Source organism: Erinaceus europaeus, chromosome 8 (assembly GCF_950295315.1).
Source record: "Erinaceus europaeus chromosome 8, mEriEur2.1, whole genome shotgun sequence".
NCBI classification, from domain to species: domain Eukaryota; kingdom Metazoa; phylum Chordata; class Mammalia; order Eulipotyphla; family Erinaceidae; genus Erinaceus; species Erinaceus europaeus.
Genome location: NC_080169.1, coordinates 127,058,310 through 127,346,667, shown reverse-complemented (window position 1 = coordinate 127,346,667; position 288,358 = coordinate 127,058,310).

Here is a 288,358-nt window from a genome sequence, read left to right as displayed (position 1 = left end):
GACCTGGGCTCTCATGGAATAAGGACAAGGATATGGTGCAGGAAATTGAGGAGGGCTGCATTTAGGCTGAGTGTCAGCCTCAGGGCCCTGGAGAATGGGAGTCAAGCACAGAGGGCCTGGACAGCTGCACCTGGAGATGGACATATGCCTGTTACCTGCAGCAGGATCGCTGTGTCCTCAGTTCCCCAATGTACTACGCCATATGCAGGAAACTGAATAATCCAAAGGGCAAAGAAATGAAAAATTCAACACCAGGAAGTCCGAGTTCATGATGCATGCACTGACTTCCATAAGGGTCTAGTGAAGAAGGCATGTAGAGACAGTCAGAGAGACAGGATAACAGAGACAGAAAAGGACTGAAATTCTGGCACTGTGTTGATCAGTGCCAGAGAAATGAAGACAAATCCTCCATGCCTATGCATACTTATTACAAGTGGCATTATTATTTTATGTTTATGAGGAAAGGTTACACTTAAAACATCTAGGTCTTAGCCCACTCAGGGAAGCAACACTTGGCCTGCAGCCCACTCTCCAAAACTCCCCTCGCCTCTCCAATTTGGAACTAGTCTTAGTGATGCTCCAGCCAAGATGCAGGCTGGCGTATTGCATCTCCCTGGTCCAGCCTCAGACTGTCCTGTGTGCAAGGAACAGCACTATGTCTATTTCTTCTTTGATTTACAGTTTTGGGATAGTAATCGGTGAACAAAAAGAGGAAGAGGGAAGTAGATGATTTCCCAGCAGTAGTTTGTGCTGAGAAAGATTTGTAGAGTGATAAGAGGTATATGTATGGCTCTGTGAGATGTCTCTCATGACTGCGGGTCAGCAGAGCCAGGTGTATCCTCATTACTATCCTAATCCTGAGCTGTGCAGGTCTCTATCTAAAAAAAATTTTCAGATCTCTACATGTTACATATATATATATATATATATATATATAGAGAGAGAGAGAGAGAGAGAGAGAGAGAGAGACTGATGTAGTCATTTTCTACAATGGATTCGATATGACATTTGGACAATTGATTGCTAAAACCTGGAGATAAACTGTGCATCAGGGAAAGAATTGTCTAAAGTAGTAAAATCTCAAAATCATTAGCTATATGCAGCTCCAACTGGACGAGCGAAAAAGGCTTGAGAAGGAACTCATCAAGGAGATTCTCGACATGGACAGGCACCACAAGATTCCTAGTCTGGCAACAGACACAGGACAGCTGGTAGTTCCCAGTGGAAGCCTCAGGGCAAACATCTCTCCCCCTTCAGTGTTTTTAAATCTGAAAAGAAGCAAAGTGACCAAGGGCCAAAGAGAGCTACGATGGTGTCAAAATTGAGCTGTAAATCAGAATGTACCATTTTTTTTGCCAAAAAACCACTTTATTATAAACTCTGAGTGATACTGGCATGGAAATGAGGAGACAGAATATGGCTTGTTTCAGAAACTTACAAACTGAGGCTCCAGTAGCCTAGGTGAAATCGCCAACACAACAAGCCAGAGCTCAGCAGTGCTCTGGTAACTCTCTCTGTATATCTGGGCCTGTGATTAAAATAATTATATTAGTAAATTATTAATGAGAGAAGACAGAGTGTGTGAGAGCATGTGAGAGTTAGAGACACAGAAGTCGAGAAGAGAAATAGATGAGTTGGAAAGAGACCAGAATTCAAAAACCTCCTACACTGTGTTCATTGATGACAGGTTCAAACCTGGCTTGTAGAAATTGTAAGGCAGCAGCTCTCATGCCCACAGACCCTAGACTGCCCTAGCCTTCACCATATGCTGTACTACCAGACCTGACAGTAATGTGTGTGTGTGTGTGTGTGTGTGTGTTTGTGTTTGTGTGTCTGTCTGTGTGTGTCTCTGTGGGGTCAGAACTCACCTATAGTAGTCTCAGAGCATGGGTGGAAAGGTAGCCAGCCTCACCTGCCACTTATGTACAGAGAACCTAGATGCTCAGGGCAAGCCATGTAGCCTATTCTGGCTAAGCAAGAATGCATATGCAAAGCGTCTCTCATGTGTCACTCTCCTGAGTTCCCCATTCAGTCCCATGCCTCACTATCATCCTAACACTGCCAATGGGGGATGCTGGGGCATCCCTCACTATTCATGGGCATGAGCCTTTCCAGTCACGTTTGGCTGCCTACTCAGCCTCCAGGCTCTTAGTCCAGTGCTCAGGGCAGCAGATTACAAGCCCATAATGAACCCAGAAAGAGCTGTGTTTCAACATAGATGGGAACTGTGTCGACTAAACAATGGTGAATGAACCCGGCATCTTACACCTACCCTTGGGGTCCGGCTAAGGCAATTGCTTCTTTGGCCTCTCAATCCCTGATCATGGTGTCCTGGTGTCCACACATAACACTCAGAGAGATTCCCAGAAGTAGGCAAGCATGAGTGTCCCATACAAAGTCGCTCTGCTTGCAGGAAGCACAAACTCCCTGGGCCCTTGCTATGGAGAGACAAAAGGAAGATGGATGCCTCCATTGGCTGAATTAGGAGCTTCCAGTGGAGATCACAGCCTAGCCCCTCACCTCTAGGCCTGGCTGCTGCTAATAAAGGCAATTGGAAACACCTGTTACCACTTGAGCTCTGAGGACAAACTCAGAAATCCCTCAAGGAGCTAGCAGGCTGGCAGACCTCCTGACCCCTGGATAGCTGTGCTCCTAGTTGGGCGGGCCTTCTGCCCAGAGGTGAGAATATTCCCTAGATACAAGAAAAAACTTCAGGTTTCAAAAGGATTTGAAACCCAATGAGGCACTTCGAAAAGAGATTTCACAGCAATCAAAACATCCTCTGACTGAACCCTGGAATCTTCCATTTTCCATGAACATTGGTGTGGCCATTGGTACGACAGATCCTTTATATTTGGGCGAATAGAGGGAAAGCACAAAGTGTGTGCCAGGGGGATAGAGTTTCACTTCTCTTGACCTGACCTCTCATGGAATAAGGGCAAGGATGCAGTTCAGGAGGTGAGGAGGGCTGCATTTAGGCTGAGTGTCAGCCTTAGGGCCCTGTAGAATGGGTGGCAAGCACAGAGGGCCTGGACAGTTGCAGCCGGAGATGGTCATATGCCTGTTACCTGCAGCAGGATCGCTGTCTCCGCAGTTCCCCTCTGTTTTACACCATATGCACTAGACTCAATAATCCAAAGGGCAAAGAAAGGAAAATTTCAACAGCAGGAAGACGGAGTTCACGATGCATGCACTGACTTCCAGTAAGGGCCCAGTGAAGAAGGCACGTAGAGACAGTCAGAGAGACAGAATGACAGAAACAGAAAAGGACTTAAATTCTGGCCCTGTGTTGATCAGTGCCAGAGCTCTGAAGACAAACCCTCCATGCCCATGCATACTTCTTACAAGTGGCATTGCTATTTTATGTTTGTGAGGAAAGTAACACTTAGAACATCTAGATCTTAGCCACTCTGAGAAGCAACACTTGGCCTGCAGCCCACTCTCCAAAACTGCCCTTGCCTCTCCAAATTAGTAGTCTTAGTGATGCTCCAGCCAAGATGCAGGCTGACCTATTGCATCTCCTTTGTCCAGCCTCAGCCTGTTCTGTGTGCAGAAAGCTGCACTATGTTTATTAGTACTTTGATTTACAGTTTTGGGATAGGATTCAGTGGACAAAAAGAGCAAGAGGGAATAGATTATTTGGCAGATGTAGTTTGTGCTGAGAGAGATTTTTAGAGTGATAAGAGGTATACAAATGGCTCTGCGAGATGTATCTCATGACTGTGGCTCAGAAGGGCTAGGGGTTTCCACATTACTACCCTAATCCAGAGCTCTGCATGTCTCTAGCTAAAATATATTTTCAGACCTCTACATGTTACATATATATAGAGAGAGTGAGATACTGATGTAGTCATTTTCTACAATGGATTCGATATGACATTCAAACAATTGATTGCTAAAACCTGGAGGGAAACTGTGCATCAGGAAAAGAATTGTCCAAAGAAGTAAAATCTCCAAATCATTAGCTATATGCAGCTCCAAAGGGACTGAGGAAAAAAGGCTCGAGTAGGAACTCATCCAGGAGACACTCCACATGGACAAGCTCACAAGTTTCCTACTCTGGCAACACACACAGGGCAGCTGCTAGTTCCCAGTGCAAGCCACAGGGAAAAACCTCTCCCTCTTCAGTGTCTTCACATCTGAACAGAAGAAAAGTGGCCAATTGCCAAGGAGAGCTATAATGGTGTCATATTGAGCTGTAAATCAGAATGTGCCAACTGTTTTGCACAAAATCACCTGTGCCACATGATTCTGTTGTTCTCTCTCTCTCCCTCCCTCACACACACACAAACACACACTCTCACAGTCACACACACGCACACATCCACAGAGGCGCAGGCACAAACGGAGTTATACACATGCACACTGGACAGCTTCTGCAAGGCAGGGCACTGGGCTGAACCCTGCATCGCACTTACTGGAAGCATGCCCAGCCTTTTAAGGCCATCTCTGAGCTCTCATAGGCGGGCTTCCATCAGAAGGCCCCCACACAGGGCGCCAGCCATGCTCTGATAGGCCAGAGTCCTAGGCCACGCCCAGAACCCCTGCCAGCAATCTCATTGGCCAGTGTGCTTGGACACGCCCAGGAGGGTCAGGGCCCCTAATCAGTGATAGGCCAGCAGCTTTGAGTACCATGAGAGAAGACAGAGTGTCTGAGAGCATGTGAGAGTTAGGGACAGAGAAGGCAAGAAGAGAAATAGAAGAGTTGGAAAGAGACCAGAATTCAAAAACCTCCTACACTGTGTTCATTGATGACAGGTTCAAACCAGGCTTGTCAGATTGTAAGGCAGCAGCTCTCATGCCCACAGACCCCAAAAGCCCCAGCTTTCACCTTATGCTGTACTACCAGATCTGACAGTAATGTGTGTGTGTGTGTGTGTGTGTGTGTGTGTGTCGGTCTCTCTCTCTGTGTGTGTCTGTGTGTGTTCAGAGCTCACCTGTAGTAGTCTCAAGCATGGGTGTCAAGGTAGCCAACACCAACTGCAACTTATATACAGAGAAACTAGCTGGTCATGGCAAGCAAGATAGCCCAGATTCTGGCTAAGCAAGAATGCCAGAGAATTATGTGGAAGCCCAGGACCCCATTTTGAGCCCCTGGTCACCACTTTCCCAGCTAGGGAAAAGCTCGGCTAGTGGAAAATCTGAGCTGCAGCTGTCTCTCTGTCTCTCTTCCTGCTTGGGCCCTGCTCTCTCAATTTACGACTGTTTCCTTCTCCTCAATAAGAAAGTTACAAGTGATGTACAGAAATACAGGGAAAGTGGGAAAAATCACCCCCCTTGCCCACTATTACATGTAACTGTTGACTGTAAACCATTCATCCCCCAAGAAACAACAGAATAAATATTTGCGAGGTTAGAAACATTGTAGGTTAAATAGTGAGCATTCTCTAGAGCCATGCAATACTAATCCATTGTGCATTGGGTGTCACTGTCAAAAACAGTGCAGTAGTAGTTGTAGTAGTTTGTAGTTTCTGCAAAAGGAAGTGTATTGTGTGTCAGAAGTTCCCTTCAATTATAAATCTATCAGGCAGAAGAAATGACCCCTTATGTGATATTGGACTAAATAAATAAATAAATATGCAAATAAATGGGGATGATCTAGTAGGATTTAAAAAAAAAATAAAAACAAAGACCACAGGAAGACCTGATTACAGGAGAAATATAGAAAACGTCTCCTGAGAAACAGAGGGCTGCTTCAAAACTTCCCTGACACTTCAGGGTCCAGGCATATTAAGAATTCCCAAGAATGTAAAGAAATGCATACTTATTGAAGCTTACACTAGAAAATGGAGGCAAGTTCTGTGCTATGATAATTACAATAAGGATACTGATCCTGAAAGGATCCTGGAAGGATTCTAATTTAAAATTGTAGTAAATCCTGCTCCAAATATGTGGCCAATTATTTATGAATAAGGAGGCTGTTATAAATGTGGTAATTCTGCGTTAAGATCAAATAAAAAGGTCAACAATTTTAAAAATAACTGATATATATATATGTATATATATATATGTACATATATGTATGTGTATCTTTATTATCAACTATGAGGGATACTGGCATGGCTATGAGGAGACAGAGTATGGCTTGTGCCAGAGAGACTTACAAAGCTGAGGCTCCAGAAACCTAGGTGAAATCGCCAACAAAACAAGACAGAGCTCAGCAGTGCCCTGGTGACTCCCTTTGTATATCTGGGCCTGTCAGTAAAATAATATATAAGTAAAATATTAATGAGTGCAGACAGAGTGAGTGAGAGCCTGTGAGAGTCAGAGACAGAGAAGGCAAGAAGAGAAATAGAAGAGTTGGAAAGAGACCAGTGTTGGGTAGTTGCCACCTCCCCCTGGCTTCTGCTTAACCATATGCCTATATAGGGATTTTACTGATCCAAAGCTTTGGTCTATTTACATAAATCACTTTTACATAAAGCACTCCAGGGCATTGGTGGTTCTATGATAGGATTCTCTCCTGCTCCACCCCCTCCTTGTCACACACTGATCCCTTCTTCATCACACTCTGATTTTCACCAGTCACTTTCTCTCCACCCTCTCTATATCACATCCTGTTTCCACCCTACTTGGAGAGTATAAAAACAGCTGCTCTTCTGATTAAAGACACTTGGAAATTGCTTTCCGGCTCCAAGAGTTCCAGAGTGTATCTCCTGCGGAAGTTGGTGCAGCACGAGTTCCTGATCCCTCTCCCACACAGCAGCCTATATCAGCTCCAGTTGAGTTCTCTCCAACCCAGAGAGCACTAGCTCGGGAAGAAGTACCCTCAGGCTATCCCAGCAGACCAGAAGTCCAAAACCTCTCACACTGTTTTCATACATGACAGGTTCAATCCTGGGTTGTAGAGATTGTAAGGCAGCAGTCTCATGTCCACAGACCCCAGACAACCCCAGCCTTCACCATATGTGTGTAGTATTTACCACAAGAAATGCATTGTGAGTGTAAACTTCCCTTCAATTATAAGAGAAAAATCTATCAAGCAGAAGAAATGACCCCTCATGCTGGTTGCATGTCTGTGCTGCTCAAGCCCAGGTATCTGTGGGGGGCCGTAGCAGAGGCTTTAAGGGGGCTAGCGGCCAGAAGGAGACTGTTTGAGAGGCAGGCTGCAGGCAGGGGATCCCGTGAGTGTGTGCAGGGCTGTGTGTGTGGGTGTGGTGGCAGGGGGTTAGGGCAGGTCCTCCTGCTGGATGGTGAGATGGCAGCTGGGCTGGCCCTGGGCACCCAGGGCTGAAGGGCAGAATCAGGATAGCAGTAAAGTATCACAGGGAGGCACACAGTAGATGTTAGTTGGGGAGCTGGGGGACAGAAGGCAAGGGGAAAGGGGGCATCCTTGAGGACAGGTCTGGACTAGAGAGTGGGGGGAACTGGAGGCATGGAAAGTCCCAGGAACCAGGGACTGACAGGAACAGATTCCTTCACCCACCCACTGGATAGAAGCTGCAACAGCCAGAGCAGCAGCCCTGGCTTGCCTAGGCCAAGGGCCTTGAGTGAGTCCTTCTGAGGATGAGGAAGAGGAGTAGGAGGTGGAGGAAGAGGAGTAGGAGGAGGAGGAGGAAGAAGAGGAGGAGGAGTAGGAGGAGGGGCAGGAGGGTAGCATTCAGTAGGCAATGGGATTAATAGAGGCCCCCATTACAGAGGCATGTGTTTAGGCAGGCACCCACCAACCCTCACGGGCAGCTCAGGGCACCCAGGAACCTGGTGTGGGTATCTCAGGGCAGGCACTGTCAGTCAGTCAGCAAGACTGTGTGTCAGTGCACATGGTGGGACAGGGGCCTGGCGGAACTTGGTCCCCAGCCCTGGGCTGTCAGATGCCAGCCCCTTGCCCAGACACACACCAATCTGCCCATAGCCCCTTGGCCCGGCCGACCAGCACCTGCTTTGGCCTGGGGCTCTAGCTCTGGTGGCTGGCCACCACCCCTCAGGTCAAGTTCAGCGTGGGGGTCATGGCTGCTGGTCAACTGGATGGGCGGGGTCCCCGTGGCCTAGCAACCACAGGAGTCCTCTGTGATGTCATAGCCCCTGGCATTCTGTGCTGGCCACACTGACACTTGGCAGCCCAACTGCCCTGCCACTCGGTCAGCCAGCTGGGCCAACGCCTGGGCCCTTGAACAGAGGGACAGAAGGATGGGAAGACAGTGCTGACCGAAGAGGGATCTCAGGGCTGGCAGCCAAGAGAAGACAGGTGGAGGTGTGCCCAGGATCCAGGGAGCCCAGTCCAGAGCTGCCTGCATGCCTGCCTGCATTCCTGGATGTCTGTATGCTGCCTTTGTCCAGGTAGGTTTCTCAGGTCCCCTCCCCTCCTGTCCTCTCCTGTCCTCTCCTGTCTTCACCATCCACTCCCCTCTCCTCTCCTCTGCACTTTGCTTCTCTCCTTTTTCTGTCCTCTCTTCCAGGTGCCCTGCTCAACAGCTCCAGCACTTGTGATGGTTCTCCAGTGACAGCTGTTCGCAACCCCTTCCACCCCCTCCCTGCCCCTGATGTGACCCAGCTCACAGGGTCTCCGGCTCTCCCACCCACACCCACACCCCCCAACACATTCCCTGGTTCAGCCCCTATGCCCTATTCAGCCGAACTGGCCCCTTTGCAACCTACCTATGCATCCTGGTTTGTCTTCACCATTCAAGGAGATATCTCCTTTTGTACTTAGCTTGGTTGACTGGTGGATGGATGGATCGATGGATGGATGGATAGCTGGATGGATAGCTGGATGGATGGATAGGTCAATGGATTGGTTTTGTAGAGGCAGAGTACCATCTAGGGGTACTTGAGACCGCTGCTCTCAGAGCCCTAGTCTATGTCAAATGGAAAACATGAATTCATCATTAACAAAAATGAATAAGCACCTAAATAAATAAATAAATAAATAAATATAAAAACCTGGTTAAAAAATACATGCCGTCTTTGCCTTTCTGCATATGGTATGCTGTGAGGATCTTAACAAGGAAAGCATTGTCCTGAGTAGCCCCTTTGAAGTAGTAGAATATTTCATTTTCCTTTTTCTTTTTTGACTTTCTATTTTCTTTTTTTTTATTTTAATTTTTTATTTAAGAAATGATTAGTGAACAAAAGCATAAGGTAGGAGGGGTACAACTCCACAAAATTCCCAACACCCAATCCCCATAACCCACCCCCTCCCATGGTAGCTTTCCCATTCTCTATCCCTCTGGGATCATGGACCCAGGGTCTTTGAGGGTTGCAGAAGGTAGAAGGTCTGGCTTCTGTAATTGCTTCCCCGCTGAACATGGGCGTTGACTGCTCGATACATACCCCCAGTCTGCCTCTCTCTTTCCCTATTAGGGTGTGACTCTGGGGAAGCTGAGCTCCAGGACACATAGGTGGGGTCTTCAATCCAGGGAAGCCTAGCCAGCATCCTGGTGGCATCTGGAACCTGGTGATTGAAAAGAGAGTTAACATATGAGGCCAAACAGTTTGTTGAGCAATCATGGATCCCAAGCTTGGAATAGTGGAGAGGAAGTGTTAGGGAGGTACTCACTGCAAACTCTAGTGTATTTCTGCTTTCAGGTATATATTTTGCAGTAGTTTATGGATACGTGTGCACATAAGCTCTCTCTCACAGAAACTGGTGTATATCTAGGTTATGGGACTTTGTTGGAAAGTGAACTACCTGAGATGAAATTAGAGTGTACTATTAAAGGAAAGGTCTCACCTGAGTAATGAAGCTGAAGGGTTGTCATTCCACACGTGAAGTCTCTGGATACATTCTGAGGTGAAGCATGTTGAGGTAGCAATCATTGCTTTGGTTAGGTTGTGATCGGCAGATGCAATGTTATTTGGTTTGGATTGGGAGATGCATACGGGAAAGTGGGCCCTATCCAAGGGTTCCAGGACTGGGGGAAGTAGGGGCTCTATAGTGAATATGTGAGGTTCCTGCTGTCTTAGGGTTCAAAAGGACAATCAATAGTTAATATTATCATCACATTATTTGTTAATTGGGTTAACTTTGAAAAGTCCCTTTGTTATGGTTTGCTGGACAGTACCCAGTATCTTGTATATAGCTATGCTATTGGAAGCTTCTAATCTACTTGGTCTAGGCTTTTGAGAGAGTCCGCATATCAAATACATAGCCTATATATTAAAAAGTTTCAGTTTGTCTTTTGAGAAATTTTGAGACATACAATTGATTTCCCCCTCTCATATTAATTAGCTACTGATTTATATGTCTACATTTTTCTAGGAGTGTACATAAACACCATTCCCACCACCAAAGGACTGTGACCCACCCCTCCCGCCCACTCCCACCCCCCACTGGCCCAGGAAGCTACATGCCTACCCCTCACCACTGGGTTTTTACTTTGGTGCCCTACTTACAATTTGATCAGGTCCTGCTTTTAGTTTCCCTTTCAGATCTTCTTAGTCAGCTTCTGTTGATGAGTGGGATCATCCCATACTCATCTTTATCTTTCTGACTTAGTTCACTTAACATAATTCCTTCTAGCTCTGTCCAAGATGGGTCAGAGAAGGTGGGTTCATTGTTCTTGATAGCTGCATAGTATTCCATTGTGTATATATACCACAGCTTTCTCAGCCACTCATCTGGTGTTGGGCACCTGGGTTGCTTCCAGGTTTTAGTTATTATGAATTGTGCTGCTATGAACATAGGAGTACACACCTCTTTTTGGTTGGGTGTTATGGAGTCCTTGGGGTATAACCCCAGGAGAGGAATTATTGGGTCATATGGAAGGTCCATGTCTAGCCTTCTGAGAGTTTTCCAGACTGCTCTCCACAGAGGCTGTACCAATTTACATTCCCACCAGCAATGTAAAAGGGTTCCTCTTTCCCCACATCCTCTCCAGCATTTGTTGCTGCTGTCCTTTTTGATGTATGCCATTCTTACAGGAGTGAGGTGGTATCTTAGTGTTGTCTTGATTTGCATTTCTCTGATAATCAGTGACCTAGAGCAGTTTTTCATATGTTTGTTAGCCTTTTGGATCTCCTCTGTGGTGAATGTTTTGTTCATTTCCTCTGCCCATTTTTGGATGGGGTCATTTGCTTTTTTGCGGCTAAGTTTGCTGAGCTCTTTATATATTTTGGTGATTAGTTTCTTGTCTGATGTCTGGCATGTGAAGATCTTCTCCCATTCTGTGAGGGGTCTCTCTGTTTGTTTAATAGTTTCTTTGGATGTGCAGAAGCTTTTCAATTTGATATAGTCCCATTGGTTTGTTTCTGCTTTGGTCTTCTTTGCAATTGGGTTTGATTCATCAAAGATGTCCTTGAGGTGTATGTGGGAAAGTGTTTTACCAATGTTTTCCTCTAAGTATTTGATTGTTTCTGGTCTGACATCTAGGTCTTTGATCCATTTGGAGTTGATTTTTGTTTCTGGTGAGATAAAGTGGTTCAATTTCATTCTTCTGTATGTTTCAACCCAGTTTTCCCAGCACCATTTATTAAAGAGAGCCTCCTTTTTCCATTTAATCCTTTGGGCCCCCTTATCAAAGATTAGATGCCCATAGGTGATGGGATTGACTTTCTATTTTCTTGATTATTTACTGGAATAAATAGACAGGAATTGAGAGGAAGGGAGGGATAGAGAGTTTGAGACTCAGAGAGAGACACCTCTTTCACTTCTGCACACTTTAAAGATTTCTCCCGGCAGGTGGGGACCAGCGTCTTGAAGCCCAGTCCTCCTGCATTGTAACATGAGTGCTTAACTGGGTGTGGCACCAACAAGAAAGGAGAAATCTACAGGGCCGTGGTGGGGGTAAATAGCATAATGGTTATTGAAAGAGACTCTCATGCCTGAGGTTTCAAAAGTCTCAGGTTCAAACACTCAACACCATATCCCCCCCAACCACCATCTGGTGACAGAGAGAGATTGAGAGAGAGAGAGAGAGAGAAATCTACACACAGAGACCAACCAGAGCACTACTCAGCTCTGGTTTGTGGCCTATTGTGGAATGAATCTGGCTGGCAATTTGAGGCCTTAGGGGAAAAAGTGAAGGTATTTTGTATAACCAAAGGTTATACAACTTATTTTGTATAAACCGAACCCCACCCCTGCCTCCCCTTTCCTTCTCCCCCCCCATCAGGGTCTTGTTTTTTCCATAAAACAACAAGAGCTGAGACAGCATTGACAAGAATAACATTAACAACAGCAACAACGGTAACAACAAGGGCAGAAAATGGGAAAAACAACCCTCAGGAGCAGTGGATTTGTAGTGCAAGCAGGCACTGAGCGCCAGCCATAATACAAACAAACAGGCAAAAAAAGAAGAAAAAAAGAATAAAGAGAAAAGTAAAGAAAACAAGAGCTGAGCAGTGCTCTGGTAAAGATTAAAACATAACATTAGTGGGAGTCCGACAATAGCACAGCAGGTTAAGCGCGCTTGATGCAAAGCTCAAGGACGGGAGGAATGACCCTGGTTCGAGCCCGCGGATCCCCACCTACAGGGGAGTCGCTTCACAGGCGGTGAACACCCTCCTAGAATGGCAACAACAGCAACAGCAACAGCAACATCATTGCAGGGGGAGTGTTCTAGGAAAGGAAAAGTAGACCTAAGCATCCTTCCTCTCCCCCCCGCCCCCCACCCAGGTTTATGTCTGTGGTTCCATGCCTACAGTACGAATCCACTACTCCTAGAGGATGGATGCCTCCATTGGCTGAATTAGGAGATTCCAGTGGAGATCACAGACCCGTACCTCAACTGAGGGCCTGGCTGCTGCTAATAAAGGCAATTGGAAACACCTGTTACCACTTGGGGCCTGAGGACATACTCAGGAATCCCTCCAGGACCTAGCAGGATGGCAGACATCCTGAACCCAGGATAGTTGTGCTCCTAGTTGGGAGGGCCTTCTGGACAGAAGTGAGAATATTCCCTAGATACAAGAAAGAACTTCAGGTTTCAAAAGGATTTGAAACCCCAGGAGGCACCTGGAAAAGACATTTCACAGCCATCAAAACACCCTCTTTCTGAACCCTGGAAGCTTCCGTTTTGCGTGGAAAATCTGAACACTGGTGTGGCCATCAGTACCACAGATCCTTTACATTAGGCCCAATAGAGGGAAAGCACAATGTGTGTGCCAGGGTGGTAGAGTTACACTTCTTTGACCTGGGCTCTCATGGAATAAGGACAAGGATGTGGTGCAAGAAATTGAGGAGTGCTGCATTTAGGCTGAGTGTCAGCCACAGGGCCCTGGAGAATGGGAGTCAAGCACAGAGGGCCTGAACTGCTGCAGGTGGAGTTGGACATATGCCTGTTAGCTGCAGCAGGAATGCTGTCTCCTAAGTTCTCCTCTGTACTACACCATATGCACGAAACGAACTAAACCAAAGGGCAAAGAAAGGAAAATTTCATCACCAGGAAGACCAAGTTCACGATGCATGCACTGACTTCCACGAAGGGTCCATGGAAGAAGGCACGTAGAGACAGTCAGAGAGACAGAATGACAGTGACTGAAAAGGACAAATTCTGGCCCTGTGTTGATCAGTGCCAGAGCCCTGAAGACAAACCGTCCATGCCCATGCATACTTATAACAAGTGGCATTGTTATTTTATGTTTGTGAGGAAAGGTTACACTTAGAACATCTAGGTCTTCGCCCACTCTAAGAAGCAACACTTGGCCTGCAGCCCACTCTCCAAAACTGCCCTCGCCTCTCCAATTTGGAAGTAGTCTTAGTGATGCTCCAGCCAAGATGCAGGCTGGCATATTGCATCTCCCTGGTCCAACCTCAGACTGTCCTGTGTGCAGGGAACTGCACTATGTCTATTTCTTCTTTGATTTACAGTTTTGGGAATGGACTCTGTGGACAAAAAGAGTACAAGGGATATAGATGATTTGCCAGCGGTAGTTTGTGCTGAGAAAGTTTTGTAGAGTGATAAGAGGTATATGAATGGCTCTGTGAGACGTCTCTCATGACTGTGGCTCAGAGGGCCAGGTTTATCCTCATTACTACCCTAATCCAGAGCTGTGCAGGTATCTAGATAAAAAATATTTTCAGATCTCTACATGTTACATATATATATATATATATATATATATATATAGAGAGAGAGAGAGAGAGAGAGAGAGAGAGAGAGAGAGACTGATGTAGTCATTTTCTACAATGGATTCGATATGACATTCAGACAATTGATTGCTAAAACCTGGAGAGAAACTGTGCATCAAGAAAAGAATTGTCCAAAGGAGTAAAATCTCAAAATCATTAGCTATATGCAGCTCCAACAGGACAGTGCGAAAAAGGCTTGAGAAGGAACTCATCCAGGAGACTCCACAAGAAAGGCCCCACAAGTTTCCTAGTCTGGCAACAGACACAGTGCATCTGGTAGTTCCCAGTGCAAGCCTCAGGGCAAAAACCTATTCCTCTTCAGTGTTTTTACGTCTGAAAAGAAGCAAAGTGACCAAGGGCCAAAGAGAGCTACATTGGTGTCAATATGGAGTTGTAATTCAGAATGTACCAGGTGTTTTAAAAAAAATCACTTTATTATAAACTGTGAGTGATACTGGCATGGAAATGAGGAGACAGAATATGGCTTGTGTCAGAAAGACTTACAAACTGAGGCTCCAGTAGCCTAGGTGAAATCGCCAAAACAACAAGCCAGAGCTCAGCAGTGCTCTGGTAACTCTCTTTGTATATATTTGCCTGTCAGTAAAATAAGTATATAAGTAAAATATGAATGATTGAAGACAGAGTGTGTGAGAGCATGTGAGAGTTAGAGACAGAGAAGGCGAGAAGAGAAATAGATGAGTTGGAAAGAGACCAGAATTCAAAAACCTCCTACACTGTGTTCATTGATGACAGGTTCAAACCTGGCTTTAGAGATTGTAAGGCAGCAACTCTCATTCCCACAGACCCCAGGCAGCCTGAGCCTTCACCATATGCTGTACTACCAGACCTGACAGTAATGTGTGTTTGTGTGTGTGTGTGTGTGTGTGTGTGTGTCTGTCAGTGTGTGTCTGTGTGTGCTCATAACTCACCTATAGTAGTCTCAGAGCATGGGTGGCAAGGTAGCCAGCCTCACCTGCAACTTGTCTACAGAGAACCTAGCTGGTTAGGGAAAGCCAGCTAGCCCAGATTCTGGCTCAACAAGAATGCATATGCAAAGAGACTCTCATGGCTCGCTCTCCTGAGTTCCAGATTCAATCTCATGCCTCACTATCATCCAAACACTGCCAACAGGGGATGCTGGGGCACCCCCTCAGAATTCAGGGGCAGGACCCTGCCCAGTCACGTTTGGCTGCATACTCAGCCTCCAGCCTCCCAGTCCACTTCTCAGGGCAGCAGATTACAAGCCCAGTAAGAACCCAGAAAGTGTTCCAACATAGATGGGGACTGTGTTTGACCAAACAATAGTGGATGAACCCGGCCCCTTACACCTTCCCTTTGGTTCTGGTTAAGGCAATTGCTCCTGTGGCCTCACAATCCCTGATCACGGTGTCCTGGTGTCCACACATCACACTCAGAGAGATTCCCAGAAGTAGGCATCCATGAGTGTCCCATACAAAGTCGCTCTGCTTGCAGGAAGCACAAACTCCCCGGGCCCTTGCTATGGAGAGACAAAAGGAAGATGGATGCCTCCATTGGCTGAATTAGGAGTTTCCAGTGGAGATCACATCCCCGCCCCTCACCTGAGGGCCTGGATGCTCTAATAAAGGCAATTGGAAACACTTGTTACAACTTGGGACCTGAGGACATAATTCTCAGGAATCACTCCAGGAGCTAGCAGGCTGGCAGATGTCCTGACCCCAGGATAGCCGTGCTCCTTTTGGGCGGGCCTTTGGCCAGAAGTGAGAATATTCCATAGATACAAGAAAGAACTTCAGGTTTCAAAAGAATTTGAAACCCCATGAGGCACTTGGAAAAGGTTTTTCACAGCCATCAAACACCCTCTTTCAGAACCCTGGAAGTTTCCGTTTTGCTTCGAAAATCTGGACTCTGATGTGGCCATCAGTACCACAGATCCTTTAAATTCGGCCCAATAGAGGGAAAGCACAATGTGTGTGCCAGTGGGATAGTTTCACTTCTCTTGACCTGGGATCTCATGGAATAAGGACAAGTATGCGGTGCAGGAAATTGAGGAGGGCTGCATTTAGGCTGAGTGTCAGCCTCAGGGCCCTGGAGAATGGGAGTCAAGTACAGAGGGCCTGGACAGCTACAGCTGGAGGTGGACATATGCCTGTTATATGCAGCAGGATCGCTGTCTCGTCAGTTCCCCAATGTACTACGCCATATGCAGGATACTAAATAATTCAAAGGGCAAAGAAAGGAAAATTTCAACACCAGGAAGTCCGAGATCACGATGTGCCCCGACCAGCAGGGCGGTGAACATGGGTTAGGAACCCAATGAGACCTGAAATAAAGGAACATGAGACATGAAGAATGAAAGCAAGTCAAGTTTCTGATCAAGCTGTAAGATTTTATTGTGAATACAGGCATTATAATTCTTTGGGGAAGGAGAGGGCATGCTGGAGGAGCGGGGAGGGGTAGCAAACTTCAAAGAGGAATGTTCCTTGCAACAAATGGCAGGAACCAAACTGTGTGTTGACTCACTTGTGTTGACTCACTTGATTACTGATAAATGGTTTACCTAAGGGGAAATGGCCTGCCCAGGGGTCAATTAACACTTGTCTTGAGGGGTTCCATTGTTTCAAAGCTTATCATCTATCAAACAGAGAAATGGCTCCTGGCATATCCTCCCTTTGTTATAATTTTAAATGTAGGCAGGCAATGGGGGTGAGGAGCAGAGACCCTAACAGCAGGTTTGGTGGGAGTAACCAGAGGAGGGATGTATTGACCTGATTCCTCCTGCGGAGTGGGTGGAAAACCAACATTTCCGCATCTTATAAGGGTTTTTGTTGTCTTTTTGGGGAGGGGAGGCAGAGCCACAGTTTCTAGGGAAACAATTTTTGTTGCTGACACCAACCTCCATGCAAATCAGGTTTGCTTCACGGGGGACTTAGAGGCGGACGATAGGGTCCTCTCACTGCAGTGCTTTGCCTTGCACCCCTTACTGGTGTCCTTGCCCTGCCAAGGTTGGATGTATCAATGCATAATTCTGAGTTTTATGCCATCCGAAAAGGGGGTCTGTCATCCTCAGGTTCAGCCAGGCCTCTGTCAGCCAAATCAAGTCTGTGATAATGTATTTGCAAAGGTTTTGATGCCAAGGAGTCAATCTGCCGTTATATAAAATCAGTAATCTTATTAAAAATAAAGGGTCTTAAGGTAATCATTAACAAAATACTAATAAGGGTCTCATAAGGGGCTCTGTAGTGACTCAAGACTATTTGTGGTGGAGTCTATAACCTGTTGTGATCTGTCAAAAAATTCATGGGATGAATATATAGAGTGTCCTAGCATGCCACCAGCAAGTCTAAGGGAAGCAGTCAGTGGATGTGATGTCCAGGGGAAGAAACACAGCACGTCTGGTCTTCTGGTCAGCGCCAACTGATGAAATTTTTCTTCTTCATAGAGGGTCAGCTGTGGAACAAGCAAAACTAGGAGGCAAGGACCAGGTAGAGAAGAATTGACATGAAAATATAGGATGGTTTTGTACCAAAACACAGAGGAGGTACATACACATTAGAAGTCAAGGTGAGGTTCCTTGAACATCGAGGAATATTTTGAGAAAAGTGAGCAGTCAATAAACATGCAAAGATGAAGTCAGCAGTGGTAGGTCAGCATAAAGAGAAGACTTGGATAATCTGGTGAGGTTAGCTGGACTATATACTGTGTGGCATACTTTGTGGTAAGGACTTACCAACAGGAACTCTGTGGATTTTGCAAGAGCAATGTCATCCACCGTAGTAAAAGGAAAACAAACATGAACATCCAGTGTTGAAAAAAGAGGAAAGAGAAATATGTCTCTAACTGTAAAAGTGGGTGGCTTTGTCAATGAGATATAATAAATGGACAATTGGAATTTTTGTAAATATTAAAAAGGTTTAGTATGTTACTTCATTGACACTTTAGCCAACTGAATACTGGGGGGTGCATTCCCCCCTTTTTTAATTAATTAAGCTTAAGGGTTTTAGTTTTTCTTGTTTGAGCTGTAGCCCACATAAATTTAGAAAAAATATCAACTGAGAGAAAAAAAAGTTTTTGTTTACTAAACATGGGCAGGTGAATTACATCAATCTGTCAGAGAGCATTGGCTTTTATCAATGGAGATGAATCTTAAAAGTCTGAATAGCAAGATCTTAATTAAATAATGCAGGAGCCAGTAAAGTGCTCTCACTATGGAAGGTCAAGCATAAAAATTTTAAGAGGCTTGTAAAAAAATGAGAAAAATGTTAGGATATGAGTGACTTTAGGAGTCATCACACACCCATAAATAAAAAATTAAAAATGTTTAGTTTTAAATCTTAAAATATGAGCAGTCAGTTCTTCATGTGCAGATGTACCTATAATTATTTACTTAGGGAGAGAACTTGTACCAAGTTAATTGATGATCTAATGGTTAGAATTGACTTGTTTTTTTTCTATGATTTTAGAAGGCTCTTTATTAGAATATACCAATATGTTATAGAAAGTCTATACCTAATGTGTTGACATGATGAAATGTTTACCTGTTTTTTGGCGTTATTTTAAACTGATTAGACAGTTTAAGCACACTATTATACCTTTAGTTTATTAAGATCTTTACTCATCACAAGGCTATCATGAGTAAGCATAGATCTAAATAGATTTTACTCTTTAGAACTCTAATATGGCAACTTAAAAGGCTAAAATATAACCTCATAGTTTAAATGTTCAAAATTTTAATTTTGTTAAATCAGGATTTGCCAAAACAAATCTTCTAACAGACCAAAAACACAATGTATTACCTTAATTTATCAAGAATAAACCTCTGGCAGTGTCTTAAAACAAACCAGATAATTTTTAAAAGCAGAAAGATATAAAGAGGAAAACCAGCACAAGAGCCTCTGGCATGTAAATGATTAACATAACTATGTGTTATCTTTTACTAACCCAAGCCAGTCTTAATAACAATTTTAAGTAAAATGTTATACTTTGTTTGCTAGGACCTGTGTTTATCACAAATCTATCACACCCTTAGGGCAGCTATGAACAAGGGTGGGTACACAACTTAATTGATCTTTCACTTTGATTTGGATAGGTAACTTAAAAAGCTAAGATAAACCTTATAGCTGAAATGTTAAAATAAATTTTTACTGTTAACATTTTTTTAGATGACCATTTTACACTAAATAATTTTGTTGAATCACATCTGTTGAGTAAAAATTTTTTTATCAGACCAGGAATAGCACGTTTAACCCTTTTTTTCCTGGCAAGGCCACTGCTCTACACTGACTGGGTTATTAGAAAGTCAGTTCAAGCATGGAATTAAATTAACAAACAGTGGCAGTTGATATTGGGGTGCTGGTAATATCTACAATTTTCACAAGAGTGAGAGAGACTACAGAGGCATTTTACCATGCCTAGATATCTCAGAAAATCTTTTAAACTAATGAATTGATGCTGATATTAGCTATCAGAAGGACAAAACTCTCCTATATTTTACTCTGGTAAAGGTGTGCCAACTCTATGAGTCTGGATATTTAAAACCACATTTAGCTTAACTAAATCTTATTTAAAACTTAAAACAACCTTTAGTTACTTAGGGGTTAACACACATTAATGAAAACAAGGTTAGCACAGACCTAAAACATACATTTTTGGTGAAGAGAAAAATTTTCCCTTTGAAAAACCGCTTTGGTTTTTGGATTCCTAACTCACAGCCTATCTATGCAGGAGGGGCGTTAGTGGCTAGGGAATGATTGACTGCACTCTTTGCCAATCTGTGGAGCAGGGGCTCTGTGCCGTGATTGGCTGTGAGGGTGGTACAGGCAGGCTTAGTTTACCGCTGCATCGCCACGCAGAGAAAAATATTTGAAAATTTTTTTCTGGGCTAAGGTACATTTTACAGTTTTAAAGAAAGTGGTCTAATCAGTATTATTGGCCAAGTCAAGGACCGCAGCACAAAAAGGAGGGGCGGTGGTGTAGGGAGGCAGTCTGGACAAGGAAGAGCATAAGGGTTAGGGTTAGCCAGTTTGAGTCTGGCTCCAAGTAACAGGGAAAGCCAAAACCGGGTTTGATTTGGATGGTTTAGTCTTAATTTTAGGGATTGGGTTTAGGTTTTTTGGTGAGGCTAAAAATGTAAGCTCTTCTGTAACTGCAGCTATTTCTTTCATTAATTGAAGCTGCTCTCTCCAGTCAGCAAGGACCTTGCAGAGGGTGGAAATTCCTGTAAGGGCTCCTGAGCGTGCCCACCTGACAGAAGGATTGTCAAGGAGAGGGTCAGGCTGGAGTGCAGGGGCATGGATATAGGGAGGGGAATTAAAGGGAGGAGGACACCAATCAGGATTGTAGTATCTGGCAGCCTCTTTTTCTAGCAAAGCCTCATTCTCCATGGGAAGTGTTTCAGAAGAGGTGGGTTTTTGTAAAACTGGATAGAGGCGGGGGAAAGAATGCTGGGTTTCATTCTCATTTGAATTAGCAATAGGAGGGTCAATGGAGGGAACTTTAGTGAGTGAGGTGGAACCTGTAGGGTGGGTAACAGGGATTTTACTTTCAATGGGTGCTGGGAGGCTTTTATTTTGACTGGGTACTGGGGGATCAAGATCAATAATCACAGAAGGGCATGGGGATGGGGACTTTGTCCTGGACAGCAGACTAGAAAGTTGCCGGAGGACCTTTTCACCCTCTGTAATAAGGTTTTTAATATCAGGGTGGTTATTATAGATTTTTAAGATATCATTAATTAAATTCCAGTATCAAAAGGCAGAAACAGGTACACGTTCAGGACCAAAAGACTGATAGTGATCCTTAAGACAGTCACCAATTCTCCTCCAACGCTTCTCATCTATAGTGCCTTCCTGGGGAAACCAGGGGCAAATATTTCCAATATAATCTAAAAACTTCTTTAATTCTTTCATTTTAACACTATTTCTTCGTGTCCGGAGTGACTCCTTGAGTCCTTTAATGAATAAATAGTTTGCTGAATTCATGTCCCATGGTATTGCTTACCTCAGCCTCTGTGACACTCTTCTCCAGATGCGACTCATGGTCGGGCATCTCCGTGGCGATCTATGCGAGTCTTTGCGTTACCCCCTCGGGCCGCAGTGACTCAGTGAATTCGGGTAGGCCTACCCTCTTGATCAGCGGAGTTTCTAGGTCCAGAAGGCTTATTCACCCCAAGTTCTGGGTACCAGAATGCCCCGACCAGCAGGGCGGTGAACAGGGGCTAGGAACCCAATGAGACCTGAAATTAAGGAACATGAGACACGAAGAATGACAGCAAGTTAAGTTTCTGATCAAGCTGTAAAATTTTATTTTGAATACAGGCATTATAAGCCTTTGGGGAAGGAGAGGGGATGCTGGAGGAGGGAAAGGGGGAGCAGACTTCAAAGCAGAATGTTCCTTGCAACAAATGGCAGGAACCAAACTGTGTGTTGACTCACTTGTGTTGACTCACTTGATTACTGATAAATGGTTTACCTAAGGGGAAATGGCCTGAACAGGGGGGAATTAACATTTGTCTTGAGGGGTTCTGTTGTCTCAAAGCTTATCATCTATGAAGCAGAGAAATGGCTCCTGGCAAAAATTACTGGAAGTTATTAGGCAATATAGCAAGGTATCATGTTACAAAATCAATGTACAAAAATCAGCGGCATTTCTTTATGCAAACACTAAATCTGAAGAAGAAGACATCCAGAAATCACTCCCATTTACTGTTTCAGCAAAATCAATCAAATACCTAGGAATAAAGTTGACCAAAGAAGTGAAAGACTTGTGTACTGAAAACTATGAGTCGCTACTCAAGAAAATAGAAACTGATACCAAGAAATGGAAAGATATCCCATGCTCATGGATTGGAAGAATAAATATCATCAAAATGAATATTCTCCCCAGAGCCATATACAAATTTAATGCAATACCCATCAAAGTTCCACCAAGCATCTTTAAGAGAATAGAACAGACACTACAATCATTTATCTGGAACCTGAAAACACCTAGAATTACCAAAACCATATTAAGGAAAAGAAACAGAAATGGAGGCATCACACTCCCAGACCTTAAACAATATTATAAAGCCATCATAATCAAAACAGCATTCCTATACCTCTTATCAGTCTACAAATCTCTCTCCGCACAAACTACCGCTGCCAAATGATATATTTCCCTCTTGCTCTTTTTTGCCACCGAGTCCTGTCCCAAAACTGTAAATCAAAGAAGAAATAAACATAGTGCAGTTCCCTCCACACAGGAAAGGCTGAGGCTGGACCAGGGATATGTAATACGCCAGCCTGCATCTTGGCTGGAGCATCACTAAGACTACTTCCAAATTGGAGAGGCGAGGGAAGTTTTGCAGACTGGGCTGCAGGCAAGGTGTTGCTTCTCAGAGTGGGCTAAGACCTAGATGTTCTAAGTGTAACCTTTCCTCAAAAACATAAAATAACAATGCCACTTGTAAGAAGTATGCATGGGCATGGAGGGTTTGTCTTCAGTGCTCTGGCTCTGATCAACACAGGGCCAGAATTTCAGTCCTTTTCTGTCACTGTCATTCTGTCTCTCTGACTGTCTCTATGTGCATTCTTCACTGGGCCCTTATTGGAAGTCAGAGCATGCATCGGGATCTCGGACTTCCTGGTGTTGAAATTTTCCTTTCTTTGCCCTTTGGATTATTCCGTCTCCTGCATATGTCCTAGTACATTGGGGAACTGAGGAGACAGCGATCCTGCCGCAGGTAACAGGAATATGTCCATCTCCAGCTGCAGCTGTCCTGGCCCTCTGTGCTTGAATCCCATTCTCCAGGGCCCTGAGGCTGACACTCAGCCTAAATGCAGCCCTCCTCAATTTTCTGCACTGCATCCTTGTCCTTATTCCATGAGAGCCCAGGTCAAGAGAAGTGAAACTCTATCCCCCTGGCACACACATTGTTCTTTCCCTCTATTGGGCCAAATGTAAAGGATCTGTGGTACTGATGGCCACACCAGTGTCCAAATTTTCCACGACTACTATAGGTGAGTTCTGAGAAAACACAGACACACACAGACAGACAGACAGACAGACACACACACACACACACACACACACACACACACACACATTACTGTCAGTTCTGGTAGTTCAGCATATGGTGAAGGCTGGGGCATCTGGGGTCTATGGACATGAGAGCTGCTGCTTTACAATCTCTACAATCCAGGTTTGAACCTGTCATCAATGAACACAATGTAGGAGGTTTTTGAATTCTGGTCTCTTTCCAACTCATCTATTCCTCTTCTTGCCTTCTCTGTCTCTAACTCTCACATGCTCTCACACACTCTGTCTTCTCTCATTAATATTTTACTTATATACTTATTTTTCTGACAGGCCCAGATATACAAAGAGTTACCAGAGCACTGCTGACCTCTGGCTTTTTGTGTTGGCGATTTCACTGAGGCTACTGGAGCCTCAGTTTGTAAGTCTTTCTGACACAAGCCATATTCTGTCTCCTCATTTCCATGCAAGTATCACTCAGAGTTTATATTAAAGATATATGTATACATTTATAAATATATATACATATATATTTATATATCTTTCATTTTTAGAATTGTTGACATATGTATTTGACCTTAATTCAGAAATACCACATTTATAACAGCCTAGTTTTTCAGAAATATTTGGCCATATAGTTGGAGCAGCATTCAATATAAATATTATAATAGAACCTTCCAGTAGCATTTCTAATAGTGTTTCTATCAGCATCCTTATTGTAATTATCATAGCCCAGAACTTCCCTTCTTTTTCTAGTGTAAGCCTCAATACATATCTGTTTGTTTTCTTTTTCTGGAAATCTTAATTTCCCTGGATCCTGAAGTGTTAGGGAATTTTTGAAGCAGCCCTCTGTTTCTCAACAGATGGTTTCTATGTTTCTGCTGTAATCAGGTCTTCTTGTGGTTTTTGTTTTCATTTTTTTAATTTTTTGAAGTCCTCCTAGATCATCCCCATTTATTTGCATATTTATTTATTTGGTCAGGTATCACATGAGGGGTCATTTCTTCTGCTTGATAAATTTTCTCTTATAATTGAAGGGAAGATTTGACGCACAATACATTTCCTGGGGAAAATATTACACACATATGGTGAAGGCTGGGGTTGTCTGGGGTCTGTGGACATTAGAGGTGCTGCCTTACAATCTCTACAACCCAGGTTTGAACCTGTCATGAATGAACACAGTCTAGGGGGGGTTTGTCTTCTTGGCTCTTTCCAACTCATCTGTTTCTCTTCTCGCCATCTCTGTCTCTGACACTCACAGGCTCTCTCTCACTCTGTCTGCACTCAGTAGTATTTTACTTATATCCTTATTTTATTGACAGGCCCAGATATACAAAGAGAGTTTCCAGGGCACCGCTGAGCTCTGGCTTGTTTTGTTGGTGATTTCACCTAGGCTACTGGAGCCTCAGCTTTGTAAGTCTCTCTGACAAAAGCCATATTCTGTCTCCTCATATCCATGGCAGTATGTCTCAAACTTTATAATAAAGATATAAATCCATATACATATATATACATATATAAATATACATATATATATATATATCCGTCATTTTTGGAATTGTCAACCTATGTAATTGATCTTAATCAGAATTAACACATTTATAACATCTTCCTTTTTCATTAATAATTGGCCACATAGTTGAAGCAGGATTCAATACAATTATAAATAATAGAACCTTCAGTAGCATTTCTAATAGAATTTCTATCAGCATCCTTATTATACTTATTATAGTACAGAACTTGCCTCCTTTCTCTAGTGTAAGCTTTTGTACATATGAGTTTCTTTTCAATCTCCTGAAGTCTTTATTTCCCTGGACTCTGAAGTGTCTCGGAATTTTTGAAGCAGCCCTCTGTTTCTCAGCAGATGGTTTCTATGTTTCTGCTCTAATCAGGTCTTCTTGTGCTTTTTGTATTTATTTTTCATTTTTTTCAAATCCTCCTAGATCATCCAAATTTATTTGCATATTTATTTATTTATTTAGTCCTATATTACATGAGGGGTCATTTATTTTGTTTGATAGATTTTTCTCTTATAATTGAAGGGAAGTTTACACTCACAATACATTTCCTGTGGTAAATACTACACACATATGGTGAAGGCTGGGGTTGTCTGGGGTCTATGGACATGAGACTGCTTCCTTACAATCTTTACAACCCAGGTTTGAACCTGTCATGTATGAACACAGTGTGGGAGGTATTGGACTTCTGGTCTCTTTCCAACTCTTCTATTTCTCTTCTTGCCTTCTCTGTCTCTGACTCTTACAGGCTCTCACTCTTGTCTGCACTCATTAATATTTTACTTATATATTATTTTACTGACAGGCCCAGATATACAAAGAGAGTCACCAGGGCACTGATGAGCTCTGGCTTGTTGTGTTGGCGATTTCACCTAGGTTTCTGGAGTCTCAGCTTTGTAAGTCTCTCTGGCACAAGCCATACTCTGTCTCCTCATAGCCATGCCAGTATACCTCATAGTTTATAATAAAGAAACACATACATATATGTACATAAATACATATATATATATATATCAGTCATTTTTGAATTGTTGACCTTTTTATTTGATCTTAATGCAGAATTACCACATTTATAACAGTCTAATTATTTATAAATAGTTGGTCAGATAGTTGGATCAGGTTTCAATAGAATTATAAATTATAAACCTTCCAGGAGCATTTCCAATAGCCTTTCTATCAGAATCCTTATTGTAATTATCATAGCACAGAACTTGCCTCCAATTTCTAGTGTAAGTTTCAATATGTATGTGTTTCTTTTCATTCACGGGAATTCTTAATTTGCCTGGACCCTGAATTGTCAGGGAATTTTTGAAGCAGCCCTCTGTTTCTCAGCAGACGTTTTCTATATTTCTGCTGTAATCAGGTCTTCCTGTGGTTTTTGTTTTTATTTTTTATTTTTTTCAAATCCTCCTAGATCATCCCCATATATTTGAATATTTATTTATATATTTAGTCTGATATCACATGAGGGGTCATTTCTTCTGCCTGATAGATTTTCTCTTATAATTGAAGGGAACTTTGGACACACAATACATTTCCTTTTGCAGATACTACACACTACTACAACTACTACTGCACTGTTTTTGACAGTGACATCCAATGCACAATGGATTAGTATTGCATTGCTCTAATAAATGTTCCCTATTTAACCTACAGTGTTTTTAACCTCACAAATATTTATTCTGTTCTTTCTTGGGGGATGAATGGTTTACAGTCAACAGTTACATGTAATAGTGGCTACGGGGTGATTTTTCCCACTTTCCCTGTATTTCTGTACATCATTTGTAACTTTCTTATTGAGGAGAAGGAAACAGTCATAAATTGAGAGAGCAGGGCCCAAGCAGGAAGAGAGACAGAGAGACAGCTGCAGCTCTGATTTGCCACTAGCCCAGCTTTTCCCTAGCTGGGTAAATGGTGACCAGGGGCTCAAAATTGGGTCTTGGGCTTCCACATAGTTCTCTGGCATTCTTGCTTAGCCAGAATCTGGGATAGCTGGCTTGCCCTGACCAGCTAGGTTCTCTGTATATAAGTTTCAGGTGAGGCTGGCTACCTTGACACCCATGCTCTGAGACTACTACAGGTGATCTCTGAGCACACACAGACAGACAGACACACACACACACACACACACACACAGGCACACACACACATTAGTGTCAGGTCTGGTAGTACAGCATATCGTGAATGCTGGGGCTGTCTGGGGTCTGTGGGCATGAGAACTGCTGCCTTACAATCTTCACAACCCAGGTTTGAACCTGTCATGAATGAACACAGTCTAGGGGTTTTTTTACTTCTGGTCTATTTCCAACTCTTCTATTTCTCTTCTAGCGTTCTCTGTCTCTGACTCTCACAGGCTCTCACTCACTCTGTCTGCACTCAGTAATATTTTACTTATATCCTTATTTTATTGATAGACCCAGATATACTAAAAGAGTTGCCAGAGCACTGCTGAGCTCTGGCTTGTTTTGTTGGTGTTTTCACCAACAAATGAATGATTTCCTAGATACCTACCAACTTCCAAAACTAAGTAAAAAGGAAGTGGATAAAATGAACAGGCCCATCACAGCTAATGAAATTGAAACAGTTATCAAAAATCTTCCCAAAAATAAAAGTCCTGGACCAGATGGTTTTACAAATGAATTCTACAAAACTTTCAAAGAAGAACTAATACCTCTACTTTTAAAAGTCTTCCAGAAGATTGAAGACACTGGAATACTCCCTGCCAGCTTCTATGAAGCCAACATCACCCTGATACCAAAAGCAGACAGGGACACAACCAAAAAAGAAAACTACAGACCAATATCTCTGAAGAACATAGATGCAAAAATATTGAACAAAATTCTAGCCAACCGGATACAGCAGTATATCAAAAAAAAATGTTCATCATGACCAAGTGGGGTTTATCCCAGGCATGCAAGGTTGGTTTAATATACGTAAATCAATCAATGTGATCCACCACATCAACAAAAGCAAGACCAAAAACCGCATGGTCATATCAATAGATGCAGAGAAAGCCTTTGACAAAATACAACATCCCTTTATGATCAAAACACTACAAAAATAGGAATAGATGGAAAATTCCTGAAGATAGTGGAGTCTATATATAGCAAACCTACAGCCAACATCATACTCAATGGTGAAAAACTGGAAGCATTTCCCCTCAGATCAGGTACTAGTCAGGGCTAGAATTGAGACAGTGGAATAGAACTGAGAGCCCAGAAATGAGGCCCCACATGTAAGGACATGTAATCTTTGACAAAGGGGCCCAGACTATTATATGGGGGAAGCAGAGTCTCTTCAACAAATGGTGTTGGAAACAATGGGTTGAAACATGCAGAAGAATGAAACTGAATCACTATATTTCACCAAATACAAAAGTAAATTCCAAGTGGATCAAGGACTTGGATGTTAGACCAGAAACTATCAGATACTTAGAGGAAAATATTGGAAGAACTTTTTTCCGCATAAATTTTAAAGACATTTTCAATGAAACGAATACAATTACAAGGAAGACTAAGGCAAGTATAAACCTATGGGACTACATCAAATTAAAAAGCTTCTTCACAACAAAAGAAACCACTACCCAAATCAAGAGACCCCTCACATAATGGGAGAAGATCTTTACATGCCATACATCAGATAAGAGTTTAATAACCAACATATATAAAGAGCTTGCCAGACTCAACAACAAGACAACAAATAACCCCATCCAAAAATGGGGGGAGGACTTGGACAGAATATTCACCACAGAAGAGATCCAAAAGGCCGAGAAACACATGAAAAAATGCTCCAAGTCTCTGATTGTCAGAGAAATGCAAATCAAGACAACAATGAGATATCACTTCACTCCTGTGAGAATGTCACACATCAGAAAAGGTAACAGCAGCAAATGCTGGAGAGGGTGTGGGGTCAAAGGAACCCGCCTACACTGCTGGTGGGAATGTCAATTGGTCCAACCTCTGCAGAGAACAGTATGGAGAACTCTCAGACTGTTTCCTCATTACTGTTTCCTTCTCCTCAATAAGAAAGTTACAAATGATGTACAGAAATACAGGGAAAGTGGGAAAATCACCCCCGTAGCCACTATTACATATAACTGTTGACTGTAAACCATTCATCCCCCCAAGAAAGAACATAATAAATATTTGTGAGGTTAAAAACACTGTAGGTTAAATAGGGAACACTCTTTAGAGCCATGCAATACTAATCCATTGTGCATTGAATGTCATTGTCAAAAACAGTGCAGTAGTAGTTGTAGTAGTGTGTAGTATCTGCAAAAGGAAATGTATTGTGTGTCCAAAATTCCCTTCAATTATAAGAGAAAATCTATCAGGCAGAAGAAATGACCCCTCATGTGATATCACACTAAATATATAAATAAATATGCAAATATATGGGGATGATCTAGGAGGATTTGAAAAAATAAAAACAGAAACCACAGGAAGACCTGATTACAGCAGAAATATAGAAAACGTGTGCTGAGAAACAGAGGGCTGCTTCAAAAATTCCCTGACACTTCAGGGTCCAGGCAAATTAAGAATTCCCAAGAATGAAAAGAAATGCATACCTATTGAAGCTTACACTAGAAAATGGAGGCAAGATCTGTGCTATGATAATTACAATAAGGATACTGATAGAAAGGCTATTGGAAATGCTTCTGGAAGGTTTATAATTTATAATTATACTGAATCCTGCTCCAACTATGTGACCAATTATTTATGAATAAGGAGGCTGTTATAAATGTGGTAATTCTGCATTAAGATCAAATAAAAGGTCAACAATTCTAAAAATGACTGATATATATATTATATATTTACATATATGTATGTGTTTCTTTATTATAAACTATGAGGTATACTGGCATGGCTATGAGGAGACTGAGTATGGCTTGTGCCAGAGAGACATACAAAGCTGAGGCTCCAGAAACCTAGCTGAAATCGCCAACAAAACAAGCCAGAGCTCAGCAGCGCCCGGGTGACTCTCTGTGTATATCTGGGTCTGTCATTAAAATAATATATAAGTAAAATATTGAGTGCAGATAGAGTGAGTGAGAGCCTGTGAGAGTCAGAGACAGAGAAGGCAAGAAGAGAAATAGAATAGTTGGAAATAGACCAGAAGTCAAAACCCCCCTAGACGGTGTTCATTCATGACAGGTTCAAACCTGGGTTGTAGAGATTGTAAGGCAGCAGTCTCATGTCCACAGACCCCAGACAACCCCAGCCTTCAACATATGTGTGTAGTATTTATGACAGGAAATGTATTGTGAGTGTAAGCTTCCCTTCAATTATAAGAGAAAATTCTATCATGCGGAAGAAATGACCCCTCATGGAATATAGAACTAAATAAATAAATAAATATGCAAATAAATGGGGATGATCTAGGAGGATTTGAAAAAAAATAAAAAATAAAAACAAAAAGCACAAGAAGACCTGATTACAGCAGAAACATAGAAACCATCTGCTGAGAAACAGAGGGCTGCTTCAAAAATTCTGAGACACTTCAGAGTCAAGGGAAATTAATATTTCAGGAGAATGAAAAGAAACTCATATGTATTGAAGCTTACACTAGAGAAAGGAGGCAAGTTCTGTACTATGATAATTACAATAAGGATGCTGATAGAAATGCTATTAGAAATGCTACTGGAAGGTTCTATTATTTATAATTATATTGAATCTTGCTCCAGCTATGTGGCTAATTATTAATGAAAAAGGAAGCTGTTATAAATGTGTTAATTCGGATTAAGATCAATTACATAGGTTGACAATTCCAAAAATGACAGATATGTATATATGTATATTTATATATGTATATTTATATATGTATATGGATACATATATTTTTTATAAAGTCTGAGAGATACTGCCACGGGTATGAGGAGACAGAATATGGCTTGTGTCAGAAAGACTTACAAACTGAGGCTCCAGTAGCCTAGGTGAAATCGCCAACACAACAAGCCACAGCTCAGCAGTGCTCTGATAACTCTCTTTGTATATCTGGGCCTGTCAGTAAAATAAGTATATAAGTAAAATATTAATGAGTGAAGACAGAGTGTGTGAGAGCATGTGAGAGTTAGGGACAGAGAAGGCGAGAAGAGAAATAGAGGAGTTGGAAAGAGACCAGAATTCAAAAACCTCCTACACTGTGTTCATTCATGACAGGTTAAAACTTGGGTTGTAGAGATTGTAAGGCAGCAGCTCTCATGCCCACACACCCCAGACCTCCCCAGCCTTCAGCATATGCTGTACTACCAGACCTGACAGTAATGTGTGTGTGTGTGGGTGTGTGTGTGTGTGTGTGTGTGTGTGCTTGTGTGTGTCTGTCTGTCTGTGTGTGTCTGTGTGTGCTCAGAGCTCACCTGTAGTTGTCTCAGAGCATGGGTGTCAAGGTAGCCAGCCTCACCTGCAACTTATGTACAGAGAACCTAGCCGTCAGGGCAAGCCAGCTAGCCCAGATTCTGGCTAAGCAAGAATTCCAGAGAACTCTGTGGAAGCCCAGGACCCCGTTTTGAACCCTGGTCACCACTTACCCAGCTAGGGAAAAGCTGGGCTAGTGGCAAATCAGAGCTGCAGCTGTCTCTCCGTCTCTCTTCCTGCTTGGGCCCTGCTCTCTCAATTTATGACTGTTTCCTTCTCCTCAATAAGAAAGTTACAAATGATGTAAAGAAATACAGCGAAAGTGGGAAAAATTACCCCCGTAGCAACTATTACATGTAACTGTTGACTGTAAACCATTCACCCCGCAAGAAATAACAGAATAAATATTTGTGACGTTAAAAACATTGTAGGTTACATAGGGAACATTCTTTAGAGCCATGCAATACTAAACCATTGTGCATTGGATGTCACTGTCAAAAACAGTGCAGTAGTAGTTGTAGTAGTGTGTAGTATCTGCAAAAGGAAATGTATTGTGTGTCCAAAATTCCCTTCAATTATAAGAGAAAATCTATCAGGCAGAAGAAATGACCCCTCATGTGATATCACACTAAATATATAAATAAATATGCAAATATATGGGGATGATCTAGGAGGATTTGAAAAAAATAAAAAATGAAAACAAAAACCACAGGAAGACCTGATTACAGCAGAAATATAGAAAACGTCTGCTGAGAAACAGAGGGCTGCTTCAAAAATTCCCTGACACTTCAGGATCCTGGCAAATTAAGAATTCCTGAGAATGAAAAGAAACGCATACGTATTGAAGCTTACACTAGAAATTGGAGGCAAGTTCTGTGCTCTGATAATTAAAATAAGGATACTGATAGAAAGGCTCTCTTCAATAAATGGTGCTGGGAAAACTGGGTTGAAATATGGAGAAGAATGGAATTGAACCCCTTTATCTCACCAGAAACAAAAATCAACTCCAAATGGATCAAAGACCTAGATGTCAGACCAGAAACAATCCAATACTTAGAGGAAAACATTGGTAAAACACTTTCCCACATACACCTCAAAGACATCTTTGATGAATCAAACCCAATTGCAAGGAAGACTAACGCAGAAAAAAAACCAATGGGACTACATCAAATTGAAAAGCTTCTGCACATCCAAAGAAAGTACTAAACAAACAGAGAGACCCCTCACAGAATGTGAGAATATCTTCACATGCCAGACATCTGACAAGAAACTAATAACCAAAATATATAAAGAGCTCAGCAAACTTAGCCGCAAAAAAGCAAATGACCCCATCCAAAAATGGGCAGAGGAAATGAACAAAACATTCACCTCAGAGGAGATCCAAAAGGCTAACAAACATATGAAAAACTGCTCTAGGTCACTAATTGTCAGAGAAATGCAAATTAAGACAACACTAAGATACCACCTCACTCCTGTAAGAATGGCATACATCAAAAAGGACAGCAGCAACAAATGCTGGAGAGGATGTGGGGACAGAGGAACCCTTTTACATTGCTGGTGGGAATGTAAATTGGTACAGCCTCTGTGGAGAGCAGTCTGGAAAACTCTCAGAAGGCTAGACATGGACCTTCCATATGATCCAGCAATTCCTCTCCTGGGGTTATACCCCAAGGACTCCATAACACCCAACCAAAAAGAGGTGTGTACTCCTATGTTCATAGCAGCACAATTCATAATAGCTAAAACCTGGAAGCAACCCAGGTGCCCAAGAACAGATGAGTGGCTGAGAAAACTGTGGTATATATACACAATGGAATACTATGCAGCTATAAAAAACAATGAACCCACCTTCTCTGACCCATCTTGGACAGAGCTAGAAGGAATTATGTTAAGTGAACTAAGTCAGAAAGATAAAGATGAGTATGGGATGATCCCACTCATCAACAGAAGCTGACTAAGAATATCTGAAAGGGAAACTAAAAGCAGGACCTGATCAAATTGTAAGTAGGGCACCAAAGTAAAAACCCAGTGGTGAGGGGTAGACATGCAGCTTCCTGGGCCAGTGGGGGGTGGGAGTGGGCGGGAGGTATGGGTCACAGTCCTTTGGTGGTGGGAATGGTGTTTATGTACACTCCTAGCAAAATGTAGACATATAAATCAGTAGTTAATTAATATGACGGGGGAAATCAATTGTATGTCTCAAAGTTTCTCAAAAGACAAACTGAATCTTTTTAATATATAGGCTATGTATTTGATATGCGGACTCTCTCAAAAGCCTAGACCAAGTAGATGAGAAGCATCCAATAGCACAGCTATATACAAGATACTGGATACTGTACAGCAAACCCTAACAAAGGGACTTTTCAAAGTTAACCCAATTAACAAATAATGTGATGATAATATTAACTATTGATTGTCCTTTTGAACCCTAAGACAGCAGGAACCTCACATCTCCACTATAGAGCCCCTAATTCCCCCAGTCCTGGAACCCTTGGATAGGGCCCACTTTACCGTATTCATCTCCCAATCAAAATCAAATAATATTGCATCCGCCGATCACAACCTAACCAACGCAATGATTGACACCTCAACATGCTTCACCTCAGACTGTATCCAGAGAATTCACGTGTGGAATGACAACCCTTCAGCTTCATTACTCGGGTGAGAGCTTTCCTTTTATAGTACACTCTAATTTCATCTCAGGTAGTTCACTTTCTAAAAAAGTCCCATAACCTAGATATACACCAGTTTCTGTGAGAGAGAGCTTATGTGAACACGTATCCATAAACTACTGCAAAATATATACCTGAAAGCAGAAGTACACTAGAGTTTGCAGTGAGTACCTCCATAACACTTCCTCTCCACTATTCCAAGCTTGGGATCAATGATTGCTCAACAAACTGTTTGGCTTCGTATGTTAACTCTCTTTTCAATCACCAGGTTCCAGAAGCGACCAGGATGCTGGCCAGGCTTCCCTGGATTGAAGACCCCACCAATGTGTCCTGGAGCTCTGCTTCCCCAGAGACACACCTTACTAGGGAAAGAGAAAGGCAGACTGGGAGTATGGACTGACCAGTCAATGCCCATGTTCAGTGGGGAAGCAATTACAGAAGCCAGAACTTCTACCTTCTGCAACCCTCAATGACCCTGGGTCCATGCTCCCAGAGGGCTAGAGAATGGGAAAGCTACCATGGGGGGGATTATGGGGATTGGGTGGTGGGAATTGTGTGGAGTTGTACCCCTCCTACCTTATGTTTTTGTTCATTAATCCTTTCTTAATTAAAAAACTAAAAGAAAGAAATGCTACTGAAAGGTTCTATTATTTATATTTGTATTTAATGCTGCTCCAACTATATGGCCAATTATTTCTTAAAAACTAGGCTGTTATAAATGTGGTAATTCTGAATTAAGGTCAAATACATAGGTCGACAATTCTAAAAATGACAGATATATAAATATATATGTATATATATATGTATATCTTTATTATAAACTCTGAGTGATACTGGCATGTAAATAAGGAGACAGAATATGGCTTGTGTCAGAAAGACTTACAAACTGAAACTCCATTAGCCTAGGGGAAATCACCAACACAACAATCCAGAGCTCAGCAGTGCTCTGGTAACTCTCTTTGTATTTGTGGGCCTGTCAGTAAAATAAGTATATGAGTAAAATATTAATGAGTGAAGACAGAGTGTGTGAGACCATGTGAGAGTTAGGGACAGAGAAGGCAAGAAGAGAAATAGATGAGTTGGAAAGAGACCAGAATTCAAAAACCTCCTACACTGTGTTCATTGATAACAGGTTCTAATCTGGCTTGTAGAGATTGTAAGGCAGCAGCTCTCATTCCCACAGACCCCAGACAGCCCCAGCCTTCACCATTTGCTGTACTACCAGACCTGAGAGTAATGTGTGTGTGTGTGTCTGTCTGTCTGTGTGTGTCTGTGCGTGCTCAGAGCTCACCTGTATTAGTCTCAGAGCATGGGTGTCAAGGTAGCCAGCCTCACAAGCAACTTATGTAAAGAGAACCTAGCTGGCCAGGGAAAGCCAGATAGCCCAGATTCTGGCTAAGCAAGAATGCATATGCAAAGGGACTCTCATGTCTTGCTCTCCTGAGTTCCAGATTCAATCCCATGACCCACTATCATCCAAACACTGCCAAGGGGAGAAGCTGGGGCACCCATCATAATTCAGGCGCATGAACCTGTCCAGTCACATTTCGCTGCCTACTCAGCCTCCAGGTTCTCAGTCCAGTGCTCAGAGAAGAAGACTACAAGCCCAGAAAGTACCCAGAGCTGTGTTTCAACATAGATGGGAACTGTGTTCGACCAAACATTAGTGAATGAACCCGGCCCCTTACAACTACCCTTTGGGTCCAGATAAGGCAATTGCTCCTGTTGCCTCACATCCCTGATGATGGTGTCCTGGTGTCCACACATCACACTCAGAGAGATTCCCAGAAGTAGGCATCCATGATTGTCCCATACAAAGTTGCTCTGCTTGCAGGAAGCACAAACTCCCGGGCCCTTGCTATGCAGAGACAAAAGGAAGATGGATGCCTCCATTGGCTGAATTAGGAGCTTCCAGTGGAGATCACAGCCCCGCCCCTCACCTGAGGGCCTGGCTGCTTCTAATACAGGCAATTGGAAACACCTGTTACCACTTGGGCCCTGAGAACATACTCAGGAATCCCTCCAGGAGCTAGCAGGCTGGCAGACCTCCTGACCCAAGCATAGATGTGCTCCTAGTTGGGTGGCCCTTCTGGTTCAAGATGAGAATATTCCCTAGATACAAGAAAGAACTTCAGGTTTCAAAAGGATTTGAAACCCCATGAGGCCCTTGGAAAAGACATTTCACAGCCATCAAAACACCCTCTTTCTGAACACTGGAAGCTTCCATTTTGCGTGGAAAATCTGGACACTGGTGTGGACATCAGTACCACAGATCCTTTACATTTGGCCCAATAGAGGGAAAGCAAAATGTGTGTGCCAGGGGGATAGAGTTTCACTTCTCTTGATCTGGGCTCTCATGGAATAAGGACAAGGATGTGGTGCAGGAAATTGAGGAGGGCTGCATTTAGGCTGAGTGTCAGCCTCAGGGCCCTGGAGAATGGGAGTCAAGCACAGAGGGCCTGGACAGCTGCAGCTGGAGATGGACATATGACTTTTACCTGCATCAGGATCGCTGTCTCCTCAGTTCCCCTCTATACTAAGCCATATGCAGGAGACTGAATAATCCAAAGGGCAAAGAAAGGAAAATTTCAACACCAGAAAGTCTGAGTTCAGGATGCATGCATTGACTTCTTCCAGTAAGGGTCCAGTGAAGAAGTCACATAGAGACAGTCAGAGAGACAGGATGACAGAGACAGAAAAGGACTGAAATTCTGGCCCTGTGTTGATCAGTGCCAGAGCACTAAAGACAAACCCTCCATGCCCATGCATACTTCTTACAAGTGGCATTGCTATTTTATGTTTGTGAGGAAAGGTAACACTTAGGACATCTAGGATTTAGGCACTCTGAGAAGCAACACTTGACTGGCAGCCCACTCTCCAAAACTTCCGTCGCCTCTCCAATTTGGAAGTAGTCTTAGTGATGCTCCAGCCAAGATGCAGGCTGGCGTATTGCATCTCCCTGGTCCACCCTTACCTGTCCTGTCTGCAGGGAACTACACAATTTCTATTACTTCTTTGATTTACAGATTTGGGATAGGACTTGGTGGACAAAAAGAGCAAGAGGGAAGTAGATGTTTTGGCAGCTGTAGTTTGTGCTGAGAGAGATTTGTAGAGTGATAAGAGGTATAGGAATGGCTCTGTGTGATGTCTCTCATGACTGTGGGTCAAAAGGGCCAGGTGTATCCGCATTACTACCCTAATCCAGATTTGTGCAGGTCTCTAGATAAAAAATATTTTGAGACCTCTACATGTTACATATATATATAGAGAGAGTGTAAGACACTGATGTAGTCATTTTCTACAATGGATTCTATAGGACACTCAAAGAATTGATTGCTAAAACCTGGAGAGAAACTGTGCATCAGGAAGAGATTTTGCAAAGGAGTAAAATCTCCAAATCATTAGCTATATGCAGCTCCAACGGGACAGAGCGAAAAAGGCTTGAGAAGGAACTCATCAAGGAGACTCTCCAGATAGACAGGCACCACAAGTTTCCGAGTCTGGAAACACACACAGGGCAGCTGCTAGTTCCCAGTTCAAGCCTCAGGGCAAAAACCTCTCTCTCTTCAGTGTTTTTACATCTGAAAAGAAGAAAAGTGACCAAGGGCCAAAGAGAGCTACAATGGTGTCAATATTGATCTGTATATCAGAATGTACCAAGTGTTTTGCAAAAAATCACTTTATTATAAACTCTGAGTGATACTGGCATGTAAATGAGGAGACAGAATATGGCTTGTGTCAGAAAGACTTACAAACTGAGGCTCCAGTAGCATAGGTGAAATCGCCAACCCAGAGCCAGAGCTCAGCAGTGCTCTGGTATCTCTCTTTGTATATCTGGGCCTGTCAGTAAAATAAGTATGTAAGTAAAATATTAATGAGTGAAGACAGAGTGTGTGAGAGCATGTGAGAGTTAGAGACAAAGAATGCTATAAGAGGAATAGATTAGTTGGAAAGAGACCAGAATTCAAAAACCTCCTACACTGTGTTCATTGATGAAAAGTTCAAACCTGGTTTGTAGAGATTGTAAGGCAGCAGCTCTCATGCCCAGAGACCCCAGACAGCCCCAGCCTTTACCATATGCTGTACTACCAGACCTGACAGTAATGTGTGTGTGTTTGTCTGTCTGTCTGTCTGTGTGTGTCTGTGTGTGCTCAGAGCTCCTATAGTAGTCTCAGAGAAAGGGTGACAAGGTAGCCATCCTCACCTGCAACTTATTTACAGAAAAACTACCTGGTCAGGGCCAGCCAGCTAGCCCATATTCTGGCTAAGCAAGAATGCATATGCAAAGGGACTCGCATTTCCCGCTCTCCTGAGTTCCAGATTCAGTCTCATGCCTCGCTATCATCCAAACACTGCCAACGGAGGAAGCTGCGCACCCCTCAGAATTCAGGGGCAGGACGCTGTACAATCACATTTGGCTACCTACTCAGCCTCCAGGCTCTCAGTCCACTGCTCAGGGCAGCAGGTTACAAGCCCAGAAAGAACCCAGAAAGAGCTGTGTTTCATCATAGATGGGAACTGTGTTTGACCAAGCAATAGTGGATGAACCCAGGCCCTTACACCTACCCTTTGGGTCCGACTAAGGCAATTGCTCCTGTGGTCTCACAATCCCTGATCATGGTGTCCTGGTGTCCACACATCATAATCAGAGAGATTCCCAGAAGTAGGCATCCATGAGTGTCCCATACAAAGTCGCTCTGCTTGCAGGAAGCACAAACTCCCCGGGCCCTTGCTATGGAGAGACAAAAGGAAGATGGATGCCTCCATTGGCTGAATTAGGAGTTTCCAGTGGAGATCACATCCCCGCCCCTCACATGAGGGCCTGGATGCTGCTAATACAGGCAATTGGAAACACCTGTTATCACTTGGGACCTGAGGACATAATATTCAGGAATCCCTCCAGGAGCTAGCAGGCTGGCAGACCTCCTGACGCCAGGATATCTGTGCTCCTAGTTGGGAGGGCCTTCTGGCCAGAGGTGAGAATATTCCCTAGATACAAGAAAGAACTTCAGATTTCTAAAGGATATGAAACCCCATGAGGCACTTGGAAAAGACATTTCACAGCCATCAAAACACCCTCTTTCTGAACCCTGGAAGCTTCCGTTTTGCATGGAAAATCTGGACACTGGTGTGGCCATCAGTACCACAGATCCCTTACATTCGGCCCATTAGAGGGAAAAAACAATGTGTGTGCCAGGAGGATAGAGTTTCACTACTCTTGACCTAGGCTATCATGGAATAAGGACAAGGATGTGGTGCAGGAAATTGAGGAAGGCTGCATTTAGGCTGAGTGTCAGCCTCAGGGCCCTGGAGAATGGGAGTCAAGCACAGAGGGCCTGGACAGCTGCAGTTGGGGATGGACATATGACTATTACCTGCATCAGGATCGCTGTCTCCTCAGTTCCCCTCTGTACTAAGCCATATGCACGAGACCATATAATCCAAAGGGCAAAGAAAGAAAATTTTCAACATCAGGAAGACCGAGTTCATGATGCATGCACTGACTTCCAATAAGGTCCCAGTGAAGAAGGCATGTAGAGACAGTCAGAAAGATGAATGACAGTGACTGAAAAGGACAGAAATTTTGGCCCTCCATGCCCATGCATACTTCTTAAAAGTGGCATTGCTATTTTATGTTTGTGAGGAAAGATTACACTTAGAACATCTAGGTGTTAGCCCACTCTGAGAAGCAACACTTGGCCTGCAGCCTACTCTCCAAAACTGCCCTTGCCTCTCCAATTTGGAAGTAGACATAGTGATGCTCCAGCCAAGATGAAGGCTGGCGTAATGCATCTCCCTGGTCCAGCCTCAGACTGTCCTGTGTGCAGGGAAGTGCACTGTCTATTTTTTCTTTGAATTACAATTTTGGGATAGGACTCGGTGGACAAATAGTGCAAGAGGGAAGTAGATGATTTGGCAGTGGTAGTTTGTGCTAAGAGAGATTTGTAGAGTGATAAGAGGTATACAAATGGCTCTGTGAGATGTCTCTCATGAGAGAGAGAGAGAGAGAGTGAGACAGAGATAAAGAGAGAGAGACACTGATGTAGTCATTTTCGACAATGGATTCAATATGACATTCAGACAATTGATTGCTAAAACCTGGAGAGAAACTGTGCATCAATAAAAGAATTGTCCCAAGGAGTAAAATCTCCAAATGATTTGGAAAGAGACCAGAATTCAAAAACCTCCTACACTGTGTTCATTGATGAAAGGTTCAAACCTGGCTTGTTGAGATTGTAAGGCAGCAGCTCTCATGCCCACAGACCCCAGACATCCCCAGCCTTCACCATATGCTGTACTACAAGACCTGACAATAATGTGTATGTGTGTGTGTGTGTGTGTGTGTGTGTGTGTGTGTGTCTGTCTGTATGTGTGTGTCTGTGTGTGCTCAGAGCTCACCTGTAATAGTCTCAGAGCATGGGTGTCAAGGTAGCCAGCCTCATCTGCAACTTATGTATAGAGAACCTAGCTGGTCAGGGAAAGCGAGTAGCCCAGATTCTGGCTAAGCAAGAATGCCAGAGAACTATGTGGAAGCCCAGGACCCCATTTTGAGCCCCTAGTAACCACTTACCCAGCTAGAGAAAATCTGGGCTAGTGGCAAATCAGAGCTGCAGCTGTCTCTCTGTCTCTCTTCCTGCTTGGGCCCTGCTCTCTCAATTCATGACTGTTTCCTTCTCCTCAATAGGAAAGTTACAAATGATGTAAAGAAATACAGGTAACGTGGGAAAAATTACCCCCTTAGGCACTATTACATGTAACTGTTGACTGTAAATCATTCATCCGCCAAGAAAGAACAGAATAAATATTTGTGAGGTTAAACCACTGTAAGTTAAATAGGGAACACTCTTTAGAGCCATGCAATACTAATCCATTGTGCATTGGATGTCACTGTCAAAAACAGTGTAGTAGTAGCTGCAGAAGTGTTTAGTATCTGCAAAAAAAAATGTATTGTGCGTCAGAAGTTCCCTTCAATTATAAGAGAAAAATCTATCAGGCAGAAGAAATGACCCCTCATGTGATATCGGAGAAAATATATAAATAAATATGCAAATATATGGAGATGATCTAGGAGTATTTGAAAAAAATAAAAAATAAAAACAAAAACCACAGGAAGACCTGATTACAGCAGAAATTTAGAAAACGTCTGCTGAGAAACAGAGGGCTGCTTCAAATATTCCTTGATAGTTCAGGGTCCAGGCAAATTAAGAATCCCTGTGAAAGAAAAGAAACACATACATATTGAAGCTTACACTAGAAAATGGTGGCAAGTTCTGTGCTATGATAATTACAATAAGGATACTGATAGAAAGGATATTGGAAATGCTCCTGGAAGGTTTATAATTTATAATTGTAGTGAATCCTGCTCCAACTATATGACCAATTATTTATGAATAAGGAGGCTGTTATAATGTGGTAATTCTGCATTAAGACCAAATAAAAGGTCAACAATTCTAAAAATGACTGATATATATATATATACATATATGTATGTGTTTCTTTATTATAAACTATGAGATATACTGGCATGGCTATGAGGAGACAGAGTATGGCTTGTGCCAGAGAGACTTACAAAGCTGAGGCTCCAGAAACATAGGTGACATCGCCAACAAAACAAGCCAGAGCTCAGCAGTACCCTAGTGACTCTCTTTGTATATCTGGGCCTGTCAGTAAAATAATAAATAGGTAAAATATTAATTAGTGCAGACAGAGTGAGTGAGAGCCTGTGAGAGTCAGAGACAGAGAAGGCGAGAAGAGAAATATAAGAGTTGGAAATAGACCAGAAGTCAAAAAACCCCTAGACTGTGTTCATTCATGACAGGTTCAAACCTGGGTTGTAGAGATTGTAAGGCAACAGCTCTCATGCCCACAGAACCCAGACAACCCCAGCCTTCACCATATGTGTGTAGTATTTGCCCAAGGAAATGTATTGTGTGTCAAAAGTTCCCTTCAATTATAAGAGAAAATCTATCAAGCAGAAGAAATGACCCCTCATGTGATACCCGAATAAATAAATAAATATGCAAATCAATGGGGATGATCTAGGAGGACTTGAGAAAATAAAAAAGGAAACCAAAACCACAAGAAGACCTGATTACTGCAGAAACATAGAAACCATCTGCTGGGAAACAGCCCCAGCCTTCACCATATGCTCTACTACCAGACCTGACAGTAATATGTGTGTGTGTGTGTGTGTGTGTGTGTGTGTCGGTCTGTCTGTCTGTGTGTGTCTGCGTGTGCTCAGAACTCACCTATTGTAGTCTCAGAGCATGGGTGGCAAGGCACCAGCCTCACCTGCAACTTATGTACAGAGAACCTAGCTGGTTAGGGAAAGCCAGCTAGCCCAGATTCTGGCTAAGAAAGAATGCATATGCAAAGGGACTCTCATGTCTTGCTCTCCTAAGTTCCCGATTCAATCTCATGCCTCACTCTCATCCAAATACTGCCAATGGGGGAAGCTGGGGCACCCCTCAGAATTCAGGGGCAGGACTGTGTCCAGTCACGTTTGGCTGCATACTCAGCCTCCAAGTTCCCAGTCTACTTCTCAGTGGACAGCAGATTACAAGCCCAGAAAGAACTGTGTCTCAACATGTATGGGAACTGTTTTCGACCAAATAATTGTGGATGAACCCGGCCCTTACACCTCCCCCTTTGGGTCCTGCTAAGGCAATTGCTTCTGTGGCCTCAGAATCCCTGATCACGGTGTCCTGGTGTCCGCACATGACACTCAGAGAGATTCCCAGAAGTAGGCATCCATGTGTGTCCCATACAAAGTCGCTCTGCTTGCAGGAAGCACAAACTCCCCGGGCCCTTGCTATGGAGAGACAAAAGTTAGATGGATTCCTCCATTGGCTGAATTAGGAGTTTCCAGTGGAGATCACAGCCCCGCCCCTCACCAGAGGGCCTGTCTGCTGCTAATACAAGCAATTGGAAACACCTGTTACCAGTTGGGACCTGAGTACATACTCAGGAATCCCTCCAGGAGATAGCAGGCTGGCAGACCTCCTGACCCCAGGATAGCTGTGCTCCTAGTTGGGAGAGCATTCTGGCCAGAGGTGAGAATATTCCCTAGATACAAGAAAGAACTTCAGGTTTCAAAAGGATTTGAAACCCCATGAGGCACTTGGAAAAGACATTTCACAGCCATCAAAAAACCCTTTATCTGAACCCTGGAAGCTTCCGTTTTGCATGGAAAATCTGGACACTGGTGTGGCCATCAGTACCCCACATCCTTTACATTCGGCCCAATAGAGGGAAAGCACAATATGTGTGCCAGGGGGATAGACTTTCACTTCTCTTGACCTGCGCTCTCATGGAATAAGGACAAGGATGCGGTGCAGGAAATTGAGGAGGGCTGCATTTAGGCAGAGTGTCACCCTCAGGGCCCTGGAGAATGGGAGTCAAGCAGAGAGGTCCTAGACAGCTAGAGCTGGAGATGGACATATGCCTTTTACCTGCAGCAGGATCACTGTCTCCTCAGTTGCCCAATGTACTACACCATATGCAGGAGACTGAATAATCCAAAGGGCAAAGAAAGAAAAATTTCAACACCAGGAAGTCCGAGATCACGATGCATGCTATGACTTCCAATAAGGGCCCAGTGAAGAAGGCACATAGAGACAGTCAGAGAGACAGAATGACAGTGACAGAAAAGGACTGAAATTCTGGCCCTGTGTTGATCAGAGCCAGAGCACTGAAGACAAACCTTCCATGCCCATGCATACTTATTACAAGTGGCATTGTTATTTTATATTTGTGAGGAAAGGTTACACTTAGAACATCTAGGTCTTAGCCCACTCTGAGAAGCAACAGTTGGCCTGTAGGCCAATCTCCAAAACTGCCCTCGCCTCTCCATTTGGAAATAGTCTTAGTGATGGTCCAGCCAAGATGCAGGCTGGTGTATTGCATCTCCCTGGTCCAGCCTCAGACTGTGCTGTGTGCAGGGAACTGAACTGTATCTATTTCTTCTTTGATTTACAGTTTTGTTATAGGACTCGGTGGACAAAAAGAGCAAGAGGGAAGTAGATGATTTGGCAGTGGTAGTTTGTGCTGAGAGAGATTTGTAGAGTGATAAGAGGTATACGAATGGCTCTGTGAGATGTCTCCCATGACTGTGGCTCAGAAGGGCCAAATGTATCCGCATTCTTACCCTAATCCAGAGCTGAGCAGGTCTCTAGCTAACAAATATTTTCAGACCTCTACATGTTACATACATATATATATATATATATATATATATATATATATATATATATATATAGACAGAGAGAGAGAGAGAGAGAGACGCTGATGTAGTCATTTTCTAGAATGGATTTGATATGACATTCAGACAATTGATTGCTAAAACCTGGAGAGAAACTGTGCATCAAGAAAAGAATTGTCCAAAGGAGTAAAATCTCCAAATCATTAGCTATATGCAGCTCCAACGGGACAGAGCGAAAAAGGCTTGAGAAGGAACTCATCAAGGAGACTCTCCACATGGACAGGCACCACAAGTTTCCTAGTCTGGCAACAGACACAGGGCAGCTGGTAGTTCCCAGTGCAAGCCTCAGGGTAAAAACCTCTCCCTCTTCAGTGTTTTTACATCTGAAAAGAAGCAAAGTGACCAAGGTCCAAAGAGAGCTACAATGGTGTCAATATTGAGCTGTAAATCAGAATGTACCATGTGTTTCACAAAAAAATCACTTTATTATAAACTGTAAGTGATACTGGCATGGAAATGAGGAGACAGAATATGGCTTGTATCAGAAAGACTTACAAACTGAGGCTCCAGTAGCCTCGGTGAAATCGCCAACACAAAAAGCCAGAGGTCAGCAGTGCTCTGGTAACTCTCTTTGTATATCTGGGCCTGTCAGTAAAATAAGTATATAAGTAAAATATTAATGAGTGAAGACAGAGTGTGTGAGAGCATGTGAGAGTTAGAGACAGAGAAGGCGAGAAGAGAAATAGATGAGTTGGAAAGAGACCAGAATTCAAAAACCTCCTACACTGTGTTCATTGATGACAGGTTCAAACCTGGCTTGTAGAGATTGTAAGGCAGCAGCTCTCATACCCCAGACAGCCCCAGCCTTCACCATATGCTGTACTACCAGAACTGACACTAATGTGTGTGTGTGTATGTGTGTGTGTGTGTCTGTCTGTCTGTCTGTCAGTGTGTTTCTGTGTATGCTCAGAACTCACCTATAGTAGTCTCAGAGCATCGGTGGCAAGGCAGCCAGCCTCACCTGCAACTTATGTACAGAGAACCTAGCTGGTTAGGGAAAGCCAGCTAGCCCAGATTCTGGCTAAGAAAGAATGCATATGCAAAGGGACTCTCATGTCTTGCTCTCCTGAGTTCCCTATTCAGTCTCATGCCTCACTATCATCCAAACACTGCCAATGGGGGAAGCTGGGGAAACACTCAGAATTCAGGGGCAGGACCCTGTCCAGTCACATTTGTCTGCATACTCAGCCTCCAGGCTCCCAGTCCAGTTCTCAGGGCAGCAGATTACAAGCCCAGAAAGAACCTAGAAAGAGTTCCAACATAGATGGGAACTGTGTTTGACAAAATAATAGTGGATGAACCCAGCCCCTTACGCCTCCCCTTTGGGTCCAGCTAAGGGAATTGCTCCTGTGGCCTCACAATCCCTGATCATGGTGTCCTGGTGTCCACACATCACACTCAGAGAGATTCCCAGAAGTAAGCATCTATGAGTGTCCCATACAAAGTCGCTCTGCTTGCAGGAAGCACAAACTCCCTGGGCCCTTGCTATGGAGAGACAAAAGTTAGATGGATTCCTCCATTGGCTGAATTAGGAGTTTCCAGTGGAGATCACAGCCCCGCCCCTCACCAGAGGGCTTGTCTGCTGCTAATACAAGCAATTGGAAACACCTGTTACCAGTTGGGACCTGAGGACATACTCAGTAGATAGCAGGCTGGCAGACCTCCTGACCCCAGGATAGCTGTGCTCCTAGTTGGGAGGGCATTCTGGCCAGAGGTGAGAATATTCCCTAGATACAAGAAAGAACTTTAGGTTTCAAAAGGATTTGAAACCCCATGAGGCACTTGGAAAAGACATTTCACAGCCATCAAAAAACCCTTTATCTGAACCCTGGAAGCTTCCGTTTTGCATGGAAAATCTGGACACTGGTGTGGCCATCAGTACCCCACATCCTTTACATTCGGCCCAATAGAGGGAAAGCACAATATGTGTGCCAGGGGGATAGACTTTCACTTCTCTTGACCTGCGCTCTCATGGAATAAGGACAAGGATGCGGTGCAGAAAATTGAGGAGGGCTGCATTTAGGCAGAGTGTCACCCTCAGGGCCCTGGAGAATGGGAGTCAAGCAGAGAGGTCCTAGACAGCTAGAGCTGGAGATGGACATATGCCTGTTACCTGCAGCAGGATGACTGTCTCCTCAGTTGCCCAATGTACTACGCCATATGCAGGAGACTGAATAATCCAAAGGGCAAAGAGAGAAAAATTTCAACACCAGGAAGTCCGAGTTCATGATGCAGGCACTGACTTCCATAATGGCCCAGTGAAGAAGGCACATAGAGACAGTCAGAGAGACAGGATGACAGAGACAGAAAAGGACTGAAATTCTGGCCCTGTGTTGATGAGTGCCAGAGCACTGAAGACAAAACCTCCATTCCCATGAATACTTCTAACAAGTGGCATTGTTATTTAATTTTTGTGAGGAAAGGTAACACTTAGAACATCTAGGTCTTAGCCACTCTGAGAAGCAACACTTGGCCGGCAGCCCAATCTCCAAAACTACCCCAGCCTCTCCAAATTGGAAGTAGTCTTAGTGATGCTCCATCCAAGATGCAGGCTGGCGTCTTTCATCTCCCTGGTCCAGCTTCCGCCTATCCTGTGTGCAGGGAACTGCACTATGTCTATTTCTTCTTGATTTACAGTTTTGGGATAGGACTCGGTGGACAAAATGATCAAGAGGGAAGTAGATGGTTTGGCAGCAGTAGTTTGTGCTGAGAGAGATTTGTAGAGTGATAAACGATATAGCTCTGTGAGATGTCTCTAATGACTGTGGCTCAGAAGGGCCAAGTGTATCCACTTTACTACACTAATCCAGAGCTGTGCAGGTCTCTAGCTAAAAAATATTTTCAGACATATACAAGTTACATATATATATAGAGAGAGATAGAGAGAGAGACACTGATGTAGTCATTTCCTACAATGGATTAGATATGACATTCAGACAATTGATTGCTAAAACCTGGAGAGAAACTGTGTGTCAGGAAAAGAATTGTCCAAAGGAGTAAAATCTCCAATACATTAGCTATATGCAGCTCAGTGGGACTGATTGAAAAAGGCTCGAGAAGGAACTCATCCAGGAGACTCTCCACATGGACAGGAACCACAAGTTTCCTAGTCTGGCAACACACACAGGGCAGCTGCTGGTTCCCAGTGCAAGCCTCAGGGCAAAAACCTCTCCCTCTTCAGTGTCTCAGAATTCAAAAACCTCCTACACTGTGTTCATTGATGACAGGATCAAACCTGGGTTGTAGAGATTGTAAGGCAGCAGCTCTCATGCCCACAGACCCAGACAGCCCCAGCCTTCACCATATGCTGTACTACCAGACCTGACAGTAATGTGTGTGTGTGTGTGTTTGTCTGTCTGTCTGTCTGTCTGTCTTTCTGACTTTGTGTGTCTGTGTGTGCTCAGAACTCACCTGTAGTAGTCTCAGAGCATGGGTGGCAAGGTAGCCAGCCTCACCTGCAACTTATGTACTGAGAACATAGCTGGTCAGGGCAAGCCAGCTAGCCCGGATTCTGGCTAAGCAAAAATGCATATGCAAAGGGACTCTCATGTCTAAATCTCCTGAGTTCACTATTCAATCCCATGCCTCACTATCTATCATCCAAATACTGCCAACAGGGGAAGCTGGGGCACCCCTCAGAACTCAGGGGCATGAGACTGTCCAGTCACATTTGGCTGCCTACTCAACCTCCAGGCTCTCAGTCCACTTCTCAGGGCAGCAGATTACAAGCACAGTAAGTACCCAGAAAGAGCTGTGTTTCAACACAGATGGGAACTGTGTTCGACCAAACAATAGTGGATGAACCCGGTCCCTTAAACATACCCTTTGGGTCCGGCTAAGGCAATTGCTCCTGTGGCCTCACATCCCTGATCATGGTGTCCTGGTGTCCACACATCACACCCAGAGATATTCCCACAAGTAGGCATGCATGAGTGTCCTATACAATGTCTCTCTGCTTGCAGGAAGCACAAACTCCCCGGGCCCTTGCTATGGACAGACAAAAGAAAGATGGATGCCTCCATTGGCTGAATTCAGAGATTCCAGTGGAGATCACAGCCCTGCCCCTCACCTGAGGGCCTGGCTGCAGCTAATACAGGCAATTGGAAACACCTGTTACCACTTGGGGCCTGAGGACATACTCAGGAATCCCTCCAGGAGCTAGCAGGCTGGCAGACCTCCTGACCCCGGGATAGGTGTGCTCCGAGTTGGGTGGCACTTCTGGCCAGAGGTGAGAATATTCCCTAGATACAAGAAAGAACTTCAGGTTTCAAAAAGATTTGAAAACCCCATGAGGCACTTGGAAAAGACATTTCACAACCATCAAAACACCCTCTTTCAGAACCCTGGAAGCTTCCGTTTTGCATGGAAAATCTGGAAACTGGTGTGGCCATCAGTACCACACATCCTTTATATTCGGCTTAATAGAGGGAAAGCACAATATGTGTACCAGGGGGATAGAGTTTCACTTCTCTTCACCTGAGCTCTCATGGAATAAGGACAAGGACGCTGTGCAGGAAGGTGAGGAGGGCTGCATTTAGGCTGAGTGTCAGCCTCAGGGCCCTGGAGTATTGGAGTCAAGCACAGAGGGCCTGGACAGCTGCAGCTGCAGATGGACATATGCCTTGAACCTGAAGTAGGACGCTGTTTCCTCAGTTCCCCTCTGTACTGCAACATGTGCAGGAGACTAAATAATCCAATGGGCAAAGAAAGGAAAATTTCAACACCAGGATGACTGAGTTCACGATGCATGCACTGACTTCTAGTAAGGGCCCAGGGAAGGAGGCACATAGAGACAGTCAGAGAGACAGAATGACAGAGACAGAAAAGGACTGAAATTCTGGTCCTGTGTTGATCAGTGCCAGAGCACTGAAGACAAACACCCCATGCCTATGCATACTTCTTACAAGTGGCATTGCTATTTTGTTTTTGAGGAAAGGTAACACTTAGAACATCTAGGTCTTAGCCACTCTGAGAAGCAACACTTGGCCGGCAGCCCACTCTCCAAAACTGCCCCTTCCTCTCGAATATGGAAGTAGTCTTAGTGATGCTCCAGCCAAGATGCAGGCTGGCTTATTGCATCTCCTTGGTCCAGCATCATCCTGTCTTGTGTACAGGGAACTGCACTATGTCTATTTCTTCTTTGATTTACAGTTTTGGGATAGGACTCCGTGGACAAAACGAGCAAGAGGAAAGTAGATGATTTGGTGGCTGTAGTTTGTGCTGAGAGAGATTTGTAGAGTGATAAATGACATGGCTCTGTGAGATGTCTCTCATTACTGTGGCTCAGAATGGCCAGGTGTATCCACTTTACTACCCTAATACAGAGCTGTGCAGGTCTCTAGCTAAAAAATATTTTAAGACTTCTACAAGTTACATATATATATATATATATATATATAGAGAGAGAGAGAGAGAGAGAGAGAGAGAGAGAGGCACTAATATAGTCATTGTAGCCATTTTCTACAATGGATTCGATATGACATTCTGACAATTGATTGCTAAAACCTGGAGAGAAACTGTGTGTCAGGAAAAGAATTGTCCAAAGGAGTAAAAACTCCAAATCATTAGCTATATGCAGCTCCAATGGGACAGATCGAAAAAGGCTCGAGGAGGAATTCATCCAGGAGACTCTCCACATGGACAGGCACCACTAGTTTCCTAGTCTGGCCACACACACAGGGCAGCTGCTAGTTCCCAGTGCAAGCCTCAGGGCAGAAACCTCTCCCTCTTCAGTGTCTCAGAATTCAAAAACCTCCTACACTGTATTCATTGATGACAGGATCAAACCTGGCTTGTAGAGATTGTAAGGCAGCAGCTCTCATGCCCACAGACCCCAGACAGCCCCAGCCTTCACCATATGCTGTACTAAAAGTCCTGACAGTAATGTGTGTGTGTCTGTCTTTCTGTCTGACTGTTTGTGTTGTGTGTGCTTAGAGCTCACTGTAGTAGTCTCAGAGCATGGGTGTCAAGGTAGCCAACCTCAACTACTACTGATGTACAGAGAACCAACTGGTCAGGACAAGCCAGCTAGCCCAGATTCTGGCTAAGCAAGAATGCATATGCAAAGGGACTCTCATGTCTAAATCTCCTGAGTTCCCTATTCAATCCCATGTCTCACTATCTATCATCCAAACACTGCCACCGGGGGAAGCTGGGGAACTCCTCAGAATTCAGGGTCATGAGCCTGTCCAGTCACGTTTGGCTGCCTCCTCAGCCTCCAGGCTCTCAGTCCACTTCTCAGGGCAGCAGATTACAAGCACAGAAAGAACCCAGAAATAGCTGTGTTTCAACATATATGGGAACTGTGTTAGACCAAACATTAGTGGATGAACCCGGACCCTTATACCTACCCTTTGGGTCCTGCTAAGGCAATTGCTCCTGTGGCCTCACATCACTGATCATGGTGTCCTGGTGTCCACACATCACACTCATAGAGATTCCCAGAAGTAGGCATGCATGAGTGTCCCATACAATGTAGCTCTGATTGCTGGAAGCACAAAATCCCTGGGTACTTGCTATGGACAGACAAAAGAAAGATGGATGCCTCCATTGGCTGAATTCGGAGCTTCCAGTGGAGATCACAGCCCCAAACCTCACCTGAGGACCCGGCTGCTGCTAATACAGGCAATTGGAAACACCTGTTACCACTTGGGGCCTGAGGAAATACTCAGGAATCCCTCCAGGAGCTAGCAGGCTGGCAGACCTCCTGACCCCGGGATAGGTGTGCTCCGAGTTGGGTGGCCCTTCTGGCCAGAGGTGAGAATATTCCCTAGATACAAGAAAGAACTTCAGGTTTCAAAAGGATTTGAAAACCCCATGAGGCACTTGGAAAAGACATTTCACAGCCATCAAAACACCCACTTAAAAAACCCTGGAAGCTTCCGTTTTGCGTGGAAAATCTGGACACTGGTGTGGCCATCACTACCACACATCCTTTATATTCGGCCCAATAGAGGGAAAGCACAATGTGTGTGCCAGCAGGATAGAGTTTCAATTCTCTTAACCTGGGCTCTCATGGAATAAGGACTAGGATGCTGTGCAGGAAGGTGAAGAGGGCTGCCTTTAGGCTGAGTGTCAGCCTCAGGGCCCTGGAGAATGGGAGTCAAGCACAGAGGGCCTGGATAGCTGCAGCTGGTGATGGACACATGCCTGTTACCTGCAGTAGGATTGCTGCCTCCACAGTTACCCACTGTACTACGCCATATGCACGAGATTAAATAATCCAAAGGGCAAAGAAAGGAAAATTTCAACACCAGGAAGACCGAGTTAATGATGCATGCACTGACTTCCAGTAAGGTCCCAGTGAAGAACGCATATAGAGACAGTCAGAGAGACAGAATGACAGTGACAGAAAAGTATAGAAATTCTGGACCTGTGTTGATCAGTGCCAGAGCACTGAAGACAAATCCTCCATGCCCATGCATACTTCTTACAAGTGGCATTGTTATTTTATGTTTGTGAGGAAAGGTTACACTTAGAACATCTAGGTCTTACCCCACTCTGAGAAGCAACATTTGGCCTGCAGGCAACTCTCCAAAACTGCCCTCACCTCTCCAAATTGGAAGTAGCCTTAGTGAGGCTTCAGCCAAGAAGCAGGCTGGCGTATTGCATCTCTCTGGTCCAGCCTCAGCCTGTCCTGTGTGCAGGGAACTGCACTATGTTTATTTCTTCTTTGACTTACAGTTTTGGGATAGGACTCGGTGGAGAAAAAGAGCAAGAGGGAAGTAGATCATTTGGCAGCGGTCGTTTGTGCTGGAAGAGATTTGTAGACTGATAATACATATAGGAATGGCTCTGTGAGATGTCTCTCATGACTGTGGCTCAGAAGGGCCAGGTGTATCCGAATACTCACAGTAATCCAGAGCTGGTTCAGGTCTCTAGCTAAAAATATTTTCAGACCTCTACATATATATATATATATATATATATATATATATATATATATATATATAGAGAGAGAGAGAGAGAGAGAGAGAGAGAGAGGGACTGATGTATTTATTTTCTATAATAGATTCGATATGACATTCAAACAATTGATTGCTAAAACCTGGAGAGAAACTGTGCATCAGGAAAAGAATTGTCCAAAGGAGTAAAATTTCCAAATCATTAGCTATATGCAGTTCCAAGTGTACCAAGCGAAATAGGCTCGAGAAAGAACTCATCCAGGAGACTCTCCACATGGACAGGCACCACAAGTTTCCTAGTCTGGCACACACACAGGGCAGCTGCTAGTACTCAGTGCAAGCCTCAGTGCAAAAACCTCTCCCTCTTCAGTGTCTTTACATCTGAAAATAAGAAAAGTGACAAAGGGCCAAGGAGAGCTACATTGGTGTCAATACTGAGCTGTAAATCAGAATGTGCCAAGTGTTTTGCACAAAATCACCTGTGCCACAGTGATTCTGTTGTTCTCTGTCTCTCCCTCCCTCACACACACACACAAACACACACTCTCACAGTCACACACACGCACACATCCACAGATGCACAGGCACAAAGGGAGTTATACACATGCACACTGGACAGCTTCTGCAAGGCAGGCCCTGGGCTGAACCCTGCTTCGCACTTCCTGGAAGCACGCCCAGCCTTTAAAGGCCAGCTCTGAGCTCCCATAGTTGGGCTTCCTTCAAAAGGCCCGCCCACAGGGCGCCAGTCATGCTTTCATAGGCCAGAGGCCTAGGCCACATCCAGAATCCCTGCCAGCAATCTCATTGACCAGTGTGCTTGGACACGCCCAGGAGGGTCTGCGCTCCTAGTGATTGATTGGACAGCGGCCTTGAGCACCACCACCACTGCCTTGGAGTATGTTCATTGGGCAGCCTCTGGAAGGCCCGCCCAGAGCCACATCAGCTCGAGTCTGATTGGCTTTTTGTCCCAGGGACACGCCCCCAGCCAGCCAGAGAATGTGAGAGTTAGAGAAGGTGAGAAGAGAAGTAGATGAATTGGAAAGAGACCAGAATTCTAAAACCTCCTACACTGTGTTCATTGATGACAGGTTCAAACCTGGTTTGTACAGATTGTAAGGCAGCAGCTGTCATGCCTACAGACACCAGACAGCTCCAGTCTTCACCATATACTGTACTACCAGACCTGACAATAATGTGTGTGTGTGTGTGTGTTTGTGTCTGTCTGTGTGTGTCTGTGTGTGCTCAGAACTCACCTGTAGTAGTATCAGAGCATGGGTGTCAAGGTAGCCAGCCTCACCTGCAACTTATGTACAGAAAACCTCGCTGGTCAGGGCAAGCCAGCTAGCCCATTTTCTGGCTAAGCAAGAATGCCAGAAAACTATGTGGAAGCCCAAGAACCCATTTTGAGCCCCTGGTCTCCACTTACCCAATTAGGGAATAGCTGGGCTAGTGGCAAATCAGAGCTGCAGCTGTCTCTCTATCTCTTTTCCTGCTTGGGCCCTGCTCTCTCAATTTATGACTGTTTCCTCCTCCTTAATAGGAAAGTTACAAATGACATACAGAAATACAGGGAAAGTGTGAAAAATTACCCCCATAGCCACTATTACATGTAACTGTTGACTGTAAATCATTCATCCCCCAAGAAAGAACAGAATAAATATTTGTTAGGTTAAAAACATTGTAGGTTAAATAGGGAACATTCTTTGAGCCATGCAATACTAATCCATTGTGCATTGGATGTCACTGTCAAAAACAGTGCAGTAGTAGTTGTAGTAGTGTGTAGTATTTGCAAAAGGAAATGTATTGTGTGTCCAAAGTTCCCTTCAATTATAAAATAAAATCTATCAGGCAGAAGAAATGACCCCTTATGTGATATTGGACTAAATATATATGTGATATCGGACTAAATAAATTATATTTGTGGTGGTCTGTTTTCCTGCTGCACTGCGGATAAGAGAGCTGACGTCCAGAGCAAATGGGTACACAAATCTTTATTATAGGATGGGGGGGTTTTGGTTCAGACCACATGGAGCCAGCCGACAATGGCCGTGACCACTATCTGACCACGGGGGGGGAGAGCAGGAGCCAGACCTCAGAGAGGGAGAGCTGAGAGCCCAGAGAGAGATGGGGGGTGAGGGGGCTTTTTATTGGGCGACAATCAGGGGTGACGTTTAGGGCCAGGATTGGTTGAAAGGGGGCACTCTACGAGTTTGCGGGGCGTAGAAAAACCTGGGGGCGGAGACTGCATCAGAATAACTCCTCAGCAACATCTCCTCCTATCCCTTTATATCTAAATGGACACAGTAAAGAAAAATGGAATGGAGCAGGCTTAAATGTTTTAGAGGAACGCCATGCTCAGGTGGGAAGATGTAGGACTTTCTGTGGAGGAGGGAAGGCTTAAATGGCTGCAAACCTTGTGAGATTTATGCGTCCTCCTGTGCTCAACCCCTCTTTAGAGAGAGAGACTTACCTGGAGAGACTCATCTCATAGGTTTAAGTGCACCCTGCTCAACCATCTCTTCACAATATCTCTACATCTTTTCTATCTTTCTATCTAGTCATTGCATAAGATGTACAAAGTCTGTAAAAGACTATCATCGGGCAGAAACCTTTTGGGCATAAGCCTAAATGATATAACAAAATAGGAAGGGACAAGTAGGGGAGTAGTAAAAGGCAGTGTGATGTGAAGGGAAGGATTGGTGTGTAAAGGAACATTCCCTGCTTGGGTGGGGATAGGGGCAAGGGCACATAATGAGGGGGAGGCGGGAGGCATGACCCACCAAACAGAGGGGGTATTTGGCATTGTATAGTCCTCAAGGCAATAGTCAGTAAAGTCTATGAATTACTCAGGATCAGTCTATGAAAAACCAGCAGCGTGAAGGGAAATAAGCTGCTTCAAAATTGTGTAAAATGTATATAGGGTATGTCAGAATGTCCGACACAAGTCTCAGTCCGAAGTAGATGGCTAGGGAAAGAATTGGCAGGGGATGCACCACTGCATGAGGGAGGTCAGCCGCTGGAATGTTGCTTTTCTGTAGATACCCAGCTGGAACTGCCAACACGTGACAAGCAGGTCAGGAGCAGGAACGGTAACCAGGCATGAAGAAAGTTCTGTCCTTGGAGTCTGTGTATCAGGTTCTTCAGATAACGTTGACTGACATCTAGGGTTTCGGGGGGTGTACAACGGTAGTTGTGCCATCTAGTGGGTGACGTCAGGATGTGCAGGGGTTCGGATGGTTTTTTCGGGATTCCTGAGAAAGAAACACAAACAATCTGCTTCTCGTGGTTAATTTGAACTTGTAACAAGTTATAGGTTTGTTATTGTTTATACCTTGATGTTTATAATTGATTTAGAATCTCTTTATGATTTTATTTAAAGGTCATCTAATGTGACTTCCTGTTGCAGCCTCTACCGCAGGATCTTGAGACCAATTTTAGCTAAAATATGTATTTTAAACAGACTCAAATTGCTTAAAGTGTTAACACATATTCGTGACAATGATTTTAACGTTTACAGTGCCAGATTGATGCCAGATCTGTTGTGGATTAATTTCCAAAAGACAGTTTACAGGGCACCTTCGGGGCCCTTCAAAGGTGTCCTGTATATAAAATTTATATAGTTTAGTTTTGGGAATGAATAGTCACATTGAACATTTAGACTTTTACCTAAATAGTAAGTTACTTAACAAATTAATTTTTACCTTGTCTGGTAAAAGTGTAGCTGTAGGGTTACACTTTGGACCGTTAATATAGTGTTACCAAACATGAGACATACCCATGAACATTTAGTTATAACAAACTGGAGGAAAAAGAACTTTTGTTATAAAAACACATTATTTAAAAACAAATTTAAATCTGTCATTAGTCACACAGTTTTAGACTAAACACTTACATATATACCAAAACTATATATAAAATTCAAAAGAGGGAGAAAGAAAAAAAAATTTTTGGAATGTTTCTGGACGTCTCCAGAAACTTTGGCTGCGTCCAGCATTTTTATATAAAGCCAATTACCTTTTAGAGTACTCCAAGCAGATGGGTCATGCAAAAAAAAAAGTGGGTTTTTTTGTCATTAAACACACTCACTCACAAAAACAACTGGCCAGTAATAACATAAGACATACAGGGAAAGGGTAGGAGAGAGGTCTCTGTGAGCCAGATTTTCTAGGTTCTGCCATGTCGTATTACGGGTCCTGGGATGTATCCTGCATCTGGTCCTCTTGTAGTATTTCTTGTTCTTCAGAAATAACAGTGCCATCCTGCGGGTATAGTCGGACATGGCGGGCAGGAACCCAGACAGGTTTAGAGAAATTTTGAGGAAAAATGCATGCAAAACCCCTTCCCATGGTCAATAATGGGTCAGGCCCTTTCCAAATTTTATCGAGTGGGTCTCTCCATTTGACCTTAATAGATGGGAGGGTAGATGGTGTTTGCCAGTGAAGAATAATAGGGGCTAAGGCCGAGTTATTGTAAATATAAAACAGATTTAACGTAGTTAAGACTTTTGCTAGCTGGATATTGGGGGGATATGTTCATCCTTTATCTTTCTTTAGTTGAGCCTTCAGAGTTTGATGGGCCCTCTCGACAATGCCTTGTCCCTGTGGATTGTAGGGAATGCCCGTGGTATGAGTAATATTCCAGAGGGAACAAAAATATTTAAATTGTTTGCTTGTAAACATAGGTGCATTGCCTGTTTTCAAAAATAATTGGACCCCCATAACGGCAAAACAAGAGAGCATATGGCTTACAAGCTTTTTAGCACTTTCTCCTGTCTGAGGTGTAGCCCACATAAATTTAGAAAAGGTATGAATTGAGACAAACACATATTTTTGTTTGCCAAAGTTTGGTATGTGGGTGACATCAATTTGCCAAATAGCATTAGCTTTTAAACCTCGGGGGTTAACCCCAAGGGTCTGGATAGCAGGTGTCTTTATGAGACTTGCACAAGAAGAGCATGTAGCGAGGATATGTTTTAACTGTGGTACAGGAACATCAGGGAATGGAGCTCAAAGGCCTTTAAGATTAACATGGGTTAGAGAATGAAAATTAGCAGGATCAGAGACAGAGACTGGGAAAGTTCCCATGGAGGCAAGGCAATCAACTGCAGCATTCCCTTCGGACAGGGAACCAGGAAGAGGGCTGTGGGAACAAAGGTGTTGAATATACAGTGGTTGGGTTGAGAACAGAGCATAGAGGCGATTTGAATCAAGAGAGGGGAAAGTGGGTTGTCATCAATTTTCACATAAGAACGAGCAAGCCATGGAAGTAAGTTAACATTATACACACTGTCAGAAAAAAGGTTGAAGGATTCTGGTACAGCTTTTAGTGCAAGAAAAACAGCATAAAGTTCTTTGTACTGAGGGGAATTCTCAGGAAGCTCAGTAAAGAGAGGTTTAGGAGATTGTTTGTCTGGGTAATATATAAGGGCAGCAGCTCCCCTTTTTCCGCCATCAGTAAAGATTGTAGGAGCAGAGGGAATGGGATCTTGAGAGAAAAGTTTAGGTGCTAGTAGAGGCAGAAGAGGTAAAGAAGCTATCAATTTATTAGAAGGAAAATGGTTATCTATTTCTCCTGGAAACCCCATGAAGCTTATGGCAAAGCGGGAATGATGGCATATAAGCCACTCTGATTTTGTGAGAGAAAAGGGCAGAATGATTAAATCCGGTTCTTTCCCTAAGACCTGCACAAACCTATTTCTCCCTTTGCGAACCATGAATGCTAATGCGTCTATCTCAGTGAGGAGTCTTGGAGCTCCTCCTACTGGTGTGTGAAGCCATTCGAGAACCCCATGGTCTTGCCACAGTGCCCCTACTATTGTGGGGGTGGAGTTGAAGATTAGAAGGTTTACTGGAGAGGAGGGGAGAATCGAACAAGGTGCATGTCCTGGAGGGCCTGGTTAACCCTTTCCAGTGCCAAGGAGCCCTCAGGAGTTAACTTATGTTTTGAAGAGGGCTGTTTGCTTACTTTCAACAGGTCAAACAGTGGTTGGAGACAGCTTGTGGGCAGATAGAGATACTGCCTAAGCCAATTTAAATTTCCTAGAAAACTTTGTAAAGAAGCAAGAGCAAGGTTAGAAGGGAAGGTAACATTAGGTTTTAAGGGACGAATTTGCGTTAGAGAAATCTCTGAACCTAGGAAGTATATTGGAGGGATTAGCTGTATCTTCGCAGGGGCTACATTAAGGCCGCTTTTCTTTAATGCAGGAGTGAGAAAATCACGTAAGGCATAGAGATCTGTATCTGAGTTTCCCCATATTAAAATATCATCTGTATAATGAAAAATATTAAGGCCCTTATGAATATATGGGACAAGGGCAGATTTAACAACCTCCTGACAAATTGTAGGACTATTGGCCATACCCCGGGGCAGCACCACCCATTCAAATCTATCAACAGGGCTGGCATTACTAATAGACGGAACAGAGAAGGCAAAACATTTACAATCTCGCGGATGCAAGGGGATAGAGAAAAAACAATCTTGTATATCAATAGCTATGACTGGAATTCCCGTGGGAATTGCAGAAGCAAGAGGCAAACCCCTTTGGGGGGAGCCCCAGACCAGCATGGTTTTATTTACTGCATGGAGATCTTGAAGGAGGCGCCATTTTTCTGAGTGCTTTTTAATCACAAAGACAGGAGTATTCAATGGGCTTCCAGAATGACGAATGTGTCCCAAGGACAACTGCTCTCGGACGAGCTCTTTTAAAATTTTTAGCTTATCCCTAGGTAAAGGCCACTGTTCCACCCAGACAGGCTCATTAGAAAGCCAGCTTAAGCGGGGTGTTTGGCTACGAACAGTGGCATTTAGTATTGGGCGTGCTGAATAGACCTGGTATCGCGGGAATGAGTTTTACGCTCTGCAGAGGCGTCTGTGGATATCCTAACATTAAGACATTCCAGAAGATCCCTGCCCAGTAAGTTGGTGCTAATGTTAGCTACCAAATGCTGGAAGTGTCCAGTAGAACCTTCTGGGTCTTCCCACATAAGGGAGTCTCGTGTGCAAAATGCTCTTGTCATCCCTCCTATTCCATATAAACTGGATCAAGGGATGAGTTCCCAATCTTGGGGAACCTCTTCTTGCCTTAAAATCGTCTTTGCTGCCCCCATGTCAATCAAAAATTTAAAAGGAATATTGCCAATCTTTACTCTCATAGAAGGGTGACCTTGTTCTAAAACAGGAGTGGTCCACAAAATCTCAGGCCCCGAATTTGTAACATTCAGGGGCGAACCATCTTTATGAAATTGGGACCAACAATCTCTCTTCCAATGAAACCCCTTACGACATTTTGGACAAACAGTACGTGGTATCTGGCTCCCTGAGTGAAAGGGGGATGCTCTGGCTGGAGGCGTGGTTTCCCTGACTGGAGGCGTGGTAGCAACTTATCAGGACATTGGTTACACCAATGTCCTTGGCGACCGCCCTGAAAGCAGGCCCCGTTTTGCTTACGTGGGGCAACTGCATAGACCTGCTTCATAGCGGGTGCCCCATAATTGCCTGATGTAAGTTCCTGTGTCGCTAGAATACAATTATCTGGGTGTAGGTGTTTAAGATTAAGGCATACCTGACGGAACTGCGGTGTCATGCCTTCCCAGACAATAGAGCGCAGGAGTAGTGTGCGGACGTCAGGATTATAAACCTTTGTCTCTAAGCTTTTCTTCACCCTTGAGATGAAGCTTGCCAATGATTCATCAGAGCCTTGATGAAAAGAGTTAATGGGAGCTGACGGATCTACATCTGGTGTGGAAACCCTTTCCCATGCTTGTGTTGCACAGATTCGTACCTGTTCAAAATAACCGGTTGGAAACCTGGCTTCTGCCTGCTGAGCTCCAGATTCATAAGCTCCTGCTCCAAACAAAGCATCAGAATTCCATTCTACCTGTTTGTTACTATTTTCCTGCGATTGCCTAGAGCAATCATCGCGGAAGCATGCCTGCCACTGAAGATAGAGTGGGTCTGGGAGTGCAGCACGAGCCAGATATTTCCAGTCTTGTGGTGTATTTAAATGTTGGTAAAAACTCCTCAAGACGGACTAGGTCCATGGAGATTGCATTCCGTCCTCCCTGACTGCTTTTCTGAGTGTTGCCAAGTTTTTAGAGGAATATGGCTGCCATGGCTGAGGATTTTGTTTAGAAGGGGCCAAGTTTACCTGGAATGTGTGGATTTGATCCGATGGTGCGGGAGAGGGTGCTACAGAAGTGGAAAGTGCCGTAGAAACTGCTGTAGTGGCTGCAGGGGAGAATAAACGCATATCTATGGGTACAGAGCTCCCAGGGTGGACTGCACATTGTTTCAAATCCTTAAATGCTGAAAAAATATCCTTTAGCTCTCGTATCTCAGCCACTAGGTCCCTTAATAGTGACGTATCAAGAGGGGGCGGGGTCAGGGACGAGGAAGCCTCAGGCAGAACTGAAACAAGGGTGGCATGGGCTAGGGGCAGGGTCAGGAACATGGAAGCTACAGGCAGAGCTGAAACCGGGGAGGCAGGGGGGTTCAGGGTCGCAGAAACCTCAGGTGGAGCTGAAACCGCGGCAGCAGGGGCCGGGGGCAGGGTGAGGAAAACGGAAGCTGCAGGCGGAGCTGAAACCGGGGAGACAGGGGCCAGGGGGGGTTCAGGGAGGCAGAAACCTCAGGGGAAACTGAAACCGGGGAGACAGGGGCTGGGGGCGGGTTCAGGGATGCAGAAACCTCAGTCAGAGCTGAAACCTGGGCCGGGGGCGGGTTCAGGGACGCAGAAACCTCAGGCAGAGCTGAAACCTGGGCGGGAAACCTTTTTTCACTGAGAAACAGGCAGCAGACAGGTTACCCAGGCAGGGGAAAAAATAAATAAAAAGCTCTTTTTTTTTCTTTTTAACCATAGTGAATGACCATCTTCTGGGAAGTACAGGTTTTGAACCTGAAAACTCTGTCTGTCTGTGTCCTAGTCCACAGAAAGAGCCACTAGCCCAGCCAGATCTCACGCTCCGATGTGGTGTTTTTGCCAGTCAAAGGTCTGCACAGCGCACTAGGGATTGGGCGGCTTGAGACCCAAATGTTACATTGTAGATGGACTGTTTGCAGTTCTTGCTCCCCAGGACATTGGACTGTCTCAACTCCCTCCCATACAGCATGAAAAAAAGACTCTTGACAACCTTGAAGCAAATGGAGTGGTGGCGAGGGGAGCTGGTAGCATGTCTGCGCTGCTCAATCCCAGGTGTCTGTGGGGTCCGTGGCAGAGGCTGTAAGGGGGATAGGGGGCAGAAGGAGACTGTTTGAGAGGCAAGCTGCAGGCAGGGGAGCCCGTGAGTGTGTGCAGGGCTCTGTGTGGGTTTGGTGGCAGGGGGTTAGGGCAGGTCCTTCTACTGGACGGTGAGATGGCAGCTGGGCTGGCCCTGGGCCCCCAGGGCTGAAGGGCAGAAGCAGGGTGGCAGTAAAGTAGCGCAGGGAGGCACACAGTAGATGTTAGTTGGGGAGCTGGGGGACAGAGGGCAAGGGGAAAGGGGGCATCCTTGAGGAGGGGTCTGGACTAGAGAGTGGGGGGAGCTGGAGGCATGGAAGGTCCCAGGAACCAGGGACTGACAGGAACAGATTCCTGCACCCACCCACTGTATAGAAGCTGCAGCAGCCAGAGCAGCAGCCCTGGCTTGCCTAGGCCAAGGGCCCTGAGTGAGTCCCTCTGAGGATGCGGAAGAGGAGGAGGAGGTGGAGGGGTTGGAGTAGGAGGAGGAGCAAGAGGAGGAGGCAGAAGAGGAGGAGGAGGAGCAGGAGAGCAGCTGTCAGTAGGCAACGGGATTAATAGAGGCCTCCATTACGGAGGCATGTGTCCAGGCAGGCACCCACCAACCCTCAGGGGCAGCTCAGGGCACCCAGGGACCTGGTGTGGGTATCTCTGGGGCGGGGACTGTCAGTCAGTCAGCAAGACGGTGTGTCAGTGCACATGGTGGGACAGGGGCCTGGCGGACCTTGGTCCCCCGCCCTGGACTGTCAGATGCCAGCCCCATGCCCAGACACACACCAATCTGCCCATAGCCCCTTGGCCCGGCCGACCAGCACCTGCTTTGGCCTGGGGCTCTGGCTCTGGTGGCTGGCCACCACCCCTCAGGTCAAGTTCAGGGTGGGGGTCATGGCTGCTGGTCAACTGGATGGGCAGGGTCCCCGTGGCCTAGCAACCACAGGAGCCCTCTGTGATGTCCTAGCCCCTGGCATTCTGTGCTGGCCACACTGGCACTGGGCAGCCCAACTGCTCTGCCACTAGGTCAGCCAGCAGGGCCCAGACGCCTAGGCCCTGGCACAGAGGGACGTAAGGATGGGAAGACAGTGCTGACCGACGAGGGACCTCAGGGACCTCTGGCAGCCAAGAGAAGACAGGTGGAGGTTTGCCCGGGATCCAGGGAGCCCAGGCCAGAGCTGCCTGCATGCCTGCCTGCCTTCCTGGATGTCTGTATGCTGCCTTTGTCCAGGTAGGTTTGTCACGTCCCCTCCACTCCTGTCCTCTCCTGTCCTCTCCTGTCCTCACCATCCACTCCCCTCTCCTCTCCTCTGCACTTTGCTTCTCTCCTTTCTCTGTCCTCTCTTCTGGGTGCCCTGCTCAACAGCTCCAGCACTTGTGATGGTTCTCCAGTGACAGCTGTTCGCAACCCCTTCCACCCCCTCCCTGCCCTTGACGTGACCCAGCTCACAGGGTCTCCTGCTTACCCCACCCACACCCACACCCACCAACACATTCCCTGGTTCAGCCTCTCTGCCCTATTCAGCCAAACTGGCCCCTTTGCAACCTACCTATGCATCATTGTTTGTCTTCATCATTCTAGGAGCAATCTCCTTTTGTACTTAGCTTGGTTGACTGGTGGATGGATGGATGGATGGATGGATAGCTGGATGGATAGCTGGATGGATAGCTGGATGGATAGTTGGATGGGTGGATGGATGGATGGACAGGTCAATGGATTGGTTTTGTAGAGGCAGAGTACCATCTAGGGGTACTTCAGACTGCTGGTGTCAGAGTCATAGTCTATGTCAAATGTAAAACATGAATTCATCAATAACAAAAATGAATAAGCACATAAATAAATAAATAAATAAATATAAAAACCTGGTTAAAAAATACATGGCGTCTTTGCCTTTCTACATTTGGTATGCTGTGAGGATCTTAACAAGGAAAGCATTGTCCTGAGTAGCCCCTTTGAAGTAGTGGAATATTTCCTTTTCCTTTTTCTTTTTTGACTTTCTATTTTCTTGATTATTTATTGGAATAAATATACAGGAATTTAGAGGCAAGTGAGGGATAGAGAGTTTGAGACACAGAGAGAGACACCTGCAGCACTTCTGCACCACTTGTAAAGATTTCCCCTGGCATGTGGGTACCAGGTTCTTGAAGCCCAGTCATCCAGCTTTGTAACATGAGTGCTTAACTGGGTGTGGCACCACCAAGAAAGGAGAAATCTACAGGGCCGAGGTGGGGGTAAATAGCATAATTTTTATAGAAAGAGACTCTCATGCCTGAGGTTTCAAAAGTCTCAGGTTCAATCACTCGACACCATATCCCCCCCAACCACCATCCGGTGACAGAGAGAGATTGAGAGAGAGAGAGAGAGAGAGAGAGAGAGAAATCTACACACAGAGACTAACCAGAGCACTACTCAGCTCTGGTTTGTGGCCTTGTAGAATGAATCTGGCTGGCAATTTGAGGCCTCAGGGGAAAAAGTGAAGGTCTTTTGTATAACCAAATGTTATACAACTTCTTTTGTATAAACCAAACCGCCACCCCGGCCCCCCCTTTCCTTCTCCCCCCATCAGGGTCTTGTTTTTTCCATAAAACAACAAGAGCTGAGACAACATTGACAAGAATAACATTAACAACAACAACGGTAACAACAAGGGCAAAAAATGGGAAAAACAACCTCCAGGAGCAGTGGATATGTAGTGCAAGCAGGCACTGAGCGCCAGCCATAATACAAACAAATAGGCAAAAAAAGAAGAAAAAAAAAGAAAAAGAGAAAAGTAAAGAAAACAAGAGCTGAGCAGTGCTCTGGTAAAAATTAAAACATAACATTAGTGGGAGTCCGGCAATAGCGTAGCACGTTAAGCGTGCTTGATGCAAAGCTCAAGGACGGGAGGAAGGATGCCGGTTCGAGCCCCCGGATCCCCACCTGCAGGGGAGTCGCTTCACAGGCAGTGAACACCCTCCTAGAATGGCAACAACAGCAACAGCAACAGCAACAGCAGTGCAGGGGGAGTGTTCTAGGAAAGGAAAAGTAGACCTAAGCGTCCTTTCTCTCCCCCCCCCCAGCCCCCCACCCAGGTTTATGCCTGTGGTTCCGTGCCTACAGTATGAATCCACTGCTCCTAGAGGCCATCCCCGCCCCCCCCACTTTGTATGGCCCTGATTGTTCTTCATTACCATTGTTATTAATGCTGTCATTGTTGTCGGATAGGACAGAGAGAAATCCGGAGAGGAGGGGAAGACAGAGATGGGGAGAGAAAGATAGACATGTTGGGGTAGGGGTTGGGAGGGGGCTAGACTGTAGCGCTGTGATTTGGGAGCTCATGGTACAAAGTGCAAGGACCAGGGTGGGCATTCCAGGTCGAGAGCCTCTCGCATGGCGGTGGGGGTGGGGGGAGGCTCGAATAAGCGGTGAAGCGGGTCTGCAGGTCTGCTCCCTGCCATGTGTACTTAACCCTCTGCACTACCACCCGGGCCTCCCCAGTCCCTCCATTATTTCCAGAGAGAGAGAGAGACAGAGACAGAGAGACAGAGAGAGACAGAGACAGAGTACAGGGTGTGAGAAAGACATGAAAACAACACACCACTGCCTTTGGAGTTCCATCTCTTTTCTTTTTTTTAATATTTATTTTATTTATTCCCTTTTGTTGCCCTTGTTTTTTTATTGTTGTAGTTATTATTGTTGTTGTCGTTGTTGGATAGGACAGAGGGAAATGGAGAGAGGATGGGGAAGACAGAGAGGAGGAGAGAAAGATAGACACCTGCAGACCTGCTTCACCACCTGTGAAGCCTGTGAAGTGACTCCCCTGCAGGTGGGGAGCCGGGATTCTAACCGGGATCCTTATGCAGGTCCTTGTGCTTTGCGCCACCTGCGCTTAACCCACTCTTCTACAGCCCGACTCCCAGTTCCATCTCTTTTCATCCTCAGTGGTTCTCACTGTGGTTTCTTAGATTTCTTCCTATGAAATGAAAAGTTACATTGTGGCGGTCCAGAAGGTTGCGAGGTGGATAAACAAAGTATTGGACTTTCAACGATGAGGAGGTCCTGAGTTTGACCCCTGGCAGCACATGTACCAGAGTGATGTCTGGCTCTTTCTCTGTCTCCCATCGTATCTTTCTGCTTCAGAAATAAGTACAATCTTAAATAAAATAAAATTAAATGAAAATAAAGTGACAAACCTTTGTGTCCTGAACCCTATCACCATGTAAATGGATCGTTTTAGTGATGCCTCCATCAGAGGGCATGTGTCACGTGGTGAGGGGACTGAAGGCAAGAAGGGAGAGAGTGAGAAAATAAATAATTTAAAAAGGGATGGTAGTGGTGGTGATAGAGGAGGAGGAGGAGTAAGGGGGGGGGAACAGTCAATGAATTAAAGTGAGGCAGTCAATTAATTAATTACTCAAAAATCAATTTTTTTCCGGGCTCGGGGTAGGTGTATTTAGGAAACTATATACCCAACTCAAAGGGGAGAGGGGTGAATTCTTAGAAAAGAAAGGAGAGGCCTAATCCCTCCACCTTTTCTGTGTGTGTATGCCTGTGTGTGTGGGGGGATGTCAATGTGTAAATAGCCTTTATACACACATGCACACACACGTGCACACACGCACCAACATCTGTGGAGTTCCACCTATTTTCATCTTTCTTGCTGTCTCGTACACTCTTGGATGTTCTCATTTTAAATATAAAATGATATTTTAGTCTGAACCTTTTCTGATCATATGCAAAGAAATGGCATTTTTCCGGGTTACTCTCATCCATCTCTCTCTCTCTCCCTCCCTCCCTCCCTGCCCTCCCAAAGTATTTTATTAGAGATGCGACTTAGAACAAAAAAGTGTGTGTGTGTGTGTGTGTGTGTGTGTGTGTGTGTGAGAGAGAGAGAGAGAGAGAGAGAGAGAGAGAGGAGAGAGTTGTGTATATGCCTGTCTTTTGGAAGGTCACCCTCTTCCACACTTTTCACCATTAACAAAGGAATAGGTTTATCACAGAGACTCTCATGCCTGAGTCTCCCAAGTACCAGGTTCGATTATCCACCCCCCCAACATAAAGGAGAGTTGAGCAGTGCTGGGGTGGGGGGCAAGAAGGAGGATAAACAAGGGCAACAAAAGGGGGAAAAATGGACCCCGGGAGCTGTGGATTCATGGTGCAGGCACGGAGCCCAGCAATAACTCTGGAGGGATAAGAAGGAGAAGAAGAAGGAGAAGGAGAAGGAGAAGGAGGAGAAAGATAGATATAATATATATATATATATATATATATATATATTTCAATCATAGGAACGGAGGCACTGAAATAGGCAGATGGGAACACTGGTCTTTTCTGGTTTGACAGTGGTATGCTTTGCCTTGGGACAGCTGGGGTCTCTAGCCAGAAAAGGCATGGTGGTATGCAGCAGGCTCACAGGAGACCTCTCTCTCTCTCTCTTTCTATGTTTCCTTCCTTCCTCCCTCCCTTCCTTCCTTCATGGGGGGTGTTGTTAATGGTTTACAGTCGACAGAAAAATACAACAGTTTGTACATGCACAACATGTCTTATCTTTCCACATAACTCTTCAACCCCCTCTAGGTTCTCCTCTCCCATCATGTCCCAAATGCTGAACACTCCCCCCACCGACCCCGACCCCAACCCCAGAGTCTGTTACTTCCATGCCATAGATGACAGACTGACATCTTTGCCTCATTAGTATTTCAATGCTGGAAGCAAAGAGCTTGTTCATGGCTCCGCCTCCTCAGCCTCCGCTGCATCTGTAGCCTCTGGTTCCCCCTCCCCCGTGGAAGAAATTTCTTTTATTCATTTATTTTATTTTTCATGGGGAAATGACCACTGACCACAAGTTGGGGAGATGGAGAGCAGGAGGTGTGTCCTTTCTAGAAACAGATAGTGTTTTTGTAAGGAGAATGAATGAATGGATGAATGAATGAACTGGATGTAACCAGTGTGGACCATACTTTCAAAGGGCAAAGAAAGGAAAATTTCAACACCAGGAAGTCCAACTTCACGATGCATGCACTGACTTCCATAAGGGCCCAGTGAAGAAGACACATAGAGACAGTCAGAGAGACAGGATCACAGAGACAGAAAAGGTCTGAAATTCTGGCCCCGGGTTGATCAGTGCCAGAGCACTGAAGACAAACCCTCCATGTACATGCATACTTCTTACAAGTGGCATTGTTATTTTATGTTTATGAGGAAAGGTTACACTTAGAACATCTAGGTCTTAGCCCACTCTGAGAAGCAACACTTGGCCTGCAGCCCACTCTCCAAAACTGCTCTCGCCTCTCCAATTTGGAAGTAGTCTTAGTGATGCTCCAGCCAAGATGCAGGCTGGTTTATTGCATCTCCCTGCTCCAGGCTCAGACTGTCCTGTGTGCAGGGATCTGCACTATGTCTACTTCTTCTTCGATTTACAGTTTTGGGATAGGACTAGGTGGACAAAAAGAGCAAGAGGGAAGTAGATGATTTGGCAGTGGTAGTTTGTGCTGAGAGAGATTTGTAGAGTGATAAGAGGTATACAAATGGCTCTGTGAGATGTCTCTCATGACTGTGGCTCAGAAGGGCCAGGTGTATCCTCATTACTACCCTAATCCAGAGCTGTTCAGGTCTCTAGCTAAAAAATATTTTCAAATCAATTCATGTTACATATATATATATATATATACATATATATATATATATATATATGGAGAGAAAGACTGATGTAGTCATTTTCTACAATGGATTCGATATGACATTCAGACAATTGATTGCTAAAACCTGGAGAGAATCTGTGAAGCAGGAAAATAATTGTCCAAAGCAGTAAAATCTCAAAATCATTACCTATATGCAGCTCCAATGGGACAGAGCAAAAAACGCTTGAGAAGGAACTCATCAAGGAGACTCTCCACATGGACAGGCACCACAAGTTTCCTATTCTGCCAACAGACACAGGGCAGCTGATAGTTCACAGTGTAAGCCTCAGGGCAAAAACCTCTCCCTCTTCAGTGTTTTTACATCTGAAATGAAGCAAAATGACCAAGGGCAAAAGAGAGCTACAATGGTGTCAATATTGATCTGTAAATCAGAATGTACCAAGTGTTCTGCAAAAAATCACTTTATTATAAACTGTGAGTGATACTGGCATGGAAATGAGGAGACAGAATATGTCTTGTGTCAGAAAGACTTACAAACTGAGGCTCCAGTAGCCTAGGTGAAATCTCCAACACAACAAGCCAGAGATCAGCAGTGCTCTGGTAACTCTCTTTGTATATCTGGGCCTGTCAGTAAAATAATTATATAAGTAAAATATTAATGAGTGAATACAGGCAGTGTGAGAGCATGTGAGAGTTAGAGACAGAGAAGGCAAGAAGAGAAATAGATGAGTTGGAAAGAGACCAGAATTCAAAAACTCCTACACTGTGTTCATTGATGACAGGTTCAAACCTGGCTTGTAGAGAATGTAAGGCAGCAGCTCTCATGCCCACAGACCCCAGACAGCCTCAGCCTTCACCATATGCTGTACTACCAGACCTGACAGTAATGTGTATGTGTGTGTGTGTGTGTGTGTGTGTGTGTGTGTGTGTGTGTCTGTCTGTGTGTGTCTGTGTGTGCTCAGAACTCACATATAGTAGTCTCAGAGCATGGGTGGCAAGGTAGCCAGCCTCACCTGCAACTTATGTACAGAGAACCTAGCTGTTTAGGGAAAGCCAGCTAGCCCAGATTCTGGCTAAGCAAGAATGCATATGCAAAGGGACTCTCATGTCTTGCTCTCCTGAGTTCCCGATTCAATCTCATGCCTCCCTATCATCCAAACACTGCCAATGTGGAAGCTGCGGCACCCCTCAGAATTCAGGGGCAGGACCCTGTCCAGTCACGTTTGGCTGCATCCTGAGCCTCCAGGCTTCCAGTCCACTTGTTGGTGGATAGCAGATTACAAGCCCTGCAAGAACCCAGAAAGAGCTGTGTCTCAACATAGATGGGAACTGTGTTTGACCAAACAATAGTGGATGAACCCGACCCTTTACACCTACCCTTTGGGTCCTGCTAAGGCAATTGCTCCAGAAGTGGGCATCCATGAATGTCCCATACAAAGTCGCTCTGCTTGCAGGAAGCACAAACTCCCTGGGCCCTTGCTATGGAGAGACAAAAGGAAGATGGATGCCTCCATTGGCTGAATTAGGAGATTCCATTGGATATCACAGCCCCGCCCCTCACCTGAGAGCCTGGCTGCTGCTAATAAAGGTAGTTGGAAACATCTGTTACCACTTGGGACATGAGGACATAATACTCAGGAATCCCTCCAGGAACTAGCAGGTTGGCAGACCTCCTGAGCCCAGGATAGCTGTGCTCCTAGTTGGGAGAGCCTTCTGGCCAGATGTGAGAATATTCCCGAGATACAGGAAAGAACTTCAGGTTTCAAAAGGATTTCAAACCCCATGAGGCCCTTGGAAAAGACTTTTCACTGCTATCCAAACACCCTCTTTCAGAACCTAGGAAGCTTCCATTTTGCGTGGAAAATCTGGAAACTGGTGTGGCCATAAGTACCAAAGATCCTTTACATTCGGCCCAATAGAGGGAAAGCACAATGTGTGTGCCAGGTGGATAGAGTTTCACTTTTCTTGACCTGGGCTCTCAAGGAATAAGGACAAGGATGCAGTGCAGGAAATTTTGGAGGGCTGCATTTAGGCTGAGTGTCAGCCTCAGGGCCCTGGAGAATGGGAGTCAAGCACAGAGGGCCTGGACAGCTGCAGCTGGAGATGGACATATGCCTTTCACCAGCAGCAGGATCACTGTCTCCTCAGTTCCCCAATGTACTACACCGTATGCAGGAGACTAAATAATCCAAAGGGCAAAGAAAGGAAAATTTCAACAACAGGAAGTCCGAGTTCACGATGCATGCACTGACTTCCATAAGGGCCCAGTGAAGAATGCATGTAGAGACAGTCAAAGAGACACAGGATGACAGAGACAGAAAAGGACTGATATTCTGGCCCTGTGTTGATCAGTGCCAGAGCACTGAAGACAAACCCTCCATGTACATGCATACTTCTTACAAGTGGCATTGTTATTTTATGTTTGTGAGGAAAGTTTACGCTTAGAACATCTAGGTTTAGCGCACTCTGAGAAGCAACATTTGGCCTGCAGCCCACTCTCCAAAACTGCCCTCGCCTCTCCAATTTGGAAGTAGTCTTAGTGTTGCTCCTGCCAAGATGCAGGCTGGTATATTGCATCTCCCTGGTCCAGCCTCAGACTGTCCTGTGTGCAGGGAACTCCACTATGTCTATTTCTTCTTTGATTTAAAGTTTTGGGATAGGACTCGGTGGACAAAATAGCAAGAGGGAAGTAGATGATTTGGTAGCAGTAGTTTGTGCTGAGAGAGATTTGTAGAGTGATAAGAGGTATACAAATGGCTCTGTGAGATGTTTCTCATGACAGTGGCTCAGAAGGGCCAGGTGTATCCGCATACTACCCTAATCCAGAGCTGTGCAGGTCTCTTGCTAAAAAATATTTTCAGATCTCTACATGTTACATATATATATATATATATATATATATATATATATAGAGAGAGAGAGAGAGAGAGAGACAGATGTAGTCATTTTCTAAAATGGATTTGATGACATTCAGACAATTGATTGCTAAAACCTGGAGAGAAACTGTGCATCATGAAAGAATTGTCCAAAGAAGTAAAATCTCAAAATCATTAACTATATGCAGCTCCAATGGGACAGAGCGAAAAAGACTTGAGAAGGAACTCATCAAGGAGACTCTCCACATGGACAGGCACCACAAGTTTCCTAGTCCAGCAACAGACACAGTGCATCCGGTAGATCCCAGTGCAAGCCTCAGGGCAAAAACCTCTCCCTATTCAGTGTTTTTTTATTTGAAAAGAAGAAAAGTGACCAAGCGCCAAAGAGAGCTACAATGGTGTCAATATTGAGCTGTAAATCAGAATGTACCAAGTGTTTTGCAAAAAATCACCTTATTATAAACTCTGAGTAACACTGGCATGGAAATGAGGAGACAGAATAGGGCCTTTGTCAGAATGACTTACAAACTGAGGCTCCAGTAGCCTTGGCGGAATCGCCAACACAACAAGCCAGAGCTCAGCAGTGCTCTGGTAACTCTCTTTGTATATCTGGGCTTGTCAGTAAAATAAGTATATAAGTAAAATATTAATGAGTGAAGACAGAGTGTGTGAGAGCATGTGAGAGTTAGAGACAGAGAAGGCGAGAAGAGAAATAGATGAGTTGGAAAGAGACCAGAATTCAAAAACCTCCTACACTGTGTTCATTGATGACAGGTTCAAACCTGGCTTGTAGAGAATGTAAGGCAGCAGCTCTCATGCCACAGACCCCAGACAGCACCAGCCTTCACCATATGCTGTACTACATGACCTGACAGTAATAAATGTGTGTTTGTGTCTGTCTGTCTGTCTCTGTGTGTCTGTGTGTGCTCAGAACTCAGTTATAGTAGTCTCAGAGCATGGGTGGCAAGGTTGCCAGCCTCACCTGCAACTTATGTACAGAGAACCTAGCTGGTTAGGGAAAGCCAGATAGCCCAGATTCTGACTAAGCAAGAATGCATATGCAAAGGGACTCTCATGTCTTGCTCTCCTGAGTTCCCGATTCAATCTCATGCCTCACTATCATTCAAACACTGCCAACGGGGGAAGCTGGGGCACCCCTAAGTATTCTGGGGAAGGACCTTGTCCAGTCACGTTTGGTTGCATACTCAGCCTCCATGATCCTAGTCCACTTCTCAGAGCAGCCGATTACAAGCCCAGAAAGAACCCAGAAAGAGTTCCTACATAGATGGGAACTCAGTTTGACCAAACAATAGTGGTTGAACCCGACCCGTTACACCTCCCCTTTGGGTCCAGCTAAGGCAATTGCACCTGTGGCCTCACAATCCCTGATCATGGTGTCCTGGTGTCCACACATCACACTCAGAGAGATTCCCAGAAGTAGGCATCAATGAGTGTCCCATACAAAGTTGCTCTGCTTGCAGGTAGCACAAACTCCCTGGGCCCTTGCTATGAGGAGACAAAAGGAACATGGATGCCTCCATTGGCTGAATTAGGAGTTTCCAGTGGAGATGACAGCCCCGCCCCTCACGTGAGGGCCTGGCTGCTGCTAATAAAGGCAATTGGAAACACCTGTTACCACTTTGGACTAGAGGACATAATATTCAGGAGTCCCTCCAGAAGCTAGCTGGCTGGCAGACCTCCTGACACCGGGATAGCTGTCCTCCTAGTTGGGAGGGCCTTCTGGCTAGAGGTGAGAATATTCCCTAGATACAAGAAAGAACTTCAGGTTTCAAAAGGATTTGAAGCCCCATGAGGCACTTGGAAAATACTTTTCGCAGCCATCAAAACACCCTCTTTCAGAACCCTGGAATCTTCCGTTTCGCGTGGAAAATCTGGACACTGGTGTGGCCATCAGTGCCACAGATCCTTTACATTCGGCCCAATAGAGGGAAAGCACAATGTGTGTGCCAGGGGGATAGAATTTCACTTCTCTTGACCTGGGCTCTCATGGAATAAGGACAAGGATGCGGTGCAGGAAATTGAGGAATGCTGCATTTAGGCTGAGTGTCAGCCTCAGGGCCCTGGAGAATGGGAGTCAAGCACAGAGGGCCTGGACAGCTGAAGCTGGAGATGGACATATGCCTGTTACCTGCAGCAGGATCGCTGTCTCCTCAGTTCCCAAATGTACTACGCCATATGCAGGAGACTAAATAATCCAAAGAGCAAAGAAAGGAAAGTTTCAACACCAGGAATTTCGAGATCACGATTCATGCACTGACTTCCAATAAGGGCCCAGTGAAGAAGGCACGTAGAGACAGTCAGAGAGAGAGAATGACAGCAACAGAAAAGGACTGAAATTCTGGCCCTGTGTTGATCAGTTTCAGAACCCTGGAAGCTTCCGTTTTGCATTCAAAATCTGGACACTGGTGTGGCCAACAGTACCACAGATCCTTTACATTGGCTTAATAGAGGGAAAGCACAATGTGTGTGCCAGGGTGATAGAGTTTCACTTCTCTTCACCTGGGCTCTCATGGAATAAGGACAAGGATGTCGTGCAGGAAATTGAGGAGGGCTGCATTTAGGCTGACTGTCAGCCACAGGGCCCTGGGTAATGGGAGTAAAGCAAAGAGGGCCTGGACAGCTGCAGCTGGAGATGGTCATATGCCTGTTACCTGCAGCAGGAAAGCTGTCTCCTCAGTTCCCCTCTGTACTACGCCATATGCACAAGACTAAGTAATCCAAAGGGCAAAGAAAGGATAATTGCAACATCAGGAAGACGGAGTTCACTATGCATGCACTGACTTCCACGAAGGGTCCAGGGAAGAAGGCTCACAGAGACAGTCAGAGAGACAGAATGACAGTGACGGAAAAGGACAGAAATTCTGGCCCTGTGTTGATCAGTGCCAGAGCACCGAAGACAAACCCTCCATGCCCATGCATACTTCTTACAAGTGGCATTGTTATTTTATGTTTGTGAGGAAAGGTTACACTTAGAACATCTAGGTCTTAGCCCACTCTGAGAAGCAACACTAGGCCTGCAGCCCACTTTCCAAAACTGCCCTTGCCTCTACAAATTGGAAGTAGTTTTTGTGATGTTCCAGCCAAGATGCAGGCTGGAGTATTTCATCTCCCTGGTCAAGCCTCAGCCTGTCCTGTGTGCAGGGAACTGCACAATGTCTATTTCTTGTTTGATTTACAGTTTTGGGATAGGACTCTGTGGACAAATAGAGCAAGAGGGAAGTAGATGATTTAGCAGCTGTAGTTTGTGCTGAGAGAAATTTGTAGAGTGACAAGAGGTAAACGAATGTTCTGTGAGATGTCTCTCATGACTGTGGCTCTGAAGGGCCAGGTGTATCCGCATTACCACCCGAATCCAGAGCTGTGCAGGTCTCGAGCTAAAATATAGTTTCAGACCTCTACATCTTTTATATATATATATATATATATATATATATATATATATATATAGAGAGAGAGAGAGAGAGAGAGAGAGAGAGAGAGAGAGAGAGTGAGAGAGAGAGAAAGAGAGAGAGAGAGAAAGAGAGAGCAAGACACTGATGTAGTCATTTTCTACAATGGATGCGATATGACATTCAGACAATTGATTGCTAAAACCTGGAGAGAAACCATGCATCAGGAAAAGAATTGTCCAAAGGAGTAAAATCTCCAAATCATTAGCTATATGCAGCTCCAACGGGACCTAGCAAAAAAGGATCGAGAAGGAACTCATCCAGGAGACTCTCCACATGGACAGGCACCACAAGTTTCCTAGTCTGGCAACACACACAGGGCAGCTGCTAGTTCCCAGAGCAAGCCTCAGGCCAAAAACCTCTCCCTCTTCAGTGTCTTTACATCTGAAAAGAAAAAAGTGTCCAAGGGCCAAGGCGAGCTACAATGGTGTCAATATTGAGCTGTAAATCAGAATGTGCCAAGTGTTTTGCACAAAATCACCTGTGCCACAGTGATTCTGTTGTCCTCTCTCTCCCTACCACACACATACACACACACAAACAAACACAAACACACACTCTCACAGCCACGCACGCACACATCCACAGAGGCACAGGCACAAATGGAGTTATACACTTGCACACTGGACAGCTTCTGCAAGGCAGGGCTGGGCTGAACCCTGCTTCGCACTTCCTGGAAGCACGCCCAGCCTTTTAAGGCCAGCTCTGAGCTCCCATTGGCGGGCTTCCTTCAGAAGGCTGCTCTCTGAGTCCCGCCCTCACAAATTCTCCTCTGTTCTCATTGGTCAGCGCTTGGTTCACGCCCCTGAGGGTGATGTTCTTCTCTAATTGGCCAGCTGTCTCTATGAATACACACTGGGCCCTGCCCTCAGGCTCAGAGGGCACGGTCTCTTAGACCCGCACACGGGGACTGTCTGCCATCCTCTGAAGGCCCTGTTTCTGCCAACACGGCCCACACAGCTCCAGTCTGGTCCCGTCCTTAGTACACTGCCTGCTTGAGCTAGGCTGGCCATGCTCTTGGGGCACACCCAGAAACACTGTCTCCACTCTCTTAGCCCAGTGCCTCAGGGCACTTGCCCCATGGAGCCTTAGTCCCGCACTGGTGCTTCCCTCTTGTGGACACCCAGCAGAATGCAGCTGAGCACAGGGATTCACAAGCTCCCAGTAGAGATATCCCAGAAAAAGAGAGAAACCCCTTCCACTTGCAAAGCCAAACAGGGGATCCCCCCACCCCACAGAAAAGAACAGATGTCTAGTGCACTCTACGTCAATTTCAACCTTGCTGTCCATGGGCCACAAATCCCAGAGTTCTCCTCATTCCACAGAATCACTACACTCAACTATGGGCTTTGCTGCCACCTTGTGGACACACAGTAGAATGCAGCTGAGCTTCCACCTGCCACTCCTCTTTGAGTCTACACAGAAAATTACAGAGAATGGGAATAGCAAAGGAAAGAACCCATCTGAGGACCACCTGGTAGAATGCACAACATTGTCCAGAATATCCAATGTGCCATTCATATTTGAAAAACCACTTGTGCAGTGGAAACTTTTTTGTCATAGCACAACCCAGTTCCTAAGAATCTGTGTCAGGAATTAAGAAACAACAGTGGTAATCAAACTGAAACACAGTTATGTACACTTACACACACACACACACACACACACACACACCCTCCCACAGAGACGCACACACTTTTCCCTGAAATAACGTGGATTGGCGTTGCTGTTTTGCACTCAAGTAAAAGGTCAAAGTTTCAGGGGTGGAGGGGAGAAGTGTTAAGTTTCTGGCATAGGAAGGTGAGAAGTGCCTACAGCAGATCGACAGTTACATGGACAACGAAGGAAGCATGGGTTGGAGGCAGAGCTGATGGAGATGCCAGGGAACTATGTGGAAGCCTAGGACCCCGTTTTGAGCCCCTGCTCACCACTTACCCAGCTAGGGAAAAGCTGGGCTAGTGTCAAATCAGAACTGCAGCTGTTTCTCTGTCTCTCTTCCTGCTTGGGACCTGCTCTCTCAATTTATGACTGTTTCCTTATCCTCAGTAAAAAAGTTACAAATGATGTACAGAAATACAGGGAAAATGGGAAAATTACCCCCTTGCCCACTATTACATGTAACTGTTGACGGTAAACCATTCATCCCCCAAGAAAGAACAGAATAAATATTTGTGAGGTTAAAAACATTGTAGGTTAAATAGTGAACATTCTTTAGAGCCATGCAATACTAATCCATTGTGCATTGGATGTCACTGTCAAAAACAGTGCAGTAGTAGTTTTAGTAGTGTGTAGTATCTGCAAAAGGAAATCTATTGTGTGTCAAAAGTTCCTTTCAATTATAAGAGAAAATCTATTAGGCAGAAGAAATGAGCAGTCATGCGATATGGGAATAAATAAATAAATAAATATGCAAATGAATGGGGATGATCTAGGAGGATTTGAAAAAAATAAAAACAAAAACCACAGGAAGACCTGATTACAGCAGAAATATAGAAAATGTCTGCTGATAAACAGAGGGCTGCTTTAAAACTTCCCTGACACTTCAGGGTCCAGGCAAATTAAGAATTCTCGAGAATGAAAAGAAAGGCATATGTATTGAAGCTTACACTAGAAAATGGAGGCAAGTTCTGTGCTATGATAATTACAATGAGGATACTGATAGAAAGGCTATTGGAAATGTTCCTGGAAGGCTTATAATTTATAATTGTAGTGACTCCTGCTCCAACTTGTGACCAATTATTTATGATTAAGGAGGCTGTTATAAATGTGGTAATTCTGCATTAAGATCAGATAAAAAGGTCAACAATTCTAAAAATGACTAATATATATATATATGTATATATATGAACATATATGTAAGTGTATCTTTATTATAGACTCTGAGGGATACTGGCATGGCTATGAGGAGACAGAGTATGACTTGTGCCAGAGAGACTTACAAAGCTGAGGCTCCAGAAACCTAGATGAAATCGCCAACAAAACAGCCAGAGATCAGCAGTGTCCTGGTGATTCCCTTTGTATATCTGGGCCTGTCAGTAAAATAATGTATAAGTAAAATATTAATGAGTGCCGACAGAGTGAGTGAGAGCCTGTGAGAGTCAGAGACAGAGAAGGCAAGAAGAGAAATAGAAGAGTGGGAAAGAGACCAGAAGTCAAGAACCTCCCACACTGTGTTCATACATGAGAGGTGCAAACCTGGGTTGTAGAGATTGTAAGGCAGAAGTCTCAAGTCCACAGAACCCAGACCACCCCAGCCTTCACCATATGTCTGTAGTATTTACCACACTAAATGTATTGTGATTGTAAACTTCCATTCAATTATAAGAGAAAAATCTATCGAGCAGAAGAAATGACCCCTCATGTAATATAGGAGTAAATAAAAACATAAATATGCAAATAAATGGGGATGATCTAGGAGGATTTGAGAAAAATGAAAAATAAAAACAAAAAGCACAAGAAGACCTGATTACAGCAGAAAATGAAAACCATCTGCTGAGAAACAGAGGCCTGCTTAAAAAATTCCGAGACACTTCAGAGTCCAGGGAAATTAAGATTTCAGGAGAATGAAAAGAAACTCATATGTACTGAAGCTTGCACTAGAGAAAGGAGACAATTTCTGTACTATGATAATTACAATAAGGATGCTGATAGAAATGCTATTAGAAATGCTACTGGAAGGTTCTATTAATTATAATTGTATTGAATCCTGCTCCAACTAGGTGGCCAATTATTAATGAAAAAGGAAGCTGTTATAAATGTGTTAATTCTGCTAAAGATCAATTACATAGGTCGATAATTCTAAAAATAACATATATATATATATATATATGTATATGTTTATTAAAAAGTCTGAGAGATACTGCCATGGATATGAAGAGAGAGAATATTGCTTGTGTCAGAGAGACTTACAAAGCTGAGGCTCCAGTAGCCTAGGTGAAATCACCAGCAGAACAAGCCAGAGCTCAGCAGTGCTCTGGCAACTCTCTTTGTATATCTGGGCCTGTCAACAAAATAAGGATATAAGTAAAATATTACTGAGTGCAGACAGAATGAGTGAGAGCCTGTGAGAGTCAGAGACAGAGAAGGAGAGAAAAGAAATAAATGAGTTGGAAAGTGACCAGAAGTCAAAAACCTCCTACACTGTGTTCATTGATAACAGGTTCAAACCTGGCTTGTACAGATTGTAAGGCAGCAGCTCTCATGCTCACAGACCCCATACAGCCCCATCCTTCACCATATGCTGTACTATCAGACCTGACAGTAATGTGTGTGTGAGTGTGTGTCTGTCTGTCTGTCTGTGTGTGTCTGTGTGTGCTCAGAGCTCTCCTATAGTAGTCTCAGACCATGGGTGTCAAGGTAGCCAGCCTCACCTGCAACTTATGTACAGAGAACCTAGCTGGACAGGGCAAGCCAGCTAGCCCAATTTCTGGCTAATCAAGAATGCATATGCAAAGGGACTCTCATGTCTCCCTCTCCTGAGTACCCCATTCAATCCCTTGTCTCACTATCATCCAAACACTGACAACTGGGTAAGCTGGGACACACCTCAGAATTCAGGGGCATGAGCCTGTCCAGTCACGTTTGGCTGGCTACTCAGCATCCTGAATCTCAGGCCACTGCTCAGGACAGCAGATAACAAGCCCTGAAAGAACCCAGAGAGAGCTGTCTTTCAACATAGATGGGAACTGTGTTTGACCAAATAATAGTGAATGAACCCGGCCCCTTACACCTACCCTTTGGGTCTGGCTAAGACAATTGCTCCTGTGGCCTCACAATCTGTGATCATAGTGTCCTGGTGTCCACACATCACACTCAGAGAGATTCCCAGAAGTAGGCATGCATGAGTGTCCCACACAAAGCCGCTCTGCTTGCAGGAAGCACAAACTCCCTGGGCCCTTGCTATGGAGAGACAAAAGGAAGATGGATGCCTCCATTGGCTGATTTAGGAGCTTCCAGTGGAGATCACAGCCCAGCCCCTCACCTGAGGGCCTGACTGCTGCTAATAAAGGCAATTGGAAACCCCTGTTACCACATGGGTCCTGAGGACATACTCAGGAATCCCTCCAGGAGCTAGCAGGCTGGCAGACCTCCTGACCCCGGGATAGCTGTGCTACTAGTTGGGAGGGCCTTCAGGCAAGAGGTGAGAATATTCCCTAGATACAAGGAAGAACTTCAGGTTTCAAAAGGATTTGAAACCACAGGAGGCACAGCCACCAAAACACCCTCTTTCTGAACCCTGGAAGCTTCCGTTTTGCATTCAAAATCTGGACACTGGTGTGGCCATCAGTACCACAGATCCTTTTTATTCTGCCCAATAGAGGGAATGCACAATGTGTGTGCCAGGGTGGTAGAGTTTCACTTCTCTTCACCTGCGCTCTCATGGAATAAGGACAAGGATGCGGTGCAGGAAATTGAGGAGGGCTGCATTTAGGCTGAGTGTCAGCCCCAGGGCGCTGGAGAATGGGAGTCAAGCACAGAGGGCCTGGACAGCTGCAGCTGGAGATGGACATATGCCTGTTACCTGCAGCAGGAACGCTGTCTCCTGAGTTCCCCTCTGTACTATGCCACATGCACGAGACTAAATAATCCAAAGGGCAAAGAAAGGAAAATTTAAACACTGGGAAGACCGAGTTCACGATTCATGCACTGACTTCCAGGAAGGGTCCAGGGAAGAAGGCACACAGAGACAGACTGAGAGACAGAATGACTGTGACAGAAATGGACTGAAATTCTGGCCCTGTGTTGATCAGTGCCAGAGCACTGAAGACAAACCCTCCATGCCCATGCATACTTCTTACAAGTGGCATTGTTATTTTATGTTTGTGAGGAAAGGGTACACTTAGAACATCGAGGTCTTAGCCCACTCTGAGAAACAACACTTGGTCTGCAGCCCACTCTCCAAAACTGTCCTTGCCTCTCCAAATTGGAAGTAGTTTTAGTGATGCTCCAACCAAATGCAGGCTGGTGTATTTCATCTCCCTGGTCAGCCTCAGCCTGTCCTGTGTACAGGGAACTGCACAATGTCTATTTCTTCTTTGATTTACAGTTTTGGGATAGGACTCGGTGGACCAAAAGAGCAAGAGGGAAGTAGATGATTTGGCAACTGTAGTTTGTGCTGAGAGAGATTTGTAGAGTGACAAGAGGTAAACGAATGGCTCTGTGAGATGTCTCTCATGACTGTGGCTCAGAAGGGCCACGGGTATCCGCATTACTACCCAAATCCAGAGCTGTGCAGTCTCTAGCTAAACTATATTTTCAGACCTCTACATGTTATATATATATATATATATATATATATATATATATATATATATATATATATATATATACATAGAGAGAGACAGAGAGAGAGAGTTAAAGAGCAAGACACTGATGTAGTCATTTTCTACATTGGATGCGATACGACATTCAGACAATTGATTGTGAAAACCTGGAGAGAAACTGTGCATCAGGAAAAGAACACTCAATTAAAAGGTCAAAGTTTCATGGGTGGAGGGGAGAAATGTTAAGTTTCTGGAATATGAAGGTGAGAAGTGTCTAGAACAGATCGATAGTTACATGGACAAGGAAAGGAGCATGGGTTGGAGACACAGCTGGTGGAGATGCCAGGGAACTATGTGGAAGCCCAGGACCTCATTTTGAACCCCTGCTCACCACTTACCCAGCTAGGGAAAAGCTGGGCTAGTGTCAAATCAGAAGTGCAGCTGTTTCTCTGTCTCTGTTCCTGCTTGGGCCCTGCTCTCTCAATTTATGACTGTTTCCTTCTACTCAGTAAGAAAGTTACAAATGATGTACAGAAATACAGGGAAAGTGGGAAAATTACCCCAGTGCCCACTATTACATGTAACTGTTGATGGTAAACCATTCATCCCCAAAGAAAGAACAGAATAAATATTTGTGAGGTTAAAAACATTGTAGGTTAAATTGTGAACATACTTTAGAGCCATGCAATACTAATCCATTGTGCATTGGATGTCACTGTCAAAAACAGTGCAGTAGTAGTTTTAGTAGTGTGTAGTATCTGCAAAAGGAAATCTATTGTGTGTCAAAAGTTCCCTTCAATTATAAGAGAAAATCTATCAGGCAGAAGAAATGACCAGTCATGTGATATGGGACTAAATAAATAAATAAATATGCAAATGAATGGGGATGATCTAGGAGGATTTGAAAAAAATAAAAACAAAAACCACAGGAAGACCTGATTACAGCAGAAATATAGAAAACGTCTGCTGATAAACAGAGGGCTGCTTCAAAACTTCCCTGACACTGCATGGTCCAGGCAAATTAAGAATTCCCGAGAATGAAAAGAAAGGCATACGTATTGAAGCTTACACTAGAAAATGGAGGCAAGTTCTGTGCTATGATAATTACAATGAGGATACTGATAGAAAGGCTAATGGAAATGCTCCTGGAAGGCTTATAATTTATAATTGTGGTGAATCCTGCTCCAACTATGTGACCAATTATTTATGAATAAGTAGGCTGTTATAAATGTGGTAATTCTTCATTAAGATCAAATAAAAAGTTCAAAAATTCTAAAAATGACTGATATATATGTATATATATGTACATTTACGTATGTGAATCTTTATTGTAAACTCTGAGGGATACTGGCATGGCTATGAGGACACAGAGCATGGCTTGTGCCAGAGAGACTTACAAAGCTGAGGCCCTGGGTTGTCAAGATTGTAAGGCAGCAGTCTCACGTCCACAGACCCCAAACCACACAGCCTTCACCATATGTGTGTAGTATTTATGACACGAAATGTATTGTGAGTGTAAACTTCCCTTCAATTATAAGAAAAAATCTATCAAGCAGAAGAAATGACCCCTCATGTAATATAGGACTAAATAAATAAATAAATATGCAAATAAATGGGGATGATGTAGGAGGATTTGAAAAAAATGAAAAATAAAAACAAAAAGCACAAGAAGATCTGATTACAGCAGAAAATGGAAACCATCTGCTGAGAAACAGAGGGCTGCTTCAAAAATTCCGAGACACTTCAGAGTCCAGGGAAATTAAGATTTCAGGAGAATGAAAAGAAACTCATATGTACTGAAGCTTACACTAGAGAAAGGAGGCAAGTTCTGTACTATGATAGTTACAATAAGGATGCTGAAGGAAATGCTATTAGAAATGCTACTTTAAGGTTCTATTATTTATAATTGTATTGAATCCTGCTTCAATAGGTGGCCAATTATTAATGAAAAAGGAAGCTGTTATAAATGTGTTAATTCTGCTAAAGATCAACATAGGTCGACAATTCTAAAAATGACAGATATATATATATGTATATATATGCGTATATATATATGTATATGTTTATTATAAAGTCTGAGAGATACTGCCATGGAAATGAGGAGACAGAATATGGCTTGTGTCAGAGAGACTTACAAAGCTGTGGCTCCAGTAACCAATGTGATATCACCAACAAAACAAGCCAGAGCTCAGCAGTGCTCTGGTAACTCTCTTTGTATATCTGGGCCTGTCAGTAAAATAAGTATTAAGTAAAATATCAATGAGTGAAGACAGTGTGTGATAGCATGTGAGTTAGAGACAGAGAAGGCAAGAAGAGAAATACATGAGTTGGAAAGAGACCAGAATTCAAAAACCTCCTACACTGTGTTCTTTGATGACAGGTTCAAAGCTGGCTTGTAGAGATTCTAAGGCAGCAGCTCTCATGCCCACAGACCCCAGACAGTCCCAGCCTTCACCTGATGCTGTACTACCAGACCTGACATTAATGTGTGTGTGTGTGTGTGTGTGTGTGTCTGTCTGTCTGTCTGTCTGTCTGTCTCTGTCTGTGTGTGCTCAGAGCTCACCTATAGTAGTCTCAGAGGATGGGTGGGAAGGTAGCCAGCCTCACCTGCAACTTATGAACAGAGAACTTATCTGTGTCGTTTTCGACGGGTTAGGTTGTTTTCGCCGGGCTGGCTTCACGGGTGTTGGTATGCATGAGACCCCTTCTGTTTCATTTGGTTTAAATCCCCCCTGCTTAACACAATTCTATTTACATAACCACTTCATTCTATTTATATAACCGCTGTTAACAAGTACCTCCCTCCAGGGCATTGGTTCAATCCCCACTGTTTCATGATATGTTTTTGCTCCACCCCCCCTCCTTGTCACACCCTGATCCTCTCCTTGTCACACTCTGATTGTCACCAGTCACTTTTCTCTCCACCCTCTCTATGTCACACCCTGTTTCCACCCTACTTGGCAAGTATATATAAAGACAGCATTGTGAGTTTTAGAGTACTTTACCTTGAGTTTAGCTTAGCTCAGCTTAGATTGTGCTGAGTCCTGCATGAATAAAGAGATACTGCCTACAGCTCAACTATGAGTCCCTGGTCGTCTGTTACCCGCCCGTGAAGCCAGCCCGGAGAAAACAACCTAACCCGTCGAAAACGACATATGGCGCAACAATGTGGTATCAGACCTGTGCAACTCCCAGATAAGTGAAGACTTTGCCTACCCATGCACTATGGTCTTCTCTTCTACTTACGAAGAGGTTTGCCAAAGCCTCTACTGTTTCATTATGAGACAGTTTCTCTGTCTCTGGAACATTTTACTCTGGGCCACACTTCGGTTCCCTCACCGGGAACTTTGGTTTCTTATGACCGGGATCATAGAGCTTGGGAGATGCACGGAGATTTCTCCTTGGACTTTCTGGATTCCCTCTCTCATGTTTCCCGAGGAAAAGGACTACATTTCGCTCCAGGCCATAATTTTGTTCTTTATGACCGTGATCGTAGACCTTGGGATATGCATGGGGATTTCCCCTGGGACTTTCTGGACTTCTTCTCGAATGTTTCCCATGGAGAAGGACTACTCTAGTTTGAGGAGCATTCTCCAGTACCCTGGCAGTTCCCAAGTGTGGAGACACGTGGTTAGTTCTACTCTCCTGATTGGATTCTTTCTTCGATGGGAAGACACTTTGAAAAATGGGTGCCTGAAGCAATCCAGCAGGAACAGTCCGAAACACCCTAAATGGAATTTCGAGGACCTTTTTGGACTAGGTCGCCCTCCAGGGATTCTTAATCCTACATGGTGAGATCTTGATAATCTGGTTCAAGTTGCGTTTCATAAGAGAATGATTTGAATGACTGAATTTTTGTTTGACATTGACTTAAAAAAATGCTGGACGCAGCCATGATTTCTAGAGACATCCAGAAACAATCCAAAAAATTATTTTTTCCCTCCTTTGATTTCTCTTTTACGTCTTGACATGAATCTGAAACGTTTAATCCTGAAAACTGTATGAGTTATGGGTGGGGCAGATAGTGCAACGATTATGTTAATTATTCTCATGCCTAAGGCTTTTAACCGTGGTTCTTCTGTTTACCTTTCCACATTTTATTGAGTTTAAAGTGTTTTAACAACCTTGAAATGATACTAGAAAGGACTTCCAATTATAATGGAGTTATCAATGATAGTAAACTTCTAATCTGCTACAAGTTTTGTTTGACAAGTAAGTGAATTTAAGCTGTCAAGTCTTCACATGAAAAAGCATCTACTCAAATGGAATTCCCGGAAATCCATTTGGACCCCTGTTCTCTGACATCGCCCCCGGAAACCAATAATGTGACCTGGCACGACCTGAAGAAACAGATTCACAGACTCGAAAGCTCACTCTCTACAGAAAAGCAGAATTCTGGTGGCCAACATTCCCCATCGAGACAGACGTGCAGCGTTTCATCCTCCGGCATTTTCTTCTGTGGTCAGCTACTTTGGACTGACACCTCCATCGGACTTACTGGTACACACTGCTGTGTTTCTCAAAGACTAACTTCAGCCAGTTGCCTTGAAACTTTATAGACCATGTCCCCTCGCCTGCAGGCTCTGTCCCAGAGGCAGAAAGCTCCCCCTCCTTATTAGGTTATGCCCACAAAGGCATGAAGCGCCCCAAGAGGCAAGAGATGCCCACAGAGGCAGGAATCGCCCTTTGAGGCAAGAGATGCCCCCAGAGGCATGAAGCACTCCCAGAGGCAAGAAATGCCCTTTCGTCTGCTAGGCCTTGCCCTTTGAGGCAAGAAAAGCTCCACTTGGCATCACACTGGTTATTGCTGCTCGCCTATTTTGTTTTCCATGTCATATGCCAGTTCTTTTGAAAATGCCTGTACAATATACATTTCTGTTCACCCCGCAATGGCCTTTAGTTAAAAAGAAAGGGGGAATTGTTGGTATGCATGAGACCCCTTCTGTTTCATTTGGTTTAAATCCCCCCTGCTTAACACTATTCTATTTACATAACACTTCATTCTATTTACATAACCACTGTTAGCAAGTACCACCTTCCCTCCAGGGCATTTGTGGTTCAGTGATAGGATTCTCACCTGCTCCACCCCCTTCCTTGTCACACTCTGATTTTCGCCAGTCACTTTTCTCTCTACCCACTCTATGTCACATCCTGTTTCCACCCTACTTGGGAAGTATATATAAAGACAGCATTGTGAGTTTTAGAGTACTGTACTTTACCTTGAGTTTAGCTTAGCTCGGCTTAGATTTTGCTGCGTCCTGCATGAATAAAGAGATACTGCCTACAGCTCAACTATGAGTCAGTTTAAGCCAGCTAGCCCAGATTCTGGCTAAGCAAGAATGCACATGCAAAGGGACTCTCATGTCTCCCTCTCCTCAGTTCCCGATTCAATCTCATGCCTCACTTTCATCCAAACACTGCCAACGGTGTAAGCTGGTGCTCCCATCAGAATTCAGGGGCAGGAGCCTGTCCAGTAACATTTGGCTGCCTAATCAGCCTCCATACTTTCAGTCCACTGCTCAGGGCAGCAGATTACAAGCCCAGAATGAACCCCGAAAGAGCTGTGTTTCAACAAAGATGGGAACTGTGTTTGACCAAACAATAGTGGATGAACCCGGCCCCTCACACCTACCCTTTGGGTCCGGCTAAGGCAATTGCTCCTGTGGCCTCACAATCCCTGATCATGGTGTCCTGGTGTCCACACATCACACTCAGAGAGATTCCCAGAAGTAGGCATGCATTAGTGTCCCATACAAAATCGCTCTGCTTGCAGGAAGCACAAACTCCCTGGGCCCTTGCTATGGAGAGACATAATTAATATGGATGCCTACATTGGCTGAATTAGTTGCTTCCAGTGGAGAACACAGCCCCGGCCCTCACCTGAGGGCCTGGATCCTGCTAATAAAGGCAATTGGAAACACCTGTTACCACTTGGGGACTAAGGACATACTCTGGAATCCCTCCAGGAGCTAGCAGGCTGGCAGACTTCCTGACCCTGGGATAGCTGTACACCTAGTTGGGAGGGACTTCGGGCCGGAGGTGAGAATCTTCCCTAGATACAAGATAGAACTTCAGGTTTAAAAAGGATTTGAAACCCCAGGAGGCACTGGGAAAAGACATTTCACAGCCATGAAAAAACCCTCTTTCTATCCCTGGAAGCTTCCGTTTTGCATGGAAAATCTGGACACTGGTGTGGCCATCAGTACCACAGATACTTTACATTCTGCCCAATAGAGGGAAAGCACAATGTGTGTGCCAGGGTGTTAGAATTTCACTTCTCTTGAACTGGGCTCTCATGGAATAAGGACAAGGATGCAGTGCAGGAAATTGAGGAGGGCTGCATTTAGGCTGAGTGTCATCCACAAGGCCTTGGAGAATGGGAGTCAAGCACAGAGGGCCTGGACAGCTGCAGCTGGAGATGGACATATGCCTGTTACCTGCAGCAGGAACGCTGTCTCCTAAGTTCCCCTCTGTACTACGCCATATGCACGAGACAAAGTAATCCATAGGGCAAAGAAAGGAAAATTTCAACACCAGGAAGACGGAGTTCACGATGCATGCACTGACTTCCACGAAGGGTCCAGTTAAGAAGGCACGTAGAGACAGTCAGAGAGACATAATGACAGTGAATGAAAAGGACAGAAATTCTGGCCCTGTGTTGATCAGTTCCAGAGCACTGAAGAGAAACCCTCCATGCCCATGCATACTTCTTACAAGTGGAATTGCTATTTTATGTTTGTGAGGAAAGGTTATACTTAGAAAATCTAGGTCTTAGCCACTCTGAGAAGCAACACTTGGCTGGCAGCCCACTCAACAAAACTGCCCCCGCCTCTACAAATTGGAAGTAGTTTTAGTGATGCACCAGCCAAATCCAGGCTGGCATATTTCATCTCCCCGGTCCAGCCTCATCCTTTCCTGTGTGCAGGGAACTGCACTATGTCTATTTCTTCCTTGATTTAAAGTTTTTGGATAGTAATCGGTGGACAATAAGAGCAAGAGGGAAGTAGATGATTTGGCTGCTGTAGTTTGTGCTGAGAGAGATTTGTAGAGTGACAAGAGGTAAACAATGGCTCTGTGAGATGTCTCTCATGACTGTGGCTCAGAAGTGCAAGGTGTATCCGCATTACTACCCTAAAACAGAGCTGTGCAGGTCTCTAGCTAAAATATATTTTCAGATCTCTACATGTTACATATATATATATATATATATATATATATATATATATATATAGAGAGAGAGAGAGAGAGAGAGAGAGAGAGAGAGAAAGCGAGACACTGATGTAGTCATTTTCTACAATGGATGTGATATGACATTCAGACAATTGATTGCTAAAACCTGGAGAGAAACTGTACATGAGGAAAAAAATTGTCCAAGGGAGTAAAATCTCCAAATCATTAGCTATTTGCAGCTCCAACGGAACCTGGCGAAAAAGGCTCGAGAAGGAACTCATCAAGGAGACTCTCCACATGGACAGGCACCACAAGTTTCCTAGTCTGGCAACACACACAGTGCATCTGGTAGTTCCCAGTGCAAGCCTTAGGGCAAAAACCTTTCCCTCTTCAGTGTCTTTACATCTGAAAAGAATAAAAGTGACCAAGGGCCAAGGAGAGCTACAATGGTGTCAATATTGAGCTGTAAATCAGAATGTGCCAAGTGTTTTGCACAAAATCACCTGTACCATAGTGATTCTGTTGTTCGCTCTCTCTCTCCCTCCCTCACACACACACAAACACACACAAACACACACTCTCACAGTTACACACAAGCACACATCCACAGTGGCACAGGCACAAATGGAGTTATACACATGCACACTGGACAGCTTCTGCAAGGCAGGGCCCTGGGTGAATCCTGCTTCGCACTTCCTGCAAGCACGCCCAGCCTTTTAAGGCTTGCTCTGAGCTCCCATTGTCGGGCTTACTTCAGAAGGCCCACAGACAGGGTACCAGCCATGCTCTGATATGCCAGAGGTCTCGGCCACGCCCAGAACCCCTGCCAGCAATATCATTGGCCAGTGTGCTAGGACTTGCCCAGGAGTGTCAAGGCCCCTAGTCAGTGATTGGCCAGCAACCTTGAGCACCCACCACACGGCCGTGCAGCACGCTCATTGGGCAGCCTCTGGAATGCCCGCCCACCAGCCACTTCTGATGGAAAGATGAGAATTCAAAAACCTCCTACACAGTGTTCATAGATGACAGGTTCAAAGCTGGCTTGTAGAGATTGTAAGGCAGCATCTCTCATGCCCACAGACCCCAGACAGCCCCAGCCTTCACCATATGCTGTACTACCAGACCTGACAGTAATGTGTGTGTGTGTGTCTGTCTGTCTATCTGTGTCTGTGTGTGCTCAGAGCTCACCTAGTAGTCTCAGAGCATGGGTGGCAAGGTAGCCAGCCTCACCTGCAACTTATGTACAGAGAACCTATCTGATCAGGGCAAGCCAGCTAGCCAAGTTCTGGCTAAGCAAGAATGCCAGAGAACTATGTGGAAGCCCAAGACCCCATTTTTAGCCCTTGGTCACCACTTACACAATTAGGGAAAAGCTGGTCTAGTGGCAAATCAGAGGTTCAGCTGTCTCTCTGTCTCTCTTCCTGCTTCGGCCCTGCTCTCTCAATTTATGACTGTTTCCTTCTCCTCAATAGGAAAGTCACTAATGATGTACAGAAATACAGGGAAAGTGGTAAAAATTACCCCTGTAGCCACTATTACATGTAACTGCTGACTGTAAACCATTCATCCCCCATGAAAGAACATAATAAATATTTGTGAGGTAAAAACTTTGTACGTTAAATAGGAAACATCATTTAGAGCCTTGCAATACTAATCCATTGTGCATTGGATGTCACTGTCAAAAACAGTGCAGTAGTAGTTGTAGTAGTGTGTAGCATCTGCAAAAGGAAATGTATTGTGTGTCCAAAGTTCCCTTCAATTATAATAGAAAATCTATCAGGCAGAAGAAATGACCCCTCATGTGATATTGGAATAAATATATAAATGAATATGCAAATATATGGGGATGATCTATTAGGATTTGAAAACATAAAAAATAATAAAAACTACAGGAAGACCATAGGTCATAGGTCGACAATTCTAAAAATGACAGATATATATGTATATTTATATATGTATATTGATATATATCTTTATTATAAAGTCTGAGAGATACTGCCATGGATATGAGGAGACAGAATATGGCTTGTGTCAGAGAGACTTACAAAGCTGAGTCTCCAGTAGCCTAGGTAAAATCACCAACAAAACAAGCCAGAGCTCAGCAGTGCTATGGCAACTCTCTTTGTATATCTGGGTCAGACAATAAAATAAGGATATAATTAAAATATTACTGAGTGCAGACAGAGTGAGTGAGAGCCTGTGAGAGTCAGAGACAGAGAAGGCGACAAAAGAAATAGAGGAGTTGGAAATTGACCAGAAGCCAAAAACCCCCTAGACTGTGTTCATTCATGACAGGTTCAAACCTGGGTTGTAGAGATTGTAAGGCAGCAGCTCTAATACCCACAGACCCCAGACAGCCTCAGCCTTCACCATATGTGTGTAGTATTTACACCAGGAAATGTATTGTGCGTCAAAATTCGCTTCAATTATAAGAGAAAATATATCAAGCAGAAGAAATGACCCTCATGTGATACCTGACTAAATAAATAAATATGCAAATAAATGGAGATGATTTAGGAGGACTTGAAAAAATAAAAAAAGAATGAAAACAAAAACCACAAGAAGACCTGATTACAGCAGAAACATAGAAACCATCTGCTGAGAAACAGAGGGCTGCTTCAAAAATTCCATAACACTTCAGTGTCCAAGGAAATTAAGATTTCCGGAAAAAGAAAACAAACACATACGTATTGAAGGTTAAACTAGAAAAAGGAGGGAATTTCTGGGCTATGATAATTACAATAAGGATGCTGATAGAAACAGGATTAGAAATGCTACTGGAAGGTTCTATTATTTATAATTGTATTGAATCCTGCTCCAACTATATGGCCAATTATTTCTGAAAAACTAGGCTGTTATAAATGTGGTAATTCTAAATTAAGGTCAAATACATAGGTCAACAATTCAAAAAATGACAGATATATAAATATATCTGTATATATATATATATATATATATATATATATATATATATGTATCTCGTTATTATAAACTCTGTTTGATACTGGCATGGAAATGAGGAGACAGCATAGGGATTGTGTCAGAAAGACTTACAAACTGATGCTCCAGTAGCCTAGATGAAATCGCCAACACAACAAACCAGAGCTCAGCAGTGCTCTGGTAACTCTCTTTGTATATCTGGGACTGTCAGTAAAATATGTATATAAGTAAAATATAAATGAGTGAATACAGAGTGTATGAGAGCATGTGAGAGTTAGAGAAGGTGAGAAGATAAATACATGATTTGGAAAGAGACCAAATTCAAAAACCTCCTACACTGTGTTCATTGATGACAGGTTCAAAGCTTGCTTTTAGATTGTAAGGCAGCAGCTCTCATGCCCACAGACCCCAGACAGCCCCAGCCTTCACCATATGCTGTACTACCAAACCTGACAGTAATGTGTGTGTGTGTGTGTGTGTGTGTCTGTCTGTCTATCTGTGTGTGTCTGTGTGTGCTCTGGGCTCACCTATAGTAGTCTCAGAGCATGGGTGTCAAGTTAGCCAGCCTCACCTGCAACTTATGCACAGAGAACCTAGCTGGTCACAGCAAGCCAGCTATCCCAGACTCTGGCTAAGCAAGAATGCATAAGCAAAGGGGCCCTCATGTCTCGCTCTCCTGAGTTCCCCGTTCAATCCCATGCTTCACGATTAATCAAACACTGCCAACGTGGGAAGCTGGGGCAACCCTCAGAATTCAGGGGCATGAGCCTGTCCAGTCATGTTTGGCTGCCTACTCAGCCTCCAGGCTCTCAGTCCACTGCTCATGTCAGCAGATTACAAGCACAGAAAGTACCCAGAAATAGCTGTGTTTCAACATAGATGTGAACTGTGTTCGACCAAACAATAGTGAATGAACCCGGTCCCTTACACCTACCCTTTGGGTCCGGCTAAGGCAATTGCTCCTGTGGCCTCACAATCCCTGATCATGGTGTACTGGTTTCCACTCATCACACTCAGAGAGATTCCCAGAAGTAGGCATGCATGAGTGTCCCATACAAAGTCCCTCTGCTTACAGGAAGCACAAACTCCCCGGGCCCTTGCTATGGAGAGACAAAAGAATGATGGATGCCTCCATTGGCTGAATTAGGGTTTCCAGTGGAGATAACAGTCCCGCTCCTCATCTGAGGGCCTGGATGCTGCTAATAAAGGCAATTGGAAACAGTTGTTACCACTTGGGCCCTGAGGACATACTCAGGAATCCCTCCAGGAGCTAGCAGGCTGGCAGACCTCCTGACCCCGGGATAGGTGTGCTCCTAGTTGGGAAGCCCTTCTGGCCAGAGGCGAGAATATTCCCTAGATACAAGAAAGAACTTCAGGTTTCAAAAGGTTTTGAAACCCCATGAGGCACTTGGAAAAGACATTGCACAGCCATCAAAACAACCTCTTTCTGAACCCTAAAAGCTTCTGTTTTGCGTGGAAAATATGGACACTGCTGTGGCCATCAGTACCACAGATCCTTTACATTCGACCCAATAGAGGGAAAGCACAATGTGTGTGCCAGGGGGATAGAGTTTCACTTCTCTTGACCTGGGCTCTCATGGAATAAGGACAAGTGTGGTGCAGGCAATTGAGGAGGGCTATATTTAGGCTGAGTGTCAGCCTCAGGCCCCTGGAGAATGGAAGTCAAGCACAGAGGGCCTGGACAGCTGCAGCTGGAGATGGACATATGCCTGTTACCTGCAGCAGGATCGCTTTCTTCTCAGTTCCTCTCTGTACTATGCCATATCCATGAGACTAAATAATCCAAAATGGCAAAGAATGGAAAATTTCAACTCCAGTAAGACTGAGTCTACAATGTATGCACTGACTTCCAGTAAGGGCCCAGTGAGGAAGGCACGTAGAGACAGTCAGAGAGACAGAATGACAGAGACAGAAATGGACTGAAATTCTGGCCCGCTTTTGATCAGTGCCAGAGCACTGAAGACAAACCCTCCATGCCCATGCACACTTCTTACAAGTGACATTGTTATTTTATGTTTGTGAGGAAAGGTTACACTTAGAACATCGAGGTCTTAGCCCACTCTGAGAAACAACACGGCTGCAACCCACTCTCCAAAACTGCCCTCGCCTCTCCAAATTGGAAGTAATCTTAGTGATGCTCCAGCCAAGATGCAGGCTGGAGTATCTCATCTCCCTGTTCCAGCCTCAGCCTGTCCTGTGTGCAGGGAACTGCACTATGTCTATTTCTTCTTTGATTTACAGTTTTGGGATAGGACTCCGTGGACGAAAAGAGCAAGTGGGAAGTAGATGATTTGGCAGCTGTAATTTGTGCTGAGATAGATTTCTAGAGTGATAAGAGGTATATGAATGGCTCTGTGAGATGTCTCTCATGACTCTGGCTCAGAAGGGCCAGGTGTATGCACTTTTCTACACTAATCCAGAGCTTTGCAGGTCTCTAGCGAAAAAATATTTTCAGACCTCTACATGTTATATATATATATATATATATATATATATATAGAGAGAGAGAGAGAGAGAGAGAGAGAGAGAGAGAGGGAGAGAGAGAGAGAGAGAGACTGATGTAGTCATTTTCTACAATGGATTCGATATGACATTCAGACAATTGATTGCTAAAACCTGGAGAGAAACTGTGCATTATGAAAAGAATTGTCCAAAGGAGTAAAATCTCCAAATCATTAGCTATATGCAGCTCCATCGGTACCGATCGAAAAATGCTCCAGAAGGAACTCATACAGGAGTCTCTCTACATGGACAGGAACCACAAGTTTCCTAGTCTGGCAACACACACAGGGCAGCTGCTAATTCCCAGTGCAAGCCTCAGGGCAAAAACCTCTCCCTCTTCAGTGTCTCAGAATTCAAAAACCTCCTACAATGTGTTCATTGATGACAGGATCAAACCTGGCTTGTAGAGATTGTAAGGCAGCAGCTCTCATGCCCACAGACCCGAGACAGCCCCAGTCTTCATCATATGCTGTACTACCAGACCTGACAGTAATGTGTGTGTGTCTGTCTGTCTGTCTGACTGTGTGTGCTCAGAGCTCACCTGTAGTAGTCTCAGAGAATGGGTGTCAAGGTAGCCAGCCTCACCTGCAACTTATGTACAGAGAACTTAGCTGGTCAAGGCAAGCCAGCTAGCCCAGATTCTGGCTAAGCAAGAATGCATATGCAAAGGGTCTCTCATGTCTAGCTCTCCTGAGTTCCCTATTCAATCCCATGCCTCACTATCTATCATCCAAACACTGCCAACGGGGGAAGCTGGGGCACCCCTCAGAATTCAGGGGCAGGACCCTGTCCAGTCATGTTTGGCTGCATAGTCAGCCTCCAGGCTCTCATCCACTGCTCAGGGCAGCAGTTTACAAGCACAGAAAGTACCCAGAAAGAGCTGTGTTTCAACATAGATGGGAACTGTGTTCGACCCAGCAATAGTGAATGAACCTGGTCCCTTACACCTACCCATTGGGTCCGGCTAAGGCAATTGTTCCTGTGGCCTCACAATACCTGATCATGGTGTACTGGTGTCCACTCATCACACTCAGAGAGATTCCCAGAAGTAGGCATGCATGAGTGTCCCATACAAAGTCGCTCTGCTTGCAGGAATCACAAACTCCCCGGGCCCTTGCTATGGACAGACAAAAGAATGATGGATGCCTCCATTGGCTGAATTCAGAGTTTCCAGTGGAGATCAGAGCCCCGCACCTCACCTGAGGGCCTGGCTGCTGCTAATAAAGGCAATTGGAAACACCTGTTACCACATGGGCCCTAAGGACATACTAAGGAATCCCTCCATGAGCTAGCATGCTGGCAGACCTCCTGACCTGGGATAGCTGTGCTCTGAGTTGGGCAGCCCTTCTGGCCAGAGGTGAGAATATTCCCTTATACAAGAAAGAACTTCAGGTTTCAAAAGGATTTGAAACCCCATGAGGCACTTGGAAAACACATTTCACAGCCATCATAACACCCTCTTTCTGAACCCTGGAAGCTTCTGTTTTGCGTGGAAAGTCTGGACACTGGTGTGTCCATCAGTACCACAGATACTTTACATTTGGCTTAATAGAGGGAAAGCACAATGTGTTTGCCAGGGGGATAGAGTTTCACTTCTCTTCACCTGGGCTCTCATGAAATAAGGACAAGGACACTGTGCAGGAAGGTGAGGAGGGCTTCATTTAGGCTGAGTGTCAGCCTCAAGGCCCTGGAGAATGGAAGTCAAGCATAGAGGGCCTGGACAGCTGCAGCTCAAAATGGACATATGCCTTAAACCTGCAGTAGCAACACTGTTTCCGCAGTTCCCCTCTGTACTACACCATGTGCAGGAGACTAAATAATGCAAAGGGCAAAGAAACGAAAATTTCAACACCAGGATGACTGAGTTCATGATGCATGCACTGACTTCCAGTAAGAGCCCAGGGAAGAAGGCACATAAAGACAGTCAGAGAGACAGAATGACAGAGACAAAAAAGGACTGAAATTCTGGCCCTGTGTTAATCAGTGCCAGAGCACTGAAGACAAACCAGCCATGCCCATGCATACTTCTTACAAGTGGCATTGCTATTTTATGTTTTTGAGGAAAGGTAACACTTAGAACATCTAGGTCTTAGCCACTCTGAGAAGCAACACTTGGCTGAAGCCCACTCTCAAAAACTGTCCCTGCGTCTCCAAATTGGAAGTAGTCTTAGTGATGCTCTAGCCAAGATGCAGGCTGGCGTATTGCATCTTCCTGGTCCAGCATCAGCCTGACTTGTGTGCAGGGAACTGCACTATGTCTATTTCTTCTTTGATTTCCAGTTTTGGGATAGGACTCCGTGGACAAAATGAGCAAGAGGGAAGTAGATGATCTGGCAGAGGTAGTTTGTGCTGAGAGAGATTTGTAGAGTGATAAACGATATGGATCTGTGAGATGTCTCTCATGACTGTGGCTCAGAAGGCCCAAGTGTATCCACTTTACTACCCTAATCCAGAGCTGTGCAGGTCTCTAGCTAAAAATATTTTCAGAACTATACATGTTACATGTATATATATATATATATATATATATATATATATATATAGAGAGAGAGAGAGAGAGAGAGAGAGAGAGGGAGAGAGAGACTGATGTAGTCATTTTCTACAATGGATTCAATATGACATTCAGACAGTTGAATGCTAAAACATGGAGAGAAACTGTGCATCAGGAAAAGATTTGTCCAAAGGATTAGAATCTCAAAATCATTAGCTATAAGCAGCTCCAATGGGACATAGCGAAAACGGCTCGAGAAGGAACTCATCAAGGAGACTCTCCACATGTACAGCCACCACAAGTTTCCTAGTCTGGCAACAGACACAGTGCATCTGGTAGTTCCCAGTGCAAGCCTCGGGGCAAAAACCTCTCCCTCTTCAGTTTCTCAGAATTCAAATACCTCCTACACTGTGTTCATTGATGACAGGTTCAAAGCTGGCTTGTAGAGATTGTAAGGCAGCAGCTCTCATGCCCACAGACCCCAGACAGCCCTAGCTTTCACCATATGCTGTACTACCAGACCTGACAGTAATGTGTGTGTGTGTGTGTGTGTGTGTGTGTGTGTGTGTGTGTGTGTCTGTCTGTCTGTCTATGTGTTTGTGACTGTGTGTGCTCAGAACTCACGTATTTTAGTCTCAGAGCAAGGATGGCAAGGGAGCCAGCCTCACCTTCAACTTATGTACAGAGAACCTAGCTGGTTAGGGCAAGCCAGCTAGCCCAGATTATGGCTAAGGAAGAATGCATATGCAAAGGGACTCTCATGTCTCGCTCTCCTCAGTTCCCAATTCAATCTCATGCCTCACTATCATCCAAACACTGCCAACGGGGGAAGCTGGGGCACCCCTCAGAATTCATGGGCAGGACCCTGTCCAGTCATGTTTGGCTGCATACTCAGCCCCCAGGCTCTCAGTCCACTTCTCAGTGGACAGCATATTACAAGGCCAGAAAGAACCCAGAAAGAGCTGTGTCTCAACATAGATGGGAACTGTGTTTGACCAAACAATAGTGGATGAACCGGCCCCTTACATCTCCCCTTTGGGTCCTGCTAAGGTAATTGCTCCTGTGGCCTCACAATCTCTGATCATGGTGTCCTCGTGTCCACACATCACACTCAGAGAGATTCCCCGAAGTAAGCATCCATGAGTGTCCCATACATAGTCGCTATGCTTGCAGGAAGCAGAAACTCCCCAGTCCCTTGCTATGGAGAGACAAAAGGAAGATGGATGCCTCCAGTGGCTGAATTAGGAGTCTCCTAAATGAATAAGCACCTAAATAAATAAATACATATAAAAACTGGGTTAAAAAATACATGGTGTCTTTGCCTTTCTGCATATGGTATGCTGTGAGGATCTTAACAAGGAAAGCATTGTCCTGAGTAGCCCCATTGAAGTAGTGGAATATTTCCTTTTTCTCTTTTTACTTTCAATTTTCTTGATTATTTATTGGAATAAATAGACAGGACTTGAGAGGGAAGGGAGGGATAGAGAGTTTGTGACATAGAGAGAGTCACCTGCAGCACTTCTGCACCACTTGTAAAGATTTCCCCCGGCAGGTGGGGACCAGGGTCTTGAAGCCCAGTCCCCCTGCATTGTAACATGAGTGCTTAACTGGGTGTGGCACCACCTGGTACCCTTGATGGGACACTTTTTTTAGCAATGAAAAGAAATTCTCGTGGCAAGGTAATCAATAAATGAAGAAGTAAATAAAAGTGCATTTACATTAACTCAGTGGAAACGCACAGGGACATATACGTCTCTGTTACCTGTATTACTTCTTCATGTATGGATTGATTGCCTCAAGGGGTTATTGGCACAGCTGAGTGCCTGCACCACAAATAATCCACAGCTCCTGCACTCCATTTGTTCCCCTTTCGCTGCCCTTTTTGCTTGGTCACTGTGGTGGTTATGGTTGTTGTTGTTGTTGTTGTTGTTGTTACTGACCTTGCATCTGACAGACACAAAAGGAGAGAGCAGAGGAAATACAGAGTGGGAGATAAAGATAGAGCTCCTAAAGACCTGCTTCACCCCCTGTAAAGCGACTCCCCTGCAGGTGGCGGTCTGGGGGCCAGACCCCAAATCCCTCCACTTGTCCCCTCTATTCGTGAGTGCCACAAGCCCTTAACCATCTGACATACCACCAAACCTCCCTGCATTTACTTTTTAAGGCAATATGACCTGCCTCGTTTTGAATCCTCATTATGCTGAGGATCAGTCCTGGAGACAGTGTCATTACACGACACACAGAGATCCCTGGTATCAGAGAAAACCTGGAACAGAAGCTGGGTCTCTAGTGCCAGGGCAGGAGCAACTCCCCATATACCCTCCATGGAGTCCACCTGCCTACATTTTGGTCTTTTTCCCTCCAATAAAGGTTTTTCCCTTTTTTTCACTGAGAAACAGGCAGGAGACAGGTTACCCAGGCAGGGGGAAATAAATAAAAAGCTTTTTTTTGTTTTAACCATAGCGAATGACCATATTCTGGGAAGTACAGATTTTGAACCTGAAAATTCTGTCTGTCAATCTCCTAGTCCACAGAAAGAGCCACTAGCCCAGCAAGATCTCACGCTCAGATGGGGTGTTTTTGCCAGTGAAAGGTCTGCACAGCGCAGTAGGGATTGGGCGGCCTAAGACCCAAATATAACATTGTAGATGGATTGTTTGCAGTTCTTGCTCCCCAGGACATTGGACTGTCTCTACTCCCTAACCTTCAGCATGGTAAAAAGACTCTTGACAACCTTGGAGCAAATGGAGTGGGGGCAAGGGGAGCTGTTTGCATGTCTGCGCTGCTCATGCCCAGGTGTCTGTGTGGGGCCGTGGCAGAGGCTGTAAGGGGGCTAGGGGGCAAAAGGAGTCTGTTTGAGAGGCAGGCTGCAGACAGGGGAGCTCGTGATTGTGTGCAGAGCTGTGTTTGGGTGTGGTGGCAGGGGGTTAGGGCAGGTCCCCCTGCTGGATGGTGATATGGCAGCTGGGCTGGCCCTGGGCAACCAGGGCTGAAGGGCAGACACAGGGTGGCAATAAAGTAGGGCAGGGAGGCACACAGTAGATGTTAGTTGGGGAGCTGGGGACGGAGGGCAATGGGAAAGGGGGCATACTTGAGGAGGTATCTGGTCTAGAGAGTGGGGGGAGCTGTTGTCATGGAAGGTCCCAGGAACCAGGGACTGACAGGAACAGATTCCTGCACCCACCCACTGGATAGAAGCTGCAGCAGCCAGAGCAGCAGCCCTGGCTTGCCTAGGCCAAAGGCCCTGAGAGAGTCCCTCACAGGATGAGGAAGAGAAAAAGGAGGAGGTGGAGGAGTCGGAGTAGGAGGAGGAGGAGGAGGAGCAGGAGGAATAGGAGGAAGAAGAAGAGGAGGAGGAGAAAGAGGAGGAGGAGGGGCAGGAAGGCAGCTGTCAGTAGGCAACGGGATTAATAGAGGCCTCCATTACAGAGGCATGTGTCCAGGCAGGCACCCACCAATCCTCAGAAACAGCTCAGGGCATCCAGGGACCTGGGGTGGGTATCTCTGGAGCGGGGACTGTCAGTCTGTCAGCAAGACTGTGTGTCAGTGCACATGGTGGGACAGGGGCCTGGCGGAACTTGGTCCCCAGCCCTGGGCTGTCAGATGCCAGCCCCATGCCCAGACACACACCAATCTGCCCATAGCCCCTTGGCCCGGCTGACCGACCGGCACCTGCTTTGGCCTGGGGCTCTGGCTCTGGTGCCTGGCCACCACCCCTCAAGGTCAAGTTCAGGGTGGGGGTCTTGGCTGCTGGTCAACTGGATGGGCGAGGTCCCCATGGCCTAGAAACCACAGGAACCCTCTGTGATGTCCTAGCCCCTGGCAATCTGTGCTGGCCACACTGGCACTGGACAGCCCAACTGCACTGCCACCAGGTCTGTCAACAGCGCCCTGATGCCTGGGCCCTGGCACAGAGGGACGGAAGGATGGGAAGACAGTGTTGACCAACGAGGGACCTTAGGGCTGGCAGCCAAGAGAAGACAGGTGGAGGTGTGCCCGGGTTCCAGGGAGCCCAGGCCAGAACTGCCTGCATGCCTGCCTGCCTTCCTGGATGTCTGTATGCTGCCTTTGTGCAGGTAGGTTTCTCAGGTCCCCTTCACTCCTGTCCACTCCTGTCCTCTCCTGTCCTCACCATCCTCTCCCCTCTCCTCTCCTCTGCACTTTGCTTCTCTCCTTTGTCTGTCTTCTCTTCTGGATGCGCTGCTCACCAACTCCAGCACTTGTGATGGTTCTCCAGTGACAGCTGTTCGCAACCGCTTCCACCCCCTCCCTGTCCCTGAGGTGACCCAGCTCACAGGGTCTCCGACTCACCCCACACACACCCACACCCACACCCACACACCCCAACACATTCCCTGGTTCAACCCCTCTGCCCTATTCAGCCAAACTGGCCCCTTTGCAACCTACCTGTGCATCGTTGATTGTCTTCACCATTCAAGGAGAGATCTCCTTTTGTACTTAGCTTGGTTGACTGGTGGATGGATGGATGGATGGATGGATGGATGGATGGATGGATGGATAGATGGATGGATGGGTGGATGGATGAATGGATGGATGGATAGATGGATGGATGGGTGGATGGATGGATGGATGAATGGATGGATGGATAGATGGATGGATGGGTGGATGGATGTATGGACAGGTCAATGGATTGGTTTTGTAGAGGCAGAGTACCATCTAGGGGTACTGCAGACCGCTGGTGTCAGATCCTTAGTCAATGTCAAATGTAAAACATTAATTCATCAATAACAAAATGAATAAGCACCTAAATAAAAATAAATAAATATAAAAACTGGGTTAAAAAATACATGGCGTCTTTGCCTTTATGCATATGGAATGCTGTGAGGATCTTAACAAGGAAATCAATGTCCTGAGTAGCCCATTTGAAGTAGTGGAATATTTCCTTTTCCTTTTTATTTTTTTACTTTCTATTTTCTTGATTATTCACTGGAATAAATAGACAGGAATTGAGAGGGAAGGGAGGGAGAGCAGTTTGAGACATAGAGAGAGACACCTGCAGCACTTCTGCAACACTTGTAAAGATTTCCCCTGGCAGGTGGGGACCAGGGTGTTGAAGCCCCGTCTTCCTGCATTGTAACATGAGTGCTTAACTGGGTGTGGCACCACCTGGTACCCTTGATGGGACACTTATTTTTAGCAATGAAAAGAAATTCTCGTGGCAAGGTAATGAATAAATGAAGAAGTAAATAAAAGTGCATTTACATTAACTCAGTGGAAACACACAGGGACATATATGTCTCTGTTACATGTATTACTTCTCCATTTATGGATTGATTGCCTCATGGGGTTATTGCCACAGCTGAGTGCCTGCGCCACGAATAATCCACAGCTCCTGCACTCCATTTGTTCCCCTTTCGCTGCCCTTGTTGCTTGGTCTCTGTGGTGGTTATTGTTGTTGTTGTTGTTGTTGTTGTTGTAACTGACCGTGCATCTGACAGACCAAAAAAGAGAGAGCAGAGGAAATACAGAGTGGGAGAGAAAGATACAGCTCCTAAAGACCTGCTTCACCCCCTGTAAAGCGACTCCCCTGCAGGTGTCGTTCTGAGGGCCAGACCCCGGATCCTTCCACCTGCCCCCTCATTTCGTGAGCACCACAAGCCCTTAACCCTCTGACATACCGCCAAACCTCCATAGATTTACTTTTGAAGGCAATATGACCTGCCTCGTTTTGAATCCTCATTATCCTGAGGGTCAGTCCTGGAGACAGTGTCATGACACAACACTCGGATATCTCTGGTATTAGAGAGCACTTGGAACAGCAGGTGGGGCTCTAGTGCCAGGGCAGGAGCAACTCCCCATCCACACTCCACGGAGTCCACTTGCCTGCATTTTGGTCCTTTTCCCTCTAAAAAAGATTTTTCCCTTTTTTCACTGAGAAACTGGCAGCAGACAGGTTACCCAGGCAGGGGGAAAAAATAAATATCCTTTTTTTTTTTTTTTTTTTTTACCGAAGTGAATGACCGTCTTCTGGGAAGTACAGGTTTTGAACCTGAAAACTCTGTCTGTCTGTCTCCTAGTCCACAGAAAAGGCACTAGCCCAGGCAGATCTCACACTCAAATGGGGTGTTTTTGCCAGTCAAAGGTCTGCACAGCGCACTAGGGATTGGCGGACTGAGACTCAAATGTTACATTGTAGATGGACTGTTTGCAGTTCTTGCTCTCCAGGACATTGGACTGTCTCAACTCCCTCCCCTACAGCATGAAAAAAAAGACTCATGACAACCTTGGAGCAAATGGAGTGGGGGCGAGGGGAGCTGTTTGCATGTCTGCGCTGCTCATGCCCAGGTGTCTGTGGCGGGCCGTGGCAGAGACTGTAAGGGGGCTAGGGGGCAGAAGGAGACTGTTTGAGAGGCAGGCTGCAGGCAGGGGAGCCCATGAGTGTGTTCAGGGCTGTGTTAGTGGGTGTGGTGGCAGGGGGTTAGGGCGGGTCCCCTGCTGGATGGTGAGGTGGCAGCTGGGCTGGCCTTGGGCCCCTAGGGCTAAAGGGCAGAATCAGGGTGGCAGTAAAGTAGCACAGGGAGGCACACAGTAGATGTTAGTTGGGGATCTGGGGGACAGAGGGCAAGGGGAAAGGGTGCATCCTTGAGGAGGGCTCTGGACTAGAGAGTGGGGGCAGCTGGAGGCATGGAAGGTCCCAGGAATCAGGGACTGACAGGAACAGATTCCTGCACCCACCCACTGGATAGAAGCTGCAACAGCCAGAGCACCAGTCCTGGCTTGCCTAGGCCAAGGGTCCTGAGTGAGTCCCTCTGAGGATGTGGAAGAGGAGGAGGAGGTGGAAGAGGAGGATGAGGAGGATGAGGAGGAGGAGGAGGAGGAGGAGGAGGGCCATGAGGGCAGCTGTCAGTACGCAACGGGATTAATAGAGGCCTCCATTACGGAGGCATGTGTCCAGGCAGGCACCCACCAACCCTCAGGGGCAGCTCAGGGCACCCATGGTCCTGGTGTAGGTATTTCTGGGGCAGGGACTGTCTGTCAGTCAGCAAGACTGTGTGTGTCAGTCCACATGGTGGGACAGGGGCCTGGCGGAAATTGGTCCTCAGCCCTGGGCTGTCAGATGCCAGCCCCATGCCCAGACACACACCAATCTGCCCATAGCCCCTTGGCCCGGCAGACCGACCAGCACCTGCTTTGACCTGGGGCTCTGGCTCTGGTGGCTGGCCACCACCACTCAGGTCAAGTTCAGGGTGGTGGTCATGGCTGCTGGTCAACTGGATGGGCGGGGTCCCCGTGGCCTAGCAACCACAGGAGCCCTCTGTGATGTCCTAACCCCTGGCAATCTGTGCTGGTCACACTGGCACTGAGCTGCCCAACTGCCCTGCCACTAGGTCAGCCAACAGCGCCCAGACGCCTGGGCCCTGGCACAGAGGGACGGAAGGATGGGAAGACACTGCTGACCGACGAGGGACCGTGGGTTGGCAGCCAAGAGAAGACAGGTGGAGGTGCGACCGGGATCCAGGGAGCCCAGGCCAGAGCTACCTGCATGCCTGCCTGCCTTCCTGGATGTCTGTATGCTGCCTTTGTCCAGGTAGGTTTCTCAGGTGCCCTACACTCCTGTCCTCTCCTGTCCACACCATCCTCTCCCCTTTCCGCTCCTCTGCACTTTGCTTCTCTCCTTTGTCTGTCCTCTCTTCCGGGTGCGCTGCTCAACAGCTCCAGCTCTTGTGATGGATCTCCAGTGACAGCTGTTCGCAACCCCTTCCACCCCCTGCCTGCCCCTGATGTGACCCAGCTCACAGGGTCTCTGGCTCACACCACCCACCCCCACACCCACACGCCCCAACACAATCCCTGGTTCAGCCCCTCTACCCTATTCAGGCAAACTGGCCCCTTTGCAACCTACCTGTGCATTGTTGATTGTCTTCACCATTCAAGGAGAGATCTCCTTTTGTACTTAGCTTGGTTGACAGGTGGATGGATGGATGGATGGATGGATTGATGGATGAATGGATGGATGGATAGATGGATGGGTGGATGGATGGATGGACAGTTCAATGGAACGGTATTGTAGAGGCAGAGTACCATCTAGGGGTACTGGAGACCGCTGGTGTCAGATCCTTAGTCAATGTCAAATGTAAAACATTAATTCATCAATAACAAAAATGAATAAGAACGTAAATAAATAAATGAATAAATAAATAAATATAAAAACTGGGTTAAAAAATACATGACGCCTTTGCCTTTCTGCATATGGAATGCTGTGAGGATCTTAACAAGGAAAGCATTGTCCTGAGTAGACCATTTGAAGTAGTGGAATATTTCCTTTTCCTTTTTCTTTCTTTACTTTCTATTTTCTTGATTATTCACTGGAATAAATAGACAGGAATTGAGAGGGAAGAAGGGAGAGGAGTTTGAGACACTGAGAGAGACACCTGCAGCACTTCTGCACCACTTGTAACGATTTCCCCTGGCAGGTGGGGTCCAGGGTGTTGAAGCCCAGTCCTCCTGCATTGTAACATGAGTGCTTAACGGGGTGTGGCACCACCTGCTACCCTTGATGGGACACTTTTTTTTAGCAATGAAAAGAAATTCTCGTGGCAAGGTAATAAATAAATGAAGAAGTAAATAAAAGTGCATTTACATTAACTCAGTGGAAACACACAGGGACATATACGTCTCTGTTATCTGTATTACTTCTCCATTTATGGAATGATTGCCTCAAGGGGTTATTGCCACAGCTCAGTGCTTGCGCCACGAATAATCCACACCTCCTGCACTCCATTTGTTCCCCTTTCGCTGCCCTTGTTGCTTGGTCACTCTGGTGGTTATTGTTGTTGTTGTTGTTGTTACTGACCGTGCATCTGACAGACCCAAAAGGAGAGAGCAGAGGAAATACAGAGTGGGAGAGAAAGATAGAGCTCCTAATGACCTGCTTCACCCCCTGTAAAGCGACTCCCCTGCACGTGGTTGTCTGAGGGCCAGACCCCGGATCCTTCCACCTGCCCCCTCTTTGCGTGAGCACCACAAGCCCTTAACCCTCTGACATACTGCCAAACCTCCCTGGATTTACTTTTGAAGGCAATATGACCTGCCTCGTTTTGAATCCTCAGTATCCTGAGGGTCAGTCCTGGAGACAGTGTCATGACACGACACACGGAGATCTCTGGTATCACAGAGCACCTCGAACAGCAGCTGGGTCTCTAGTGACAGGGCAGGAGTAACTCCCCATCCACCCTCCACGGAGTCCACCTGCCTGCATTTTGGTCCTTTTCCCTCCAAAAAAGACCTTTCCCTTTTTTCACTGAGAAACAAGCAGCAGACAGGTTACCCAGGCAGGGGGAAAAAATAAATAAAAAGCCTTTTTTTTTTTAACCTTAGCCAATGACCATATTCTTGGAAGTACAGGTTTTGAACCTGAAAACTCTGTCTGTCTGTTTCCTAGTCCACAGAAAGAGCCACTAGCCCAGCCAGATCTCACGCTCAGATGGGGTGTTTTTGCCAGTCAAAAGTCTGCACAGCGCATTAGGGATTGGGCGGCCTGAGAACCAAATGGTACATTGTAGATGGACTGTTTGCAGTTCTTGCTCCCCAGGACATTGGACTTTCTCAATTACCTATCATACAGCATGAAAAAAAGATTCTTGACCAACCTTAGAGCAAATGGAGTGGGGGCGAGTGGAGCTCGTTGCATGTCTGCGCTGCTCATGCCCAGGTATCTGTGAGGGGCCATGGCAGAGGCTGTAAGGGGTCTAGGGGGCAGAAGGAGACTGTTTGAGGGGCAGGCTGCAGGCAGGAGAGCCCGTGAATGTGTGCAGAGCTGTGTGTTTGGGTGTGGTGGCAGTGGGTTAGGCCAGAACCCCCTGCTGGATGGTGAGATGGCAGCTGGGCTGGGTCTGGTACCCCAGGGCTGAAGCGCAGAAGCAGGGTGGCAATAAAGTAGTGCAGGGAGGCACACAGTAGATGTTAGTTGGGGAGCTGGGAAACAGAGGGCAAGGGGAAATGGGACATCCTTGAGGAGGGGTCTGGAGTAGAGAGTGGGGGGAGCTGGAAGCATGGAAGGTCCCAGGAACCAGGGACTGACAGGAACAGATTCCTGCACCCACCCACTTGATAGAAGCTGCAGCAGCCAGAGCACCAGCCCTGGCTTACCTAGGCCAAGGGGCCTGAGTGAGTCCCTCTGAGGATCAGGAAGAGAAGGAGGAGGAGGTGGAGTAGGAGGAGAAGAAGGAGGAGGAGGAAGAGGAGGAGGAAGAAGAGGAGGAGGAGGAGGAGAAGGAAGAGGGGCAGGAGGGCAGCTATCAGTAGGCAATGGGGTTAATAGAGGCCTCCATTACGGAGGCATGTGTCCAGCCAGGCACCCACCAATCCTCAGGGGCAGCTCAGGGCACCCAGGGACCTGGTGTGGGTATCTCGGGGGCGGGGACTGTCAGTCAGTCAGCAAGACTGTGTCAGTGCAAATGGTGGGACAAGGGCCTGGCGGACCTTGGTCCCCAGCCCTGGGCTGTCAGATGCCAGCCCCATGCCCAGACACACACCAATCTGCCCATAGCACCTTGGCCCGGCCGACCTGCACCTGCTTTGGCCTGGGGCTCTGGCTCTGGTGGCTGGCCACCACCCCTCAAGGTCAAGTTCAGTGTAGGGGTCATGGCTGCTGGTCAACTGGATGGGCGGGGTCCCCGTGGCCTAGCAACCACAGGAGCCCTCTGTGATGTCCTAGCCCCTGACATTCTGTGCTGGCCACACTGGCACTGGGCAGCCCAACTGCCCTGCCACTAGGTCAGCCAGCAGCGCCCAGATGCCTGGGCCCTGGCACAGAGGGGCGGAAGGATGGGAAGACAGTGCTGACCGACAAGGGACCTCAGGGCTGGCAGCCAAGAGAAGACAAGTGGAGGTGTGCCCGGGATCCAGGGAGCCAAGGCCATAGCTGCCTGCATGCCTGTCTGCCTTCCTGGATGTCTGTATGCTGCCTTTGTCCAGGTAGGTTTCTCAGGTCCCCTTCACTCCTGTCCTCTCCTGTCCTCTCCTGCCCTCACCATCCTCTCCCCTCTCCTCTCCTCTGCAATTTGCTTCTCTCCATTGTCTGTCTTCTCTTCCAGGTGCCCAGCTCAACAGCTCTAGCACTTGTGATGGTTCTCCAGTGACAGCTGTTCGCAACCATTTCCACCCCCTCCCTGCCCCTGAGGCGACCCAACTCACAGGTCTCCGGCTCACCCCACCCACACCCACACCCCCCAACACATTCCCTGGTTCAGCCCCTCTGCCCTATTCAGCCGAACTCGCCCCTTTGCAACCTACCTATGCATCCTGGTTTGTCTTCACCATTCAAGGAGAGATCTCCTTTTCTACTTAGCTTGGTTGACTGGTAGATGGATGGATGGATGGATGGATGGATGGATGGATGGATGCATGGATGGATGGTTGTATAGATTGATGGGTGGATGGATGGATGCATGGACAGGTCAATGGATTGGTTTTGTAGAGGCAGAGTACCATCTAGGGGTACTTGAGACAGCTGGTGTCAGAGCCCGAGTCTATGTCAAATGTAAAACATTAATTCATAAATAACAAAAATGAATAACCACCTAAATAAATAAATAAATATAAAAACTGGGTTAAAATATACATGGCGTCTTTGCCTTTCTGCATATGGTATGCTGTGAGGATCTTAACAAGGAAAGCATTGTCCTGAGTAGCCCCATTGAAGTAGTGGAATATTAACTTTTCCTTTTTCTTTTTTTACTTTCAATTTTCTTGATTATTTATTGGAATAAATAGACAGGAATTGAGAGGGAAGGGAGGGATAGAGAGTTTGAGACACAGAGAGAGTCACCTGCAGCACTTCTGCACCACTTGTAAAGATTTCCCCCGGCAGGTGGGGACCAGGGTCTTGAAGCCCAGTCCCCCTGCTTTGTAACATGAGTGCTTAACTGGGTGTGGCACTACCTGGTACCCTTGATGGAACACTTTTTTTTTAGCAATGAAAAGAAATTCTCGTAGCAAGGTAATAAATAAATGAAGTAATAAACAAAAGTGCATTTACATGAACTCTGGAAACACACAGGGACATATACACCTCTGTTACCTGTATTACTTATTCATTGATTGATTGATTGCCTCAAGGGGTTATTGCCTCAGCTCAGTGCCTGCCCCACGAATAATCCACAGCCCCTGCACTCCTTTTGTTCCCCTTTCGCTGCCCTTGTTGCTTGGTCACTGTGGTGGTTATTGTTGTCGTTTTTGTTGTTGTTTTGAACTTGCATCATACAGAGAGAAAAGGAGAGAGCAGGGGAAATACAGAGTGGCAGAGAAAGAGAGCCCCTAAAGTCCTGCTTCACCCCCTGTAAAGCGACTCCCCTGCAGGTGGGGGTCTGGGCGCCAGAACCTGACCCTTCCACCTGTGCCCTCTTTTCGTGAGCGCCACAAGGCCTTAACCCTCTGACATACCGCCAAACCTCCCTGGATTTACTTTTGAAGGCAATATGACTTGCCTCGTTTTGAATCTCATTATCCTGAGGGTCAGTCCTGGAGACAGTGGCATGACACGACACACGGAGATCTCTGGTACCAGAGAGCACCTGGAACAGCAGCTGGGTCTCTAGTGCCAGGGCAGGAGCAACTCCCCATCCAGCCTCCACGGAGTCCACCTGCCTGCATTTTGGTCCTTTTCCCTCCAAAAAAGATCTTTCCCTTTTTTCACTGAGAAACAAGCAGCAGAAAGGTTACCCAGGCAGGGCGAAAAAATAAATAAAAAGGCTTTTTTTTTTTTTTTTACCGTAGCGAATGACCATCTTCTGGGAAGTACAGGTTTTGAACCTGCAAACTGTGTCTGTCTGTGTCCTAGTGTACAGAAAGAGCCACTAGCCCAGCCAGATCTCACGCTCAGATGGGGTGTTTTTGCCAGTCAAAGGTCTGCACAGCACACTAGGGATTGGGCGGCCTGAGACCCAAATATTACATTGTAGATGGACTGTTTGCAGTTATTGCTCCCCAGGACATTGGACTGCATCAACTCCCTCCCCTACAGCATGGAAAAAAGTCTCTTGACAACCTTGGAGCAAATGGAGTGGGGGCGAGGGGACCTGTTTGCATGTCTGCGCTGCTCATGCCCAGGTGTATGTGGGGGGCCGTGTCAGCGGCTGTAAGGGGGCTAGCGGGCAGGTGACTGTTTGAGAGGCAGGCTGCAGGCAGGGGAGCCCGTGAGTGTGTGCAGGGCTGAGTGTGTGGGTGTGGAGGCAGGGGGTTAGGGCAGGTCCCCCTACTGGATGGTGAGATGGCAGCTGGGCTGGCCCTGGGCCCTCAGGACTGAAGGGCAGAAGCAGGGTGGCAGTAAAGTAGAACAGGGAGGCACACAGTAGATGTTAGTTGGGGAGCTGGGAAACAGAGGGCAAGGGGAAATGGGGCATCTTTGAGGAGGGTTCTGGACTAGAGAGTGGGGGGAGCTGGAAGCATGGAAGGTCCCAGGAATCAGGGACTGAGAGGAACAGATTCCTGCACCCACCCACTGGATAGAAGCTGCAGCAGCCATAGCAGCAGCCCCAGCCTGCCTAGGCCAAGGGCCCAGAGTGAGTCCCTCTGAGGATGAGAAAGAGGAGGAGGAGGTGGAGGAGGATGAGGAGGAGAAGGAGGAGGAGGAGGAGGAGGAAGAGGAGATGGAGGAAGAGGAGGAGGAGGAGGAGGAGGGGCAGTATGGCAGCTGTCAGTAGGCCACGGGATTAATAGAGGCCTCCATTACGGAGGCAGGTGTCCAGGCAGGCACCCAGCAACCCTCAGGGGCAGCTCAGGGCACCCAGGGACCTGGTGTGGGTATCTCTGGGGCGGGGACTGTCAGTCCGTCAGCAAGACTGTGTGTCAGTGTACATGGTGGGACAGGGGCCTGGCGGACCTTGGTCCCCAGCCCTGGGCTGTCAGATGCCAGCCCCATGCCCAAAAACACAACAATCTGCCCATAGCCCCTTGGCCCGGCTGACCAGAACCTGCTTTGCCCTGGGGCTCTGGCTCTGGTGGCTGGCCACTCCCCCTCAGGTCAAGTTTAGCGTGGGGGTCATGGCTGCTGGTCAACTGGATGGGCAGGGTCCCCGTGGCCTAGCAACCACAGGAGCCCTCTATGATGTGCTAGCCCATGGAAATCTGTGCTGACCACACTGGCACTGGGCAGCCCAACTGTCCTGCCACTACGTCAGGCAACAGCGCCCAGACGCCTGGGCCCTGGCACAGAGGGACGGAAGGATGGGAAGACAGTGCTGACCGACGAGGGACCTCAGGGCTGGCAGCCAAGAGAAGACAGGTGGAGGTGCGCCCGGGATCCAGGGAGCCCAGGCCAGAGCTGCCTGCATGCCTGCCTGCCTTCCTGGATGTCTGTATGCTGCCTTTGTCCACGTAGGTTTCTCAGGTCCCCTCCAATCCTGTCCTCTCCTGTCCTCACCATCCTCTCCCCTCTCCTCTCCTCCGCACTTTGCTTCTCTCCTTTGTCTGTCCTCTCATCCAGGTGCCCTGCTCACCAGCTCCAGCACTTGTGATGGTTCTCCAGTGACAGCTGTTCGCAACCCATTCCACCCCCTGCCTGCCCCTAATGTGACCCAGCTCACAGGGTCTCCGGCTCACCCCACCCAAACCCACACGCCCCAACACATTCCCTGGTTTAGCCCCTCTGCCCTATTCAGCCAAACTGGCCCCTTTGCAAACTACCTGTGTATCGTTGATTGTCTTCACCATTCAAGGAGAGATCTCCTTTTGTACTTAGCTTGGTTGACTGGTGGATGGATGAATGGATGGATGGATGGATGTATGGATGGATGGATGGATGGATGGGTGGATGGATGGATGGATAGATGGATGGGTGGATGGGTGGATGGATGGAAGGACAGGTCAATGGATCGGTTTTGTAGAGGCAGAGTACCATCTAGGGGTACTGGAGACCGCTGGTGTCAGATCCTTAGTCAATGTCAAATGTAAAACATTAATTCATCAATAACAAAAATGAGTAAGCACCTAAATAAATAAATAAATACATATAAAAACTTGGTTAAAAAATGCATGGCGTCTTTGCCTTTCAGCATATGGAATGCTGTGAGGATCTTAACAAGGAAATCATTGTCCTGAGTAGCCCATTTGAAGTCGTGGTATATTTCCTTTTCCTTTTTCTTTTTTTACTTTCTATTTTCTTGATTATTCACTGGAATAAATAGACAGGAATTGAGAGGGAAGGGTGGGAGAGAGAGTTTGAGACACAGAGAGAGACACCTGCAGCACTTCTGCACCACTTGTAAAGATTTCCCCTGGCAGGTGGGGACCAGGGTGTTGAAGCCCAGTCTTCCTGCATTGTAACATGAGTGCTTAACTGGGTGTGGCACCACCTGCTACCCTTGATGGGACACTTTTTTTTTAGCAATGAAAAGAAATTCTCGTGGCAAGGTAATAAATAAATGAAGAAGTAAATAAAAGTGCATTTACATTAACTCAGTGGAAACACACAGGGACATATACGTCTCTGTTACCTGTATTACTTCTTCATGTATGGATTGATTGCCTCAGGGGTTATTGCCACAGCTGAGTGCCTGCGCCACGAATAATCCACAGCTCCTGCAATCCATTTGTTCCCCTTTCGCTGCCCTTGTTGCTTGGTCACTGTGGTGGTTATGGTTGTTGTTGTTGTTGTTGTTGTTGTTACTGACCTTGCATCTGACAGACACAAAAGGAGAGAGCAGAGGAAATACAGGGTGGGAGAGAAAGATAGAGCTCCTAAAGACCTGCTTCACCCCCTGTATAGCGACTCCCCCGCAGGTGGCGGTCTGGGGGCCAGACCCCAGATCCTTCCACCTGTTCCCTCTTTTTGTAAGCACCACAAGTCCTTAACCCTCTGACATACCGCCAAACCTCCCTGGATTTTCTTTTGAAGGCAATATGACCAGCCTCGTTTTGAATCCTCATTATCCTGAGGGTCAGTCCTGGAGACAGTGTCATGACAAGACACACAGAGATCTCTGGCATCAGAGAGCTCCTGGAACAGCAGCTGGGGCTCTAGTGCCAGGGCAGGAGCAACTCCCCATGCACCCTCCACGGAGTCCACCTGCCTGCATTTTGGTCCTTTTCCCTCCAAAAAAGATTTTTCCCTTTTTTCACTTTGAAACAGGCAGCAGACAGGTTACCCAGGCAGGGGGAAAAAAATAAAAAGCCTTTTTTTTTTTTACGGAAGTGAATGACCATCATCTGGGAAGTATAGGTTTTGAACCTGCAAACTGTGTCTGTCTGTGTCCTAGTGTACAGAAAGAGCCACTAGCCCAGCCAGATCTCACGCTCAGATGGGGTGTTTTTGCCAGTCAAAGGTCTGCACAGCACACTAGGGATTGGGGGGCCTGAGACCCAAATGTTACATTGTAGATGGACTGTTTGCAGTTCTTGCTCCCCAGGACATTGGACTGCCTCAAATCCCTCCCCTACAGCATAAAAAAGACTCTTGACAACCTTGGAGCAAATGGAGTGGGGGCAAGGGGAGCTGTTTGCATGTCTGCACTGCTCATGCCCAGGTGTCTGTGGGGAGCCGGGGCAGAGGCTGTAAGGGGGATAGAGGGCAGAAGGAGACTGTTTGAGAGGCAGGCTGCAGGCAGGGGAGACCGTGAGTGTGTGCAGGGCTGTGTGTGTGGGTGTGGTGGCAGGGGGTTAGGGGAGGTCCCCCTGCTGGATGGTGAGATGGCAGCTGGGCTGGCCCTGGGCCCTCAGGGCTGAAGGGTAGATGCAGGATGGCAGTAAAGTAGCACAGGGAGGCACACAGTAGATGTTAGTTGGGGAGCTGGGGGACAGAGGGCAAGGGGAAATGGGGCATTCTTGAGGAGGGTTATGGACTAGAGAGGAGGAAGCTGGAGGCATGGAAGGTCCCAGGAATCAGGGACTGACAGGAACAGATTCCTGCACCCACCCACTGGATAGAAGCTGCAGCAGCCAGAGCAGCAGCCCCTTCCTGCCTAGGCCAAGGGCCCTGAGTGAGTCCCTCTGAGGATGAGGAAGAGGAGGAGGAGGTGGAGGAGGAGGAGAAGGAGGAGGAGGAGGAGAAGGAAGAAGAGGAGGAAGAAGAGGAGGAGGAGGAGGAGGGGCAGGAGGGCAGCTGTCAGTAGGCAACGGGATTAATAGAGGCCTCCATTACGGAGGCATGTGTCCAGGCAGGCACCCAGCAACCCTCAGGGGCAGCTCAAGGCACCCAGGGAGCTGTTGTGGGTATCTCTGGGGCGGGGACTGTCAGTCAGTCAGCAAGACTGTGTGTCAGTGTACATGCTGGGACAGGGGCCTGGCGGACCTTGGTACCCAGCACTGGGCTGTCAGATGCCAGCCCCATGCCCAGACAAACACCAATCTGCCCATAGCCCCTTGGCCCGGCCGACCAGAACCTGCTTTGCCCTGGGGCTCTGGCTCTGGTGGCTGGCCACCACCCCTCAGGTCAAGTTCAGCGTGGGGGTCATGGCTGCTGGTCAACTGGATGGGCAGTGTCCCCGTGGCCTAGCAACCACAGGAGCACTCTGTGATGTCCTAGCCCCTGGCAATCTGTGCTGGCCACACTGGCACTGGGCAGCCCAACTCTCCTGCCACTAGGTCAGGCAACAGCGCCCAGACGCCCGGGCCCTGTCACAGAGGGACGGAAGGATGGGAAGACAGTGCTGACCGACGAGGGACCACAGGGCTGGCAGCCAAGAGAAGACAGGTGGCGGTGTGCCCGGGATCCAGGGAGCCCAGGCCAGAGCTGCCTGCATGCCTGCCTGCCTTCCTGGATGTCTGTATGCTGCCTTTGTCCATGTAGGTTTCTCAGGCCCCCTCCACTCCTGTCCTCTCCTGTCCTCACCATCCTCTCCCCTCTCCTCTCCTCCGCACTTTGCTTCTCTCCTTTGTCTGTCCTCTCATCCAGGTGCCCTGCTCACCAGCTCCAGCACTTGTGATGGTTCTCCAGTGACAGCTGTTCGCAACCCATTCCACCCCCTGCCTTCCCCTAATGTGACCCAGCTCACAGGGTCTCCGGTTCACCCCACCCAAACCCACACGCCCCAACACATTCCCTGGTTCAGCCCCTCTGCCCTATTCAGCCAAACTGGCCCCTTTGCAACCTACCTGTGCATTGTTGATTGTTTTAACCATTCAAGGAGAGATCTCCTTTTGTACTTAGCTTGGTTGACTGGTGGATGGATGAATGGATGGATGGATGGATGGATGGATGTGTGGATGGGTGGATGGGTGGATGGATGGAAGGACAGGTCAATGGATCGGTTTTGTAGAGGCAGAGTACCATCTAGGGGTACTGGAGACCGCTGGTGTCAGATCCTTAGTCAATGTCAAATGTAAAACATTAATTCATCAATAACAAAAATGAGTAAGCACCTAAATAAATAAATAAATATAAAAACTGGGTTAAAAAATACATGGCGTCTTTGCCTTTCTGCATATGGAATGCTGTGAGGATCTTAACAAGGAAAGCATTGTCCTGTGTAGCCCATTTGAAGTCGTGGAATATTTCCTTTTCCTTTTTCTTTTTTTACTTTCTATTTTCTTGATTATTCACTGGAATAAATAGACAGCAATTGAGAGGGAAGGGAGGTAGAGAGAGTTTGAAACACAGAGAGTGTCACCTGCAGCACTTCCGCAACACTTGTAAAGATTTCCCCTGGCAGGTGGGAACCAGGGTGTTAAAGCCCAGTCCTCCTGCATTGTAACATGAGTGCTTAACTGGGTGTGGCACCACCTGCTACCCTTGATGGGACACTTTTTTTTTTAGCAATGAAAAGAAATTCTGGTGGCAAGGTAATAAATAAATGAAGAAGTAAATAAAAGTGCATTTACATTAACTCAATGGAAACACACAGGGACATATACGTCTCTGTTACCTGTATTACTTCTTCATGTATGGATTGATTGCCTCAAGGGGTTATTGCCACAGCTGAGTGCCTGCGCCACGAATAATCCACAGCTCCTGCACTCCATTTGTTCCCCTTTCGCTGTCCTTGTTGCTTGGTCACTGTGGTGGTTATTGTTGTTGTTGTTTTTGTTGTTACTGACCTTGCATCTGACAGACACAAAAGGAGAGAGCAGAGGAAATACAGGGTGGGAGAGAAAGATAGAGCTCCTAAAGACCTGCTTCACCCCCTGTAAAGCGACTCCCCTGCAGGCGGCGGTCTGGGGGCCAGACCCCAAATGCTTCCACCTGTCCCCTCTATTCGTAAGCGCCACAAGCCCTTAACCCACTGACATACAGCCATACCTCCCTGGATTTACTTTTGAAGGCAGTATCACCTGCCTCGTTTTGAATCCTCATTATCCTGAGGGTCAGTCCTGGAGACAGTGTCATGACGGACACACGGAGATCTCTGGTATCACAGAGCACCTCGAACAGCAGATGGGGTTCTAGTGCCAGGGCAGGAGCAACTCCCCATCCACCCTCCACGGAGTCCACCTGCCTGCATTTTGGTACTTTTCCCTCCAGAAAAGATTTTTCCCTTTTTTCACCTTGAAACAGGCAGCAGACAGGTTACCCAGGCATGGGAAAAAAAAATAAAAACCTTTTTTTTTTTTTACCGAACTGAATGACCATCTTCTAGGAAGTATAGGTTTTGAACCTGAAAACTCTGTCTGTCTGTCTCTTAGTCCACAGAAAGAGCCACCAGCCCAACCAGATCTCATGCTCAGATGGGGTGTTTTTGCCAGTCAAAGGTCTGCACAGTGCACTAGGGATTGGGCGGCCTGAGACCCAAATGTTACATTGTAGATGGATTGTTTGCAGTTCTTGCTCCCCAGGACATTGCACTTTCTCAACTCCCTCCCCTACAGCATGAAAAAAAGACTCTTGACAACCTTGGAGCAACTGGAGTGGGGGCGAGGGGTGCTGTTTGCATGTCTGCGCTGCTCATGCCCAGGTGTCTGTGGGGGTCCGTGGCAGAGGCTGTAAGGGGGCTAGGGGGCAGAAGGAGACTGTTTGAGAGGCAGGCTGCAGGCAGGGTAGCCCAGGAGTGTGTGCAGGGCTGTGTGTGTGGGTGTGGTGGCAGGGGGTTAGGGCAGGTCCCCCTGCTGGATGGTGAGATGGCAGCTGGGCTGGCCCTGGGCCCTCAGGACTGAAGGGCAGAAGCAGAGTGGCAGTAAAGTAGCGCATGTAGGCACACAGTTGATGTTAGTTGGGGAGCTGGGCGGCAGAGGGAAAGGGGAAAGGGGGTATCCTTGAGGAGGGCTCTGGACTAGAGAGTGGGGGCAGCTGGAGGCATGGAAGGTCCCAGGAAACAGGGACTGACAGGAACAGGTTCCTGCACCCACCCACTGGATAGAAGCTGCAGCAGCCAGAGCAGCAGCCCTGGCTTGCCTAGTCTAGGGCCCTGAGTGAGTCCCTCTGAGGATGAGGAAAAGGAGGAGTAGGTGGAGGAGGAGGAGGAGTAGGAGGAGGAGGAGGAGGAAGAGGAGGAGGAAGAAGAAGAGGAGCAGGAGGTGGAGGGGCAGGAGGGCAACTGTCAGTAGGCAACGGGATTAATAGAGGCCTCCATTACGGAGGCATGTGTCCAGGCAGGCACCCAGCAACCCTCAGGGGCAACTCAGGGCACCCAGGGACTTGGTGTGGGTATCTCTGGGGCGGGGACTGTCAGTCAGTCAGCAAGACTGTGTGTCAGTGCACATGGTGGGACAGGGGCCTGGTGGACCTTGGTCCCCCGCCCTGGAATGTCAGATGCCAGCCCCATGCCCAGATACACACCAATCTGCCCATAGCCCCTTGGCCCGGCCGACCAGCACCTGCTTTGGCCTGGGGCTCTGGTTCGGTGGCTGGCCACCACCCCTCAGGTCAAGTTCAGCGTGGGGTTCATGGCTGCTGGTCAACTGGATGGGCGGGGTCCCCGTGGCCTAGCAACCACAGGAGCCCTCTGTGATGTCCTAGCCCCTGGCAATCTGTGCTGGCCACACTGGCACTGGGCAGCCCAACTGCCCTGCCACTAGGTCAGGCAACAGCGCCGACATGCCTGGGCCCTGGCACAGAGGGACGGAAGGATGGGAAGACAGTGCTGACCGACGAGGGACCTCAGGGCTGGCAGCCAAGAGAAGACAGGTGGAGGTGCACCCGTGATCCAGGGAGCCCAGGCCAGAGCTGCCTGCATGACTGCCTGCCTTCCTGGATGTCTGTATGCTGCCTTTGTCCACGTAGGTTTCTCAGGTCCCCTCCACTCCTGTCCTCTCCTGTCCTCACCATCCTCTCCCCTCTCCTCTCCTCCGCACTTTGCCTCTCTCCTTTGTCTGTCCTCTCTTCCAGGTGCCCTGCTCACCAGCTCCAGCACTTGTGATGGTTCTCCAGTGACAGCTGTTCGCAACCCCTTCCACCCCCTGCCTGCCTCTAATGTGACCCAGCTCACAGGGTCTCCGGCTCACCCCACCCAAACCCACACGCCCCAACACATTCCCTGGTTCAGCCCCTCTGCCCTATTCAGCCAAACTGGCCCCTTTGCAACCTACCTATGCATCGTTGTTTCTCCTCACCATTCAAGGAGAGATCTCCTTTTGTACTTAGCTTGGTTGAATGGTGGATGGATGGATGGATGGATGGACGGATGAATGGATGGATAGATGAATGGTTGGATGGATGGATGGATGGACAGGTCAATGGATTGGTTTTGTAGAGTCAGAGTACCATATAGGGGTAGTGGAGACCGCTGGAGTCAGATCGTTAGTCAATGTCAAATGTAAAACATTAATTCATCAATAACAAAAATGAATAAGCAGCTAAATAAATAAATAAATAAATACACTGGGTTAAAAATACATGGCGTCTTTGCCTTTCTGCATATGGAATGCTGTGAGGATCTTAACAAGGAAAGCATTGTCCTGAGTAGCCCCTTTGAAGTCGTGGAATATTTCCTTTTCCTTTTTCTTTATATACTTTCTATTTTCTTGATTATTCACTGGAATAAATATACAGCAATTGAGAGGGAAGTGAGGTAGAGAGAGTTTGAGACACAGAGAGAGACACCTGCAGCACTTCCGCACCACTTGTAAAGATTTCCCCTGGCAGGTGGGAACCAGGGTGTTGAAGCCCAGTCCTCCTGCATTGTAACATGAGTGCTTAACTGGGTGTGGCACCACCTGCTACCCTTTATGGGACACTTTTTTTTTAGCAATGAAAAAAAATTCTCGTGGCAAGGTAATAAATAAATGAAGAAGTAAATAAAAGTGCATTTACATTAACTCAGTGGAAACACACAGGGACATATACGTCACTGTTACCTGTATTACTTCTTCATGTATGGATTGATTGCCTCAAGGGGTTATTGCCACAGCTGAGTGCCTGCGCCACGAATAATCCACAGCTCCTGCAATCCATTTGTTCCCCTTTCGCTGTCCTTGTTGCTTGGTCACTGTGGTGGTTATTGTTGTTGTTGTTGTTGCTGTTACTGACCTTGCATCTGACAGACACAAAAGGAGAGAGCAGAGGAAATACAGGGTGGGAGAGAAAGATAGAGCTCCTAAAGACCTGCTTCACCCCCTGTATAGCGACTCCCCTGCAGGTGGCGGTCTGGGGGCCAGACCCCAAATCCTTCCACCTGTCCCCTCTATTCGTGAGCGCCACAAGCCCTTAACCCTCTGACATACCGCCATACCTCCCTGGATTTACTTTTGAAGGCAGTATTACGAGTGTTTGTCTTCAGTGCTCTGGCACTGATCAACACAGGGCCAGAATTTCAGTCCTTTTCTGTCTCTGTCATTCTGTCTCTCTGATTGTCTCTACGTGCCTTCTTCACTTCGCCCTTACTGGAAGTCAGTGCATGCATCCTGAACACAGTCTTCCTGCTGTTGAAATTTTCCTTTCTTTGCCCTTTGGATTATTTAGTCTAGTGCATATGGTGTAAAACAGAGGGGAACTGCGGAGACAGTGTTCCTGCTGTAGGTTCCAGGCATATGTCCATCTCCAGCTGCAGCTGTCCAGGCCCTCTGTGATTGACTCCCATTCTCCAGGGCCCTGAGGCTGACACACAGCCTAAATGCAGCCCTCCTCACCTTCCTGCACCGCATCCTTGCACTTATTCTATGAGAGCTCAGGTCAACAGAAGTGAAACTCTATCCCCCTGGCACACACTCTGTGCTTTCCCTCTATAGGGCCGAATGTAAAGGATCTGTGGTACTGATGGACTCACCAGTGTCCAGATTTTCCATGCAAAACGGAAGCTTCCAGGGTTCTGAAAGAGGGTGTTTTGATGGCTGTGAAATCTCTTATCCAAGTGCCACCTGGGGTTTCAAATCCTTTTGAAACCTAAAGTTCGTTCTTGTATCTAGGGAATATTCTCACCTCTGGCCTGAAGGCCCTCCCAACTTGGAGCACACCTATCCCGGGGTCAGGAGGTCTGCCAACCTGCTAGCTCCTGGAGGGATTCCTGAGTATGTCCTCAGTCCCCTAGTGGTAACAGGTGTTTCCAATTGCCTTTATCAGCAGCAGCCAGGCCCTCAGGTGAGGGGCGGTTCTGTGATCTCCACTGGAAGCTCCTAATATAGCTAATGGAGGCGTCCATCTTCCTTTTGACTCTACATAGCAAGGGCCCCGTGAGTTTGTGCTTCCTGCAAGCAGAGCGACTTTGTATGTGACACTCATGCATGCCTACTTCTGGGAATCTCTCTGAGTGTGATGTGTGGACACCAGGAAACCATGATCAGGGATTGTGAGGCCACAGGAGCAATTGCCTTAGCCGGACCCGAAAAGTAGGTGTGATGGTCCGGGTTCATCTATGTTGAGACACAGATCTTTCTGTGTTCATTCTGGGCTTGTAATCTGCTGCCCTGAGAAGTGGACTGGGAGACTGGAGGCTGAGTATGCAGCCAAACGTGACTGGACAGGCTCCTGCCCCTGAATTCTGAGGGGTACCCCAGCTTCCCCCGTTGGCAGTGTTTGGATGATAGTGAGGCATGAGATTGAATCGGGAACTCAGGAGAGGGAGACATGAGAGTCCCTTTGCATATGCATTCTTGATTAGCCAGAATCTGGGCTAGCTGGCTTTCCCTAACCAGATAGGTTCTCTGTACCACTCTCTGGACGTATGCCGTAGCTGCAGTTTACTAGGGGAGTGAGTGTTGCCGGCCGGGCGACACCGCCGCGGCGCTGCCCGGGACCGGGGCCCGGTGCAGAGAGCTGCACGTCCTGGGAAGCGGGGCGCGGCCAGAAAGGCGGCCGCCCCCTCGCCCGTCACGCACCGCACGTTCGTGGGGAACCTGGTGCTAAACCATTCGTAGACGACCTGCTTCTGGGTCTGGGTTTCTTACGTAGCAGAGCAGCTCCCTCGCTGCGATCTATTGAAAGTCAGCCCTCGACACAAGGGTTTGTCTCCCTCTTGCTCTCTTCCACCCTCTGGGGGGGGAGGTGGAGGGGCGGGGTCGGTCCATCCATCCATCCCGTCGGGCCCCTGCCCTGCCCTGCCTTCTCCCATCCATCTTTGCCTGGGCGTCCGGGCTCAGGAGGGGGGGGACGCGAGTGAGGCGGCGCGTTAGCGTGAACGCCAGGCCCGCCGCCGGGCCCTAGCGGGCGCTCTTGCCCGCCCGCCCACCCGCTGCCCGGGAGGCGGGAGGGGGGTGGCAAAGCGCCTCCAGGCGTTGGCGCGGTGCTCGCGGCCGTCCTCCCAGACCGGCCATGGTGTCGACCAGCAGCCCGCTCACGACTCCGGATGGCGGCAGAGTCCGCCGTCGCAGCGCGGCCACCGGATGGATCATCGGGCCGCGGTTGTGGAGCTGGTGGGTCGACCATCAGTCCCTTGGGACTTGGTTGCTGGCGGAGTGGCTCGCGGGTCGACAGGGTGTCTGGATGAAGTCCGCCTTGGCACCCCCGGATCCCGAATCTCAGACTGCCTTCATTGTGGAGCCGGCGGGTCGACCAGCACTCCCTTGGGACTTAACCGCTGGATGAAGTCCGCCTTAGGATCCCAGGATCCCGCCACCCCGCCACCCCGCCACCCGTTTCCTGGACTGCCGCCTTGTGGAGCAGGCGGGTCGACCAGCACTCCCCTGGGACTTAGTCTCTGGCAGAAGAATTTGCGAGTTGGAACAGAAGTCTGAATGATGTTGCACTATGGCTCCTTGAATCACCGCAGGCTTCCTGGCCATGGTTGTGGAGCCTCAGGAATGAGGGTCTCTTAGCATAACCATTATCCTCTCTACCCCTGCTCAACAACACTTTGTAGCTTTCTGGCCAGAAATTTGCATTGTAAATGAGTGGGTGTGTTGGGGTGGAGTGGAGTGGAGTGAAGTGGAGGGTGAGGGTGGTGGTGAGCAGAGTGTTGGGGATTCCTCAGAGAAAGGGTACCTGGTAGGTAGCCACTGCCCCCAATTTCCTTTCCCTCACCCCCCCTGCCATTTTTTATTCACTGGATTTATATATCTATATATTTTTATATATGAGCAGAAAAGAAATGTCTGTATATAATATGTATCATGTCTGTCCAAGACCACACACACATTCCTTTAGAAAATAAAACTGGGGGAGGGGAACAACACACATTGATTGCTTGCTTGCTTGCTTGCTTGATGAATGTATGAATGAATAAAGCTGGGGGTTGTGTGTCACAAAGCCTTATTTCTGCTGTTGTTCATCTCAAGAGCTACTGAGGAACAGGATTCCCTGTCTTGCACGTACAGGTGTTGTTAAAATTTCGGACTCCAGCTCGCTAGAGCCCGATGCCAACATGCTGGAGGCCAAGGCCAACATGCTGGAGCCCGAGGCCAACATGCAAGAGCCTGAGGCCAGCCCACAGGAGCCGGCTCTCCACCGCGTGGTGCAGGGCACTGGACGCCTGATCCCTCCACACTGCTTGGCCACTGCGAGCAGGGCAGCAGACATGGCAGGGCCATGGGGCAGGGCCGCGGCGGCCTATCATGGCTGCCACCCCTGGGCACCTAGGCTCACGCCTTCTACAAAGATGGCCTGCCTGCCCTCTTTCTATGAATTCTGGAACCATCCCGGGCCTCCCGGATCCCCGGGCTCCCTGCCGAAACTGGGCACACGAGATCTCCAGCCGCCGGTCCGGTCTGAAGGCAGACAAGCTGGAGTACACAGAGATTTGTGCAGAGATCACAACCTGCAATTCCTAAAAGTGAAGCTGTGCGGGAAGCCACCTCCGAATGGTGACCCCCCCCAACCACTAAGACAGTACAGATTTATATTCGTGTGTAAAATGACATGTCTTCGTAACAAAGGTTTCTCTCCTTGTGTATTAATGACCATGTTTATGTGTATGTCTAAAGTTTGGTAAACAGTAGCTTTAAGGCTAAATTCTTACTAGTCAAAGTTAAATAAAAAAGGTTTTCAATGTAATTCTCATAAAGATAAAAATTAACTTACATCTAAAGTCTGAGGTAAAAATTAGTTAACAATCAATATATTTTAACTAAGTTGGTCTAAACAAAAGGTTAAATAGACTTGTTGATATGTAAAACACTACCTTCTCTATTAGAAATGGTAGATCGCACAATGGCTATGCTAATTATTCCCATGCCTGAGATTTCCTCTCCGGCCCACACCTAGGGTGTGTCTCCATCTTGAATGGGTGTAACAAAAGGTTAAAAGACATTGTTGATATGTAAAAGTCTCAAATTCCTTCTCTATTAGAAATGTTAGATCGTACAGTAGATATGCTAATAACAAGTTTTGTTTCATAGTAAATAAGTTGCAGCCAGCTGCCTTTGGGACCCTAGGCCGTTCCCCGCCCCCATGCAAATGCCCATCGAGTCAAGTAGCCCCCCAGAGGCAGATAGGGCCCCCTCAGGCCTTCCCTTGGCAACATGCTGGTTTTTGTTATATATGTTTCTGTTCACCCCACACCCTTGATACTATAGTCATTTAGTTAAAAAGAAAAGGGGGAATTGTCGTATGCTTTACATTGGCTTGTTCTAGCCCTCCCCCTCCAAGAGAATTGGATGAGTCCTGTTAATTTCGCGGGCCTGCTTGGCCCCGCCCCAAGGGACCATGGGAGAGGGTTCCGGAGTCCAAGAGTTCCTGAGTTCCTGGGTTAGACTGAGTTCCTGAGTTCGAAAGTGCCAGAGTTTCAGAGGGCTCTCAAGTACGAGAGTTCCAGAGTGACAGAGTTCCTGAGTTCCTGAGTTCGAGAGTTTCAGAGTTACAGAGTAAGAGAGAGTGCCAGAGAGACAGAGTTCCTGGGTTCCTGAGTTCCAGAGTAATAGACGGTTCCTGAGTTCGAGAGTAAGGGAGAGTGCTTGCGCCACCGCAAAGAGACAGCAGAGTTCAGTTTGGTGATTAGTTTGTCTTAGTTTGTGAATCGTTGTTCCTGAATAAAGAAATACAGCTGCCCTGCCCAGCCGTTGTCTCCGCGTCTCTGTTACCCGCCCTTGAAGCAAGCCAGCCTGACCAGAGCCGAAAAATTTTAACAACATACAGGTTTTGTGAAGGCACCAGGGACTGACTGAAGTTGTAACCTCAGAGGAGTCCAATACATGAAAGTCTTTTGCATAATCTTGGTATCACCGGGGTCCCTTTCTCTAGTGTCTGATTCTATTTTAGTATATTCATTGTCTATTGCATGCCTGAGAGAGCTTAACAGATTGTGTGTGTGTGTGTGTGTGTGTGTGTTGGGGGGGTGGGGCGTCAGGGGAGAAGAGAAGGCTGTGCATCTCTCTCTCTCTCTCAAGATAAACAAATTATCTATTAAAAATATTTTATTTATTTACTTATTTATTCCCTTTTGTTGTCTTTGGTTTATTTTCGTCACCTTTGTTGGATAGGACAGAGAGGAGGGGAAGACAGAGAGAAAGATAGACATCTGCAGACAGACCTGCTTCACAGCTGCTTGCTTGTGAAGCAACTAACTCCCCTGCAGGTGGGGAGCCTGGTGCTTGAACCGGGATCCTCACACTGGTGGTCCTTGCCCTTTGTGCCACGTGCACGCTTGACCTGCTGTGCTCACGCCCCACTGACTCCCTTATTTATTTATTTATTTATTTATTTATGAGAATGACAGGAGGAGACAGAAAGAACCAGACATCACCCCGGTACATATGTTATCGGGGGGTTGAACTCCGGGGCCTTGTGCTTGAGAGTTCAGTGCTCTATCCATCAAGCCACCTCCCGGATCACTAAATTATCTTTACGTCTTGGATAGAGATAGCCAGAAATTGAGAGGGAAGGGGTGGGGGGAGTGGGGGAGAGAAAGAGAGACACCTGCAGCCCTGCTTCACTACTTGTGAAAGAAGAGGAAAGAATACAGAAAGCAGGGTGTGTCCTTCTCCTCCTCCTCCTCCTCCTCCTCCTCCTTCTCCTTCTCCTCCTTCTCCTCCTTCTCCCAACAGCACTGCTCAGCTGTGGCTTATGGTGGTGTGGGGGGCTGGAACCTGGGACCTTGGAGTCTCAGTGCTTGAGTCTGTTTGCATAAACATTATGCTCTTTCACTCACCCTTCCTTTGCTTGCTTGCTTGCTTGCTTTCTCTTTTATTTTTTCCTTCTCCTCCCTCTACAAACACCCACCCCCCACTAAATTTCATGCTTGACTACTTTGGCCTCAGGAAAACAGTTCGAGCTACCTCAACTTGAAAACAACAACAAAACAAACAAACAAACAAAAAACAAAAAAAGAAAGAAAAGAAAAGAAAAAAGAAAGCACATTTCATTCCCCCCTCCCCCCTCTCTCTGCAGCTTGGAAACAACAACAACAACAACAACAGTTGAGTGTTGAGGGAAGACCATCCCGCCCCAAAGCTGGGACTATCTGCATCTGAATGAAGCCTTTGAAAGGATGGTCCGCACTGGCAAGATCCAGTTCATTCATTCATCCATTCATTCATTCTCCTTACAAAAACACTATCTGTTTCTAGAAAGGACACACCTCCTGCTCTCCATCTCCCCAACTTGTGGTCAGTGGTCATTTCCCCATGAAAAATAAAATAAATGAATAAAAGAAATTTCTTCCGTGGGGGAGGGGGAACCCGAGGCTACAGACTCAGGTGGAGGCGGAGGAAGAGGAGCCATGAACAAGCTCTTTGCTTCCAGCATTGAAATACTAATGAGAGAAAGATGTCAGTCTGTCATCTATGGCACGGAAGTAACAGACTCTGGGGTGGGGGTCGGGGTCGGGGGGTGGGAGTGTTCAGCTCTTGGGAAATGATGAGAGAGGAGAACCTAGAGGGGGTTGAAGAGTTATGTGGAAAGATGAGACATGTTGTGCATGTACAAACTTGTATTTTTCTGTCGACTGTAAACCATTAACAACACCCCCCATGAAGGAAGGAAGGAAGTAAGGAAGGAAGGGAGAGAGGAAGGAAGGAAACATAGAAAGAGAGAGAGAGAGAGAGAGAGAGAGAGAGAGAGAAAGGTCTCCTGTGAGCCTGCTGCATACCACCATGCCTTTTCTGGCTAGAGGCCCCAGATGTCCCAAGGCAAAGCACACCACTGTCAAACCAGAAAAGACCAGTGTTCCCATCTGCCTATTTCAGTGCCTCCGTTCCTATGATTGAAATGAATATATATATATATATATATATATTATATCTATTTATCTTTCTCCTCCTTCTCCTTCTCCTTCTCCTCCTTCTCCTTCTTATCCCTTCAGGGTTATTGCTGGGCTCCATGCCTGCACCATGAATCCTCCACTCCCGGGGTCCATTTTTCCCCCTTTTGTTGCCCTTGTTTATCCTCCTTCTTGCCCCCCACTGCCCCGGCCAGCAGGACGGTGAGCAGGGGCTAGCAACCCAATGAGACCTGAAATGATAGGGACAAGAGACGCGAAGAACGAGAGCAAGTCAAGTTTCTGATCAAGCTCTAAAATTTTATTGTGTGCACAGACATTATAAGGCTTTGGGGAAGGAGGGGGGAAGTGCTGGAGGAGAAGGAGGGGGAGCAATCTTCAAAGAGGAATGTTCCTTGCAACAAATGGCAGGAACCAAACTGTGTGTTGACTCACTTGTTTTGACTCACTTGATTACTGATAAATGGTTTACCTAATGGGAAATGGCCTGCCCAGGGGGGAATTAACATTTGTCTTGAGGGGTTCCGTTGTCTCAAAGCTTATCATCTATAAAGCAGAGGAATGGCTCCTGGCATATCCTCCCTTTGTTATAATTTTAAAATTGAGGCAGGCAATGTGGGTGAGGAGCAGAGACCCTAACATCAGGTTTGGTGGGCTTAACCAGAGGAGGGAAGTATTGACCTGAATCCTCCCACGGGGTGAGTGCAAAACCAACCTTCCCGCATCTTATAAGGCTCTTGGTGTCTTTTTGGGGAGGGGAGGCAGAGCCACAGTTTCTAGGGAAACAATTTTTGTTGCTGACACCAACCTCCATGCAAATCAGGTTTGCTTCACGGGGGACTCAGAGGCGGACTATAGGGTCCTCCCCCTGCAGTGCTTTGCCTTGCACACCTTACTGGTGTCCTTGCCCTGCCACGGTTGGATGTATCCATGCATAATTCTGAGTTTTATGCCATCCGAAAAGGGGGTCTGTCATTCTCAGGTTCAGCCAGGCCTCTGTCAGCCAAATCAAATCTGTGATAATGTATTTGCAAATGTTTTAATGCCAAGGAGTCAATCTGCCGTTTTATAAAATCAGTAATCTTATTAAAAATAAAGGGTCCTAAGGTAACCATTAACAAAAGACTAATAAGGGTCTCATAAGGGGCTCTGTAGTGACTCAAGACTATTTGTGGTGGAGTCTATAACCTTTTGTAATTTGTCAGAAAATTTATGGGAGGAATATATAGAGTGTCCTAGCATGCCACCAGCAAGTCTAAGGGAAGCAGTCAGTGGATGTGATGTCCAGGGGAAGAAACGCAGCACGTCTGGTCTTCTGATCAGTGCCAACTGATGAAATTTTCTTCTTCTGGTCAGCTGTGGAACAAGCAAGACTAGGAGGCAAGGACCAGGTAGAGAAGAATTGACATGAACATATAGGATGGTGTTTACCAAAACACAGAGGAGGTGCATACACATTAGAAGTCAAGGTGAGGTTCCTTGAACATTGAGGAATATTTTGAGAAAAGTGAGCAGTCAATAAGCATGCAAAGATGAAGTCAGCTGTGGTAGGTCAGCAGAAAGAGAAGAGTTGGATAAGCTGGTGAGGTTAGCTGGAGTATATACTGCCATGGTGTCCTTTGTGGTAAGGACTTGCCAACAGGGACTCTGGATTTTGCAAGAGCAATGTCATCCATCATAATAAAAGGAAAACAAACATGGACATCCAGTGTTGATAAAAGAGAAAAAAGAATATGTCTCTATGACTGGAAAAGTGGGTGGCTTTGTCAATGAGATATAATAAATGGACAATTTGAATTTTTGTAAATATTAAAAAGATTTAGTATGTTACTTCATTGACACTTTAGCCAACTGAATACTGGGGGGTGCATTTCCATTTTTTTTTATTAATTAAGCTTAAGGGTTTTAGTTTTTTTTGTTTGAGCTGTAGCCCATATAAATTTAGAAAAAATATCAACTGAGAAAAAAAGTTTTTTTTTTTTGTTTACTAAACATGGGCAGGTGAATTACATCAATCTGTCAGAGAGCATTGGCTTTTATCAATGGAGATTAATCTTAAAAGTCTGAATAGCAAGATCTTAATTAAACAATGTAGGAGCCAGTAAAGTGTTCTCACTATAGCAGGTCAAGCGTTAAATTTTTTTTTAAGAGGCTTGTAAAAAAATGATAAAATATTTTAGGATATGAGTGACTTTAGGAGTCATCACACACCCATAAATAAAAAATTAAAAATGTTTAGTTTTAAATATTACCATATGAGCAGTCAGTTCTTCATGTGCAGATGTACCTATAATTATTAACTTAGGGAGAGAACTTGTACCAAGTTAATTGATGATCTAATGGTTAGAATTGACTTGAGGTTTTTTCTATGATTTTAGAAGGCTCTTTATTAGAATATATCAATATGTTATAGAAAGTCAATACCTAATGTGTTGACATGATAAAATATTTACCATTTTTTAGCATTATTTTAAACTGACTAGACAGTTTAAGTACACTATTATACCTTTAGTTTACTAAGATCTTTACTCATCACAAGGCTATCATGAGTAAGCATAGATATAAAACTCTTAATAGATTTTGTTTCTTAGAACTCTAATATGGCAACTTAAAAGGCTAAAATAAAACCTCATAGTTTAAATATTCAAAATATTAATTTTGTTAAATCAGGATTTGCCAAAACAAATCTTTTATCAGACCAAAAACACAATGTATTACCTTAATTTATCAAGAATAAACCTCTGGCAGTGTCTTAAAACAAACCAGATAATTTTTAAAAGCAGAAAGATATAAAGAGGAAAACCAGTGCAAGAGCCTCTGGCATGTAAATAATTAACATAACTATTGTGTTATCTTTTACTAACCCAAGCCAATTTTGCCTGTTTAGTTGAGAAAGTATTTTAAAAGCTTTTTTTTTTTTTTGAAATCACTTAAAAAATTTTAAGTAAAATGTTAAACTTTGTTTGTTAAGGACCTTTGTTTATCACAAAGCTATCACACCCTTAGGGCAGCTATGAACAAGGGTGGGTACACAACTTAATTGATCTTTCACTTTGATTTAGATAGGTAACTTAAAAAGCTAAGATAAACCTCATAGCTGAAATGTTAAAATAAATTTTTACTGTTAACATTTCTTTTAGATGACCATTTTACACTAAATTATTTTGTTGAATCACATCTGTTAAAAAAAATTTTTTTTATCAGGCCAGGAATAGCACGTTTAACCCTTTTTTTCCTGGCAAGGCCACTGCTCTACACTGACTGGGTTATTAGAAAGTCAGTTCAAGCATGGAATTAAATTAACAAACAGTGGCAGTTGATATTGAGGTGCTGGCAATATCTACAATTTTCACAAGAGTGAGAGAGACTGCAGAGGCATTTTACCATGCCTATATATCTCAGAAAATCTTTTTAACTAATGAATTGATGCTGATATTAGCTATCAGAAGGACGAAACTGTCCTATATTTTACTCTGGTAAAGGTGTGCCAACTCTATGAGTCGGGATCTTTAAAACCACATTTAGCTTAACTAAATCTTATTTAAAACTTAAAACAAACTTTAGCTACTTAGGGGTTAACACACATTAATGTAAACAAGGTTAGCACAGACTTAAAACATACATTTTTGGTGAACAGAAAAATTTTCCCTTTGAAAAACCGCTTTGGTTTTTGGATTCCTAACTCACAGCCTATCTACCTAGGAGGGGCGTTTGTGGCTAAGGTACATTTTACAGTTTTAAAGAAACAAATAATTAAATTTCTATCAAAAGTGTGTACTGGTTTTCTGATTAATAGCTTTTAAGTTAAAGAGAACATCTTGTTTGATTGATTTTATTCTTTCTCTAAGGAATAGCTTGTTAGCCAGATAAGATCTCACTCAGAACTGGTTTTAAGCTTTCTGAGAGTAGAGGGAAAAAAGCTGGATCTTTTTTGGCTGACTAGTTTTAAGATAATGCCAAATCAAGAGCCTACAGTTCTTTAACTAATTGTAAATGTTCTCATTTTTTTTTCTACTAATTTTCTAAGGGAAGCTGTTTTTCGTGCTAGTTGAGTTTTAGCCTTGGTGGTTTAATCAGTATTATTGGCCAAGTCAAGGACCAGAGCACAAAACGGAGGGACGGTGGTGTAGGGAGGCAGTCTGGACAAGGAAGAGCCTAGGGGTTAGGGTTAACCAGTTTGAGCCTGGCTCCGAGTAACAGGGAAAGCCAAAACCGGTTTTGATTTGGATGGTTTAGTCTTAGTTTTAGTTTTAAGGATTGGGTTTTTAGGTGAGGCTAAAAATGTAAGTTCTTCTGTAACTGCAGCTATTTCTTTCATTAATTGAAGCTGCTCTCTCCGGTCAGCAAGGACCTTGCGGAGAGTGGAAATTCCTGTAAGGGCTCATGAGTGTGCCCTCCTGACGGAGGGGTTATCAAGGAGAGGGTCAGGCTGGAGAGTGGGAGCATGGATATAGGGAGGGGGATTAAAGGGAGGAGGACACCAATCGGGATTGTAGTATTTGGCAGCCTCTTTTTCTAGCAAAGCCTCATCCTCCACGGGGAGTGCTTCAGGAGAGGGGGGGTTTTATGGGAGGTTTTGTAAAACTGGGTAGAGGCGGGGGAAAGAATGCTGGGTTTCACTCTCATGTGAATTAGCAATAGGAGAGTCAATGGAGGGAACTTTAGTAAGTGCAGTGGGACCTGTAGGGAGGGGAATAGGGCTTTTACTTTCATCAGGTGCTGGGAGGCTTTTATTTTGACTGGGTACCGGGGGATCAAGATCAATAACCACAGAAGGGCATGGAGATGGGGTCTTTGTCCTGGACGGCGGACGAGAAAGTTGCCGGAGGACCTTTTCACCCTCTGTAATAAGGTTTTTAATATCAGGGTGATTATTATAGATTTTTAAGATATCATTAATTAAATTCCAGTAACAAAAGGCAGAAACAGGTACACGTTCAGGACCAAAAGACTGATAGTGATCGTTAAGACAGTCAACAATTCTCCAACGTTTCTCATATATAGTGCCTTCCTGGGGGAACCAGGGGCAAATATTTTTAATATAATCTAAAAACTTCTTTAATTCTTTTTTTAACCATATTTCTTCGTGTCTTGAGTGACTCCTTGAGTCCTTTAATGAATAAATAGTTTGCTGAATTCAGGTCCCATGGTTTTCCTTACCTCAGCCGCTGTGACACTCTCCCCCAGATGCGACTCACGGGCGGGTATTTCCGTGGCGATCTCTGCGAGTCTTTGCGTTACCCCCCTCGGGCCGCGGTGACTCTGTGATTTCGGGTAGGCCTACCCTCTCGATCAGCGGAGTTTCTAGGTCCAGAGGCTTCTTTGCCCCACGCTCGGGCGCCAGAATGCCCCGGCCAGCAGGGCGGTGAGCAGGGGCTAGCAACCCAATGAGACCTGAAATGATAGGGACAAGAAACGCGAAGAACGAGAGCAAGTCAAGTTTCTGATCAAGCTCTAAAATTTTATTGTGTGCACAGACATTATAAGGCTTTGGGGAAGGAGGGGGGAAGTGCTGGAGGAGGAGGAGGGGGAGAAATCTTCAAAGAGGAATGTTCCTTGCAACAAATGGCAGGAACCAAACTGTGTGTTGACTCACTTGTTTTGACTCACTTGATTACTGATAAATGGTTTACCTAATGGGAAATGGCCTGCCCAGGGGGGAATTAACATTTGTCTTGATGGGTTCCGTTGTCTCAAAGCTTATCATCTATAAAGCAGAGAAATGGCTCCTGGCACCCCACCCCAGCACTGTTCAACTCTCCTTTATGTTGGGGGGTTGGAGAATCGAACCTGGTACTTGGGAGACTCAGGCATGAGAGTCTCTGTGATAAACCTATTCCTTTGTTAATGGTGAAAACTGTGGAAGACAGGCATATACACAACTCTCTCTCTCTCTCTCTCTCTATCTCTCTCACACACACACTTTTTTGTTCTAAGTCCCATCTCTAATAAAATACTTTGGTGGGGCAGGGACGGAGGGAGGGAGAGAGAGAAAGATGGATGAGAGTAACCCAGAAAAATGCCATTTCTTTGCATGTGATCAGAAAAGGTTCAGACTAAAACATCATTTTACATTTAAAAATGAGAACATCTAAGAGTGTACGAGACAGCAACAAAGATGAAAATAGGTGGAACTCCACAGATGTTGGTGCGTGTGTGTGTGTGTGCATGTGTGTATAAAGGCCATTTACACATCCCCCCCACACACAGGCATACACACACAGAAAAGGTGGAGGGATTAGGCCTCTCCTTTCTTTTCTAAGAATTCACCCCTCTCCCCTTTGGGAGGGGTATATAGTTTCCTAAATACACCTACCCAGAGCCTGGAAAAAATTGATTTTTGAGTAATTAATTAATTGACTGCCTCACTTTAATTCATTGCCTGGGCCCCCCTTCCTCCTCCTCCTCTACCACCACCACTACCATCCCTTTTTAAATTATTTATTTTCTCACTCTCTCCCTTCTTGCTTGAGTCCCCTCACCACGTGACACATGCCCTCTGATGGAGGCATCACTAAAACTATCCATTTACATGGTGATAGGGTTCAGGACACAAAGGTTTGTCACTTTATTTTCATTTAATTTTATTTTATTTAAGATTGTACTTATTTCTGAAGCAGAAAGATACTACGGGAGACAGAGAAAGAGCCAGACATCACTCTGGTACTGTGCTGCCAGGGGTCGAACTCAGGACCTCCTTGTCCTTGAAGGTCCAATACTTTATTTATCCACTGCGCAACCTTCTGGACCACCACAATGTAACTTTTCATTTCATAGGAAGAAATCTAAGAAACCACAGTGAGAACCACTGAGGATGAAAAGAGATGGAATTGGGAGTCGGGCTGTAGCAAGTGGGTTAAGCCCAGGTGGCGCAAAGCACAAGGACCAGCAGAAGGATCCCGGTTCGAACATCGGCTGCCCACCTGCAGGGGAGTCGCTTCACAGGCTGCAAAGCAGGTCTGCAGGTGTCTATCTTTCTCTCCTCCTCTCTGTCTTCCCCTCCTCTCTCCATTTCTCTCTGTCCTATCCAACAACGACAACAACAATAATAACTACAACAATAAAACAACAAGGGCAACAAAAGGGAATAAATAAATAAAATAAATATAAAAAAAAGATATGGAACTCCAAAGGCAGTGGTGTGTTGTTTTCATGTCTTTCTCACACCCTGTACTCTGTCTCTGTCTCTCTCTCTGTCTCTCTGTCTCTGTCTCTGTCTCTCTCTCCGGAAAGAATGGAGGGACTGGGGAGGCCTGGGTGGTAGTGCAGAGGGTTAAGTACACATGGCAGGGAGCAGACCTGCAGACCCGCTTCACAGCTTCTTCGAGCCGCCCCCCACCCCCACCGCCATGCGAGAGGCTCTAGACATGGGATGCCCACCCTGGTCCTTGCACTTTGTACCATGTGCTCCCAAAACACAGCGCTACAGTCAAGCCCCCTCCCAACCCCCTCCCCAAGGTGTCTATCTTTCTCTCCCCTCTCTGTCTTCCCCTCCTCTCCGGATTTCTCTCTGTCCTATCCGACAACAACGACAGCAATAATAACAACGGTAATGATGAACAACCAGGGCCATACAAAGCGGGGGGGGCGGGGATGGCCTCTAGGAGCAGTGGATTCTTACTGTAGGCAAAGAACCACAGACATAAACCTGGGTGGGGGAGGGGGGAGAGGAAGGACGCTTAGGTCTACTATTCCTTTCCTAGAACACTCCCCCTGCACTGCTGTTGCTGTTGCTGTAGCTGTTGCTGTTGTTGCCATTCTAGGAGGGTGTTCACCGCCTGTGAAGCGACTCCCCTGCAGGTGGGGATCCGGGGGCTCGAAGCGGGATCCTTCCTCTGGTCCTTGAGCTTTGCATCAAGCGCGCTTAACCTGCTGCGCTATTGCTGGACTCCCACTAATGTTATGTTTTAATTTTTACCAGAGCACTGTTCAGCTCTTGTTTTCTTTACTTTTCTCTTTCTTCTTTTTTTTCTTCTTTTTTTGCCTGTTTGTTTGTATTATGGTTGGTGCTCAGTGCCTGCTTGCACTACAAATCCACTGCTCCTGGAGGTTGTTTTTCCCATTTTTTTGCCCTTGTTGTTACCGTTGTTGTTGTTGTTAATGTTATTCTTGTCAATGCTGTCTCAGCTCTTGTTGTTTTATGGAAAAAACAAGACCTTGATGGGGGGAGGAAGGAAGGGGGGCCGGGGGGGGTTTGGTTTATACAAAAGAAGTTGTATAACCTTTGGTTATACAAAAGACCTTCACTTTTTCCCCTGAGGCCTCAAAGTGCCAGCCAGATTCATTCCACAACAGGCCACAAACCAGAGCTGAGTAGTGCTCTGGTTGGTCTCTGTGTGTAGATTTCTCTCTCTCTCTCTCTCTCAATCTCTCTCTGTCACCAGATGGTGTTTGGGGGGGCATGGTGTCGAGTGATTGAACCTGAGATTTTGAAACCTCAGGCATGAGAGTCTCTTTCTATAACCATTATGCTATTTACCCCCATGCTGGGCCTGTAGATTTCTCCTGTTTCGGTGGTGCCACACCCAGTTAAGCACTCATGTTACAATGCAGGATGACAGGGCTTCAAGACACTGGTCCCCACCTACCGGGGGAAATCTTTACAAGTGGTGCAGAAGTGATACAGGTGTCTCTCTCTGTGTCTCAAACTCTTTATCCCTCCCTTCCCTCTCAATTCCTGTCTATTTATTCAAGTAAATAATCAAGAAAATAGAAAGTCAAAAAAGAAAAAGGAAAAGGAAATATTCCACTACTTCAAAGGGGCTACTCAGGACAATGCTTTCCTTGGTAAGATCCTCACAGCATACCATATGCAGAAAGGCAAAGACGCCATGTATTTTTTAACCCTGTTTTTATATTTATTTATTTATTTATTTAGGTGGTTATTCATTTTTATTATTGATGAATTCATGTTTTCAATTTGACATAGACTAGGGCTCTGACACCAATGGTCTCAAGTACCCCTAGATGGTACTCTGCCTCTACAAAACCAATCCATTGAACTGTCCACCCATCAATCCACCCATCCAGCTATCCATCCAGCTATCCATCCATCCATCCATCTGTCCATCCATCCATCCATCCATCCATTCACCAGTCAACCAAGCTAAGTACAAAAGGAGATCTCTCCTTGAATGGTGAGGAGAAACAACGATGCATAAATAGGTTGGAAAGGGGCCAGTTTGGCTTAACAGGGCAGAGGGGCTGAACCAGGGAATGTGTTGGGGGGTGTGGGTGTGGATGGGGAAGCCGGAGACCCTGTGAGCTGGGTCACGTCAAGGGAAGGGAGGGGGTGGAAGGGGTTGCGAACAGCTGTCACTGGAGAACCATCACAAGTGCTGGAGCTGTTGAGCAGGACACCCGGAAGAGAGGACAAAGGAGAGAAGCAAAGTGCAGAGGAGAGGAAAGGGTAGTGGATGGTGAGGACAGGAGAGGACAAGAGTGGAGGGGACCTGAGAAACCTACCTGGACAAAGGCAGCATAAAGACATCCAGGAAGGCAGGCAGGCATGCAGGCAGCTCTGGCCTGGGCTCCCTGGATCCCAGGCACACCTCCACCTATCTTCTCTTGGCTGCCAGAGGTCCCTGAGGTCCCTCGTCGGTCAGCACTGTCTTCCCATCCTTCCGTCCCTCTGTGCCAGTGCCCAGGTGTCAGGGCGCTGCTGGCTGACCTAGTGGCAGGGCAGTTGGGCTGCCCAGTGTCAGTGTGGCCAGCACAGAATGCCAGGGGCTAGGACATCACAGAGGGCTCCTGTGGTTGCTAGGCTACGGGGACCCCGCCCATCCAGTTGACCAGCAGCCATGACCCCCACCCTGAACTTGACTTGAAGGGTGGTGGCCAGCCACCAGAGCCAGAGCCCCAGGCCAAAGCAGGTGCAGGTCGGCCGGGCCAAGGGGCTATGGGCAGATTGGTGTGTGTCTGGGCAAGGGGCTGGCATCTGACAGCCCAGGGCTGGGGACCAAGTTCCGCCAGGCCCCTGTTCCACCATGTGCACTGACACACAGTCTTGCTGACTGACTGACAGTTCCCGCCCCAGAGATACCCACACCAGGTCCCTGGGTGCCCTGAGCTGCCCCTAAGGGTTGGTGGGTGCCTGCCTGGACACCTGCCTCAGTAATGGAGGCGTCTATTAATCCAGTTGCCTACTGACAACTGCACTCCTGCTCCTCCTCATACTCCTACTCCTCTTCTTCCTCCTCCTCCTCCTCCTCCTCCTCCACCTCCTCCTCCTCTTCCTCATCCTCAGAGGGACTCACTCAGGGCCATTGGCCTATGCAAGCCAGGGTTGCTGCTATGGCTGCTGCAGCTTCTATCCAGTGGGTGGGTGCAGGAATCTGTTCCTGTCATTCTCTGGTTCCTGGGACCTTCCATGACTCCAGCTCCCCCCACTCTCTAGTCCAGACCCCTCCTCAAGGATGCCCCCTTTCCCCTTGCCCTCTGTCCCCCAGCTCCCCAACTAACATCTACTGTGTGCCTCCCTGCGCTACTTTACTGCCACCCTATTTCTGCCCTTCAGCCTGGGGGCCCAGGGCCAGCCCAGCTGCCATCTCACCATCCAGCAGGGGGACCTGCCCTAACCCCCTGCCACCACACCCACACACACAGCCCTGCACACACTCACGGGCTCCCCTGTCAGCAGCCTGCATCTCAAACATTCTCCTTCTGCCCCCTAGCCCCCTTAAAGCCTCTGCCACGGCCCCCCACAGGCACCTGGGCTTGAGCAGCACAGACATGCAACCAGCTCCCCTCGCCCCCAGTCCATTTACTCCAAGGTTGTCAAGAGTCTTTTTTCATGCTTTAGGGGAGGGAGTTGAGACAGTCCAATGTCCTGGGGAGCAAGGACTGCAAACAGTCCATCTACAATGTAACATTTGGGTCTCAGGCCGCCCAAACCCTAGTGTGCTGTGCAGACCTTTGACAGGCAAAAACATCCCATCTGAGCATGAGATCTGGCTGGGCTAGTGTCACTTTCTGTGGACTAGGAGATAGACAGACAGAGTTTTCAGGTTCAAAACCTGTACCTCCCAGAAGATGGTCATTCGGTATGGTTAAAAAAAAAAAAAAAGCTTTTTATTTATTTTTTTCCCCTGCCTGGGTAACCTGTCTGCTGCCTGCTTCTCAGTGAACAAAGGGAAAAATCTTTTTTGGAGGGAAAAGGACCAAAATGCAGGCAGGTGGACTCCATGGAGGGTGTATGGGGAGTTGCTCCTGCCCTGGCACTAGAGCCCCAGCTGCTGTTTCTGGTGCTCTCTGATACCAGAGATCTCCGTGTGTCGTGTCATGACACTGTCTCCAGGACTGATCCTCAGGATAATGAGGATTCAAAACGAGGCAGGTCATATTGCCTTCAAAAGTAAATGCAGGGAGGTTTTGCGGTATGTCAGAGGGTTAAGGGCTTGTGGCGCTCACGAAAAGAGGGGACAGGTGGAAGTGTCTGGGGTCTGGCGCCCGGACCCCCACCTGCAGGGCAGTCGCTTTACATGGGGTGAAGCAGGTCTTTAGTGGCTCTATCTTTCTCAACACTCTGTATTTCCCCTGCTCTCTCCTTTTCTCTCTGTCCGATGCAAGTGTCAGTAAGAACAACAACAGCAACAATAACCACCACAGTGACCAAGCAACAAGGGCAACGATAGGGGAACAAATGGAGTGCAGGAGCTGTGGATTATTCGTGGCGCAGGCACTGAGCTGTGTCAATAACCCCTTGAGGCAATCAATCAATCAATGAATAAGTAATACAGGTAACAGAGATGTATATGTCCCTGTGTGTTTCCACTGAGTTAATGTCAATGCACTTTTATTTACTTCTTCATTTCTTTATTTATTACCTTGCCATGAGAATTTCTTTTCCTTGCTAAAAACAGTGTCCCATCAAGGGTAGCAGGTGGTGCCACACCGAGTTAAGCACTCATGTTACAATGCCGGAGGACTGGCCTTCAAGACCCTGGTCCCCACCTGCCTAGGGAAATCTTTACAAGTGGTGCAGAAGTGCTGCAGGTGTCTCTCTCTGTGTCTCAAACTCTCTATCCCTTCCTTCCCTCTCAATTCCTGTCTTTTTATTCCAATAAATAATCAAGAAAATGGAATGTCAAGAAAGAAAAAGGAAAGTGAAATATTCCACTACTTCAAAGGGGCTACTCAGGACAATGCTTTCCTTGTTAACATCCTCACAGCATACCATATGCAGAAAGGCAAAGACGCCATGTATTTTTTAACCCAGTTTTTATATTTATTTATTTATTTAGGTGGTTATTCATTTTTGTTATTGAAAAATTCCTGTTTTCCATTGGACATAGACTAGGGCTCTGACACCAATCGTCTCAAGTACCCCTAGATGGTACTCTGCCTCTACAAAACCATCCATTGACCTGTCCATCCATCCATCCACCCATCCAGCTATCCCTCCAGCTATCCATCCACCCACAATCCATCCATCCATCCATCCATCCACCAGTCAACCAATCTAAGTACAAAAGGAGATCTCTCCTTGAATGGTGAAGAGAAACAACGATGCATATGTAGGTTGCAAAGGGGCCTGTTTGGCTGAATAGGGTAGAGGGGCTGAACCAGGGAATGTGTTGGGGGGTGTGGGTGTGGTGGGGTGAGCCGGAGACCTTGTGAGCTGGGTCACATCAGGGGCAGGCAGGGGGTGGAAGGGGTTGCGAACAGCTGTCACTGGAGAACCATCACAAGTGCTGGAGCTGTTGAGCTGGACACCCGGAAGAGAGGACAGACAAAGGAGAGAAGCAACGTGCAGAGGAGAGGAGAGGGGAGTGGATGGTGAGGACAGGAGAGGACAAGAGTGGAGGGGACCTGAGAAACCTACCTGGACAAAGGCAGCATAAAGACATCCAGGAAGGTAGGCAGGCATGCAGGCAGCTCTGGCCTGGGCTCTCTGGATCCCGGGCACACCTCCACCTGTCTTCTCTTGGCTGCCAGAGGTCCCTGAGGTCCCTCGTCGGTCAGCACTGTCTTCCCATCCTTCCGTCCCTCTGTGCCAGGGCCCAGGTGTCTAGGCGCTGCTGGCTGACCTAGTGGCATGGCAGTTGGGCTGCCCAGTGCCAGTGTGGCCAGCACAGAATGCCAGGGGCTAGGACATCACAGAGGGCTCCTGTGGTTGCTAGGCCACGGGGACCCCGCCCAACCAGTTGACCAGCAGCCATGACCCCCACCCTGAACTTGACTTGAAGGGTGGTGGCCACCCACCAGAGCCAGAGCCCCAGGCCAAAGCAGGTGCAGTTCGGCCGGGCCAAGGGGCTATGGGCAGATTGGTGTGTGATTGGGCAAGGGGCTGGCATCTGACATCCCAGGGCTGGGGACCAAGGTCCGCCAAGCCCCTGTCCCTCCATGTGCACTGAACACAGTCTTGCTGAGTGACTGGCAATCCCTGCCTTAGAGATACCCACACCAGTCACTGGGAGCCCTTAGCTGCCCCTGAGGGTTGGTGGGTGCCTGCCTGGACACATGCCTCCGTAATGGAGGCCTCTATTAATCCCATTGCCTACTGACAAGTGCCCTCCTGCCTCTCCTCCTCCTCCTCCTCTTCATACTCCTTCTCTTCCTCCTCCTCCTTCTACTCCTCCTCCTGCACCTCCTCCTCCTCTTCCTCATCCTCAGAGGGACTCACTCAGGGCCCTTGGCCCTTGTTTATTTCTTCATTTATTTATTTATTACCTTGCCATGAGAATTTCTTTTCCTTGCTAAATACAGTGTCCCATCAAGTGTACCAGATGGTGCACACTCAGTTAAGCACTTATGTTACAATGCAGGAGTACTGGGCTTCAAGACCCTCGTCCGCACCTGCCGGGGGAAATCTTTACAAGTGGTGAAGTGCTGCAGCTGTCTCTCTCTGTGTATCAATCGCTCTCTCCCTCCCTTCCATCTCAATTCCTGTCTGTTTATTCCAATAAATAATCAAGAAAATGGAAAGTCAAAAAAGAAACAGGAAAATGAAATATTTCACAACTTCAAAGTGGCTACCCAGGACAATGCTTTTCTTGTTAAGATCCTCACAGCATATCATATGCAGAAAGGCAAGGACGCCATGTATTTTTTAACACAGTTTTTATATTTATTTATTTATTTAGGTGGTTATTCATTTTTGTTATTGATGAATTCATGTTTTCCATTTGACATAGACTAGGTCTCTGACACCAGTGGTATCAAGTACCTCTAGATGGTACTCTGCCTCTACAAAACCAATCCATTGACCTGTCCATCCATCCATCCACCCATCCAGCTATCCATACAGCTATCCATCCATCCATCCATCCACCAGTCAAACAAGCTAAGTATAAAAGGAGATCTCTGCTTGAATGCTGAGGACAAACCACGTGCATAAGTAGGTTGCAAAGGGGCCAGTTCGTCTGAATAGGGCAGAGGGGCTGAACCACGGTATGTGTTGGGGGGTGTGGGTGTGGGTGGGGTGAGCCTGAGACCCTGGGTGGTGAGTCATGTCAGGGGCAGGGAGGGGGTGGAAGGGGTTGCGAACAGCTGTCACTGGAAAACCATCACAAGTGCTGGAGCTGTTGATCAGGGAACCCCTAAGAGAAGACAGACAAAGGAGAGAAGCAAAGTGCAGAGGAGAGGAGAGGGGAGTGGATGGTGAGGACAGGATAGGACACGAGAGGACAGGAGAGGACAGGAGTGGAGGGGACCTGAGAAACCTACCTGGACAAAGGCAGCATACAGACATCCAGAAAGGCAGGCAGGCATGCAGGCAACTCTGGCCTGGGCTCCCTGGATCCCGGGCACACCTCCACCTGTCTTCTCTTGGCTGCCAGGCCTGAGGTCCCTCGTCTGTCAGCATTGTCTTCCCATCCTTCTGTCCCTCTGTGCCAGGGCTCAGGCGTCTGAGCATTGCTGGCTGACCTAGTGGCAGGGCAGTTGGGCTGCCCAGTGCCAGTGTGGCCAGCACAGAATGCCATGGGATAGGACATCACAGAAAGCTCCGGTGGTTGCTAGGCCACGGGGACCCGGCCCATCCAGTTGACCAGCAGCCATGACCCACACCCTGAATTTGATCTGAGGGGTAGTGGCCAGCCACCAGAGCCAGAGCCCCAGGCCAAAGCAGGTGGAGGTCGGCAGGGCCAAGGGGCTATGGGCAGATTGGTGTGTATCTGGGCAAGGGGCTGGCATCTGACATCCCAGGGCTGGGGACCAAGGTCCGCCAGGCCCCTGTCCCACCATGTGCACTGACACACAGTCTTGCTAACTGGCTGACAGTCCCTGTCCCAGAGATACCCACACCAGGTCCCTGGTTTCCCTGAGCTGCCCCTGAGGGTTGGTGGGGGCCTGAATGGAGGCCTCTACTAATCCCGGTGCCTTCTGACAGCTGTCCTCCTGACCCACCTCCTCCTCCTCCTCTTCTTCCTCCTCCTCTTCCTCCTCTTCCTCCTCCTCCTCCTCCTCCACCTCCTCCTACTCTTCCTCATCCACAGAGGGAGTCACTCAGGCCCTTGCCCTAGGCAAGCCAGGGCTGGTGCTCTGGCTGCTGCAGCTTCTATCCAGTGGGTGGGTGCAGGAATCTGTTCCTGTCAGTCCCTGATTCCTGGGACCTTCCATGCCTCCAGCTCCCCCCACTCTCTAGTCCAGACCCCTCCTCTAGGATGCCCCCTTTCCCCTTGCCCTCTGTCCCCCAGCTCCCCAACTAACATCTACTGTGTGCCTCCCTGCGCTACTTTACTGCATCCTGCTTCTGCCCTTCATCCCTGGGGGCCCAGGGCCAGCCCAGCTCCCATCTCACCATCCAGCAGGGGGACCTGCCCTAACCCCCTGCCACCACACCCACACACACAGCCCTGCACACACTCACGGGCTACCCTGTCTGCAGCCTGCCGCTCAAACATTCTCCTTCTGCCCGCTAGCCCCCTTAAAGCCTCTGCCACGGTGCCCCACATACACCTGGGCATGAGCAGCGCAGACATGCAACAAGCTCCACTCACCCCCACTCCATTTGCTCTAAGGTTGGTCAAGAATCTGTTTTTCATGCTGTAGGTGAGGGAGTTGAGAAAGTCCAATGTCCTGGGGAGCAAGAACTGCAAACAGTCCATCTACAATGTGACATTTGCGTCTCAGGCCGCCCAATCCCTAGTGCGCTGTGCAGACTTTTGACTGGCAAAAACACCCCATCTGAGCATGAGATCTGGCTGGACTAGTGGATCTTTCTGTGGACTAGGAGACAGACAGAGTTCTCAGGTTCAAAACCTGTACTTCCCAGAAGATGGTCATTTGCTACGGTTAAAAAAAAAAAAAAGGCTTTTTATTTATTTATTTTTCCCCCTGCCTGGGTAACCTGTCTGCTGCTTGTTTCTCAGTGAAAAAAACTGAAATATCTTTTTTGGAGGGAAAAGGACCAAAATGCAGGCAGGTGGACTCCGTGGAGGGTGGATGGTGAGTTGCTCCTGCCCTGGCACTAGAGCCCCAGCTGCTGTTCCAGGTGCTCTCTGATACAAGAGATCTCCGTGTGTCGTGTCATGACACTGTCTCCAGGACTGACCCTCAGGATAATGAGATTCAAAATTAGGCAGGTCATATTGCCTTCAAAAGTAAATCCAGGGGGGTTTGGCGGTATGTCAGAGGGTTAAGGCCTTGTGGCACTCACGTAAAGAGGGGACAGGTGGAAGGGTCTGGGGTCTGGCGCCCAGAACCCCACCTGCATGGGAGTCGCTTTACAGGGGGTGAAGCAGGTCTTTAGGAGCTCTATGTTTCTCCCCCACTCTGTATTTCCCCTGCTATCTCGTTTTCTCTCTGTCTGATGCAAGTGTCAGTAAGAACATCAACAACCGCAACAATGACCACCACAGTGACCAAGCAACAAGGGCAGCGAAAGGGGAACAAATGGAGTGCAGGAGCTGTGGGTTATTCGTGGCGCAGGCACTGAGCTGAGGCAATAACCCCTTGAGGCAATCAATCAATCAATGAGTAAGTAATACAGGTAACAGAGATGTATATGTCAATGTGAGTTTCCACAGAGTTAATGTAAATGCATTTTTATTTATTTCTTCATTTATTTATTTCCTTGCCACAAGAATTTATTTTCATTGCTAAAAAAAAAAAAAGTGTCCCTTCAAGGGTACCAGGTGGTGCCAAACCCAGTTAAGCACTCATGTTACAATTCAGGGGGATATCTTTACAAGTGGTGCAGAAGTGCTGCAGGTGTTTATCTCTGTGTCTCAAACTCTCTCTCCCTCCCTTCCCTCTCAATTCCTGTCTATTTCTTCCAGGGAATAATCAAGAAAATAGTAGGAAAAAAAGAAAAAGTAAAAGGAAATATTCCACGACTTCAAATTGGCTACTCAGGAAAATGCTTTCCTTGTTAAGATCCTCACAGCATTCCATATGCAGAAAGGCAAAGACGACATGTATTTTTAACCTAGATTATTTATTTATTTATTTATTTATTTATTTATTTAGGTGCTTACTCATTTTTCTTATTGATGAATTAATGTTTTACATTTGACATTGACTAAGGATCTGACACCATCGGTCTCCAGTACCCCTAGATGGTACTCTGCCTCTACAAAACCGGTCCATTGACCTGTCCATCCATCCATCCACCCATCCATCCATCCATCCATCCACCCACCAGTCAACCAATCTAAGTACAAAAGGAGATCTCTCCTTGAATGGTGAAGAGAGCTGCTGTTCCAGATGCTCTCTGATACCAGAGATCTCTGTGTGTCATGTCTTGACACTGTCTCCAGGACTGACCCTCAGGATAATGAGGATTCAAATCGAGGCAGGTCATATTGCCTTCAAAAGTAAATACAGGGAGGTTTGGCGGTATGTCAGAGGGTTAGTTGCTTGTGGTACTCACCAAAAGAGGGGACAGGTGGAAGGATCCGGGGTCTGGCCCTCAGACCACCACCTGCAGGGGAGTCGCTTTACAGGGGGTGAAGCAGGTCTTTAGTAGCTCTATCTTTCTCTCCCACTCTACTTCCTCTGCTCTCTCCTTTTGGGTCTGTCAGATGCATGGTCCTTAACAACAACAACAACAACAACAATAACCACCACAGTGACCAAGCAACAAGGGCAGCGAAAGGGGAACAAATGGAGTGCAGGAGCTGTGGATTATTCGTGGCGCAGGCACTGAGCTGTGGTGTTGTTAAAATTTCGGACGGCTCTGGCCGGGCTGGCTGGCTTCACGGTGGGTAACAGAGACGCGGAGACCACGGCTGGGCAGGGAAGCTGTATTTCTTTATTCAGGAACAACGATTTACAAACTAAGACAAACTAATCACCAAACAGAACTCGGCTGTCTCTTTGAGGCAGCGCAAGCACTCTCTCTTACTCTCGAACTCAGGAACTCTCCAACTCTGCAACTCTGGAACTCTTGTACTCAGGAACCCTCTCCCGGGGTCCCCTTTGGGGCGTTGCCAAGCGGGCCCGCGAAATTAACTGGACTGATCCAATTCTCTTGGCGGGGGAGGGCTAGAACCAACCAATGTAAAGCATACGACAATTCCCCCTTTTCTTTTTAACTAAATGAGTATAGTATTAAGGGTGTGGGGTGAACAGAAACATATATAACAGAAACCAGCATGTTGCCAAGGGAAGGCCTGAGGGGGCCATATCTGAAAAAAAAAACATTTCTTGCCTCTGGGGGGCTACTTACCTCGATGGGCAATTGCATGGGGGCGGGGAACGGCCTAGAGTCCCACAGGCAGCTGGCTGCAACTTACTTACTATGAAACAAAACTTGTTATTAGCATATCTACTGCAAGATCCAAGGTTTCTAATAGAGAAGGAATTTGAGACTTTTACATATCAACAACGTCTTTTAACCTTTTGTTACACCCATTCAAGATGGAGACACACCCTAGGTGTGGGCCAGAGAGGAAACCTCAGGCATGAGAATAATTAGCATAGCCATTGTGCGATCTACCATTTCTAATAGAGAAGGTAGTGTTTTACATATCAACAAGTCTATTTAACCTTTTGTTTAGACCAACTTAGTTAAAATATATTGATTGTTAACTAATTTTTACCTCATACTTTAAATGTAAGTTAATTTTATCTTTATGAGAATTACATTGAAAACCTTTTTCATTTAACTTTGACTAGTAAGAATTTAGCCTTAAAGCTACTGTTTACCAAACTTTAAACATACACATAAACATGGTCATTAATACACAAGGAGAGAAACCTTTGTTACGAAGACATGTCATTTTAAACACAAATTTAAATCTATACTGTCTTAGTTGTTGGGGGGGGGTTCACCATCCGGAGGTGGCTTCCCGCGCAGCTCCATTCCCGAGCAGCTCCACTTCTAGGAATTGCAGGTTGCGATCTCTGCACAAATCTCTGCGTACTCCAGCTTGTCTGCCTTCAGACCGGACCGGCGGCTGGAGATCTCGTGTGCCCAGTTTCGGCAGGGAGCCCGGGGGTTCGGGAGGCCCGGGATGGTTCCAGAATTTATAGAAAGAGGGCTGGCAGGCCATCTTTGTTGAAGGCGTGAGCCTTGGTGCCCAGGGGTGGCGGCCATGATGGGCCACCGCGGCCCTGCCCCATGGCCCTGCCTTGTCTGTTGCCCTGTTCGCAGTGGCCGAGCAGCGTGGAGGGATCACACGTCCAGTGCCCTGTGCCACGCGGTGGAGAGCCGGCTCCTGTGCGCTGGCCTCGGGCTCCTGCGTGTTGGCCTCGGGCTCTAGCGTGGAGGCATCGGGCTCTTGCGTGTTGGCATAGGGCTCCTGGGGCTTTTGTGTGCTGGTGTAGGCCTCCTGCGGGCTGCGGGGCTGCGGGGCTGCGGGCGCGGTGCGCGGGGTTGTCTGGGCTCAGCCGGCTGGCTGGCTGTTTAACCAGGTGGAAACGGCAGCTCCGTGCCTCGCCTCCCGCCCGCTGGCTCTTCCCGCTGGCTGTTCTGAGTTCGCACGAGCGAGTGGAAACCACAGACTGGTCCAGAGATGAATGTTCCAGAAACAGCAAAACAGTCTCGTGAAGAAAAAGCAGAGGCCTTTGGAGATCTCTTCACAAGCAGAAGAGAAGGCCATAGTGCATAGGTAACCAAATTGTCTTTACTTATCTGAGAGATGCGCATGTCAGGTCCACGTGGGCGCCATTTGTTGTTAAAATTTCGGAGGCTCTTGCCGGGCCGGCTAGCTTCACGGCGGGTAACAGAGACGCGGAGACCACGGCTGGGCAGGGAAGCTGTATTTCTTTATTCAGGAACAACGATTCACAAACTAAGACAAACTAATCACCAAACAGAACTCGGCTGTCTCTTTGCGGCGGCGCAAGCACTCTCTCTTACTCTCGAATTCAGGAACTCTCCAACTCTGCAACTCTGGAACTCTTGTACTCAGGAACCCTCTCCCGGGGTCCCGTTTGGGGCGGGGCCAAGCGGGCCCACGAAATTAACTGGACTGATCCAATTCTCTTGGCGGGGGAGGGCTAGAACCAACCAATGTAAAGCATACGACACTGTGGCAATAACCCCTTGAGGCAATCAATCCATAAATGAAGAAGTAATACAAGTAACAGAGACGTATAAGTCCCTGTGTGTTTCCACTGAGTTAATGTAAATGCACTTTTATTTACTTCTTCATTTATTTATTACCTTGACACGAGAATATCTTTTCATTGCTAAAAAAAAGTGTCCCATCAAGGGTACCAGGTGGTGCCACACCCAGTTAAGCACTCATGTTACAATGCAGGAGGACTGGGCTTCAACACCCTGGTCCCCACCTGCCACGGGAAATATTTACAAGTGGTGCAGAAGTGCTGCAGGTGACTCTCTCTGTGTCTCAAACTCTCTCTCCCTCCCTTCCCTCTCAATTCCTGTCTATTTATTACAGTGAATAATCAAGAAAATAGAAAGTAAAAAAAGAAAAAGGAAAAGGAAATATTCCACTACTTCAAATGGGCTACTCAGGACAATGCTTTCCTTGTTAAGATCCTCACAGCATACCATATGCAGAAAGGCAAAGACGCCATGTATTTTTAACCCAGTTTTTATATTTATTTATTTATTTATTTATTAATTTATGTGCTTATTCATTTTTGTTATTGATGAATTAATGTTTTTTTTTTAATTTTTTATTTAAGAAAGGATTAGTGAACAAAAGCATAAGGTAGGAGGGGTACAACTCCACACAATTCCCACCACCCAATCCCCATAACCCACCCCCTCCCATGATAGCCTTCCCATTCTCTAGCCCTCTGGGAGCATGGACCCAGGGTCGTTGAGGGTTGCAGAAGGTAGAAGGTCTGGCTTCTGTAATTGCTTCCCCACTGAACATGGGCGTTGACTGGTCGGTCCATACTCCCAGTCTGCCTCTCTCTTTCCCTAGTAAGGTGTGTCTCTGGGGAAGCTGAGCTCCAGGACACATTGGTGGGGTCTTCAATCCAGGGAAGCCTAGCCAGCATCCTGGTGGCATCTGGAACCTGGTGATTGAAAAGAGAGTTAACATATGAAGCCAAACAATTTGTTGAGCAATCATGGATCCCAAGCTTGGAATAGTGGAGAGGAAGTGTTAGGGAGGTACTCACTGCAAACTCTAGTGTACTTCTGCTTTCAGGTATATATTTTGCAGTAGTTTATGTATATGTGTGCACATAAGCTCTCTCTCACAGAAACTGGTGTATGTCTAGGTTATGGGACTTTGTTAGAAAGTGAACTACCTGAGATGAAATTAGAGTATACTATTAAAGGAAAGGTCTCACCCGAGTAATGTAGCTGAAGGGTTGTCATTCCACACGTGAAGTCTCTGGATACAGTCTGAGGTGAAGCATGTTGAGATGGCAATCGTTGCTTTGGTACGATTGTGATCGGTGGATGCAATATTATTTGGTTTGGATTGGGAGATGCATACTGGAAAGTGGGCCCTATCCAAGGGTGCCAGGACTGGGGGAAGTAGGGGCTCTATAGTGAAGATGTGAGGTTCCTGCTGTCTTAGGGTTCAAAAAGACAATCAATAGTTAATATTATTATCACATTATTTGTTAATTGGGTTAACTTTGAAAAGTCCCTTTGTTATGGTTTGCTGTACAGTACCCAGTATCTTGTATATAGCTGTGCTATGGGAAGCTTCTAAACTACTTGGTCTAGGCTTTTGAGAGAGTCCACATATCAAATACGTAGCCTATATATTAAAAAGATTCAGTTTGTATTTTGAGAAACTTTTAAATAGACAGGAATTCTACAATGAAACATTTGGGTCTCAGGCCGCCCAATTCCTAATGTGCTGTGCAGACTTTTGACTGGCAAAAACACCCCATCTGAGCATGAGATCTGGCTGGGCTAGTGGCTCTTTCTGTGGACTAGGACACAGACAGACAGAGTTTTCAGGTTCAAAACCTGTACTTCCCAGAAGATGGTCATTCACTTCTGTAAAAAAAAAAAAAAAAAAAAAAGGCTTTTTATTTATTTATTATTCCCCCTGCCAGGGTAACCTGTCTGCTGCTTGTTTCTCAATGAAAAAAGGGAAAGATCTTTTTTGGAAGGAAAAGGACCAAAATGCAGGCAGGTGGACTCCGTGGACGGTGGATGGGGAGTTGCTCCTGCCCTGGCAATAGAGCCCCAGCTGCTGTTCCAGGTGCTCTCTGATACCAGAGATCTCCGTGTGTCATGTCATGACACTGTCTCCAGGACTGACCCTCAGGATAATGAGATTCAAAAAGAGGCAGGTCATTTTACCTTCAAAAGTAAATCCACGGAGGTTTGGCGGTATGTCAGAGGGTTAAGGCCTTGTGGCGTTCACGAAAAGAGGGGACAGGTGGAAGGGTCTGGGGTCTGGCGCCCAGAACGCCACCTGCAGGGGAGTCGCTTTACAGGGGGTGAAGCAGGTATTTAGGAGCTCTATCTTTCTCTCCCACTCTGTATTTCCTCTGCTCTCTCCTTTTGTGTCTGTCAGATGCACGGTCAGGAACAACAACAACAACAACAATAACCACCACAGTCACCAAGCAACAAGGGCAGCGAAAGGGGAACAAATGGAGTGCAGGAGCTGTGGATTATTCGTGGTGCAGGCACTGAGCTGTGGCAATAACCCCTTGAGGCAATCAATCCATAAATGAATAAGTAATACAGGTAACAGAGACGTATATGTCCCTGTGTGTTTACACTGAGTTAATGTAAATGCACTTTTATTTACTTCTTCATTTATTTATTACCTTGCCACGAGAATTTCTTTTCATTGCTAAAAAAAGTGTCCCATCAAGGGTACCAGGTGGTGCCACACCCAGTTAAGCACTCATGTTACAATGCAGGAGGACTGAGCTGCAACACCCTGGTCCCCACCTGCCAGGGGAAATCTTTACAAGTGGTGCAGAAGTGCTGCAGGTGTCTCTCTCTGTGTCTCAAACTCTCTCTGCCTACCTTCCCTCTCAATTCCTGTCTATTTATTCCAGTGAATAATCAAGATAATAGAAAGTAAAAAAAGAAAAAAGAAAAGGAAATAATCCACTACTTCAAATGGGCTACTCAGGACAATGCTTTCCTTGTTAAGATCCTCACAGCATTCCATATGCAGAAAGGCAAAGACGCCATGAATTTTTTAACCCAGTTTTTATATTTATTTATTTATTTAGGTGCTTATTCATATTTGTTATTGATGAATTAATGTATTACATTTGACATTGACTAAGGATCTGACACCAGCGGTCTCCAGTACACCTAGATGGTACTCTGCCTCTACAAAACCAATCCATTGACCAGTCCATCCATCCATCCACCCACCCATCCATCTATCCTTCCATCCATTCATCCATCCATCCATCCATAAATGCATCCATCCATCCATCCATCCACCAGACAACCAAGCTAAGTTCGAAAGGAGATCTCTCCTTGAATGGTGAAGACAATCAACGATGCACAGGTAGCTTGCAAAGGGGCCAGTTTGGCTGAATAGGGCAGAGGGGCTGGACCAGGGAATGTGTTGGGGCGTGTGGGTGTGGGTGGGGTGAGCCGGAGACCCTGTGAGCTGGGTCACATCAGGGGCAGGCAGGGGGTGGAAGGGGGTGCAAACAGATGTCACTGGAGAATCATCACAAGTGCTGGAGCTGGTGAGCAGGGCACCTGAAAGAGATGACAGACAAAGGAGAGAAGCAAAGTGCAGAGGAGATGAGAGGGGAGAGGATGGTGAGGACAGGAGAGGACAGGAGAGGACAGGAGTGGAGGGGACCTGAGAAACCTCCCTGGACAAAGGCAGCATACAGACATCCAGGAAGGCAGGCAGGCATGCAGGCAGCTCTGGCCTGGGCTCCCTGGATCCCAGGCGCACCTCCACCTGTCTTCTCTTGGCTGCCAGCTCTGAGGTCCCTCGTCAGTCAGCACTGTCTTCCCATCGTTCCATCCCTCTGTGCCAGGGCCCAGGCATCTGGGCGCTGTTGCCTGACCTAGTGGCAGGGAAGTTGGGCTGCCCAGTGCCAGTGTGGCCAGCAAAGATTGCCAGGGGCTAGGACATCACAGAGGGCTCCTGTGGTTGCTAGGTCTCGGGGACCCCGCCCATCCAGTTGACCAGCAGCCATGACCCCCACCCTGAACTTGACCTGAGGGGTGGTGGCCAGCCACCAGAGCCAGAGCCCCAGGCCAAAGCAGGTGCTGGTCGGCCGGGCCAAGGGGCTATGGGCAGATTGGTGTGTGTCTGGGCATGAGGCTGGCATCTGAGAGACCAGGGCTGGGGACCAAGGTCCGCCAGGCCCCTGTCCCTCCATGTGCACTGACACACAGTCTTGCTGACTGACTGACAGTCCCTGCCCCAGAGATACCCACACCAGGTCCCTGGGTGCCCTGAGCTGCCCCTGAGGGTTGGTGGGTGCCTGCCTGGACACTTGCCTCCTTAGTGGAGGCCTCTATTAATCCTGTTGCCTACTGAAAGCTTCCCTCCTGACCCTCCTCCTCCTCCTCCTCTTCTTCCTCCTCTTCTTCCTCCTACTCCTCCTCCTCCTCCTCCACCTCATCCTCCTCCACCTCATCCTCCTCTTCCTAATCCTCAGAGGTACTCACTCAGGGCCTTTGGCTTAGGAAAGCCAGGGCTGCTGCTCTGGCTGCTGCAGCTTCTATCCAGTGGGTGGTTACAGGAATCTGTTCCTGTCAGTCTCTGATTCCTGGGACCTTCCATGCCTCCAGCTGCAGCCACTCTCTAGTCCAGAGCCCTCCTCAAGGATGCCCCCTTTCTCCTTGCCCTCTGTCCCCCGCTCCCCAACTAACATCTACTGTGTGCCTACCTGCGCTACTTTACTGCCTCCCTGCTTCTGTCCTTAAGCCCTGGGGGCCCAGGGCCAGCCCAGCTGCCTTCTCACCATCCAGCAGGGGGACCTTTCCTAACCCTCTGCCACCACACCCACACACACAGCCCTGCACACACTCAAGGGCTCCTCAGCCTGCAGCCTGCCTCTCAGTCTCCTTCTGCCCCCTAGTCCCCTTACAGCCTCTTCAACGGCCCCCCACAGACACCTGGGCATGAGCAGTGCAGACATGCAAACAGCTCCTCTCGCCCCCAGTCCATTTGCTCCAAGGTGGTCAAGAGTCTTTTTTTCATGCTGTAGCATGTAACATGTAACATTTGGGTCATGTAACATTTGTAACATTTGGGTCTCAGGCCGCCCAATACCTAGTGCGCTGTGCAGACTTTTGACTGGCAAAAACACCCCATCTGAGCATGATATCTGGCTGGGCTAGTGGCTCTTCTGTGGACTAGGAGACAGACAGACAGAGTTTTCAGGTTCAAAACCTGTACTTACCAGAAGATGGTCATTCACTTCTGTAAAAAAAAAAAAAAAGGCTTTTTATTTCTTTTTTCCCCTGCCTGGGTAACCTGTCTGCTGCCTGTTTCTCAGTGAAAAAAGGGAAAAATCTTTTTTGGAGGAAAAAGGACCAAAATGCAGGCAGGTGGACTCCGTGGAGGGTGGATGGGGAGTTGCTCCTGCCCTGTCACTAGAGCTCCAGCTGCTGTTCCAGGTGCTCTCTGATACCAGAGATCTCTGTGTGTCGTGTCATGACACTGTCTCCAGGACTGACCCTCAGGATAATGAGGATTCAAAACGAGGCAGGTCATATTGCCTTCAAAAGTAAATCCAGGGAGGTTTGGCGGTATGTCAGAGGGTTAAGGGCTTGTGGCGCTCACGAAAAGTGGGGACAGGTGGAAGGATCTGGGGTCTGGCCCCCAGACCGTCACCTGCAGGGGAGTCGCTTTACAGGGGGTGAAGCAGGTCTTTAGGAGCTCTATCTTTCTCTCCCACTCTGTATTTCCTCTGCTCTCTCCTTTTGTGTCTGTTAGATACACGGTCAGGAACAACAACAACAACAACAATAACCACCACAGTGACCAAGCAATAAGGGCAGCGAAAGGGGAACAAATGGAGTGCAGGAGCTGTGGATTATTTGTGGCGCAGGCACTGAGCTGTGGCAATAAACCCTTGAGGCAATCAATCCATAAATAAAGAAGTAATACAGGTAACAGAGACGTATATGTCCATGTGTGTTTCCACTGAGTTAATGTAAATGCACTTTTATTTACTTCTTCATTTATTTATTACCTTGCCACGAGAATTCCTTTTCATTGCTAAAAAAAAGTGTCCCATCAAGGGTAGCAGGTGGTGCCACACCCAGTTAAGCACTCATGTTACAATGCAGGAGGACTGGGCTTCAACACCCTGGTCCCCACCTGCCAGGGGAAATCTTTACAAGTGGTGCAGAAGTGCTGCAGGTGTCTCTCTCTGTGTCTCAAACTCTCTCTCCCTCCCTTCCCTCTCAATCCCTGTCTATTTATTCCAGTGAATAATCAAGAAAATAGAAAGTAAAAAAAGAAAAAGTAAATATTCCACTACTTCAAATGGGCTACTCAGGATAATGCTTTCCTTGTTAAGATCCTCACAGCATTCCATTTCGTGTCTCGTTCTCTCTCTCTCTGTCTCTCTCTCTAGATATACATATAATTATATATATATATATATATATATATATATATATATGTAACATGTAGAGATCTGAAAATATTTTTATCTAGAGTCCTGCACACCTCTGGATTAGGGTAGTAATGCGGACACACCTGGCCCTTCTGAGCCACAGTCTTGAGACACATCTCACAGAGCCATTCGTATACCTCTTATCACTCTACAAATCTCTCTCAACACAAACTACTGCTGCCAAATCATCTACTTCCCTCTTGCTCTTTTTGTCCACCGAGTCCTATCACAAAACTGTAAATCAAAGAAGAAATAGACATAGTTCAGTACCCTGAACACAGGACAGTCTGAGCCTGGACCAGGGAGTTGTAATTCGCCAGCCTCCATCGTGGCTGGAGCATCATTAAGAATAATTCAAAATTGGAGAGACAAGGGCAGTTTTGGAGAGTGGGCTGCAGGCCAAGTGTTGCTTCTCAGACTGGGCTAAGACCTAGATGTACTAAGTATAACCTTTCCCCACAAACATAAAATAACAATGCCCCTTGTAACTAGCATGCATGGGCATGGAGGGTTTGTCTTCAGTGCTCTGGTTCAGATCAACAGAGGGCCAAAATTTCAGTCCTTTTCTGTCTCTGTCATCCTGTCTCTCTGACTGTCTCTATGTGCCTTCTTCACTGGGCCCTTATGGAAGTCAGTGCATGCATCATTAACTCGGACTTCCTGGTGTTGAAATTTTCCTTTCTTTGGCCTTTGGATTATTAAGTTTCCTGCATATGGCATAGTACATTGGGGAACTGAGGAGACAGCATTACTGCTGCAGGTAACAGGCATATGTCCATCTCCAGATGCAGCTGTCCAGGCCCTCTGTGCTTGACTCCCATTCTTCAGGGCCCTGAGGCGGAAATTCAGCCTAAATGTAGCCCTCCTCAATTTCCTGCACCACATCCTTGTCCTTATTCCATGAGAGCCCAGGTCAAAAGAAGTGAAACTCTATCCCCCTGGCACACACATTGTGCTTTCCCTCTATTGGGCCGAATGTAAAGTGTCTGTGGTACTGATGTCCACACTAGTGTACAGATTTTCCACGCAAAACGGAAGCTTCCAGGGTTCTGAAGAGGGTGTTTTGATGGCTGTTAAATGTCTTTTCCAAGTGCCTCATGGGGTTTCAAATCCTTTTGAAACCTGAAGTTCTTTCTTGTATCTAGGGAATATTCTCACCTCTGGCCAGAATGCCCTCCCAACTAGGAGCACAGCTATCCTGGGGTCAGGAGGTCTGCCAGCCTGCTAGCTCCTGGAGGGTTTCCTGAGTATTATGTCCTCAGGTCCCAAGTGGTACCAGGTGTTTCCAATAGCTTTTGTTAGCAGCAGCCAGGCCCTAAGGTGAGGGGCGGGGCTGTGATCTCCACTGGAAACTCCTAATTCAGCCAATGGAGGCATCCATCTTCCTTTTGTCTCTCCATAACAAGGGCCTGGGGAGTTTCTGCTTCCTGCAAGCATAGCGACTATGTATGGGACACTCATGGATGCCTACTTCGGGGAATATCTCTGAGTGTGATGTGTGGACACCAGGACACCATGATCAGAGATTGTGAGGCCACAGGAGCAATTGCCTTAGCAGGACTCAAAGGGGAGATGTAAGGGGCCGGTTCATCCACTATTGTTCGGTCAAACACAGTTCCCATCTATGTTGAGACACAGCTCTTTCTGGGTTCTTTCTGGCCTTGTAATATGCTTTCCACTGAGAAGTGGACTGAGAGCCTGGAGGCTGAGTATGCAGCCACACGTGACTGGACAGGGTCCTGCCCATGAATTCTGAGGGGTTCCCCAGCTTCCCCCATTGGCAGTGTTCGGATGATAGTGAGGCATGAGATTGAATTGGGAGCTCAGGAGAGCGAGACATGAGAGTCCCTTTGCATATGCATTCTTGCTTAGCCAGAATCTGGGCTAGCTGGCTTGCCCTAACCAGCTAGGTTCTCTGTACATAAGTTGAAGTTGAGGCTGGCTCCCTTGCCTTCCTTGCTCTGAGACTACTATAGGTGAGTTCTGAGCACACACAGTCACAAACACACAGACAGACAAACAGACACACACACACACACAAATTACTGTCAGGTCTGGTAATACAGCATATGGTGAAAGCTGGGGCTGTCTGGGGTCTGTGGGCATGAGAGCTGCTGCCTTACAATCTCTACAAGCCTGCTTTGAGCCTGTCATCAATGAACACAGTGTAGGAGGTTTTTGATTCTCGTCTCTTTCCAATTAATCTATTTCTCTTCTCGCCTTCTCTGTCTCTAATTCTCACATGCTCTCACACACTCTTTCTTCACTCATTAATATTTTACTTTTATACTTATTTTACTGACAGGCCCAGATATACAAAGAGAGTTACCAGAGCACTGCTGAGCTCTGGCTTGTTGTGTTGACGATTTCACCTAGACTACTAGATCCTCAGTTTGTAATTCTTTCTGACACAAGCCATATTCTGTCTCCTCATTTCCATGCCAGTATCACTCAGAGTTTATAATAAAGTGATTTTTTTCAAAACACTTGGTACATTCTGATTTACAGCTCAATATTGACACCATTTTAACTGTCTTTGGCCCTTGGTCACTTCTATTTCTCAGATGTAAAAACACTGTAGAGGGAGAGGTTTTTGCCCTCAGGCTTGCACTGGGAACTACCAGATGCACTGTGTCTGTTGCCAGACTAGGAAACATGTGGTGCCTGTACATGTGGAGAGTCTCCTTGTTGAGTTCTTTCTCAAGTCTTTTTCGCTATGTCGCATTGGAGCTGCTTATAGCTAAGGATTTTGAGATTATAATCGTTTGGACAATTCTTTTCCTGATGCACAGTTTCTCTCCAGGTTTTAGCATTCAACTGTCTGAATGTCATATTGAATCCATTGTAGAAAATGACTACATCAGTGTCTCTCTCTCTCTCTCTCTTTATATATATATATATATATATATATATATATATATATATATATATATGTACACACACACACACACACACACACACACACATATATATATATATATATATATATATATGTAACATGTAGAGTTCTGAAAATATTTTTAGCTAGAGACCTGCACAGCTCTGGATTAGGGTAGTAAAGTGGATACACCTGGCCCTTCTGAGCCACAGTCATGAAAGACATCTCACAGAGCCATATCGTTTATCACTCTACAAATCTCTCTCAGCACAAACTACAGCTGCCAAATCATCTACTTCCCTCTTGATCATTTTTTCCACCGAGTCCTATCCCAAAACTGTAAATCAAAGAAGAAATAGACATAGTGCAGTTCCCTGCACACAAGTCAGGCTGAGGCTGGACCAGGAAGATGCAATACGCCAGCCTGCATCTTGGCTAGAGCATCACTAAGACTACTTCCAATTTGGAGACGCGGGGACAGTTTTTGAGAGTGGGCTTCAGCCAAGTGTTGCTTCTCAGAGTGGCTAAGACCTAGATGTTCTAAGTGTTACCTTTCCTCAAAAACATAAAATAGCAATGCCACTTGTAAGAAGTATGCATGGGCATGGCTGGTTTGTCTTCAGTGCTCTGGCACTGATTAACACAGGGCCAGAATTTCAGTCCTTTTTTGTCTCTGTCATTCTGTCTCTCTGACTGTGTCTATGTGCCTTCTTCCCTGGGCTCTTACTGGAAGTCAGTGCATCCATCGTGAACTCAGTCATCCTGGTGTTGAAATTTTCGTTTCTTTGCCCTTTGCATTATTTAGTCTCCTGCACATGGTGTAGTACAGAGGGGAACTGCAGAGACATTGTTGCTGCTGCAGGTTCCAGGCATATGTCCATTTGGAGCTGCAGCTGTCCAGGCCCTCTGTGCTTGACTTCAATTCTCCAAGGTCTTGAGGCTGACACTCAGCCTAAATGAAGCCCTCCTCACCTTCCTGCACAGCGTCCTTGTCCTTATTTCATGAGAGCCCAGGTGAAGAGAAGTGAAACTCTATCCCCCTGGCAAACACATCATGCTTTCCCTCTATTAAGCCAAATGTAAAGTATCTGTGGTACGGATGGACACACCAGTGTCCAGACTTTCCACGCAAAACAGAAGCTTCCAGGGTTCAGAAAGAGGGTGTTTTGATGGCTGTGAAATATGTTTTCCAAGTGCCTCATGGGGTTTCAAATCCTTTTGCAACCTGAAGTTCTTTCTTGTATCTAGGGAATATTCTCACCTCTGGCCAGAAGGGCTGCCCAACTCAGAGCACAGCTATCCCAGTGTCAGGAGGTCTGCCAGCCTGCTAGCTCATGGAGGGATTCCTTAGTATGTCCTTAGGGCCCATGTGGTAACAGGTGTTTCCAATAGCTTTTATTAGCAGCAGCCAGGCCCTAAGGTGAGGGGCGGGGCTGTGATCTCCACTGGAAACTCTGAATTCAGCCAATGGAGGCATCCATCATTCTTTTGTAGGTCCATAGCAAGGGCCTGGGGAGTTTGTGCTTCCTGTAAGCAGAGCGACTTTGTATGGGACACTCATGCATGCCTACTTCTGGGAATATCTCTGAGTGTGATGAGTGGACACCAGTAAACCATGATCAGGGATTGTGAGGCCACAGGAGCAATTGCCTTAGCCGGACCCAAAGGGTAGGTGTAAGGGACCGGTTCATTCACTATTGTTTGGTTAAACACAGTTCCCATCTATGTTGAAACACATCTATTTCTGGGTACTTTCTGTGCTTGTAATCTGCTGCCATGAGCAGTGGACTGAAAGCCTGGAGGCTGAGTATGCAGACAAACATGACTGTACAGGGTCCTGCCCCTGAATTCTGAGGGTTGCCCCAGCTTCCCCCGTTGGCAGTGTTTGGATGATAATGCTCCAGAAGGAACTCATACAGGAGACTCTCTACATCGACAGGAACCACAAGTTTGGATGATAGATCGTGAGGCATGGGATTGAATAGGGAACTCAGGAGATTTATACATGAGAGTCCCTTTGCATATGCATTCTTGCTTAGCCAGAATCTGGGCTAGCTGGCTTGCCTTGACCAGCTAGGTTCTCTGTACATAAGTTGCAGGTGAGGCTGGCTACCTTTCCACCCATTCTCTGAGACTACTACAGGTGAGCTCTGAGCACACACAGACATACACAGTCAGACAGACAGACAGACACACACACATTACTGTCAGGTCTGGTAGTACAGCATATGATGAAGACTGGGGCTGTCTGTGGTCTGTGGGCATGAGAGCTGCTGCCTTACAATCTCTACAACCCAGGTATGATCCTGTCATCAATGAACACAGTGTAGGAGGTTTTTGAATTCTGAGACACTGAAGAGGGAGAGGTTTTTGCCCTGAGGCTTGCACTGGGAATTAGTAGCTGCACTGTGTGTGTTGCCAGACTAGGAAACTTGTGGTTCCTGTCGATGTAGAGAGTCTCATTTATGAGTTCCTTCTGGAGCATTTTTCGATCTGTACCGATGGAGCTGCATATGGCTAATGATTTGGAGATTTTACTCCTTTGGACAATTCTTTTCCTAATGCACAGTTTCTCTCCAGGTTTTAGCAATCAATTGTCTGAATGTCATATCGAATCCATTGTAGAAAATGACTACATCAGTCTCTCTCTCTCTCTCTCTCTCTCTCTCCCTCTCTCTCTCTCTCTCTCTCCCTCTCTCTCTCTCTCTCTCTCCATATATATATATATATATATATATATATATATAAAACATGTAGAAGTCTGAAAATATTTTTTAGGTAGAGACCTGCACAGCTCTGGATTAGGGTAGAAAAGTGGATACACCTGGCCCTTCTGAGCCACAGTCATGAGAGACATCTCACAGAGCCATTCGTATACCTCTTATCACTCTAGAAATATATGTCAGCACAAATTACAGCTGCCAAATCATCTACTTCCCTCTTGCTCTTTTCGTCCACGGAGTCCTATCCCAAAACTGTAAATCAAAGAAGAAATAGACATAGTGCAGTTCCCTGCACACAGGACAGGCTGAGGCTGGAACAGGGAGATGCAATATGCCAGCCTGCATCTTGGCTGGAGCATCACTAAGATTACTTCCAATTTGGAGAGGCGAGGGCAGTTTTGGAGAGTGGGTGGCAGCCGTGTTGTTTCTCAGAGTGGGCTAAGACCTAGATGTTCTAAGTGTAACCTTTCCTCACAAGCATAAAATAACAATGTCACTTGTAAGAAATGTGCATGGGCATGGAGGGTTTGTCTTCAGTGCTCTGGCACTGATCAAAAGCGGGCCAGAATTTCAGTCCTTTTCTGTCTCTGTCATTCTGTCTCTCTGACTGTCTCTACGTGCCTTCCTCACTGGGCCCTTACTGGAAGTCAGTGCATGCATTGAAGACTCAGTCTTCCTGGAGTTGAAATTTTCCATTCTTTGCCATTTTGGATTATTTAGTCTCATGGATTTGGCATAGTACAGAGAGGAACTGAGAAGAAAGCGATCCTGCTGCAGATCCTGCTGCAGATCCTGAATTCTGAGGGTTGCCCCAGCTTCCCCCGTTGGCAGTGTTTGGATGATAGATCGTGAGGCATGGGATTGAATAGGGAACTCAGGAGATTTATACATGAGAGTCCCTTTGCATATGCATTCTTGCTTAGCCAGAATCTGGGCTAGCTGGCTTGCCCTGACGAGCTAGGTTCTCTGTACATAAGTCCGCATAGATGCCTACTTCTGCGAATCTCTCTGAGTGTGATTGTGGACACCAGGACACCATGATCAGGGATAGTGAGGCCACTGGACCAATTGCCTTAGCAGGACCCAAAGGGGAGGTGTAAGGGGCCAGGTTCATCCACTATTGTTTGGTCAAAAACAGCTCCCATCTATGTTGAGACACAGCTATTTCTGGGTTCTTTCTGGGCTTGTAATCTGCTGTCCACTGAGAAGTGGACTGGGAGCCTAGAGGCTGAGTATGCAGCCAAACGTGACTGGACAGGGTCCTGCCCCTGAATTCTGAGGGGTGCCCCAGCTTCCCCCGTTGGCAGTTTGGATGATAGTGAGGCATGACATTGAATCAGGAACTCAGGAGATGGAGACATGAGAGTCCCTTTGCATATGCATTCTTGCTTAGCCAGAATCTGGGCTTGCTGGCTTTCCCTAACCAGCTAGGATCTCTGTACATAAGTTGCTGGTGAGGCTGGCTACCTTGCCACCCATGCTCAGAGACTACTATAGGTGAGTTCTGAGCACACACAGACAAACACAGACAGACAGACAGACAGACACACACACACACACACACATTACTGTCAGGTCTGGTAGTACAGCATATGGTGAAGGCTGTGGCTGTCTGGGGTCTGTGGGCATGAGAGATGCTGCCTAACAATCTCTACAAGCCAGCATTGAACCTGTCATCAATGAACACAGTGTAGGAGGTTTTTGAATTCTGGTCTCTTTCCAACTCATCTATTTCTCTTCTCGCCTTCTCTGTCTCTAACTGTCACATGCTCTCACACACTCTGTCTTCACTCGTTAATATTTTACTTATATACTTATTTTACTGACAGGCCCAGATACACAAAGAGAGTTACCAGAGCACTACTGATCTCTGGCTTGTTATGTTGGCAATTTCACCTAGGCTACTGGAGCCTCAGTTTGTAAGTCTTTCTGATACAAGCCATATTCTGTCTCCTCATTTACATGCCAGTATCACTCAGAGTTTACAATGACGTGTTTTTTTGCAAAACACTTGGTACATTCTGATTTACAGCTCAATATTGACACTATCATAGCTCTCTTTGGCCCTAGGTCACTTTTCTTCATTTCAGATGTAGAATCACTGTACAGGGAGAGGTTTTTTTCCCTGAGGCTTGCACTGGGAACTACCAGATGCACTGTGTCAGTTGTCAGACTAGGAAACCTGTGGTGCCTGTCCATGTGGAGAGTCTCCTTGATGAGTTCCTTCTCAAGCCTTTTTCGCTCTGTTCCTTTGGAGCTGCATATAGCTAATGATTTTGAGATTTTACTCCTTTGGACAATTATTTTCCTGATGCACAGTTTCTCTCCAAGTTTTAGCAATCAATTGTCTGAATGTCATATCGAATCCATTGTAGAAAATGAGTACATCAATGTCTCGCTCTCTCTGTCTCTCTCTCTCTCTCTCTCTCTCTCTCTATATATATATATATATATATGTAAGATGTAGAGATCTGAAAAAATTTTTTAGTTAGAGACCTGAACAACTCAGGATTAGGGTAGTAATGCAGATACACCTGGCCCTTCTGAGCCACAGTCATGAGAGACACCTCACAGAGCCATTTGTATACCTCTTATCACTCTATAAATCTCTCTCAGCACAAACTACCGCTGCCAAATCATCTACTTCCATCTTGCTCTTTTTGTCCACTGAGACCTATCCCAAAACTGTAAATCAAAGAAGAAATAGACCTAGTGCAGTTCTTTTCATTCTCAGGAATTCTTAATTTGCCTGGACCCTGAAGTGTCAGGGAATTTTCGAAGCAGCCATCTGTTTCTCAGTAGACGTTTTCTATATTTCTGCTGTAATCAGGTCTTCCTGTGGTTTTTGTTTTTATTTTTTTCAAATCCTCCTAGATCATCCCCATTCATTTGCATATTCATTTATTTATTTAGTCCCATATCCCATGAGGGGTCATTTATTCTGCCTGATAGATTTTCTCTTATAATTGCAGGGAACTTTGGACACACAATACATTTCCTTTTGTAGATACTACACACTACTACAACTATTACTGCACTGTTTTTGACAGTGACATCCAATGCACAATGGATTAGTATTGCATGGGTCTAAAGAATGTTCACTATTTAACCTACAATGTTTTTAACTTCACAAATATTTATTCTGTTCTTTTTTGTGGGATGAATGGTTTACAGTCAACAGTTACATGTAATAGTGGGCACGGGGGTAATTTTTCCCACTTTCCCTGTATTTCTGCACATCATTTGTAACTTTCTTATTGAGGAGAAGGAAACAGTCATAAATTGAGAGAGCAGGGCCCAAGCAGGAAGAGAGACAGAGAGACAGCTGCAGTTCAGATTTGACACTAGCCCAGCTTTTCCCTCGCTGGGTAAGTGGTGAGTAGGGGCTCAAAACGGGGTCGTGGGCTTCCACATAGTTCCCTGTCAGCTCCACCAGCTGTGCCTCCAACCCATGCTTCCTTCATTGTCCATGTAACTATCGATCTGCTCTAGGCACTTCTCACCTTCATTTGCCAGTAACTTAACACTTCTCCCCTCCACCCATGAAACTTTGACCTTTTACTTGAGTGCAAAACAGCAACCCTAATCCGCGTTATTTCAGTGAAAAGTGTGTGGGTCTCTGTGGGAGGGTGTGTGTGTGTGTGTGTGTGTGTGTATGTGTACATAAGTGTGTTTCAGTTATGATTACCGCTGTTATTTCTTTATACCTGATGCAGGGTCTTAGGAACTGGGTTGTGCTATGACAAAGGAAGTTTCCACTGCACAAGTGGTTTTTCAAATATGAATGGCACATTGGATATTCTGGACACTGTTGTGCATTCTCCCAGATGGTCCTCAGATGGGTTCTTTCCTTTACTATTCCCATGCTGTGTGTAATTTTCTGTGTAGACTCAAAGAGGAGTGGCATGGGGGAGCTTAGCTGCATTCTTCTGTGTTTCCACAAGGTGGCAGCAAAGCCCATAGTTGAGTGTAGTGATTCTGTGGAATGAGGAGAACTCTGAGATTTGTGGCCCATGGACATGTGTGTGTGTGTCTGTGTGTGTGTGTGTGTATAAGTGTTTTTCAGTTATGATTACTGCTGTTTTTTTTCTTTATTCCTGATGCAGGGTCTTAGGAACTGGGTTGTGGTATGACAAAGGAATTTTCCACTGCACAAGTGGTTTTTCAAATATGAATGGCACATTGGATATTCTGGACACTGTTCTGCGGTGTTTTCGACAGAAACCTAGGGTAGGGGGCGAGAGAATGGAGGGGACAAGAGACACGAAGAACGAGAGCAAGACAGGTTTCCGATCAAGCTCTGAAAATTTTATTTTACAGCCGCATTTTAAGCACACACCATGAGGAAGTTCTGCTAAGGTAGTGGGGGGAGGGAGGTGGGTGAGCAACTTTCCAAACAGTTAGATGGTAATCGCAGTTACAATGATCAGAATGTCCGTTCACTGGTTATATGAGAGACTTAGCTAAGGTTTTGGCTCCTGGCATGTCCTCCCTTTTTACAATTTAAGTGAGGTGGCAATTGAGGGTAAAAGCTAGGAATCTTATCAAGAGATAAGCAGGTATTAACCAGAGGGGTGAAGTATTGACCTGATTTCTCCCGTGGGGTAAATATAGAACTGATCTTCCCGCATCTCATATGGCTCTTGGTGTCTTTTTTGGGAGAGAAGGAAGAGCCACTATTTCTAAGGTGAGAAAAACTCATGGCGAAGAGTTCTGATGACTGACACCAACCTCCATACAAATCAGGTTTGCTTCACGGGGGACTCAGAGGCGGACTATAGGGTCCTCCCCCTGCAGTGCTTAGCCCTGCACCCCTTACCGGTGCCCATGCCATGCCAAGGCTAGCGTGCATAAATCTGAGTTTTATGCAGCTCCTAAAAGAGGTGTGTCACCCTCAGGTTCAGCCAGGCCTCTGTCAGCCAAATCAAGTCTGTGGTAATATATTTGTAAGGGTTTCGATGCCAAGGAGTCAATTTGTTGTTTTATAAGGCCAATAATCTTATTATAAATAAATGGTCTCAAGGTAATCATTAACAAAAGACTAATCAGGGGTCCCATAAGGGGTATCAAAGTGTCCTAGCGTGCCACCAGCAAGTCTAAGGGAAGCAGTCAGTGGATGTGATGTCCAGGGAAAGAAACAGCACATCAGGTCCTCCAGTGGGTCAGCACCAGCTGATGAAATTCTTCTTCTTCATAGAGTCAGCTGTGGAACAAGCAAAACTAGGAGGCAAGGACCAGGTAGAGAAGAATTGACATGAAAGTATAGGGTGGTGTTGTACCAAAACACAGAGGAGGTGCATACACATTAGAAGTCAAGGTGAGGTTCCCTGAACATGAGGAATATTGGGAGAAATGTGAGCAGTAAATAAACATGTAAGGATGAAGTCAGCAGTGGTAGGTCAGCAGAAAGAGAAGACTTGGATAGGCTGGTCAGGTTAGCTGGACTATATACTGCCATGGAGTCCTTTGTGGTAAGGACTTGCCAACAGGGACTGTGAATTTTGCAAGATCAATAATGTCATCCACCATAATAAAAGGAAAACAAAACATGGACATCCAGTGTTGAAAAACAGAAGAAAAAGAATATGTCTCTATGGCTGGGAGAGTGGGTGGCTTTGTCAATGAGATATAATAAATGGACAATTCAAATTTTTGTAAATATTAAAAAGGCTTAGTATAATTACTTCATTGACTCTTTAGCCAACTGAATATTGGGGGTGCATTCCCCTTCTTTTTTATTTATTTTATGAGCTTTTAATGTTCTAAAGGAAACAAAAATACATGGATTGGATGTCTATTGAAGCAAAACAGAGCATATGACTCCTAAGGTTTTTGAGCTTTTTCTTGTTTGAGCTGTAGCCCACATAAATTTAGAAAAAGTACCAACTGAGAAAAAAAAAGTTTTTGTTTGCTAAACATGGGCAGGTGAATTACATCAATCTGCCAGAGAGCATTGGCTTTTATCAATGGGGATTAATCTTAAAAGTCTGAATAGCAGGATCTTAATTAAACAATGCAGGAGCCAGTAAAGTGCTCTCACTATGGCAGGTCAAGCGTTAAAATTTTAAGAGGCTTGTAAAAAAATGAGAAAAATTTTAGGATATGAGTGACTTTAGGAGTCATCATGCACCCATAAATAAAAAATTTTAAATGTTTAGTTTTCAATCTTACCATATGAGCAGTCAGTTCTTCATGTGCAGATGTACCTATAATTATTTACTTAGGGAGAGAACTTGTACCAAGTTAATTGATGATCTAATGGTTAGAATTAGCTTCAGTTCTTTCATATGATTTTAGAAGGCTCTTTATTAAACTATACCAATATGTTATAGAAAGTCAATACCTAATGTGCTGACATGATAAAATGTTTACCATTTTAGCATTATTTTAAACTGATTAGACAGTTTAAGCACATTATTATAACTTTAGTTTACTAAGATCTTTACTCATCACAAAGCTATCATGAGTAAGCATAGATATAAAACTCTTAATAGATTTTGCTCTTTAGAACTCTAATATGGCAACTTAATAGGCTAAAATAAGACCTCATAGCTTAATTGTTCAAAGTACTAATTTTGTTAAATCAGGATTTGCCAAAATAAATCTATCAGACCAGAAGCACCATGTATTACCTTAATTTATCAAGAATAAACCTCTGACAGTGTCTTAAAACAAGCCAGATAAATTTATTTTTTTACTCCCTAAAAGAACTAATTAAAGTTTGACATGTAGAATCTGTACTCTCAAAAGCCAATTATTTGATAATAATTTGTGTAGCTTTTTTTTAAATAGGGGAGTTATCTCAGTAACAACTTTATTAGAAGGAGTAAGTCACTGTAAAAGCAAAAGTAACTAACTCATGAGTAAGATTTAAAAATCTCTTAACAAGTTTTAAAATAAAAGTTTTAACTGGAACATTTTTGTCTATATCAGACATAAAACTCTCTTAACTTTTTACCTAGTCTCTCATGTTTTAATATCTAGAGTTCTTTTTCAGGGAAACCAGGGGCATACTTCTTGAATAAAATGTAAAAAGGTTAGCTAAAACATCTATACAGCTCTACATTAGGCCGCCCCATATTTATTTGATAAGTTTTATTTGGAAAAAAAATTTTTTACATACCTTATTTAAATTAAATCTCATTTATCAGAGCAAAAGCCTCTGGAGTTAGATAATTAACATAACCATTGTGTTATCTTTTACTAACCCAAGCCAGTTTTGCCTGTTTAGTTGAGAAAGTATTTTAAAAACAATTTTAAGTAAAATGTTAAACTTTGTTAGGATCTTTGCTTATCACAAAGCTATCACACCCTTAGCGCAGCTATGAATAAGGGTGGGTGCACAACTTAATTGATCTTTCACTTTGATTTGGATAGGTAACTTAAAAAGCTAAGATAAACCTCATAGCTGAAAATGTTCAAAATAAATTTTTACTGTTAACATTTCTTTTAGATGACCATTTTACTCTAAATAATTTTCTTGAATCACATCTACCAAATGATAAAATTTTATCAGGCCAGGAATACCACATTTAACCCATTTTTCCTGGCAAGGCCACTGCTCTACACTGACTGGGTTATTAGAAAGCCATTTCAAGCATGGAATTAACAAATTAACAAACAGTGGCAGTTGGTATTGGGGTGCTGGTAAGATTTACAATTCTCACAAGAGAGAGAGAGACTGCAGGGGCATTTTACCATGCCTAGAGATCTCAGAAAATCTTTTAACTAATGAATTGATGCTGATATTAGCTATCAGAAGGACGAAACTGTCCTATATTTTACTCTGGTAAAGGTGTGCCAACTCTATGAGTCGGGATCTTTAAAACCACATTTAGCTTAACTGAATCTTATTTAAAACTTAAAACAACCTTTAGTTACTTAGGAGTTAACACACACTAATGGAAACAAGATTAACACACAGACTTACAACAGACATTCTTGGTGAAAAGAAATATTTCCCTTTGAAAAACCGCTTTGGATTTTGGATTCTTAACTCCATCCTCTACACCCCCCCACCAGGAGGGGCCTTTGTGGCTTAGGGGAATGATTGACTGAATTTGCCAATCTGTGGAGCAGTAGCTCTTTGCCATGATTGGCTGCACGGACAGAACAGGTGGGCTTAGTTTACCGCGCAGAGAAAAATCTTTGAAATTATTTTTTCTGGGCTAAGGTACATTTTTAGAGTTCTAAAGAAACAAATCATTAAATTTCTATCAAAAGTGTGTACTGGTTCTCTGATTAATATTTTTTAAGTTAGAGAGAATGTCTTGTTTGATTGATTTTATTCTTTCTTTAGAGAATAGCTTGCTAGCCAGATAAGATCTCACTCAGAACTGGCTTTCTGAGAGCTCTGGTGGTAGACAGAGGGAAAAACCTGGATTTTTTTTTGCTGGCTAGTTTTAAGATAATGCCAAATCAAGAGCCCACAGTTCTTTAACTAATTGTAAATGGTCTCATTTTTCTTCTACTCATTTTCTAGGGGAAGCTGTTTTTTGTGCTAGTTGAGTTTTAGCCTTGGTGGTGTCGGCCAAGTCGAGGACCGGAGCACAAAATGGAGGGGTGGTGGCATAGGGAGGCAGTCTGGACAAAGAAGAGCAAAGGGGTGGCCAGTCAGGACTATGATATTTGGCCATCTCTTCATCAAGGGATAAGGCCTCTTCAGGAGAAAGACTATCATCAGGCCCATCTTTGGTGGGGGTTCTTAAGGTTGTCAAAGGGGTAAATCTTAACAGGAGGAGACTTAGCAGGAGCCTCAGGGATGGGGTCTCCTGAATCAGGCATGGGAATAGAGACAGACTTACAAACAGAAGGTTATCTCTTAAACAGTTTCCTACTCTGGCCCATCTTATATCATCAATAGTCCCTTCTAAGGGGAACCACGGATAAACATCACTCACAAAATAAAAAAAAAAAACTTCTTGAGATCTTTTTAGTTAACCCTTACTCCTCGTGTCTTGAGGGACTCTTTGAGGCCCTTAAGCAACAAATCATGTTTACTCAATGCTTGTCCCATAATTGCATCACTCTTTCTTACCTCAAAACAGATCAATCTCACAGACGGGCGAATCTGCGGCGATCACCATGCAGATCTTCACTCACTCTGGGCTAGAGAGGCGATCCAATATGAACCTTCACTCACTCCTTCTCTGAAGTGGCGGTACATATGCCATCGGGGAGCGACGTTCTCTCGGACCCCAGACCCAAAAAGGTCCCACGTCGGGCGCCAGGGGCCCCGGCCTGCGGGGTTATCTACGGAAACCTAGGGTAGGGGGCAAGAGAATGGAGGGGACAAGAGACACGAAGAACGAGAGCAAGACAGGTTTCCGATCAAGCTCTGAAAATTTTATTTTACAGCCGCATTTTAAGCACACACCATGAGGAAGTTCTGCTAAGGTAGTGGGGGGAGGGAGGTGGGTGAGCAACTTTCCAAACAGTTAGATGGTAATCGCAGTTACAATGATCAGAATATCCGTTCACTGGTTATGTGAGAGACTTAGCTAAGGTTTTGGCTCCTGGCACCATGCTCCCTTCATTGTCCATGTAACTATGAATCTACTCTAGGCACTTCTCACCTTCATATGCCAGAAACTTAACACTTCTCCCCTCCACCCATGAAACTTTGACCATTTACCTGAGTGCAAAACAGCAACCCCAATCCACGTTATTTCAGGGGAAAGTGTGTGGGTCTCTGTGGGAGGGTGTGTGTGTGTGTATCTGTGTGTGTGTGTGTACATAAGTGTGTTTCAGTTATGATTACTGCAGTTTTTTTCTTTATTCCTGACGCAGGGTCTTAGGAACTGGGTTGTGCTATGACAAAGGAAGTTTCCACTGCACAGGTGGTTTTTCAAATATGAATGACACATTGGATATTCTGGACACTATTGTGCATTCTCCCAGGTGGTCCTCAGATGGGTTCTTTCCTTTACTATTTCCATGCTGTGTGTAATTTTCTGTGTAGACTCAAAGTGGAGTGGCATGGGGGAGCTCAGCTGCATTCTTCTGTGTTTCCACAAGGTGGCAGCAAATCCCATAGTTGAGTGTAGTGATTCTGTGGAATGAGGAGAACTCTGGGACTTGTGGCTCAAGGACAGCAAGGTTGAAATTGATGTAGAGTGCACTAGACATCTGTTCTTTCCTGTGGGGTGGGGGGATCCCCTGTTTAGCTTTGCAAGTGGAAGGGGTTTCTCTCTTTGTCTGGGATGACTCTACTGTGAGCTTGTGAATCCCTGTGCTCAGCTGCATTCTGCTGGGTGTCCACAGGAGGTCAGAACAAGTGCGGGACTAAGGCTCCATGGGGTAAGTGCCTTGAGGCACTGGGCTACGATAGTGGAGACAGTGTTTCTGGGTGTGCCCCAAGAGCATGGCCAACCTAGCACAAGCAGGCATTGTCCTAAGGACGGGTACAGACAGGAGCTGTGTGGGTTGTGTTGGCAGAAACACGGCATTCAGAGGACTGCAGACAGTACCAGGGGGTGGGACTAAGAGCCGGTGCCCACTGAGCCTGAGGGGAGGGCCCAATGTGTATTCATAGAGACAGCTGGCCAATTAGAGAAGAGGAACATCACCCTCAGGGGTGTGAACCAAGAGCTGGCAAATGAGAACAGAAAAGTAGTGAGGGCGGGACTCTGAGAGCAGCCTTCTGAATGTAACCCACCAATAGGAGTTCAGAGCTGGCCTTAAAAGGCTGGGAGTGCTTCCAGGAAGTGCGAAGCAGGGTTCAGCCCAAGGCCCTGCCTTGAAGAAGCTGTCCAGTGCGCATGTGTATAACTCTGTATGAGCCTGTGCCTCTGTGGATGTGTGTGTGTGTGTGTGACTGTGAGAGTGTGTCTTTGTGTGTGTTTGTGTGTGTGTGTATGTGTGGGAGGGAGAGAGAGAAGAACAGAATCACTGTGGCACAGGCGATTTTGTGCAAAACACTTGGCACATTCTGATTTACAGCTCAATATTGACACCATTGTAGCTCTCCTTGGCCCTTGGTCATTTTTTTCTTTTCAGATGTAAAGACACTGAAGAGGGAGAGGTTTTTGCCCTGAGGCTTGCACAAGGAACTAGCAGCTGCCCTGTGTGTGTTGCCAGACTAGGAAACTTGTGGTGCCTGTCCTTGTAGAGAGTGTCCTGGATGAGTTCCTTCTCGAGCCTTTTTCGCTCTGTCCCGTTGGAGCTGCATATAGCTAATGATTTGGAGATTTTACTCCATTGGACAATTCTTTTCCTGATGCACATTCTCTCTCTATTTTTTAGAATTCAATTGTCTGAATGTCATATCGAATCCATTGTAGAAAATGACTATATTAGTGTCTTGCTCCCTCTCTCTCTCTCTCTCTCTCTCTCTCTATTATGTATATATATATATATAACTTGTAGAGGTCTGAAAATATATTTTAGCTAGAGACCTGCACAGCTCTGGATTAGGGTATTAATGCGGATACACCTGGCACTTCTGAGCCACAGTCATGAGAGACATCTCACAGAGCCATTCGTTTACTTCTTGTCAGTCTACAAATCTCTCTCAGCACAAACTACAGCTGCCAAATCATCTAATTCCCTGTTGCTTTTTGTCCACCGAGTCCTATCCCAAAACTGTAAATCAAAGAAGAAAAAAACATAGTGCAGTTCCCTGCACACAGGACAGGCTGAGGGGAGACCAGGAAGATAAATACACCAGCCTGCATCTTGGCTGGAGCATCACTAAAACTACTTACAATTTGGAGAGACAAGGGCAGTTTTGGAGAGTGGGCTGCAGGCCAAGTGTTGCTTCTCAGAGTGGGCTAAGACCTAGATGGTCTTAGTGTAACCTGTCGTCACAAACATAAAATAACAATGCCACTTGTAAGAAGTATGCATGGGCATGGAGGGTTTGTCTTTAGTGCTCTAGCATTGATCAACACAGGGCCAGATTTTCTGTCCATTTCCGTCACTGTCATTCTGTCTCTCTGACTGTTTCTGTGTGCCTTCTTCCCTGGACCCTTCGTGGAAGTCAGTGAATGCATCATGAACTCGGTCTTCCTGGTGTTGAAATTTTGCTTTCTTTGCCCTTTGGATTACTTAGTCTCCTGCATATTGCGTAGTACAGAGGGGAACTGAGGAGACAGCGTTCCTGCTGCAGGTAACAGGCATATGTCCATATGCAGCTGCAGCTCTCCAGGCCCTCTGTGCTTGACTCTCATTCTCCAGGGCCCTGAGGCTGACACTCAGCCTAAATGCAGCCCTCCTCAATTTCCTGCACCACAATCTTGTCCTTATTCCATGAGAGCCCAGGTCAGGTACTGATGGCCACACCAGTGTCCAGATTTTCCACGCTAAACGGAAGCTTCCAGGGTTCAGAAAGAGGGTGTTTTGATGGCTGTGAAATGTCTTTTCCAAGTGCCTCCTGGGGTTTCAAATCCTTTTGAAACCTGAAGTTCGTTCTTGTATCTAGGGAATGTTCTCACTTCTGGCCTGAAGGCCCTCCCAACTAGGAGCACAGCTATCCTGGGGTCAGGAGGTCTGCCAGCCTGCTAGCTCCTGGAGGGATTGCTGAGTATTTCCTCAGGGTCCAAGTGGTAACAGGTGTTTCCAATTGCCTTTATTAGCAGCAGCCGGGCCCTCACGTGAGAGGGGCGGGGCCACGATCTCCACTGGAAGCTCCTAATTCAGCCAATGGAGGAATCAATCTTCCTTTTGTTTCTCCATAGCAGGGGCCCAGGGAGTTTGTGCTTCCTGCAAGCATAGCGACTTTGTATAGGACACTCATGCATGCCTACTTCTGGGAATCTCTCTGAGTGTGATTTATGGACCCCAGGACACCATGATCAGGGATTGTGAGGCCACAGGAGCAATTGCTTTAGCCGGACCAAAAGGGTAGGTGTAATGGGCCAGGTTCATCCACTATTGTTTGGTCAAACACAGTTCCCATCTATGTTGAAACACAGCTCTTTCTGGGCTTGGAAACTGCTGCTATGAGCAGTGGACTGAGAGTCTGGAGGCTGAGTAGGCAGCCAAACGTGACTGGACAGGCTCATTCCCCTGAATTCTGAGGGATACCCCAGCTTACCCCGTTGGCAGTTTTTGGATGATAGTGAGGCATTGGATTGAATTGGGAACTCAGTAGAGGGAGACATGAGATTCCCTTTGCATATGCATTCTTTCTTAGCCAGAATCTGGTCTAGCTGGCTTTCGGTAACCAGATAGGTTCTCTGTATATAAGTTGCAGGTGAGTCTGGCTACCTTGACACCCATGTTCTGAGACTACTATAGGTGAGCTCTGAGCGCACTCATACACAGACATACAGACAGACAGACACACAAACATTACTTTCAGGTCTGTAAGTACAGCATATGGTGAAGGCTGTGGCTGTCTGGTGTCTGTGGGCATGAGACCTGCTGCCTTACAATCTCTACAAGCCAGGTTTGAACCTGCCATCAATGAACACAGTGTAGGAGGTTTTTGACTTCTGGTCTCTTTCCAACTCATCTATTTCTCTTCTCGCCTTCTCTGTCTCTTACTCTCACATTCTCTCACACACTCTGTCGTCAATGATTGATATATTACTTATATACTTATTTTACTGACTGGCCCAGATATACAAAGAGAGTTACCAGAGCACTGCTGAGCTCTGGCTTCTTTTGTTGGTGATATCACCTAGGCTACTGGAGCTACAGCTTTGTAAGTCTCTCTGACACAAGCCTTATTCTGTCTCCTCATTCCACTGGCAGTATATCTCAGACTTTATAATAAACATATACATCCATATATATAATTTATAGAATTGTCGACCTATGTAATTGTTCTTTATCAGAATTAACACATTTATAACAGTTTCCTTTTTCATTAATAATTGTCCACCTAGTTGGAGCAGGTTTCAATACAATTATAAATAATAGAACCTTCCAGTAGCATTTCTAATAGCATTTCTATCAGCATCCTTATTTTAATTATCATAGTACAGAACTTGCCTCCTTTCTCTAGTGTCAGATTCAGTACATATGAGTTTATTTTCATTCTACTGAAATCTTAATTTCCCTGGACTCTGAAGTGTCTCATAATTTTTGAAGCAGCCCTCTGTTTCTCAGCAGATGGTTTCCATTTTATGCTGTAATCAGGTCTTCTTGTGCTTTTTGTTTTTATTTTTCATTTTTTTCAAATCCTCCTAGATCATACACATTTATTTGCATATTTATTTATTTAGTCCTATATTACATGAGGGGTCATTTCTTCTACTTGATAGATTTTTCGTTTATAATTGAAGGGAAGTTTACACTCATAATACATTTCGTGTGGTAAATACTACACACATATGGTGAAGGCTGGCGTGGTCTGGGGTCTGTGGACGTGAGTCTCCTGCCTTACAATCTCTACAACCCAGGTTTGAACCTGTCATGTATGAACACAGTGTGGGAGGTTTTTGACTACTGGTCTCTTTCCCACTCTTCTTTTTCTGTTCTTGCCTTCTCTGTCTCTGACTCTCACAGACTCTCACTCACTCTGTCTGCACTCATTAATATTTTACTTATATACTTATTTTACTGACAGGCCCTGATATACAAAGAGAGTCACCAGGGCACTGCTGAGGTCTGGCTTGTTTTGTTGGTGATTTCACCTAGGTTTCTGTAGCATCAGCTTTGTAAGTCTCTCTGGCACAAGCCATACTCTGTCTCCTCATAGCCATGCCAGTAACCCTCAGAGTCTATAATAAAGAAACACTTACATATATGTACATATATATATACATATATATATGTATATATCAGTCATTTTTAGAATTGTTGGCCTTTTTATTTGATCTTAATGAATAATTACCAAATTTATGCGAGCCTCCTTATTCATAAATAATTGGTCACATAGTTGGAGCAGGATTCACTACAATTATAAATTATAAACCTTTAAGGAGCAGTGTAACCTTTCCTCACAAACATAAAATAACTATTCCACTTGTAAAGGTATGCATGGGCATGGAGTGTTTGTCTTCCGTGCTCTGGCACTGATCAACACAGGGCCAGAATTTCTGTCCTTTTCAGTCACTGTCATTCTGTCTCTCTGACTGTCTCTATGTGCTTTCTTTCCTGGGCCCTTAGTGGAAGCAGTGCATGTATAATGAACTCGGTCTTCCTGGTGTTGAAATTTTTGTTTCTTTGCCCTTTGGATTATTTCGTCTTGTGCATATGGTGTAGTACAGAGGGGAAGTGAGGAGACAGCGATCCTGCTGCAGATAACAGGCATATGTCCAACTCCAGCTGCAGCTGTCCAGGCCCTCTGTGCTTGACTCCCATTCTCCAGGGCCCTGAGGCTGACACTCAGCCTAAATGCAGCCCTCCTCAATTTCCTGCACTGCAACCTTGTCCTCATTCAATGAGAGCCCAGGTCAATAGAAGTGAAAATCTACCAGCCTGGCACACACATTGTACTTTCCCTCTATTGGGCCGAATGTAAAGGATCTGTGGTACTGATGGCCACACCAGGGTCCAGATTTTCCACGAAAAACGGAAGCTTCCAGCGTTCAGAAGGAGGGTGTTTTGATGGTTGTGTAATGTCCTTTCCAACTGCCTCCTGGGGTTTCAAATCCTTTTGAAACCTTAAATTCTTTCTTGTATCTAGGGAATATTCTCACCTCTGGCCCGAAGGCCCTCCCAATTAGGAGCACAGCTATCCTGGGTTCAGGAGGTCTGCCAGCCTGCTAGCTCCTGGAGGGATTCCTGAGTATGTCCTCAGGCCCCAAGTGGTAACAGGTGTTTCCAATTGCCTTTATTAGCAGCAGCCAGGCGCTAAGGTGAGGAGCGGGGCTGTGATCTCCACTGGAAGCTCCTAATTCAGCCATTGGAGGCATACATCTTCCTTTTATTCCTCTATAGCAAGGGCCCAGGGAGTTTGTGCTTCCTGCAAGAAGAGCGACTTTGTATGGGACACTCATGGATGCCTACTTCTGGGAATCTCTCTGAGTGTGATGTGTGGACACCAGGACACCATTATCAGGGATGTGAGGCCGCAGGAGCAATTGCCTTAGCCAGACCCAAGGGGTAGGTGTAAGGGTCCGGGTTATCCACTATTGTTTGGTCGAACACAGTTCCCATCAATGTTGAAACACAGCTTTTTCTGGGTACGTTCTGTGCTTGTAATCTGCTGCCCTGAGCAGTGGACTGAGAGTCTGGAGGCTGAGTAGGCAGCCAAACGTGACTGGACAGGTTCATGCCCCTGAATTCTGAGGGGTGCCCCAGCTTCCCCCTGATGATAGATAGAGAGGCATGGGATTGAAAAGGGAACTCAGGAGATTTAGACATGAGAGTCCCTTTGCATATGCATTCTTGCTTAGCCAGATTCTGGGCTAGCTGGCTTGCCCTGACCAGCTAGGTTCTCTGTACATAAGTTGCAGGTGAGGCTGGCTACCTTGACACCCATGCTCTGAGACTACTACAGGTGAGTTCTGAGCACACAGAGACACACATTCAGACAGACAGATACAAACACACACACACACACACACACACATTACTGTCAGGTCTGGTAGTACAGCATATGGTGAAGGCTTGGGCTGTCTGGGGTCTGGGGGCATGAGAAGCCATGTTTGAACCTGTCATCAATGAACACAGTGTAGGAGGTATTTGAATTCTGAGACACTGAAGAGGGAGAGGTTTTTGCCCTGAGGCTTGCACTGGGAACTACCAGCTGCCCTGTGTGTGTTTCCAGACTAAGAAACTTGTGGTGCCTGTCCATGTGGAGAGTCTCCTGGATGTGTTCCTTCTCGAGCCTTTTTCGATTGGTCCCAATGGAGCTGCATATAGCTGATGATTTGGATATTTTACTCCTTTGGACAATTCTTTTCCTGATGCACAGTTTCTCTCCAGGTTTCAGCAATCAATTGTCTGAATGCCATATCGAATCCATTGTGGAAAATGACTATATCAGTCTCTCTCTCTCTCTCTCTCTCTATATATATATATATATATATATATTATATATATATATATATATATATATATATATATATAGCCACACCAGTGTCCAGATTTTCCATGCAAAACGGAAGCTTCCAGGGATCTGAAAGAGGGTGTTTTATGGCTGTGAAAAGTCTTTTCCAAGTGCCTCATGGGGTTTCAAATCCTTTTGAAACCTGAGGTTCTTTCATTTATCTAGGGAACATTCTCACCTCTGGACAGAAGGCCCTCCCAACTAGGAGCACAGCTATCCTGGGTCAGGAGGTCTGCCAGCCTGCTAGCTCCTGGAGGGATTTCTGAGTATGTCCTCAGGTACCAAGTGGTAACAGGTCTTTCCAATTACCTTTATTAGCAGCAGCCAGGCCCTCAGGTGAGGGGCGGGGCTGTGATCTCCACTGGAAACTCCTAATTCAGCCAATGGAGGCATCCATCTTCCTTTTGTCTCTCCATAGCAAGGGCCCGGGGAGTTTGTGCTTGCTGCAAGCAGAGCGACTTTGTATGGGACACTCATGGATGCCTACTTCTGGGAATCTCTCTGTGTGTGATGTGTGGACACCAGGACACCATGATCAGGGATTGTGAGGCCACAGGAGCAATTGCCTTAGCCGGACCCAAAGGGGAGGTGTAAGGGGCCGGTTTCATCCACTATTGTTTGGTCAAACACAGTTCCCATCTATGTTGGAACTCTTTCTGGGTTCTTTCTGGACTTGTAATCTGCTGCCCTGAGAAGTGGACTGTGAGCCTGGAGGCTGAGTATTCAGCCAAACCTGAGTGGACTGGGTCCTGCCCCTGAATTCTGAGGGGTGCCCCAGCTTCCCCCGTTGGCAGTGTTTGGATGACAGTGAGGCATAAGATTGAATCGGGAACTCAGGAGAGCGAGACATGAGATTCCCTTTGCATATACATTCTTGCTTAGCCAGAATCTGGGCTAGATGGCTTTCCCTAACCAGCTAGGTTCTCTGTACATAAGTTGCAGGTGAGGCTGGCTACCTTGCCACCCATGCTCTGAGACTACTATAGGTGAGTTCTGAGCACACATAGACACACTCACATTACTTTCAGGTCTGGTAGTACAGCATATGGTGAAGGCTCGGGCTGTCTGGGGTCTGTGGATATAAGAGGTGCGGCCTAACCATCTCAACAGACCAGGTTTGAACCTGTCATCAATGAACACAGTGTAGGAGGTTTTTGAATTCTGGTCTCTTTCCAACTCATCTATTTCTCTTCTAGCCTTCTCTGTCTCTAACTCTCACATGCTCTCACACACTCTATCTTTACTCATTAATATTTTACTTATATACTTATTTTACTGACAGGCCCAGATATACAAAGAGAGTTACCAGTGTACTGCTGAGCTCTGGCTTGTTGTGTTGGCGATTTCCCCTAGGCTACTGGAGCCTCAGTTTGTAAGTCTCTCTGACACAAGCCATATTCTGTCTCTTCATTTCCATGCCAGTATCACTCAGAGTTTATAATAAAGTGATTTTTTGCAAAAACACTTGGTATATTCTGATTTACAGCTCAATATTGACACCATTGTAGCTCTCTTTGGCCCTCTCTTTGCTTCTTTACAGATGTAAAAACACTGAAGAGGGATAGGGTTTTTCCCTGAGGCTTGCACTGGGAACCTGCAGCTGCCCTGTGTCTGTTTCCAGACTAGGAAACTTGTGTTGCCTATCCATGTGGAGAGTCTCCTTGATGAGTTCCTTCTCAAGCCTTTTTCGCTCTGTCCCCTTGGAGCTTCATATAGCTAATGATTTTGAGATTTTACTCCTTTGGACAATTCTTTTCCTGAATGCACAGTTTCTCCCAGGTTTTAGCAATCAATTGTCTGAATGTCATATCGAATCCAGTGTATAAAATGACTACATCAGTCTCTCTCTCTCTCTCTCTCTCTCTCTCTCTATATATATATATATATATATATATATATAACATGTAGAGGTCTGAAAATATTCTTTAGCTAGATACCTGCACAGCTCTGGATTAGGGTAAGAATGCGGATACACTTGGCCCTTCTGAGCCACAGACATGAGAGACATATCACAAAGCCAGTCTTATAGCTCTTGTCACTCTACAAATCTCAGCACAAACTACTTCTGCCAAGTCATCTACTTCCCTCTTGCTCTTTTTGTCCACAGAATCCTATCCCAAAACTGTAAATCAAAGAAGAAATAGACATACTGAAGTTCCCTGCACACAGCACAGTCTGAGGCTGGACCAGGATGATGCAAAACACCAGCCTGCATCTTGGCTGGAGCATCACTAAGACTACTTCCAAATGGAGAGGCGAGGGCAGTTTTGAGAGTGGGCTGCAGGCCAAGTGTTGCTTCTCAGAGTGGGCTAAGTCCTAGATGTTCTAAGTGTAACCTTTCCTCACAAACAAAAAATAACAATGCCACTTGTAAGAAGTATGCATGGTCATGGAGGGTTTGTCTTCAGTGCTCTGGCACTGATAAACACAGGGGCAGAATTTCAGTCCTTTTATGTCACTGTCACTCTGTCTCTCTGACTGTCTCTAGGTACCTTCCTCACTGGGCCCTTATTGGATGTCAGTGCATGCATAGTGATCTCGGACTTCCTTGTGTTGAAATATTCCTTTTTTTGCCCTTTGGATTATTTAGTCTCCTGCATATGGCATAGTACATTGGGGAACTGAGGAGACAGCGAATCTGCTGCAGGTAACAGGCATATGTCCATCTTCAGTTGCTGCTGTCCAGGCCCTCTGTGCTTGACTCCCATTCTCCAGGGCCCTGAGGCTGACACTCAACCTAAATGCAGCCCTCCTCAATTTCCTGCACCGCATCCTTGTCCTCATTCCATGAGAGCCCAGGTCAAGAGAAGTGAAACTCTACCCCCCAGCACACACATTGTGCTTTCCCTCTATTGGGCTGAATGTAAAGGAACTGTGGTACTGATGGCCACACCAGTGTCCAGATTTTCCAAGCAAAACGGAAGCTTCCAGCGTTCAGAAAGAGGGTGTTTTGATGGCTGTGAAAAGTCTTTTCCAAGTGCCTCATGGGGTTTCAAATCCTTTTGAAACCTGAAATTCTTTCTTGTATCTAGGGAATATTCTCACCTCTGGCCAGAAGGGCCCCCCAACTAGGAGCACAGCTATCCCGGGGTCAGGAGGTCTGCCAGCCTGCTAGCTCCTGGAGGGATTCCTGAGTATGTTCTCAGGGACCAAGTGGAACCAGGTGTTTCCAATTGCCTTTATTAGCAGCAGCCAGACCCTCAGGTGAGGTGTGGGGCTGTGATATCCACTGGAAGCTCCGAATTCAGCCAATGTAGGCGTCCATCTTTCTTTTGTCTGTCCATAGCAAGGGCCAGGGGAGTTTATGTTTCCTGCAAGCAGAGCGACTTTGTATGGGACACTCATGGATGCCTACTTATGGGAATCTCTCTGAGTGTGATGTGTGGACACAAGGACACCATGATCAGGGATGTGAGGCCACAGGAGCAATTGACTTAGCCGGACCCAAAGGGTAGGTGAAAAGGGACTGGGTTCATCCACTATTGTTTGGTCGAAAACAGTACCCATCTATGTTGAAACACAGCTGTTTCTGGGTACTTTATGTGGTTGTAATCTGCTGCCCTGAGCAGTGGACTTAAGCCTGGAGGCTGAGTAGGCAGCCAAACGTGACTGGTCAGGCTAATGCCCCTGAATTCTGAGGGGTTCCCCTGGTGCCCCGTTGGTAGTGTTTGGATGATAGATAGTGAGACATGGGATTGAATGGGGAACTCAGGAGATTTAGACATGAGAGTCCCTTTGAATATGCATTCTTGCTTAGCCAGAATCTGGGCTAGCTGGCTTGCCCTGACCAGCTACTGTCTCTATACATAAGTTGCAGGTGAGGCTGGCTACCTTGCCACCCATGATCTGAGACTACTACAGGTGAGCTCTGAGCTCACACAGACACAAACAATCAGAAAGACAGACAGACAGATACACACACATTACTCTCAGGTCTGGTAGTACAGCATTTGTTGAAGGCTGGGGCTGTATGGGGTCTGTGGGCATGAGAGCTGCTGCCTTACAATCTCTAAAAGCCAGGTTTGAACCTGTCATCAATGAACACAGTGTAGGAGGTTTTTGAATTCTGAGACACTGAAGAGGGAGAGGTTTTTGCCCTGAGGCTTGCACTGGGAACTAGCAGCTGCCCTGTGTGTGTTTCCGGACTAGGAAACTTGTGGTGCCTGTCCATGTGGAGAGTCTCCTGGATGAGTTCCTTCTCGAGCCTTTTTCAATCAGTTCCGCTCTTGCTGCATATAGCTAATGCTTTGGAGATTTTACTCCTTTGGACAATTCTTTTCCTGATGCACAGTATCACACCAGAATATGACTACATCAGTGTCATTCTCTATCTCTCTCTCTCTATATATATATATATATATGTCTGAAAATATTTTTTAGCTAGTGACCTGCACAGCTCTGGATTAGGGTAGTAAAGTGGATACACCTGGCCCTTCTGAGCCACAGTAATGAGAGACATCTCACAGAGCCATATCGTTTATCACTCTACAAATCTCTCTCACCACAAACTACTGCTGCCAAATCATCTATTTCCCTCTTGCTCATTTTGTCCACCGAGTCCTATCCCAAAACTGTCTTTGTCCTTATTCCATGAGATCCAAGGTCAAGAGAAGTGAAACTCTACCACCCTGGCAAACACATTGTGTGTTCCTCTATTGGGCAGAATGTAAAGGATCTGTGGTACAGATGGCCACACCAGTGTCCAGATTTTGAATGCAAATCAGAAGCTTCCAGGGGTAAGAAAGAGGGTGTTTTGGTGGCTGTGAAATGTCTTTTCCAAGTGCCTCATGGGGTTTCAAATCCTTTTGAAACCTGAAGTTCTTTCTTGTATCTAGGGAATATTCTCACCTCTTGCCTGAAGGACCTCCCAACTAGGAGCACAGCTATCCTGGGGTCAGGAGGTCTGCCAGCCTGCTAGCTCCTGGAGGGATTCCTGAGTATGTCTTCAGGACCCAAGTGGTAACAGGTATTTCAAATTGCCTTTATTAGCAGCAGCCAGGCTCTCAGGTGAGGGGCAGGGCTGTGATATCCACTGGAAGCTCCTAAATTAGCCAATGGAGGCATCCATCTTCCTTTTGTCTCTCCATAGCAAGGGCCCAGGGAGTTTGTGCTTCCTGCAAGCAGAGCGACTTTGTATGTGACACTAATGCATGCCTACTTCTGGGAATCTCTCTGAGTGTGATATGTGGACACCAGGACACCATGATCAGAGATTGTGAGGCCACAGGAGGAATTGTGTTAGCCGGACCCAAAGGGTAGGTGTAAGGGGCCGGGTTCATCCACTATTGTTTGGTCAAACACAGTTCCCATCTATGTTGAAACACAGCTCTTTCTTGGTTCATTCTGGGCTTGTAATCTGCTGCCCTGAGCAGTGGACTGAGAGTCTGGAGGCTGAGTAGGCAGCCAAACGTGACTGGACAGGGTACTGCCCCTGAATTTTGAGGGGTGCCCCAGCTTACCCCTTTGGCAGTGTTTGGATGATATTGAGGCATGAGATTGAATCTGGAACTCAGGAGAGGGAGACATGAGAGTCCCTTTGCATGTGCATTCTTGCTTAGCCAGAATCTGGGCTAGCTGGCTTGCCCTGACCAGCTAGGTTCTCTGTACATAAGTTGCAGGTGAGGCTAGCTACCTTCCCACCCATGCTCTGAGACTACAATAGGTGAGGTCTGAGAATACACAGACACATACAGACAGAGAGACAGACACACACACATTACTGTACTGTCAGGTCTGGTAGTACAGCATATGGTGAAGGCTGGGGCTGTCTGGGATCTGTGGGCATGAGAGCGGCTGCCTTACAATCTCTACAAGTCAGCTTTGAACCTGTCATCAATGAACACAGTGTAGGTTTTTGAATTCTCTTCTGTTTCCAGCAGAAATGGCTGGTGGGCGGGCCTTCCAGAGACTGCCCAATGAGCATGATGAAGGGCCTTGTGGGCAGTGCTTAAGGTTGCTGGCCAATAACTGACTAGGGGCCTTAACACTCCTGGGCGTGTCAGGTCTTCCTGTGGTTTTGTTTTTATTTTTTTCATATCCTCCTAGATCATCCCCATTTATTTGCATATTTATTTATTTATTTAGTCCAATATCACATGAGGGGTCATTTCTTCTGCCTGTTAGATTTTCTCTTATAATTGAAGGGAACTTTTGACACACAATACATTTCCTTTTGCAGATACTACACACTACTACAACTACTACTGCACTGTTTTTGACAGTGACATCCAATGCACAATGGATTAGTATTGCATGGCTCTAAAGAATGTTCACTATTTAACATACAATGTTTTTAACTTCACAAATATTTATTCTGTTCTTTCTTGGGGGATGAATGCTTTACAGTCAACTGTTACATGTAATAGTGGGCACGGCGGTAATTTTTCCCACTTTCCCTGTATTTCTGTACATCATTTGTAACTTTCTAATTGAGGAGGTGGAAACAGTCATAAATTGAGAGAGCAGCGCCCAAGCAGGAAGAGAGACAGAGAGACAGCTGCAGTTCAGATTTGACACTAGCCCAGCTTTTCCCTAGCTGGGTAAGTGGTGACCAGGGGCTCAAAACGGGGTCCTGGGTTTCCACATAGTTCCCTGGCATCTCGACCAACTGTGCCTCCAACCCAAGCTCCCTTCGTTGTTCATGTAACTATCGATCTGCTCTAGGCACTTCTCACCTTCATATGCCAGAAACTTATCACTTCTCCCTTCCACCCATGAAACTTTGACCTTTTACTTGAGTGCAAATCTGCAACCACAGTCCACGTTATTTCAGGGAAAATTGTGTGCGTCTCTGTGGGAGTATATGTGTGTGTGTATGTGTACATAAGTGTGTTTCCGTTATGATTACCACTGTTGTTTCTTTATTCCTGATGCAGGGTCTTAGGAACTGGGTTTTGCTATGACAAAGGAAGTTTCCACTGCCCAAGTGGTTTTTCAAATATGAATGGCACATTGGATATTCTGGACACTGTTGTGCATTCTCCCAAGTGGTCCTCAGATGTGTTCTTTCCTTTGCTATTCGCATGCTGTGTGTAATTTTCTGTGTAGACTCAAAGAGGAGTGGCATGTGGGAGCTCAGCTGCATTCTGCTGTGTTTCCACAAGGTGGCAGCAAAGCCCACAGTTGAGTGTAGTGATTCTGTGGAATGGGGAGAACTCTGGGATTTGTGGCCCATAGACAGCAAGGTTAAAATTGACGTAGAGTGCCCTAGACATCTGTTTTTTCCTGTGGGGTGGGGGGATCCCCTTTTTGGCTTTTCAAGTGGAAGGGGTTTCTCTCTGTCTGGGATGACTCTACTGGGAACTTGTGAATCCCTGTGCTCAGCTGCATTCTGCTGGGTGTCCACAAGAGGGCAGTAACAGTGAGGGACTAAGGCTCCATGGGGCAAGTGCCCTGAGGCAGTGGGCTATGATAGTGGAGACAGTGTTTCTGGATGTGCCCCAAGAGCATGGCCTGCCTAGCGCAAGCAGGCATTGTCCTAAGGATGGGACCATACAGGAGCTGTGTGGGTCGTGTTGGCAGAAACAGGGCCTTCAGAGGAAGACAGACAGTCGCAGGGGGGAGTCTAAGAGCCAGTGCCCACTGAGCCTGTGGGGAAGGCCCAGTGTGTATTCATAGAGACAGCTGGCTAATTAGAGAAGAGGAACATCACCCTCAGGGGCGTGAACCAAGAGCTGTCCAATGAGAACAGAGGAGGAGTTGCGAGGGCGGGACTCAGAGAGCAGCCTTCTGAAGGAAGCCCACCAATGGGAGCTCAGAGCTGGCCTTATAAGGCTGGGCGTGCTTCCAGGAAGTGCGAAGCAGGGTTCAGCCCAGGACCCTGCCTTGCAGAAGCTGCCCAGTGTGCATGTGTATAACTCCGTTTGTTCCTGTGCCTCTGTGGATGTGTGCGTGTGTGTAACTGTGAGAGTGTGTGTTTTTGTGTGTTTGTGTGTGAGAGAGGGAGGGAGAGAGAGAACAACAGAATCACTGTGGTACAGGTGATTTTGTGCAAAACACTTGGCACATTCTGATTTACAGCTCAATATTGACACCATTGTAGCTCTCCTTGGCCCTTGGTCACTTTTCGTATTTTCAGATATAAAGACACTGAAATCGGAGACGTTTCTGCCATGAGGCTTGCTCTGGGAACTAGCAGCTGCCCTGTGTGTGTTGCCAGACTAGGAAACTTGTTGTGCCTGTCCATTTGGAGAGTCTCCTGGATGAGTTACTTCTTGAGCCTTTTTCGCTAGGTCCCGTTGGAGCTGCATATAGCTAGTAATTTGGAGATTTTACTCCTTTGGACAATTCTTATCCTGATGCAAAGTTTCTCTCGAGGTTTTAGCAATCAATTGTCTGAATGTCATATCGCTTCCAATGTAGAAAATGACTACATCATTGTCTTGCGCTCTCTCTCTCTCTCTCTCTCTATATATATATATATATATATATATATATAACATGTAGAGGTCTGAAAATATTTTTTAGCTAGAGACCTGCACAGCTCTGGATTCAGGTAGTAATGCGGATACACCTGGCCCTTCTGAGCCACAGTCATGAGAGACATCTCACAGAGCCATTCGTTATCCTCTTGTCACTCTACAAATCTCTCAGCACAAACTACAGCTGCCAAATAATCTACTTCACTCTTGCTCTTTTTGTCCACCGAGTCCTGTCCTAAAACTGTAAATCAAAGAAGAAATATACATAGTTCAGTTCCCTGCACACAGGACAGGCTGAGGCTGGACCGGGAGGAAGAAATACTCCAGCCTGCATTGGCTGGAGCATCACTAAAACTACTTCCAATTTGGAGAGCCAAGGGAAGTTTTGGAGAGTGGGCTGAAGGCCAAGGGTTGCTTCTCAGAGTGGGATAAGACCTAGATGTTCTAAGTGTAAACTTTCCTCACAAACATAAAATAAAAATGTCACTTGTAAGAAGTATGCATGGGAATGGAGGGGTTGTCTTCAGTGCTCAAGCACTGATCAACACAGGGCCAAATACATGTCCTTTTCAGTCACTGTCATACTGTCTCTCTGACTGTCTCTACGTGCCTTCTTCCCTGGACCCTTCGTGGAAGTCAGTGCATGCATTGTGAACTCTGTCTTCCTGGTGTTGAAATTTTCCTTTCTTTGCCCTTTGGTTTAGTTAGTCTCGTGCATATGGCGTAGTACAGAGGAGAACTTAGGAGACAGCGTTCCTGCTGCAGCTAACAGGCATATGTCCATCTCCAGCTGCAGCTGTCCAGGCCCTCTGAGCTTGACTACTATTCTCCATGGCCCTATGGCTGACAGTCAGCCTAAATGCAGCCCTCTTCAATTTCCTGCACCACATCCTTGTCCTTATTCCATGAGAGCCCCGGTCAAGAGAAGTGAAAGTCTACCACCGTGGCATACACATTGTGCTTTCCCTCTATTGGGCCCTATGTAAAGGATCTGTGGTACTTATGGCGACACCAGTGTCCAGATTTTCCATACAAAACGGACCCTTCCAGGGTTCAGAAAGATGGTGCTTTGATGGCTGTGAAATGTCTTTTCGAAGTGCCTCCTGGGGTTTCAAATCCTTTTGAAACCAGAAGTTTGTTTCTGTATCTAGGGAATATTATCACCTCTGACCCGTAGGACCTCCCAACTATGAGCACAGCTATCCAGGGGTCAGGAGGTCTGCCAGCCTGATAGCTCCTGGAGGGATTCCTGAGTATGTCCTCCGGCCCCAAGTGGTAACAGGTGATTCCAATTGCCTTTATTAGCAGCAGCCAGGCCCTCGGGTGAGGGGCGGGGCTGTGATCTCCACTGGAAGCTCTTAATTCAGACAATGGAGGCATCCATCTTCCTTTTGTCTCTCTGTAGCAAGGGCCTGGGGAGTTTGTGCTTCCTGCAAGCAGAGCGACTTTGTATGGGACACTATGCATGCCTACTTATGGTAATCTCTCTGAGTGTGATGTGTGGACACCAGGACACCGTGATCAGGGATTGTGAGGCCACAGGAGCAATTGTCTTAGCCAGACCCAAAGGGTAGGTGTAAGGGGAAGGGTTCATCCACTATTGTTTGGTCAAACACAGTTCCCATCCATGTTGAAACAAAGCTCTTTCTGGGTTCATTCTGGCTTGTAATCAGCTGCCCTGAGCAGTGGACTGAGAGTCTGGAGGCTGAGTAGACAGCCAAACGTGACTGGACAGGCTCCTTCTCTTGAATTCTGAGGGGTTCCCCAGCTTACCCTATTGGGAGTGTTTGGATGACAGTGAGGTATGAGATTGAATCGGGAACTCAGGAGAGGGAGACATGAGAGTCCCTTTGCATGTGCATTGTTGCTAGGCCAGAATTAGGGCTAGCTGGCTTTCCCTGACCAGCTAGGTTCTCTGTACATGAGTTGCAGGTGAGGCTGGGTACCTTCCCACCCATGCTCTTAGACTACTATAGGTGAGCTCTGAGCACACACAGACACAGACAGACAGACTGACACACACACACACATTACTTTCAGGTCTAGTAGTACAGCATATGGTGAAGGCTGGGGCTGTCTGCGGTCTGTGGGCATGAGAGCTGCTCTATTAAAATATCTACAAGCCAGGTTTGAACCTGTCATCAATGAACACAGTGTAGGAGGTTTTTGAATTCTCATATCTTTCCAGCAGAAGTGGTTGGTGGGTGGGCCTTCTAGAGGCTGCCCAATGAGCGTGCTGCAGGGCCTTTTGTGCTGTGCTCAAGGTTGCTGGCCAATCACTGACTAGGGGCCTTGACACTACTGGGCGTGTGCTAGCACACTGGCCAATGATATTGCTGGCAGGAGTTCTGGGCATGGCCTAGGCCTCTGGCATATCAGAGCATGGCTGGTGAACTGTCTGAGGGCCTGCTGAAGTAAGCCCGACAATGGGAGCTCAGAGGTGGCCTTATAAGGCTGGGCGTGCTTCCAGGAAGTGCGAAGCAGGGTTCACCCAGGGCCCTGCCTTGCAGAAGCTGTCCAGTGTGCATGTGTATAACTCCTTTTGTTCCTGTGCCTCTGTGGATGTGTGCGTGTGTGTAACTGTGAGAGTGTGTGTCTGTGTGTGTTTGTGTGTGTGTGTGAGGGAGGGAGAGACAGAGAGAACAACAGAATCACTGTGGCACAGGTGATTTTGTGCAAAACACTTGGCACATTCTGATTTACAGCTCAATATTGACACCATTGTAGCTCTCCTTGGCCCTTGGTCACTTTTCTTATTTTCAGATGTAAAGACACTGAAGAGGGAGATGTTTTTGCCCTGAGGCTTGCACTGTGAACTAGCAGCTGCCCTGTGTGTGTTGCCAGACTTGGAAACTTGTGGTGCCTGTCCATGTGGAGAGTCTCCTTGATGAGTTCCTTCTCAAGCCTTTTTTGCTAGGTCCTGTTGGAACTGCATATAGCTAATGATTTCGAGATTTTACTCCTTTGGACAATTCTTTTCCTGATGCACAGTTTCTCTCCAAGTTTTAGCAATCAATTGTCTGAATGTCATACCGAATCCATTGTAGAAAATGACTACATCAGTGTCTCGCTCTCTCTCTCTGTCTCTCTCTCTGTCTCTCTCTCTCTCTCTCTCTATATATATATATATATATATATACCATGTAGAGATCTGAAAATATTTTTTAGCTAGAGACCTGCACAGCTCTGGATTAGGGTAGTAATGCGGATAGACCTGGCCCTTCTGAGCCACAGTCATGAGAGACATCTCACAGAGCCATTTGTATACCTCTTATAACTCTACAAATCTCTCTCAGCACAAACTACTGCTGCCAAATCATCTACTTCCCACTTGCTCTTTTTGTCCACCGAGTCATATCCCAAAACTATCCCTGCACACAGGACAGTCTGAGGCTGGACCAGCGAGATACAATACACCAGCCTTCATCTTGGCTGGAGCATCACTAAGACTACTTCCAAATTGGAGAGGCGAGGGCAGTTATGGACAGTGGGCTGCAGGCCAAGTGTTGCTTCTCAGAGTGGGCTAAGACCTAGATGTTCTAAGTGTAACCTTTCCTCACAAACATAAAATAACAATGCCACTTGTTAGAAGTATGCATGGGCATGTATGTTTTTTTTCAGTACTCTGGCACTGATCAACACAGGGCCAGAATTTCAGTCCTATTCTGTCTCTGTCATACTGTCTCTCACTGTCTCTACATGCCACACCAGAGTCCATATTTTCAACGCAAAACGGAAGCTTCCAGAGTTCTGAAAGAGGGTGTTTTGATGACTGTGAAAAGTCTTTTCCAAGTGCCTCATGGGGATTCAAATCCTTTTGAAACCTGAAGCTCTTTATTGTAACTAGGGAATATTCTCACCTATGGCCAGAATGCCCTCCCAACTAGGAGCACAGCTATCCCAGTTTCAGGAGGGCTGCCAGCCTGCTAGCTCCTGGAGAGATTCCTGAGTATTATGTCCTCAGGTACCAAGTGGTAACAGGTCTTTCCAATTGGCTTTATTAGCAGCAGCCAGGCCCTCAGGTGAGGGGCAGGGTTGTGATCTCCACTGGAAACTCCTAATTCAGCCAATGGAGGCATCCATCTTACTTTTGTCTCTCCATAGCAAGGGCCCGGGGAGTTTGTGCTTCCTGCAAGCAGAGCGACTTTGTATGGGAAACTGATGGATGCCTACTTCTGGGAATCTCTCTGAGTGTGATGTGTGGACACCAGGACACCATGATCAGGGATTGTGAGGACACAGGAGAAATTGCCTTAGCAGGACTCCATGGGTAGATGTAAGGGGCCGGATTCATCCACTATTGTTTGCTCAAACACAGTTCCCATCTATGTTGAGACACAACTCTTTCTTGATTGTTTTTGGGCTTGTAATCTGCTGTCCACTGAGAAGTGGACTGGGAGCCTGGAGGCTGAGTATGCAGCCAAAGGTGACTAGACAGGGTCCTACCCCTGAATTCTGACGGGTGCCCCAGCTTCCCCCTTTGGCAGTGTTTGGATGATAGTGAGGCATGAGAATGAATCGGGAACTCAGGAGATCGAGAAATGAGAGTCCCTTTGCATATGCAGTCTTGCTTACCAGAATCTGACGTAGCTGGGTTGCCCTCACCAGCTCGGTTCTCTGTATATAAGTTGCAGGTGAGGCTGGCTACCTTGCCACCCATGCTCTGAGACTACTATAGATGAGGTCTGAGCACACACAGACACACACAGACAGACAGACAGACACACACACACACACACACACATTACTGTCAGGTCTGGTAGTACAGCATATGATGAAGGCTGGGGAAGTCTGGGGTCTGTGGGCATGAGAGCTTCTGCCTTACAATCTCTACACGCCAGATTTGAACCTGTCATCAATGAACACAGAGTAGGACGTTTTTGAATTCTGGTCTCTTTCCAACTCATCTATTTCTCTTCTCGCCTTCTCTGTCTCTAACTATCACATGCTCTCACACACTTTGTCTTCATCATTAATATTTTACTTATATACTTATTTTACTAACAGGCCCAGATATACAAAGAGAGTTACCAGAGCACTGCTGAGCTCTGGCTTGTTGTGTTGGCAATTTCACCTGGGCTACTGGAGCCTCAGTTTGTAAGTCTTTCTGACACAAGCCATATTCTGTCTCCTCATTTCCATGCCAGTATCACTCAGAGTTTATAATAAAGTGATTTTTTTGCAAAACACTTGGTACATTCTGATTTACAGCTCAATATTGACACCATTGTAGCTCTCTTTGGCCCTTGGTCACTTTTCTTCCCTTCAGATGTAAAAACACGGAAGAGGGAGAGATTTTTGCCCTGAGGCTTGCACTGGGATCTACCAGAAGCACTGTGTCGGTTGCCAGACTAAGAAACTTTGGTGCCTGTCCATGTGGAGAGTCTCCTTGATGAGTTCCTTTTCGAGCCTTTTTTGCTCTGTCCCGTTGGAGCTGCATATAGCTAATGATTTTGAGATTTTACTCGTCAGAACAATTCTTTTCCTGATGCACAGTTTCTCTCCAGGTTTTAGGAATCATTTGTCTGAACGTTATATTGAATACATTGTAGAAAATGACTACATCCATCTCTCTCTCTCTCTCTCTCTCTCTCTCTCTCTATATATATATATATATATATATATATAACATGTAGAGATCTGAAAATATTTTTTAGCTAGAGACCTGAACAGCTGTGGATTAGGGTAGTAATGCTGATACACCTGGTCCTGCTTAGCCACAGTCATGAGAGACATCTCACAGAGCCATCTGTATACCTCTTATCACTCTACAAATCACTCTCAGCACAAAGTACGGCTACCAAATCATCTACTTCCCTCTTGCTATTTTTGTCCACCAAGTCCTATCCCAAAACTGTAGATCAAAGAAGAAATAGACATAGTGCAGTTCCCTGCACACAGGACATTCTGATGCTGGACCAGGGAGATGCAATACGCCATCCTGCATTTTGGCTGGAGCATCACTAAGACTACTTCCAATTTGGAGAGGCGAGGGCAGTTTTGGAGAGTGGGCTGCAGGCCAAGTGTTGCTTCTCAGAGTGGGCTAAACCTAGATGTTCTAAGTGTAACCTTTGCTCACAAACATAAAATAACAATGCCACTTGTAAGAAGTATGAATGGGCATGGAGGGTTTGTCTTCAGTGCTCTGGCACTTATCAACACAGGTCCAGAATTTTTGTACTTTTCTGTCACTGTCATTCTGTCTCTATGACTGTCTCTTCTTTCCTTCTTCACTGGCCCTTACTGTAAGTCAGTGCTTGCATCGTTAACTCGGTCTTCTGGTGTTGAAATTTTCCTTTCTTTGCCCTTTGGATTATTTAAATTCGTGCATATGGAGTAGTACAGTGGGTAACTGAGGAGGCAGCGATCCTACTGCATTAATAGGCATGTGTCCATCTCCAGCAGCAGCTGTACAGGCCTTCTGTGCTTGACTCACATTCTCCACTGCCCTGAGGCTGACACTCAGCCTAAATACAGCCCTGCTCAATTTCCTGCACCACATCCTTGTCCTTATTCCATGAGAGCTCAGGTCAAGAGAAGTGAAACTCTACCACCCTGGCACACACATTGTGCTTTCCCTCTATTGGGCCGAATGTAAAGGATCTGTGGTACTGATGGCCACACCAGTGTCCAGATTTTCCACGCAAAACGGAAGCTTCCAGAGTTCTGAAAGAGGGTGTTTTGATGGCTGTGAAAAGTCTTTTCCAAGAGCTTCATGGGGTTTCAAATCCTTTTGAAACCTGAAGTTCTTTCTTGTATCTAGGGAATATTCTCACCTCTGGCCAGAATGTCCTCCCAACTAGGAGCACAGCTATCCCAGGGTCAGGAGGTCTGCCAGCCTGCTAGCTCCTGGAGGGATTCCTGAGTATGTCCTCAGGGCCCAAATGGTAACAGCAGTTTCCAATTGCCTTTATTAGCAGCGGTGCTTGATCTCCACAAGAAGCTCCTAATTCAGCCAATGGAGGCATCCATCTTCCTTTTCTCTCTCCATAGCAAAGGCCCGGGGAGTTCCTGCTTCCTGCAAGCAGTGCGACTTTGTATGGGACACTCATGCATGCCTACTTCTGCGAATCTCTCTGAGTGTGATGAGTAGACACCAGGACACCATGATCAGGGATTGTGAGGCCACAGGAGCAATTGCCTTAGCCGGACCCAAAGGGTAGGTGTAATGGGTCGAGTTCATCCACTATTGTTTGGTCAAACATAGTTCCATCTATGTTGAAACACAGCACTCTATGGGTTCTTTCTGGGCTTGTAATCTGCTGCCCTGAGCAGTGGACTGAGAGCCTGGAGGCTGAGTAGACAGCCAAACATGAGTGGACAGGCTCATGACCCTGAATTCTAAGGGGTGCCCCATCTTCCCCCATTGGCAGTGTTTGGATGATAGTGAGGCATGGGATTGAATGGGGAACTCAGGAGAGGGAGATATGAGAGTCCCTTTGCATATGCATTGTTGCTTAGCTAGAATCTGGGCTAGCTGGCTTGCCCTGACCAGCTAGCTTCTCTGAACATAAGTTGCAGGTGAGGCTGGCTACCTTGACACCCATGCTCTGAGACTACTACAGGTGAGCTCTGAGCACACACAGACACACACATTCATACAGACAGACACACACACATTACTGTCAGGTCTGGTAGTACAGCATATGGTGAAGGCTGGGGCTGTCTTTGGTCTGTGGGCATGAGAGCTGCTGCCTTACAATCTCTACAATCCAGGTTTGAACCTGTAATCAATGAACACAGTGTAGGAGGATTTTGAATTCTGAGACACTGAAGAGGGAGAGGTTTTTGCCCTGAGGCTTGCACTGGGAACCTGCAGCTGCCCTGTGTGTTGGCAGACTAGGAAACTTGTGGTGCCTGTCCATGTGGAGAGTCTCCTTGATGAGTTCCTTCTCGAGCCTTTTTAGCTCTGTCCCGATGGAGCTGCATATAGCTAATGATTTGGAGATTTTACTCCTTTGGACAATTCTTTTCCTGATGCATAGTTTCTCTCCAGGTTTTAGCAATCAATTGTCTGAATGTCATACCGAATCCATTGTAGAAAATGACTCCATCAGTGTCTCTCTCTCTCTCTCTCTCTCTCTCTCTCTATATATATATATATATATATATATATATATATATATATATATATATAACCTATAGAGGTCTGAAAATATTTTTTAGCTAGAGAACTGCATAGCTCTGGATTAGGGTATTATATTGGATACACCTGGCCCTTCTGAGCCACAGTCATGAGAGACATCTCACAGAGCCATATCGTTTATCACTCTACACTTCTCTCTCAGCACAAACTACCAAGGCCAAATCATCTACTTCCCTCTTGCTCTTTTTGTCCACCGAGCCCTATCCCAAAACTGTAAATCAAAGAAGAAATAGACATAGTGCAGTACCCTGAACACAGGACAGTCTGAAGCTGGACCAGGGAGCTACAATACACCAGCCGGCATCTTGGCTGGAGAATCACTAAGATGACTTCCAAATTGGAGAGGCTAGGGCAGTTTTGGAGAGTGGGCTTCAGGCCGAGTTTTGCTTCTCAGAGTGGCTAAGACCTAGATGTTCTAAGTGTTACCTTTCCTCACAAATGTAAATCAGCAAAGCCACTTGTAAGAAGTTGCATGGGCATGGAGGGTTTGTCTTCAGTGCTCTGGCACTGATCAATACAGGGCCAGAATTTCAGTGCTTTTCTGTCTCTGTCATTCTGTCTCTCTGACTGTCTCTACGTGCCTTCTTCCCTGGGCCTTACTAGAAGTCAGTGCATGCATCGTGAACTCAGTCATCCTGGTGTTGAAACATTCCTTTATTTGCCCTTTGGATTATTTAGTCTCCTGCACATGGTGTAGTACAGAGGGGAACTGCGGAGACAGCGTTGCTGCTGCAGGTTCCAGGCATATGTCCATCTGCAGCTACAGCTGCCCAGGCCCTCTGTGAGTGACTCCCATTCTCCAGGGCCCTGAGGCTGACACTCAGCCTAAATGCAGCCCTCCTCACCTTCCTGTACATCGTCTTTGTCCTTATTCTATGAGATCCCAGGTCAAGAGAAGTGAAACTCTATCCCCATAGCACACACATTGTGCTTTCCCTCTATTAAGCCTAATGTAAAAGATCTGTGGTACTGATGGCCACACCAGTGTCCAGATTTTCCACGTAAAACGGAAGCCTACAGGGTTCTGAAAGAGGGTGTTTTGATGGCTGTGAAATGTCTTTTCCAAGTGCCTCAAGGTGTTTTCAAATCCTTTTGAAACCTGAAGTTCTTTCTTGTATCTAGGTAATATTCTCACCTCTGGCCAGAAGGGCCGTCCAACTAGGAGCACAGCTATCCCAGGATCAGGAGGTCTGCCAGCCTGCTAGCTCCTGGAGGGATTCCTGAGTTTGTCCTCAGGGTCCAAGTGGTAACAGGTGTTTCCAATTGCCTTTATTAGCAGCAGCCAGGCCCTCAGGTGAGGTGCGGGGTTGTGATCTGCACTGGAAGCTCTGAATTCAGCCAATGGAGGCATCCATCTTTCTTTTGTCTGTCCATAGCAAGGGCCCGGGGAGTTTGTGCTTCCTGCAAGCAAAGAGACTTTGTATGGGACACTCATGCATGCCGACTTCTGGGAATCTCTATGAGTGTGATGTGTGGACACCAGGACACCATGATCAGGGATGTGAGGCCACAGGAGCAATTGCATTAGCTGGACCCAAAGGGTAGGTGTAAGGGACCGGGTTCATCAACTATTGCTTGATGAACACAGTTCCCATATAAGTTGAAACACAGCTCTTTCTGGGTACTTTCTGTCCTTGTAATCTGCTGCCTTGAGCAGTGGACTGAGAGCCTCGAAGCTGAGTAGGCAGCCAAACATGACTGGACAGGCTCATGCCCCTGAATTCTGAGGGGTGCCCCAACTTCCCCCTTTGGCAGTGTTTGGATGATAGATAGTGAGTCATGGGATTGAATAGGTATCTCAAGAGATTTAGACATGAGAGTCCCTTTGCATATGCATTCTTGCTTAGCCAGAATCTGGGCTAGCTGGCTTGCCCTGACCAGCTAGGTTCTCTGTACATAAGTTGCAGGTGAGGCTGGCTACCTTGACACCCATGCTCTGAGACTACTACAGGTGAGCTCTGAGCACACACAGACACACACAGTCAGACAGACAGACAGACACACACATTACTGTCAGGTCTGGTATTAAAGCATTTGGTGAAGGCTGGGGCTGTCTGGGGTCTGTGGGAATGAGAGCTGCTGCCTTAAAATCTCTAATAGCCAGGTTTGAATCTGTCATCAATGAACACAGTGTAAGAGGTTTTTCAATTCTGAGACACTGAAGAGGGAGAGGTTTTTGCCCTGAGGCTTGCACTGGGAACTAGCAGCTTCACTGTGTGTGTTGCCAGACTAGGAAACTTGTGGTGCCTGTCCATGTGGAGAGTCTCCTGGATGAGTTCCTTCTTGAGCCTTTTTAGTTTGGTCCCGCTGGAGCTGCATATAGCTAATGATTTTGAGATTTTACTCCTTTGGTCAATTCTTTTCCTGATGCACAGTTTCTCTCCAGGTTTTAGCAAACAATTGTCAAATTGTCTTATTGAATGCATGTAGCCTACATCATTCTCTCTCTCTCTCTCTCTCTATATATATATATATATATGGAACATGTAGAGGTCTTAAAATATTTTTTAGCTAGAGATCTGCACAGCTCTGGATGAGGGTACTAAATTGGATACACCTGGACCTTCTGAGCCACAGTCATGAGAGACATCTCACAGATCCATATCATTTATCACTCTACAAATTTCTCTCAGCACAAACTACCGCTGCCTAATCATCTACTTCCCTCTTGCTCATTTTGTCCACCAAGTCCTATCCCAAAACTGCAAATCAAAGAAGAAATAAACATAGTGCAGTTCCCTGCACACAGGACAGGCTGAGGCTGGACTGCGAGATGCAATACGCCAGCCTGCATTTTGGCTGGAGCATCACTAAGACAACTTCCAATTTGGAGAGGCAAGGGCAGTTTTGTAGAGTGGGCTGCAGGCCAAGTGTTGCTTCTCAGAGTGGGGTAAGACCAAGACGTTCTAAGTTTAACCTTTCCTCACAAACATAAAATAACAATGCCACTTGTAAGAAGTATGCATGGGCATGGAGGGTTTGTCTTCAGTGCTCTGGCACAGATCAACACAGGGCCAGAATTTCAGTCCTTTTCTGTCTCTGTCATTCTGTCTCTCTGACTGTCTCTAGTGTCTTCTTCCCTGGGCCCTTACTGGAAGCCATGCATGCATCGTGAACTTGGACTTCCTGGTGATGAAATTTTCCTTTCTTTGCCCTTTGGCTTATTTAATCTCATGCATATGGCATAGTACAGTGGGGAACTGAGGAGGCAGCGATTCCTACTGCAGGTAACAGGCATGTGTCCATCTCCAGCTGCAGCTGTCCAGGCCCTCTGTGCTTGACTCCCATTCTCCAGGGCCCTGTGGCTGTCACTCAGCCTAAATGCAGCCCTCCTCACCTTCCTGCACAGCATCCTACTCCTTATTCCATGAGAGCCCAGGTCAAGAGAAGTGAAACTCTATCCCCCTGGTACACACATTGTGATTTCCCTCTATTGGGATGAATGTAAAGGATCTGTGGTACTGATGGCCACACCTTTGTCCAGATTTTCCATGCAAAACGGAAGCTTCCGGGGTTCAGAAAGAGGGTGCTGTTTGGCTGTGCAATGTCTTTTCCAAGTACCTCATGGGGTTTCAAATCCTTTTGAAACCTGAAGTTTTTTCTTGTATCTAGGGAATATTCTCACCTCTGGCCAGAATGTCCTCCCAACTAGGAGCACAGCTATCCCAGGGTCAGGAGGTCTGCCAGCCTGCTAGCTCCTGGAGGGATTCCTGAGTATGTCCTCAGGGACCAAGTGGTATCAGCTGTTTCCAATCATCTTTATTAGCAGCAGCCAGGCCCTCAGGTGAGGGGCGGGACTGTGATCTCCACTGGAAGCTCCTAATTCAGCCAATGGAGGTATCCATCTTCCTTTTGTCTCTCCATAGCAAGGGCCCGGGTAGTTTGTGCTTGCTGCAAGCAGAGCGACTTTGTATGGGACACTCATGCATGCCTACTTATGGGAATCTCTCTGAGTGTGATGAGTGGACACTAGTAAACCATGATCAGGGATTGTGAGGCCACAGGAACAATTGCCTTAGACTTACCCAAAGGGTAGGTGTAAGGGGCCAGGTTAATCCACTATTGTTTGGTCAAACACAGTTCCCATCTCTGTTGAAACACAGCTATTTCTGGGTTCTTTCTGGGCTTGTAATCTGCTGCCCTGAGCAGTGGACTGAGAGCCTGGAGGCTGAGTAGGCAGCCAAACATGACTGGACAGGCTCATGACCCTGAATTCTAAGGGGTGCCCAAGCTTCCCCCATTGGCAGTGTTTGGATGATAGTGAGGCATGGTATTGAATGGGGAACTCAGTAGAGCGAGACATGAGAGTCCCTTTGCATGTGCATTCTTGCTTAGCCAGAATCTGGGTTAGCTGGCTTGCCCTGAGAAGCTAGGTTCTCTGTACATAAGTTGCAGGTGAGGCTGGCTACCTTGCCACCCATGCTCTGAAACTTCTATAGGTAAGCTCAGAGCACACACAGACACACACAGACAGACTGACAGACACACACACACATTACTGTCAGGTTTGGTTATACAGCATATGGTGAAGGCTGGGGATGTCTGGGGTCTGTGGGCATGAAAGCTGCTGCCTTACAATCTCTAAAAGCCAGGTTTAAACCTGTCATCAATGAACACAGTGTAGGAGGTTTTTGAATTCTGGTCTCTTTCCAACTCATGTATTTCTCTTCTCGCCTTCTCTGTCTCTAACTCCCATGCTCTCACACACTCTGTCTTCACTCATTAATATTTTAATTATATACTTATTTTAGTGACAGGCCCAGATATACAAAGATAGTTACCAGAGCACTGCTGAGCTTTGGTTTGTTGTGTTCGCGATTTCACCTAGGCTACTGGGCATCAGTTTGTAAGTCTTTCTTACACAAGCCATGTTCTGTCTCCACATTTCCATGCCAGTATCACTCAGAGTTTATAATAAAGATATACATATATATGTATATATAAGCAGATACATCTATATATACATATATATTTATATATCTGTCATTATTAGAATTGTCGACCTATGTATTTGACCTTAATTCAGAATTACCACATTTATAACAGCCTAGTTTTTCAGAAATAATTGGCCTTGTAGCTGGAGCAGGATTCAATACAATTATAAATAGTAGAACCTTCCAGTAGCATTTCTAATCGTGTTTCTATCAGCATCCTAATTGTAATTATCATAGCCCAGAACTTCCCTCCTTTTTCTAGTGTAAGCTTCAGTATGTATGTGTTTGTTTTCTTTTTCCGGAAATCTTAATTTCCTTGGTCCCTGAAGTGTTAGGGAATTTTTGAAGCAGCCCTCTGTTTCTCAGCAGATGGTTTCTATGTTTATGCTGTAATCAGGTCTTGTGGTTTTTGTTTTCATTATTTTTTATTTTTTCAAGGCCTCCTAAATCATCCCCATTTATTTGCCTATTTATTTATTTAGTCACGTATCACGTGAGGGTCATTTCTTCTGCTTGATAGATTTTCTCTTATAATTGAAGGGAACTCTTGATGCACCATGCATTTCCTGGGGCAAATACTACACACATATGGTGAAGGCTTGGGTTGTCTGGGGTTTGTGGGCATTAGAGCTTCTGACTTACAATCTCTACAACCCAGGTTTGAACCTGTCATGAATGAACACAGTCTAGGATGGTTTTGACTTCTGGTCGATTTCCAACTCTTCTTTTTCTCTTCTTGCTTTTCTGTCTCTGACTCTCACAGGCTCTCTCTCACTCTGTCTGCACTGAGTAATATTTTACTTATATTCTTATTTTATTGACAGGCCCAGATATACAAAGAGAGTTGCCATAGCACTGCTGAGCTCTGGCTTGTTTTGTTGGTGATTTCACCTAGGCTACTGGAGCCTCAGCTTTGTCAGTTTCTCTGACACAAGCCATATTCTGTCTCCTCATATCAATGACAGTATCTCTCAGACTTTATAATAAATATATACATCCTTATACATATATAAATGTACATATATATATATATATCTGTCATTTTTAGAATTGTCAACCTATGTAATTGATCTTAATCAGAATTAACACATTTATAACAGCTTCCTTTTTCATTAATAGTTGGCCACATAATAGGTGCAGGATTCAATACAATTATAAATAATGGAACCTTCCAGTAGCATTTCTAATAGCATTTCTATCAGCATCCTTATTGTAATTATCATAGTACAGAACTTGGCTCCTTTCTCTAGTGTAAGCTTCAATACATATGAGTTTCTTTTCATTGTCCTGAAATCTAAATTTACCTGGACTCTGAAGTGTCTCTGAATTTTTGAAGCAGCCCTCTGTTTCTCGGCATATGGTTTCTATGTTTCTGCTGTAATCAGGACTTCTTGTGCTTTTTCTTTTTATTTTTCATTTTTTCCAATCCTCCTATATCATCCCCATTTATTTGTATATTTATTTATTTAGTCCTATATTACATGAGGGGTCATTTCTTCTGCTTGATAGATTTTTCTCTTATAATTGAAGGGAAGTTTACACTCACTATACATTAACTGTCGAAAATACTACACACATATGGTGAAGGCTGGCGTTGTCTGGGGTCTGTGGACATGAGACTGCTGCCTTACAATCTCTGAAACCCAGGTTTGAACTTGTCATGTATGAACATAGTGTAGGAGGTTTTTGAATTCAGGTCTCTTTCCAAATCTTCTATTTCTCTTCTAGCATTCTCTGTCTCTAACTCACACATGCTCTCACACACTCTGTCTTCACTCATTGATATTATACTTATATACTTATTTTACTGACAGGCCCAGATAAACAAAGAGAGTTACCAGAGCACTGCTGAGCTCTGGCTTATTGTGTTGGCGACTTCACCTAGGCTACTGGAGCCTCAGTTTGTAAGTCTTTCTGATTCAAGCCATATTCTGTCTCCTCATTTCCATGCCAGTATCACTCGTAGTGTATAGTAAAGATATACATATATATATATATATACATAGATATTTATATATCTGTCATTTTTAGAATTGTCGACCTATGTATTTGACCTTTATTCAGAATTACCACATTTATAACAGCTTAGATATTCAGAAATAATTGGCCATATAGTTGGAGCAGGATTCAATACAATTATAAATAATAGAACCTTCCAGTAGCATTTCTAATCGTGTTTCTATCAGCATCCTTATTGTAATTATCATAGCCCAGAACTTCCCTCCTTTTTCTAGTGTAAGCTTCAATAAGTATGTGTTTGTTTTCTTTTTCCAGAAATCTTAATTTCCCTGGAACCTGAAGTTTTAGGGAATGTTTGAAGCAGCCCTCTGTTTCTCAGCAGATGGTTTCTATGTTTCTGCTGTAATCAGGTCTTCTTGTGTTTTTTTTTTTTTATTTTTTCAGTGCCTCCTAGATCATCCCCATTTATTTGCATATTTATTTATTTAGTCAGGTATCACATGAGGGACCATTTCTTCTGCTTGGTAGATTTTCTCTTCTAATTGAAGGGAACTTTTGACGCACAATACATTTCCTGGGGCAAATACTACACACATATGGTGAAGGCTTGGGATGACTGGGGTCTGTGGGCTTTAGAGCTGCTGCCTTACAATCTCTATGACCCAGGTTTGAACCTTTCATGAATGAACACAGTCTAGGGGGTTTTTGACTTCTGGTCTATTTCCAACTCTTCTATTTCTCTTCTTGCCATCTCTGTCTCTGACACTCACAGGCTCTCACTCACTCTGTCTGCACTCAGTAATATTTTACTTATATCCTTATTTTATAGACAGGCCTAGATATACAAAGAGAGTTGCCAGAGCACTGCTGAGCTCTGGCTTGTTTTGTTGGTGATTTCACCTAGGCTACTGGAGCCTCAGCTTTGTCAGTCTCTCTGACACAAGCCATATTCTGTCTCTTCATATCCATGGTCGTATATCTCAGACTTTATAATAAACATATAAATCCACATATATATATAAATATACATATATATATCATTTATAGAATTTTCGATCTGTGTAATTGATCTTTATCAGAATTAACACACTTATAACAGCTTCTTTTTTCATTAATAATTGGTCACATAGTTGGAGCAGGTTTCAATACAATTATAAATAATAGAACTTTCCAGTAGCATTTCTAATAGCATTTCTATCAGCATCCTTATTGTAATTATCATAGAAAGAACTTGCCTCATTTATCTAGTGTAAGGTTTAATACATATGAGTTTCTTCTCATTCTCCTGAAATCTTAATTTCCCTGGACACTGACGTGTCTCAGAATTTTTGAAGCAGCCCTCTGTTTCTTAGCAGATGGTTTCTATGTTTCTGCTTTAATCAGGTCTTCTTCTGCTTTTTCTTTTTAATTTTTTTCAAATCCTCCTAGATCATCCCCATTTATTTGCATATTTATTTATTTATTTAGTCCTATATTACATGAGGTGTCATTTCTTCTGCTTGGTAGATTTTTCTCTTGTAATTGAAGGGAAGTTTACACTCACAATACATTTCCTGTCTTAAATACTACACACATATGGTGAAGGCTGTGGTTGTCTGGGGTCTGTGGACATGAGACTGCTGCCTTACAATCTCTGCAACCCAGGTTTGAACCTGTCATGTATGAATACAGTGTAGGAGGTTTTTGACTTCGGGTCTCTTTCCAACTCTTCTATTTCTCTTCTCGCCTTCTCTGTCTCTAACACTGACATGCTCTCACACACTCTGTCTTCACTCATTAATATTTTACTTATATACTTATTTTACTGACAGGCCCAGATATACAAAGAGAGTTACCAGAGCACTGCTGAGCTCTCGCTTGTTGTGTTGGCGACTTCACCTAGGCTACTGGAACCTCAGTTTGTAAGTCTTTCTGACACAAGCCATATTCTGTCTCCTGATTTCCATGCCAGTATCACTGAGAGTTTATAATAAAGATATACATACATATATATACATATATACATATATATTTACATATTTGTCATTTTTAGAATTGTCAACCTATGTATTTGACCTTAATTCAGAATTATCACATTTATAACAGCCTAGTTTTTCAGAAATAATTGGCCATATAATTGGAACAGGATTAAATACAATTATAAATAATAGAACCTTCCAGTAGCATTTCTAATCGTGTTTCTATCAGCATCCTTATTGTAATTATCATAGCCCAGAACTTCCCTCATTTTTCTAGGGTAAGCTTCAATACATATGTGCTTGTTTTCTTTTTCTGGAAATCTTAATTTCCCTGGACCTTGAAGATTTAGGGAATTTTTTAAGGCAGCCCTCTGTTTCTCAGCTGATGGTTTCTATGTTTCTGCTGTAATCAGGTCTTCTTGTGGTTTTTTTTTTATTTTTGTTTTATTTTTTCAAGTCCTCCTAGATCATCCCCATTTATTTGCATATTTATTTAGTCAGGTATCACATGAGGGGCCATTTCTTCTGCTTGGTAGATTTTCTCTTCTAATTGAAGGGAACTTTTGACGCACAATACATTTCCTGGGGCAAATACTACACACATATAGTGTAGGCTTGTGTTGTCTGGGGTCTGTGGGCTTTAGAGCTGCTGCCTTACAATCTCTATGACCCAGGTTTGAACCTTTCATGAATGAACACAGTTTAGGGGGGTTTTGATTTTCTGGTCTCTTTCCAACTCTTCTATTTCTCTACTCGCCTACACTGTCTCTGACTCTCACAGGCTCTCATTCACTCTGTCTGCACTCAGTAATATTTTATTTATATCCTTATTTTATAGACAGGCCCAGATATACAAAGAGAGTTGCCAGAGCACTGCTGAGCTCTGGCTTGTTTTGTTGGTGATTTCACCTAGGCTACTGGAGCCTCAGCTTTGTAACTCTCTCTGACACAAGCTATATTCTGTCTCCTCGTATCCGTGGCTGTATCTCTCAGACTTTATAAAAAAGATATACATCCATATACATATATAAATGTACATATATATATATATATATATATATATATATATATATTTCTGTCATTTTTAGAATTGTCAACCTAGGTAATTGATCTTAATCAAAATTAACACATTTATAACAGCTTCCTTTTTCATTAATAATTGGCCACATAGTTGGAGCAGGATCAATACAATTATAAATAATAGAACCTTCCAGTAGCATTTCTAATAGCATTTCTATCAGCATCCTTATTGTAATTATCATAGTACAGAACTTGCCTCCTTTCTCTAGTGTAAGGTTAAATACATATGAGTTTCTTTTCATTTTCCTGAAATCTTAATTTCCCTGGACTCTTAAGTGTCTCGGAATTTTTGAAGCTTCCCTCTGTTTCTCAGCAGATGGTTTCTATGTTTCTGCTGTAATCAGGTCTTCTTCTGCTTTTACTTTTTCTTTTTCATTTTTTTCAAATCCTCCTAGATCATCCCCATTTATTTGCATATTTATTTATTTAGTCCTATATTACATGAGTGGTCATTTCTTCTGCTTGATAGATATTTCTCTTGTAATTGAAGGGAAGTTTACACTCACAATACATTTCCTGTCGTAAATACTCCACACAAATGGTGAAGGCTGGGGTTGTCTGGGGTCCCTGGACATGAGACTGCTGCCTGCCAGGATCCATTTATCTGCTTGATAGATGATAAGTTTTGAAACAATGGAAGCCCTCGAGACAAGTTTCATTTCCCCCTGGGCAGGCCATTTTCCCCTCAGGTAGACCATTTACCAGAAACAGTGACACAACACATAGTTGTGGTAGCAAACATGATTTCATCCATTGTATGTTGCAAGGAACATTCCCCCTTTGAAGATTGCTCCCCCTCCTCCTCCTCCAGCACTCCTCCCTCCTTCCCCAAAGCCTTATAATGCCTGTGTTCACAATAAAATTTACAGCTTGATCAGAAACTTGACTTGCTGTCATTCTTCGTGTGTCGTGTCCCTATCATTTCAGGTCTCATTGGGTTCCTAGCCCCTGCTCACCGCCCTGCTGGCCGGGGCATTCTGGCGCCCAACCATGGGGCGAAGAAATCTTCCGGACCTAGAAACTCCGCTGATCAAGGGGGTAGGCCTACCTGAATTCACTGAGTCACCGCGGCCCGAGGGGGGTAATGCAAAGACTCACAGAGATCTCCACGGAAATACCTGACCATGAGTAGCATCTGGAGGAGAGTGTCACAGTGGCTGAGGTAAGCAAAACCATGGGACATGAATTTAGCAAACAAGATTTATTTATTAAAGGACTCAAGGAGTCACTCAAGACACAAGGAACTAGGGTTAAAAAGAAAAAAAATTAAAGAAGTTTTTAGATTATATTGGAAATATTTGTCCCTGGTTCCCCCAGGAAGACACTATAGATGAGAAACATTGGAGGAGAATTGGTGACTGTCTTAATGATTACTATCAATCTTTTGGTCCTGAACGTGTACCTGTTTCTGCCTTTTGTTACTGGAATTTAATTAATGATACCTTAAAAATCTATAATAATCACACTGATATTAAAAACCTTATTAGAGTGTGAAAAGGTCCTCCAGCAACTTTCTAGTCCACCGTCCAGGACAAAGACCCCATCTCCATGCCTTTCTGTGATTATTGATCTTGATCACCCAGTACCCAGTCAAAATAAAAGCCTCCCAGCACCCAATGAATGTAAAAGCCCTGTTCCCCTCCCTACAGGTTCCACCTCACTCACTAAAGTTCCCTCCATTGACCCTCCTATTGCTAATTCACATGAGAATGAAACCCAGCATTCTTCCCCCCCCGCCTCTATCCAGTTTTACAAAAACCCCCTCCTGAAGCACTTCCCGCGAGAATGAGGCTTTGCTAGAAAAAGAGGCTGCCAGATACTACAATCCCGATTGGTGTCGTCCTCCCTTTAATTCTCCTCCCTATATCCATGCCCCTGCTCTCCAGCCTGACCCTATTCTTGACAATCCTTCTGTCAGGTGGGCAAGCTTAGGAGCCCTTACAGGAATTTCCACCCTCCGCAAGGTCCTTGCTGACCGGAGAGAGCAGCTTCAATTAATGAAAGAAATAGCTGCAGTTACAGAAGAGCTTACATTTTTAGCCTCACCAAAAAACCTAAACCCAAAATACCTAAACCTAATCCCTAAAACTAAAGCTAAAACTAAACCATCCAAATCAAAACCGGTTTTGGCTTTCCAAGTTACTCGGAGCCAGGCTCAAACTGTCTAACCCTAACCCCTATGCTCTTCCTTGTCCAGACTGCCTCCCTACACCACCGCCCCTCCGTTTTGTGCTCTGGTCCTTGACTTGGCCAATAATACTGATTAGAACACTTTCTTTAAAACTATACAATATACCTTAGCCTAGAAAAAAATTTTTCAAAGATTTTTCTCTGCACCGCTATGCAGCAGTAAACTAAGCCCGCCTGTTCCGCCCTCACAGGCAATCACGGCACAGAGCCCCTGCTCCACAGATTGGCAAAGACTGCAGTCAATCATTCCCTAGCCACTAACGCCCCTCCTGGGTAGATAGGCTGTGAGTTAGGAATCCAAAAACCAAAGCGATTTTTCAAAGGGAAAATTTTTCTCTTCACCAAAAATGTATGTTTTAGGTCTGTGCTAACCTTGTTTTCATTAATGTGTGTTAACCCCTAAGTAACTAAAGGTTGTTTTAAGTTTTAAATAAGATTTAGTTAAGTTAAATGTGGTTTTAAATATCCAGACTCATGGAGTTGGCACACCTTTACCAGAGTAAAATATAGGACAGTTCCGTCCTTCTGATAGCTAATATCAGCAATTCATTAGTTAAAAAGATTTTCTGAGATATCTAGGCATGGTAAAATGCCTCTGTAGTCTCTCTCACTCTTGTGAAAATTGTAGATATTACCAGCACCCCAATATCAACTGCCACTGTTTGTTAATTTAATTCCATGCTTGAACTGACTTTCTAATAACCCAGTCAGTGTAGAGCAGTGGCCTTGCCAGGAAAAAAAGGGTTAAACGTGCTATTCCTAGCCTGATAATTTTTTTTCAACAGATGTGATTCAACGAAATTATTTAGTGTAAAATGGTCATCTAAAAAAATGTTAACAGTAAAAATTTATTTTAACATTTCAGCTATAAAGTTTATCTTAGCTTTTTAAGTTACCTATCCAAATAAAAGTGAAAGATCAATTAAGTTGTGTACCCACCCTTGTTCATAGCTGCCCTAAGGGTGTGATAGCTTTGTGATAAACAAATGTCCTAGCAAACAAAGTTTAACATTTTACTTAAAATTGTTTTTAAGACTGGCTTGGGTTAGTAAAAGATAACACAATAGTTATGTTAATTATTTACATGCCAGAGGCTTTTGCGCTGGTTTTCCTCTTTATATCTTTCTGCTTTTAAAAATTATCTGGTCTGTTTTAAGACACTGCCAGAGGTTTATTCTTGATAAATTAAGGTAATAAATGGTGTTTTTGGTCTGATAGAAGATTTGTTTTGGCAAATCCTGATTTAACAAAATTAATATTTTGAACATTTAAACTATGAGGTTTTATTTTAGCCTTTTAAGTTGCCATGTTAAAGTTCTAAAGAGTAAAATCTATTAAGAGTTTTATATCTATGCTTACTCATGATAGCCTTGTGATGAGTAAAGATCTTAGTAAACTAAAGTTATAGTATTGTACTTAAACTGTCTAATCAGTTTAAAATAATGCCAAAAATGGTAAACATTTTATCATGTCAACACATTAGGTATTGACTTTCTATAACATATTGGTATATTCTAATAAAGAGCCTTCTAAAATCATATAAAAATCCTCAAGCCAATTCTAACCATTAGATCATCAATTAACTTGGTACAAGTTCTCTCCCTAAGTAAATAATTATAGGTACATCTGCACATGAAGAACTGATAGCTCATATGATAAGATTTAAAACTAAACATTTTAAATTTTTTTTATTTATGGGTGTGTGATGACTCCTAAACTCACTCATATCCTAAAATTTTTCTCATTTTTTTACAAGCCTCATAAAAATTTTAATGGTTGACCTGCCATAGTGAGAGCACTTAACTGGCTCCTGCATTGATGAATTAAGATCCTGCTATTCAGACTTTTAAGATTAATCTAAAAAATGTATGTGGGCTACAGCTCAAACAAGAAAAACTAAAACCCTTAAGCTTAATTAATAAAAAAGGAATATTCAGTTGGCTAAAGTGTCATTGAAGTAACATACTAAACCTTTTTAATATTTACAAAAATTTGAATTGTCCATTTATTATATCTCATTGACAAAGCCACCCACTTTTACAGTTAGAGACATATTTCCCTTTTCTCTTTTTTCAACACTGGATGTCCATGTTTTCCTTTTATTATGGTGGATTACATTTCTCTTGCAAAATCCACAGAGTCCCTGTTAGCAAGTCCTTACCATAAAGGACGCCATGGCAGTATATACTCCAGCTAACCTCACCAGCCTAACCAAGTCTTCTCTTTCTGATGACCTAACGCTGCTGACTTCATCTTTGCATGCTTATTGACTGATGACTTTTTTCAAAATATTCCTTGATGTTTAAGGAACCTCACCTTAACTCCTAATGTGTATGTACCTCCTCTGTGTTTTGGTACAACACCATCCTATATTTTCATGTCAATTCTTCTCTACCTGGTCCTTGCCTCCTAGTTTTGCTTGTTCCACCGCTTACCCTCTATGAAGAAGAAAAAGTTCATCAGTTGGCGCTGACCAGACCAGACATGCTGTGTTTCTTCCCCTGGACATCACATCCCCTGACTGCTTCCCTTAGACTTGCTGGTGGCATGCTAGGACACTCAATATATTCCTCCCATGAATTTTCTGACAAATTACAACAGGTTATAGACTCCACCACAAATAGTCTTGAGTCACTACAGAGCCCATTATGAGACCTTTATTAGTCTTTTGTTAATGATTACCTTAAGGTCCTTTATTTTTAATAAGATTACTGATTTTATAAAACGGCAGATTGACTCCTTGGCATCAAAACCTTTGCAAATACATTATCACAGACTTGATTTGGCTGACAGAGGCATGGCTGAACCTGAGGATGACAGACCCTCTTTTCGGAAGGCATAGACCCCCTTTTCGGATGGCATAAAACTCAGAATTATGCATGGAGACATCCAACCTTGGCAGGACAAGGACAGCAGTAAGGGGTGCAAGGCAAAGCACTGCAGGGGAGGACCCTATCTTCCACCTCTGAGTCCCCTGTGAAGCAAGGCTGATTTGCATGGAGGTTGGTGTCAGCAAAAAAAATTGTTTCCCTAGAAACTGTGGCTCTGCTTCCCCTCCCCAAAAAGAAACCAAGAGCCTTATAAGATGCGGGAAGGTTGGTTTTGCACCCACCCCACCGGAGGAATCGGGTCAATACTTCCCTCCTCTGGTTACGCCCACCAAACCTGCTGTTAGGGTCTCTGCACCTCACCCCCATTACCTGCCTCAAGTTAAAATTATAACAAAGGGTGAGGGGAGCCCGTGAGTGTGTGCAGGGCTGTGTGTGTGGGTGTGGTGGCAGGGGGTTAGGGCAGGTCCCCCTGCTGGATGGTGAGACGGCAGCTGGGCTGGCCCTGGGCCCCCAGGGTTGAAGGGCAGAAGCAGGGTGGCAGAAAAGTATCGCAGGGAGGCACACAGTAGATGTTAGTTGGGGAGCTGGGGGACAGAGGGCAAGGGGAAAGGGGGCATCCTTGAGGAGGGCTCTGGACTAGATAGTGGGGGGAGCTGGAGGCATGGAAGGTCCCAGGAATCAGGGACTGACAGGAACAGATTCCTGCACCCATCCACTTGATAGAAGCTGCAGCAGCCAGAGCAGCAGCCCTGGCTTGCCTAGGCCAAGGGCCCTGAGTGAGTCCCTCTGAAGATGAGGAAGAGGTGGATGAGGTGGAGGAAGAGGAGGAGAAGGAGGAGGAGGAGGAGGAAGAGGAGGAGGAAGAAGAGGAGGAGGAGGAGGGGCAGGAAGGCAGCTGTCAGTAGGCAACGGGATTAATAGAGGCCTCCATTACGGAGGCAGGTGTCCAGGCAGGCACCCACCAACCCTCAGGGGCAGCTCAGGGCACCCAGGGACCTGGTGTGGGTATCTCTGGGGCGGGGACTGTCAGTCAGTCAGCAAGACTGTGTGTCAGTGCACATGGTGTGACATGGGCCTGGCGGACCTTGGTCCCCAGCCCTGGGCTGTCAGATGCCAGCCCCATGCCCAGACACACACCAATCTGCCCATAGCCCCTTGGCCCGGCCGACCAGCACCTGCTTTGGCCTGGAGCTCTGGTTCTGGTGGCTGGCCACCACCCCTCAGGTCAAGTTCAGGGTGAGGGTCATGGCTGCTGGTCAACTGGATGGGCGGGGTCCCAGTAACCTAGAAACCACAGGAGCCCTCTGTGATGTCCTAGCCCCTGGCAATATGTGCTGGCCACACTGGCACTAGGCAGCCCAACTGCCCTGCCACTAGGTCAGGCAACAGTGCCCAGACGCCTGGGCCCTGGCACAGAGGGACAGAATGATGGGAAGACAGTGCTGACCAACGAGGGACCTCAGGGCTGGCAGCCAAGAGAAGACAGGTGGAGGTGCGCCTGTGATCCAGGGAGCCGAGGCCAGAGCTGCCTGCATGCAGGTCTCCTCCACTCCTGTACTCTCCTGTCCTCTCCTGTCCTCACCATTGTCTCCGCTCTCCTCTCATCTGCACTTTGATTCTCTCCTTTGTCTGTCCTCTCCTCCGGGTGTCCTGCTCAACAGCTCCAGCACTTGTGATGGTTCTCCAGTGACAGCTGTTTGCAACCCCTTCCACCCCCTGCCTGCCCCTGACATGACCAAGCTCACAGGGTCTCCGGCTCACCCAGCCACACCCACACCCACCAACACATTCCCTGGTTCAGCCCCTCTGCCCCATTCAGCCGAACCGGCCCCTTTGCAACCTACCTATGCATCGTTGTTTGTCTTCACCATTCAAGGAGAGATCTCCTTTTGTACTTAGCTTGGTTGACTGGTGGGTGGATGGATGGATGGATGGATGGGTTGACGGATGTATGGACAGGTCAATGGATTGGTTTTGCAGAGGCAGAGAACCATCTAGGTGTACTTGAGACCGCTGGTGTCAGAGCCTTAGTCTATGTCAAATGTAAAACATTAATTCATCAATAACAAAAATGAATAAGCACCTAAATAAATAAATAAATAAATAACCTGGGTTAAAATATACATGGCGTCTTTGCCTGTCTGCATATGGTATGCTATGAGGATCTTAACAAGGAAAGCATTGTCCTGAGTAGCCCCATTGAAGTAGTGGAATATTTCCTTTTCCTTTTTCTTTTTTACTTTATATTTTCTTAATTATTTATTGGAATAAATAGACAGGAATTGAGAGGAAAGGGAGGGATAGAGAGTTTGAGACACAGAGAGAGTCACCTGCCGCACTTCTACACCACTTGTAAAGACTTCCCCCGGCAGGTGGGGACCAGGGTCTTGAAGCCCATTCCCCCTGCTTTGTAACATGAGTGCTTAACTGGGTGTGGCACCACCTGGTACCCTTGATGGGACACTTTTTTTAGCAATGAAAAGAAATTCTCGTGGCAATGTAATAAATAAATGAAGAAATAAATAAAAGGGCATTTACATTAACTCTGTGGAAACACACAGGGACATATACATCTCTGTTACCTGTATTACTTATTCGGTTATGGATTGATTGCCTCAAGGGGTTATTGCCTCAGCTCAGTGCCCGCGCCACGAATAATCCACAGCTCCTTCACTCCATTTGTCCCCCTTTCACTGCCCTTGTTGCTTGGTCACTGTGGTGGTTATTGTTGCGATTGTTGTTGTTGTTACTTACCTTGCATCAGACAGAGAGAAAAGGGGAAAGCAGGGGAAATACAGGGTGGGAGAGAAAGATAGAGCCCCTAAAGACCTGCTTCACCCCCTGAAAAGCGACTCCCCTGCAGATGGGGGTCTGGGCGCCAGACCCCAGATCCTTCCACTTGTGCCCTCTTTTCGTGAGCGCCACAAGCCCTTAACCCTCTGACATACCGCCAAACCTCCCTGGATTTACTTTTGAAGGCAATATGACCTGCCTCGTTTTGAATCCTCATTATCCTGAGGGTCAGTCCTGGAGACAGTGTAATGACACGACACACGGAGATCTCTGGTATCAGAGAGCACCTGGAACATCAGCTGGGGCTCTAGTGCCAGGGCAGGAGCAACTCCCCATCCACCCTCCATGGAGTCCACCTGCCTGCATTTTGGTCCTTTTCCCTGCAAAAAAGATTTCCCCTTTTTTTTCTGAGAAACAGGCAGCAGACAGGTTACCCAGGAAGGGGGAAAAATAAAAGGCGGGTTTTTTTGTTTGTTTGTTTGTTTTTTAACCATAGCGAATGACCATATTCTGGGTAGTACAGGTTTTGAACCTGAAAACTCTGCCTGTCTGTCTCCTAGTCCACAGGAAGAGCCACTAGCCCAGCCAGATCTCACACTCATATGGGGTGTTTTTGCCAGTCAAATGTCTGAACAGCACACTAGGCATTGGGCGGCCTGAGACCCAAATGTTACATTATAGATGGACTGTTTGCAGTACTTGCTGCCCAGGACATTGGACTGTCTCAACTCCATCCCCTACAGCATGAAAAAAAGCCTCCTGACAACCTTGGAGCAAATGGAGTGGGGGCGAGGGGAGCTGTTTGCATGTCTGCACTGCTCATGCCCAGGTGTCTGTGGGGGGCCTTGGCAGAGTCTGTAAGGGGGCTAGTGGGCAGAAGGAGACTGTTTGAGAGGCAGGCTGCAGGCAGGGGACCCCGGGAGTGTGTGCAGGGCTGTGTGTGTGGGTGTGGTGGCAGGGGTTTAGGGCAGGACCCCTGCTGGATGGTGAGATGGCAGCTGGGCTGGACCTGGGCCCCCAGAGATGAAGCGCAGATGCAGGGTGGCAGTAAAGTAGTGCAGGGAGGCACACATTAGATGTTAGTTGGGGAGCTGGGGGACTGAGGGCAAGGGGAAAGGGGGCATCATTGAGGAGGGCTCTGGACTAGAGAGTGGGGGGAGCTGGAGGCATGGAAGGTCCCAGGAATCAGGGACTGACAGGAACAGATTCCTGCACCCACCCACTGTATAGAAGCTGCAACTGCCAAGGCAGCAGCCCTGGCTTCCCTAGTCCAAGGGCCATGAGTGAGTCCCTCTGAGGATGAGGAAGAGGAGGATGAGGTGGAGGAGGCGGAGGAGAAGGAGGAGGAGGTGGAGGAGGATGAGGAGGAAAAAGAGGAGGAGGAAGAGGAGGATGAGGGGCAGGAGGGCAGCTGTCAGTAGGCACCGGGATTAATAGAGGCCTCCATTATGGAGGCATGTGTCCAGGCAGGCACCCAACAACCCTCAGGGGCAGCTCAGGGCACCCAGGGACCTGGTGTGGGTATCTCTGCTGTGGGGACTGTCAGTCAGTCAGCAAGACTGTGTGTCAGTGCACATGGTGGACAGGGGACTGGCGGACCTTGGTTCCCTGCCCTGGGCTGTCAGATGCCAGCCCCATGCCCAGACACACACCAATCTGCCCATAGGCCCTTGGCCCGGCCGACCAGCACCTGCTTTGCCCTGGGGCTCTGGCTCTGGTGGCTGGCCACCACTCCTCACGTCAAGTTCAGCATGGGGGTCATGGCTGCTGGTCACCTGGATGGGCGGTGTCCGTGTGGCCTAGCAACTACATTAGCCCTCTGTTATGTCCTAGCCCCTGAAATTCTGTGCTGGCCACACTGGCACTGGGCAGCCCAACTGCCCTGCCACTAGGTTAGGCAACAGTGCCCAGACGCCTGGGCCCTGGCACAGAGAGAAGGAAGGATGGGAAGACAGTGGTGACTGACGAGGGCTGGCAGCCAAGAGAAGACAGGTGGAGGTGCGCCCGGTATCCAGGGAGCCCAGGCTAGAGCTGCCTGTATGCCTGCCTGCCTTCTTGGATGTCTGTATGCTGCCTTTGTCCAGGTAGGTTTCTCAGGTCCCCTCCACTCCTGTCCTCTCCTGTCCTCACCATCGTCTTCCCTCTCCTCTCCTCTGCACTTTGCTTCTCTACTTTGTCTGTCCTCTCTTCTGGGTGCCCTGCTCAACAGCTCCAGCTCTTGTGATGGTTCTCCAGTGACAGCTGTTCGCAACCCCTTCCACCCCCTCCCTGCCCCTGACGGGACCCAGCTCACAGGGTCTCCGGCTCAACCAAGCCACACCCACACCCCCCAACACATTCCCTGGTTCAGCCCCTCTGCCCTATTCAGCCGAACCGGCCCCTTTGCAACCTACCTATGCATCCTTGTTTGCCTTCACCATTCAAGGAGAGATCTCCTTTTGTACTTAGCTTGGTTGACGGGTGGATGGATGGATGGATGGGTGGATTGTTGGATGGATGTATGGACAGGTCAATGGATTGGTTTTGTAGAGGCAGAATACCATCTAGGTGTACTTGAGACCGCTGGTGTCAGAACCCCAGTCTATGTCAAATGTAAAACATTAATGCATCAATAACAAAAATGAAAAAGCACCTAAATAAATAAATAAATATAAAACCTGGGTTAAAATATACATGGCGTCTTTGCCTTTCTGCATATGGTATGCTATGAGGATCTTAACAAGGAAAGCATTGTCCTGAGTAGCCCCATTGAAGAAGTGGAATATTTCCTTTTCCTTTTTTTTTTCTTTCTATTTTCTTAATTATTTATTGGAATAAATAGACAGGAATTGAGAGCAAAGGGAGGGATAGAGAGTTTGAGAAAATTAGAGCCCCTAAAGACCTGCTTCACCCCCTGTAAAACGACTCCCCTGCAGGTGGGGGTCTGGGCGCCAGACCCCAGACACTTCCATCTGTCCCCTCTTTTCGTGAGCGCCACAAGACCTTAACCCTCTGACATAACCCTAAACCTCCCTGGATTTACTTTTGAAGGCAATATGACCTGCCTCGTTTTGAATCCTCATTATCCTGAGGGTGAGTCCTGGAGACAGTGTCATGACACGACACACGGAGGTCTCTGGTATCAGAGAGCACCTGGAACAGCAGCTGGGGCTCTAGTGCCAGGGGAGTCGCAACTCCCCATCCACCCTCGATGTAGTCCGCCTGCCTGCATATTGGTCCTTTTCCCTCCAAAAAAGATTCTTCCCTTTTGTCACTGAGAAACAGGCAGCAGACAGGTTACCCAGGAAGGGGGAAAAAATAAAAAGCCTTTTTTTTTTTTAACCATAGCAAATGAGCATCTTCTGGGAAGTACAGGTTTTGAACCTGAAAACTCTTCCTGTCTGTCTCCTAGTCCACAGAAAGAGCCATTAGCACAGCCAGATCTCATACTCATATGGGGTGTTTTTGCCAGTCAAATGTCTGCACAGCGCACTAGGGATTGGGCGGCCTGAGACATAAAATGTTACATTGTAGATTGACTGTTTGCAGTACTTGCTCCCCATGACATTGGACTATCTCAACTCCATCCCCTACAGCATGAAAAAAAGACTCCTCACATACATGGAGCAAATGGAGTGGGGGAGAGGGGAGCTGTTTGCATGTCTGCACTGCTCATGCCCTGGTGTCTGTGGGGGGCTGTGGCAGAGGCTGTAAGGGGGATAGGGGGCAGAAGGAGACTGTTTGAGAGGCAGGCTGCAGGCAGGGGAGCCTGTGAGTGTGTCAGGGCTGTGTGTGTGGTTGTGGTGGCAGGGGGTTAGGACAGGTCCCCCTGCTGGATGGTGAGATGGCAGCTGGGCTGGCCCTGGGGCCCAAGGGCTGAAGGGCAGAAGCAGGGTGGCAGTAAAGTAGCACTGGGAGGCACATAGTAGATGTTAGTTGGGGAGATGGGGGACAGAGGGCAAGGGGAAAGGGGGCATCCTTGAGGAGGGCTCTGGACTAGAGAGTTGGGGGAGCTGGAGGCATGGAAGGTCCCAGGAATCAGGGACTGACAGGAACAGATTCCTGCACCCACCAACTGGACAGAAGCTGCAGCAGCCAGAGCAGCAGCCCTGGCTTGCCTAGGCCAAGGGCCCTGAGTGTGTCCCTCTGAGGATGAGGAAGAGGAGGATGAGGTGGAGGAGGACGAGGAGGAGGAGGAGGAAGAGGAGGAGGAGGAAGAAGAGGAGGAGGAAGAAGAGGAGGAGGAAGAAGAGGAGGAGGAGGAGCAGGAGGGCAGCTGTCAGTAGTCAACGGGATTAATAGAGGCCTCCATTATGGAGGCAGGTGTCCAGGCAGGCAACCACCAACCCTCAGGGGTAGCTAAAGGCACCCAGGGACCTGGTGTGGGTATCTCTGGGGCGGGGACTGTGAGTCAGTCAGCAAGACTTTGTGTCAGTGTACATGGTGTGACAGGGGCCTGGCGGACATTGGTCCCCAGCCCTGGGCTGTCAGATGCCAGCCCCATGCCCAGACACACACCAATCTGCACATAGCCACTTGGCCCGGCCGACCAGCACCTGCTTTGGTCTGGGGCTCTGGCTCTGGTGGCTGGCCACCAGCCCTCAAGGTCAAGTTCAGGGTGGGGGTCATGGATGCTGGTCAACTGGATGGGCGGTGTCCCCGTGGCCTAGAAACCACAGGAGCCCTCTTTGATGTCCTAGCCCCTGGCATTCTGTGCTGGCCACACTGGCACTGGGAATCCCAACTGCCCTGCCACTAGGTCAGGCAACAGCGCCCAGACGCCTGGGCCCTGGCAAGGAGGGACTGAAGGATAGGAAAACAATGCTGACCAACGAGGGACCTCAGGGCTGGCAGCCAAGAGAAGACAGGTTGAGGTGCACCCGGGATCCAGGAAGCCCAGGCCAGAGCTGCCTGCATGCCTGCCTGCCTTCCTGGATGTCTGTATGATGCCTTTTGTCCAGGTAGGTTTCTCAGGTCCCCTCCACTCCTGACCTCTCCTGTCCTCACCATCGTCTCCCCTCTTCTCTCCTCTGTACTTTGCTTCTCTCCTTTGTCCTCTCTTGCGGGTGCCCTGCTCAACAGCTCCAGCACTTGTGATGGTTCTCCAGGGAAAGCTGTTCGCAAACCCTTCCACCCCCTCCCTGCCCATGACGTGTACCAGCTCACAGGGTCTCTGGCTCACCCCACCCACACCCACACCCCCCAACACATTCCCTGGTTCAGCCCCTCTGCCCTATTCAGCCAAACTGGCCCCTTTGCAACCTACCTATGCATCGTTATTTGTCTTCACCATTCAAGGAGAGATATCCTTTTTTACTTAGCTTGGTTGACTGGTGTATGGATGGATGAATGGATGGATGGATGGATGGAAAGCTGGATGGATAGCTGGATGGGTGGATGGATGGATGGACAGGTCAATGGATTGGTTTTGTAGAGGCAGAGTACCATCTAAAGGTACTTGAGAACGCTGGTGTCAGAGCCCTAGTCTATGTCAAATGGAAAACATGAATTCATCAATAACAAAAATGAATAACCACCTAAATAAATAAATAAATATAAAAATTGGGTTAAAAATACATAGCGGCTGTAAGGGGGCTAGGGGTCAGAAGGAGACTGTTTGAATGGCAGGCTACAGGCAGGGGAGCCCGTTGAGTGTGTGCAGGGCTGTGTGTGAGGGTGTGGTGGCAGGGGGTTAGAGCAGGTCCCCCTGCTGGATGGTGAGATGGCAGCTGTGCTGGCCCTGGGCCCCCGGGGCTGAAGAGCAGATGCATGGTGGCAGTAAAGTAGTGCAGGGAGGCACACAGTAGATTTTAGTTGGGAGCTGAGGGACAGAGGGCAAGGGGAAAGGGGACATCCTTGAGGAGGGGTCAGGACTAGAGAGTGTGGGGAGCTGGAGGCATGGAAGGTCCCAGGAACCATGGACTGACAGGAACAGATTCCTTCACCCACCCACTGGATAGAAGCTGCAGCAGCCAGAGCAGCAGCCCTGGCTTGCCTAGGCCAAGGGCCCTGAGTGAGTCCCTCTGAGGATGAGGATGAGGAGGAGGAGGTGGAGGAGGAGGAGGAGGATGAGGAGGAAGAGGAGGAGGAAGAAGAGGAGGAGGAGTAGGAGGGGCAGGAGGGCAGCTGTCAGTAGGCAATGGGATTAATAGAGGCCTCCAATACAGAGGAATGTGTCCAGGCAGGCACACACCAAACCTCAGGGGCAGCTAAGGGCACCCAGGTACCTGGTGTATGTATCTGTGGGGGAGGGACTGTCAGTCAGTCAGAAAGACTGTGTGTCAGTGCACATGGTGGGACAGGGGCCTCGTGGACCTTGGGCTGGGCTGTCAGATGCCAGCACCTTGCACACACACACACACCAATCTGCCCATAGCCCCTTGGCCCGGCCGACCAACACCTGCTTTGGCCTGGGGTTTTGGCTCTGGTGGTTGGCCACCACCCCTCAGGTCAAGTATAGGGTGAGGGTTATGGCTGCAGGTCAACAGGATGGGCGGGGGCCCAGTGGCCTAGCAACCACAGGAACCCTCTGTGATGTCCTAGCCCCTGGCATTCTGTGCTGGCCACACTGGCACTGGGCAGCACAACTGCCCTGCCACTAGGTCAGCCAGCAGCACCCAGACGCCTGAGTCCTGGCACAGAGGGACGGAAGGATGGGAAGACAGTGCTGACCGACGAGGGACCTAAGGGCTGGCAGCCAAGAGAAGACAGGTGGAGCTGTGCCCGGGATCCAGGGAGCACAGGCCAGAGCTGCCTGCATCCCTGCCTGCCTTCCTGGATGTCTGTATGCTGCCTTTATCCAGGTAGGTTTCTCAGGTCCCCTCCACTCCTGATCTCTCCTGTCCTCTCCTGTCCTCACCATCCACTCCCCTCTCCTCTCCTCTGCACTTTGCTTCACTCCTTTGTCTGCCCTCTCTTCCTGGTGCCCTGCGCAATAGCTCGAGCACTTGTGATGGTTCTCCAGTGACAGCTGTTCGCAAGCTCTTCCACCCCCTCCCTGCCCCTGACGTTACCCAACTCACAGGGAATCCGGCTCACCCCACCCACACCCCCCAACACATTCCCTGGTTAAGCCACTCTGCCCTATTCATCCAAACTGGCCCCTTTGCAACCTACCTATGCATCGTTATTTGTCTTCACCATTCAAGGAGAGATATCCTTTTTTACTTAGCTTGGTTGACTGGTGGATGGATGGATAAATGGATGGATGGATGGATGGAAAGCTGGATGGATAGCTGGATGGGTGGATGGATGGATGGACAGGTCAATGGATTGGTTTTGTAGAGGCAGAGTACCATCTAAAGGTACATGAGAACGCTGGTGTCAGAGCCCTCCCTAGTCTATGTCAAATGGAAAACATGAATTCATCAATAACAAAAATGAATAACCACCTAAATAAATAAATAAATAAATATAAAAATTGGGTTAAAAATACATAGTGGTTGTAAGGGGGCTAGGGGGCAGAAGGAGACTGTTTGAGAGGCAGGCTACAGGCAGGGGAGCCTGTGAGTGTGTGCAGGGCTGTGTGTGAGGGTGTGGTGGCAGGGGGTTAGGGCAGGTCCCCCTGCTGGATGGTGAGATGGCAGCTGTGCTGGCCCTGGGCCCCCAGGGCTGAAGGGCAGATGCATGGTGGCAGTAAAGTAGTGCAGGGAGGCACAGAGTAGATTTTAGTTGGGAGCTGAGGGACAGAGGGCAAGGGGAAAGGGGGAATCCTTGAGGAGGGGTATGGACAAGAGAGTGTGGGGAGCTGGAGGCATGGAAAGTCCCAGGAACCATGGACTGACAGGAACAGATTCCTGCACCCACCCACTGGATAGAAGCTGCAGCAGCCAGAGCAGCAGCCCTGGCTTGCCTAGGCCAAGGGCCCTGAGTAAGTCCCTCTGAGGATGAGGAAGAGGAGGAGGAGGTGGAGGAGGAGGAGGAGGATGAGGAGGAGGAAGAGGAGGAGGAAGAAGAGGAGGAGGAGGAGGAGGGGCTGGAGGGCAGCTGTCAGTAGGCAATGGGATTAATAGAGGTCTCCAATACAGAGGAATGTGTCCAGGCAGGCACACACCAATGCTCTGGGGCAGCTAAGGGCACCCAGGGACCTGGTGTATGTATCTGTGGGGGAGGGACTGTCAGTCAGTCAGAAAGACTGTGTGTCAGTGCACATGGTGGGACAGGGGCCTGGCGGACCTTGGGCTGGGCTGTCAGATGCCAGCACCTTGCACAGACACACACCAATCTGCCCATAGCCCCTTGGCCCGGCTGACCAACACCTGCTTTGGCCTGGGGCTTTGGATCTGGTGGTTGGCCACCACCCCTGAGGTCAAGTTTAGGGTGGGGGTCATGGCTGCAGGTCAACTGGATGGGCTGGGTCCCAGTGGCCTAGCAACCACAGGAATCCTCTGTGATGTCCTATCCCCTGGCATTCTGTGCTGGCCACACTGGCACTGGGCAGCACAACTGCCCTGCCACTAGGTCAGCCAGCAGCACCCAGACGCCTGAGTCCTGGCACAGAGTGACGGAAGGATGGGAAGACAGTGCTGACCGACGAGGGACCTAAGGGCTGGCAGCCAAGAGAAGACAGGTGGAGCTGTGCCCGGGATCCAGGGAGCACAGGCCAGAGCTGCCTGCATGCCTGCCTGCCTTCTTGGATGTCTGTATGCTGCCTTTCTCCAGGTAGGTTTCTCAGGTCCCCTCCACTCCTGATCTCTCCTGTCCTCTCCTGTCCTCACCATCCACTCTCCTCTCCTCTCCTCTGCATTTTGCTTCTCTCCTTTGTCTGCCCTCTCTTCCTGGTGCCCTGCTCAATAGCTGGAGCACTTGTGATGGTTCTCCAGTGACAGCTGTTCGCAACCTCTTCCACCCCCATCCTGCCCCTGACATTACCCAACTCACAGGGTATCCGGCTCACCCCACCCACACCCACACCCCCAAGACATTCCCTGGTTAAGCCACTCTGCCCTATTCAGCCAAACTGGCCCCTTTGCAACCTACCTATGCATCGTTATTTGTCTTCACCATTCAAGGAGAGATATCCTTTTTTACTTAGCTTGGTTGACTGGTGTATGGATGGATGGATGGATGGATGGATGGATGGATGGATGGATGGAAAGCTGGATGGATAGCTGGATGGGTGTATGGATGGATGGACAGGTCAATGGATTGGTTTTGTAGAGGCAGAGTGCCATCTAAAGGTACATGAGACCGCTGGTGTCAGAGCCCTTGTCTATGTCAAATGGAAAACATGAATTCATCAATAACAAAAAGAATAACCACCTAAATAAATAAATAAATATAAAAACTGGGTTAAAAAATACATAGTGTCTTTGCCTTTCTGCATATGGTATGCTGTGAGGATCTTAACAAGGAAAGTATTGTCCTGAGTAGCCCCTTTGAAGTAGTGGAATATTTCATTTTCCTTTCTATTTATTGACGTTCCATTTTCTTGATTATTTATTGGAATAAAAATACAGGAATTGAGAGGGAAGAGAGAGATAGAGAGTTTGAGACACAGAGAGAGACACCTGCAGCACTTCTGCACCACTTGGAATATTCCCCCGGCAGCTGTGGACCAGGGTCTTGAAGCCCAATCCTCCTGCATTGTAACATGAGTGCTTAACTGGGTGTGGAACCACCTGCTACCCTTAATGGGACACTGATTTTAGCAAGGAAAAGAAATTCTCGTGGCAAGGTAATAAATAAATAAATGAAGAAATAAAGAAAAGTGCATTGACATTAACTCAGTGGAAACACACAGGGACATATACATCTCTGTTACCTGTATTACTTATTCATTGATTGATTGCCTCAAGGGGTTATTGCCACAGCTCAGTGCCTGCGCCACGAATAATCCACAGTTCCTGCATTCCATTTGTTCCCCGTTCGCTGCTCTTGTTGCTTGGTCACTGTGGTGGTTATTGTTGCTGATGTTGTTCTTACGGACAATTGCATAGGACAGAGAGAAAAGGAGAGATCAGGGGTAATACAGAGTGGGAGAGAAAGATAGAGCCCCTAAAGACCTGCGTCTCCCCCTGTAAAGCGACTCCCCCGCAGGTGTGGGTCTGGGCGACAGACCCCTGATGCTTCCACCTGTCCCATCTTTTGAGAGCGCCACAAGCCCTTAACCCTCTGACATACCGCCAAACCTCCCTGGATTTACTTTTGAAGGCAATATGACCTGCCTAGTTTTGAATCCTCATTATCCTGAGGATCAGTCCTGGAGACAGTGTCATGATACGACAAACGGAGATCTCTGATATCAGAGAGCACCTGGAACAGGAGCTGGGGCTCTAGTGCCTGGGCAGGAGCAACTCCCCATCCACCCTCCATGGAGTCCACCTGCCTGCATTTTGGTCCTTTTCCCTCCAAAAAAGGTTTTTTCCTTTTTTCACTGAGAAACAGGCAGTAGACAGGTTACCTTTTTTTTTAACCATAGTGAATGTCCATCTCTGGGAAGTACAGGTTTTGAACCTGAAAACAATGTCTGTCTGTCTCCTAGTTCACAGAAAGAGCCACTGGCCCAGCCTGATCTCACGCTCAGATGGGATGTTTTTGCCAGTCAAAGGTCTTCACAGCGCACTAGTTATTGGGCTGCCTGAGACCCAAATGTTACATTGTAGATGGGCTGTTTGCAGTTCTTGCTCCCCAGATCATTGGACTGTCTCAACTCCCTCCCCTACAGCATGAAAAAAAGACTCTTGAAAACCTTGGATCAAATGGAGTGGGGTCAAGGGGAGCTGGTTGCATGTCTGCGCTGCTCAAGCCCAGGTATCTTTGGGGGGCCGTGGCAGAGGCTGTAAGGGGGCTAGGGGGAAGAAGGAGACATTTTGAGAGGTAGGCTGCAGGCAGGGGAGCCCATGAGTGTGTGCAGGGCTGTGTGTGGGTGTGGTGGCAGGGGGTTAGGGCAGGACCCCCTGCTGGATGGTGAGATGGCAGCTGGGCTGGCCCTGGGCCCCCAGGGCTGAAGCGCAGAAGCAGGGTGGCAGTAAAGTATAACAGGGAGGCACACAGTAGATGTTTGTTGGGGAGCTGGGGGACAGAGGGCAAGGGGAAAGGGGGCATCCTTGAGGAGGGGTCAGGACTAGAGAGTGGGTGGAGCTGGAGGCATGGAAGGTCCCAGGAACCATGGACTGACAGCAACAGATTCCTGCACCCTCCCACTGGATAGAAGCTGCAGCAGCCAGAGCAGCAGCCCTGGATTGCCTAGGCCAAGGGCCTAGAGTGAGTCCCTTTGAGGATGAGTAAGTGGTGGAGGAGGTGGAGGAGGAGGAGGAGTAGGAGGAGGAGGAAGAGGAGGAGTAAGAAGGGGAGGAGGAGGGGGGGGCTGGAGGGCAGCTGTCCGAAGGCAAAGGGATTAATAGAGGCCTCCATTATGGAGGCATGTGTCCAGGAATGCAACCACCAACCCTCCGAGGCATCTTAGGGCACCCAGGGACCTGGTGTGGGTATCTCTGGGGCTGGGACTGTCAGTCAGTAAGCAACACTGTGTGTCAGTGCACATGGTGGGACAGGGGCCTGTCGGACCTTGGTCCCCAGCCCTGGGCTGGCAGATGCCAGCCCCTTGCCCAGACACACACCAATCTGCCCATAGCCCCTTGGCCTGGAAGACCTGCACCTGCTTTGGCCTGGGGCTCTGGCTCTGGTGGCTGGCCACCAACCCTCAAGGTCAAGTTCAGGGTGGGGGTCATGGCTGCTGGTCAACTGGATGGGCGGGGTCCCCGTGGCCTAGTAACCACAGGACCCCTCTGTGATGTCCTAGCCCCTAGCATTCTGTGCTGGCAACAGTAGCACTGGGCAGTCCAACTGACCTGCCACTACATCAGCCAGAAGCGCCCAGATGCCTGGGCCCTGGCACAGAGGGACGGAAGGATGGGAAGACAGTGCTGACCGACGAGGGACCTCAGGGCTGGCAACAAAGAGAAGTCAGGTGGAGGTGTGCCCAGGATCCAGGGAGCCCAGGCCAGAGCTGCCTGCATGCCTGCCTGCCTTCCTGGATGTCTGTATGCTGCCTTTGTCCAGGTAGGTTTCTCAGGTCCCCTCCACTCCTGTCCTCTCTTGTCCTCACCATTCACTCCCCTCTCCTCTCCTCTGCACTTTGCTTCTCTCCTTTGTTTGTCCTCTCTTCTGCTCAACAGCTCCAGCACTTGTGATGGTTCTCCAGTGACAGCTGTTCACAACCCCTTCCAACCCCTCCCTGCCCTTGACGTGACACAGCTCACAGGGTCTCCTTGTCACCCAACCCACACCCACACCCCCCAACACATTCCCTGGTTCAGCCTCTCTGCCCTATTCAGCCAAACTGGCCCATTTGCAACCTACCTATGCATCATTGTTTGTCTTCATCATTCAAGGAGCATTGTCCTTTTGTACTTAGCTTGGTTGACTGGTGGATGAATGGATGGATGGATGGATGGATGGATCACTGGATGGATAGCAGGATGGATAGCTGGATGGATAGTTGGATGGGTGGATGGATGGATGGACAGGTCAATGGATTGGTTTTGTAGAGGCAGAGTACCATCTAGGGGTACCTGAGACCGCTGGTGTCAGAGCCATAGTCTATGTCAAAGGTAAAACATTAATTCATCAATAACAAAAATGAATAAGCACCTAAATAAATAAATAAATATAAAAACCGGGTTTAAAAATACATGGCGTCTTTGGCTTTCTGCATATGGTATGCTGTGAGGATCTTAACAAGGAAAGCATTGTCCTGAGTAGCCCCTTTGAAGTAGTGGAATATTTCCTTTTCCTTTTTCTTTTTTGACTTTCTTTTTTCTTGATTATTTATTGGAATAAATAGACAGTAATTGAGAGGGAAGGGAGGGATAGAGAGTTTGAGACACAGAGAGAGTCACCTGCAGCACTTCTGCACCACTTGTAAAGATTTCCCCCTGCAGGTGGGGACCAGGGTCTTGAAGCCCAGTCATCCAGCTTTGTAACATGAGTGCTTAACTGGGTGTGGCACCACCAAGAAAAGAGAAATCTACAGGGCCGGGGTGAGGGTAAATAGCATAATGGTTATAGAAAGAGACTCTCATGCCTGAGGTTTCAAAAATCTCAGGTTCAATCACTCGACACCATATACCCCCCCAACCACAATCTGGTGACAGAGAGAGATTGAGAGAGAGAGAGAGAGAGAGAGAGAGAGAGAAATCTACACACAGAGACTAACCAGAGCACTACTCAGCTCTGGTTTTTGGCCTTGTGGAATGAATCTGGCTGGCACTTTGAGGCCTCAGGGGAAAAAGTGAAGGTCTTTTGTATAACCAAATGTTATACAACTTCTTTTGTATAAACCAAACCCCAACCCCTGCCCCCCCTTTCCTTCTCTACCCCCATAAGCATGTTGTTTTTTCCATAAAACAACAAGAGCTGAGACAGCATTGACAAGAATAACATTAACAACAACAACGGTAACAACAAGGGCAAAAAAATGGGAAAAACAACCTCCAGGAGCAGTGGATATGTAGTGCAAGCAGGCACTGAGCGCCAGCCATAATACAAACAAACAGGCAAAAAAAGAAGAAAAAAAAGAAGAAAGAGAAAAGTAAAGAAAACAAGAGCTGAGCAGTGCTCTGGTAAAAATTAAAACAACATTAGTGGGAGTCCAGCAATAGCGTAGCACGTTATGCGCGCTTGATGCAAAGCTCAAGGACAGGAGGAAGGATCCCGGTTTGAGCCCCCAGATCCCCACCTGCAGGGGAATCGCTTCACAGGCGGTGAACTACCTCCTAGATTGGCAACAACAGCAACAGCAACAGCAACAGCAGTGCAGGGGGAGTGTTCTAGGAAATAAAAGTAGACCTAAGCGTCCTTCCTCTCCCCCTGCCCCCCACCCAGGTTTATGTCTGTGGTTCCTTGCCTACAGTATGAATCCACTGCTCCTAGAGGCCATCCCCGCCCCCCCCCCGCTTTGTATGGCCCTGGTTGCTCTTCATTACCATTGTTATTATTGCTGTCGTTGTTGTCGGATAGGACAGAGAGAAATCCGGAGAGGAGGGGAAGACAGAGAGGGGGAGAGAAAGATAGACACATTGGGGTAGGGGTTGGGAGTGGGCTTGACTATAGCGCTGTGGTTTGGGAGCACATGGTACAAAGTACAAGGACCAGGGTGGGCATCCCAGGTCGAGAGCCTCTCGCATGGCGGTGGGGGTGGGGGGAGGCTGGAAGTATCCATGAAGCGGGTCTGCAGGTCTGCTCCCTGCCATGTGTACTTAACCCTCTGCACTACCACCCGGGCCTCCCCAGTCCTTCCATTCTTTCCAGAGAGAGAGAGACAGAGACAGAGACAGATACAGAGACAGAGAGACAGAGAGAGACAGAGACAGAGTACAGTGTGTGAGAAAGACATGGAAACAACACACCACTGCCTTTGGAGTTCCATCTCTTTTCTTTTTTTTTAATATTTATTTTATTTATTTATTCCCTTTTGTTGCTCTTGTTGTTTTATTGTTGTAGTTATTATTGTTGTTGTCGTTGTTGGATATGACAGAGGGAAATGGAGAGAGGAGGGGAAGACAGAGAGGAGGAGAGAAAGATAGACACCTGCAGACCTGCTTCACCGCCATCTCTTTTCATCCTCAGTGATTCTCACTGTGGTTTCTTAGATTTCTTCCTATGAAATGAAAAGTTACATTGTGGTGGTCCAGAAGGTTGCACGGTGGATAAATAAAGTATTGGACCTTCAACGACAAGGAGGTCCTGAGTTCGACCCCTGGCAGCACAGTACCAGAGTGATGTCTGGCTCTTTCTCTGTCTCCCGTCGTATCTTTCTGCTTCAGAAATAAGTACAATCTTAAATAAAATAAAATTAAATGAAAATAAAGTGACAAACCTTTGTGTCCTGAACCCTATCACCATGTAAATGGATAGTTTTAGTGATGCCTCCATCAGAGGGCATGTGTCACATGGTGAGGGGACTGAAGGCAAGAAGGGAGAGAGTGAGAAAATAAATAATTTAAAAAGGGATGGTAGTGGTGGTGGTAGAGGAGGAGGAAGGGGGGGCCCAGTCAATGAATTAAAGTGAGGCAGTCAATTAATTAATTACTCAAAAATCAATTTTTTCCGGGCTCGGGGTAGGTGTATTTAGGAAACTATATACCCCTCCCAAAGGGGAGAGGGGTGAATTCTTAGAAAAGAAAGGAGAGGCCTAATCCCTCCACCTTTTCTGTGTGTGTATGCCTATGTGTGTGGGGGGATGTCAATGTGTAAATGGCCTTTATACACACATGCACACGCGCGCGCACACACACACGCACCAACATCTGTGGAGTTCCACCTATTTTCATCTTTGTTGCTGTCTCGTACACTCTTAGATGTTCTCATTTTTAAATGTAAAATGATGTTTTAGTCTGAACCTTTTCTGATCACATGCAAAGAAATGGCATTTTTCTGGGTTACTCTCATCCATCTCTCTCTCTCTCCCTCCCTCCCTCCCTGCCCCCCCAAAGTATTTTATTAGAGATGGGACTTAGAACAAAAAAGTGTGTGTGTGTGTGTGAGAGAGAGAGAGAGAGAGAGAGAGAGAAGAGAGTTGTCTATATGCCTGTCTTCCACACTTTTAACCATTAACATAGGAATAGGTTTATCACAGGGACTCTCATGCCTGAGTCTCCCAAGTACCAGGTTAGATTCTCCACCCCCCCAACATAAAGGAGAGTTGAGCAGTGCTGGGGTGGGGGGCAAGAAGGAGGATAAACAAGGGCAACAAAAGGGGGAAAAATGGATCCTGGGAGCAGAGATTCATGGTGCAGGCACGGAGCCCAGCAATAACCCTGGAGGGATAAGAAGGAGAAGGAGGAGGAGGAGGAGAAGGAGAAGGAGAAGAAGAAGGAGGAGAAGAAGGAGGAGAAGTAGAAGGAGAAGGAGGAGAAAGATAAATAGATATAATATATATATATATATATATATATATTTCATTTCATAGGAATGGAGGAACTGAAATAGGCAGATGGGAACACTGGTCTTTTCTGGTTTGACAGTGGTGTGCTTTGCCTTGGGACATCTGGGGCCTCTAGCCAGAAAAGGCATGGTGGTATGCAGCAGGCTCACAGGAGACCTTTCTCTCTCTCTCTCTCTCTCTCTATCTCTCTCTCTTTCTCTGTTTCCTTCCTTCCTCCCTTCCTTCCTTCCTTCATGGGGGGTGTTGTTAATGGTTTACAGTCGACAGAAAAATACAACAGTTTGTACATGCACAACATGTCTCATCTTTCCACATAACTCTTCAACCCCCTCTAGGTCCTCCTCTCCCATCATGTCCCAAGAGCTGAACACTCCCCCCCCCGACCCCGACCCCGACCCCCACCCCAGAGTCTGTTACTTCCATGCCATAGATGACAGACTGACATCTTTCTCTCATTAGTATTTCAATGCTGGAAGCAAAGAGCTTGTTCATGGCTCCGCCTCCTCCGCCTCCTCCTCAGCCTGTGTCTGTTGCCTCGGGTTCCCCCTCCCCCGCGGAAGAAATTTCTTTTATTCATTTATTTTATTTTTCATGGGGAAATGACCACTGACCACAAGTTGGGGAGATGGAGAGCAGGAGGTGTGTGCTTTCTAGAAACAGATAGTGTTTTTGTAAGGAGAATGAATGAATGAATGAATGAATGAACGAATGAATGAACTGGATCTCACCAGTGTGGACCATCCTTTCAAAGGCTTCATTCAGATGCATATAGCCCCAGCTTTGGGGCTGGATGGTCTTTTTTATCTTCCCTCAACACTCAATGGTTGTTGTTGTTGTTGTTGTTTCCAAGCTGCAGAGAGAGGGGGGAGGGGGGAATGAAATGTGCTTTCTTTTTTCTTTTCTTTCTTTCTTTTTTGTTTTGTTGTTGTTTTCAAGTTGAGGTAGCTCCAACTGTTTTCCTGAGGCCAAAGTAGTCCAGCATGAAATTTAGTGGGGGGGTGGATGTTTGTAGAGGTAGGAGAAGGAAAATTTAAAAGAGAAAGCAAGCAAGCAAGCAAAGAAAGGGTGAGTGAAAGAGCATAATGTTTATGCAAACAGACTCAAGCACTGAGACTCCAAGGTCACAGGTTACAGCCCCCACACCACCATAAGCCACATGTGAGCAGTGCTGTTGGGAGAAGGAGAAGGAGAAGGAGGAGGAGACTGAGTAGGAGAGGAGGAGGTGAAGGAGAAGTTGGAGAAGGACACACCCTGCTTTCTGTATTCTTTCCTCTTCTTTCACAAGTAGTGAAGCAGGGCTGCAGGTGTCTCTCTTTCTCTCCCCCACTCCCCCCACCCCTTCCCTCTCAATTTCTGGCTATCTCTATCCAAGACATAAAGATAATTTAGTGATCCGGGAGGTGGCGTGATGGATAGAGCACTGAACTCTCAAGCATGAGGCCCCCGAGTTCAACTCCCCGGTAACATATGTACCTGTGTGATGTCTGGTTCTTTCTGTCTCCTCCTGTCATTCTCATAAATAAATAAATAAATAAATAAATAAGGGAGTCAGTCGGGCGTGAGCACAGCAGGTCAAGCGTGCACGTGGCACAAAGGGCAAGGACCACCAGTGTGAGGATCCAGGTTCAAGCACCTGGCTCCCCACCTGCAGGGGAGTTAGTTGCTTCACAAGCAAGCAGTGGTAAAGCAGGTCTGTCTGTAGATGTCTATCTTTCTCTCTGTCTTCCCCTCCTCTCTGTCCTATCCAACAATGGCGACGAAAATAAACCAAAGACAACAAAAGGGAATAAATAAGTAAATAAATAAAATATCTTTAAAAGATAATTTGTTTATCTTGAGAGAGATGCACAGCCTTCTCTTCTCCCCTGATGCCCCACCCCCCAACAAACACACACACACACACACACAATCTTTTAAGCTTTCTCAGGCATGTAATAGACAATGAATATACTAAAATAGAATCAGACAGGAGAGAAAGGGACCCCGGTGATACCAAGATTATGCAAAAGACTTTCATGTCTTGGACTCCTCTGAGGTTACAACTTCAGTCAGTCCCTGGTGCCTTCACAAAACCTGTACGTGCAAGACAGGGAATCCTGTTCCTCAGTAGCTCTTGAGATGAACAACAGCAGAAATAAGGCTTTGTGACACACAACCCCCAGCTTTATTCATTCATACATTCAGCAAGCAAGCAAGCAATGTGTGTTGTTCCCCTCCCCCAGTTTTATTTTCTAAAGGAATGTGTGTGTGGTCTAGGACAGACATGATACATATTATATACAGACATTCCTTTTCTGCTCCATATAGATATATAAATCCAGTGAATAAAAAATGGCGGGGTGGGTGAGGGAAAGGAAATTGGGGGTGGTGGCTACCTACCAGGTACCCTGTCTGAGGAATCCCCAACTCTCTGCTCACCACCATCCTTCACCCTTCACTTCCCTATGGTTTATTGGATTTCTTTCTTTTAAAGGAAAAGTTACAGTTTATGCCGAACCCCTTACAATGTATCCGGATTGTTATATTGAAGAGTAGATTTAAAAAAAAAAAGGGGGGGAAGGCAGGAGGGACAGTCCAGAATATTGCTGAGTTCTGGCAACTGGTCTTGGTCTATGGGGATCACACCTGAGACCTCAGCTCCCTCTCTCAAATGAAAATACATGATAGATAGATAGATAGATAGATAGATAGATAGATAGATAGATAGAGTCGGGGGTTGGGTGGTGGCGTGGCACACTGGGTTAGACACACATAGTATGCAATGGGAAAAAATACACACACACACACACACACACACACACACATACATATTCCCCTCCCAAATTATTGCTGGGGCTCCGTGCCTGCACCAGGATTCCACTGCTCCTGGAGGCCTTTTTTTTTCTTCCCACCTCTCAGTTTTGTTGCCCTTATTTATATATATTAAAAAAAAGAAAATCAGTCAATCAATAAAAAATAAATGCTTTTAAAAATTGTATTTATTCCATTTTATAAATAAAACTTAAGAAATTATGTATTTGTGAGAAAGGAGAAATCTACAGGGCCGGGGTGAGGGTAAATAGCATAATGGTTATAGAAAGAGACTCTCATGCCTGAGGTTTCAAAAGTCTCAGGTTCAATGACTGGACACCATATCCCCCCAACCACAATCTGGTGACAGAGAGAGATTGAGAGAGAGAGAGAGAGAGAAATCTACACACAGAGACCAACCAGAGCACTACTCAGCTCTGGTTTGTGGCCTATTGTGGAATGAATCTGGCTGGCACTTTGAGGCCTCAGGGGAAAAAGTGAAGGTTTTTTGTATAACCAAAGGTTATACAACTTCTTTTGTATAAACCAAACCCCCACCCCTGCCCCCCTTTTCTTCTCCCCCCCATCAGTGTCTTGTTTTTTCCATAAAACAACAAGAGCTGAGACAGCATTGACAAGAGTAACATTAACAACAACAACAACAGCAACAACGGTAACAACAAGGGCAAAAAAATGGGAAAAACAACCTCCAGGAGCAGTGGATTTGTAGTGCAAGCAGGCACTGAGCGCCAGCCATAATACAAACAAACAGGCAAAAAAAGAAGAAAAAAAAAGAAAAAGAGAAAAGTAAAGAAAACAAGAGCTGAGCAGTGCTCTGGTAAAAATTAAAACATAACATTAGTGGGAGTCCAGCAATAGCGGAGCACGTTAAGCGTGCTTGATGCAAAGCTCAAGGACAGGAGGAAGGATCCTGGTTCAAGCCCCAGGATCCCCACCTGCAGGGGAGTCACTTCACAGCTGGTGAACACCCTCCTAGAATGGCAACAACAGCAACAGCAACAGCAACAGCAGTGCAGGGGGAGTGTTCTAGGAAAGGAAAAGTAGACCTAAGCATCCTTCCTCTCCCCCCCCGCCCCCCACCCAGGTTTATGTCTGTGGTTCCGTGCCTACAGTATGAATCCACTGCTCCTAGAGGCCATCCCCGCCCCCACCGGCTTTGTATGGCCCTGGTTGTTCATCATTACCGTTGTTATTATTGCTGTCATTGTTGTCGGATAGGATAGAGAGAAATCCAGAGAGGAGGGGAAGACAGAGAGGGGGAGAGAAAGATAGACACCTTGGGGTGGGGGTTGGGAGGGGTCTTGACTGTAGAGCTGTGGTTTGGGAGCACATGGTACAAAGTGCAAGGACCAGGGTGGGCATCCCAGGTCGAGAGCCTCTCGCATGGCGGTGGGGGTTGGGGGAGGCTGGAAGTATCCATGAAGTGGGTCTGCAGGTCTGCTCCCTGCCATGTGTACTTAACCCTCTGCACTACCACCCGGGCCTCCCCAGTCCTTCCATTCTTTCCAGAGAGAGAGAGACAGAGACAGAGACAGAGACAGATACAGAGACAGAGAGACAGAGAGAGACAGAGACAGAGTACAGTGTGTGAGAAAGACATGGAAACAACACACCACTGCCTTTGGAGTTCCATCTCTTTTCTTTTTTTTAAATATTTATTTTATTTATTTATTCCCTTTTGTTGCTCTTGTTGTTTTATTGTTGTAGTTATTATTGTTGTTGTCATTGTTGGATATGACAGAGGGAAATGGAGAGAGGAGGGGAAGACAGAGAGGAGGAGAGAAAGATAGACACCTTTAGACCTGCTTCACCGCCATCTCTTTTCATCCTCAGTGGTTCTCACTGTGGTTTCTTAGATTTCTTCCTATGAAATGAAAAGTTACATTGTGGTGGTCCAGAAGGTTGCACGGTGGATAAATAAAGTATTGGACCTTCAACGACGAGGAGGTCCTGAGTTCGACCCCTGGCAGCACAGTACCAGAGTGATGTCTGGCTCTTTCTCTGTCTCCCGTCGTATCTTTCTGCTTCAGAAATAAGTACAATCTTAAATAAAATAAAATTAAATGAAAATAAAGTGACAAACCTTTGTGTCCTGAACCCTATCACCATGTAAATGGATAGTTTTAGTGATGCCTCCATCAGAGGGCATGTGTCACGTGGTGAGGGGACTGAAGGCAAGAAGGGAGAGAGTGAGAAAATAAATAATTTAAAAAGGGATGGTAGTGGTGGTGGTAGAGGAGGAGGAGGAAGAGGAGGAAGGGGGGGCCCAGTCAATGAATTAAAGTGAGGCAGTCAATTAATTAATTACTCAAAAGTCAATTTTTTTCCGGGCTCGGGGTAGGTGTATTTAGGAAACTATATACCTCTCCCAAAGGGGAAAGGGGTGAATTCTTAGAAAAGAAAGGAGAGGCCTAATCCCTCCACCTTTTCTGTGTGTGTATGCCTGTGTTTGGGGGGATTTCAATGTGTAAATGGCCTTTATACACACATGCACACACACACACACACACATGCGCGCGCACACACCGCACCAACATCTGTGGAGTTCCACCTATTTTCATCTTTGTTGCTGTCTCGTACAATCTTAGATGTTCTCATTTTAAATGTAAAATGATGTTTTAGTCTGAACCTTTTCTGATCACATGCAAAGAAATGGCATTTTTTCCGGGTTACTCTCATCCATCTCTCTCCCTCCCTCCCTCCCTGCCCCGCCAAAGTATTTTATTAGAGATGGGACTTAGAAAAAAAAAAGTGTGTGTATGTGTGTTTGTGTGTGTGTGTGTGTGAGAGAGAGAGAGAGAGAGGAGAGAGAGTTGTGTATATGCCTGTCTTTTGGTAGGTCACCCTCTTCCACACTTTTCACCATTAACAAAGGAATAGGTTTATCACAGAGACTCTCATGCCTGAGTCTCCCAAGTACCAGGTTTGATTTTCCACCCCCCCCAACATAAAGGAGAGCTGAGCAGTGCTGGGGTGGGGGGCAAGAAGGAGGATAAACAAGGGCAACAATAGGGGGAAAATGGACCCCGGGAGCAGTGGATTCATGGTGCAGGCATGGAGCCCAGCAATAACCCTGGAGGGATAAGAAGAAGAAGGAGAAGGAGAAGGAGAAGGAGAAGGAGAAGGAGAAGGAGGAAAAAGATAGATATAATATATATATATATATATATATATATATATATATATATATATATATTTCATTTCAATCATAGGAACGGAGGCACTGAAATAGGCAGATGGGAACACTGGTCTTTTCTGGTTTGACAGTGGTGTGCTTTGCCTTGGGACATCTGGGGCCTCTAGCCAGAAAAGGCATGGTGGTATGCAGCAGGCTCACAGGAGACCTTTCTCTCTCTCTCTCTCTCTCTCTCTCTCTCTCTTTCTCTGTTTTCTTCCTTCCTCCCTTCCTTCTTCCTTCCTTCATGGGGGGTGTTAATGGTTTACAGTCGACAGAAAAATACAACAGTTTGTACATACACAACATGTCTCATCTTTCCACATAACTCTTCAACCCCCTCTAGGTCCTCCTCTCCCATCATGTCCCAAGAGCTGAACACTCCCCCCCCTGACCCCGACCCCCACCGCAGATTCTGTTACTTCCATGCCATAGATGACAGACTGACATCTTTCTCTCATTAGTATTTCAATGCTGGAAGCAAAGAGCTTGTTCATGGCTCCGCCTCCTCCGCCTCCTCCTCAGCCTGTGTCTGTTGCCTCGGGTTCCCCCTCCCCCGCGGAAGAAATTTCTTTTATTCATTTATTTTATTTTTCATGGGGAAATGACCACTGACCACAAGTTGGGGAGATGGAGAGCAGGAGGTGTGTGCTTTCTAGAAACAGATAGTGTTTTTGTAAGGAGTATGAATGAATGAATGAATGGATGGATGAATGAATGAACTGGATCTCACCAGTGTGGACCATCCTTTCAAAGGCTTCATTCAGATGCAGATAGTCCCAGCTTTGGGGCGGGATGGTCTTTTTTATCTTCCCTCAACACTCAACTGTTGTTGTTGTTTCCAAGCTGCAGAGAGAGGGGGGACAGGGGAATGAAATGTGCTTTCTTTTTTTCTTTTCTTTCTTTTTGTTTTTTGGTGTTTTTTGTTTGTTTTTTTTGTTGTTGTTTTCAAGTTGAGGTAGCTCGAACTGTTTTCCTGAGGCCAAAGTAGTCCAGCATGAAATTTAGTGGGGGGGAGTGTGTTTGTAGAGGGAGGAGAAGGAAAAATTAAAAGAGAAAGCAAGCAAGCAAGCAAGAAAAGAAAGGGTGAGTGAAAGAGCATAATGTTTATGCAAACAGACTCAAGCACTGAGACTCCAAGGTCCGAGGTTCCAGCCCCCCAAACCACCATAAGCCACAGCTGAGCAGTGCAGTTGGGAGAAGGAGAAGGAGAAGGAGGAGGAGGAGAAGGACACACCCTGCTTTCTGTATTCTTTCCTCTTCTTTCACAAGTAGTGAGGCAGGGCTGCAGGTGTCTCTCTTTCTCTCCCCCACTCCCCCCACCCCTTCCCTCTCAATTTCTGGCTATCTCTATCCAAGACATAAAGATAATTTAGTGATCCGGGAGGTGGCATGATGGATAGAGCACTGAACTCTCAAGCATGAGGCCCCCAAGTTCAACCCCTGGTAACATATGTACTGGTGTGATGTCTGGTTCTTTCTGTCTCCTTCTGTCATTCTCATAAATAAATAAATAAATAAATAAGGGAGTTAGTCAGGCCTGAGCACAGCAGGTCAAGTGTGCACGTGGCACAAAGGGCAAGGACCACCAGTGTGAGGAACCAGGTTCAAGCACCTGGCTCCCCACCTGCAGGGGAGTTAGTTGCTTCACAAGCAAGCAGTGGTAAAGCAGGTCTGTCTGCAGATGTCTATCTTTCTCTCTGTCTTCCCCTCCTCTCTGTCCTATCCAACAATGGCAACGAAAATAAACCAAAGACAACAAAAGGGAATAAATGAGTAAATAAATAAAATATCTTTAAAAGATAATTTGTTTATCTTGAGAGAGAGAGAGAGAGAGAGATGCACAGCCTTCTCTTCTCCCCTGACGCCCCACCCCCCAACACACACACACACACACAACCTGTTAAGCTCTCTCAGGCATGTAATAGACAATGAATATACTAAAATAGAATCAGACAGGAGAGAAAGGGACCCCGGTGATACCAAGATTATGCAAAAGACTTTCATGTATTGGACTCCTCTGAGGTTACAACTTCAGTCAGTCCCTGGTGCCTTCACAAAACCTGTACGTGCAAGACAGGGAATCCTGTTCCTCAGTAGCTCTTGAGATGAACAACAGCAGAAATAAGGCTTTGTGACACACAACCCCCAGCTTTATTCATTCATACATTCAGCAAGCAAGCAAGCAAGAAATGTGTGTTGTTCCCCTCCCCCAGTTTTATTTTCTAAAGGAATGTGTGTGTGGTCTTGGACAGACATGATACATATTATATACAGACATTTCTTTTCTGCTCATATATAAAAATATATAGATATATAAATCCAGTGAATAAAAAATGGCGTGGGGTGAGGGAAAGGAAATTGGGGGCGGTGGCTACCTACCAGGTACCCTTTCTCTGAGGAATCCCCAACACTCTGCTCACCACCACCCTTCACCCTTCACTTCACTCCACTCCACTCCACTCCACCCCAACCCACCCACTCATTTACAATGCAAATTTCTGGCCAGAAAGATACAAAGTGTTGCCAAGCAGGGGTAGAGAGGATAATGGTTATGCTAAGAGACCCTCATTCCTGAGGCTCCACAACCATGGCCAGGAAGCCTGTGGCGATTCAAGGATCCAGAGTGCAACATCATTCAGACTTCCATTCCAACTCGCAAATTCTTCTGCCAGAGACTAAGTCCCAGGGGAGTGCTGGTCGACCTGCCTGCTCCACAAGGCAGCAGTCCAGGAAATGGGTGGCGGGGTGGCAGGGTGGCGGGATCCTGGGATCCTAAGGTGGACTTCATCCAGCGATTAAGTCCCAAGGGAGTTCTGGTGGTCGACCCGCTGGCTCCACAACGAAGGTAGTCTGAAATTCGGGATCCGGGGTCCAGGGGTGCCACAGCGGACTTCATCCAGACGCCCGGTCGACCCGTGAGCCACTCCTCCAGCGACCAACCCACCAGCTCCACAAAGAAGGCGGTCCGGGGTCTGGGGTCCGGGATCCGGGATCCGGGATCCGGGGTCCAGGATCTGGGGTCCGGGGTCCGGGGTCGTGGGGTGCCACGATGGACTTGATCCAGACGCCCGTTCGACCGGCGAGCCGCTCAGGCAGCGACCAAGTCCCAAGGGACTGCTGGTCGACCCACCAGCTCAACAACGAAGGCAGTTCGGGGTCCGAGATCCGGGGTCCGGGGTCCAGGGGTGCAACGGCGGACTTCATCCAGAAGTCAGTAAAATAAGTATATAAGTAAAATATTAATGATTGAAGACAGAGTGTGTGAGAGCATGTGAGAGTTAGAGACAGAAGGCGAGAAGAGAAATAGATGAGTTGGAAAGACACCAGAATTCAAAAAACTCCTACACTGTGTTCATTTATGACAAATTCAAAGCTGGCTTGTAGAGATTGTAAGGCAGCAGCTCTCATGCCCACAGACCCCAGACAGCCCCAGCCTTCACCATATGCTGTACTACCAGACCTGACAGTAATGTGTGTGTGTGTGTCTGTCTGTCTGTGTCTGTGTGTGCTCAGAGCTCACCTATAGTAGTCTCAGAGCATGGGTGGCAAGGTAGACAGCCTCACCTGCAACTCATGTACAGAGAACCTAGGTGGTCAGGGCAAGCCAGCTAGCAAAGATTCTGGCTAAGCAAGAAGGCACATGCAAAGGGACTCTCATGTCTTGCTCTCCTGAGTTCCCGATTCAATCTCATGCCTCACTATCATCCAAACACTGTCAAAGGGGTAAGCTGGGGCACGCCTCAGAATTCAGGGGCAGGAGCCTGTCCAGTCACGTTTGGCTGCCTACTCAGCCTCCAGAATCTCAGTGCACTGCTCAGGGCAGCAGATTACAAGCCCAGAATGAACCCAGAAAAAGCTGTGTTTCAACATAGATGGGAACTGTGTTTGACCAAACGATAGTGGATGAACCCGCCCCTTACACCTACCCTTTGGGTCCAGCTAAGGCAATTGCTCCTGTGGCCTCACAATCCCTGATCATGGTGTCCTGGTGTCCACACATCACACTCAGATTCCCAGAAGTAGGCATGCATGAGTGTCCCATACAAAGTCGCTCTGCTTGCAGGAAGCACAAACTCCCAGGACTCCTAGTCTTAGTGATGCTAAAGCCAAGATGCAGGCTGGTGTATTGCATCTCGCTGGTCCAGCCTCAGACTGTGCTGTGTGTAGGGAACTGCACTGTGTCTATTTATTCATTGATTTACAGTTTTGGGATTGGACTCGGTGGACTAAAAGAGCAAGAGGGAAGTAGATGATTTGGCAGTGGTAGTTTGTGCTGAGAGAGATTTGTAGAGTGATAAGAGGTATACGAATGGCTCTGTGAGATGTCTCCCATGACTGTGGCTCAGAAGGGCCACATGTATCTGCATTCTTACCCTAATCCAGAGCTGTTCAGGTCTCTAGCTAAAAAAATATTTTCAGACCTCTACATGTTACATATATATATATATATATATATATATATATATATATATATATATATATATGAGAGAGAGAGAGACACTGATGTAGTCATTTTCTACAATGGATTCGATATGACATTCAGACAATTGATTGCTAAAACCTGGAGAGAAACTGTGCATCAAAAAAAGAATTGTCCAAAGGAGTAAAATCTCAAAATCATTAGCTATATGCAGCTCCAACGGGACAGAGCGAAAAAGGCTTGAGAAGGAACTCATCAAGGAGACTCTCCACATGGACAGGCACCACAAGGTTCCTAGTCTGGCAACACACACAGGGCAGCTGTTAGTTCCCAGTGCAAGCCTCAGGGCAAAAACCTCTCCCTCTTCAGTGTTTTTACATCTGAAAAGAAGCAAAGTGACCAAGGGCCAAAGAGAGCTACAATGGTGTCAATATTGAGCTGTAAATCAGAATGTACCAAGTGTTTCGCAAAAAAATCACTTTATTATAAACTGTGAGTAATACTGGCATGGAAATGAGGAGACATAATATGGCTTGTATCAGAAAGACTTACAAAATGAGGCTTCAGTAGCCTAGGTGAAATCGCCAACACAACAAGCCAGAGTTCAGCAGTGCTCTGGTAACTCTCTTTGTATATCTGGGCCTGTCAGTAAAATAAGTATATAAGTAAAATATTAATGAGTGAAGACAGAGTGTGTGAGAGCATGTGAGAGTTAGAGACAGAGAAGGCGAGAAGAGAAATAGATGAGTTGGAAAGAGACCAGAATTCAAAAACCTCCACACTGTGTTCATTGATGACAGGTTCAAACCTGGCTTGTAGAGATTGTAAGGCAGCAACTCTCATGCCCACAGACCCCAGAAATCCCCAGCCTTCACCATATGCTGTACTACCAGACCTGACACTGTGTGTGTGTGTGTGTCTGTCTTTCAGTGTGTTTCTGTGTGTGCTCAGAACTCACCTATAGTAATCTCAGAGCATGGGTGGCAAGGTAGCCAGCCTCACCTGCAACTTATGTACAGAGAACCTAACTGTTTAGGGAAAGCCAGCTATCCCAGATTCTGGCTAAGCAAGAATGCATATGCAAAGGGACTCTCATGTCTTGCTCTCCTGAGTTCCCGATTCAATCTCATGCCTCACTATCATCCAAACACTGCCAACGGGGTAAGCTGGGGCACCCCTCAGAATTCAGGGGCAGGACGCTGTCCAGTCACATTTGACTGCATACTCAGACTCCAGGCTGCCAGTCCACTTCTCAGGGAAGCAGATTAGAAGCTCAGAAATAACCCAGAAAGAGTTCCAACATAGATGGGAACTGTGTTTGACAAAACAATAGTGGATGAACCCGGCCCCTTATGCCTCCCCTTTGGGTCCGGCTAAGGCAATTGCTCCTGTGGTCTCACAATCCCTGATCATGGTATCCTGGTGTCCAAACATCACACTCAGAGAGATTCCCAGAAGTAAGCATCTATGAGTGTCCCATACAAAGTCGCTCTGCTTGCAGGAAGCACAAACTCCCTGGGCCCTTGCTATGGAGAGACAAAAGGAAGATGGATGCCTCCATTGGCTGAATTAGGAGTTTCCAGTGGAGATCACAGCCCTGCCATCACCTGAGGGCCTAGATGCTGCTAATAAAGGCAATTGGAAACACCTGTTACCACTTGGGCCATTAGGACATACTCAGGAATCCCTCCAGGAGCTAGCAGGCTGGCAGACCTCCTGACACTGGACTATATGTGCTCCTAGTTGGGAGGTCCTTCTGGCCAGAGGTGAAAATATTCCCTAGATACAAGAAAGAACTTCAGGTTTCAAAAGGATTTGAAACCCCATGAGGCACTTGGAAAAGACATTTCACAGCCATCAAAACAACCTCTTTCAGAATCCTGGAAACTTCCGTTTTGCGTGGAAAATCTGGACACTGGTGTGGCCAACAGTACCACAGATCCTTTACATTCGGCCCAACAGAGGGAAATCACAATGTGTGTGCCAGGGGGATAGTTTCCTTCTCTTGACCTGGGCTCTCATGGAATAAGGACTAGGATGCTGTGCAGGAGGGTGAGGAGGGCTGCATTTAGGCTGAGTGTCAACCTCAGGGCCCTATAGAATGGGAGTCAAGCACAGAGGGCCTGGACAGCTGCAGCTGGAGATGGATATATGCCTGTTACCTGCAGTAGGAATTGCTGCCTCCTCAGCTCCCCACTGTACTACGCCATATGCACGAGATTAAATAATCCAAAGGGCAAAGAAAGAAAATTTCAACACCAGGAAGACCGAGTTAACTATGTATGCATTGACTTCCAATAAGGGCCCAGTGAAGAAGGCACGTAGAAACAGTCAGAGAGACAGAATGACAGTGACAGAAAGTACAGAAATTCTGGCCCTGTGTTGATCAGTGTCAGAGCACTGAAGAGAAACCCTCCATGCCCATGCATACTTCTTACAAGTGCCATTGTTATTTTTTGTTTGTGAGGAAAGATTACACTTAGAACATCTAGGTCTTAGCCCACTGTGAGAAGCAACACCTGGCCTGCAGCCCACTCTCCAAAACTGCCCTCGCCTCTCCAATTTGGAAGTAGTCTTAGTGATGCTCCAGCCAAGATGCAGGCTGGCTTATTGAATCTCCCTGGTCCAGCCTCAGACTGTCCTGTGTGCAGGGAACTGCACTATGTTTATTTCCTCTTTGATTTACAGTTTTGGGATAGGACTCGGTGGAAAAAAAGAGCAAGAGGGAAGTAGATCATTTGGCAGCAGTAGTTTGTGCTGAGAGAGATTTGTAGACTGATAAGAGGTATAGGAATGCTGTTTTGATGATGATGGCTTTATAATATTGTTTAAGGCCTGGGAGTGTGATGCCTCCATTTCTGTTTCTTTTCCTTAAGTTGGTTTTGGCAATTCTAGGTGTTTTCAGGTTCCAGATAAATGATTGTAGTGTTTGTTCTATTCTCTTAAAGAAGCTTGGTGGAACTTTGATGGGTATTGCATTAAATTTGTATATGGCTCTGGGGAGAATATTCATTTTGATGATATTTATTCTTCCAATCCATGAGCATGGGATATCTTTCCATTTCTTGGTATCAGTTTCTATTTCCTTGAGTAGTGACTCATAGTTTTCAGTATACAAGTCTTTCACTTCTTTGGTCAACTTTATTCCTAGGTATTTGATTGATTTTGCTGAAACAGTAAATGGGAGTGATTTCTGGATATCTTCTTCTTCAGATTTAGTGTTTGCATAAAGAAATGCCACTGATTTTTGTACATTGATTTTGTAGCCTGATACCTTGCTATATTGCCTAATAACTTCCAGTAATTTTCTACTGGATTCTTTAGGTCTTTCTATGTATACTATCATATCATCTGCAAATAGTGAGAGCTTGACTTCTTCCCTTCCAATCTGTATCCCTTTGATTTCTTTCTCTTGCTTGATTGCTATGGCAAGAACTTCCAATACTATGTTGAAGAGTAACGGTGACAGTGGACAGCCCTGTCTAGTCTCCGATCTGAGCGGGAATGATTTCAGCTTCTGTCCATTGAGTATGATGTTGGCTGTAGGTTTGCTATATATAGACTCCACTATCTTGATGAATTTCCCATCTATTCCCATTTTTTGTAGAGTTTTGAGCTTGAATGGGTGTTGGATTTTGTCAAAGGCTTTCTCTGCATCTATTGAGATAATCATGTGGTTTTTGGCTTTGCTTTTATTGATGTGATGAATGACATTGATTGACTTACGGATGTTGAACTAGCCTTGCATTCCTGGGATGAATCCCACTTGGTCATGATGAAGAATCTTTTTGATGTGTTGCTGTATCCGGTTGGACAAGATCTTGTTAAAACCCAGTGGTGAGGGGTAGACATGTAGCTTCAGGGGCCAGTGGGGGGTGGGAGTGGGTGGGAGGGAGGGGTCACAGCCCTTTGGTGGTGGGAATGGTGTGATGATAATATTAAATGATGATAATATTAAATGATGATAATATTAACTATCGATTGTCTTTTTGAACCCTAAGACAGCAGGAACCTCACATCTCCACTATAGAGCCCCTAATTCCCCCAGTCCTGGAACCCTTGGATAGGGCCCACTTTCCTGTATGCATCTCCCAATCCAAACCAAATAATATTGCATCTGCCGATCACAACCTAACCAAAGCAACAATTGCCACCTCAATATGCTTCACCTCAGACTGTATCCCGAAACTTCACGTGTGGAATGACAACCCTTCAACTTCATTACTCGGGTGAGACCTTTCCTTTTATAGTACACTCTAATTTCATCTCAGGTAGTTCACTTTCTAACAAACTCCCATAATCTAGATATACACCAGTTTCTGTGAGAGAGAGCTTATGTGCACACGTATCCATAAACTACTGCAAAATATATACCTGAAAGCAGAAGTACACTAGGGTTTGCAGTGCGTACCTCCCTAAAACTTCCTCTCCACTATTCCAAGCTTGGGATCCATGATTGCTCAACAAACTGTTTGGCCTCATATGTTAACTCTCTTTTCAATCACCAGGTTCCAGATGCCACCAGGATGCTGGCTAGGCTTCCCTGGATTGAAGACCCCACCAATGTGTCCTGGAGCTCAGTTTCCCGAGACACACCTTACTAGGGAAAGAGAGAGGCAGACTGGGAGTATGGACCGACCAGTCAACGCCCATGTTCAGCGGGGAAGGAATTACAGAAGCCAGACCTTAACCTTCTGCAACCCTCAATGACCCTGGGTCCATGCTCCCAGAGGGCTAGAGAATGGGATAGCTACCATGGGAGGGGGGGAATTATGGCGATTGGGTGGTGGGAATTGTGTGGAGTTGTACCCCTTCTACCTTATGTTTTTGTTCACTAATCCTTTCTTAAATAAAAAATTTAAAAAAGAGGTATAGGAATGGCTCTGTGAGATGTCTCTCATGTCTGTGGCTCAGAAGGGCCAGGTGTATCCGCATTACTACAATAATCCAGCGCTGTGCAGGTCTCTAGCAAAAAATATTTACAGACCTCTAAATGTTACATACATATATATATATGTATATATATATATATATATATATATAGAGAGAGAGAGAGAGAGAGAGAGAGAGACACTGATGTAGTCATTTTCTACAATGGATTTGATATGACATTCAAACAATTGATTGTTAAAACCTGGAGAGAAACTGTGCATCAGGAAAAGAATTGTCCAAAGGAGTAAAATCTCCAAATCATTAGCTATATGCAGATCCAAAGGTACCAAGCGAAATAGGCTGGAGAAGGAACTCATCCAGGAGACTCTCCACATGGACAGGCACCACAAGTTTCCTAGTCTGGCAACACACACAGGGCAGCTGCTAGTTCCCAGTGCAAGCCTCAGGGCAAAAACCTCTCCCTCTTCAGTGTCATTACATCTGAAAAGAAGAAAAGTGACCAAGAGCCAAGGAGAGCTACAATGGTGTCAATATTGAGCTGTAAATCAGAATGTGCCAAGAGTTTTGCACAAAATCACCTGTGCAACAGTGATTCTGTTGTTCTCTCTGTCTCTCCCAAACACACACACACACACACACACACACACACAAACACATACTCTCACAGTCACACACTCACACATCCACAGAGGCACAGGCACAAACGGAGTTATACACATGCGCACTGGACAGCTTCTGCAAGGCAGGTCCCTGGGCTGAACCCTGCTTCTGACTTCCTGGAAGCACGCCCAGCCTTTTAAGGACAGCTCTGAGCTCTCAAAGTCAGGCTTCCTTCAAATGGCCCACTCACAGGGCGCCAGCCATGCTCTGATAGGCCAGAGGCCTAGGCCAAGTCCAGAACCCCTCCCAACAATCTCATTGGCCAGTGTGCTTGGACACGCCCAGGAGTGTCCGGGACCCTAGTGAGTGATTGGCCAGCGGCCTTGAGCACCCCCAACCCGGCCTTGGAGCACGCTCATTGGGCAGCCTCTGGAAGGCCCGCCCACCAGCCACATCAGCTCGACTCTGATTGGCCTGTTGTTCCAGGGACACGCCCCCAGCCAGCCAGAGAATGTGAGAGTTAGAGAAGGCGAGAAGAGAAATAGATGAGTTGGAAAGAGACCAGAATTCAAAAACCTCCTACAGTGTGTTCATTGATGACAGGTTCAAACCTGGCTTGTAGAGATTGTAAGGCAGCAGCTCTCATGCCCACAGACCCCAGACAGCCCCAGTCTTCACCATATGCTGTACTACCAGACCTGACAGTAATGTGTGTGTTTGTGTGTGTGTGTGTGTGTCTGTCTGTCTGTGCGTGTCTTTGTGTGCTCAGAGCTCACCTGTAGTAGTCTCAGAGCATGCGTTTCAAGGTAGCCAGCCTCACCTGAAACTTATGTACAGAGAACATAGCTGGTCAGGGCAAGCCAGCTAGCCCAGATTCTGGCTAAGCAAGATTGCCAGAGAACTATGTGGAAGCCCAAGACCCCATTTTGAGACCTTGGTAACCACTTACCCAGCTAGGGAAAAGCTGGGCTAGTGGCAAATCAGAGCTGCAGCTGTCTCTCTGTCACTCTTCCTGCTTGGGCCCTGCTCTCTCAATTTATGACAGTTTCCTTCTCCTCAATAGGAAAGTTACAAATGATGTACAGAAATACAGGGAAAGTGGGAGAAATTACCCCCATAGCCACTATTACATGTAACTGTTGACTGTAAAGCATTCATCCCCCATGAAAGAACAGAATAAATATTTGTGAGGTTAAAAACTTTGTAGGTTAAATAGGAAACATTCTTTTGAGCCATGCAATACTAATCCATTGTGCATTGGATGTCACTGTCAAAAACAGTGCAGTAGTAGTTGTAGTAGTGTGTAGTATCTGCAAAAGGAAATGTATTGTGTGTACAAAGTTCCCTTCAATTATAAGAGAAAATCTATCAGGCAGAAGAAATGACCCCTCATGTGATATTGGACTAAATATATAAATAAATATGCAAATATATGGGGATGATCTAGGAGGATTTGAAAACATAAAAAAATAATAAAACAACAGGACTACATCAAATTGAAAAGCTTCTGCACATCCAAAGAAACTATTAAACAAACAGAGAGATCCCTCACAGAATGGGAGAAGATCTTCACATGCCAGACATCAGACAAGAAACTAATCACCAAAATATATAAAGAGCTCAGCAAACTTAGCACCAAAAAAGCAAATGACCCCATCCAAAAATGGGCAGAGGAAATGAACAAAACATTCACCTCAGAGGAGATCCAAAAGGCTAACGAACATAAGAAAAACTGCTCTAGGTCACTGATTGTCAGAGAAATGCAAATTAAGACAACACTAAGATACCACCTCACTCCTGTAAGAATGGCATACATCAAAAAGGACAGCAGCAACAAATACTGGAGAGGATGTGGGGAGAGAGTAACCCTTTTACATTGCTGGTGGGAATGTAAATTGGTACAGCCTCTGTGGAGAGCAGTCTGGAAAACTCTCAGAAGGCTAGACATGGACCTTCCATATGATCCAGTAATTCCTCTCCTGGGGTTATACCCCATGGACTCCATAACACCCAACCAAAAAGAGGTGTGTACTCCTATGTTCATAGCAGCACAATTCATAATAGCTAAATCCTGGAAGCAACCCAGGTGCCCAACAACAGATGAGTGGCTGAGAAAGCTGTGGTATATATACACAATGGAATACTATGCAGCTATCAAGAACAATGAACCCACCTTCTCTGACACATCTTGGACAGAGCTAGAAGGAATTATGTTAAGTGAACTAAGTCAGAAAGATAAAGATGAGTATGGGATGATCCCACTCGTCAACAGAAGCTGACTAAGAAGATCTGAAAGGGAAACTAAAAGCAGGACCTGATCAAATTGTAAGTAGGGCACCAAAGTAAAAACCCAGTGGTGAGGGGTAGACATGCAGATTCCTGGGCCAGTGGGGGGTGGGAGTGGGCGGGGGGGATGGGTCACAGTCCTTTGGTGGTGGGAATGGTGTTTATGTACACTCCTAGCAAAATGTAGACATATAAATCAGTAGTTAATTAATATGAGAGGGAGGAAATCAATTGTATGTCTCAAAGTTTCTCAAAAGACAAACTGAATCTTTTTAATATATAGGCTATGTATTTGATATGCGGACTCTCTCAAAAGCCTAGACCAAGTAGATTAGAAGCATCAGCTTCTAATAGCACAGCTATATACAAGATACTGGATACTGTACAACAAACCATAACAAAGGGACTTTTCAAAGTTAACCCAATTAACAAATAATGTGATGATAATATTAACTATCGATTATCTGTTTGAACCCTAAGACAGCAGGAACCTCACATCTCCACTAAAGAGCCCCTAATTCCCCCAGTCCTGGAACCCTTGGATAGGGCCCACTTTCCCGTATGCATCTCCCAATCCAAACCAAACAATGTTGCATCCGCCGATCACAACCTAACCAAAGCAACGATTGCTACCTCAACAACAAAACAAGCCAGAGCTCAGCAGTGCTCTGGTAACTCTCTTTGTATATCTGGGTCTGAACACACACAGACACAGGCAGACAGACAGACACAGACACACACACACACACATTACTGTCAGGTCTGGTAGTACAGCATATGGTGAAGGCTGAGGCTGTCTGGGGTCTGTAGGCATGAGAGCTGCTGCCTTACAATAACTACAAGACAGGTTTGAACCTGTCATCAATGAACACAGTGTAGGAGGTTTTTGAATTCTAATCTCTTTCCAGCAGTAGTGGCTGGTGGGCGGGCCTGCCAGAGGCTGCCCAATGAGCATGCTCAGGGCCGTGTGGGCTGTGCTCAAGGTTGATGGCCAATCACTGTCTGGGGGCCTTGACTTTCCTGGGCGTGTCTTAGCACACTGGCCTATGATATTGCTGGCAGGGGTTCTGGGCGTGTCCTAGGACTCTGGCATATCAGAGCATGGCTGGTGCCCTGTCTGCAGGCCTTCTGAAGTAAGCCCGAAAATGGGAGCTCAGAGCTGGCCTTAAAGGCTGGGTGTGCTTCCAAGAATTGCGAAGCAGGGTTCAGCCCAGGGCCCTGCCTTGCAGGAGCTGTCCAGTGTGCATGTGTATAACTCCCTTTGTGCCTGTGCCTCTGTGGATGTGTGCATGTGTGTAAATGTGAGAGTGTGTGTTTGTGTGTTTGTGTGTGTGGGAGGGAGAGAACAACAGAATCACTGTGGCACAGGTGATTTTGTGCAAAACACTTGGCACATTCTGATTTACAGCTCAATATAGACACCACTGTAGCTCTCCTTGGCCCTTGGTCACTTTTCTTCTTCTCAGATGTAAAGACACTGAAGAGGGAGAGGATTTTGCCCTGAGGCTTGCACTGGGAACTAGCAGCTGCCCTGTGTGTGTTGCCAGACTAGGAAACTTGTGGTGCCTGTCCATGTGGAGAGTCTCCTGGATGAGTTCCTTCTCGATTCTTTTTCGCTAGATCCCTTTGAAGCTGCATATAGCTATTGATTTGGAGATTTTACGCCTTTGGACAATTCTTTTCCTGATGCACAGTTTCTCTCCAGGTTTTAGCAATCAATTGTCTTAATGTCATGTCGCATCCATTGTAGAAAATAACTACATGAGTGTCTTGCTCTCTCTCTCCATATATATATATATATATATATATATATATATATATATATATATATCATGTAGAGGTCAGAAAATATATTTTAGCTAGAGACCTGCACAGCTCTGGATTCAGGTAGTAATGCGGATACACCTGGCCCTTCTGTGCCACAGTCATGAGAGACATCTCACAGAGCCATTCGTATACCTCTCGTCACTCTACAAATCTCTCCCAGCACAAACTACAGCTGCCAAATCATCTATTTCCCTCTTCCTCTTTTTATCCACCGAGTCCTATCCCAAAACTGTAAATCAAAGAAAAAATAGACATAGTGCAGTTCCCTGCACACAGGACAAGATGAGGCAGGACCAGGGAGATGAAATACGCCAGCCTACATCTTGGCTGGAGCATCACTAAAACTACTTCCAATTTGGAGAGGCAAGGGCAGTTTTGGAGAGTGGGATGCATGCCATCTGTTGCTTCTCAAAGTGGGCTAAGACCTAGATGTTCTAAGTGTAACCTTTCATCACAAACATAAAATAACAATGCCACTTGTAAGAAGTATGCATGGGCATGGAGGGTTTGTCTTCAGTGCTCTGGCACTGATCAACACAGGGCCAGATTTTCTGTCCTTTTCCGTCAGTGTCATTCTGTCTCTCTGTCTCTGCATGCCTTCTTCCCTGGACCCTTCGTGGAAGTCAGTGCATGCATTGTGAACTCGGTCTTCCTGGTGTTGAAATTTTGCTTTCTTTGCCCTTTGGATTACTTAATCTCGTGCATATTGCATAGTACAGAGGGGAACTGAGGAGACAGCGTTCCTAATGCAGGTAACAGGCATATGTCCATCTCCAGCTGCAGTTGTCCAGGCCCTCTGTGCTTGACTCCCATTCCCCAGGTCCCTGAGGCTGACACTCAGCCTAAATGCAGCCCTCCTCAATTTCCTGCACTGCATACTTGTCCTTATTCCATGAGATCCCAGGTCAAGAGAAGTGAAACTCTATCCCCCTGGCACACACATTGTGCTTTCCCTCTACTGGGCCTAATGTAAAGGATCTGTGGTACTCATGGCCACACCAGTGTCCAGATTTTCCACGCAAACCGGAAGCTTCCAGGGTTCAGAAAGAGGGTGTTTTGATGGCTGTGAAATGTCTTTTCCAAGTGCCTCATGGGGTTTTCAAATCCTTTTGAAACCTGAAGTTCTTTCTTGTATCTAGCGAATATTCTCACCTCTGGCCAGAAGGGCCGCCCAACTAGGAGCACAGCTGTCCCGGGGTCAGGAGGTCTGCCAGCCTGCTAGTTCCTGGAGGGATTCCTGACTATGTCCTCAGGGCCCAAGTGGTAATAGGTGTTTCCAATTGCCTTTATTAACAGAATACAGGCCCTCAGGTGAGGTTCGGGGCTGTGAACTCCACTGGAAACTCCGAATTCAGCCAATGGATGCATTCATCTTTCTTTTGTCTGTCCATAGCAAAGGCCCGGGGAGTTTGTGCTTCCTGCAAGCAGAGAGACTTTGTATGGGACACTCATGCATACCTACTTCTGGGAATCTCTCTGAGTGTGATGTGTGGACACCAGGACACCATGATCAGGGATTTGAGGCCACAGGAACAATTGCCTTAGCTGGACCCAAATGGTAGGTGTAAGGGACCGGGTTCATCCACTATTGTTTGGTCGAACACAGTTCCCATCTATGTTGAATCATAGCTATTTCTGGGTTCTTTCTGGCCTTGTAATCTGCTTCCCTGAGCAGTGGACTGAGAGCTTGGAGGCTGAGTATGCAGCCAAACATGACTGGACAGGCTCATTCCCCTGAATTCTGAGGGGTGCCCCAGCTTCCCTCTTTAGCAGTGTTTGGATGGTAGTGAGGCATGAGATTGAATCGGGAACTCAGGAAAGCAAGACGTGAGAGTCCCTTTGCATATGCATTCATGCTTAGCCAGAATCTGGGCTAGTTGGCTTTCCCTAACCAGCTAGGTTCTCTGTACATAAGTTGCAGGAGTGGCTGGCTACCTTGCCATCCATGCTCTGAGAGTACTATAGGTGAGTTCTGAGCACAAACAGACACAGACAGACAGACAGACAGAAAGACAGACAGGAACACACACACACACACACATTACTGTCAGGTCTGGTAGTACAGCATATGGTGAGGTCTGGGGCTGTCTGGGGTCTGTGGGCATGAGAGCTGCTGCCTTACAATCACTACAAGCCAGCTTTGAACCTGTCATCAATGAACACAGATTAGGAGGTTTTTGAATACTGGTCTCTTTCCAACTTATCTATTTCTCTTCTCGCCTTCTCTGTCTCTATCTCTCACATGCTCTCACACACTGTGTCTTCAATCATTAATCTTTTACTTATATACTTTTCTATGACAGGCCCAGATATACCAAGAGAGTTACCAGAGCACTGCTGAACTCTGGCTTGTTGTGTTGGCGATTTCACCTAGGCTACTGGAGCCTCAGTTTGTGAGTCTTTATGACACAAACCATATTGTGTCTTCTCATTTCCATGCCAGTATCACTCACAGTTTATAATAAAGTGATTTTTTTGCAAAACACTTGGTACATTCTATTTTACAGATCAATATTGACACCATTGTAGCTCTCTTTGGCCCTTGGTCACTTTTCTTCTTTTCAGATGTAAAAACACTGAAGAGGGAGAGGTTTTTGATGTGAGGCTTGCACTGGGAACTACCAGATTCACTGTGTCTATTGCCAGACTAGGAAACTTGTGGTGCCTGTACATGTGGAGAGTCTCCTTGATGAGTTCCTTCTCAAGCCATTTTCGTTCTGTCCCGATGGAGCTGCATATAGCTAATGATTTTGAGATTTTACTCCTTTGGACATTTCTTTTCCTGATGCACAGTTTCTCTCCAAGTTTTAGCAATCAATTGTCTGAATGTCATATCGAATCCATTGTAGAATGACAGCATCAGTCTCTCTCTCTCTCTCTCTCTCTATATATATATATATATATATATATATATATATATTTATATAACCTGTAGAGATCTGAAAATATTTTTTAGATAGAGACCTGCACACCTCTGGATTAGGGTAGTAATGTGGATACACCTGGCCCTTCTGAGCCACAGTGATGAGAGACATCTCACAGAGCCATGTGTATACCTCTTATCACTCTACAAATCTCTCTCAGAACAAACTACTGCTGCCAAATCATCTACGTCCCTCTTGCTCTTTTTGTCCACCGAGTCCTATCCAAAAACTGTAAATCAAAGAAGAAATAGACATAGTGCAGTTCCCTGCACACAGGACAGTCTGAGGCTGGACCAGGGAGATGCAATACACCAGCCTGCATCTTGGTTGGAGCATCACTAAGACTACTTCCAAATTGGAGAGGTGAGGGCAGTTTTGGAGAGTGGGCTGCAGGCCAAGTGTTCCTTCTCAGAGTGGGCTAAACCTAGATTTTCTAAGTGTAACCTTTCCACACAAACATAAAATAACAATGCCACTTGTAAGAAGTATGCATGGGCATGGAGGGTTTGTCTTCAGTGCTCTGGCACTGATCAACACAGGGCCAGAATTTCAGTCCTTTTCTGTCTCTGTCATCCTGTGTCTCTTTGAATGTCTCTACATGCCTTCTTCACTGGGCTCTTATGGAAGTCAGTGCATGCATCGTGAAATCGGACTTCCTGGTGTTGAAATTTCCCTTTCTTTGCCCTTTGGATTATTCTGTCTCCTGCATATGGCATAGTACATTGGGGAACTGAGGAGACAGCGATCCTGCTGCAGGTAACAGGCATATGTCCATCTCCAGCTGCAGCTATCCAGGCCCTCTGTGCTTGACTCCCATTCTCCAGGGCTCTGAGGCTGACACTCAGCCTAAATGCAGCCCTCCTCAATTTCCTGCACCGCATCCTTGTCCTTATTCCATGAGATCCCAGGTCACGAAAAGTGAAACTCTATCCCACTGGCACAAACATTGTGCTTTCCCTCTGTTGGGCCAAATGTAAAGTATCTGTGGTACTGATGGCCACACCAGTGTCCAGATTTTCCACGCAAAACGGAAGCTTCCAGGGTTCTGAAAGAGGGTGTTTGGATGGCTGTGAAAAGTCTTTTCCAAGTGCCTCATGGGGTTTCACCTGGATTCTGAAGTGTCTCGGAATTTTTGAAGCAGCCCTCTGTTTCTCAGCAGGTGGTTTTTATTTTCTGCTGTAATCAGGTCTTCTTGTGCTTTTTGTTTTTATTTTTCATTTTTTTCAAAGCCTCCTAGATCATCCTCATTTATTTGCATATTTATTTATTTATTTAGTCCTATATTACATGAGGGTTCATTTCTTCTGCTTGATAGATTTTTCTCTTATAATTGAAGGGAGGTTTACACTCACAATACATTGTGTGCGGTAAATACTACACACATATGGTGAAGGCTGGTGCGGTCTGGTTTCTGTGGACTTGAGACTTCTGCCTTACAATCTCTACAGCCCAGGTTTGAACGTGTCATGTATGAACACATTGTGGGAGGTTTTTGACTTCTGGTCTCTTTCCAACTCTTCTATTTCTCTTCTTGCCTTCTCTGTCTCTGACTCTTACAGGCTCTCACTCACTCTGTCGGCACTCATTAATATTTTACTTATACATTATTTTACTGACAGGCCCAGATATACAAAGAGAGTCACCAGGACACTGCTGATCTCTGGCTTGTTTTGTTGGCGATTTCTCCTAGGTTTCTGGAGCCTCAGCTTTGTCATTCTCTCTGGCACAAGCCATACTCTGTCTCCTCATAGCCATGCCAGTATCCCTCAGAGTTTATAATAAAGATACACTTACATATATGTACATATATATACATATATATATATCAGTCATTTTTAGAATTGTTGACCTTTTTATTTGATTTTAATGCAGAATTACCACATTTATAACAACCTCCTTATTCATAAATAATGGGTCACATAGTTGGAGCAGGATTCACTACAATTATAAATTATAAGCCTTCCAGGATCATTTCCAATAGCCTTTCTATCAGTATCCTAATTGTAATTATCATAGCACAGAACTTGCTTCCATTTTCAAGTGTAAGCTTCAATACATATGCCTTTCTTTTCATTCTCGGGAATTCTTAATTTCCCTGGACGCTGAAGTGTCAGTGAAGTTTTGAAGCAGCCCTCTGTTTCTCAGCAGACGTTTTCTATATTTCTGCTGTAATCAGGCCTTCCTGTGGTTTTTGTTTTTATTTTTTTCAAATCTTCCTAGATCATCCCCATTCATTTGCATATTTATTTATATATTTAGTCCCATATCACATGACTGGTCATTTCTTCTGCCTGATAGATTTTATCTTATAATTGAAGGGAACTTTTGACACACAATACATTTCCTTTTCCAGATACTACACACTACTACAACTACTACTGCACTATTTTTGACAGTGACATCCAATGCACAATGGATTAGTATTGCATGGCTCTAAAGAATGTTCACAATTTAACCTACAATGTTTTTAACCTCACAAATATTTATTCTGTTCTTTATTGGGGGATGAATGGTTTACAGTCAACAGTTACAAGTAATAGAGGGCACGGGGGTAAGTTTCCCACTTTCCCTGTATTTCTGTACATCATTTGTAACTTTCTTACTGAGGAGAAGGAAACAGTCATAAATTGAGAGAGCAGGGCCCAAGCAGGAAGAGAGACAGAGAGACAGCTGCAGTTCTGATTTGACAGTAGCCCAGCTTTTCCCAAGCTGGGTAAGTGGTGAGCAGGGGCTCAAAACGGGGTCCTGGGCTTCCACATAGTTCCCTGGCATCTCCACTAGCTGTGCCTCCAACCCATGCTTCCTTTGTTGTCCATGTAACTATCGATCTGCTCTAGGCACTTCTCACCTTCATATGCCAGAAACTTAACACTTCTCCCCTCCACCCATGAAACTTTGACCTTTTACTTGAGTGCAAAACAGCAAACCCAATCCATGTTATTTCAGGGAAAAGTGTGTGCGTCTCTGTGGGAGGGTGTGTGTGTGTGTGTGTGTGTGTGTGTGTGTGTGTGTGTGTGTAAGTGTACATAAGTGTATTTCAGTTATGATTACCACTGTTGTTTCTTTATTCCTGATGCAGATTCTTAGGAACTGGGTTGTGCTATGAAAAAAAAGTTTCCACTGCACAAGTGGTTTTTCAAATATGAATGGCACATTGGATATTCTGGACACTGTTGTGCATTCTCCCAGGTGGTCCTCAGATGGGTTCTTTCCTTTACTATTCCATGCTGTGTGTAATTTTCTGTGTAGACTCAAAGAGGAGTGGCATGTGGGAGCTCAGCTGCATTCTGCTGTGTGTCCACAAGGTGGCAGCAAAGCCCATATTTGAGTGTAGTGATTCTGTGGAATGAGCAGAACTCTGGGATTTGTGGCACATGGATAGCAAGGTTGAAATTGACGTAGAGTGCCCTAGACATCTGTTCTTTCCTGTGGGGTGGGGGATTCCCCCATTTGGCTTTGCAAGTGGAAGGGGTTTCTCTCTTTGTCTGGGATGACTCTACTGGGAGCTTGTGAATCCCTGTGCTCAGCTGCATTCTGCTGGGTGTCCACAAGAGGGAAGCACCAGTGCGGGACTAAGGCTCCTTGGGACAAGTGCCCTGAGGCACTGGGCTACAAGAGTGGAGACAGTGTTTCTGGGTGTGCCCCAAGAGCATGGCCAGCCTAGCTCAAGCAGGCAGTGTCCTAAGGACGGGTCCAGACAGGAGCTGTTGGGTCGTGTTGGCAGAAACAGGGCCTTCAGAGGACGGCAGACAGTCCCCAAGGGCGGGTCTAAGAGACCGTGCCCTCTGAGCCTGACTGGAGGGCCCAGTGTGTATTCATAGAGACAGCTGGCCGATTAGAGAAGAAGAACATCACCCTCAGGGGCGTGAACCAAGAGCTGGCCAATGAGAACAGAGGAGAAGTTGCTAGGGCTGGACAAAGAGAGGAGCCTTTTGAAGGAAGACCGCCAATGGGAGCTCAGTGCTCGCCTTAAAAGGCTGGGTGTGCTTCCAGGAAGTGAGAAGCAGGGTTCATCCCAGGGCCCTGGCTTGCAGAAGCTGTCCAGTGCACATGTGTAAGCCTCCGTTTGTGCCTGTGCCTCTGTGGATGTGTGCGTGTGTGGCTGAGAGAGAGTGTGTTTGTGTTGGTGTGTGTGTATGTGTGTGGTAGCGAGAGAGAGAGAGAGAGAGAACAACAGAATCACTGTGGCACAGGTGATTTTGTGCAAAACACTTGGCACATTCTGATTTACCGCTCAATATTGACACCATCGTAGCTCTCCTTGGCCCTTGGACACTGGTTTCTTTTCAGATGTAAAGACACTGAAGAGGGAGAGGTTTTTGCCCTGAGGCTTGCACTGGGAACTAGCAGCTGCCCTGTGTGTGTTTCCAGACTAGGAAACTTGTGGTTCCTGTCCATGTGGAGAGTCTCCTGGATGAGTTCCTTCTTGATCCTTTTTCGCTAGGTCCCGTTGGAGCTGCATATAGCTAATGATTTGGAGATTTTACTCCTTTGGATAATTCTTTTCCTGATGCAAGGTTTCTCTCCAGGTTTTAGCAATCAATTGTCTGAATGTCATATCGCATCCATTGTAGAAAATGACTACATCAGTGTCTTGCTCTCTCTCTCTCTCTCTCTCTCTCACTCTCTCTCTCTCTCTCTCTATATATATATATATATATATATACATATATATATATATACATATATGTAAGATGTAGAGGTCTGAAAATATATTTACCTAGAGTCCTGCACAGCTCTGGATTCGGGAAGTAATGCAGATACACCTGGTCCTTCAGAGCCACAGTCATGAGAGATATCTCACAGAGCATTCGTTTACCTCTTGTCACTCTACAAATCTCTCTCAGCACAAACTACATCTACTTCACTCTTGCTCTTTTTGTCCACAGAGTCCTATCACAAAACTGTAAATCAAAGAAGAAAGAGACATAGTGTAGTTCCCTGCACACAGGACAGTCTGATGCTGGACCAGGGAGGTGCAATACGCCAGCCCATATATGTTGAGACACAGCTCTTTATGGGTTCTTTCTGGGCTTGTAATCTGCTGTCCACCAAGAATGAACTGGGAGCCTGGAGGCTGAGTATTCAGCCAAACTTAACTGAACAGGGTCCTGCCCCTGAATTCTGAGGGGTGCCCCAGCTACCCCCATTGGCAGTGTTTGGATGATAGTTAGGCGTGAGATTGAATCAGGAACTCAAGAGAGCAAGACATGAGAGTCCCTTTGCATATGCATTCTTGCTTAGCCAGAATCTGGGTAGCTGGCTTTCCCTAACCAGCTAGGTTCTGTGTACATAAGTTGCAGGTGAGGCTGGCTACCTTGCCAACCATGCTCTGAGACTACTATAGGTGAGTTCTGAGCACACAGAGACAGACAGACACACACACACAAACACATACACATTACTTCAGGTCTGGTAGTACAGCATATGCCCATGTGGAGACTCTCCTTGATGAGTACCTTCTCGAGCCTTTTTCGCTCTGTCCCGTTGGAGCTGCATGTAGCTAATGATTTTGAGATTTTACTGCTTTGGTCAATTCTTTTCCTGATACAGAGTTTCTCTCCAAGTTATAGCAATCAACTGTCTGAATGTCATATCGAATCCATTGTAGAAAATGACTACATCAGTGTCTCTCCCCCCCTCTCTCTCTCTCTCTCTCTCTCTATATATATATATATATATATATATATATATATACATGTAACATGTAGAGATCTGAAAATATTTTTTAGCTAGAGACATGAACAGCTCTGGATTAGGGTAGTAATAGGGATACACCTGGCCCTTCTGAGACACAGTCATGAGAGACATCTCAAAGAGCCATTCATTTACCTCTTATCACTCTACAAATCTCTCTCAGCACAAAGTACCGCTGCCAAATCATCTACTTCCCTATTGCTCTTTTTGTCCAGCGAGTCCTATCCCAAAACTGTAAATAAAAGAAGAAATAGACATATTGCAGTTCCCTGCACACAGGACAGGCTGAGGCTGGACCAGGGAGATGCAATACGCCAGCCTGCATCTTGGCTGGAGCATCACTAAGACTACTTCCAAATTGGAGAGGCGAGGGCAGTTTTGGAGAGTGGGCTGCAGGCCAAGTGTTCCTTCTCAGAGTGGGCTAAACCTAGATTTTCTAAGTGTAACCTTTCCGCACAAACATAAAATAACAATGCCACTTGTAAGAAGTATGCATGGGCATGGAGGGTTTGTCTTCAGTGCTCTGGCACAGATCAACACAGAGCCAGAATTTCAGTCCTTTTCTGTCTCTGTCATCCTGTGTCTCTTTGAATGTCTCTACGTGCCTTCTTCACTGGGCTCTTATGGAAGTCAGTGCATGCATCGTGAAATCGGACTTCCTGGTGTTGAAATTTCCTTTCATTGCCCTTTGGATTATTCTGTCTCCTGCATATGGCGTAGTACATTGGGGAACTGAGGAGACAACGATCCTGCTGCAGGTAACAGGCATATGTCCATCTCCAGCTGCAGCTATCCAGGCCCTCTGTGCTTGACTCCCATTCTCCAGGGCTCTGAGGCTGACAATCAGCCTAAATGCAGCCCTCCTCAATTTCCTGCACCGCATCCTTGTCCTTATTCCATGAGAGCCCAGGTCACGAAAAGTGAAACTCTATCCCACTGGCACAAACATTGTGCTTTCCCTCTGTTGGGCCAAATGTAAAGTATCTGTTGTACTGATGGCCACAACAGTGTCCAGATTTTCCACGCAAAACAGAAGCTTCCAGGGTTCTGAAAGAGGGTGTTTTGATGGCTGTGAAAAGTCTTTTCCAAGTGCCTCATGGGGTTTCAACTCCTTTTGAAACCTGAAGTTCTTTCTTGTATCTAGGGAATATTCTCACCTCTGGCCAGAATTCCCTCCCAACTAGGAGCACAGCTATCCTGGTGTCAGGAGGTCTGCCAGCCTGCTAGCTCCTGGAGGGATTCCTGAGTATGTCCTCAGGTCCCAAGTGGTAACAGGTGTTTCCAATTGCCTTTATTAGCAGCAGCCAGGCCCTCAGGTGAGGGGCGGGGCTGTGATATCCACTGGAAACTCCTAATTCAGCCAATGGAGGCATCCATCTTCCTTTTGTCTCTCCATAGCAAGGGCCCAGGGAGTTTGTGCTTCCTGCAAGCAGAGCGACTTTGTATGAGACACTCATGGATGCCTACTTCTGGGAATCTCTCTGAGTGTGATGTGTGGACAGCTACACAATGATCAGGGATTGTGAGTCCACAGGAGCAATTGCCTTAGCCGTACCCAAAGAAGGGGTGTAAGGTGCCAGGTTCATCCAATATTGTTTGGTCAAACACAGTTTCCATCTATGTTGAGACACAGCCCTTTCTGGGTTCTTTCTGGGCTTGTAATCTGCTGCCCTGAGAAGTTTACTGGGAGCCTGGAGGCTGAGTATGCAGCCAAACGTGACTGGACACGTTCCTGCCCCTGAATTCTGAGGGGTGCCCCAGCTACCCCCGTTGGCAGTGTTTAGATGATAGTGAGGCGTGAGATTGAATCGGGAACTCAGGAGAGCAAGACATGAGAGTCCCTTTGCATATGCATTCTTGCTTAGCCAGAATCTGGGCTAGCTGGCTTTCCCTAACCAGCTATGTTCTCTGTACATAAGTTGCAGGTGAGGCTGGCTACCTTGCCACCCATGCTCTGAGACTACTATAGGTGAGTTCTGAGCACACACAGACACACACACATTACTGTCAGGTCTGGTAGTACAGCATATAGTGAAGGCTGGGGCTGTCTGGGGTCTGTGGGCATGAGATCTGTTGCCTAACAATCTCTCTCTGCAAGCCAGGTTTGAACCTGTCATCAATGAACACAGTGTAGGAGGTTTTTGAATTCTGGTCTCTTTCAAACTCATCTATTTCTCTTCTCGCCTTCTCTGTCTCTAACTCTCACATGCTCTCACACTCTCTTTCTTCTCTCATTAATATTAATATTAATATTTTACATATATGTATTTTACTGACAGGCCCAGATATACAAAGAGAGTTACCAGAGCACTGCTGAGCTCTGGCTTGTTGTTTTGGCGATTTCACCTAGGCTACTGGAGCCTCAGTTCATAAATCTTTCTGACACAAGCCATATTCTGTCTCCTCATTTCCATGCCAGTATCAGAGTTTATATTAAAGATATACATATATATATAAATATATATACATATATATTTATATATCTGTCATTTTTAGAATTGTTTACATACATACTTGACCTTTATACAGAAATACCTTATTTATAACAGCCTAGATTTTCATAAATAATTGGCCATATAGTTGGAGCAGCATTCAATACAAATATAAATAATAGAACCTTCCAGTAGCATTTCTAATAGTGTTTCTATCAGCATCCTTATTGTAATTATCATAGCCCAGAACTTCCCATCTTTTTCTAGTGTAAGCCTCAATATGTATGTGTTTTTTTTTCTTTTTCTGGAAATCTTAAATTCCCTGGATCCTGAAGTGTTAGGGAATTTTTGAAGCAGCCCTCTGTTTCTCAACAGATGGTTTCTATGTTTCTGCTGTAATCAGGTCTTCTTGTGGTTTTTGTTTTCATTTTTTTTAATTTTTTATTTTTTCAAGTCCTCCTAGATCATCCCCATTTATTTGCATATTTTTGTATTTGGTCAGGTATCACATGAGGGGACATTTCTTCTGCTTGATATATTTTCTCTTATAATTGAAGGGAAGTTTTGATGCACAATACATTTCCTGGGGAAAATATTACACACATATGGTGAAGGCATGGGTTGTCTGGGGTCTGTGGGCATTAGAGCTGCTGCCTTACAATCCCTACAACCCAGGTTTGAACCTGTCATGTATGAACACAGTGTGGGAGGTTTTTGATTTCTGGTCTCTTTCCCACTCTTCTATTTCTCTTCTTGCCTTCTCTATCTATGACTCTCACAGGTTCTCACTCACTCTGTCTGCATTCATTAATATTTTACTTATATACTTATTTTACTGACAGGCCCTGATATACAAAGAGAGTCACCAGGGCACTGCTGAGGTCTGGCTTGTTTTGTTGGTGATTTAACCTAGGTTTCTGTAGCATCAGCTTTGTAAGTCTCTCTGCACAATCCATACTCTGTCTCCTCATAGCCATGCCAGTAACCCTCAGAGTCTATAATAAAGAAACACTTACATATATGTACATTTATATACATATATATATAAATATATATGTATATATCAGTCATTTTAAGAATTGTTGAACTTTTTATTTGATCTTAATGAAGAATTACCAAATTTATAACAGCCTCCTTATTCATAAATAATTGGTCACATAGTGGGAGCAGGATTCACTACAACTATAAATTATAAACCTTTAAGGAGCAGTGTAACCTTTCCTCACAAACATAAAATAACTATGACACTTGTAAAAATTATGCATGTGCATGGAGGGTTTGTCTTCCCTGCTCTGGCACTGATCAACACAGGGCCAGAATTTCTGTCCTTTTCAGTCACTGTCATTCTGTCTCTCTGACTGTCTCTATGTGCCTTCTTCCCTGGGCCCTTAGTGGAAGCAGTGCATGCATCGTAAACTCGGTCTTCCTGGTGTTGAAATTTTCGTTTCTTTGCCCTTTGGATTCTTTACTCTTGTGCATATGGTGTAGTACAGAGGGGAACTGAGGAGACAAAGTTCCTGCTGCAGGTAACAGGCATATGTCCATCTCCAGCTGCAGCTGTCCTGGACCTCTGTGCTTGACTCCCATTCTCCAGGGCCCTGAGGCTGACACTCAGCCTAAATGCAGCCCTCCTCAATTTCCTGCACTGCATCCTGGTCCTCATTCAATGAGTGCCCAGGTCTAGAGAAGTGAAACTCTACCACCCTGGCACACACATTGTGCTTTCCCTCTATTGGGCCGAATGTAAAGGATCTGTGGTACTGATGGCCACACCAGTGTCCAGATTTTCCATGCAAAATGGAAGCTTCTAGCATACAGAAAGAGGGTGTTTTAATGGCTGTGAAATGTCCTTTCCAAGTGCCTCCTGGGGTTTCAAATACTTTTGAAACCTTAATTTGTTTCTTGTATCTAGGGAATATTCTCACCTCTGGCCCGAAGGCCCTCGCATTTAGGAGCACAGCTATCCCGGGGTCAGGAGGTCTGCCAGCCTGCTAGCTCCTGGAGGGATTCCTGAGTATGTCCTCAGGCCCCAAGTGGTAACAGGTGTTTCCAATTGCCTTTATTAGCAGCAGCCAGGCACAAAGGTGAGGGGCGGGGCTGTGATCTCCACTGGAAGCTCCTAATTCAGACATTGGAGGCATCCATATTCCTTTTATTCCTCCATAGCAAGGGCCCTGGGAGTTTGTGCTTCCTGCAAGCAGAGCGGCTTTGTATGGGACACTCATGCATGCCTACTTCTGGGAATCTCTCTGAGTGTGATGTGTGGACACCAGGACACCATGATCAGGGATGTGAGGCTGCAGGAGAAATTGCCTTAGCCAGACCAAAAGGGTAGGTGTAAGGGTCCGGGTTCATCAACTATTGTTTTGTCGAACACAGTTCCCATCAATGTTGAAACACAGCTCTTTCTGGGTACTTTCTGTGCTTGTAATCTGCTGCCCTGAGCAGTGGATTGAGAGCCTGCAGGCTAAGTAGGCAGCCAAACATGACTGGACAGGCTCATACCCCTGAATTCTGAGGGGTGCCCCAGCTTCCCCCTGATGATAGATAGTGAGGCATGGGGTTGAATAGGGAACTCAGGAGATTTAGACATTAGAGACCCTTTGCATATGCATTCTTGCTTAGTCAGAATCTGGGCTAACTGCCTGACCAGCTAGGTTCTCTGTACATAAGTTGCAGGTGAGGCTGGCTACTTTGACACCCATGCTCTGAGACTACTACAGGTGAGCTCTGAGCACACAGAGACACACAGTCAGAGAGACAGGCAGACATACAGACACACACACACATTACTGTCAGGTCTGGTAGTACAGCATATGGTGAAGGCTGGGGCTGTCTGGGGTCTGTGGGCATGAGAACTGCTGCCTTACAATCTCTACAAGCCAGGTTTGAACCTGTCATCAATGAACACAGTGTAGGAGGAGGTTTTTGAATTCTGAGACACTGAAGAGGGAGAGGTTTTTGCCCTGAGGCTTGCACTGGGAACTAGCAGCTGCCTTGTGTGTGTTGCCATACTAGGAAACTTGTGGTGCCTGTCCATGTGGAGAGTCTCCTGGATGAGTTCCTTCTCGAGCCTTTTTCGATCGGTCCAGGCTGATGCTGGACCAGGGAGATGAAATACGCCAGCCTGCATTTGGCTGGAGCATCACTAAAACTACTTCCTTTTTGGAGGGGCAAGGGCAGTTTTTTAGAGTGGGCTGCAGGCCATGTGTTGCTTCTCAGATCGGGCTAAGACCTAGATGTTCTAAGTGTAACCTTTCCTCACAAACATAAAATAACAATGCCACTTGTAAGACGTATGCATGGGCATGGAGGGTTTTTCTTCAGTGCTCTGGCACTGATCAACACAGGGCCAGAATTTGTCCTTTTCAGTCACTGTCATTCTGTCTCTCTGACTGTCTCTAAGTGCCTTCTTCCATGGACCTTTCGTGGAAGTCTGTGCATGCATCCTATACTAGGTCTTCCTGGTGTTGAAATTTTCCTTTCTTTGCCCTTTGGATTACTTAGTCTCCTGCATATGGCGTAGTACAGTGGAGAACTTAGGAGACAGCGTTCCTGCTGCAGGTAACAGGTATATGTCCATCGCAAGCTGCAGTTGTCCAGGCCCTCTGTGCTTGACTCCAATTTTCCAGGGCCCTGTGGCTCAGCCTAAATGCAGCCCTCCTCACCTTCATACACAGCATCCTAGTCCTTATTCCAGGAGAGCCCAGGTCAAGAGAAGTGAAACAGTATCCATTTGGCACACACATTGTACTTTCCATCTATTGGGCCGAATGTCAAAGATCTGTGGTCCTGATGGCCACACCAGTGTCCAGATTTTCCATGCAAAACGGAAGCTTCCAGGCTTCAGAAAGAGGGTGTTTTCATGGCTGTGAAATGTCTTTTCCAAGTGCCTCATTGGGTTTCAAATCCTTTTGAAACCTGAAGTTCTTTCTTGTAACTAGTGAAGATTCTCACATCTGGCCAGAAGGGCCGCTGAACTAGGAGCACAGCTATCCCGGGTTCAGGAGGTCTGCCAGCCTGCAAGCTCCTGGAGGGATTCCTGAGTATGTCCTCAGGCCCCAAGTGGTAACAGGTGTTTCCAATTGCCTTTATTAGCAGCAGCCAGGCCCTCAGGTGAGGGGCTGGGCTGTGATTCCTACTGGAAGCTCCTAATTCAGCCAATGGAGGAATCCATCTTCGTTTTGTCTCTCCATAGCAAGGACCCCGGGAGTTTGTGCTTCCTGCAAGCAGGGCGACTTTGTATGGGACACTCATGCATGCCTACTTCTGGGGATCTCTCTGAGTGTCATGAGTGGACACCAGTACACCATGATCAGGGATTGTGAGGCCATAGGAGCAATTGCCTTAGCCGGACCCAAAGGGTAGGTGTAAGGGGCCGGGTTCATCCACTATTGTTTGGTCAAACACAGTTCCCATCTATGTTGAAACACAGCTCTTTCTGGTTTCTTTCTGGGATTGTAATCTGCTGCCTTGAGCAGTGGAATGAGAGTCTGGATTCTGAGTAGGCAGCCAAACATGACTGGACAGGCTCATGCCCCTGAATTCTAAGGGGTGCCCCAGCTTCCCCCATTGGCAGTGTTTGGATGATAGTGAGGCATGTGATTGTATGGGGAACTCAGGAGAGCGAGACATGAGAGTCCCTTTGCATATGCATTCTTGCTTAGCCAGAATCTGGGCTAGCTGGCTTGCCCTGACCAGCTAGGTTCTCTGTATATAAGTTGCAGGTGAAGCTGCCCGCCTTGACACCCATGCTCTGAGATTACTATAGGTGAGCTCAGAGCCACACAGACACACACAGATAGACAGACAGACACACTCACACACATTAATGTCAGGTTTGTTAGTACAGCATATGGTGAAGGCTGGGGCTGTCTGGGGTCTGTGGGCATGAGTGCTGCTGCCTTACAATCTCTACAAGCCAGGTTTGAACCTGTCATCTATGAACACAGTGTAGGAGGTTTTTGAATTCTGGTCTCTTTCCAACTCATGTATTTCTCTTCTTGCCTTCTCTGTCTCTAACTCTCACATGCTCTCATACCCTCTGTCTTCACTCATTTACATTTTACTTATATACTTATTTTACTGACAGGCCCAGATATACAAAGAGAGTTACCAGAGCACTGCTGAGCTCTGGTTTGTTGTGTTGGCGATTTCACCTAGGCTACTGGAGCATCAGTTTGTAAGTCTTTCTGACACAAGCCATATTCTGTCTCCTCATTTCCATGCCAGTATCACTCAGAGTTTATAATAAAGAGATAAATACATATATATATAAACAGATATATTTATATATCTGTCATTTTTTGAATTGTCGACCTATGTATTTAACCTTAATTCAGAATTACCACATTGATAAAAGCCTAGTTTTTCAGAAATAATTTTCCATATAGTTGGAGCAGGATTCAATACAATTATAAATAATAGAACCTTCCAGTAGCATTTCTAATCCTGTTTCTATCAGCATCCTTATTGTAATTATCATAGCCCAGAACTTCCCTCCTTTTTCTAGTGTAAGCTTCAATACGTATGTGTTTGTTTTCTATTTCCAGAAATCTTAATATCTTTGGACCCTGCAGTGTTAGGGAATTTTTGAAGCAGCCCTCTGTTTCTCAGCAGATGGTTTCTATGTTTCTGCTGTAATCCGGTCTTCTTGTGTTTTTTGTTTTCATTATTTTTTATTTTTTCAAGTCCTCCTAAATCATCCCCATTTATTGTCATATTTATTTATTTAGTCAGCTATCACATGAGGGTCATTTCTTCTGCTTGATATATTTTCTCTTATAATTGAAGGGAACTTTTAAAGCAGAATACATTTCCTGCTGCAAATAGTACACACATATGGTGAAGGCTTGGTTTGTCTGGGATCTGTGGGAATTAGAGCTGCTGCCTTACAATATCTACAATCCAGGTTTGAACCTGTCATGAATGACAACAGTCTAGGGTGTTTTTGACTTCTGGTCTATTTCCAACTCCTCTATTTCTTTTCTCTCCTTCTCTGTGTCTGACTCTCACAGGCTCTCACTCACTCTGTCTGCACTCAGTAATGTTTTACTTATATCCTTATTTTATTGACAGGCCCAGATATACAAAGAGAGTTGCCAGAGCACTGCTGAGCTCTGGCTTGTTTTGTTGGTGATTTCACCTAGGCAACTGGAGCCTCAGCTTTGTAAGTCTCTCTGACACAAGCCATATTCTGTCTCCTAATATCCATGGCAGTATCTCTCAGACTTTATAATAAAGATATACATCCATATACATATATAAATATACATATATATCTGTCATTTTTAGAATTGTCGACCTATGGTCTTCCTGTGGTTTTTATTATTTTTTTATTTTTTCAAATTGTCCTAGATCATCCCCATATATTTGCATATTCATTTATATATTTAGTACAATATCACATGGGAGGTTATTTCTTCTGCCAGATAGATTTTATCTTATAATTGAAGGGAACTTTGGACACACAATACATTTCCTTCTGCAGATACTACACACTACTACAACTACTACTGACCTGTTTTTGACAGTGACATCCAATGCACAATGGGTTAATATTGCATGGCTCTAAAGAATGTTCCCTATTTAACCTTTAATGTTTTTAACCTCACAAATATTTACTCTGTTCTTTCTTGGGGCATGAATGGTTTACAGTCAATAGTTACATGTAATAGTGGCTATGGGGTTAATTTTTCCAACTTTCCCTGTATTTCTGTACATCATTTTATCTTTCCTATTGAAGAAAAGGAAACAGTCATAAATTGAGAGAGCAGGGCCCAAGCAGGAAGAGAGACAGAGAGACAGCTGAAACTCTGATTTGCCACTATCCCAGCTTTTCCCTAATTGGGTAAGTGGTGACCAGGGGCTCAAAATGTGGACTTGGGCGTCCACATAGTTCTCTGGCATTCTTGCTTAGCCAGAATCTGGGCTAGCTGGCTTGCCCTGACCAGCTAGGTTCTCTGTACATAAGTTGCAGGTGAGGCTGGCTACCTTGACACCCATGTTCTGAGACTACTACAGGTGAGCTCTGAGCACACACAGACACACACATTCAGACAGACACACACACACACATTACTGTCAGGTCTGGTAGTACAGCATATGGTGAAGAATGGGACTGTCTAGGGTCTGTAGGCATGAGAGCTGCTGCCTTACAATCTCTACAAGCCAGGTTTGAACCTTTCATCAATGAACACAATGTAGGAGGTTTTTGAATTCTGGTCTCTTTCCAACACATCTATTTCTCTTCTCGCCTTCTCTAACTCTCACATTCTCTGGCTGGCTGGGGGCGTGTCCCTGGGACAACAGGCCAATCAGAGTTGAGCTGATGTGGCTGGTAGGCGGGCCTTCCCTAGGCTGCCCAATGAGCGTGCTCCAAGGCCGTGTTGGCGGTGCACAAGGCCGCTGGCCAGTCACTGACTAGGGGCCCAGAACCTCTTGGGCGAATCCAAGAACACAGGCCAATGAGATTGCTGGAAGGGGTTCTGGACTTGGCCTAGGCCTCTTTCCTATCAGAGCATGGCTGGGGCCCTTGGGCAGGCCTTTTGAAGGAAGCCTGACATTGGGAGCTCAGAGCTGGCCTTAAAAGGCTGGGCGTGCTTCCAGGAAGTGCGAAGCAGGGTTCAGCCCAGGGTCCTGAATTGCAGAATCTGTCCAGTGCGCATGTGTATAACTCCGTTTGTGCCTGTGCCTCTGTGGATGTGTGAGTGTGTGACTGTGAGAGTATGTGTTTGTGTGTGTGTGTGTGTGTGTGTGTGTGTGTTTGGGAGAGACAGAGAGAACAACAGAATCACTGTTGCACAGGTGATTTTGTGCAAAACTCTTGGCACATTCTGATTTACAGCTCAATATTGACACCATTGTAGCTCTCCTTGGCTCTTGGTCACTTTTCTTCTTTTCAGATGTAATGACACTGAAGAGGGAGAGGTTTTTGCCCTGAGGCTTGCACTGGGAACTAGCAGCTGCCCTGTGTGTGTTGCCAGACTAGGAAACTTGTGGTGCCTGTCCATGTGGAGAGTCTCCTGGATGAGTTCCTTCTAGAGCCTATTTCACTTCCCCCGTTGGCAGTGTTTGGATGATAGATAGTGAGGCATGAGATTGAATAGGGAACTCAGGTATTTAGACATGAGAGTCGCTTTGCATATGTATTCTGCCTTAGCCAGAATCTTGGCTAGCTGGCTTACCCTGACCAGCTAGGTTCTCTGTACATAAGTTGCAGGTGAGGCTGGCTACCTTGCCACCCCTGCTCTGAGACTACTACAGGTGAGCTCTGAGCACACACAGACACACACAGTCAGACAGACAGACAGACACACACACACACATTACTGTCAGGTCTGGTAGTACCACATATGGTGAAGGCTGGAGCTGTCTGGGGTCTGTGGGCATGAGTGCTGCTGCCTTACAATCTCTACAAGCCAGGTTTGATCCTGTCATCAATGAACACAGTGTAGGAAGTTTTTGAATTCTGAGACACTGAAGAGGGGAAGGTTTTTGCCCTGAGGCTTGCACTGGGAACTAGTAGCTGCCCTGTGTGTGTTGACAGACTAGGAAACTTGTGGTGCCTGTCCATGTGGGGAGTCTCCTGGATGAGTTCCTTCAGAAGCCTTTTTCAAATGGTCCCATTGGAGCTTCATATAGCTAATGATTTGGAGATTTTACTCCTTTGGACAATTCTTTTCCTGATGCACAGTTTCTCTCCATGTTTTAGCAATCAATTGTCTGAATGTCATATCAAATCCATTGTAGAATATGACTACATCAGTGCCTCGCTCTCTCTCTCTCTATCTCTCTTTATATATATGTAGCATGTAGAGGTCTGAAAATATTTTTTAGCTAGAGACCTGCACAGCTCTGGATCAGGGTAGTAAAGTGGATACACCTGGCCCTTCTGAGCCAGAGTTATGAGAGACATTTCACAGAGCCATATCGTTTATAACTCTACAAATCTCTCTCAGCACAAATTATGGCTGCCAAATCATGAACTTACCTCTTGCTTATTTTGTCCCCCAGGTCCTATCCCAAAACTGTAAATCAAAGAAGAAATAGACATAGTGCAGTTCCCTGCACACAGGACAGGCTGAGACTGGACCAGGGAGATGCAATACACCAGGCTGCATCTTGGCTGGAGCATCACTAAGACTACTTCCAATTTGGAGAGGCTGAGTATGCAGACAAACGTGACTGGACAGGGGCCTGCCCCTGAATTCTGAGGGGTTCCCCAGCTTCCTCCGTTGGCAGTGTTTGGATGATAGTGAGGCATGAGATTGAATCGGGAACTCAGGAGAGCTAGACATGAGAGACCCTTTGCATATGTATTCTTGCTTATCCAGAATCTGGGCTAGCTGGCTTTCCCTAACCAGCTAGGTTCTCTGTACATAAGTTGCAAGTGAGGCTGGCTACCTTGCCACCCATGCTCTGAGACTACTATAGGTGAGTTCTGAGCACACACAGACACACACTGATAGACAGAGAGACAGACAGACACACACGCACACATTCATGTCAGGTCTGGTAGTACAGCATATGGTGAAGGCTGGGGCTGTCTGGGGTCTGTGGGCATGAGAGCTGCTGCCTTACAATCTCTACAAGCCAGGTTTGAACCTGTCATCAATGAACAACACAGTGTAGGAGGTTTTTGAATTCTGGTCTCTTTCCAAATCATCTATTTCTCTTCTCGCCTTCTCTGTCTCTAACCCTCACATGCTCTCACACACTCTGTTTTCACTCATTAATATTTTACTTACATACTTTATTTTTTTATATTTTATTTTATTTATTCCCTTTTGTTGCACTTGTTGTTTTATTGTTGTAGTTATTACTGTTGTTGTCGTTGTTGGATAGGACAGAGAGAAACGGAGAGAGGAGGGGAAGACAGAGAGGGGGAGAGAAAGATAGACACTTGCAGACCTGCTTCACCGCCTGTGAAGCCACTCCCCTGCAGGTGGGGATCCAGGGCTTGAACCGTGATCCTTATACTGGTCCTTGTGCTTTGAGCCACCTGCGCTTAACCTGTTTTATACTTATTTTACTGACAGGCCCAGATATACAAAGAGAATTACCAGAGCACTGCTGAGTTCTGGCTTGTTGTGTTGGCGATTTCACCTAGGCTACTGGAGCCTCAGTTTGTAAGTCTTTCTGACACATGCCATATTCTGTCTCCTCATTTACATGCCAGTATCACTCAGAGTTTATAATACAGGGATTTTTTTTTGCAAAATACTTGGTACATTCTGATTTACAGCTCAATATTGACACCATTGTAGCTGTCTTTGGCCCTTGGTCACTTTTCTTCTTTTCAGATGTAAAAACACTGAAGAGGGAGAAGTTTTTGCCCTGAGTCTTGCACTGGAAACTACCAGATGCACTGTGTCTGTTGCCAGACTAGGAAACTTGTGGTGCCTGTCCATGTGGAGAGTCTCCTTGATGAGTTCCTTCTCATTCCTTTTTCGTTATGTCCCGTTGGAACTGCATATAGCTGATGATTTTGAGATTTTACTCCTTTGGACAATTCTTTTCCTGATGCACAGTTTCTCTCCAGGTTTTAGCAATCAATTGTCTGAATGTCATATCGAATCCATTGTAGAAAATGACTACGTCAGTGTCTCGTTCTCTCTCTCTCTCTGTCTCTCTCTCTCTCTGTCTCTCTCTCTCTCTCTATATATATATATATATATATGTAACATGTAGAGATCTGAAAATATTTTTTATCTAGAGCCCTGCACACCTCTGGATTCGGGTAGTAATGCTGATAAACTTGGCCCTTCTGAGCCACAGTCATGAGACACATCTCACAGAGCCATTCTTATAACTGTTATCACTCTACAAATCTCTCTCAACACAAACTACTGCTGCCAAATCATCTACTTCCCTCTTGCTCTTTTTGTCCACTGAGTCCTATCCCAAAACTGTAAATCAAAGAAGAAATAGACATAGTGCAGTTCCCTGCACACAGGACAGTCTGACGCTGGACCAGGGAGCTGCAATACGCCAGCCTCCATCGTGGCTGGAGGATCATTAAGACTACTTCCAAATTGGAGAGACAAGGGCAGTATTGGAGAGTGGGCTGAAGGCCATTTGTTGCTTCTCAGAATGGGCTAAGACCTAGATGTACTAAGTGTAACCTTTCCTCACAAACATAAAATAATAATGCCACTTGTAAGAAGTGTGCATGGGCATGGAGGGTTTGTCTTCTGGGCTCTGGCACTGATCAAAAGTGGGCCAGAATTTCAGTCGATTTCTGTCTCTGTCATCCTGTCTCTCTAACTCTCTCTACGTGCCTTCCTCATTGGGCCCTTACTGGAAGTCAGTGCATGCATTGTAGACTCAGTCTTCCTAGAGTTGAAATTTTCCATTCTTTGCCATTTTGGATTATTCAGTCTCATGGATATGGCATAGTACACAGAGGATCTGAGAAGAAAGCGATCCAGCTGCAGGTAACAGGCATATGTCCATCTCAAGCTGCAGCTGTCCAGGCCCTCTGTGCTTGACTACCATTCTCCAGGGCCCTGAGGCTGACACTCAGCCTAAATATAGCCCTCTTGAATTGCCTGCACCACACTTGCCCTTATTCCATGAGAGCCCAGGTCAAGAGAAATGACTCTATCCACCTGGCACACACATTGTGCTTTCCGTCTATTGGGCTGAATGTAAAGGATCTGTCATACTGATGGCCACACCAGTGTCCATATTTTCCACGCAAAACAGAAGCTTTTAGGGTTCAGAAGAGGGTGTTTTGATCGCTGTGCAATGTCTTTTCCAAGTTCCTCATGGGATTTCAAATCCTTTAGAAACCTGAAGTTCTTTCTTGTATCTAGGGAATATTCTCACCTCTGGCCAGAAGGCCTTCCCAACTAGGAGCACACCTATCCCAGGGTCAGGAGGACTGCCAGCCTGCTAGCTCTTGGAGGGATTCCTGAGTATGTCCTCAGGGCCCAAGTGGTAACAGCTATTTCCAATTGCCTTTATTAGCAGCAGCCAGGCCCTCAGATGAGGGGCGGGACTGTGATCTCCACTGGAAGCTCCTAATTCAGCCAATGGAGGCATCCATCTTTCTTTTGTATCTCCATAGCAAGGGCCGGGGGAGTTTGTGCTTCCTGCAAGCAGAGCGACTTTGTATGGGACACTCATGCATGCCTACTTCTGGGAATCTCTCTGAGTGTGATGAGTGGACACCAGTACACCATGATCAGGAATTGTGAGGCCAAAGGAGCAGTTGCCTTAGCCGGACCCAAAGGGTAGGTGTAAGGGACCGGGTTCATCCACTATTGTTTGGTGGAACACAGTTCCCATCTATGTTGAAACACAGCTATTTCTGGGTACTTCCTGTGCTTGTAATCTGCTGCCCTGAGCAGTGGACTGAGAGCCTGGAGGCTGAGTAGGCAGCCAAACATAACTGGACAGGTTCATGCCCCTGAATTCTGAGGGGTGCCCCAGCTTCCCACGTTGGCAGTGTTTGATTGATAGTGAAGCATGGGATTGAATGGGGAACTCAGGAGAGAGAGACATGAGAGCCCCTTTGCATATGCATTCTTGCTTAGCCAGAGTATGGGCTAGCTGGCTTGCCGTGACCAGCTAGGTTCTCTGTACATAAGTTGCAGGTGAGGCTGGCGACCTTGACACCCATGCTCTGAGACTACTATAGGTGAGCTCAGAGCACACACAAACACACACAGATAGACAGACAGACACACACACACATTACTGTCATGTTTGTTAGTACAGCATATGGTGAAGGCTGGGGCTGTCTGGGGTCTTTGGGCATGAGAGCTGCTGCCTTAAAATCTAAAAGCCAGCTTTGAACCTGTCATCAATGAACACAGTGTAGGAGGTTTTTGAATTTGGTCTCTTTCCAAATCATGTATTTATCTTCTCGCCTTCTCTAACTCTCACATGCTCTCATACACTCTGTCTTCACTCATTTATATTTTACTTATATACTTATTTTACTGACAGGCCCAGATATACAAAGAGAGTTACCGGAGCACTTCTGAGCTCTGGTTTGTTGTGTTGGCGATTTCATCTAGGCTACTGGAGCATCAGTTTGTAAATCTTTCTGAAGCAATCCATATGCTGTCTCCTCATTTCCATGCCAGTATCACACAGAGGTTATAATAAAGAGATACATATATATAAACAGATATATTTATATATCTGTCATTTTTTGAATTGTCAACCAACGTATTTTACCTTAATTTAGAATTACCACATTTATAACAGCCTAGTGTTTCAGAAATAATTGTCCATATAGTTGGAGCAGGATTCAGTACAATTATAAATAATAGAACCTTCCAGTAGCATTTCTAATCCTGTTTCTATCAGCATCCTTATTGTAATTATCATAGCCCAGAACTTCCCTCCTTTTTCTAGTGTAAGCGTCAATACGTATGTGTTTGTTTTCTTTTTCCGGAAATCTTAATTCCTTTGGACCCTGAAGTGTTAGGGAATTTTTGAAGCAGCCCTCTGTTTCTCAGCAGATGGTTTCTATGTTTCTGCTGTAATCAGGTCTTCTTGTGGTTTTTGTTTTCATTATTTTTTTATTTTTTCAAGTCCTCCTAAATCATCTGCATTTATTTGCATATTTATTTATTTAGTCAGGTATCACATGAGGGTCATTTCTTCTGCTTGATATATTTTCTCTTATAATTGAAGGGAATTTTGACGCACAATACATTTCCTGGGAGAAATACTACACACATATTGTGAAGGCTTTGTTTGTATGGGGTCTGTGGGCAGTAGAGCTGCTGCATTACAATCTCTACAACCCTGGTTTGAACCTGTCATGAATGAACACAGTCTAGGGTGTTTTTGACTTCTGGTCTATTACCAACTCCTCTATTTCTTTTCTCGCCTTCTCTGTCTCTGACTCTCACAGGCTCTCACTCACTCTGTCTGCACTCAGTAATATTTTAATTATATCCTTATTTTATTGACTGGCCCAATATACAAAGAGAGTTGCCAGAGCACTGGTGAGCTCTGGCTTGTTTTGTTGGTGATTTTACCTAGGCTACTGGAGCCTCAGCTTTGTAAGTCTCTCTGACACAAGCCATATTCTGTCTCCTCATATCCATGGTAGTATCTGTCAGACTTTATAATAAAGATATACATCCATATACATATATAAATATACATATAAATATGTCATTTTTAGAATTGTCAACCTATCACCTATGGTCTTCCTGTGGTTTTTATTATTTCTTATGTTTTCAAATCCTAATAGATCATCCCCATATTTGCATATTTATTTATATATTTATTCCAATATCACATGAGGGGTCATTCCTTCTGCCTGATAGATTTTCTCTTATAATTGAAGGGAATTTTTGACACACAATACATTTCCTTTTGCAGATACTACACACTACTACAACTACTACAGCACTGTTTTTGACAGTGACATCCAATGCACAATGGACTAGTATTGCATGGCTCTAAAGGATGTTTCCTATTTAACCTACAAAGTTTTTACCTCACAAATATTTATTCTGTTCTTTCATGGGGGATGAATGGTTTACAGTCAACAGTTACATGTAATAGTGACTACAGGGGTAATTTTTACCACTTCCCCTGTATTTCTGTACATCATTTGTAGCTTTCCTATTGAGGAGAAGGAAACAGTCATAAATTGAGAGAGCAGGGCCCAAGCAGGAAAAGAGACAAAGAGACAGCTGAACCTCTGATGTGCCACTAGCCCAGCTGTTCCCTAATTGTATAAGTGGTGACCAAAGGCTAAAAATGGGGTCTTGGGCTTCCACATAGTTCTCTGGCATTCTTGCTTAGCCAGAACTTGGGTAGCTGGCTTGCCCTGACCAGCTAGGTTCTCTGTACATAAGTTGCAGTTGAGGCTGGCTACGTTGACACCCATGCTCTGAGACTACTACAGGTGAGCTCTGAGCACACACAGAAACACACAGACAGACACACACACATATTACTGTCAGGTCTGGTAGTACAGCATATGGTGAAGAATGGGACTGTCTGGGGTCTGTAGGCATGAGAGCTGCTGCCTTACAATCTCTACAAGACGGGTTTGAACCTGTCATCAATGAACACAGTGTAGGAGGTTTTTGAATTCTGGTCTCTTTCCAACTCATCTATTTCTCTTCTCGCCTTCTCTAACTCTCACATTCTCTGGCTGGCTGGGGGCGTGTCCCTAGGATAATAGGCCAATCAGAGTCGAGCTGATGTGGGTGGTGGGCGGGCCTTCTAGAGGCTGCCCAATGAGCGTGATCCAAGGCTGCATTGGCAGAGATCAAGGCCACTGGCCAATCACTGACTAGGGGCACGGACCTTCCTGATCGTTTCCAAGCACACCAGCCAATGAGATTAATGGCAGGATTTCTGGGCGTGGTCTAGGCCTCTGGCCTATCAGAGCATGGCTGGCGCCCTGTGGGCGGACCTTTGTAAGGAAGCCCCAATATGGGAGCTCAGAGCAGGCCTTAAAATGCTGGACATGCTTCCAGGAAGTGCCAAGCTGTCCAGTGCGCATGTGTATAACTCCATTTGTGCCTGTGCCTCTGTGGATCTGTGCATGTGTGTGACTGTGAGAGTGTGTGTTTGTGTGTGTTTCTGTGTGTGTGTGTGTGTGTGTGTGAGGGAGGGAGAGACAGAGAGAACAACAGAATCACTGTGGCACAAGTGATTTTGTGCAAAACACTTGGCACATTCTGATTTACAGCTCAATGTTGACACCATTGTAGCTCTCCTTGGCCCTTGGTCAGTTTTCTTCTTTTCAGATGTAAAGACACTGAAGAGGAAGAGGATTTTGCCCTGAGGCTTGCACTGGGAACTAGCAGCTGCCCTGTGTGTGTTTCCAGACTAGGAAACTTGTGGTGCCTGTCCATGTGGAGAGTCTCCTGGATGAGTAACTTCTCAAGCCTATTTATCTCGGTACCGATGGAGTTGCATATAGCTAATGATTTGGAGATTTTACTACTTTGGACAATTCTTTTTCTGATGCACAATTTCTCTCCAGGTTTTAGCAATCAATTGTTTGAATGTCATATCGAATCCTTTGTAGAAAATGACTACATCAGTGTCCCTCTCTCTCCCTCTCTCTGTGTATATATATATATATATATATATATATATATATATATATATATATGTCACATTTAGAGTTCTGAAAATATATTTAGCTAGAATCCTGCACAGCTCTGGATTATTGTAGTAATGCGGATACACCTGGCGCTTCTGAGCCACAGTCATGAGAGACATCTCACAGAGCCATTCCTATACCTCTTATCAGTCTACAAATCTCTCTCAGCACAAACTACCCCTGTCCAATGATCTACTTCACTCTGGCTCTCTTTCTCCACTGAGTCCTATCCCAAAACTGTAAATCAAAGAAGAAATAAACATAGTGCAGTTCCCTTCACACAGGACAGTCTGAGGCTGGACCACGGAGATGCAATACGCCAGCCTGAATCTTGGCTGGAGCATCACTAAAACTACTTCCAATTTGGAGAGGAGAGGGCAGTTTTGGAGAGTGGGCTGTAGGCCAATTGTTGCTTCTCAGAGTGGGGTAAGACCTAGATGTTCTAAGTGTAACCTTTCCTCACAAACATAAAATAACAATGCCACTTTTTAGAAGTATGCATGGGCATGGAGGGTTTGTCTTCAGTGCTCTGGCTCTGATCAACACAGGGCCAGAATTTCAGTCCTTTTCTGTCTCTGTCACACTGTCTCTCTGACTGTCTCTACTTGCCTTCTGCACTGGGCCCTTATAGAAGTCAGTGCATGCATCATTAACTTGGTCTTCCTGGTGTTGTAATTTTCCTTTCTTTGCCCTTTGGATTATTCAATCTCCTGCATATGGCGTAGTACATTGGGGAACTGAGGAGACAGCGATCCTGCTGCAGGTAACAGGCCTATGTCCATCTCCAGCTGCAGCTGTCCAGGCCCTCTGTGCTTGACTCCCATTCTCCAGGGTCCTGTGGCTGACACACAGCCTAAATGCAGCCCTCCTCAATTTCCTGCTCCGCATCCTTGTCCTTATTCCATGAGAGCCCAGGTCAAGAGAAGTGAAACTCTATCCCCCTGGCACACACATTGTGCTTTCCCTCTATTGGGCCGAATGTAAAGGAACTGTGGTACTGATGGCCACACCAGTGTCCAGATTTTCCATGCAAAACAGAAGCTTCCAGGGTTCTGAAAGAGGGTGTTCTGATTTGTGTGAAATGTCTTTTCCAAGTGCCTCCTGGGGTTTCAAATCCTTTTGAAACCTGAATTTCTTTCTTATATCTAGGGAATATTCTCACCTCTGGACCAAAGGAACTCCCAACTAGGAGCACAGCTATCCCAGGGTCAGGAGGTCTGCCAGCCTACTAGCTCCTGGAGGGATTCCTGAGTATGTCCTCAGGCCCCAAGTGGTAACAGGTGTTTCCAATTGTCTTTATTAGAAGCAGCCAGGCCCTCAGGTGAGGTGCGGGGCTGTGATCTCCACTGGTAGCTCCTAATTCAGCCAATGGAGGCATCCATCTTCCTTTTTTCTCTTCATAGCAAGGGCCCAGGGAGTTTGTGCTTCCTGCAAGCAGAGCAACTTTGTATGGGACACTCATGCATGCCTACTTCTGGGAATCTCTCCGAGTGTGATGTGTGGACACCAGGACACCCTGATCAGGGATTGTGAGGCCACAGGAGCAATTGCCTTAGCCGGACCCAAAGGGTAGGTGTAAGGGGCCGGATTCATCCACTATTGTTTTGTCAAACACAGTTCCCATCTATGTTGAAACACAACTCTTTCTGGGTTCTTTCAAGGCTTGTAATCTGCTGCCCTGAGCAGTGGACTGAGATTCTGGAGGCTGAGTCGGCAGCCAAACGTGACTGCCTACTCAGCCTCATGCCCCTGAATTCTGAGGGGTGCCCCAGCTTACCCCGTTGTCAGTGTTTGGATGATAGTGAGCCATGGGATTGAATCAGGAACTCAGGAGAGGGAGACATGAGAATCCCTTTGCATATGCATTCTTTCTTAGCCACTATCTCGGCTAGCTGGCTTGCCCTGTCCATCTAGGTTCTCTGTACATAAGTTGCAGGTGAGGCTGGCTACCTTGACACCCATGCTCTGAGACTACTATAGGTGAGCTCTGAGCACACACAGACACACACAGACAGACAGACACACACTCACACACACATTACTGTCAGGTCTGGTAGTACAGCATATGGTAAAGGCTGGGGCTGTATGGGGTCTCTGGGCATGAGAGCTGCTGCCTTACAATCCCTGCAAGCCAGCTTTGAACCTGTCATCAATGAACACAGTGTAGGAGGTTTTTGACTTCTGGTCACATTCCAACTCATCTATTTCTCTTCTCGCCTTCTCTGTCTCTAACTCTCACATGCTCTCACACACTCTGTATTCAATCATTGATATTTTACTTATATACTTATTTTACTGACAGGCCCAGATATGTAAAGAGAGTTACTAGAGCACTGCTGAGATCTGGCTTGTTTTGTTGGTGATATAACCTAGGCTTCTGGAGCCACAGTTTTGTATCTCTCTGACACAAGCCATATTCTGTCTACTCATATCCATGGCAGTATCTATGTAATTGATCTTTATCAGAATTAACACATTTATAACAGCTTCCTTTTTCATTAATTATTGGCCACCTAGTTGGAGCAGGATTCACTACAATTATAAATTATAAGCCTTCCAGGAGCATTTCCAATAGCCTTTCTATCAGTATCCTCATTGTAATTATCATAGCACAGAACTTGCCTCCATTTTCTAGTGTAAGCTTCAATACATATGCCTTTCTTTTCATTCTCGGGAATTCTTAATTTGCCTGGACCCTGAAGTGTCAGGGAAGTTTTAAAGCAACCCTCTGTTTCTCAGCAGACATTTTCTATATTTCTGCTGTAATCAGGTCTTACTGTACTTTTTGTTTTTATTTTTTTCAAATCCTCCTAGACCATCCCCATTTATTTGCATATTTATTTATTTATTTAGTCCCATATCACATGACTGGTCATTTCTTCTACCTAATAGATTTTCTCTTATAATTGAAGGGAACTTTTGACACACAATAGATTTCATTTTGCAGATACTACACACTACTACAACTACTACTGCACTGTTTTTGACAGTGACATCCAATGCACAATGGATAAGTATTGCATGGCTCTAAAGAATGTTCACTATTTAACCTACAATATTTTTAACCTCACAAATATTTATTCTGTTCTTTCTTTGGGGATGAATGGTTTACCGTCAACAGTTACATGTAATAGTGGGCAAGGGGGTAATTTTCCCATTTTCCCTGTATTTCTGTACATCATTTGTAACTTTCTTACTGAGCAGAAGGAAACAGTCATAAATTGAGAGAGCAGGTTCCAAGCAGGAAGAGAGACAGAGAAACAGCTGCAGTTCTGATTTGACACCAGCCCAGCTTTTCCCTAGCTGTGTAAGTGGTGAGCTTGGGCTAAAAACGGGGTCCTGGGCTTCCACATAGTTCCCTGGCATCTCCACCAGCTGTGCCTCCAACCCATGCTTCCTTCATTGTCCATGTAACTATAGATCTGCTCTAGGCACTTCTCACCTTCATATGCCAGAAACTTAACACTTCTCCCCTCCACCCATGAAACTTTGACCTTTTACTTGAGTGAAAACAGCAACCCCAATCAACGTTATTTCATGGGAAAGTGTGTGCGTCTCTGTGGGAGGGTGTGTGTGTGTGTGTGTGTGTGTGTGTAAGTGTACATAACTGTGTTTCAGTTTGATTACCACTGTAGTTTCTTTAATCCTGACACAGATTCTTAGGAACTGGGTTGTGCTATGACAAAAAAGTTTCCACTGCACAAGTGGTTTTTCAAATATGAATGGCACATTGGATATTCTGGACATTGTTGTGCATTCTCCCAGGTGGTCCTCAGATGGGTTATTTCCTTTGCTATTCCCACGCTCTGTGTAATACATTCAGGAAGGCAGGCAGCTATGCAGGCAGGTCTGGCCTGGGCTCCCTGAAATCTGGGCACACCTCCACCTGTCTTCTCAATCTATACATCCATCCATCCATGCATCCATCCATCCATCCACCAGTCAGCCAAGCTAAGTACAAAAGGAGATCTCTCCTTGAATGGTGAAGACAAACCAGGATGCATAGGTAGGTTTCAAAGGGGCGAGTTCGGCTGAATAGGGCAGAGGGGCTGAACCAGGGAATGTGTTGGGGGGTGTGGGTGTGAGTGGGGTGAGCCGGAGACCTGTGAGTTGGGTCACCTCAGGGGCAGGGAGGGGGTGGAAGGGGTTGCGAACAGCTGTCACTGGAGAACCATCACAAGTGCTGGAGCTGTTGAGCAGGGCACCCGGAAGAGAAGACAGACAAAGGAGAGAAGCAAAGTGCAGAGGAGAGAAGAGGGGAGAGGATGGTGAGGGCAGGAGAGGACAGGAGAGGACAGGAGAGGACAGGAGTGGAGGCGACCTGAGAAACCTACCTGGACAAAGGCAGCATACAGACATCCAGGAAGGCAGGCAGCCATGCAGGCAGCTCTGGCCTGGGCTCCCTGGATCCCGAGCACACCTCCACCTGTCTTCTCTTGGCTGCCAGCCCTGAGGTCCCTTGTCGGTCAGCACTGGCTTTCCAACCTTCCGTCCCTCTGTGCCAGGGCCCAGGCATCTGGGCGCTGTTGCCTGACCTAGTGGCAGGGCAGTTGGGCTGCCCAGTGCCAGTGTGGCCAGCACAGAATGCCAGGGGCTAGGACATCACAGAGGGCTCCTGTGGTTGCTAGGCCATGGGGACCCCGCCCATCCAGTTGACCAGCAGCCATGACCCCCACCCTGAACTTGACCTTGAGGGCTGGTGGCCAGCCACCAGAGCCAGAGCCCCAGGCCAAAGCAGGTGCAGGTCGGCCGGGCCAAGTGGCTATGGGCAGATTGGTGTGTGTCTGGGCATGGGGCTGGCATCTGACAGCCCATGGCTGGGAACCAAGTTCCGCCAGGCCCCTATCCCACCATTTGCACTGACACACAGTCTTGCTGACTGACTGACAGTCCCCGCCCCAGAGATACCCACACCAGGTCCCTGGGTGCCCTGAGCTGCCCCTGAGGATTGGTGGGTGCCTGCCTGGACACATACCTCCGTAATGGAGGCCTCTATTAATCCCATTGCCTACTGATAGCTGCCCTCCACCCCTCCTCCTCCTCCTCCACATCTTCTTCTTCCTCCTCCTCTTCCTCCTCCTCCTCCTCCTCCACCTCCTCCTCCTTCTCTTCCTCATCCACAGAGGGACTCACTCAGGGCCCTTGTCCTAGGCAAGCCAGGGCTGGTGATCTGGCTGCTGCAGCTTCTATCCAGTGGATGGGTGCAGGAATCTGTTCCTGTCAATCCCTGGTTCCTGGGACCTTCCATGCCTCCAGCTCCCCCCACTCTCTACTCCAGACCCCTCCTCAAGGATGCCCCCTTTCCCCTTGCCCTCTGTCCCACAGCTCCCCAACTAACATCTACTGTGTGCCTCCCTGCACTACTTTACTGACACCCTGCTTCTGCGCTTCAGCCCTGGGGACCCAGAGCCAGCCCAGCTGCCTTCTCACCATCCAGCTGGGGGATCTGCCCTAACCCCATGCCACCACACCCACACACACAGCCCTGAACACCCTCATGGGCTCCCCTGCCTGCAACCTGAGTCTCAAACAGTCTCCTTCTGCCCCCTAGCCCCCTTACAGCCTCTCCCACGGCCCCCCACAGACACCTGGGCATGAGCAGCACAGACAGACATGCAACAAGCTCCACTCGCCCCTACTCCATTTGCTCTATGGTTGGTCAAGAACCTTTTTTTCATGCTGTAGGGGAGGGAGTTGAGACAGTCCAATGTCCTGGGGAGCAAGAACTGCAAACAGTCCATCTACAATGTAACATTTGGGTCTCAGGCCTCGCAATCCCTAGTGCGCTGTGCAGACTTTTGACTGACAAAATCACCCCATTTGAGTGTGAGATCTGGCTGGGCTAGTGGCTCTTTCTGTGGAATAGGACACAGATAGACAGAGTTGTCAGGTTCAAAACCTGTACTTCCCAGAAGATGGTCATTCACTACGGTTAAAAAAAAAAAGAGGCTTTTTATTTATTATTTTTCCCCTTGGCTGGGTAACCTGTCTGCTGCTTGTTTCTCAGTGAAAAAAGGGAAAGATCTTTTTTGGAGGGAAAAGGACCAAAATGCAGGCAGGTGGACTCCGTGGACGGTGGATGGGGAGTTGCTCCTGCCTTGGCACTAGAGACCCAGCTGCTGTTCCAGGTGCTCTCTGATACCAGAGATCTCCGTTTGTCATGTCATGACACTGTCTCCAGGACTGACCCTCAGGATAATGAGATTCAAAACGAGGCAGGTCATATTGCCTTCAAAAGTAAATCCCGGGAGGTTTGGCGGTATGTCAGAGGGTTAAGGCCTTGTGGCGCTCACGAAAAGAGGGGACAGTTGGAAGGGTCTGGGGTCTGGCGCCCAGAACCCACCTGAAGGGGAGTCGCTTTACGGGGGGTGAAGCAGGTCTTAAGGGGCTCTATCTTTCTCTCCCACTCTGTATTTCCCCTGTTCTCTCCTCTTTTCTCTGTCTGATGCAAGGTCAAAACAACAACAACTACCACAACAATAACCATCACAGTGACCAAGCAACAAGGGCAGCGAAAGGGGAACAGAATGAGTGCAGGGGCTGTGGATTATTTGTGGTGCAGGCACTTAGCTGAGGCAATAACCCCTTGAGGCAATCAATCAATCAACGAATAAGTAATACAGCTAACAGAGATGGATATGTACTTGTGTGTTTCCAGAGTTAATGTAATGGCACTGTTGTTTATTTCTTCATTTATTTATTACCTTGCCACGAGAATTTCTTTTCATTGCTAAAAAAAAGTGTCCCATCAAGAGTACCTGGTGGTGCCACACCCAGTTAAGCACTCATGTTACAATGCAGGGGGACTGGGCTTCAAGACCCTGGTCCCCACCTGCCGGGGGAAATCTTTACAAGTGGTGCAGAAGTGCTGCAGCTGACTCTCTCTGTGTCACAAACTCTCTGTCCCTCCCTTCCCTCTCAATTCCTGTCTATTTATTCCAATAAATAATCAAGAAAATTGAAAGTAAAAAAAGAAAAAGGAAAAGGAAATATTCCACTACTTCAATGGGGCTACTCAGGACAATGCTTTCCTTGTTAAGATCCTCACAGCATACCACATGCAGAAAGGCAAAGACGCTATGTATTTTTTAACCCAGTTTTTATATTTATTATTTATTTACTTATTTATTTAGGTGCTTATTCATTTTTGTTATTGATGAATTAATGTTTTACATTTGACATAGACTCTGGCTCTGACACCAGCGGTCTCAAGTAACCCTAGATGGTACTCTGCCTCTACAAAACCAATCCATTGACCGGTCCATGCTTCCATCCATCCACCCATCAATCTATACATACATCCATCCATCCATCCATCCATCCATCCACCAGTCAACCAAGCTAAGTACAAAAGGAGATCTCTCCTTGAATGGTGAAGACATACCAGGATGCATAGGTAGGTTGCAAAGGGGCGAGTTTGGCTGAATAGGGCAGAGGGGCTGAACCAGGGAATGTGTTGGGGGGTGTGGGTGTGGGTGGGGTGCGCCGGAGACCTGTGAGTTGGGTCACCTCAGGGGCAGGGAGGGGGTGGAAGGGTTTGCGAACAGCTGTCACTGGAGAACCATCACAAGTGCTGGAGCTGTTGAGCAGGGCACCCCGCAGAGAAGACAGAAAAAGGAGAGAAGCAAAGTGCAGAGGAGAGGAGAGGGGAGAGGATGGTGAGGGCAGGAGAGGACAGTAGAAGACAGGAGAGGACAGGAGTGGAGGGGACCTGAGAAACCTACCTGGACAAAGGCAGCATACAGACATCCAGGAAGGCAGGCAGCCATGCAGGCAGCTCTGGCCTGGGCTCCCTGGATCCCGGGCACACCTCCACCTGTCTTCTCTTGGCTGCCAGCTCTGAGGTCCCTTGTCGGTCAGCACTGGCTTTCCAAACTTCCGACACTCTGTGCCAGGGCCCAGGCGTCTGGGCGCTGCTGGCTGACCTAGTGGCAGGGCAGTTGGGCTTCCCGGTGGCCAGCACAGAATGCCAGGGGCTAGGACATCACAGAGGGCTCCTGTGGTTGCTAGGCCACGGGGACCCCGCCCATCAAGTTGACCAGCAGCCATGATCCCCTCCCTGAACTTGACCTTGAGGGGTGGTGGCCTGCCACCAGAGCCAGAGCCCCAGGCCAAAGCAGTTGCAGGTCAGCTGTGCCAAGTGGCTATGGGCAGATTGGTGTGTGTCTGGGCATGGGGCTGGCATCTGACAGCCCAGGGCTGGGAACCAAGTTCCGCCAGGCCCCTATCCCATTTGCACTGACACACAGTCTTGCTGACTGGCTGACAGTCCCCGCCCCAGAGATACCCACACCAGGTCCCTGGGTGCCCTGAGCTGCCCCTGAGGATTGGTGGGTGCCTGCCTGGACATATGCCTCCGTAATGGAGGCCTCTATTAATCCCATTGCCTACTGATAGCTGCCCTCCTGCCCATCCTCCTCCTCCTACTCCTCCTCTTCTTCCTCCTGATCTTCCTCCTCCTCCTCCTCCTCCTCCTGCACCTCCTCCTCCTTCTCTTCCTCATCCTCAGCGGGATTCACTCAGTGCCCTTGGCCTAGGCAAGCCAGGGCTGCTGCTCTGGCTGCTGCAGCTTCTATCCAGTGGGTGGGTGTAGGAATCTGTTCTTGTCAATCCCTGGTTCTTGGGACCTTCCATGCCTCCAGCTCCCCCCACTCTCTGCTCCAGACCCCTCCTCAAGGATGCCCCCTTTCCCCTTGCCCTCTGTCCCACAGCTCCCCAACTAACATCTACTGTGTGCCTCCCTGCACTACTTTACTGACACCCTGCTTCTGCGCTTCAGCCCTGGGGGCCCAGAGCCAGCCCAGCTGCCTTCTCACCATCCAGCTGGGGGATCTGCCCTAACCCCATGCCACCACACCCACACACACAGCCCTGAACACCCTCATGGGCTCCCCTGCCTGCAACCTGAGTCTCAAACAGTCTCCTTCTGCCCCCTAGCCCCCTTACAGCCTCTCCCACGGCCCCCCACAGACACCTGGGCATGAGCAGCACAGACAGACATGCAACAAGCTCCACTCGCCCCTACTCCATTTGCTCTATGGTTGGTCAAGAACCGTTTTTTCATGCTGTAGGGGAGGGAGTTGAGACAGTCCAATGTCCTGGGGAGCAAGAACTGCAAACAGTCCATCTACAATGTAACATTTGGGTCTCAGGCCTCGCAATCCCTAGTGCGCTGTGCAGACTTTTGACTGACAAAATCACCCCATTTGAGTGTGAGATCTGGCTGGGCTAGTGGCTCTTTCTGTGGAATAGGACACAGACAGACAGAGTTGTCAGGTTCAAAACCTGTACTTCCCAGAAGATGGTCATTCACTACGGTTAAAAAAAAAAAGAGGCTTTTTATTTATTATTTTTCCCCTTGGCTGGGTAACCTGTCTGCTGCTTGTTTCTCAGTGAAAAAAGGGAAAGATCTTTTTTGGAGGGAAAAGGACCAAAATGCAGGCAGGTGGACTCCGTGGACGGTGGATGGGGAGTTGCTCCTGCCTTGGCACTAGAGACCCAGCTGCTGTTCCAGGTGCTCTCTGATACCAGAGATCTCCGTTTGTCATGTCATGACACTGTCTCCAGGACGGACCCTCAGGATAATGAGATTCAAAACGAGGCAGGTCATATTGCCTTCAAAAGTAAATCCCGGGAGGTTTGGCGGTATGTCAGAGGGTTAAGGCCTTGTGGCGCTCACGAAAAGAGGGGACAGTTGGAAGGGTCTGGGGTCTGGCGCCCAGAACCCACCTGAAGGGGAGTCGCTTTACGGGGGGTGAAGCAGGTCTTAAGGGGCTCTATCTTTCTCTCCCACTCTGTATTTCCCCTGTTCTCTCCTCTTTTCTCTGTCTGATGCAAGGTCAAAACAACAACAACTACCACAACAATAACCATCACAGTGACCAAGCAACAAGGGCAGCGAAAGGGGAACAGAATGAGTGCAGGGGCTGTGGATTATTTGTGGTGCAGGCACTTAGCTGAGGCAATAACCCCTTGAGGCAATCAATCAATCAACGAATAAGTAATACAGCTAACAGAGATGGATATGTACTTGTGTGTTTCCAGAGTTAATGTAATGGCACTGTTGTTTATTTCTTCATTTATTTATTACCTTGCCACGAGAATTTCTTTTCATTGCTAAAAAAAAGTGTCCCATCAAGAGTACCTGGTGGTGCCACACCCAGTTAAGCACTCATGTTACAATGCAGGGGGACTGGGCTTCAAGACCCTGGTCCCCACCTGCCGGGGGAAATCTTTACAAGTGGTGCAGAAGTGCTGCAGCTGACTCTCTCTGTGTCACAAACTCTCTGTCCCTCCCTTCCCTCTCAATTCCTGTCTATTTATTCCAATAAATAATCAAGAAAATTGAAAGTAAAAAAAGAAAAAGGAAAAGGAAATATTCCACTACTTCAATGGGGCTACTCAGGACAATGCTTTCCTTGTTAAGATCCTCACAGCATACCACATGCAGAAAGGCAAAGACGCTATGTATTTTTTAACCCAGTTTTTATATTTATTATTTATTTACTTATTTATTTAGGTGCTTATTCATTTTTGTTATTGATGAATTAATGTTTTACATTTGACATAGACTCTGGCTCTGACACCAGCGGTCTCAAGTAACCCTAGATGGTACTCTGCCTCTACAAAACCAATCCATTGACCGGTCCATGCTTCCATCCATCCACCCATCAATCTATACATACATCCATCCATCCATCCATCCATCCACCAGTCAACCAAGCTAAGTACAAAAGGAGATCTCTCCTTGAATGGTGAAGACATACCAGGATGCATAGGTAGGTTGCAAAGGGGCGAGTTTGGCTGAATAGGGCAGAGGGGCTGAACCAGGGAATGTGTTGGGGGGTGTGGGTGTGGGTGGGGTGCACCGGAGACCTGTGAGTTGGGTCACCTCAGGGGCAGGGAGGGGGTGGAAGGGTTTGCGAACAGCTGTCACTGGAGAACCATCACAAGTGCTGGAGCTGTTGAGCAGGGCACCCCGCAGAGAAGACAGAAAAAGGAGAGAAGCAAAGTGCAGAGGAGAGGAGAGGGGAGAGGATGGTGAGGGCAGGAGAGGACAGTAGAAGACAGGAGAGGACAGGAGTGGAGGGGACCTGAGAAACCTACCTGGACAAAGGCAGCATACAGACATCCAGGAAGGCAGGCAGCCATGCAGGCAGCTCTGGCCTGGGCTCCCTGGATCCCGGGCACACCTCCACCTGTCTTCTCTTGGCTGCCAGCTCTGAGGTCCCTTGTCGGTCAGCACTGGCTTTCCAAACTTCCGACACTCTGTGCCAGGGCCCAGGCGTCTGGGCGCTGCTGGCTGACCTAGTGGCAGGGCAGTTGGGCTTCCCGGTGGCCAGCACAGAATGCCAGGGGCTAGGACATCACAGAGGGCTCCTGTGGTTGCTAGGCCACGGGGACCCCGCCCATCAAGTTGACCAGCAGCCATGATCCCCTCCCTGAACTTGACCTTGAGGGGTGGTGGCCTGCCACCAGAGCCAGAGCCCCAGGCCAAAGCAGTTGCAGGTCAGCTGTGCCAAGTGGCTATGGGCAGATTGGTGTGTGTCTGGGCATGGGGCTGGCATCTGACAGCCCAGGGCTGGGAACCAAGTTCCGCCAGGCCCCTATCCCATTTGCACTGACACACAGTCTTGCTGACTGGCTGACAGTCCCCGCCCCAGAGATACCCACACCAGGTCCCTGGGTGCCCTGAGCTGCCCCTGAGGATTGGTGGGTGCCTGCCTGGACATATGCCTCCGTAATGGAGGCCTCTATTAATCCCATTGCCTACTGATAGCTGCCCTCCTGCCCATCCTCCTCCTCCTACTCCTCCTCTTCTTCCTCCTGATCTTCCTCCTCCTCCTCCTCCTCCTCCTGCACCTCCTCCTCCTTCTCTTCCTCATCCTCAGCGGGATTCACTCAGTGCCCTTGGCCTAGGCAAGCCAGGGCTGCTGCTCTGGCTGCTGCAGCTTCTATCCAGTTGGTGGGTGCAGGAATCTGTTCCTGTCAATAACTGGTTCCTAGGAGCTTCCATGGTTCCAGATCACCCACTCTATACTCCAGACCCCTACTCAAGGATGCCCCCTTTTCCCCTTGCCCTCTGTCCCCCAGCTCCCCAACTAACATCTACTGTGTGCCTCCCTGCACTACTTTCCTGCCACCCTGCTTCTGCGCTTCAGCCCTGGGGGCCCAGAGCCAGCCCAGCTGCCATCTCACCATCCAGCAGGGGGACCCGCCCTAACCCCCTGCCACCACACCCACACACACAGCCCTGCACACACTCACGGGCTCCCCTGCCTGCAGCCTGCTCTCAAACAGTCTCCTTCTGGCCCCTAGGCCCCTTACAGCCTCTGCCACGGCCCCCCACAGACAGCAGGGCATGAGAAGTGCAGACATGCAACAAGCTCCACTTGCCCCTACTCCATTTGCTCTATGGTTGGTCAAGAACCTTTTTTTCATGCTGTAGGAGAGGGAGTTGAGAAAGTCCAATGTCCTGGGGAGCAATCACTGCTAACAGTCCATCTACAGTGTAACATTTGGGTCTCAGACTGCCCAATACCTAGTGCGCTGTGCAGACTTTTGACTGGCAAAAACACCCCATCTTAGTGTGAGATCTGGCTGGGCTAGTGGCTCTTTCTGTGGACGAGGACACAGACAGACAGAGTTTTCTGGTTCAAAACCTGTACTTCCCAGAAGATGGTCATTCGCTACGGTTAAAAAAAAAAAAAAAAGGCTTTTTATTTATTTTTTCACCCTGCCTGGGTAACCTGTCTGCTGCTTGTTTCTCAGTGAAAAAAGGGAAAGATCTTTTTTGAAGGGAAAAGGACCAAAATGCAGGCAGGTGGACTCCGTGGATGGTGGATGGGGAGTTGCTCCTGCCCTGGCACTAGAGCCCCAGTTGCTGTTCCAGGTGCTGTCTGATACCAGAGATATCCGTGAGTCGTGTCATGACGCTGTCTCCAGGACTGACCCTCAGGATAATGAGATTCAAAATGAGGCAGGTGATATTGCCTTCAAAAGTAAATCCCGGGAGGTTTGGCGGTATGTCAGAGTTTTAAGGCCTTGTGGTGCTCACGAAAAGAGGGGACAGGTGGAAGGGTCTGGGGTCTGGCGCCCAGACCCCCACCTGCAGGGGAGTCGCTTTACAGGGGGTGAAGTAGGTCTTTAGGGGCACTATCTTTCTCTCCCACTCTCTATTTCCCCTGCTCTCTCCTTTTCTCTCTGTCTGATGCAAGGTCAAAAACACAACAACAACCACAACAATAACCACCACAGTGACCAAGCAACAAGGGCAGCGAAAGGGGAACAAAAGGAGTGCAGGGGCTGTGGATTATTCATGGCGCAGGCACTGAGCTGAGGCAATAACCCCTTGAGCCAATCAATCAATCAATGAATAAGTAATACAGGTTACAGAGATGTATATGTCCCTGTGTGTTTCCAGCGTTCATGTAAATGCACTTTTGTTTATTTCTTCATTTATTTATTACCTTGCCATGAGAATTTTTTTCATTGCTAAAAAAAAGTGTCCCATCAAGGGTACCAGGTGGTGCCACACCCAGTTATGCACTCATGTTACAATGCAGGGGGACTGGGCTTCAAGACCCTGGTCCCCACCTGCCGGGGGAAATCTTTACGAGTGGTGCAGAAGTGCTGAAGATGACTCTCTCTGTGTCACAAACTCTCTATCCCTCCCTTCCCTCTCAATTCCTGTCTATTTATTCCAATAAATAATCAAGAAAATTGAAAGTAAAAAAAGAAAAAGGAAAAGGAAATATTCCACTACTTCAATGGGGCTACTCAGGACAATGCTTTCCTTGTTAAGATCCTCACAGCATGCCATATGCAGAAAGGCATAGACACCATGTAATTTTTAACCCTGTTTTTATATTTATTTATTTATTTATTTAGGTGCTTATTCATTTTTGTTATTGATGAATTAATGTTTTACATTTGACATATACTCTGGCTCTGACACCAGCGGTCTCAAGTACCCCAAGATGGTACTCTGCCTCTACAAAACCAATCCATTGACCTATCCATGCTTCCATCCATCCACCCATCAATCTACACATCCATCCATCCATCCAACCATCCATGCATCCATCCATCCATCCATCCATCCATGCATCCATCCATCCATCCATCCATCCACCAGTCAACCAAGCTAAGTACAAAAGGAGATCTCTCCTTGAATGGTGAAGACAAACCAGGATGTATAGGTAGGTTGCAAAGGGGCGAGTTCGGCTGAATAGGGCAGAGGGGCTGAACCAGGGAATGTGTTGGGGGGTGTGGGTGTGGGTGGGGTGAGCCGGAGACCTGTGAGTTGGGTCACCTCAGGGGCAGGAAGGGGGTGGAAGGGGTTGCGAACAGCTGTCACTGGAGAACCATCACAAGTGCTGGAGCTGTTGAGCAGGGCACCCACAATAGAAGACAGTCAAAGGAGAGAAGCAAAGTGCAGAGGAGAGGAGAGGGGAGAGGATGGTGAGGGCAGGAGAGGACAGGAGAGGACAGGAGTGGAGGGGACCTGAGAAACCTACCTGGACAAAGGCAGCATACAGACATCCAGGAGGGCAGGCAGGCATGCAGGCAGCTCTGGCCTGGGCTCCCTGGATCCCGGGCACACCTCCACCTGTCTTCTCTTGGCTGCCAGCCCTGAGGTCCCTTGTCGGTCAGCACTGGCTTCCCATCCTTCCGTCCCTCTGTGCCAGGGCCCAGGCGTCTGGGCGCTGCTGGCTGACCTAGTGGCAGGGCAGTTGGGCTGCCCAGTGCCAGTGTGGCCAGCACAGAATGCCAGGGGCTAGGACATCACAGAGGGCTCCTGTGGTTGCTAGGCCACGGGGATCCCGCCCAACCAGTTGACCAGAAGCCATGACCCCCACCCTGAACTTGACCTTGAGGGGTGGTAGCCAGCCACCAGAGCCAGAGCCCCAGGCCAAAGCAGGTTCAGGTCGGCCGGGCCAAGGGGCTCTGGGCAGATTGGTGTGTGTCTGGGCATGAGGCTGGCATCTGAGAGACCAGGGCTGGGGACCAAGGTCCGGCAGGCCCCGTCCCACCATTTACACTGACACACAGTCTTGCTGACTGACTGAGAGTCCCCGCCCCAGAGATACCCACACCTGGTCCCTGGGTGCCCTGAGCTGCCCCTGAGGATTGGTGGGTGCCTACCTGGACACATGCCTCCGTAATGGAGGCCTATATTAATCACATTGCCTACTGATAGCTGCCCTGCTGACCCTCCTCCTCCTCCTCCTCCTCCTCCTCTTCCTCCTCCTCTTCCTCCTCCTCCACCTCCTCCTCCTTCTCTTCCTCATCCTCAGAGGGACTCACTCAGGGCCCTTGGTCTAGGCAAGCCAGGCTGCTGCTCTGGCTGCTGCAGCTTCTATCCAGTGGGTGGGTGCAGGAATCTGTTCCTGTCAATCCCTGGTTCCTGGGACCTTCCATGCCTCCAGCTCCCCCCACTCTCTACTCCAGACCCCTCCTCAAGGATGCCACCTTTCCCCTTGCCCTCTGTCCCCCAGCTCCCCAAGTAACATCTACTGTGTGCCACCCTGCACTACTTTACTGCCACCCTGCTTCTGCGCTTCAGCCCTGTGGGCCCAGAGCCAGCCCAGCTGCCATCTCACCTGCCCTAACCCCCTGCCACCTCGCCCACACACACAGCCTTGCACACACTCACGGGCTCCCCTGCCTGCAGCCTGCCTCTCAAACAGTCTCCTTCTGCCCCCTAGCCCCATTACAGCCTCTGCCACGGCCCCCCACAGACACCTGGGCATGAGCAGCGCAGACATGCAACAAGCTCCACTCGCCCTTACTCCATTTGCTCTATGGTTGGTCAAGAACCGTTTTTTCATGCTGTAGGGGAGGGAGTTGAGAAAGTCCAATGTCCTGGGGAGCAAGAACTGCAAACAGTCCATCTACAATGTAACATTTGGGTCTCAGGCCGCCCAATACCCAGTGCGCTGTGCAGACTTTTGACTGGCAAAAACACCCCATCTGAGCGTGACATCTGGCAGGCTAGTGGCTCTTTCTATGGACTAGGACACAGACAGACAGAGTTTTCAGGTTCAAAACCTGTACTTCCCAGAAGATGGTCCTTTGCTACGGTTAAAAAAAAAAAAAAAAAAAAAAAAAAAGAAAAAGGCTTTTTATTTATTTTTTTCCCCCCTGCCTGGGTAACCTGTCTGCTGCTTGTTTCTCAGTGAAAAAAGGGAAAGATCTTTTTTGGAGGGAAAAGGACCATAATGCAGGCAGGTGGACTCCGTGGACGGTGGATGGGGAGTTGCTCCTGCCCTGGCACTAGAGCCCCAGCTGTTGTTCCAGGTGCTCTCTGATACCAGAGATCTCCGTGTGTCGTGTGATGACACTGTCTCCAGGACTGACCCTCAGGATAATGAGATTCAAAACGAGGCAGGTCATATTGCCTTCAAAAGTAAATCCAGGGAGGTTTGGCGGTATGTCAGAGGGTTAAGGCCTTGTGGCGCTCACGAAAAGAGGGGACAGGTGGAAGGGTCTGGGGTCTGGCGCCCAGACCCCCACCTGCAGAGGAGTCGCTTTACAGGGTGTGAAGCAGGTCTTTAGGGGCTCTATCTTTCTCTCCCACTCTGTATTTCCCCTGCTCTCTCCTTTTCTCTCTGTCTGATGCAAGGTCAAAACAACAACGGCTACCACAACAATAACCACCACAGTGACCAAGCAACAAGGGCAGCGAAAGGGGAACAAAAGGAATGCAGGGCCTGTGGATTATTCGTGGCACAGGCACTGAGCTGAGGCAATAACCCCTTGAGGCAATCAATCAATCAATCAATCAATCAACGAATAAGTAATACAGGTAACAGAGATGTATATGTCCCTGTGTGTTTCCAGAGTTAATGTAAATGCACTTTTGTTTATTTCTTCATTTATTT